The sequence below is a fragment of the Podarcis pityusensis genome (genome assembly GCF_964106645.2).
Source record: "Podarcis pityusensis genome assembly, chromosome: 1".
Lineage (NCBI taxonomy): Eukaryota > Metazoa > Chordata > Lepidosauria > Squamata > Lacertidae > Podarcis > Podarcis pityusensis.
This window is the reverse complement of record NC_138028.1, coordinates 119342494-119616790: the sequence shown is the minus strand read 5'-3', so window position 1 is coordinate 119616790 and position 274297 is coordinate 119342494. Positions and strand designations below refer to the sequence as shown.

The 274297-nt window shown below is 42.6% G+C and overlaps 5 protein-coding genes and 1 long non-coding RNA gene across 8 annotated transcripts in view; 3 read left to right on the top strand and 3 right to left on the bottom strand.

Annotated features, from left to right (window-relative positions):
• The window catches only part of LOC308458351 (glutamate decarboxylase 1), a 69754-nt gene extending 31841 nt beyond the window's left edge, over nucleotides 1–37913 (top strand). Inside the window, exons 7-17 of the mRNA XM_080973332.1 lie at nucleotides 19881–19993; nucleotides 20699–20814; nucleotides 22808–22887; nucleotides 23074–23128; nucleotides 23543–23659; nucleotides 24711–24775; nucleotides 27748–27826; nucleotides 28942–29091; nucleotides 30397–30504; nucleotides 33010–33099; nucleotides 33738–37913. Of these exons, the coding sequence (XP_080829458.1) occupies nucleotides 19881–19993; nucleotides 20699–20814; nucleotides 22808–22887; nucleotides 23074–23128; nucleotides 23543–23659; nucleotides 24711–24775; nucleotides 27748–27826; nucleotides 28942–29091; nucleotides 30397–30504; nucleotides 33010–33099; nucleotides 33738–33911 (1147 nt within the window). The 3' untranslated portion in view covers nucleotides 33912–37913. The remainder of the gene's footprint in view (nucleotides 1–19880; nucleotides 19994–20698; nucleotides 20815–22807; nucleotides 22888–23073; nucleotides 23129–23542; nucleotides 23660–24710; nucleotides 24776–27747; nucleotides 27827–28941; nucleotides 29092–30396; nucleotides 30505–33009; nucleotides 33100–33737) is intronic.
• LOC308458266 (glutamate decarboxylase 1-like) lies at nucleotides 2125–8949 on the top strand (the record flags this gene model as incomplete). The annotated part of the gene is made up of 2 exons (XM_080973201.1): nucleotides 2125–2416; nucleotides 8855–8949. Exons 1-2 carry the CDS (start codon nucleotides 2140–2142, stop codon nucleotides 8947–8949), a joined length of 372 nt encoding a protein of 123 aa, XP_080829327.1. The 5' UTR covers nucleotides 2125–2139.
• A 30454-nt stretch (nucleotides 37914–68367) lies between the features above and the next one.
• Nucleotides 68368–90867, top strand: GORASP2 (golgi reassembly stacking protein 2). The gene is made up of 10 exons (XM_080971773.1): nucleotides 68368–68656; nucleotides 78216–78296; nucleotides 80233–80436; nucleotides 81543–81629; nucleotides 82007–82137; nucleotides 83813–83945; nucleotides 84196–84316; nucleotides 84851–84928; nucleotides 86660–86770; nucleotides 89743–90867. Exons 1-10 carry the CDS (start codon nucleotides 68594–68596, stop codon nucleotides 90105–90107), a joined length of 1374 nt encoding a protein of 457 aa, XP_080827899.1. The 5' UTR covers nucleotides 68368–68593; the 3' UTR covers nucleotides 90108–90867.
• A 1181-nt stretch (nucleotides 90868–92048) lies between these two features.
• On the bottom strand, nucleotides 92049–110905 carry LOC308458839. The gene is made up of 3 exons (XR_013977719.1): nucleotides 110764–110905; nucleotides 104065–104159; nucleotides 92049–92551 (listed from the first exon to the last, which is right to left on the bottom strand). It is a non-coding gene; the product is annotated as an uncharacterized lncRNA (long non-coding RNA).
• An 11703-nt stretch (nucleotides 110906–122608) lies between these two features.
• On the bottom strand, nucleotides 122609–192240 carry TLK1 (tousled like kinase 1). 2 transcript variants are annotated; one of them, XM_081023908.1, is made up of 21 exons: nucleotides 191092–192240; nucleotides 159989–160107; nucleotides 159575–159646; nucleotides 152835–152910; nucleotides 149486–149532; nucleotides 147716–147802; nucleotides 144442–144531; nucleotides 142333–142425; nucleotides 141395–141505; nucleotides 140016–140152; nucleotides 138604–138792; nucleotides 137645–137711; nucleotides 135984–136081; nucleotides 135597–135678; nucleotides 132899–132990; nucleotides 132719–132808; nucleotides 131283–131452; nucleotides 129083–129218; nucleotides 127363–127474; nucleotides 127002–127109; nucleotides 122609–124401 (listed from the first exon to the last, which is right to left on the bottom strand). In XM_081023908.1, the coding sequence occupies exons 1-21, from the start codon at nucleotides 191495–191497 to the stop codon at nucleotides 124225–124227; spliced, it is 2559 nt and encodes an 852-aa protein (XP_080880034.1). In that variant the 5' UTR covers nucleotides 191498–192240; the 3' UTR covers nucleotides 122609–124224. The 2 variants fall into 2 exon arrangements, with proteins under 2 accessions (XP_080880034.1, XP_080880035.1); XM_081023909.1 differs by lacking the exon at nucleotides 191092–192240 and adding an exon at nucleotides 190786–190926.
• A 45283-nt stretch (nucleotides 192241–237523) lies between these two features.
• On the bottom strand, nucleotides 237524–273894 carry METTL8 (methyltransferase 8, tRNA N3-cytidine). 2 transcript variants are annotated; one of them, XM_080972340.1, is made up of 9 exons: nucleotides 273727–273889; nucleotides 271019–271110; nucleotides 253816–254141; nucleotides 252368–252417; nucleotides 249513–249576; nucleotides 247481–247620; nucleotides 245178–245284; nucleotides 245020–245085; nucleotides 237524–238551 (listed from the first exon to the last, which is right to left on the bottom strand). In XM_080972340.1, the coding sequence occupies exons 1-9, from the start codon at nucleotides 273867–273869 to the stop codon at nucleotides 238397–238399; spliced, it is 1143 nt and encodes a 380-aa protein (XP_080828466.1). In that variant the 5' UTR covers nucleotides 273870–273889; the 3' UTR covers nucleotides 237524–238396. The 2 variants fall into 2 exon arrangements, with proteins under 2 accessions (XP_080828466.1, XP_080828467.1); XM_080972341.1 differs by lacking the exons at nucleotides 237524–238551; nucleotides 245020–245085; nucleotides 245178–245284 and adding an exon at nucleotides 246810–247308 and having other exon boundaries at nucleotides 273727–273894.
• Nucleotides 273895–274297: the final 403 nt, after the last annotated feature.

Sequence of the window (274297 nt, the reverse complement as noted above, 5' to 3'; positions counted from 1 at the left end):
ACAGACCTTCCTGGAAGTAAGCCTTGCCCCCAAACCACCAACACACAAGGGGATAGTTTATAGTTGCCCAGTGATGCAGGAAAGGCACTCTGTACATGCTCAAAGACACTTGCTCTTCAGAGAGACAATTGTGTTAGTTTGTTGTCGCAAAACAAAAAAGAGGCCTGAAGCACCTTGAGGACTATTAGATTTATCACAACACAAGGTTTTGTGGGCTTCAAGCTCTACCATCAGACACATGTTATTTTTGTTCTGTTCTTGAGTATGGAAGGAAATATTGAAAACAGTGGGGCCAGAGTTCAACAGGAGCAACAGCCTGTGTAACTATTCTGACCGGGTCCCTGTATTTTTAATAGCTTGCTTAAAAGCAGAAATTCAGCAAGTGGCCTCATCATCCTCCGTCGCCACCTCCCCACCGGATAATATAATATATAATATAATCTGACAGACTGAGGATAACACTTCATACCTCTGACCAAGCAGGCTCTGGTTAGTTCATGAAATTTTATGCCATAGTAAATCTGTTAGTTTTTAAGATGCCACAAAGTGTTGTTCTGCATAGTTCCTCATAGTCCCAGTCATATAAAGCAGGCAGAGTGGTGTGTGTTTTGGTTCACACCACACTTCTTTTTTGGCTAGCCCCCCGCCCCCCCATTAAATCAGGGTTCACCAACCTTTCTGAGAATTGAGATGGAATCCTTTTCTTCCCTACACTTCTTGCATTTCTCCAGTTAAAGGGTTACCTGCCTGGGGAGGAGGGGGGGCCTTGAGACAGGTGTGCCAACTGCTTTTCAGCTAGGGATCTAGTGCCTTTAAGAGTTGTGTGACAGGCAAAAATCCAGCAAGTTCCTTTCTCTCTTTCTTTTGCAAAACCGCTCCCAGTCAGTGCCCACAATACTGGTGTTAGCTGGACCAATGGTCCGACTTAATATAGCGCAGCTTCCTAGAACCCCAGAATTGGAAGGGGCCATGAGCGTCACCTAGTCCAACTCTCTGCAATGCAGGAAGATTTCACTCAACGTGGGGGCTTGAACCTACAGCCCTGGGATTAAGTGGGCCCTGGCTCTAAATAGGTTAGAGATACCGGTACCTTCCCTAGATGCAGTGATGAGGAGAGTGAGTATGGAGACAAGGACACTCTTGCTTTCTGGGGGGGGGGGGGGAATAATCCAGAGCACCACATCCTGTTTTTACATGTGTATGTACTAACACGGATCAGAATATCCACATCTCCCCAAAGCATGCATTGAAAGAACGCAGAAATTCCATCCATTTTCCTGTTTAGCTACCCTGTTCTTGAGCACAGAGATGGCGAAGGGTTTTAGTGGTCTTAAGTTTGCATATTGGTATGCTAGTGGGAGCTATTCTGGATTAACCAATGGCGCTGTGGGTTAAACCATAGAGCCTTGGGCTTGCCGATCAGAAGGTCGGCGGTTCGAATCCCCGAGACGGGGTGAGCTCCCGTTGCTCGGTCCCTGCTCCTGCCAACCTAGCAGTTTGAAAGCACGTCAAAGTGCAAGTAGATAAATAGGTACTGCTCCGGCAGGAAGGTAAACGGCATTTCTGTGTGCTGCTCTGGTTCGCCAGAAGCGACTTAGTCACGCTGGCCACATGACCCGGAGGCTGTATGCCGGCTCCCTTGGCCAGTAAAGCGAGATGAGCGCCGCAACCCCAGAGTCGGTCACAACTGGACCTATGGTCAGGGGTCCCTTTACCTTTACCTTTAGCAAAAGACAGTCAGTGTGGTGTAGCATTTAAGAGGGTTAGTCAACAACATGTTGCACTGTTTCTTGTTAGTTGTATAGTTTTGCTGATCCAAAAATTAATTTAAAAAAACACGATAAAAAGAGTGTTGGCCACTGGGGAAACCCAGATTCAAAGTCCCACTTGGTCAAAAAGCTTGAGGTGCAACATGGGTCCACTCATTCCATCTCTCAGTCTAACCTTTCTCACAGGGTTGTTGTGAAGATAGTGCAGGTGACTTGTTAAGAGTCTGTGTACTTCCTTGAGCTCCTTGAAGGAAAACCAGGGTATAATTGTACTCAGTCAATAAACATGCACTTAGGAGTAGCTTGGCAAAAGAGGATGACATGGGGGTGGGGAGAGATATCGCACACCCTCTTGTTGGCCTCCCTTAACATGGCTGTTGTTGTTTTATCGGTCCCTTCCTCAGATCTGCTACCAGCTAAGAATGGCGAGGAGCAGACGGTGCAATTCCTCCTGGAGGTGGTGGACATTCTCCTGACGTATGTGAGGAAGACCTTCGACAGGTCCACCAAAGTCCTGGACTTCCACCACCCACACCAGCTCCTGGAGGGCATGGAAGGCTTCAACCTTGAGCTGTCTGACAACCCAGAGTCACTCGAGCAGATCCTGGTGGACTGCAGGGACACACTGAAATACGGAGTCAGGACAGGTGAGAGAATGCCCTGGAGCTCTGTCCAGAAGTGAGGGGTATGTGGGCAAGGGCTTCTGCCAGGCCAGAGTCTGAAGGCACACAAGTTGTGGCACCCTGGCTGAAACCAAGAGCATCTGGGTCTGGCTAGTGCCCAGATGAGAGACCACTGGGGAGCCAAATACCGTATTTTTCGCTCCATAAGACACACTTTTTTCCTCCTAAAAAGTAAGGGGAAATGTCTGTGTGTCTTATGGAGCGAATGCATGGTCCCTGGAGCCAAATTGCCCAGGGGCGAAAAGCAGATCATGCCTTTTTTTATTATTAGAAAAAGGGAAGGGGGTGTTGAAACAAAACCGCTGAGCAGCTGATCGGCAAGCGATCGGGAGGGATAAGGGACTCTAGATATAAAGGAGGCTGTCTGGGAGGGGGGAGGTAAAAGCACATGGATCCTCAGGATTTTTGCACTGGGTCACCCCAAAGTCACCATCAGATCACATAGCATGTCCATGGCTATAGCCTGCATCAAAAAATCACACATCCACTGTTTCGTGGGGCAGCAATGGCATGGCTCCACATGGATTCTCAGGATTTTTGCATTGGGCTACCCCAAACTCACCGTCAAATCACATATCATGTCTGTGGCCACAGCATGAACCACAAAAATCATACATCCACTGTTTCGTTCAGAATATTTTTTTCTTGTTTTCCTCCTCTAAAAACTATGTGCGTCTTATGGTCAGGTGCGTCTTATGGAGCGGAAAATACGGTATATACCACCTTCAGTTCCATCATGGAAGAAATGCCAAATATAAATGTCAAAAAAGAAAAGAAAAAGAAAAACACTTCTCTTATCCCACATACTTCCAAAAAGGAAAGAAAAAGAGTCTTATGCTCTCATACTGAGTGAACTTAATTTTGATGCCTTTCATCCTGGTTTCCATGAGGCCTATTCCCAAGAAAGATGTTAAAGATTGGGGTGTGAGTTAGCTGGAGAGAGGTGGTCTGGACCAAACAGTTGTTTCTGAACACGTGTGGACTTTGATAAACATGCAGTGGCTGTGATCAGGGTCAGCCCAAGACATTTTGGTCCCTGGGGTAAACCACAAGGGAGAAATAAAGATCTACATCAGGAACAAGGGTGGGAGGAGACCAGCAATGCCTGGTCTATTCTCCAAAAAGCCACCGTGGAGGTGGTATTAGGCAGGGGGCTGCCAAGGAGGCAGCAGATCCAACTTCCAATGGGTATACTGGGGCAGTGGGCAGTGCATTCCTTGGAGACTGGATCTGCTGCCCCTGTAGATCTTGCCACCCGAGGCGGTCGCTTCACCTTGCCTCATAGGTCGGCTGGCCCTGGTTGTGATCCTAGCTGGCACACTTTCCTGAGAGCAATTCCTTCTGAACTCAGAGGGACTGGCTTCTGACAGGAGCACTACAGAGCGAGGAGGAGGGTATAAGGTCGTCCCGTCCCCCCCTTATATTTCTGACTACATTATTTTCCAGGAATGTCTATATATCTGGGCATATTATGAAGCATATCAAAAGCAGCAGTGCCAAATGCTTTTAAAATGCACTGCTTCCCTCCTGCAGCTTAACTTGAATATATGCAAGAAGCAGGCTTTTCAAATTTGTCTGTGAATTTGGCTCCCCACCCCACCGCCCTACCTGTCAGACTAAGGAAACCCGTCCACCATGGCCATACAGCTTCCCTATAGGATCAGACTGCAAGCCTGTGCTTTCCTGTGCATGGGGCCTGAATCTCTCTCTCTCTCTCTCTCTCTCTCTCTCTCTCTCTCTCTCTCTCACACACACACACACACACACACACACACACACACACACACAGAGCCCTTCCTTTCGAAGTGAATCTTGCCTTGTTGCTTACAGTAGGCAGACTGTTGGCAGTTCCGTTTGTCACTCAGATGGGCATTTTTGTAGTGTTGGGTGTAGACAGCGCAGACAAGCACATTTGAAAAGTCGTAATCCCTTTCACTTGATGAAATGCAAGTGGCGTGTATCTCGGGGGAACGATATCATTAGGTAAATGAGGGCATTAATGACACTGAACTTGCAGTTTTTCTTCTTTATGTTCCCAAGACATTTAATGCCAAAAAGCAAAGAAAGGAAAGGGGGAGAATTTGGTTTCTTGGGATCATTAATACCTGGCCGCCCTTCTGATAACTCATCGGGCAAGGGGAGTCTCCGGTTTCCAGGTCTTTTCCGATAAAGGTATCAAATGTAATCTTCCCCCATTCATTTGTGAGTATGGGTTTTTCTCAGGCCAACTTACATGTAATTTTCAAGAAGGGGTGTGTGACTGTTTTAAATCTCACAGGGGAGCTGTCCAGCAGAATCAGCAAAGTTTCGCAAGCAAGTTCTGGCGCTGAATAGCAGGTGAACTGGCCAGGAGACCAGTGTGGGGTCATGAAGCAGTTACACCAGCAGCTTCCAGGAAGCAGCTGAGGGTTTCTGTAGTGAGTCAGGCTACCCCACGCTTCTTGGTGAAGCTTTGATCTTAATCATACTTAAGGTGATGCATTCAGAAGAGGGCTGTGCCATTAGATATGAGCTACTTTTTGGACGTGGGTGGCGCTGTGGGTTAAACCACAGAGCCTAGGACTTGCTGATCAGAAGGTCGAATCCCCGCAACGGGGTGAGCTCCCATTGCTCGCTCCCTGCTCCTGCCAACCTAGCAGTTCGAAAGCACATCAAAGTGCGAGTAGATAAATAGGTACCACTCCGGCGGGAAGGTAAACGGCATTTCCGTGTGCTGCTCTGGTTCACCAGAAGCAGCTTTGTCATGCTGGCCACATGACCCAGAAGCTGTACGCCGGCTCCCTCGGCCAATAAAGCGAGATGAGCGCAGCAACCCCAAAGTTGGTCACAACTGGACCTAATGGACAGGGGTCCCTTTACCTTTACCTTACTGTTTGGACTCGTTTTCATTTTTGTTTCTGATGTCCCAATGATAAGCACAAAGAAGCTAGAGTTGGGAGAATGAGTCCAGTTTGGGTGCATTATGAAAGAACTCTGGCTGGAGTGTAATCTCAGGGGTTCCCTTGGGGTGCCCTGACCCCTTTACAGCCTGGCTCAGGTAGAGGCTGGCTTGCAGTTAGTCTGGGCATCAACTTTTAATTTATTTTTAAAAGCCAGTTGTTCAAAGTTCTTCCTTGGGAATCTTGTTCAGGAAAGAATGGGGCAAAATGATGTTCCTATGCCCTGAACTTAGCCTGAGTAGATTGTCCTATGCACTTTTACAACTCTTTATAAAGAGCAGTGGAGCAAGGAAACAAAAGTAATTTTTGAGCTGGAAACTACTTTTTATCACAGAGTAGGTGTTGGAAAAGGGGCAACAGCCACCATACTCTGCTCCAGTATTTATTACTTTTTAAATTTATAACCTGCTTTCTTCCATCATGGAACCCGCGGTGGTATATACATGGTTCAAGTAATAAGCAGACCCAGACCTGGTCTGGTGAGATGGCAGTAGTCTCATGTGCCTTGTCCTAGATATTATGACATATGGGGACACAGTGCAATGACAGCAGAGCATGCCAGAATCCCTAGGCTGAAATCAGCCAACACACATGATGCTACTCAGCACTGAAACAGAACATCACATGAGGCAGCTCAGCCACCTGTCATTTTGAAGGATTTACCAGCTCCCATTGGATCAAATAATATTTGATAGTTGGGAGCTAAAATGGGTAGGTAATACAGTGCAGCACATCATGGTGGACCTATTCATCGCCTTACATTGCTGCTATGGCTAGATTGGTATTGCACACTCTCCATGCTGTTACTCCTTTAAGACCTGGGTATTCGCAGCTGAGCAGTTACCAGATGTAATATAGCTTCATACTGCATTCTGTATGAATACACATAAATCCCAGAAGGATGGTTACCCAAACTTTACTTGACTACCTTCATGAAAGAACATCCCACAGTCTCCCTCCATGGCTTGTCCCCATTGCAGATGGAAAGTATTTCCTAATATTTAAGTTAAAATCAATACTTCCATAATTTAAAATCATGAGTTATTGTCTTTTCTGTCATGAGAGAGATCAAGGAGAGATCAGGGACCTTTAAAAACAATACTACGTGGTCCACTGCTTTCACCAACACATGTTTACTCAGAATTAATATGCACTGTATTCAATGGGGCTTAACTCCTAGGGAAGAGTACGTAAAGTTGCAGCCTTTACAATTATTTAATGCAGGGAGAGCTAACTTGTGTGGCCTTTCATATGCTGTTGAGCAACAGGCAGGGGTTATGGGAGTTGTAGTCCAAGAACATAGGGAGGGCCACATGTTCAAATGGAAAAGTTGTTTTGTCTCAGATACTGAAACGAGTTTTCCGTCACACACAACAGTTCTGTACGGCAAGGTTCCTAGAATACTTTAACTCACAGCAAGCACTTGTACCTGCAGGACAGATTAGTTGTGACTGACTGAGTCCAGTTGGTTGCAGTGGAAGTGATGTGCAGTGCTATTTTTCTAGAAAAAGAGGTGCCAGAACTCACCACAAACACCTCCCTTGTTCTCTTATAATGGCAATGGTGCACACCTGAGAGGTGCTGGAACTGAGTTCTGGTAAATTCTGGCTGAAAAATGCCCTGGTTCTATGTGACTAACTTTAGTTGGATTGGGACCTTGTGCTTTGCTTTCATAACAGGTTGTTGAAAAGACAACTGTTGTGTTTCTATAAGTGCCAGTCAGACATGCCTACCATCCTCAGTTCAAAGGTCATATCTAAAGTTAGGTGACCCAGGCGATCAGATTTGTGGGGAGGAGAGTGCTGGGTTCAGGGCATGCCTGACACTAGTTTTCTACTTTCATATTTTCTTTTTTGCCATCATGGTGCAACACCATTTGGATTTTCAACCTTGGGCATCAAATCATCTTGGACTAAGAGCTAGTGTGGTGTAGTGGTTAAGAGCGGTAGACTCGTAATCTGGGGAACCGGGTTCGCATCTCCGCTCCTCCACATGCAGCTGCTGGGTGACCTTGGGCTACTCACACTTCTTTGAAGTCTCTCAGTCCCACTCACCTCACAGACTGTTTGTTGTGGGGGAGGAAGGGAAAGGAGAATGTTAGCCGCTTTGAGACTCCTTCGGGTAGTGATAAAGCGGGATATCAAATTCAAACTCTTCTTCTTCTTCTCTTCCTCCAGCTCATGTTGATTTCCTTGGAGTAAACATTATGTCTTGCTAGTTGAATCCAGTTGTTCTTTTTTTGTTTTAATCACAGTATGAAGGATTTAATTTTTCAATACTTACAGAATGAACAGGTTTGGGTTAAGTCTTGCTAGTAGGGAGGGATGATGTGGCCGCTGAATACCTGTTTTCACTGAAGTCATGAAAAAATAGTTCAGTGATTAGATTTAGATTTTTCTAGGGCCTTTTGAGTGTGTGCATCAAACCTTAATGTGAGTCCTAATATGATCTGACAGTGTTCTTCTCTGCTACTGGGCACCAGGCAGCTTTATGAACTTGTGTCAGAACAAGCCATTAGGTTGTCAGCATGGTTTTGCATGAAATACGTTTTCTGAATTACCGTCTGTCTCTCACTCTCAAAACCGATACTTTTTCAAAGCTAATTTTCTTTCTGAAGGTCACTTGAATAAAGCTCATTGGTTGAAAATAGGAAACAAAAGATACTCCTTAAATTGTGGGTCAGGATCCTCTTTGCTTCCATGATCTGGCTATAAGAAACGGGTTGGCTATCTTTTAATCAGCTGCTAAATAAATATGCAATCAGCCATCCTGAATGGAAGGTCTCAAAATTATGTTTTCCTAATAGGACGCTAGAGGGAAGGGATGCTGTGACAGGTGTCTGCTATATTTTTTAATTCGTTAGTAATAATAGAAGATATACAATAATTAAAATATTTATAGAACTGCAGTCAAAATATAAAATGAGGCATCCCAGAGCTGCTTCTACCTCTTTGTCATTCATTGCCTGTAGGGCTACAAATGCAACCCTATGCATGTCTACTTGGAAGTAAGTTTCATTGAATATAATGGTGCTTATTCCAAGATTAGTGGGTATGGGATTTAAAGAAGAGCAGAGGTAAAGAAATAATTACTATACAATAAGCAACCTGATCCACAGATCCATCCCTATTTATTGAGACTTAATTTTAATGCATATAAATCAAATGCTGGTGCATTCTAGATTAACACACTTCTCTGAAAAGGAGGAGATGAATGCATGGAGTTAACTATTGCATTTCCCATTTCCCACCTACCTAAATTATAAACATGTTTCCTTATTGTAACTAGCAATAACAAACAGTAGCATTTCTAGTTTGAAGGCATAACTTTATGCAACACATATTGCAAAATCATTTTTGGGGGGCTACTGATAAAAGAATGTGAAACCTCAGAGAACCAGAAGCAATGCAGTTGCATAGATAATATGCATGTCTCCTTTAGATGGTGTCATTTGTTTTTCTAGGTCATCCTCGCTTTTTCAACCAGCTCTCTACAGGGCTTGATATCATTGGCTTAGCTGGAGAATGGCTGACGTCTACTGCTAATACAAACATGTAAGTACCTTAGGACTTTTCTCTCTGCTGTATGGTGAGAAGGCAAAGTCCTGTAGATGTTGGCCTACAGTTCCCATCATCCCTGACCATGTTCTGTGGGCTGGGGCCGATGGGAATTGAAGTCCAGCAAATGTAGAGGGCACAACACTTAGTTATCCTTGGGATAGAGCAGGGGTAGGCAACCTAAGGCCCGGGGGCTGGATGCGGCCCAAATGCCTTCTCAATCCAGCCCACGGACGGTCCAGAAATCAGTGTGTTTTTACATGAGTAGAATGTGTCCTTTTATTTAAAATGCATCTCTGGGTTATTTGTGGGGCATAGGAATTCGTTTATCCCCCCCCCCCCCAATATAGTCCAGGCCACCACATGGTCTGAGGGACGCTGGACCTGCCCATGGCTGAAAAAGGTTGGTGACTTCTGGGATAGAGCATTACTTCAGTGTGCTAAAAACAAAGACAGATGAATTGGTTAGACTGTCTCTGTTTATTTTTTTCTCCTCTTGGGTTTGGACTCTGTTCTAAGTAGACAAGGATATTTAAGGGTGTGTGTATGGGTATGTAGATAGAGAGCCAGTGTGCTGTAGTGGTTAATAGTGATAGACTCATAATCTGGTGAACCGGGTTCGCGTCTCCGCTCCTCCGCATGCAGCTGCTGGGTGACCTTGGGCCAGTCACACTTCTCTGAAGTCTCTCAGCCCCACTCACCTCACAGAGTGTTTGTTGTGGGGGAGGAAGGGAAAGGAGAATGTTAGCCGCTTTGAGACTCCTTCGGGTAGTGATAAAGCAGGATATCAAATCCAAACTCTTCTTCTTAATTAGGGGTTTAACTTCTGTGATACTGTGGCACCTAGACCATATCAAGAAAATTAAGGGACTTGTGGAGTCATGCTGTTCTATGACATGGGCGTAGCTAGGATTTTTGTTAGGGGAGCAGGACTTTTGGGGGGCAGAACCAACGTGATTGGTCAGTTAGTTAAGTATTTCTATTGTTTTACTTGATGTAGGGGAGGCATCTGCCCTACCCCCACCCCGGCTACACCCATGTTCTATGGTGTGGCTAAATCTATGGGAGGTTGGCAGGTGGAGGGATGGAAACAGGTAGCAGAGTTAAATATCCACAATAAATAGTTCTAGAAATTCATTGGGTGCATCATCTATTTATCTTCACAACAAATGGATAGGAGGGTGAAACTGCTTGCTGTGCACACATTAGGAAAAGTAGCGTAAGCATTCCAGCTGCTGCTGCTGCTAACCCTCATCTTGGGAGATAATCAGGGAAAAGCTGATCCATCTTCTCCACTTTTAGAAATTTCTCCTGGTTCCTTTGATAGGTTCATTTCACATATTCTGAATGAGAAATTAAACTAATACACAACCTAGGCATATTAACATTTATCTGAACCTGGCTCAAGGTTTACCTCTGTCTGTCTTTGAAGTTGTCCTGAGTATATTCAATGTTGTTGCGGGGTGGTTAAGATTTCTTTTTGGAATTCCCCTGTTCGAAGTCTTGGAATTAGAAGGCATGCTGGCTACAAACCTGAAACTAGTTGTTTGTTTGTTTGTTTGTTTGTTTGTTTGTTTGTTTGTTTGTTTTAAAGATAACCAGAATATCTGGAGGAGTCACACTTTCATATTTTCTGTATTAAAAGGAGGGCTAAAGTTGAGTTACAATCAAAGCCTTCCACTGGAATTGATGTATAAAAATAAAATGTGCTCAGAAGGTGAGGAGAGACCAGAACTAGATTTTAAGGTTATTATTTAATCACCCGTAGAAGCAGTTGGTAAGACGCTCTTCATTGATGCAGAATGGATTAAGAACCAGAAAGTGGAGTGATAACATACTCAACTGAATTATTAGTCTTCGTGTTATGCTTTAACATAGTGCAAAGAAGGACTTTCAGTAGCAGAGGAGAAAATTACAACTGTAGCTAGCGTTAGATTCCATCATTTTATGAAATGCAATTATCTTTATTGATACGGAGGTTGCGGGGAAAAAAGTTAAAATGACGTTCAAGGTGATTGTTGGTATCAGTCCCCGAGACCCACTGAAAGGGATGGAAAGCGGGTGTGAGACACGCCTGGAGGCAATTTGAAATTGTGTATTGATTTGCATGGGCTTTAGAAAGTGCGACATGAGAGGACTCCAAATACTCATCAGCGATCAAAAGGCAGGTTTCTATTTCAGACTGCTGTTAGATGTGTGCAGTGATGACTACATTCACAAGCAGCTGAAAAATCTCACCAGATGGAAAAGCAAGTTCATTTTGGGCAAAATGACAACGCATGAAGGAGCTTTTCCTGCAAATGGAAAAGCGAACTTTCTGCCACTTGCACCATCCACTGATAATGCTCTGTTGGTTTCAATGGGAGAATTAAACATCTGTCGCTCCTTGCTTGTTTGTTATATACTGCCCAATAACAAATAATCTCTCAGCAATTTACAAGTAAAAAAAAAAATCAACATGCATAATAAACACAAACTCCAACAACAAAATAAAACCAGGGTAAAATCAGCAGCAGAACATGGTGTCTATACAATGGCTCTACAAAGCTCTGGAATGTTTTCAAATGGAAATACCTAGTGTAAAAAAGACAATAAAGACATTTCCAGGCAAACCTATCCAAGGAAGGGCTTTCCACAACCGGAGAGCCACCACAGAGAAGGTCCTCTCTCTCATAGCCACCTGCCCCCCCCATTTGGTGAAAGCACCCAGAGAACAGCCACAAAAGACAATCTTGAGGTCTAGAGAGGTGTATCTCCGTCAAGCAATCTTGCCCCGGGCCAGTTTTGGCCATGCGAGCACTTTGAAGTAGGCCTGGAAATGGACTAGAAGCCACTGCAGACATCAAAATACTGGTCTAATACTTTGGTGTAGTCTCACATGCAATGCATTGCAATGATCCAAACTAGAGAATGCCAGAACATGGATAACGGTAGCAAGGCTATTTTTGTCTGGAGTGGTTCCTACTAATTTATCTGCCTAACCTGATGAGAAATGCTCCAAGCCACAGAGGCTACCTATGACTCTAGGAAGAGCTGGATCAAATATAGGGCTGCCATACGTCCAGATTTTCCTGGACATTACCAGGATTTCAAAGACAGAATTGACACCCGGGGAAATTTCCGAAAGGCGGCACTTTGTCCTGGATCTTAGACGAGTCAATTGAAAAATCATGTGGTGTTGTTTTGGTGTTTTTGTAAAAAGAAGCTCAACAACTTTGGGGGTGTCCTGGTTTTTACTTTTAGAAATATGGCAACCCTAAAAGGAGTCCGTACCCTATATGAACCTGGAAGTGCAACGTCTACAAAACAGATTGAACACTACTCAGTTGTGCAATGGAACTCACTCTCCCTCGCCTGGGTTGAATCTCAGCTTATTGGTACTGATTCATAATACCCATTGTTTCACCTACATTTGTTCAGAAGGAGTGAAAGAACTGGGTGTCATCCACATATTGGTGACAACCCAGATCACTTAACTTATAAAGGTAGAGGGTAAATGACCCCCTGGATGGTGAAGTCCAGACTATGGGGTGTGGCGCTCATCTCACTTCAGGCTGAGGGAGACGATGTTTGTCCACAGACAGCTTTCTGGGTCATGTGGCCAGCATGACTAAACCACTACTGGCGCCAGAAATGCTGTTTACCTTCCCGCCGCAGTGGTACCTGTTTATCTACTTGCACTGCCATGCTTTTGAATGGCTAGGTTGGCAGGAACTGGGACAGAGCAATGGGAGCTTACCCTGTCATGTGGATTTGAACCATCGGCTTTCCGATCGGCAAGCCCAAGAGACTCAGTGGTTTAGACCACAGCACCACCCGCGTCCCTTGTTAGCTAGATGCAGTACAATATAGATTTCAGCTGGAAGTTGCTGGAACTCAGTTCTGGCACCTCTCAGGTGTGCGCCATTGCCAGAGCCGGCGTATAGCTTCTGGGTCATGTGGCCAGCATGACTAAGCCGCTTCTGGTGAACCAGAGCAGCGCACGGAAACGCCGTTTACCTTCCCGCCGGAGCGGTACCTATTTATCTACTTGCACTTTGACGTGCTTTCGAATTGCTAGGTTGGCAGGAGCAGGGACCGAGCAATGGGAGCTCACCCTGTCGCGGGGATTCGAACCGCCGAACTTCTGATAGGCAAGTCCTAGGCTCAGTGGCTTCACTGTAAGTAGTTTGCACCAAAATAAAGCCTGTAAAACGCAGGCTTGGAGTCCTGCCTGGTTACTCTCAATCAACCGCAACAGCCACCTGACAATAACAGAGGCTTTTTGGGAAGTCACTGTAGTGTGTAGTTTGAAGATCAGGAGATACTCAAATATTCATTACAGATACTCATGCTCTAATCCAAAATGCACTGAAGCCAATGGAAGAACTCCCACTGCCTTCAGCAGACCTTGGTATAGACTCCCAAATTAATGACTCAAAGCTGTGTAGCTGTCTTTTTCTGAGCCCCAGCTGGCTGATGAATGTACACACAGCCTATGAATGTACCATCCCTGGAAAATTTCACATCTTCGATGTTGTACAGGTGAAGATTGCTTGACTTATTTTGATCAGAACCCACAAACTATGTAGGATAGCATACCTAGCACATCAGCTACCTAAGGCAGTTTATGGATTGCCATCTTCTCATCAATTTATTATATACAAATTCCAAACTTTTTGTCTCTCACGCTGATGGTACTTAAAGTCTATGCGATGTCCTTGACACAAAATGCCTGAAGGGAAGAAGAAAATGCATCTAATAGTAACCTAAGTTTAGTAAGGCTTTGTACAAGGAATTCCCTGATGGAAGGACGTTGGATCCTCAGCACCAGACCCTTGGCTCGTGTTTCCTTGGAATACGTTTTGACAATATCAGCCAAAGAAATCCATTTAAAAGTCCTTCAGTGCATTAGTTAAACAAATTATTGCTTTTAGAATGCAACTGTTCGCAAGACCCCAGAAACATTCTCAACTCATTATGAAGACCGTGGGTATTCCAAAGACTTGGTCACGTCCAAGCCGAACAGAAACAACACACTCTGTGAAGGATACTTGAGATATTTTAGCTGGTACAGCATGATGCAGTTGACCAGAACCCATGTTTGGAATAACTTGTCCATGTTGGCCAGTGGTCTCATGAAATAGGGTCTTCTTGGTGGTAGCACCTTGTCAGCAGAGCTCACTAGCCCAGGCAGTTCACTTAGTTTCCTCCCTGCTGATTTTCAGATGCTAAAACAAAACTATACTCTTTCTTTCTTTCTCTCTCTCTCTCTCTCTCTCTCTCTCTCCTGTTTGTTTCATGTTACCCACGGCTTCTATGCTCTTTTATCTGCTGTCATTTTACTTTGCTCTTTATTTATATGCTGTTTGTTATTGTTTCATTGTATCAGTTATAATTGTGGTCTGTGCTGGAGGTCCTATGTGTACAGGGGGAAAGGCAGGGTATAAATATGTTGATTAATTGATTAATGGTAAGATATTAAAGCAGGCCCACCATGGGAATTACTCTGTATATGCGCAGCATTTTCCGAAACATGGAAACGTGCTAATTATTTATCTCTCTTTCCCCTTTGCTTCCCTTATGAGTGCATAAAATTGGTCAGGGGTCCCTGTTGCCTGACCATATATGCGAAACAAGATATACTAATAGGTACATGTAGTATACAGACACGATTGATTGATTGATTGATTGATTGATTGATTGAATGCCAACTTCCTTGCTTCCTTGCTTGCTTGCTTGCTTGCTTGCTTGTATCTATATCTTACCTTTGTTCCAAGGAGCTGTCTCCATATTTTTCTCACAACAACCCTGTGATGTAGGAAAGGCCAATTGTTGGTGGCTGACCCAAGGGATCTACGTAGCTTCATGACTGAGTGAGGATTTGAACCCTGGTCTCCCAGTCTGATACCTGAACCACTATGCCATCTTGGCACCACATTCATTTTGAAACGTGTAGCAGGATTGGGTTTTTTTTACAGGGGGACAAGCCGGGCAAAGTTACTCATGCCCTACATGTACGCTTGGGAAACATGGACCACTTATAAATGCTATCTCCAACTCCTTGAAAGATTCCATCAACAGTGTCTCTGAAAAAATGTACACATCACTTGGGAAGACAGGCGAACTAATTCCAGTGTACTGGAAGAAGCAAAGATCACCAGCGTCAAAGCAATGATTCTTCAACATCACTTTCGTTGGACTGGTCATGTTGTTTGGATGCCTGATTATCCTCTTCCAAAGCAACTACGTACTCTATTTCGAACTTAAAAATGGAAAGCGTAATGTTGGTGGTCAAGAAAAGAGGTTTAAAGACTCTCTCAAGGCAAATCTAAAAGAACGTATAAACACCAACAACTGGGAATCACTGGCCTGCGAGCACTCCAATTGGAGAACAGCCTTTACCAAAAATGTCATGGAGTTTGAAGACACTCAAACTCAGGATAAAAGGGAGAAACAAGCTAAGAAGAAGGCATGTTTGGCAAACCCTCACCTTGATCAACTCCCGCCTGGAAACCTATGTCCCCACTGTGGAAGGATGTGTGGATCCAGAATTGGCCTCCACAGTCACTTATGGACTTGCTGTTAAGACTGTGTTCATGGAAGACAATTAACTCGGTTACGAGTGCTCGACAAAGAAGGAGGAGGAAACATGGGATGCCATGTTAGTTAGCTGTTGGGCACAAATCGCTGCAGCTGTTGCGATTGGGCTACAAGAAAATTTGCAGTTATCTATCTGGTCTTAACCACAGCAGTAGAAAAATTTTATTGTGGCAGTTAGCTATAATTCTCTTTGGGTTTATTTCCTTTATTGTGGAGGAGTGAAGAGTTTTGCCTGGAACTTTAATGAAGGAACAACTTCCTGTTTGATGAGAATAGTAATTTTGCTTTAGACTTTTATTTGTCCTGAAATAGAAGAATAGAACATGCTTTGAAATTTTAGTACACGGGGCAGAAATACATTAATTGGAACATGCAGTGATTCTTGCTTCCCATTAAATGGATAAAGCCATGGACTGCTCTCTTGTTATCTGTAATTGGTAATTAGAAAATCATCCTTTTTAATTACTCTTGACAGGTATTGATTGTGTGGTATGGTATAATTAGTTGTCCTTGGGGAGTATATGCAGAATAAATCCACACAAATAATTGGTTTTGGTGTTTCTTAAAGCTCAAGTTCAATATTTCCAATTATCTTTGTGAGAAGCCTTCTGATGTTTACTGTTTTCACAGCCTCTCTCTGCGTTCTGGCTACATGTTTTCCAAATAGGAATAAGACACTCTTTGAACTAAAACACTTTGCAGCCTCACCAGCAATATAGTTATAATCGCTAAAGCTAAGTGGTATAATCACCAAATGCTACGGCCACTGTAATTTTTAAAAGTTTGGAAAACAAATTAAAGGATATTTGTGGGGGCAGGGGGTGTTCAAGGAACTATCTAATTTATTAAATTGACTTTTGTAAATTTTTGTATATAGAAGTCATGGAATCATAGAGGATATAAAAAAAAATTGCTAAACAGAGAAGTCCCAATCCATAATGCACTGTGCTGGACAGAGGTTGGATGGGGTGCAGGTAATCCTCTGTCCATCCCTTCCTGGACCCACCAGCTTCTGTCAGTGAAGGACCCCTGCCCCATTGCACCCTCTGAAATGGCTGGTGGGCAGAAGCTTCTGCCTGCAGCATCCTTAGTAGTGATAGCCAGCACAAATCCCCCAAAATAGGGTTCAGAGCTGAATTGGCAGAGGATCCACTGAATTTCTTTCTTTCTTTTTTTTTAAACATTTATTAATTTTCCAATAAGAACATCCAATTAACATATCATATCAAATCAAATCCAATAAAAATAAAAAACTAAAATAAAAAAGTCCAATTGTCTTCCAAATTGTAATTTTGATTTTTTTGACTTCCCGCATTCTGAATTCCAAAGCATTTTCCACATCATCATAGTCCTGCCTCTTGTCGTCGGTGTTTTCATAATTCCATATCACGATTTTAGGATCCACTGAATTTCTGAGTGTCATGTGACGGCAAATTTTAAGGTTCTTTGCTATGCTAGCGTAAGATGTGGTGTATTCAAGAGGCTCCCCCCCCCCCCACTTCCCTCAAGGCCCTTGTGAGCAGCAGGGATGATATGGTTGCGTTGTTCTTTCAAGCCCCAGGGATTTGAATTGCCCCTTAAGTTTTATTTTTATTTTTCTAATTATGTTTATATTGCACCTTTCCTTAAAGGAGCTCAAGTTGGCAAACATGCAGTCCCACCCCCACCGCGCCTCTTTTTATCTTCACAACAATCCTTATATACCCAGAACCATGTCAGATACTCAGATGACTCCGGGATAACTATACAGTGGCACCTCGGTTTAAGTAATTAATTTGTTCCGGAGGTCTGTTCTTAACCTGAAACTGTTCTTAACCTGAAGCACCACTGTAGCTAATGGGGCCTCCCACTGCTGCCGTGCTGCTGCCGCTCGATTTCTGTTCTCATCCTGAAGCAAAGTTCTTAACCCAAGGTACTATTTCTGGGTTAGCGGAGTCTGTAACCTGAAGCGTATGTAACCTGAAGCGTATGTAACCCGCGGTACCACTGTAGTCAATGAAGTTGTCTCATAAAAGAAACTGCCAAGAGCCAGTGCAGAACAGAGTGTGAACACAATTGTTTACTTTGTAGTGCAAAGGGTGGCAGATCTATCCCAGTGGCCTCTTGTATTTTTAAAGCTGAAATTGCATCCCAGATTCTTTTTGGAGTACCTACTTGGTTTCCATATTTTAAATCTCCCTCTAGGACAACTTCAGTCCTACTTTCTTCGATTTGTATTTGGCAAGCCTAGACGCACTGCTGCTCTTCATTTGAAAGCTATTCTGCCTGGTTTGGATATAGTCAATTCACTCTCTCAGCTTCATAGCTTTCTCCCAGCTCTTTTGTATTCCAGGTCATGACAGACTCTTGTCAGTCTGCCTGGATGAAGGAACTGCTGCCAAAAATGAAAAGGTTGCTTCGGTGTGGCTGTCTCCTTCTTACTGTTTATGTGTAAACTGTGAGCAAGACAAATGTATGGTCAAACGCAGATTAATTGATATTTATTTATCTGTTTATTAAATTTCTGTGCCATCCTTCATCCAAGGATCATCAGGCAGTTTACAATACAGTGGTACCTCGGGTTACATACACTTCAGGTTACAGATGCTTCAGGTTACAGACTCCGCTAACCCAGAAATAGTGCTTCAGGTTAAGAACTTTGCTTCAGGATGAGAACAGAAATCGTGCTCCAGCAGTGGGACAGCAGCAGGAGGCCCCATTAGCTAAAGTGGTGCTTCAGGTTAAGAACAGTTTCAGGTTAAGTACGGACCTCCGGAACGAATTAAGTACTTAACCCGAGGTACCACTGTATAAAAACACAAAACTACACAGCATAGTGATAAACAAACACAAACAACCCCCCTACCCTACAATTTAAAGGGCCATAGATTGTTTAAATCATGGGAGAAGATACAAGTGTTGTATTTTGTAACCCAGGGGCCTTGTCCCCTCCCCTGGTCACTACATTTGCCAGTTTCCATTTCTAAGATTGGGGCCTCTGTTTAAACCAACTATTTGTTCCTTACTGTAGGAAAGCTCCCCCCCCCCCCCGCCCCGGACTGCTTTAAAGCCTGAGCCTCAAAACTTGTAGAGGGCAGATGTAACAAAGCTCCAGTAAATAGCAGGTGCTGCCTTTGTAATAAAAAAGAAGTGGAGTCAGTGTTGCACGTTCTTTTCAAATGTGGCTTTTATCAGGGGGCAAGGGAAACTCTGATATACCCCATTACACAGTTCTTTCCAGAACAATCTTTAGATCATGGGTAGGCAAACTAAGGCCCGGGGGCCGGATCCGGCCCAATCGCCTTCTAAATCTGGCCTGCGGACGGTCCAGGAATCAGCGTGTTTTTACATGAGTAGAATGTGTGCTTTTATTTAAAATGCACCTTTGGGTTATTTGTGGGGCATAGGAATTCGTTCATTCCCCCCCCCCCCGAAAAAAAAATATAGTCCGGCCCACCACAAGGTCTGAGGGACAGTGGACCGGCCCCCTGATGAAAAGCTTTGCTGACCCATGCTTTTGCAGGAATAAATCCCAGTTTCTTTTTTTTCAAATTTTAAAAAAGAAAACATATTTTTTTATATACACATATACATATACAGTGGTACCTCGGGTTACATATGCTTCAGGTTACATACGCTTCAGGTTAGAGACTCCGCTAACCCAGAAATAGTACCTTGGGTTAAGAGCTTTGGTTCAGGATGAGAACAGAAATTGTGATCTGGCGGTGCAGCGGCAGCTGGAGGCCCCATTAGCTAAAGTGGTGCTTCAGGTTAAGAACAGTTTCAGGTTAAGAACAGACCTCCGGAACAAATTAAGTACTTAACCTGAGGTACCACTGTACACACAGAAATATACACTTAATTTCACAAAACCATAGTCATATCAAAACCTTTACGGGGTTCCCTTCACCCCAGGACTTCCTCCCACCCCTCCCTTGGATTCCAAAGTACTTCCCCTTTTAACTGCCTCTAATTATCTAAATTTGTTATACTCCATTTTTATCTTTGTTAATTTAAATTACAAGTGTTATGTGAATCCTGCTAATGTTTTTAAGCTCTTACAGAGTTTCAATGTCCCAGTATTCATGCTTGTTTTGTCAACCAGGATTCTCCTCCCATTTCTTGAATGTTTTAAACAACAGACTGTTGTTAACTGAAAGTGCGGTCCTGTACATGTCTACCTGTAAGTAGACATATACACTCAATTTATTAAGTGGGCATAGGATTGTAGGCTGAGTCCCATAAAGGTTGTAAAAGCAATAGTATCTTTTCAGAAAGCATAAACATTTTTATATTCATTCCTGTGAAACAGGTATTGGCATTTTATTTTATTTTATTTTATTTTTTTCAAATGTCTATTCACGTACCCAGGTTTACATACGAAATTGCACCTGTTTTTGTCCTCATGGAACAAATCACGCTTCGAAAAATGAGAGAGATTATCGGATGGTCAAATAAAGATGGAGATGGAATATTCTCACCGGGTAAGTTCCATTTTTGACATGTTGCCCTAAATGCCAAGTTGTCGGTTAAGGCTGGAAAAAGACAACTAGCTGCTGAGCATGTATGCTTTTAACTGTATGCTGGACCTAATGGTCAGGGGTCCATTTACCTTTATTACTGTTATGTACTGAAGTTCTCACCCTGGGCCAGCAGGGGGATACTGTAGATAGTTCAGGTCCACATATGCAAATAAGGGATCGAAAGTGACGTTCAGTGATTGGATAGTTACAGAAAATGGTTACTGTTGCGTTGTAGTGGAGCTCTGTATAAGCAGGCTGGCTGAACCCTTCAGTTCAGTTCTGTTCTGGCCTGTGAATAAACAAGAGCTGTTTGAGGAATCGCTGTGTCGTCTGATATGTTCACCCACAACTTAACAATTACTTTGTTTAAAAACAGCATTAAAAGCATCAGTTACTATCTGCTAGGCCATTTTAAGAGGATCAATTAAAAACAACAATTGGTCCTACCATTGGGCAGAGTGAGGCGGCAGGTTAACTTAGGGGGTCGAGGGAAGACCACAAACAACTCTGTTGCATCACAGCTCTAAATTCCGCCATGCCTGTATGAAATGTACACAACACATTTCACCAGCTATGCTTTTCTGCCTCCATTCGCAATACCAAACTTTTCCCGCCCTCCCTCTTATCTCTTTTCTAACATTCTATTATCATGTTCTCTTGTTACAGGTGGTGCTATATCCAACATGTATAGCATCATGGCTGCCCGCTACAAATATTTCCCAGAAGTCAAAACCAAAGGCATGGCTGCAGTGCCTAAACTGGTCCTCTTTACCTCAGAACATGTGAGCTCAACAAGCTTAATTAACTGTTGTTACTGCAATTGTTGGGGAGGGGGGCTAAGGAAGATGCCATTCCATCACCATCAGCCCAATTCTGAAGGGGTACGACTGCCTGATTTCAACATCACCCATTGCATATTTTGGGGTGGTCCTAAAACTGTCACAGAAAATGACCTCCAACTACTTAGATGGAGGTTCTGTTGAACAGGAGGATGGTTGGTCCTCTGAGGATGCTGTTGTTTAGAGTTGGTTCTAGCCGCCATCTCTGTCACTAAGCTCACTTTGGAGGCAGTATGCCTGGCACGGCTGCCACACGGAAGTGGGTTTTACATTCCCCCCCCCACCTGCAAATGTTTCATTGTGACAAAACCGCTCGCCGCACTCTGACAGAGATTTCCCTCAAACCGGACTGTAGCGCAGTGTTGGGGACAAGGAGGTTGTAAGGAAGACAAAAGATGTCTTATTTACTTGGCAGCATTTGATGTGGTTGCTTGTGATACCTCACGTTACCCACAAAGCTCAGTCACCCCAAATATCTTTTAATTTGTCTTAGAGCATGGGTAGGCAAACTAACGCCCGGGGGCCGGAAGCGACCCAATCGCCTTCTCAATCCGGCCTGCGGACAGTCCAGGAATCAGCGTGTTTTTACATGAGTAGAATGTGTCCTTTTATGTAAAATGATTCTCTAGGTTGTTTGTGGGGCACGGGAATTCGTTCATTTTTTTTCTTCAGAATATAGTCCGGCCCACCATAAGGTATGAGGGACAGTGGACCGGCCCCCTGCTGAAAAAGTTTGCTGACCCCTGTTTAGAGCTTACCATGTCCTCAACTAATTAACACTTCCCCTGCCCCCTTTTGAAGCATTCATAGTAATGTTACATAACGAATAAAGTGCCTGTGCGTGTGTACAAAGTGCTTGTCCGCACAGAATCAAGGAACAGAATCTCCCACCCCACAGATCTGATTCCTGGTATCTACAGTGGTACCTCAGTTTACAAACTTAATCCATTCTGGAAGTCTGTTCTTAAACCGAAACCTTTCTTAAACCAAGGTGCACTTTCCCTAATGAGGCCTCCCGCCACCGGTGCCCTTCCACCGTTCGGCTTCCGTTCTTAGACCGAGGTAAAGTTCTCAAACCGGGACACTACTTCTGGTTTTGCGGAGTTTGTAAACCGAATAGTTCGTAAACATGGCTGTTCTTAAACCAAGGTACCACTGTATCTCTCTTTTTAATCTTTAGGCACTGCTCCTACCTTTCCGCATAGCAAGCTGGGGGACCTAGTTGTAATAATATTTTGGGTTGCTTTTTCTCTTCCTTTTTTATTTTATTTTTTGGAATGGTTAGAGCTTATAGCTTGCTGTGGTGCTCCTAAATCATGTCTGACCCTTATTTCAGCACTTATTCCAGACCATTCCCACTGACTTTTACCTCTGCATTCAAACTGCTTCCTATAAATCAGGGGTCGGCAAAGTTTTTGTGGCTTGGGCCGGTTCAGGGTCCCGCAGGCGCCGCAGTGGGCCGGAGTGTCTGCACGCACAAGCACACATGCGCAAATATTGTTTCCAGCGCTCCTTCCAACATGGAGGAGGCTTGCGCAGCTTCCCATTGGCTTCAGGAGCTTCCTGCAGCCAATGAGAAGCCTGCCAGCGTCACAGAAGACGGTCTCCGCTCTGCTCCACGCCGGTTTAGTGCATCACATGGGAGCTGACCAAGCAGGCGGCGAGGGTCCATGGGCTGGTTAAACGACCCCCATGGGCCGCTTGTGGCCCATGGGCCTTAGGTTGCCGACGCCTGCTCTAAATGGTTGGTTTGTGCCTGGAAGCAGCTGCCACAGAAAAGTATATAACAGCCTTTTTTGTGTATGTGGCACTTGCAATGAGCGGCTAGGGCATCTCCTGCTGGCAACCGTTGCTACTACACAACTAAACTTGACTTCATTTTCTTTCATTCCTTTCTAAAAGGACTGACGAGTTTTTGTCGCTGTTGTTTTTGCAGAGTCACTACTCAATAAAGAAAGCTGGAGCTGCGCTTGGTTTTGGAACAGAAAATGTGATTTTAATAAAGTGCAACGAAAGGTCTGCTCCCATAGCAAACTAGCTGTATTGAGTTTGTTTGTTTTTTGTACTGTGCAACAAGATGCTAATGTTGTTACTAATTAGATCAGTTTAATTAATTAAACTATGGTTAGTGTTCACTTCTATTTGGTCTTTATTCATTTGTTTAAAAATATTCTTTGTTTTTGTCTTTCACGTTGACTGCAGAGGCAAAATAATACCAGCTGATTTGGAAGCCAAAATTCTGGAAGCCAAACAAAAGGTAACCCTGACGTTTGTTTTTTAGGGGGGAAAACTGAATATATTTCCTAGTTAGATGAACATAAGTAACATACATTTTGTCTTCTACATAAATGCATACCACACAGTGTAAGGCAAGCTAAGGAAGAAATAATAAACTAATTTACAGTGCAATACTAACCCTTTGCTGCTGGAGTTCCACTGCCCCCCCCCCCAGGCCCCCAGCAAGGGGAGAAACTTATTATCCACTGGTGATTGCATCAAGTCCTCAAATGGACTTTTGGGGGAACCAATGAAAGAAGGTGTGACAGTTAAAAAATATGCATGGCAGAAAAGTTAATGAAAGGACTTCTAATCAGTTGCAATAACTGAAGTTAGCTTCGGTTTCCAACATTTTTGTTTCCTCATGAACTTTATCCTCTGTCTTACCTCATAGGGATATGTTCCCCTTTATGTGAATGCAACTGCTGGCACAACAGTTTATGGGGCCTTTGATCCAATTCAGGAGATGGCGGACATTTGCGATAAATACAACCTTTGGCTCCATGTGGACGTGAGTAAGACGAGCTGCAATCCTATGCACATACACACTTGCCAAAGAATAAAATCTCACTGAAAGCAGGAGGACTCACAAATCATGTCCTCACCACGGAGGGCACGTGTTGCAGTGAGACTGGCCTCGCTGTTTGTGTGGGTGGGATCGTTTGGATAGCCACAACAACCCGATTGGGTCCCTCGGTTGCTGGGGCAATTCTGGCCAATGGGTTGCTGGGGCAATTCTGGCTGTTGGGGCAGGGGCCCGGTAGAAATTTTCCCATTCGGCTGATTGGCTGGTGCCACTTGGGTTCCGCCTGCCCCGTAGCAAATCATCACAACTTTGTAAGGTTTGGCGGTTAGGCATTGGTTCAAAGTGTGGTGGAGGGGAGGTTGTCACACCCGCCCCTCCCAATGTGCGATAGGGTATTCTGTTAAAGGAATCCAGGGGCTCGCCATGCTTTTGTCCAATCCCCTTCCAGGATTTCGGGCCACCCCAGAGCACCTGGGAGCATTTTGGGGTGAGGTTGTGTCTGTGGTAGGACCAGTGCTTCCCCCAGTCTGTTTACCTTTACTGACTTCTGCCCAATTATCAGTGCTGCCCTGCCAGAGGTGTAGGTGCAGCTAGTCAAACCAATGCCTAAGCAAACCACTCACATTCTGTAATCAATAAAGTTGTGGCCAAAATTATGTCCAATAACCTTAAACTAATATTGGTGTTGACTGTGTCTTTCTTTGAGAGGTCTTGGGGGGTCTTTACATGCAACACTTCTGAATAAACACATTTAGGATTGCACCGCGAATATTGATTTTTTTACCATTTTCAAGAGGAAAAGAGGATCCTCCTAGCAACTCTGCTTGTTAGTGTTTGTATTGTAGTAACACGCGGCCACTTCTCCTTGTGTGAAAGTGCAAAATTAAGAAGAGCGCCTGTTTGCGAAATCATGAACGTTTTCATCAGAAATTTAGTGCCCAGAGTTTTGACAGCATTGATCCTTTTGCTAACTGTGGAGTGTCAGATACTTGGAGGGTTCCTCCTAAGCCTTTGAACTTTCTTCCATCACTTTCAGGCTGCCTGGGGCGGAGGATTGCTAATGTCCAGGAAGCATCGTCATAAGCTGAGTGGCATAGAAAGGTATTGAATCATTCTCATTTGCATGTTTATTTAGTTAGAAACTTCTCCATGGTACATATGCCATTTTGCAAAGACCTAGAGAAGATAAACCCCTATCTCAAAAATATTATAGAATTTTTAAAAAGAGCAATTGACAAGAATATAAAAGGTCCAATGTGAGGGGGGAATATTCCATGTGTCCATGTAGAACAGAAGCAGTTTTATGCAAAATAGAATTTTCATGTCAGTGTAAGTTTCACATTTACATTACATACCAGAATGAAACAAGAGAGACTTCGTGCCTGTCTTGCCAAATGCAAGGTGGTTCTTTTAACATGAGAGTCAGAAGTAATACAAAACACAAGTGAGTGAGAAGATTAAAGATTTTATTCAAAACAGCAAGCGATATATACATACCAAGCAAGCACTTCCATCTGCCACTTGGAAGCTCTCAAGAAGCGGCAAAGTGACTCCCCCAGGTAGCCTCAGTTTGCAGGGCCCTGCGGCCGATCAGTCTGTGCACGAGCTTCTCCAAAACTCTGTCCACAACCATCCGATTCACCTCATGAGGAGAAAAGACTCCCTGGAAAAGACCCTGATGTTGGGAAAGATTGAGGGCACAAGGAGAAGGGGATGGCAGAGGACGAGATGGTTGGACAGTGTTCTCAAAGCTACTAACAAGGATTTGACCAAACTGGGGGAGGAGGTGGAAGACAGAAGTGCTTGGCGTGCTCTGGTCCATGGGGTCATGAAGAGTCGGACGTGACTAAAAGACTAAACAACAACAAGCCTGTGTGGCTTGCCCGACTGGCTACGCAGATCGTTCATTACTGGCTATTTGCAGATTATTCATTAGCCACCTCCTCCCAATGCCTCACTTTCTCAAAACAATGTTCAGCATCAAAGAAGGTACCTAGCACTATCGCTTCCTCCCAACTGATTAGGACATTAAAGGCTGTTCTCATGCCATCAAATAACTTAACAAGAGATAAGAAGGGGAAGGAACAGAGGCAAGTAGGGCAACCATGTTAGATCACTAACTCCTCGATATACAATTTATCTTCCAGATAGATTGCCCATACAATGTCTCATGAGTGAGATGCTTTGGGACAAAAATTAGCAAGACCTTTTGTCTGCATCAGCTGTTAGCTTTGTGTCACTTCCCAGTCACACTCTCTGTGAACTGCGCTCAGCTTGTGGCCTACTTTCCACCCTGGTCAAGGCTGGAGTTGTCATCAGTAATTGGCAATAACTGGCCCCAGTGGTTCTGCTATTTATTATATTTTTGCATTAATCGACTGCATTGATCTGTGTGCGTTGGGAAGGGAACACACTCTCTAACTAGAGTTGCCACAGGCAACACTTGCCAATTTTGGAAAGACCAACAACATGCTTACAAACAATATGTGCCAATAATGGTGAATCACAGAATTGTAGAGTTGGAAGGGACCCCAAGGGTCATCTAGTCCAAACTCTTGCAATGCAGGAATCTCAGCTGGATCATGCATGACTGATGGCCACCCAACCTCTGCTTAAAAACTTCCAAGGAAGGAAAGTCCATCACCTTTCATGTGAGTCTTTTCCACTGTCGAACAGCTCTTACTGTCAGAAAGTTCTTCCTGATGTTTAGTAGGAATCTCCTTTCTTGTACCTTGAATTCATTGGTTCAAGTCCTCCCCTCTGGAGCAGCAGAAAACAATCTTGCTCCATCCTCCATGTGACATCCCTTTAGATATTAGAAGATGGCTATCATAGTCTCCTCTTTACCAGGCTAAACATACCCAATTCCCTCAAGCGTTCCTCATAAGGCTTGGTTTCCAGACCCCTGATCATCTTGGTCACCGAAGCAGTCCCACTGTTGTACACTTTTAACGCCCTGGTCATTGCATGAGATTCATATCTTTAACAGGCTGGATCTACAGAACTGAAGGGTCATAATGTCAGCTTTCTCACAGAAGCTGTTATATTTGGACAACATTCTCTGCACCTTGTAGTTTATTTAGAGCAGGAATCGGCAGAGTCCAGACTTGTGGGAACGACTTAACCTTACCATATCCCTGAGACCCACCAATTTGTGTGATGTGCTTGCATAGTAGCTTAGTGGGGGCAGGCATAAACTCAAATCTAAAGAAGGACACCGAGTATATCCGAACACATGCCCAAATCTCCCAAATTTTCTTCATTTCAACAGCCAGAAAAAGAGGTGAAGAGAGACACCGTTGGTATTGTTAATCTACTGGAGGTCAGAAACCTTTGCTGATCTACTGCTAGTCTCTCAGGGAACTGGTCTGCCAGTCATTCCTGATCCACCTTTTGCCCATTGCTGATTTTCTAGAGAGGAGATTTTGCATATCACTTGCTAGCACATCTTAGTGATAATGTGGGGATTACGTATCTCAGGAAATTTCAAACACCAGCCCATGTCAACAACTGTATTTTAAAAGGGGGGGGGGACAATTAGTGGGAAATGAATATCCTGTTTGCCTAAACTTATAGAAATTCTCACTTCTGTTTCTAGAAAGTGGCTCTTTCAGGAATGAAGTTACAGTATCAGCTAATCAGCATAGACTTGACAGTAATTAATTACCATTCATTACGCTATCAGCTTCTTAGTATTCTCTCTTTACTAGTAACATTAATTCCGAAAGGACAGCTTCCCTTAGTGCAATTCCAACCTTTGGCTGCAATGCTTGCCCCACAGAATAAGACTATTGGCAATTTTTGTCATCTTGTATTCCTAGTATAGACCATTCTCACCTTATTAGTCCTGGTGGTGCAGGGTCTTGACATCGGAGTGAGGGAAAATATGCTACAAACTGCATATTGCAGATAGGAGATGTATTTGTAAGGCCAGGAGATATTTTGCCCCAACCATCTCAAAGAGTAAGTAAGTCCCACTAGGATCCAGACTTTGGGAAATGGCCCTGCTCTGGATCCAGCAAGGCTAAATCAATTACTACATTAATTCTAAGCACATTCTTTTCTTTTTGTAGAGCCAACTCTGTCACATGGAATCCACACAAGATGATGGGGGTTTTATTACAATGTTCTGCCATTCTTCTTCGGGAAAAGGTTTGCTTGCATGTTGATTTCTTTTTAAATGGTACAGAGCAAACACAAATATGTTCTGTTTCTACCTTTACAGCTTGTCCCAAAGAATCCTGGGAGCTGTAGTTTGCTGAGGACTCTGTGAGAGATCTCCCAAAGAACTACAAATCCTTAGGATTTCCTGGAGGAAAAAGCATGATTACTAAACCAATTTAAGTCTGCGGTTGTTATAGCTACAAGGCCAAAGACTTTCACTCTTCTTACCTTTCTATTGGACTTATTCAGTGCTATTTTTATAGAAAAAGAGGTGCCAGAACTCACCATGATCACCTCCCTCATTCAATGGCACCCACCTGAGAAGTGCCAGAACAGAGTTCCACCGACTTCGGGCTGAAAAAAAAGCTCTTGATTTATTTGTTTAGAGTATTTTTATTCCGACCCTTCAACAAGGTTTCCGGGTGGCATTGGCATGCCACACCTGTAGTCTTGGTGGCACCTAGAGTGCCTTATGTTGATGTAGGTACAACTGGTTCCTATACCTGCCAAATGGGATTTGGTGATTCCACTGTGGTTTCTTGCCTACTAAAAACTCCACTATAAAGGATAACCGAGGAACATCAAATAAGTAGAGTTGTCTAGTGTAACTGAGTCCACAGTAGTCAATGTGCTTTTAAGGGGCTCCATACATTAACTGTGCCACATTTTACACCCACCATTCACCTCTTCTCTGCCATGTTGAAGATCTCCCGATGTCACAAGGACGTTGCTACGCCATTGTAATATTTTACGTTGGCGCAGTGCCAGATTTTGCTGGTGTGGAGGGCTTTAAGGGTGAGTTTATCCTGTCCGGATGATGTAACTCATGGATAGGAAGATCACTGTTAGTCGCTGCCATGGGTATTTGTAGCTACATGCTTAATAGTCACAAAACTGGTCTGAGATCCAGGAGAACTAATAATATGCATGCAAAAAAGACTGCATGGGCAGCAGATGCTGCTTTCTGTTTTGCAGCCGTGAGCAGGCCATGCAATGAGGGGAGTTGCTGAAGTGAGAAAGTGACATACGTTCCGTGCATGCGGCACACTATATTTTATCTACTGCTTGATTTCTTATATTTGAAGAGGGTGTTTTCCTAACAGGGCATACTTCAAGGTTGCAACCAGATGTGTGCAGGATATCTGTTCCAACAAGACAAGCAATACGATATAACTTATGACACTGGGGATAAAGCAATACAGTGTGGTCGCCATGTGGACATATTCAAATTCTGGTTGATGTGGAAAGCCAAGGTAAGCGATAAAATGTCAGAAAAATGCACATCAGTTTTATGTGAGAAGATAGTTCAACTAAGTCCAGAATGCGGCGGCTAGTCTGGTGACTGGAAGCGGCTGCTGAGACCATATAACACCAGTCCTGAAAGACCTACATTGGCTCCCAGTACGTTTCCAAGCACAATTCAAAGTGTTGGTGCTGACCTTGAAAGCCCTAAATGGCCTCGGCCCTGTATACCTGAAAGAGTGTCTCCACCCCCATCATTCAACCCGGGACACTGAGGTCCAGCTCCAAGGGCCTTCTGGTGGTTCCCTCACTGCAAGAAGTGAAGCTGCAGGGAACCAGGCAAAGGGCCTTCTCGGTAGTGGTGCCGCCTTGTGGAACACCCTCCCATTAGATGTCAAGGAAATAAACAACTATCTGACTTTTAGAAGACATCTGAAGGCAGCCCTGTTTAGGGAAGTTTTTAATGTTTGGTGTTTTATCGTATTTTTAATATTCTGTTGGGAGCCGCCCAGAGTGGGCGGGGTATAAATAATAAAATTATTATTATTATTATTATTATTATTATTATTATTATTATTTATCACTGTAGCCTTAAGTTCCCAGAAATCCAAATCTGTTAGTCCCAAATGTTTATATCTTCACAGATGGGGGAGAAAGGAGTTTTTGGAAACTTTTAGCAAAACCACATTCCTTTCCACAAAATTGTTTTTGGATAGACTTATCCCCAGAACCCTAACTTCTCCCAATACAGATTTTGGCAATTGCTTAATAGAATGCTTACAAGAATTTAATTTTTATCTGGTCATGTTTATTATTCATTTGTGTACAATTTTGTAACAGGAAAATAAAACAACAAAAGAATGCTTATAAGTAAAGGCATTTAAACTAATGGTTCTTTTTGTTCAAGTAAAACTAAATATATGTGTATATGCTTGTAAGTCTATTTTCAAAACCTGTATTTCTTTTAAAAAAGGAATATATTGAAAATTCGGGTCTGCTTGAAGGACATATTATTTATAGTTCATTTTTTAAAGATTCTTATTTCACACAGGCTAGGAAACATGGTGCAATTTGTAAAATTAAATAGTGGATTCAAAATTTAAAAATTACAGAGACCCTAAAGATGAAGATATACAACTTCAAAATTTCAAAAGAATATTCCATAGTTTAGCAACCTTCAGAATTTAAAAGAATAACATGGAAAATAAATATAGTTGAAGACAAATATTTTATACTCAAAGCTAACCAGAGCAAATATGTGCAAGGAAGAGTACAGAACTGAAATTTAAAAATATTTTTTCTTTTTTTCAAAACAGGGTACAGTGGGATTCGAAAGTCAGATCAACAAATGTCTTGAATTAGCAGAATACCTCTATAATAAAATTAAGAACAGAGAGGAGTTTGAGATGGTGTTCGAAGGAGAGGTAAGCAATGGGCCACAAACTACTTTCAATTAAAAATGGGCATTTGGGGAATAGAAAATGCACCATCCAGCCCAGAGTTAAGTACTTTAAAGCCAGTGTTATTTTCAATGGGGGATATTTAACTACATGTTTGACTCACCAAATGAAGTCAATGGGGTGTAAAAGTGCTGAACTTTGGTTGGCTCACGGCAGGCCCCAGGTTTTCGTGCAGCCTTTGCCAACGAATGCCTTGAAATGTAATTCCCCACCCCAACCCCAGTTTCAGCTAACTGGGCAAATGGTCACTTGTTTTTCTTTGTTTGTTTGCTTGCTTGCTTGCATTTAAAGGACAAAACTGCAGTATAAGTACTTAGCTGCAACTAGAACTGTACGATGCTTGCATGTAGGCTCTATTTGGCTCTGTGGACACATTTGAAAACTGGAGAAACTGTTGTAGACACACACACAGTGCTGGATTTACGTATAAGCTAAACAAGCTATAGGGACACGGGTGGCGCTGTGGGTTAAACCACAGAGCCTAGGACTTGCCGATCAGAAGGTCAGCGGTTCAATCCCTGTGATGGGGTGAGCTCCTGTTGCTCGGTTTGCATTATTAAGTTTGTTATGAATAAAAAATCATTTTAAGTTAGAGCTTAATAATTATTTCACTATTAATATACTTCTTCTTAATTGTATTTCACTGTTAATATACTTCTTCTTAACTGTATTTCAGTTCAACAATTACTTTGATAAAATACATATTTTGTTATGTGCAAATGGCTTTAGATACCTGTTAGGTCCATAAATTACCATATAGCATATATTCAACACAAAAACAGTGACAATTTGTTGTTGACAAAGGACAGCTGGATATAAAAAGTGCCCCATTACCTTCAGTAGCTTAGGGCTTCAACAAACCTAAATCTGGCCCTGTACACACACACACACACACACACACACCCCACAACCTGCTCTGTTGTCAATATCAGAAGGCTTCTTTCAAGCCAAATTCCAGCAGGCAGAGAAGATATTGCAGATGCCATAGAAGGCAGGTACCATGTTGGTGACCCCTATGTACAAGCCAGCAATCCAAAAACCATGGAACCAGTTCCATGAGCCCAAGAAGGATTTTATGCTTCCTTTTGCTGAATAATAGCACACCACACCACATGACAAAACGCTTTTTAAATTGGTGTTGGCGGCGAATCAGTTTGCAACATGGGTGGGGCTCAGCTGTTAACAACTGGAACGTGACAGAGAACGTATATTGGAAAATATAGGAGCTGCTACTAAATGAACATAGGGATATGTGGAATTTCAGCATCGTTGCAATGCTCTAAACCTCAAACAGTAGCGGGCAGCATGGTGGAGGTCAAGCACTTACCTGACTACCTGGCACGTGAGTCGTTGCTGCTTACAGGGAGCCGTGAGGCAGCAGGGTACAGCGCAAATGCATGAAGGGAGCCAATCGCTCCCAGTAAGCCAGTGATTCACCACCGGGAGGTCTGCCCCACTGCACTATCCACCTCTGATCTGGAGTCACTTTTGGGTGGGCTTTATGCACCACCACAAACAGTTAACAAAGAAGTATTGCCCGTTCAAAAGACCATTGGAGAGTATTCCACGGAGGCAGGAATCCTGCGCTTCTTCCTGCAAAGCCGCCGAATAGGAAAGTTCAAAGTGTGAAAATCCACTGGGCTTTTGTAAGCACCTTCTCTGGATTTCCCTTCCCCTCTTTCGCCTCAGAAGATATTGTGATGTGCCACAAGTCGAACGAATGGCACTGGCAACTAAAGGCCGCGCTTCCTTAGGAAGATAAGGCTCATAAACTGATTGGCAACCCTAAAGTAATCTGCTCTTAGCTGAGATTCCACGCTTCATTTTCTGCTCTGCAAAGGTTGCTACTTTTGTTAATTCTGCTACTGGTGCTTTCTGATGGTTTCACTTCATAAACTTTGGCTGATTGGACACTTGAGTGTGCTCCAGTTCCTTATTTAACTTAAAAAACCCCGATTCCCTGTCTTTTAACAGGAGAGAGTGCCTTTCTGTATATACTGAGGATTTTGCTGGCACAGGAGTGATGGGAGGGAGGGAATGTGTTCTCATCCACTTAGTCCTAAATGGGCTGTTTGTATTCCATATTCATTATGAACTAATGTAAAAAAAGATCTGGAGAGAGAGAGTCTTAAGATGGTAGCTACATACAGAATTGCATCTATTGGCTGGTGCTATTTATTAACAAGCAAAATTTCCAGTTGTGGTTGAGAGGAGGTTCCTTTCACAGTGATGACTTACAACAGCTCCTGATCCAAGCTTCCCTATTCCTCGCTTGCATGCTCAGCCAAACTCCCAATCCTAAATTTCCTAAACTTTGGGGAGCAGGGGGTAACATTGGGGTACATCACCCAAAGTGTTTAGTGTGTGGTGAGATTTTTAAAAAAAAAAATGAAATCTGAATTTTTGTGTTAGTATTTTATTTACCTACAATTTTGATGAGTTTGCTTTGTTTCGTTTCTGTCTTTATAGCCTGAACACACAAATGTTTGCTTCTGGTACATTCCACCAAGTCTCAGAGGGATCCCAGACTCAGAGGAAAGGAGAGAAAAGCTACATAGGGTAATCGTATCTATTTTAATTACTCCTAAGCTTTTCAGAGGGACGCGGGTGGCACTGTGGTCTAAACCACAGAGCCTATGGCTTGCCAATCAGAAGGTTGGTGGTTCGAATCCCCGCAACGGGGTGAGCTCCCGTTGCTCGGTCCCTGCTCTTGCCAACCTAGCAGTTCGAAAGCACGTCAAAGTGCAAGTAGATAAATAGGTACCACTCCGGTGGGAAGGTAAATGGTGTTTCCATGTGCTGCTCTGGTTCTCCAGAAGCGGCTTAGTCATGCTGGCCACATGACCTGGAAGCTGTATGCCAGCTCCATTGGCCTATAAAGCGAGATGAGTGCCACAACCCCAGAGCCATCCGCAACTGGACCTAACGGTCAGGGGGTCCCTTTACCTTTACCTTTAAGCATTTCAGGGCAAGGCCCCACAGTAAAACAAATACAAGAAAACCATGTAATAGTTGACCTCTGTGAAGATGGCTCAACCTTCTCTAAGCCAAGGCCAAGGCCAAGGCCAGAGGTCTAGCTCTCTGTGAGAATCCAGAGATCCCGAGAAATCTTATAAGGAAGGGGGATTTTTCACGTGGCTATTCCAGTAAAGAAACAAAGGACTAAACATTTCCCTTTTTCTATTTGAATCAAAAAGGTCGCACCCAAAATCAAGGCACTGATGATGGAGTCAGGTACCACGATGGTTGGATATCAGCCACAGGGAGATAAAGCAAACTTCTTCCGAATGGTTGTCTCAAACCCTGCAGCTACCAAGTCTGACATTGACTTCCTCATTGAGGAGATAGAAAGACTGGGGCAAGATCTGTAATCCCTTCAAATGACCCGTTTTACTTCTCTAACAGCACTATTTTCCGGTACTGGCTTCTTCTGGTTTTGGTTTGTTTGGGTGTTTTTGTAACCACTTCTGTAGAACACATTTTAAGGTAATCCCTTTCTAAATGTTCGATTCTTCTGAGACACCCTCCTTGAAAAAGAAAAGAAAAACAATGACAAAAAAACCCCCTGTATATTATGAAACATATATGTGTATTAGTAGGTTATTTTACCAAAAGGGGAAAATATATTATCTTAAAATGCATTGTCCGCCCTTATTTAAAAGCCTGGCAAATCTAGTTAGCAGGAAGCTAATAGTATTAAGATAGACAATTAAGAACTCTGCACAACAGATGTGTACAGTAATATATATAATATATAAATAAATGAATATATATATATATTATAAATAAAGTGGTGGTGAGCCTAAGAGTAATTCACAGTATATTTTCCAGTGCAGAGGTCTTCTCAGTCAAGGACTGCTCCTACACAGCTCCATTTGAATTAATGAGGCTTGACCAGAGCTGTGCTTGGAAGATTATACCCCAACACCCTCATTTCTTGGGAGTTACCTCCCTTGGTTTGAATGGATAGCACTGGGTACCATCCACCTCCCTAAGTTTCTCCTGATTTTTTAATGGGCGCAGTCAAGCCAAAGGTGAGCATTTTGAAGCCCCTCTGGAATCAATGGAACTTAAGAGGACTTAGCTTTGACTGGATCGCGGCCAGGATGTGCAAATATTTAGGACTGGGGTGGGAGGAAGCTAATGTTTTCATCTAAAAGGTAAATCATGCAATAACTGGGCCGATGTCATATCCCAGACGAAGTTAGGTATGTTTTTAAAGATGTAGATTCTTAGGAACTAAGGAAAATGTTTAACCTTATTTAAACTTTGTTGCTGGTGCTTCTCTGATGTATAAAAGAAACAGCAACGCTTTCCTAAAAAGAAGCACCTACTAGATGTATATATGCCCCCTTTAGTTGTCATATCAGGGGATAGTAGTAGCTGAGATGTTGTGATAGGCCATAATATTATTGTTGTATTTTTTAGAATTTGATTTGTGTAGATTGTATACATTACTGTTAGACCGCGGGAGGAGGGAGGAACTAAATGTAATAGTTTTCCAGCAAGATAACTGTTCAGTTCTCGGTATATGAACTGTTTGCTTTCTTTATATGCAAAGATTTACCATGCTAAAGAGCTGTCTTGTATTTTCTTCCATTTGTAATGTATCCTATTTATATAATTATCAAAGTTCTAAATAATGTTTATTGGTATTTTAGTGTATTTGTGAGCCAAAGAGAAGATTAAAAATTAGTCAAAACGTTTATATAATAGTGCCCTTAAAACAATAACTTAATAGATGATTTTACTGTCTATAAGGAATCCTAACACTGTATATAGACTTTAGCCTAATGAAATACTTTCATTTTAATAGAATTGTCGCCTTTACTAATTGTACTGTAGTCTGGCTGTACGTTCTGTGTTCTGGGTGCTTTTTTAGTGAATCATGAATGCTTACATTAGACCGCTGCATACTCCTGGTAGTTTAGGGCCAAACTCTGTAATTTATTTAGATAAATTCTGTGGCAAGATACCCAAAGAGTGGTGATGATTCTGTGAACATGCTCCCAGATCTCATGAACCTCAGAAGGGTACCACATCATCATTTGGAGTTTATAAAAGAGAAGGAAAAGCTTGCCACAGGATATTTCACGTATGTATGGCTGCCTTGCCACAGTGATTTCCACATTGTTAAAGATATCAGATTTGCCTCAGATTTTATTTGCTAGGTAGTCAGTATTACAGATTCTCAGTCAACTGCCCTTCTAGAAGCTAACAAAGTCGCAGAACCGATAGAACTGTCTGTCAACAGAGTAACTTGACTCAAGCAACATCTTCTGACTGAAGAGCCTTCCCGAATATGCTGCTATGGCGATTAGCTTCCGTTTTAAGGCCTCGCTTTCCCAGCACATAATAAATGCTAAGGACTTCAGCCCTGCACCAAGTTACCAACACGCGAGTCCCATGGAAAGGAATGGAATGTATATACGTCAACTGAAGTTTTGCACGGGTAACTTTATGGCCTGGATTAAAACAAAGCAAGCAATTGCTTTGTTGGAAAACATTAGCAATATTTTGACGAATGTTTGTTGGCATATGTGTAGCTTTTACCTTTTTGGTTTCCAAGTGTGGAATGAACAGCATTTAAAAGTTGCTCCCCGCCCCCATGCCGCCCTCTGCTTTGGGTGCCCTCTCTCTCGCTCTCTATCTCTGGTTCGTTCTTCTGTGATCAGCGCTCCTGTATCAAGATGTGTCTAGACTGCCCTAAATGTGTTAAATGTCCATATGGTATTTTTTAATAGCATTTGGATGGAACAACCGAGAAGCCGTTTGCAAAGAGTCTTAACATCTGCTGCCTCTAATTAATCTCCAAATATAGAAAGTTTCGCTCTGAAATGAAAAAAGGAGAGCCACATCTGTATTTTTTTAGGCATGGTGTGATAGGTCTCTCGTTCTGTTTCTAGTGAAGGAACTTCCTGCTCCCCTCTTTAATCTTTCCAAGACAGTGCAGTAAAGATAATGGGCTCTTCCTGTTCTATGACCCCCTTCTTGCATCTTGACTTTAACATCTAGGAGATGATCTATGTTTGTTATCTAATCCAGAGCCGTAGTGATCATAAAACCACTCTGCAGTCCTGTGCAGTAGACATCCTGCTATTTCTGCTTCAGAACCATCATTTTGTTTTACGCAGCTCCTAACACAGGACAGGTACCACTTCCTTATAGTCCTTAGATACAATCTACCTGCAGGGTGTTCAGACTTGGAGTTATATTGAGCTTCAGCTACAAACAAGGAAGCACAAGTCAATAAGCCTTGTTGTTAGTAGCACCTACCTTCCTTTGACACTTGGGGCTTTGTGTGCAAGTCTCAATGGTGCAAAGGCTGAACACCTACCACAGGTACCATCAGCAGTGGCGCCCATGCTAGCTTTTTCTTCTGATTGAAATATGGGAGACTTTCTTCTTAGGCTTTTGATTTCTTTTCTAATCGCCAAGCGAAAGGTTGGCATGCCAATCAGCTGACTGATGACATATTTTTTTGACTCCAGTCAAATGTTCCAACATTGCCACCGTGTAGATATTTGCTTACCTTTCAAAACTCCTTAGGCCATGCATAGTGCTTCGAAAGCTCTGAGGAACAGCTGGGGGGCGGCAGTTGCGAAGCACTGTGCAAGGTGGAAAAATCCCTTTTGGCTCAGCTGCATCTCTAATCTACCAGAAACCTGACATTATAGATGGCATCCGGTATGAGCAGGTACGTGTGGCTTGTCCAAAAAGGGCCTCACAGACCAAATGTGGAAACCTGGTGGCCCTTAATAATAAAAAATAATCTATTACTAGTACCCCACCCATCTGACTGGGCTGCGCCAACCATTTTGGGCTGCTTCCATCATATAAAAACCTAATAAAACATTTAAAAGCTTCACTATAGAGGGTGATTTCTAAAGGTTATATAGTTACTCATCTCCTTGACATCTGATGGGCGGGCATTCCACAGGATGCCACTACCAAGAAGGCCCTTGTGTCAGATTTTCCCCATAGTTGCATTAAAGTGCAATTTCCCTTGCCCTGCCACCCAAAGTCAATGAGAAGATAGCTTGCCCACTGGTCCTGCAGCAGTTGGGAGGCAAGTCTAGTGGAACAGCAAAGCATCTACAGACAGGAGCACAAAGAGTCTTCAGTGGCGAAGACCTAGAGGAACGAGAGTTGGACTAAGATCAGGGAGACTCAAGTACCAATCTTCACTCAACTATGATGCTCGTCAAAGGATGTTGTCACACCCTCAGCAGTTTAACCTACCTCACAGGGTTGTTGTGAGGCAAAAAAAAGGGGGAGGAGGGGGGTTGTATATGCTACCCTATCCTCCTTGGGGGAAGGGTGAAATAAAAATGTAATAAAATAAATAAAATAAAATAAATTCATTTTTTAAAGCCAATAATGTCATTGTTTCACAGTAAAAGCTACTGTAAATGCTCTTGAGGTGGGGATGAAGAGAGTCATTGTGCAGAAGACACTTGCCCCAAGGGAACAATAACGAGTGAACCGGCACAAGAAGTTTGAATATTGACATTTTGCCATGGTGATAGAGCTCAGGTTCCTCAGTGCAAAATCAGCAACAGGCTGTTGCAGACTTCCTTTCACTCTTCCATAACTTAACAATTTGTGACCAGCTCTTCTCCCTTACTTAAGGAGATTCCATAATGGCATTTTCTGAGACTTGTAATAAACTCTTCCTGCTTTTGGCTGCCACTGTGAAATAACTCTTCCAAGCTCCCAAGCTCCTTCATTTCTCAGAACCCTCCAGATTCTAATCATTCCCATCTTATGATTACATTTTTAGCCCCACAATAATTGCTATTTGAATAACATGTTATAATCAGGACTTTTTTTCAGCCGGAACTCACCAGAACTCACTACTGACCCCTCTCAGGTGGGCACCATTGCCATTATAAACAGAACAAGGGAGGCGTTCATAGTGAGTTCCGGCACCTCTTTTTCTAGAAAAATAACACTGGTTATAACAAATGCATGAGGAAGGTAAGAGTTACTCTTTTGAGGTTACGTTTGATGAGGTACTAGACATGTTCAAGATTATTTAGTGGATTATCTTTCTGCGTTCCTGTTGAGATCCTGTGAAGTAGGGACTGCAACTTTACTGTGTGGTAATTGACATCCCAAACCAATTTCTGGGGCTTCTCCTGAGACTGCTATCACAAGCCTGCATGGAGCATTTATTAAATTCTCCCTACATATATGTTGTTGATTTAGATAGTTGTTTTTTTAGAAAGACTAGCACAGAAAACCAATTAGAGGAATCAACTCTATTTCCCCTTCAGCTGAACTGAACCTCACCACAACTTCTCAAGTAAAAACCTTCATGGAGCTTTCTTGTATCCATACACCACATTTTTGCGGATGAATCCTAGAATTGTTGAGTGGGAAGGGATCATGAGGGTAACCTGGTCCAACCCCCAGCAATGCAGAAATATTTTGTCCAATGTGGGACTTGATCAAGAGTCTCTACTGATTGAGCTGTAACCTACCAAGTAGATTCTGATTAGGCAGAATGGCAAATCTATGCAGGATGTGGCTCATTTATAGTGCAGCCCACACCCACCGCAATGAGCAAGTTTGGAACAGGAAGGTCTTGGGCTGTCCTGGCCAAACTGGGATTACGCCAGCATAACGCTCTCAGCCTGGCTGAGGCAGGGCTATGCTGGCTCAGCTGGGGTTCAGCAAGTGGAATTTAGGGTGGCCCAAAACCCCTCCAGCTGATTTAGCTGTACAGTGGTACCTCAGGTTAAGTACTTAATTCGTTCCGGAGGTCCGTTCTTAACCTGAAACTGTTCTTAACCTGAAGCACCACTTTAGCTAATGGGGCCTCCTGCTGCTGCCACACCGCCGGAGCACGATTTCTGTTCTCGTCCTGAAGCAAAGTTCTTAACCTGAAGCACTGTTTCTGGGTTAGCGGAGTCTGTAACCTGAAGCATATGTAACCTGAAGCGTACGTAACCCGAGGTACCACTGTATTCAAAGGAAGCACAGTAGAAGTTCAGTTTGTTCCAGGTTATCTTTCTTTGTCAAATATGGCACCAGGTTTTAATTTCATTGCTGTGTTGGACGTCGTCATGCGCACATCCCACTCTATCCAAATGATTTCATAAATAAATCCAGAGGCTGCTGTATGTCTTCAGCAAGCAGCTAGCTCTCGGCTATTTGACCTGCATGTTGTAAAGCAATTATCCCGTGCATAACTTATATGCTCCTGCCTTTGGGGGGGGGGGGGGACGACTGGGTATGCATGCTTCTGCAAAAACTGACCAGTACTCGCAACCAGCCTCGATGTTTTACAGTTAATTTCACGTTTCACCCATCTCCATCACAGTTACAAGGAGACTCCTTGCCTTTGCTTCAGTCATTTCCCTGTGGATTTCTTTCTTGTGATCCATCTGGGATGAAAACCAAAGCCCTTCACTGAAATTACACTCATTTGAATACATCATCTGCAGTACAGGATGAGTCAATAGGCAAGTAATTGTAGCAATTTTCCTTCTCCTAAAGTCTGAAGGAACATGATGACTTTAGTGTCAATAACTGCCCTTAATAAGTATTTGGCACCCTGTAGCAATGAGAATAGCAATGCTTAGTATTTCAATAGCGTTTCCAAGCATTTGAAGTCCCCTGCATGTTATTACCTTACAGTCCTCACAGCAATCTGACTGAGGAAAGGGCCTTTTTGTTGTTGGCGCCCCATTTATTCAATATCCTCTTCAGAAAGGTATTCCATACCTGTCCGGGGCTCCAGGCAGTTGGGAATAGGAGTCTTATCACAGGGGCAGACTTAAGGTGTCCTGTGAGAGGCCAAATTTTGGCGCCCCTAAATGGATCTACTCAATTATGGTTTGCCTCAATTTTGCGCCCCTTCAGCTTGGCACCCTGTGCAGGGGAACTGCCCTAAACCCGGCATGCCTTATCGTCCTGTTCAGGCCTCTCAAATCACATCCACATCATGCATTTAAAGGGAGCCTAAAGCAAGCAGATTCCCCCAAAGAATCCTGGGAACTCTAGTTTACCCCTTAAAGGTAAAGGGACCCCTGACCATTAGGTCCAGTCGTGGCCGACTCTGGGGTTGCGGCACTCATCTCGCTTTATTGGTCGAGGGAGCCGGCGTACATCTTCCGGGTCATGTGGCCAGCATGACTAAGCTGCTTCTGGCGAACCAGAGCAGTGCACAAAAGCACCGTTTACCTTCCCGCCGGAGTGGTACCTATTTATCTACTTGCACTTTGACGTGCTTTCAAACTGCTAGGTGGGCAGGAGCAGGGACCGAACAAAGGGAGCTCACCCCGTCGCGAGGATTCGAACCGCCGACCTTCTCATCAGCAAGTCCTAGGCTCTGTGGTTTAACCCACAGCGCCACCTGCGTCCCTTAGTTATCCCTTAGTTAGTCCCTTAGTTTGCCCCTTACAGAGCCACAATTCACAATTCCCTTAACAAACTACAGTTCTTGTGATTCTTTTGGGGAAAGCCGTGTGTTTTAAATGTGTGTGGCTGTGACCTCAATTTGGGAAGGGGAGTTAAAAGAGGAGGAAAGGGACGCTTCTGTGTTTCCCCATCTAATCCCGTTCCCCAAGCCTTCCTTTTCTATACTATAATAGCACAAGGGCACTCAAGTTCAGGGCTGCTGACAGCCTTGGAATGTGGGCTTGCCCAGAATGGTGTTTTACTGCGGTTGTCTTCTGCAACATGTTCTCGACTTGGGGCTTTTCCACAATTGCTATTTATACTGTAGTGGTATAATTGCTGGGGCTTGGGGGGTTGGCATGCAGCCACACAATGTCGTCATTATTCAGCTAGTACTATGGAATCAGGGTGGCACTGTGGGTTAAACCACAGAGCCTAGGACTTGCTGCTCAAAAGGTCAGCGGTTCGAATCCTCGCGACGGGGTGAGCTCCCGTTGCTCGGTCCCTGCTCCTGCCAACCTAGCAGTTTGAAAGCACGTCAAAGTGCAAGTAGATCAATAGGTACCGCTCCGGCGGGAAGGTAAACAGTGTTTCTGTGTGCTGCTCTGGTTCGCCAGAAGTGGCTTACTCATACTGGCCACATGACCCGGAAGCTGTACGCCGGCTCCCTCAGCCCATAAAGCGAGATGAGCATCACAACCCCCGAGTCGTCCACGACTGGACCTAATGGTCAGGGGTCCCTTTACCTTTACCTTTACCTTTACCATGGAATTACATCCTTTAACAAAGGCCTTTTTCTTCTACTGCAAAAGATATTGGTGGATCATCAATATTTTGCGGCATAGGTACAAGCACCATCCCATCTTCTGTGGAGAAGGGCTTTCGGTTTTGGGGCATGGATTGCAAGATGCCCGCCTTGTGCCACTTTCCTCTGACTGGTCGGAGCTGTCAGTTTGGGCTGGTTCTTGTTCTTCTGCTCCTAGCCCATGGTAGTGACTGTTAGCTGCTGATAAAATTCTGCGCTGTTAGCGCAGACAGACACGTAGCTCCTCTTCTAATCTATACTCCTACAAATTAGACTTCCAAAATACTGGACACTGATTATTACTTTGTAAGTTGCAGAAGGGCTATCCCTATATGCATGTTCATAACTCCAGCATTTACAGTGGTACCTCGGGTTAAGTACTTAATTCGTTCCGGAGGTCCGTACTTAACCTGAAACTGTTCTTAACCTGAAGCACCACTTTAGCTAATGGGGCCTCCCGCTGCTGCCGCACCACCAGAGCACAATTTCTGTTCTCATCCTGAAGCAAAGTTCTTAATCTGAAGCAATATTTCAGGGTTAGCGGAGTCTGTAACCTGAAGCGTATGTAACCTGAAGCGTATGTAACCCGAGGTACCACTGTACTGGTTGGAGGAACACAAGGGGTGTGACAGCAGCCATGGAACTTTTCTCAATGCAGGCATAACCTGCCATTAGTGCGAAAAGGAAAGCTCTGCACTTACTCTCTAATAACAGCAATATGCATTTGGGGAGGGTGTGTCGGTTTCCAGTGACAGGAGCATCTATTGCCCAGCAAATTCCACTCACTTAGGCTTTTGCTTGTTTTAAATTGCCTCTGCCCCTTATTCCTAATAGCATGTTCTGTATAAGCACTGGGCGTTTAAGAGCTTTTTGGGTAGGGAGAGTGGAGAAAAAGAATAATATTTAGAACATTAAAAGGCCTTTCTTTTTCTTTTTTTGGCCTCTTCCACCAGAGGCAACATTCTGCCTTAGTGATGTGACAAAGATCAGTGAAATGTCAAATGTCCTGTTTTTAGTATAGAACAAATAACCACCCTTGTTGGGAAGATAAAGGAGGCCTTCCCCTTGAGGTCTAAAGGGAAAGAAGTTATATCAGCCATGGAGACAGAAGTGAATTAATCACTGAAGACTTCACAGGGCCAAAATATCAAACAGAAAGGAAGTTAAGGGCTGTTATTTGTTCCCTCGAGAGAGAAGTGAAGGGGGCGGTTTGGAAACTTCAAAAACACACAATAGAGAAATCTCTCAGGGTCCACATCACAGATAAAAATAACCCTCAAAACAGAGCCCAGGCTAAAAAGATCCTTCTCTGAGGCTAAATAAAATTGCTCTCTGCAAGCTATGAAATCTGTCATAGCTGGGAGTTACTTGCAGTGTTTGGCTTGAAGATGTTTGGAAGTGTCCAGGAGATAGGAGATTGCATCTTTGCACGCCAAGCCCAGAGAAAGAGCATAGAGCATAGGAACACGCAACACAAAAGGTGGCCTTATACCAAGTCAAACCATTGGAGCCCTTCTAGACCCATATTGCCTACCCTACATTGACTTGCAGCTGCTGCCCAGGGTTTTAGGGCTTCTCTCCCAGCCGTGCCTGGCGATTTTTCTTTTTAACCAATGTTATCGAAGTTTCTAATAATGCTTTCATGGATACTTTTACTGGTTCCATTACAATTTTGTAATTTACTGGTTTTCATTACAATTTTATGTCTTGTATAAGACTACCTCGATATACTTCTGTGGAAGTGCAGATTAAAACATTCTTCAATGCAGTAGAGAGAAACTAAATACAGTGGTACCTTTGGTTAAGAACTTAATTCGTTCCGGAGGTCCGTTCTTAACCTGAAACTGTCCTTAACCTGAGATACCACTTTAGCTAATGGGGCCTCCCGCTGCCGCCGCGTGATTTCTGTTCTCATCCTGAAGCAAAGTTCTTAAACCGAGGTACTATTTCTGGGTTAGCGGAGTCTGTAACCTGAAGCATCTGTAACTTGAAACATTTGTAACCCGAGGTACCACTGTATTGGAGACCTTCTGCATGCAAACAACTACTCTTCCACTGACCTACAGCCATTTCCCGGTGAAGTAGTGAAGCTGGAGCAAGCTTTTTCTTCAACTTTATTTTACATGGCATCCATGCAAATTAATAATAAATGTAATAAATTAATAACAACAAATAGCCTACGGTTGTTATTTCTCTCTCTGTGTGTGTGTGTGTGTGTGTGTGTGTGTGAGAGAGAGAGAGAGAGAGAGAGAGAGAGAGAGAGAGAGAGAGATCGGTTTGACTCTGAAAGGAAAGCTCAAATCTACAGTATGATCTTTGAAGCAGTTACACCAGTGCCTTTTGCAGGAAAGATGTGAGATGGACATTTGAAGGTGTGGGATGTAAACACAGGAGCAGTCAATGACAACATTCCTAGAGTGTACATGTTAGAACATGGGGAGGGATGTCTGTCCAGCAAGCAGGTAAACTTCCTGGGGACAGACTTCCTCCGCATGTGACCAGAGGTGGGTGTGGCCTCACCTGTGCAGGTAAATGATAAAAGCACAGGGCAGGCAGCCATATCTCTCTCTCTCATCTTCATCTTCTGAAGGAGCAACATGCCCTCTTGGCTCTCAGCCAAGAGAGGAGGATGGGACTATCTTGCTATAAGATAGATTCTGAATGTATGTAACCTTTTTAAGCTGTCTGCCTTCTGGGATCATATTGTGAACAGAACGTGAGTAAACTCTTTTATACTTTTATAAAGACTGTGTCATGTCTTGTATTTTAAGAGGGAACAAAAGGGGAAATTACCAGAATAATTATTATAGAGGTTCTAGCGAACCTGTGCAAGCGTTACCATTGCAAACTTAAAGGGAAATGTTTATAAACTCTGCTGATATTTTGGGAACTTGTTAGCACAAGTTGGATAAGGATATAATCTCACAATATATCCTCTCCTACACCCCTGAACATTCCCACAGAAGGAGAGACCCAGAGAAGAACCTCAGATGAAGTCCTAAGGCAGGAGTAAAACTGGGCTTTATTTCACCTGGGTCAAAGACCCAGTTTGGCATATACACATACCCCATGCACATTTGTGTACACACATACACAGGGAAGAACCTCAGTGGTGCCCCTCTGGAGGCTTCACCCAGGGCAAAAAAACCTGGCTAGCCACCCCTCACCCCATAGCTATGGCTCTGCTTAAGGGTCTGGGAAGGTTAACCTGGGGAGAGGCATCCCAGAAGATATTAGGATCCTGGGCTTTAAATGTACTAACTGAAACCCCCTCTTGGACAGAGCGTCACAGTTGTCCATGTTGCCCTGATACACAGATCACATTCATGCAGTATGTTTTGTGGGGAAATTTTAGTTGGAGCAAACAACAGCATTTAGATTATAAGTGGGCCTTCTGCAGGGTTTCAGTGCTTTGGGGGAGTTCGCTGTGGACAATTTCTTGTGCACCCAAGCCAATCAGGATTGCACACGCAAACCCTTCCATTTTGCATTCTGCAGGTGAAATATACTCAGAGTCCTGTAGCGATTTCATACTCTTTATTGCAGCTTGTAAAACAGTGATTGAATTGCCCCCCAAACCTCAGGCTTTTATTTACAGTCATACCTTGTGTTGCATTTGCTTCATGATACGTTTTTTCAGGTTGTGTCCCACAGCAACCCGGAAGTACCAGAAGGGGTTACTTCTGGGTTTCGCCGCTTGCACATGCACAGATGCGCAAAATGACGTCATGCGCAGAAGCAGCGAATTGCGACCCGCACATGCGCAGATGCGGGTTGCATTCCTTTCAGGTTGCGAACGGCCCTCCAGAACAGATCCCGTTCGCAACCAGAGGTACCCCTGTACATTATTTACACAATGAGTCCTGTCTGATTGGCTGGTTCTGCTTCCCTCCTGGAGCCCGATTGGTCTTTTCCTGCAGGCCAATCAGTTGTTGCCCAATCAGTTGTTGCATTCTACGATCCTACCAGCCTAATTGGCTGATTAACTTCCTCCTGGAGTCTGATTGGTCTTTTCCTGCAAGCCAATGGTTATGTACTGAAGTTCTCACCCTGGGCCAGCAGGGGGATACTGTAGATAGTTTTCACTCAGGTCCACATATGTAAATAAGGGATTGAAAGTGACATTCAGTGATTGAATAGTTACAGGAAGTGGTTACTGTTGCGTTGTAGTGAAGCTCTATATAAGCAGGCTGGCTGAACCCTTCAGTTCAGTTATGTTCTGGCCTGTGAATAAACAAGAGCTGTTTGAAGAATCGCTGTGTTGTCTGATATGTTCACCCACAACTTAACACCAATCAGTTGTTGCATTCTAGGATCCTACTTGCCTATTGTTCTAGGATCCAAGCTTAGTACACAACAGCAGGAGAAGCAGCCATGCCTCTATCTGCCCCATGGTGTTGAACAAGTGGACAGGGTTTGCAGGGAAATGACCTCATGGGCCAAATAAGAAGGCCTGATGGGGCAAATCTGTCCTGAAGGCCGGAGGTTCCCCACCCCGCCCCAATTTAGAATTCTAACAGGAACTTGGTTCTCAAATGCAACAAAGGTGCTGTCCAGATTAGAATCTAAGGACCGCAACAATGTTTGTCAATTTCAGATACTGTACTTAGGCATTTGTACTGTGTTCCTAACCCCCCAAATTTGGGACAGAATGCTCCAAGAGTCTTTGTCGTGCAAGTTATTGCATTTGAAAGGTTGGATCCACAGCCAAGGGCGAGCTCAAAGCAAAACACAAGGAAATGGCACTGAATAACATGTCTGGAAGTGACTTAATCCAAATACCATTGTAACGCCCCTCCCCCCCCCCAACTCTCCCCTTCCTTAATACACTCTGGGCCAGCTGCCACCTCCAGCTGACTAATAGTTGGTGTTTTAACCCCAATTCTAATTCTCCAAAAGAAAATGTGCCTCTTTTAGACTGTAGAATTGCTTCCACAATTAGTCCTGGCAGCGTTTCCATCAGGAACTCTACTTTTCAGCTGTTGGTTAATTTATACAGAAAATAGCTATTGAGGAGCATTCTTTGTCAAAGGGGGAAATCTCTCCTTGTCTGCCTTATGCATTATGCCACGTATTAACTAAAAACGACGACATTTTACATTTTGAAAAGAACTGCTTCTTGAGAAACATTTACCTTGTCAACTTTTATACTTATACTTTGATACTTTATGGCCTTAACGTCCCAGTAATTCTTTCCTTTCGCTCACTGGTGGGGGTTTTTAGCAAATACTCCTGATTTTTTTTACCTAATACTCCTAAATTTATTTTCCCATTTAGGCAGATTATAGAAGGGCAGACTCAAGGAGTGTCAAGGAATAAGCTTGGGAATACATCAGGCCAGGGAAGCCTAAAGACAAGGAATATATAGACTTCCGGAGGCGGCGCGAAACGGCAATGGCGGTCCTCTTCAGCTGCTGAAGAGGGGCTCCGCGGAAAAGGGTCGTGCGCTGCGGCACAGCGACGACCCACTCAGAAAAACCACGGGTAGAGTGAGCCCGTGGCCGTGGGATTCGGCGGGCACCAGGAGCGACCTCGGAAACGAAGAAGGGACCCCGTAAGGAGCCCCGGAACGTGGAGGGGGTAGCGGTGCTGTGAATCCATCGCTCTTTCCGCGGAAGTGAAGCCGCGCGGCTGCTGCTGATGAGCGCTGACCTTTCTTCTTTCAACATTTGATTTTGAAACTACTTACTCGTGAGTAAGAAATCTGAGACTCTATTTGAACTCAAATCTGTAAATTTTGGCTGAAAGCGGGAGACGCTAAAAAGGAAGTCAGTCTTCCGTCTTTGTTTAAAGTATCAAGCAAAGTTTTATTAAAACGGAAGCGTTGAAAGGAGCTTAAAAGAAGTTGGAATATACCCTGCAAATTCGGACTTGATTGGTTAAAAGTAAAAGAAAAGTTAAAACCATATTATAAGTGGACAGAGACTGTGATTTTTCTCTCTACTTTTTGTGGATTATAAAGTTACGAACTCAGCTCTCGGGCTGTCTGGATACAAAGTAACATCAGACAGCGGTAACTGTGTATGAGGTATAAAGATACATTGGGCTACTTTGTAAATTACAAGAAAGGAACTGTGGTGTGCACCTTTGCAAAGAACTTTTATTTCTGCAGTTTAAAGTGAATCCAGAGGGTTCTCTCCCTTGTTTTGGTTTTTACTTAATTTTTATTTGGGAACTTAATGGTGGAAAATTTCTATCCTTCTCCCTAATTTTTGGGGAGCTCCCCCTGCTGGATTGTGGAACTATTTGTCTCTGAGAACTGCTGGCTGTCTTGGAATTTTTTTGTGCTCGGATGTTTATTATCTGGATTGCTTTTCCCATGGGATTTACAATTTGACCTTGAAACTTGGACAGCTGTGGAATGAGTGGTGCAGCAAAAACAAGGGCTGCTAAGAAAGCAAAACAAACTGAACTGTTGCAATCAACTCTGCCTGTGCAGGTACGTAGGTCATCTGTTCCAATTGTGACAGGTCTACAAGAAGGCCAATCTAGACAGCCAGCTTTTGGGGATATGGCTGCAGGAGGGCTAGACCCTGTTTCTAAAGAAATATTGGACCAGCTGGCGGCATTAAACAAGAAAGCAGATGAACAAGCGACCAAATTTGACCAGGTGACAGCTACAATAAATAGATTGACAGACCAAGTTGCCCAAAACACACAGGCAATAGGAAATTTTGAAAAAAGTATAACAGAAAATCGAAAATTAGCCGAGGAAGCAAGTACAAAAGCAGACCTAAATAAAAAAAGGATAGAGGAACTTAGTGGGGAAGTAAGACCACTGAGCAGACAGGTTACTGAACAGCAAGCGTATCTGTCCATGGCAGAATTGAAAAATAGGGAAAGCAATCTTAGGCTTAGAAATATCCCAGAACTAGAAAAAGAAGACTTGATTGGCTATTTGACAGCAGAAATATCCAAGTTCTGGGGTTTGGCAGAAGAGAAGGATTTCAAAATTGTCACCGCTTTTAGACTGGGAAGAGTGGCCAAAAAGGACAAACCAAGAGATTGCTTGATCATTTTGAGATATAAGCAAGAAAAAGAGAACATATTCGGCCTACATTTTAAAAATCCATTGGTGATACAGGGGAAGACAGCAGAAATCTTTAGAGATATACCAAAACAGTTGTTGGATTTAAGAACTACATATAAAGATCTGGCAAGCTTGCTGAGAAACAACTCAATCCGATACAGGTGGGAATTCCCTCAAGGACTATCCTTCAGTGTGAAAGGGAAGAAGGTAAAAATTAGAACAGCAGAAGAGCAAGAAAAGTTCCTAAACGATTACGGGGAGGACCTTCGGAAAGGAACAATAGGTACTTGGCCACCCCCCACGCCTGGTGCAAAACCAGATCCACCTCTGGATATAGACGACAAGGGAGACAACCCCATCGGTTGACAAATTGATCCAGGATGTCTTTGCAGCTTTTTAGTTGGAATATTAATGGCGCAAATTCCCCCGAGAAAAGGAAGAGAATTTTTCATATATTGAGGAAAGAACAATTAGACGTCATTTGCCTTCAAGAAACTCATGTAACTAGGCTCCATAGAAGAGTATTAACCAACAAGAGACTAGGCCAAGAATTTACATCATTAGATAAAGTCAAAAAAAGAGGAGTTGTGATATATGCAAAGGAGAGCCTAGCACCAAAATTTGTGTTTAAAGATGAACAAGGAAGAATTTTGGCGATTGAAATACAATCACAAGGAGAAAAATTCCTGATAGTAGGAATTTATGCACCAAACGAGGGGAAATCGGAATTTTATAAGAAGCTGCATGAGATAATGCTGGACTATATTGACTATACTAACATCATTTTGATGGGAGATATGAATGGGGTTGTCTCCACGCATATGGATAAGTCACAAAATCAAAATTTGACTAAAGATGGCAGACTACCTAAGACTTTTTTTGAACTTACAGACAATATGGACTTGATTGATATTTGGAGGACAAAGAACCCTCTAGGTAAAGAGGGAACATTCTTTTCTGAGGCCCACCTATCCTGGACAAGAATCGACCAAATCTGGATATCTAGAGGACTGGCTCCTAAGACTAAAAAAATAGAGATCTGCCCCAAAACTTGCTCCGACCATAATGCTTTGAAAATAGATTTAAGACTTACACCAGCTGGATCCTTCAGATGGAGAATGAATGACTCCTTGTTTAGAGATCAGGAGATTGTGAAGAAGGCCCAAAAAACGATGAAAGATTACTTTGAAATAAATTTGAACACTTCGGTGGAAAAGAAAACAATCTGGGACGCGAGTAAAGCTGTTATGAGAGGGTTCCTGATACAACAGAATACCATAAAGAAAAAACTCTGGAATGGTAAAAAGGACAAGATTTTGGAGAAGATAAGAGACGGAGAGAAAAAGTTGAGACTTAATCCAAAATCAAAAGAGGTTTTAAGAGAAATAAAATTTCATCAAGCACAATATGTGAAACTGACAAATCAAGAAATTGAATGGAAAATTAAACAGATGAAACAAAGATCATTCGAGTCGGCTAATAAATGTGGGAAGCTGCTGGCATGGCAGCTGAAAAAGAGACAAAAATTGAACTTTGTTACCAATCTAGAGGTTGAAGGAGAATGTATTCAGAAACCAGAAGAAATTAGAAAGTGTTTCCAGAGATACTTTAAAAAATTGTTCACTCAAGGACCCCAAGTGGAGATGGAGATAAATAAATTTTTAAAAAGTCATGGCCTGCAAAAACTTACACAAGATAAACAAACAGCCCTGAATTACAAAATATCACAACAGGAAATTGAAAGTGCCATTCAGAACATGCAATTGGGCAAATCCCCAGGCCCAGATGGACTTACCTCCAAATATTATAAGACATTGAAGGAATATTTGGCTCAACCATTAATGGAGGTATGTAACCAAATTATGGAAGGGAAGGGGGCACCAGAATCGTGGAAAGAGGCATTCATCACCTTGATACCAAAATTGGAATCTGAAAAGACTCAACTTAAGAATTACCGTCCCATCTCACTCCTAAACGTGGATTACAAAATTTTTGCTGATATCTTGGCAAATAGACTGAAAAAAGTTTTAAAAGAAGTAATTCATAAAGACCAAGCAGGCTTTCTCCCTGGCAGGCATTTGTCCGATAACACCAGGAATATTGTTGATGTTTTGGAGTTATTGCAGACAAATTTGAATACAAAAGCAGCTTTGATTTTTATAGATGCGGAGAAGGCCTTTGATAATATATCTTGGAAGTTTATGAAGAAAAATTTGGAAGGGATGGGAGTGGGAAGGGCGTTCCAAAATGGTATTGAAGCAATCTATTCAGAGCAAAAAGCTAAATTGATAGTAAATAATGTGGTGACAGAGGAGTTTAAAATTGAAAAAGGAACACGACAGGGGTGCCCCTTATCACCCTTGCTATTTATTTCTGTCCTGGAGGTGTTGCTTAACTTGATCAGGAAGGATCAGCAGGTGGAAGGAATACAGGTCGGAGGAAAACAATATAAACTGAAGGCTTTTGCAGATGATTTGGTTTTGACATTACAGGAGCCAGAATCTAGCACAAAAAGAGCTTTAGAACTAATTTCTGAGTTTGGTCGGGTGGCGGGATTTAGGTTAAACAAACAAAAAACTAAGGTCTTGGCAAAAAACTTGACACCTTCAGAAATAGATGGGTTTCAAAAGGAAACAGAATTAAATGTGGTTAAAAAAGTGAAATACCTGGGGGTTAATTTGACCGGGAAAAATTTGAATCTATTTAAAGACAATTATGTAAAATGCTGGACCGAAATCAAAAAGGACTTAGAAATTTGGTCAAGATTGAAACTTTCCTTGTTGGGAAGAATTGCTGCAGTTAAGATGAATGTATTGCCAAGAATGCTGTTTCTGTTTCAGGCCCTGCAGATCGTGGACAGAGTGGAGTGTTTTGGAAAGTGGCAGAGGGATATTATGAAGTTTGTCTGGCAGGGCAAAAAGCCCAGAATAAAATTTAAAATATTAACAGATGCAAAGGAAAGAGGGGGATTTGCCCTGCCGGACTTAAGGTTGTATTATGAAGCTGCATCCTTCTGCTGGATGAAAGATTGGTTTTTGTTAGAAAACACTGATGTCCTAGATCTGGAAGGGTTTAACAATGCTTTTGGATGGCATGCATATTTGTGGTACGACAAGGTGAAGTCTCATAAGATGTTTAAAAACCATATTGTCAGGAAATCTTTGTTCACTGTCTGGACTAAATACAAGGACTTAATTGAAAATAAGACCCCGAGGTGGTTATCACCGATGGAGGCTAAGGCCACAAAAATACTTAATATGGGGGGTGGCTGGGCAAAATATTGTGAAATAATAGAAAGAGAAGGTGACACTTGGAGGTTGCAGAGTTTTGAAAAATTGAAAGGAAAGGTGCGAGACTGGTTTCATTATGCCCAAATTTTAGAGATCTTCAAAAAGGACAAAAAAATTGGTTTCCAGGTGGAAAAATCAGAATTAGAGTTGGAATTACTTGAACCTAAGACGAAAGTGCTTTCAAGAATGTATAACTTGTTGCTTAAATGGAATACTCAAGATGAGATGGTTAAATCAGCCATGATTAAATGGGCACAAGACATTGGATACAACATTATGTTTGAAGACTGGGAAAGGTTATGGACCACCGGTATGAAATTTACGGCATGTAGTGCCTTAAAAGAAAACATTATGAAAATGATGTACAGGTGGTACATGACCCCAGTCAAACTCGCAAAGATATACCATTTGTCAGACAATAAATGTTGGAAATGTAAGGAGGCTGAAGGAACATTCTTTCACCTCTGGTGGACATGCCCGAGGGTGAAGGCCTTTTGGGAAATGATTTATAACGAGTTGAAAAAGGTATTTAGGTATACCTTTAATAAGAAACCAGAAGCCTTCCTCCTGGGCATTGTGGGCCAGAGAGTGTTAAAGAAAGATAGAACTTTCTTTTTATATGCAACTACAGCAGCAAGAATTCTTATAGCTAAATATTGGAAGGCACAGGAGTTACCCACACTGGAAGAGTGGCACACGCAACTGATGGACTACATGGAATTAGCCGAAATGACGGGCAGAATCCGAGACCTGGGAGAAGAGGCAGTGGAAGAGGACTGGAAAAAATTTAAGGACTATCTACAAAAACATTATAAGCTATATGAAAGTTGAGAATTTGCTAAGTTTTGGGGAAAACATGCTTCAGTATTGAGATTTGAAAATGATTGAAATTAAGTCATGACGGTGAAAAGTTTAAATTTAGAATATATAAACAGATGAAAGTACAAAAACATATGAAACAAGGCATTAATTTGCTGTATAATACTCTTTTATTGTAAAGAATGCAGGGATGGAAGATTTGGGGAAGTCCAGTCGAATATGAAAAAAGATGTGGAAAAGTGAATTTTCTTCTTTCTAACTTTTTCCTTTTTTGTAAAACTGCTTTTGTTGTGTAAATTGATGATGGATTTTGACTTTGGAAAATAAGCAATAAAAATATTATTAAAAAAAAAAAAAATAAAGACAAGGAATATAGGGGGAGAGTAAGTACTCGCAGTAATGAAAAGAGGGACCAGCAAGAAAATGTTGTAGCTGCTGAGGTGCTGCTGCTCAGGAAAATGTTGAGGCACTGCTGTTCCGGATTCCAGTCAACCCAGTCACCCCATTCCATTCTCATCCCCCACAGCAGTCAATCAGCATTTTTCAGGCTTCGGGGAATCAGCTTCCTCCCCCGTAGCAGTAAATAATAAGATCAAACAAAAGGAACGTCTTACCAGTTAGATGCTTTAATAATCACAGTGAGATCTCCCTAGAAATGGCGGTGCTCCCAATTAAGGCTTACACCCCCTCTGTCCTCCTACATCTTGTAATCTGAGCTTGTACCCTCTGCACTATAGAGACATGGGTGGAGCTGTGGTCTAAACAAGGCCTAGGGCTTGCCAATCAGAAGGTTGGCGGTTTGAATCCCCGCAGCGGGGTGAGCTCCCATTGTTCGGTCCCCGCTCCTGCCACCCTAGCAGTTCAAAAGCACGTCAAAGTGCAAGTAGATAAATAGGTACCGCTCCGGCGAAGGTAAACGGTGTTTCCATGTGCTGCTCTGATTCACCAGAAGTGGCTTAGTCATGCTGCCCACATGACCTGGAAGCTGTCCGCAGACAAACACCGGCTCCCTCAGCCAGTAAAGCGATATGAGTGCCGCAACCTCAGGGTTGTTTGCGACTGGACTTAACAGTCAGGGGTCCCTTTACCTTTTTACCCTCTGCACTAACACTTTCTGAGCTCTCTGTGTCTTTGGGGAAGGGGAGTGAATGCTGTCCAGAGACTGTGAATCTGTTAACTCTTTCTCTCTTAGTGTTTCTTCTGTTAGTTGTTCCCCATCCAATATTTCCCAGCTTCTGCCTTCTGAACTATGCCCCTCTGCAAACCACTGTTCTAAATCTATACTGTCTTCCTGCTCCTGGGAAGATTCAGGATCAAGATCAGGGGGAAGGGGTTGCTCCTACCATTCTTCCACAGTGTAGCGCTCCTCAGCACAGTCCCTGACAGCATTTAGTCTTTATTGAGCTGCTTTGAGGAGCTTCTCTCCCAGGATTTCCCCTAATGATTGGCGTTTCCCTGAGTCCACTGTGCACCAGTGGTTTGGAGCTGTTTTAGCTCCCTAAAGCTGCCCCTTGACTTGATTAGGAATCAGCATTGTAATTGCAAGCATTCTCAGTTAGTGTTTGGGGAAGAGGCTCTCCTCCTGGCTTGTAATGTCGGTGAAAACAACCTAAAGCACGTCTGCTTTGCTGCAAGACAAAACTCCATCAGGATCCTCCCTCAGCTCCATCACGTAGATCAGGAGAGGAGACAGAAAGGATGCAAGGGGACTGGATTATTTCCCCTCTCTCAGGTATTTATATAGCAATTTAGAGCGTTGACTTTAGAATCACAGAAACATAGAGTTGGAAGGGATCCAGAGGATAATCTAGTCCAAACCCCTGCTTCTGCTTCTTTGGCGATCACTCGTAGCCAAGTAAGATTGTCTTCCATAAACACGGTTTTAACAATGAGTCCGTAAGTGACTGTGGAGGCCAGTTCTGGATCCACACGTCCTTCCACAGTGGGGACATTGGTTTCTGGGCGGGAGTTGATCACGGTGTGGATTTGCCAAGCGTGCCTTCTTCTTAGTTTGTTTCTCCCTTGCATCCTGAGTTCGAGTGTCTTCAAAGCCCATGACACCTTTGGTAAAGGCTGTTCTCCAACTGGAGTGCTCACAGGCCAGTGTTTCCCAGTTGTCAGTGTTTATACTACATTTTTTTAGGTTTGCCTTGAGACAGTCTTTAAACCTCTTTTGTTGACCACCAGCATTACGCTTTCCATTTTTAAGTTCGGAAAAGAGTAGTTGCTTTTGAAGACGATCATCAGGCATCCGCACAACATGACCAGTCCAACGAAGTTGATGTTGAAGAATCATTGCTTCAACACTGGTGATCTTTGCTTCTTCCAGTACACTTGTATTAGTTCGCCTGTCTTCCCAAGTGATGTGTAAATTTTTTCGGAGACACCGTTGATGGAATCTTTCGAGGAGTTGGAGATGGCGTTTATAAGTGGTCCTGCAACACACAGGAGTCTCAACTAAAGCATCCATGACAGATGACCATCCAACCTCTGCTTTAAAACCACCAATGAAGGAAAGTCCACCAACTCCCGAGGAAGTCCATTTACATACATCATCTTGATAATATTTACAACAGCCCTATTAGCTAGGCCAGTATTGCCATCCCTTGCTTACTACACTTTTTAGTGATAGCTGATCCTTGGCCATTTTATGTACCTTTGGGAACTATTAATTTGGTGATGAAGATTTATCATTGAAACAGTTCATTATCCTGGAAGAACTGTACTGTCTGCTGCTGTGCTTGGAGCACCCTGTTGCAACGTTTGGAGCACCCATCATCTCACGTTGATAGGATATTGACTGTGGAAAGGCATTCTGCCTCCATTTCAGTGATCTTTGACAGTGACTTACCACTCCTACCATTCCTGTTCATGGAACATTTATTTGATTCTTATTAGTTTGTGACTCCATGAACATATTACAGTGGTACCTCGGGTTACAGATTACAGACTTCACTAACCCAGAAATAGTACCTCAGGTTAAGAACTTTGCTTCAGGATGAGAACAGAAATCTCGCGCTGGTGGCAGCGGGAGGCGCCATTAGCTAAAGTGGTACCTCAGGTTAAGAACAGTTTCAGGTTAAGAACGGACCTCCGGAACAAATTAAGTTCTTAACCTGAGGTACCACTGTATTTGTATTCTGTTTATGAATTTTGAAACAATATAGTGTTATAAAAATATTATCAGTATATTATTAGCCGATGTGTTGCTTGTTGTTGTTTAAAGATGGATGGTTGGCATTGAAGGGGCAATGATTTCTTTAAAGCTACCAAGTGAGGTCATGGCTTGAGGCCACAGTTGAACACAGGCCTTTTTCCTGGCTCACAGCTCTCACCTTTATGTGTTGGTCACCTTGAAAAGTTGCAATATTACAAATGCACAAGCGGATTAATTTTAAAAGATATAAAGAGGTCATCCGTCAGCTCAGGCGTCAACCAGAAAAGCAGGAGGGGGACAAGCTCAGAAAGGTCCTTTCCCAGCAGGCGAACAAAGAGTTCCACAATGCCACCGTGTGGTGGTTTGCCTACAGACCGGTCATTCTGAATTCTAGAGGAAAAGATGGCTGGTGGGAGGGGGCAGGAGGCTGTGTTTGTTGCCTTTGCTGTAAAGGGGCAATGAACTACCAGATATATGAGCAAAACACGCTATGCCAAAGTGCTACGAAGATTTCCCCAAATAAAAGCATACAGAGGATAATCAGAGATGTCATTTGAGTGAAAATATGAGGCACCCCGTGGGACGTGGGTGGCGCTGTGGGTTAAACCACAGAGCCTAGGACTTGCCGGTCAGAAGGTTGGCGGTTCGAATCCCCGTGACGGGGTGAGCTCCCATTGCTCGGTCCCTAATCCTGCCAACCTAGCAGTTTGAAAGCATGTCAAAGTGCAAGTGGATAATAGGTAGCGCTCCGGTGGGAAGGTAAATGGCATTTCTGTGTGCTGCTCTGATTCACCAGAAGTGGCTTAGTTATGCTGGCCACATGATCCGGAAAAACTGTCTGTGGACAAACGTTGGCTCCCTCGGCCAGTAAAGCGAGATGAGCACCGCAACCCCAGAGTCGGTCACGACTGGACCTAATGGTCAGGGGTCCCTTTACCTTTACCTATGAGACACCCCACTATTGTTATCAATACTCATGGCAGGAGAACTTACATGGCAGCAGATCCTCCAAGTGTCTCTATTTTCCAGGGACAGTCTCCGATTTACAGAAGCCGTCCCAGTTTCTGATGTGATCCCAGAATGTCCTGCTTTTCCTTAGCACGTCCCTGTTTGCATTGTAGAAATGTCGGAGGGTATGACGTTATGAGACCCCTGAGCCAAGGAGATAAGCAACTATACAACCTTTAGAAGACATCTGAAGGCAGCCCTATATAGGGAAGTTTTTTTAATGTTTAATGGTTTATTATGTTTTTATATATGTTGGAAGCCGCCCAGAGTGGCTGGGGCAACCCTGTCAGATGTGTGGGATACAAATAATAAAATTATTATTATTATGGAATAGGACGTCCCTTTTTCATTGGAGAAATGTTGGGAGGTGTGCATTAGTACTCCTGTTTGCATCAGTGCAACAAAATTAAGACAATATAGGACTAAATTAGTAATTGCTTTACCTCAGTGAGCCTTGCTAAAATGCTTTGATAATTGACTAGTTGAGAAGCACGAGGTGCCCAGCAATAGCTAGGATTGGTCCCTCCCAACTTAAACTGTGTAAACTAGGTCTCTACGAATTTATATGACCAATTCAGGTACCCACATTTAAAATATCACTGACAGGGCTGCCTAAAACACATCTACAGTGGTACCTCGGGTTAAGTACTTAATTTGTTCCGGAGGTCCGTTCTTAACCTGGAACTGTTCTTAACCTGAAGCACCACTTTAGCTAATGGGGCCTCCTGCTGCTGCCGCTACGCCGCTGCTGCACAATTTCTGTTCTCATCCTGAAGCAAAGTTCTTAACCTGAGGTAATATTTCTGGGTTAGCAGAGTCTGTAACCTGAAACATATGTAATCTGAAGCGTATGTAACCCGAGGTACCACTGTACTATTCTGAGATTCCACCACCGCCTGCTCAAATTTCTTTATTAAAATGTTAGGGCCCAATGAGCAATTGCCCTCTGAGGGCAACTCTGGGCTTCCTTCACCTTTCCAAATGTCACATTCTTGGTCAGAATATGCCCTAAGACAGCCTTCTTCAACCTGTTTGCCCTCCAGATGTTTTGGACTACAACTCCCATCATCCCCAGCACGGCCATGCCAGCTGAGGCGGATGGGAATTGTAGTTCGAAACAACTACATTAGAATGCCTTTAAAGTTTCAGATTGCTTGAACAAAGCTACAGGTGCCAATCTTAGCTGCCATGCTCTGTCTCCTCAGCAGGGATGTGTGAACCTGTCCATTTCAGTTTTTCGTTTTTATAATCTTAAATTCAGTTCTCCACATTCCCACATCAGTGGGCTGTTGTTGTTTTTTTCAGTTGGGGGGGGGGATAATTGAGTTCTCATGAAAACCCATCAGCATTTTAATCAACTTTCTCATAAGATACGCATGGCATATTTTTGTGAAACACTTTTCCTTAACGTAATGTGCCATTTTCTCCAGCGCATGCCTTCTGATACACACTTTACCCTACTACTAAATGTGTTTTTGTATACATTGCTTGGCTGGGAAAAGCACACTGCAAAATTCAGAGAAGTATGAATGTTGAAGGTGGCTCATATTTTGGTTTGCATATTCCTTTGGAAAGTGTGATTTAGGCAAGGTCTCCTTTAAATGTGAACGGAATTGAATTTCTACCCCCATCTCTACCCGTGAGGCTCAAGGTCAGAGTCTGACAAGGTGTAACAAATCTGAATAAAGGAGACTCAAAATTAAGCCACATATAAATGAGAACTATTCCTACCACAGGCTGCGCTTATTAGATTTGGCCAGAAAAGAATTGGCAAAGCAGGGCGTTTCCATTTAACTTCTGGCATCTGCTAGCTTCGCATTTATTTTAGAACTGCTTAGCAGCTGCTGACCATCCAAATAAAGATCTTTTAATTTGTTGGATGCATTTGAACTGTGGCGCATCCTCCATTTCTAACAGGTTGGGACACACAACAAAATGTTGCAGCGTACCCTTGCCTTCTAAGAAAGAGGGCTCCTGCTCAAGGTTCCGACTGTCTAGTCATGCTTTCCTGCTAGATTTTATAAGCTGGGAGATGCTCAAGCACAGCATTCCACTCTCCCACCCGCTGAACTGTCCATTTTTCTCTTCCAGCATACCATGGCTAGTGAGAATGCTCAGTCTGTGTTGCAGTGGGAGGCTGTGTCTTTTGTTGTTGTTTAGTCGTTTAGTCGTGTCCGACTCTTCGTGACCCCATGGACCAGAGCACGCCAGGCACTCCTGTCTTCCACTGCCTCCCGCAGTTTGGTCAAACTCATGTTTGCAGCTTCGAGAACACTGTCCAACCATCTCGTCCTCTGCCATCCCCATCTCTTTGTGCCCTCAATCTTTCCCAACATCAGGGTCTTTTCCAGGGAGTCTTCTCTTCTCATGAGGTGGCCAAAGTATTGGAGCCTCAGCTTCAGGATCTGTCCTTCCAGCACTCAGGGCTGATTTCCTTCAGAATGGAGTGGTTTGATCTTCTTGCAGTCCATGGGACTGTCTTTAGAAAAGGTTTCTTTGTGTTTCTGCCAGCTTTAGGGTTCCACTGAACATGCTGGTGCTTGCTAACTGTTTCTTGGTGGTTCCATCTACAGCATTCATCATCTGACTTACACGCCCTCCAACATTTCCCCCATGAAAATGGGGACATCCTATTCCATACCTTTCAACATTTCTCCAGTGAAAATACGGATGCTCTAGGGAGAATGGGACATTCCGGGGTCAAATTAGAATCTGGAACGGCTTCTGTAAATCTGGAACTGGCCCTGGAAAATAGGCACACTTGGGAGGGGCTCTGGAAAAGGAGGGACATTGGCTCTAAAATAGCCATCTGCGTAATGCTTAAGCCATTCTTCTGTAATAAATCATCATTTTATGGTTGCCTTAGTTTCTTAATTCTTTGGGTCAATCAGGTCACTTTGCAGGCAATATTTCAGGAGATCTTCCCTTTTGGTTACACACGATTTCTTCCCTGCTCCCATCTTTATTCCTGTTTGCGCTGCACTAATAATTCACAGAAGGATTAAGAATGTATTGGGGTCTGCTTTTCTTCACTGGCTATATTTATCACTGCTTCGAAAGCCACGTTCGCCAACACAGTTATAATACTTTCAGTGCAGCCTTTTCCCACAAAACTTGGAGTTCAGTTTTTAGTAAACAGGAATCGCTCAGTCATCAGGCTTTGGAGAGGCTGTTCCAACCATCTGTCTTGTTTAGCAGATCCTAGATGATTTCTAAGCTAATAACTCTTTATTTGCACATACGTAGGCTTTCTACTTCATTACTTTATTAACATTTTTAAAAGGGCATGATTTATTTGTGAAATTAATTATTATTCCTATCAGATGATGGCTTGGTGTGACTCCATTCGATGCACCTGCCCGTTCACAACTAATTATAGCAATTATGGCTTCATGGTTCTACAGGAAAACTACCGCTCATTAACTTTAATTACATTTGAAATGCAGCTGCCTGGATACATACAAAAATTACCAGGTAGATCCATATTTATTAACTCTCTCTCTAAAAAAAGAAAAAACACCGTATGGATAGTATTTGCTGATTTTCTCCCTAATTTCCCACTTTGCCTCTAGGCCTTTCTCTTCCACCACTAAAAATTACTTTCCCCTCATTAAACAATGTTCATACTTTTGCCTTCAGAGCAGTAACTCAGATTTTGAAGTATCTCTAATAAAGGGCTCTGGATATAAAACCAAGATTAATGGGTGATTATTATTTTTCCCAGATACCAAATGTTTCATTTTTAACCAGGGGAAAGCCAAAACCAGCTGCAATAGGCAAATCAATTATTTTCCTCAGGAGTAAATAGTTTGTATAGAGTGACTGCTACTTCATCTATGAGACTGCCTTACTGCTTCTCTTCATATGAACCTACCTGGACCCTGAGATCATCATCTGAGGCCCTTCTTCATGTGCCTCCTCCTCCAGAGGTCCGGAGGCTGGCAACACAAGAACGGGGCCTTCTCTGCAGTGGCTCCCTGTCTGTGGAATGCTCTCCCCAGGTAGGTTCATCCAGCGCCTTCATTGTACACCTTTAGGCGCCAGGCAAAAACGCTCCTCTTCAAATTGGCATTGGGCTAGCTAACATGCTATATACTTTTAAATGTGTTTATGGAAGGGGGTAGGGTTATTGGTGTGTTTTGGTTTTGTTCTTTTTTATCATTTATTTTGTGTTTTTATCTTGTCTTTTTATGCTGTGGACTGCCCTGAGATCTGTGGACGAAGGGAGGAATACAAATTTAATAAATACATATGTCCTCTCGACAGCCTGCGGAATTGGGACTCTTACAGGTGCTGAGTAATATCTGTTCCACATTTGTAATAACTTGATATTTTAATGTGGCAGCACCAATACTTTGGAACACCCTGCCTATTGATATCAGGAAGGCCCCTTCACTGTACCCTTTTCAGTGCCTGCTAAAAACATTGTATGCAGGTTGTAAAGGTAAAGGGACCCCTGACCATTAGGTCCAGTTGTGGCCAACTCTGGGGTTGCGGCGCTCATCTCGCTTAGTTGGCCAAGGGAGCCAGCGTACAGCTTCCGGGTCATGTGGCCAGCATGACTAAGCTGCTTCTGGCGAACCAGAGCAGCGCACGGAAACGCCGTTTACCTTCCCGCTGGAGCGATACCTATTTATCTACTTGCACTTTGACGTGCTTTCGAACTGCTAGGTTGGCAGGAGCAGGGACTGAGCAATGGGAGCTCACCCCGTCACAGGGATTCGAACCGCCGACCTTCTGATAAGCAAGTCCTAGGCTCTGTGGTTTAACCCACAACACCACCCGCGTCCCTTATACAGGTTGTAGATATGCGTAAATAAACCATATATCATTAAAAAAACCATCAGAATCTCTGCTGTGCCTCATTTTCAAATGGAAACATGAACCTTGGTAAATACCTGGAACCGCTGGAATCTCTCACTGCTTGGAGATCAGGGTGGCATGCAACAATCCTTTAAGGTTATAGTGTGCACACAACCTTAGTTTTTCCTCCTTTGTAGCAAGATTCCTAAAGATCTCTAACTATAGACAGGATTCTGCCCAGACACTGAGGTCCAGTGCCGAGGGCCTTCTGGCGGTTCCCTCGCTGCGAGAAGCCAAGTTACAGGGAACCAGGCAGAGTCTTCTCAGTAGTGGCACCCGCCCTGTGGAACGCCCTCCCACCAGATGTCAAAGAGAACAACAACTACCAGACTTTTAGAAGACATCTGAAGGCAGCCCTGTTAAGTTGTGGGCGAACATATCAGATGACACAGCGATTCTCCCAAAGCAGCTCTTGACGATGGGGGTTTCCCACTTGGCGTGGTCAACCGGCTCCAAAACTCCTTGGGCGATCAGCTTGTCCAGTTGTTCGTCCACCTTAGCCTTGAGAGCAAAGGGAATCCGGTGTGGCTTTAGCTTGATGGGGGCGACTTGTGGATCAAGGCTAAAAGAGATGGGCGTACCTGTATATTGCCCCAAAGTGCCGTCAAAAACCTTGGCAAAGTCTTTGACCAGATCCTCCGTCTCTGCGTTAGAGATGCAGTTGATGCCGGTGACTTCCAGGCCGAGGGCATCAAACCAGTCTAGCCCTAGGAGGCTTGGCTGCTGACCTTCGACCACCACCAGCCGGAGCAGGCCCGAAAAATCCTTGAAGGCGATCCGGAACCGGCCAACGCCTACCATGGGAATGTCGTTTCCCTGGTAGTCTCTCAGGTGTACGCGGTGAGAGTCGAGTTGCCTTTTGGACACTCTGGGTACCAGTCTTTTGATGGTGCTCCAAGACACGATGGACAGGGTAGACCCGGTGTCAATCTCCATGTCACATGGAGCTCCTTCAATGAGCACCGTCACGTTCAGCTTGCGTCACGTAGGCGAGTCGGTTTGGCCAATCGTGGTTCCAGACGGGCAGCGGCAGTTGGTGAGAGCGAAACAGCTTTCCTTGGCAGACTGGAGTGAAGATTTGGACATGCGAGTCGGTGAAGGGGGGGTGTCAGATGGAGCCGATCGGCAGACCTTAGCGATGTGGCCCCTTCTGGAACACGTCCGACAGATGGCGTCTCTGAATCGACACTTGGCACGGGAATGGTTGGCTCTGCAGCAGGCACATTCCGGTTGGCCCTTGGACTTCTGTTGGAGCTTCCTGCGCTCCCGCTTTCTCTGCTGCATGTCATCGTCTTCACTGGAGGATGCCTCATCACTGCTGGCCTCTTCGTGATGCACTGGAACTGGCTTCCTAGCAAGACGCAGGCTGCTGGCCTTGCAGATCTCCTGGGCGAAGCGTTCAGCAGCTTCCGAGGCCACAGCCTCCTCAATGGCTTTCTGCAGTGTGAGGTCTGGCTTGGCGAGGAGACGCCGTTGCAGATGGATGTCCCAGACCCTGCAGACGATTTGATCCATCAGGGCATCATCTAAGTCTCGGAACTTGCAGTGCATTGCAGCTTGTCGGAGGGCAGTGGTGTAGTTGTTGATTGACTCCCCCTCTGCCTGGTTCCGGTGGTAGAATGCATGGCGGGCAGCAATCTTGGACGGCTTTGGTGCGTAGTGGTTGCAGAGCTTCTCTTGAATCGTGTCCCATGGTGTTGCCTGGACTGCTTCAGGCGCAACCAATGCTCAGGCCGTCTCAAACACCTCAGGCCCACAGAGGCTGAGGAATAGGCCCCGCTTCCGTTCCTTTGATACTGCTGTCAGCTCGTTGGCTTGTAGGTAGCAGTCGAACCGAACGAAGTAGGAGTCCCATGATTCAGAGGCTGGCGCAAATGGCGGTAGAGGCACAAGTGAAGCCATGATTCCAATGCCGGCGAGAAGGGCGATGGATGGAACACAGTGCTCTAGCCAGAGCAGTCAGCTCTGAATTGGTTCTGTCCAGTGATTTCGCTCAGTGATTCAGCTCAGTTCAGAGGATGGCCGCATCTGGCTGTGCTCTGATGTCCATCGATCCCATCCTCGTCGCCAGTGTTAAGTTGTGGGCGAACATATCAGATGACACAGCGATTCTTCCAAAGCAGCTCTTTATTTGTAAGCTGGAACAGAACTAACTGAGGAGCTCAGTCAGCCTGCTTATATAGAGCTCCAGAACAATTGTAACTGTTGCAACTTTCTAAAACTATCCAATCACAGAACGTCACTTTTCGATCCTTCATTTGCATACAAACTATCCAATCACAGAACGTCACTTTTCGATCCTTCATTTGCATACAAACTATCCAATCACTGAACGTCACTTTCGATCCTTCATTTGCATAACTATCTACAGTATCCCCCTGCTGGCCCAGGGTGAGAACATCAGTACATAACAAGCCCTGTTTAGGGAAGCTTTTAATGTTTAATAGATTATTGTATTTTAATATTCTGTTCGGAGCCGCCCAGAGTGGCTGGGGAAACCCAGCCAAATGGTTGGGGTCTAAATAATATATTATTATTATTATTATTATTATTATTTGCATCCCCAGTCTTGTTTGCCCATTTGGCATGTGCCAAAGAAGTTCCAGCAGGCAACCTTTCTCCCCCCAGGGTACTTTTAATGACATTTAAGAACAGCCACTAAAATGGTTTTATAACATGCTTTGGTGTAAGACAGAGCTTGTAATGTGGACTGTCTTGATAAAATACGGCCTTCTGAGTGATGAGATGTGCAACAGGCGTAGGTGAGCATTTGATATACCCTCAGGGAAATGCATTAGCAGTAATTATGTCTGACCCATTGTAAATTTTTTGCGTGTGGGCAGGCAGAGATACTTGCTATTAATAAAAGGTTTATCAGCTCCACAGTCATTTGGCTGCGTGTAATCTTGAGGACAAATGGAATTGTCACTTTCATGTAGTCGAGTCTCAAACGCAGTCTATAGAGTTTTATTTATGACACCTTGGCGGAGGCTTTCTGTCGCTGCACAGAATGGATTTGCTGCTGGCAAAAGCTGAGGGAACGTAATTCCAGTCTCGTTTTCAAAAAAAAAGTCTTGAAAATGAGTTCTTTCAAGGGTGGGTGGCATTACCGCTGGAGATTTCTTGCTGATGGTTAGCTGGCAGCTAGCTTATGGGATGTAAAGGCACATCATTCCAAAATTGTGCTACTTCTGTTTTCAGTGCCATGGGGCCCTTCACAGGAACCTGGACCCCAGAATGTCCAAGCACGGAAGCAAGGATACAAACAGCGTTCTCATGCAAGCTTTCCTTCAGCTGCTTGAAAAATTATCCTGTGGCTCTTTTTGCATATCTGTTTGTTTGTTTGTTTGATTAGATTTATATACCACCCTTCAGTTTGAACAAGGGATTTCCTTTGGCAGCTCAAATATGAACTGTTGCTGTTGATTTGCGCTTGTCACCCAGCAATTCTAGATTCCTGCATTGCAGGCGATTGGGACTAGATGATCCTTGAGGTTTCTTCCAACTCTAAAATTCTATGATTCTAGATTCTGTATAGGGAGGTTTCATGTTTATTATGTTTTTGTATAAGCTGGAAGCTGCCCAGAGTGGCTGGGGCAACCCAGTCTGATGGGTGGAGTATAATAATTGTAATAAAATAATAATAATAATAATAATAATAATAATAATAATATCAAAATGAACTTCTGTGCCTGAACTATAGGTACTTACCAGGCAGTCATGAGAATGGAATTGTTCATAATATCCAACCCCATGTACAATTTCACTGAAGTTTTGGGTTAATAAAAATGTTGATCTGGTTTACTCAGATTCTTTTTATATTACAGTGGTACCTCTAGTCACACTTCTCTGAAGTCTCTCAGCCTCACTCACCTCACAGAGTGTTTGTTGTGGGGGAGAGAGGGAAAGGAGAATGTTAGCCGCTTTGAGACTCCTTCGGGTAGTGATAAAGCGGGATATCAAATCCAACCTCTTCTTCTCGAGTTAAGAACTTAATTCATTCTGGAGGTCCATTCTTAACCTGAAACTGTTTTTAACCTGAGGTACCACTTTAGCTAATGGAGTCTCCCACTGCTGCTGCGCCGCCACCGCACAATTTCTGTTCTCATCCTAAAAAATAGTTCTTAACCCAAGGTATTATTTCTGGGTTAGGGGAGTCTGCAACCTCAAGAATCTGTAACCTGAAGCGTTTGTAACCCGAGGTACCACTATATAGATTTGCTGTTTTAGCCGCTGGGAATCAGCCCACAGAAATTCTACGGCATCCCCACTTGGGGCCAACCTGGAGGGGCCAATGCCCATGGTGCCCATAGCCCAACAGCCAATCTGGACACAGCTTCTAGCATGCACAGCTGTGCAGCTTGCCACACATACAGCCAATCATCACAAATGAACACACATGGCAGCAGTGGAATCTCAACCCTGTGGGGAGGTCCTGTCCTCCAAACCCCACAGCACTGCTGTACCCTACAGAGGTCCCTGGTCCTAAGGAACATACCATAGGGCACACCCGTGCTTCCAGAATGGTGAATGGGAGGGCACTGAGGCTGGTGAAGATGTGATTCCCAGGCCTGTATCACACTAGTAAATGCGCAATGGACACGCTCCCCTGAGGAGGTGCCTGAATTGGTTGTGACTTGTGCCGTGCTTCACAACGTCGCCATGCCTAGGGAGCTGGCCAGGCATGAGTAAGATCTCGAGAAGGTACCTCTAACAGTGGGAGGAGAAGACGCCGATGGTGATGGTGATGATGATGATGAGAGGAATTGCATCAGGGCCCTGGGGTCATCACCACTGGGAGCCAGGGAGTCCTTCAGACCATGAAACTAGCTCAGAGGTGGAGAACATCTGGCCCATGGGAGCAGTCAGTCATTTACAGTGTTAGACCCTCAAGATATATACCGTATTTTTCGCTCCATAAGACGCACCCAACCATAAGACGCATCCAGTTTTTAGAGGAGGAAAGGGGAAAAGCCCCGGTTTTTTGAGGATCAGCTCAAAGTTGTGCAGCTTCTTTTGCAAAGGGAAAAAATCCTGTTTTTATGGGGTTCAACTCACAGTTCTGCAGCTTCTTTAGGAAAGGGAGCCATTTCTACAGTTTCCAGACAGCTAATCTAATCAGCCAGTCACATGTCGCTGGGGAAACAAATGGCCTCTGTCTGCAGAACATTCAAAAATGGAGGTCTGGACAAGGGGCAGGGGCTGGAAAGGGAGCCAGCAATCGACCGCACATTCACTCCATAAGACGCACAGACATTTCCCCTTACTTTTTAGGGCGGGGGGAGTGTGTCTTATGGAGCAAAAAATACGGTAATCTAATCACCAAACCTTAGTTACGGTTGCCACAATGGACTGCCTAGGTGCCGTGTGTCTGTGTGTTTAGTGGAATTATTATTATTATTATTCATTTCTATACCGCTTTCTATTTTAAAGATCAAATCCCAAAGCAGTTTATGCGGGAGATGCCATGACCCTATTTCAAATCCTTCTCTAAGTGACGTTTTGCTTTCCCCAGCCGCCAGCCTGGGATCCAGAGATCTCCACGTGGTCGCAATTGGACCTGAGCAGGTCACAAAATGCACCTGGGAGATTTCCAACACTGGGTTTATGACTATCAGGTCTGTGACATGGCTTTTATTGGGATCTTAAAGTGAGCTTTGTGAAGTTCTTGAAAGAGGGACCTCGTGGCTAGACCCTGCACGCTTCATTGGTGGCTAAGAAACCCTTTTTACAGCACTGGAAGGCACGAACAGCATTTACAGGAGGAGTCTGGTAGATTTCCTGTCTTGCAGCGGATGACAACGTTACTTTTCTGGGGTCTGGCACCCCTGGCTGGAGCGATTTGCATAATACGGTCCCTGCCAGAGCCTTCCCGCGCCTACCTGACCACGTCTCCCCATTTCTCCTTTTCTATTCTTGGCTTTGATTTTGCCTGATTTTGCAATAATGGTGTTATGCATTGTCCTGCTTTGGGTAACCAACGTTTCTTCCCTTCTCTTCCCCCTTTATCCGTGTCCCTTGCTCCGTTAGGGAAAATCTGAAAATCCAAATAATACTAATAATAATCCCACATACAAAGCTCCAAACAAAAGTCACGGGAATAATCGAAAAGAAGCGATGCTAGCTGTGGTCCATTAGTAGTCCCAGCCAACAGCGGCGGACGCAGGAGCAACTACGGTAGCCGCGCCGCTCCACGGCGTTTTACGGTAAGAACCCCTTTCCGGCTAGCGAAGCGACAACGTAGCTGTCGACAATTGCGTCCCTCGCGGGGCGCCGTAGAAACGGCCCCTTTTATTTAATTCCTCTTCCGGTTGACTTCCCATAAGCAACCGCGGGGGCGAGACGGGTGAGCCGTCTTCCTTCCTGCCCTGCTGGTGTGCATAGGTGTCTCTGTGTGTGTGTGTGTGTGTGTGAGAGAGCGCGCGCTGGGGCCCAGCAGGTGGCGCTGTCTCGGCGGCGGCGGTGTGTGCCCTTTTTCTCCTTCCCCCCACCCTGAGCCAACTGCGCACCCGGCGGCCCCGGCCCGACGGAGTGCCACGTCCTTAATACTGTGACGGTGGCGGCGAAGAGGAGGAGGAGGAGGAGCCGGGCGAGGGCGTGTGTGCCGAGAACAACCGCCCCCTCCCCACTCCAGCCGCCGCCGCCGCTTCCTCAGCGTCCTCCGGGCCTGAGCCATGGGCTCCTCTCAGAGCGTGGAGATCCCCGGCGGGGGCACCGAGGGCTACCACGTCCTGCGAGTAAGAGAAGGCGCTGGGCGTGCAAGGGGAGGGGGGAGAGAAAAGGCGTGTACGTGGGAATATGCGCGGGCGGGGGAGGCGTGTACGTGGGAATGCGCGCGGGAGGAAGACACCCGGGGCTGGCGGGGGGGGGCTTCGGCCTGGCTGGCTGGCTGGCTGGGAACGGGGCGAGAGAGGAGGATAAAGTAGGACAGACCCGTAAGAGTTGGGAAAGGGGGATCCGAGGGTCATCTAGTCCACCCCCCCACCGCCTCTACAGTGTAGGAATCGTGGCCACCACAGCCGATCGTTTCCTTGTGCCCTCCGGGGTTAGACAAGCAGAGGAACAAAAATGGCTTTCCCACCAGCCCGGCCCTCTGCAAAGCTGATCGTTTCTCCACTTTGCCTTTCCAGAACAGGGTGTGGGGGTTTTTTTTGGGGGGGACTGCCCTCCTTTAAACTTGGAAGAGAGGGCCACCCTGAGCCCGGTTTTGGCTGGGGAGGGCGGGGTATAAATAAAAATTTATTATTATTATTTGGTTGGGCTGCGTGGTCGAGTACGTGCTGCTGGGGAGAGAAGGGGTTTCGGGTGGGTTGAAACGTCGCTGTTGCTGTGTTTACAGTGGTATCTCGGGTTACGCTCCAGGTTACAGACGCTCCAGGTTACAGATACCGCTAACCCAGAAATAGTACCTTGGGTTAAGAACTTTGCTTCAGGATGAGAACAGAAATTGTGCAGCGGCAGCACAGTGGGAGGCCCCATTAGCTAAAGTGGTACTTCAGGTTAAGAACGGATTCAGGTTTAGAACGGACCTCCGGAACAAATTAAGTTCTTAACCCGAGGTACCACTGTATTATACCTTCAGTCCTAAGAAGCTGGTAAGTGGTTCTCTCCATGCCTCCCTCCATAGCTGTCCACTTTCCCCTTTTTTTAAGGGACGTTCCCTTATTACGAATAGGATTCCTCGCAAGAAAAGGGAAAAGTTGACAGCTATGCCTCCCTCCCAGGTTTCTTCTCACAACGACCCAGCAAGGTTGGCTAAGGCAGGGAGATAGAGGACTGGCCCACCGAGGTCACTCCGGTGAGCTTCGTGATGGAGGAGAGGTTTTGAACCCTGGTCTTCCAGGCCTTAGTTGGACACACTGTGCATGCAACCCCACATGGGCGCATTGAGGGAACCGCATGGGTAAAGAACTTGCAAGCAGGATTTTATCCATTACATTGATGATTCTCTTGGGGAGAATCTCCTGCCAGCCTTCTGCACCTCTCTAACTATTGGGGCACAATCACTTTGAACAGTGACCGCTGGTCTGCTCCTATATAGCCTTTTTCGGAAGCAGGTCGCGCTGCTTGTTGAGTACATTTTGGATTGGGAGTGTAATGGCGTGCTATCCCCCACACCATTTCTATTTATATACTTTTGCAGAGTTTTCTTAGCCCAAACTAGCCCACCTTTGATATTCTGCTTCTACCCTTGGTCCCCATTTTGATTGTGCTACTCGTGCATTCTGTTTTACTGCATAGTCTGCATGTCGGGTGTCTTTATTTCCATCACTTGAGTAACTTCACGGTGTCGTTCAATGATTATACAGTGGTACCTCGGGTTCAGTACTTAATTCGTTCCAGAGGTCCGTTCTTAACCTGAAACTGTTCTTAACCTGAAGCACCACTTTAGCTAATGGGGCCTCCGTCTGCTGCTGCACGATTTCTGTTCTCAACCTGAAGCAAAGTTCTTAACCCGAGGTACTATTTCTGGGTTAGCGGAGTCTGTAACTTGAAGCATCTGTAACCTGAAGCGTATGTAACCCAAGGTACCACTGTACTCAGAAAGAGATGGTGTCTGATGCTGTAGTCTTGAGATCCTGTAAGGAAAATTATGACCTTGATGCTTCTGAAGTGTCCAGTGTGATCTGCCTTCCTTCTCTTGGGGATGTGTTGAACCAAAAAGAACATCTCGTAGAATTGTCAAAAGCTAATATTTTCCAGAGGGATAGCCTTGGTAGGATTCGTTCTCACACTTGTCCCTTGGGAAAACCCGCTGTTTACTGCTGAATCAGAACAAATCTCAATAGGTTTTTGGGGGATTGACGTTTGTCAGTGGCTTGGACCTGAACGAGACAAGCACAAAATCTCTTGGACCCAGGCTTTCTAGGCACAGGACAAGCAAGTGTGGAGAAGCCATTAGTTTGCAGCAAAAAAACAACTAACAACTTAACAACTAACACTTTAAAAAATGATATAAGAAGCATTTTTGGGTTACAGCCAACTTCATTAGCTGCATAAAGTGTCATCCTGAGTTTCAGGTGTATATATATGCTTGGGGTATGTTTAGGCGTGTGCAAACACTGGTATGCAATAAGTGAAATGCAGAAAGTAAAAATGGTGATAATTATGTTACTAACCTTCAACAGTGGCCACTGTTAATAATGTAATTACCACTCTGTGCTTTCTACATAACATTTTGTTCTGATATCATTGCTTACGTTCCCTCCAAACTGTGTGTGTATAGATTAAGGTGATACAAGTGAATATTCATCACTGAAGATTAAAAAGTTAATTCCCTTTCTTAGTTGTTTACTAATATGAAGACCTCAAATTCTCCACTGTAAACATCATGAGCGTTCTTTTTATGAGTATAATGGAGAAGTTGCATCTTTATATTTCTAAAATTGCATTTTTTCATAATTGAAAATCTTGCTTTATTTCCTGCACAAATAATGGTGTATTTGAAGATAAATATATTGTCCAGTTTTTAGTTCATTATCTTCAAGCTAACTACGAAAGTTGGAAATAGTGGCTGATTTCAGTATCAGAACTTTCACTCCATTGAAACTTCTTTGTAGAGCTCTTTTATCAGGTGTTTCATCTCAAGATGAATAACTTTACTTGATTTCAGTTACTCATTTTTCACTGTGTGAGGAAGTATAAGAGAGATAAGGATCTTTTGTAAGATCCTTGCTACTTCATTGTTCTAGTCCAATGCAGACCAGGTAAGCCATAATCACATTGTTGGTTGTGGACAATCCAGTTAACTTAAAAGCAATTCCCCCAGAAAAAGTTAATTGGTAGCACATGAATATAATTTATATAGCAATGTTGGTGTGCTGTATTCATAGCATTTTACCCTTGGTGCTTCAAAGCACACTCAAATATGACCAATGACTCTTTGATACTGTATTGTCCTGAATCTTGAAGAAAAGCTGTAAGTGTGAAAAGGAATGTCACAGTGCTGCAGAAACTCATTTATTTTTATATTTGGAATAATCACTTTCCACCTGAAGAAACCCATAGCTGTTAGCTATATGGGAAAGGTAAATGACCCCTGGACAGTTAAATTCAGTTAAATGTGATCATAGAGTGCAGCGCTCATCTTGCTTTTCAGGCTGAGGGAATCAGCGTTTGTCCACAGACAGCTTTCCGGGTCACGTGGCCAGCATGATTAAACTGCTTCTAGCACAACAGAACACTGTAATGAAAACCAGAGCACACGGAAACCCTTTTTACCTTCCCGCCGTGGCGGTACCTATTTATCTACTTGCACGGGTGTGCTTTCGAACTGTTAGGTTGGCAGAAGCTGGGTCAGAGCCACAGGAGCTCGCTCCGTACCGCAGATTTGAACTGCTGGCCTTCCAATCGGCAAACCCAAGAGGCTCAGGTGTTTAGACCACAGTGCCATCCGTGTCCCTTGTTAGCTATATGCGGTACAGGGAATGTAACTATTGAAATGTAGGCAGAAACAAAATTTAAAACAGCATCAATAAACCATAAATAAAGCATTCAAGCAACTCGGATGTGCACTTCTGTTTACCTTCTTTGCTTAGTTGTTTGACAGTTTACAGCATCTCAGGGCCTGTCATTTTGTTGAAAGAAATTATGGCTCACCATTCATTGAGTCACATTTTGAAAGCTGCTTCTTAATTACTGATGTTATCTCCCCTACCAAGATGTTCTTGCCTGACTTGTATGGTGCTGTAGATAGTCACCAAAATAGTTTGCTCACATAGTAAAGTTCTGTTTTGTAGAAGAGTAATACCTGGAGTCTTGTCCCAGCGTGTGTAGGTGCTCACAGTGTGTTTGTGAGCTAATGTGGTGTAGTGGATGGGGAACGACTAGGTTCATAGCCTTGCCTGAGATATGAGCAAGCCACTTTGGTTACTACCTAATGCATATCATTGCCTTCTTAGAATGAAGTGAGAAGGATCTCTTATAATTTTCCCTGAGCCCTTGAGATAGCAAGAAGTAATCTTAATGTGTTGTTTTAGCCCTAACGCCGGACGCTAATGGCTATAGTTCTATATTTAATTTCATCCTTTATAATGCATAATAATTTGAGGAATATTATTGTTACAGGATACTGTTGAAGGTGCTTCTGATGTTCATCTGATTTCTTTCATATGGACATATGTTGTTAAAATATTACATTTTGTTCCAGATGATAGCATTCTTTAATTATTTTCCCTCTGGCAAAGAGAAAGGAAGGAATTCAGTATTGCACTATTCATTGGTGCAAGCATTTTTGCTTGCCACAACTCTCCTACCCCTGCACACTGTTCCAGGGGTTATCCAGACCCATAAATCTGCCGAGCCAGTGGGAACTGGGAGGGGAGAACCCCATTGCGCAAACGAAAGTTCTTGTTCAAGTCTTCCGCTGAGGGGACTTATCAGGTGAATTCTTGCTTGCAATCTTGATGCATTACTGAGCATTATTGAACATGTTCTTGAACACATTACTTGTTTTCTTTAAAACACCAAAACTGATTTGGTGTTTTATCGCAGAAATTATCAGGAGCAAGTTTCTTAGTCCTGCTAGTTGTACGTATTTCTACAATATGGTAAAAGGTAAAGGACCCCTGGACAGTTAAGTCCAGTCAAAAGCAACTATGGAGTTGCAGCACTCATACCCCAGTGCGAAGAGGTGTGTTGCAGGAAAGCTGCAAGGTGGCGCCGTGTCTCTTGTGCTCTCGATTGTCAGCATCTCCCTGAGAATAAGAAGTTGGACGTTCTCCCCACTGCTGCTTTCCAGCTCCAGATCTGGAGTGCTTTTGCTTAGAAATTGGCAGTAACTGAATAGACATTACCAAAGTTTCATAGACTGAAACATTAACAACACAGTAGAACCTGGAAGGCAATGTTTGCTTCTGCTTAAACAAGTGAGGTTCATACTTGGCAGTGAGGTTCCAGTTAGTGCCTGGGAATCTGCTATAAGACTTGGTCAGGACAGAAAGGGGAGGCTCATCCTTTACTGTTTCATGTTTGTGAAGCTGCTGAGTGAAGTTATGGATTAATATGGAACCTCCAGCTCAGCTCTTTAGAGAGGCTTCATTTCTTGCAGTGGCACTGTTAAAAGGAAATGTTACTGTAAAGTGGATGGATGGAGTTCAGCAGTTCTTACTCTTGTCATATCAGACTGAGCTCACAGCTCAGTTGCTCTGGAATCTCAGTCATGGCGTTAACCACGAGTACCAGGATGCAGGTGGTGCTGTGGTCTAAACCACTGAGCCTAGGGCTTGCCAATCAGAAGATCGCGGTTCGAATCCCCGCAACGGGGTGATCTCCCGTTGTTCGGTCCCAGCTCCTTCCAACCTCCGCAACGGGGTGATCTCCCATTGTTCGGTCCCAGCTCCTTCCAACCTAGCAGTTCGAAAGCACGTCACAGTGCAAGTAGATAAATAGGTACCGCTCCGGCGGGAAGGTAAACGGCATTTCCGTGCGCTGCTCTGGTTTCGCCAGAAGCAGCTTAGTCATGCTGGCCACATGACCCGGAAAAACTATCTGGAGACAAACATCAGCTCCCTCTGCCAGTAAAGTGAGATGAGCGCCGCAACCCCAGAGTCATTCATGACTGGACTTAACTGTCAGGCATCCTTTACCTTTTTACTCTTTGCCCATCCTGTTTAGTGAGTGATTTTCCACTTTTTGTCCCATAGACATCTAAAATAGGTATAACTGGGGTAAGCTGTTTGGAAGGCTGTTCCATCCATGCTTGCAGAATGTGTACCAGCTTCCTGCTGAGCAAGGAGCTGATTTTCAGAGAGAGCATGTGTATGGCTGGCTGACTGACCGAACCCAAAGGGTGCTCATCAATGGTTCCTCTTCATCCTGGAGAAGAGTGACTAGTGGGGTGCCACAGGGTTCTGTCTTGGGCCCGGTCTTATTCAACATCTTTATCAACGACTTGGATGATGGACTCAAGGGCATCCTGATCAAATTTGCAGATGACACCAAACTGGGAGGGGTGGCTAACACCCCAGAGGACAGGATCACACTTCAAAACGACCTTGACAGATTAGAGAACTGGGCAAAAACAAACAAGATGAATTTTAACAGGGAGAAATGTAAAGTATTGCACTTGGGCAAAAAAAATGAGAGGCACAAATACAAGATGGGGGACACCTGGCTTGAGAGCAGTACATGTGAAAAGGATCTAGGAGTCTTGGTTGACCACAAACTTGACATGAGCCAACAGTGTGACGCGGCAGCTAAAAAAGCCAATGCAATTCTGGGCTGCATCAATAGGAGTCTAGCATCTAGATCAAGGGAAGTAATAGTGCCACTGTATTCTGCTCTGGTCAGACCTCACCTGGAGTACTGTGTCCAGTTCTGGGCACCACAGTTCAAGAAGGACACTGACAAACTGGAACGTGTCCAGAGGAGGGCAACCAAAATGGTCAAAGGCCTGGAAACGATGCCTTATGAGGAACGGCTAAGGGAGCTGGGCATGTTTAGCCTGGAGAAGAGGAGGTTAAGGGGTGATATGATAGCCATGTTCAAATATATAGAAGGATGTCACATAGAGGAGGGAGAAAGGTTGTTTTCTGCTGCTCCAGAGAAGCGGACACGGAGCAATGGATCCAAACTACAAGAAAGAAGATTCCACCTAAACATTAGGAAGAACTTCCTGACAGTAAGAGCTGTTCGACAGTGGAATTTGCTGCCAAGGAGTGTGGTGGAGTCTCCTTCTTTGGAGGTCTTTAAGCAGAGGCTTGACAACCATATGTCAGGAGTGCTCTGATGGTGTTTCCTGCTTGGCAGGGGGTTGGACTCGATGGCTCTTGTGGTCTCTTCCAACTCTATGATTCTATGATTCTATGTTCTACCTTTGATGCTTTTCTCTGGAGGTCCACCAAAGCCTGAACTTAAAACAAGTTTTTATTTGGCAAGCTAGGAATAAAACTTGTTAAACTTGGGAGAAACTGGAATAAGTGGTTGCAGAATATTTAGCTTGTATGCGATATTAAATTCCTGCATATACAGTCTTGTACAGTATTGAAATATATGCATATCTGCACTTTGCAAATGGAATAGTGAAGCAACCAGAGGTCCTCAGAAGACCTGCTTGTGGTAGTTAAAAAGTGATGTGTATATTCTATATTGATTTTGCAATATTACTTAACAGTAGGGAAAAATAACGGCTTCAGGTTCCTTGCATGTAAAGTAATTTTATGCTGAAGAGGTTTAGAAGAAGTACATTAATGCAAGTTTTTGTGTTGGTTTTTTTTTTTTTGCTTTTTCATCAGCTCTTCTGCTACAACTGGTCTAGAAAGGAATGGTTATAAAATAAGCTAAAACAATTGACTAGCTGTACTGGTGGGGCGGGAGATCACTGCTCAGTATAGGTGATTTATTTTCTTGTAACCATTGGATCAATTCACTTACAAAGCCTTTTCTCCTGAAAAAATAGATTGTTTCTGAAAGTGTTCATTGGAATCCTATAATATTTTAATATATTTTTAAAGCAATCTGACAATCAATTTTCATGGTACTACCTGAAGAATTGCCTTTACTGCAGATATTTTGTTGAAACATTTTATTACACTAAGCTTCCTCTGCACTACAAAACAAAAATCTCTCTTCAGCATTTTGCAGCTGATAGATGTTCTGGAAAATTCCTTTTAAAAGCTTTTTGAAGGTTTTTGAAGCGACTTGAGTCGCTTGAACTGAACTCCAAATTCTCACATTCTAGATGCATAGCAGTTAAAAACCCTAAAGCTCTAACACAGTCGCATTGAAATTAATAGATCTGCCTCTTAAGAAAACATCTTTAAGACAGATATGTAAATAAATCCACTTTACCAGCTTGTCAGTTCTAACAGAATTTGTTGTGAAGATAGGCTTGAAAGTATGTCAGAAATAGAAATTTCAAAAACCCAAGCAGACTTCCTAGTGGTTGGGGGATGTCACCATGCAGCCAGTATTAATGAAGCTACTTTTGAGTAATAGCAAGTAAACCAGCGAAGATATAATAATAATAATAATAATAATAATAATAATAATAATATGTTATTTATACCTTGCCCATCTGGCTGGGTTTCCCTAAGCACTCTGGGCGGCTCCCAACAGAATGTTAATAATAACAATAAAAGTGATAAAAGATCAAACAATAAAAACTTCTCTAACTAGGTTCAGATGTCTTCTAAATGTCAGATAGTTGTTTTTTTCCTTGACATCTGATGGGAGGGTGTTCCACAGGGCCACCACCAAGAAGGCCTTCTGCATGGTTCCCTGTAACCTCACTTCTCGCAGTGAGGGAACCGCCAGAAGGCCCTCGGAGCTGGACCTCAGTGTCCGGGCTGAACAATGGGGGTGGAGACGCTCCTTCAGGTATACTGGTCTGAGGCTGTTTAGGGCTTTAAAGGTCAGCACCAACACTTTGAAAGTAAGCTTTTGTCCATTTTTCTGGGAACATTTTGCTATCCCTATTAGATCCCTTTTTCAATTGAAAATGTTCTCTGGGCAACACTTTGCTCAGTCTAATTAAGGTCAGTATTTTGCTAGTCATGTCCCTTTAGCTGCTTCACTGAATTGTGAGATTTAAAAAGAATCTACCTAGAATAGATTTAACATGCAAGCCAGCCTTGTCCTGTCATTCCTGCATACACTGTGGGTTGGCAAAATGAATTATTTGGGTCCATCTTTGCTTTTAATTTTCCTACTTCCTGATCCTAGGAAGTTCCCTGAGATTGCCTTCCTTTGCTATGAACAGCTATTCAGCTTGTTCTTTATTTTTAAAAGATTCCGTGGGGTGTAATGGATTCTACAGTTTGTAATGTGGCACACAAAATACCAACAGCCTTCTGTATTTCGTTTGCACTACTTTAATTTACAGTACTGTAACTTTTTGTCAGGGCCTGATGATGGAAGAGGCACAGCACAGGCCACGTTTCTTTAAAAGTTAATTAGAGCTGGTTTTCAAAGGCTGCCAATATCCTTGAGCAGCCATCTCCAATTCTGGATTTACGAAGGTCGCTGTGACATTGGTGGCTTGAGAATAGGGAACCGTACATTTTGGCCGGGCTTGGTAGTCAGCCATACTTTCTAACAAACAATAGAGGCTGGATTTCTTGCTGCCTGCTCTGTTGAGGTGAAGTATCCTTTAATAGTGGATGCCTGGGAAAAAGAGTTTGACATGAGAAAGAGTGGTGGGCATTTACATTTGTAGTAACCTTACTGGTGGTTTTTCCAGCGATCTAGTGACTGTCTTATGGGTTCCCTGGCTGGAAATTTCAGGCTTTTTCCACTGGCTCTCAAACCCATTGAATTGTCTTTCTAATTTTTCTTGTAATGTGTTTGTTTTTGCAGGTGCAAGAAAATTCACCAGGACATAGAGCTGGACTGGAGCCATTCTTTGATTTCATTGTTTCAATTAATGGTTCGAGACTGGTAAGTTAATTCCTGAATTAAAGTTGCCTTGGGTTTTAGGCTTGTAAGGTGCATATCTGAGAACCAGAAATCAATTCTCTTAACTTTACAACCTGATAATATATATTTTATGTTTTTTGCTGTATTTAGTCCAGGGAGAGCTCCTCGCAATAAAAAAAAGAAGGCCGCGATCCACCTTAAAAGTATTTTTTAGTGAGGTTCAAATTATGTTAGCTATTTTAGGCTCTCCATGGCTTTCGAAGTGGAGTAGCCAACAGAAGCGCATCACTCCAGGCATAAATCCATAACAATGGGTCATTGATGAAAGAAGATATTTTTGGTTCCTATGCTCCTGCCCTGGAACCTTTCGTATGATTATATTAGAACAGGCTTTCTCAAACTCGGCCCTCCAGATTGTTTTTGATCTACAACTCGCATGATCCCTAGCTCCCAGGACCCAGTGGTCAAGGATGATGGGAATTGTAGTCTCAGAACATCTGGAGGGCTGAGTTTGAGGAAGCCTGTATTAGAACAAAGTTGGGGTGTCTGATTGAAAGACAGTGGTTCTGTCTGGATTTTTTCCCTATGCCTTCTGGAGAGGAAGAGACAAGCAGAACTGAAGTATCCCAGTTTCATTTTCACTATACCAGTGAAAGTTGCAGGAAGCAGCAGGGAAGCTGAAATGAAGGATATTGGGAATAATTAGCAGCGAAGAATTTGTGCAGGTGCAACAGATATGGATGATGAACTTGTGATATCTTACTTTGCAACATTACCAGTATTACCACTTCGTCCCCCTTCCAGGAATATTGTCGGGTATTTTTTTAATGACACCAAATATTCAAATAGGACTTCTTTGTACGTATTGTATTATGTCTTTAATGTAAAGCACAACAAAGCATACAAATTAAATAATAGCTGTCTTCAAAACCGGGAGAATTGACTGGCTCCACACTTAACTACACTTAAATCCCTTTGAAATCATTACAGCTAGAATCATGGCTTGTCCTTTCAAAGCCAATGGGACTTCATCTAATTTAGTCTAGATCCAACCCAATATTTTTGTCGCCAGAGCACAACTTTTGTGGCCATCTACCTCATTCAAGGGATGCGGGTGGCGCTGTGGGTTAAACCACAGAGCCTAGGACTTGCCGATCAGAAGGTCAGCGGTTCGAATCCTTGCAACGGGGTGAGCTCCCTTTGCTCGGTCCCTGCTCCTGCCAACCTAGCAGTTCGAAAGCACATCAAAGTGCAAGTAGATAAATAGGTACCGCTCCGGCGGGAAGGTAAACAGCGTTTCCATGCGCTGCTCTGGTTTGCCAGAAGCGGCTTAGTCATGCTGGCCACATGACCCGGAAGCTGTATGCCGGCTCCCTCGGCCAATAAAGCGAGATGAGCGTCGCAACCCCAGAGTTGGTCACGACTGGACCTAATGGTCAGGGGTCCCTTTACCTTTACCTCATTCAAGCTCAGAGCATGAACTTGAGAATTTGAATTGACAAAACATTAAGAGGACTGATTGCAGTCCAAGAAGAAACCTTTTAATTAGAGGACTGAGTTCTTAAAATGCGGGAACTTAATACTTCTGCCACTAGAACCTTATGCGCTGGGAACTTGGGGTGGGGTCTGTGACATGCTTGTGGCACCAAATGCCATCAGCAGCAAAGAACATAGAAGTAGCCTGCCCTTTCAGCTCTAAATATTTGCCCTAGTATGTTTCTTGCCGTGCCACAGAGTTCCCCAGTTGCGCAGATCTCCCACCATTTTTCATGGCATTGAGCTAGACTCCACATTGCTGTCATGAGCAAGGATTCCAATAGCCGAATGTGTTTTTAAAAAATCATTTTTTCCCTTTATAATTTTCCACTCTGAAACTTTAAAGTGCTTATATGCTGCTACAACTGAAGAATGTAATTGCAAAGGAACTCTGAAAACGATACCTATATGCCTTTCCTAGAACAAAGATAATGACACGCTCAAGGATCTGTTGAAAGCTAATGTGGAGAAGCCCGTGAAGATGCTCGTATACAGCAGCAAAACCCTGGAGCTCAGAGAGACATCGGTAACTCCCAGCAACCTCTGGGGTGGGCAAGGCCTACTGGGAGTCAGCATTCGTTTCTGCAGCTTTGACGGGGCCAATGAGAATGTGTGGCATGTGCTGGTAAGTAGAAGCAGGTAGAGGCTTTTCTACATCATGCTGCCATAGAGAAAGTCAGGCAAGAGGACATTCTTTGCTCAGTATTGTCTGCTGGTAGCAGCTCTGCAGGGAGTCTCTCCCGCTCCTACCCGGAGAGACCAGGGTTTGAACCCGTGACCCTTGGCATGTAAAAGGATGTGTGTGCTTTACTACTGAACCATGGCTCTCTCTGGGGCTCAGTAGCAGAGCGCTTGCTTTGCGTGCAAACATAATTCCCTGCAAATCTGGATGCGCAGATGCTTCTAGTTCTAACGTGATTTACACGTTTTTAATAGTGAGTAGGATTGCTGTTGGAGCAGTCCAGAGGGAGTTTGCAGAAGTCCTAGAGGAAGTTGGAGTGTCATGCAACTTCCATCACTTAGCTCAACAGCTTTCTCTGAATGAGGCCCATTTCCTTGAATTATTTCTTCACTGAGTGAAATTATTGGTCGTCAAAGCCAGGAGGATTTTCATCCTTCGGTTTAATGCACACCCAGGGCAAGCAGACAGTATCTGAGCTGAAATGAGGTTTCCATATGCGGTTCTTGTGGGTAAAGACTGTGCGCCAGCAACCGATAACAATACATCATTTAAGCAAACGGATTGTGCTGCCCATGTGTGGTTCCACATGCAGAGGTCTATGTACATACGGCTTTCAGTTGCTGTCATGGTTCTGTATATTGGGGCAGCTTTTTATACCCTGCATGTGCCCATTTTTCTCGTTACTGCTAAGGATAGTGTAGTAAATCTTGTTGGATAACTGGGTGAGCAATGGCAACAGATCAGTACCCAGAGCAGGTCTAGGATACATTTTTAGTAAAATACATTTCAAACAGAGGGTTCCCCACACACACACACCTTTGCATGAACTGAAGGGCACCATTAACTTGTGAGCCAGAGGTTGCCCAGGGAGTTTGAGTGGAAAAGGGAGAAGGGAGGACACCCCCCCTCAAAAAAAATAAAACCCACATAATCGGTCTGAAGTTTCGGTTTTCTTGTTTTTTAACCAAAGATTGGTGGTGCTTTCTGTAACTTTTCTGACTTTAGTTTTAACTTCTACTGCTTCTCTCAATTTTATGTCTTGAAACCAGGAAGTTGAATCCAACTCACCTGCCGCTCTTGCAGGTCTCAGACCTCATAGTGACTACATCATCGGTGCAGATACTGTCATGAATGAGGTAAGTACATATTTCATTTATTAAAGAACCAGGGCGGGGGCTATTTTTAACTCGAAAGTCATTCTGAGAATGGTTTCAGGATTGCCTTGTGTCCTGCAGTGTAGATCTTTCCCTTTCAGTAGACATAAATAACTTGGGAATTCGAAATTTGCTCTTTCACTGTAATTGTGTGGAGCTAGCGCAAACTCCCGAGGAGATTCATTTTGCGGCTTTGCAACATTCCAGTCTCTATTTCTGCATAAACGGCAGGCTCAGTTCTCAACTTCGGAATCTAGAGCATTGCTTAGTGGGTTTAGAAGGGCCATAGTAGACCTAAGATATTGAGGGCACTAGCTTATGTCAAAGAAAAGTAACTGTTTTTTTTCTTCTCCTTTCAGTCCGAGGATTTATTCTCCCTTATTGAAACTCATGAAGGCAAACCATTAAAACTTTACGTATACAACACAGACACTGATAATTGTCGGGAAGTGGTCATTACCCCAAACTCAGCCTGGGGTGGAGAAGGAAGGTAAGCTGACTCAATAGAAAAATAATATTAAGCTTCTGGATTGTTTCCATGCTAAGTGAACTTGTTGCATAGGTATGCAGTTCTGTCCTCTGCTTGAGGTGGCAGAGCGCTGAGGCTCCCAACACCTTTTTTCCCACAGCTGTCTGTATATAGACCAAGGTGTGCCATGACAATTGTGGGAGGAAAGAGCAGGTGCACGAATCTGCTGCATAGCAAAATTTCTCATATGCTCCAGAATTTCTCCCTGGATTAATGTATAGAAACATGAGTGATTGATGTGATACCCACGCCCTTCCATTTATTAAACACTTATTAACACATATTTCACATACATTGAAGATAATGTAATAATAGGGATTTCCCCCCCTCCCAGCATATTGGGTTAAGAGTTAGCTTGGCAATGGCTTGTGATATCTGGATTCTCTGGGATATCTTAACTTGGAAAGGGGATTGTATATTGAGCCAAATGGAGACGAAATGGGAGAGCGGTTTACAACTCTTGTAATTGTACAACGGGACGCAGGTGGCGCTGTGGGTTAAACCACAGAGCCTAGGACTTGCCGATCAGAAGGTCGGTGGTTCGAATCCCCGTGATGGGGTGAGCTCCCGTTGCTCGGTTCCTGCTCCTGCCCACCTAGCAGTTCGAAAGCACGTCAAAGTGCAAGTAGATAAATAGGTACCTCTCCGGTGGGAAGGTAAACACCGTTTCCGTGCACTGCTCTGGTTCACCAGAAACGGCTGAGTCATGCTGGCCACATGACCTGGAAGCTGTACGCCGGCTCCCTCGGCCAATAAAGCGAGATGAGCGCCGCAACCCCAGAGTCGGCCACGACTGGACCTAATGGTCAGGGGTCCCTTTTTAATTGTACAACAGCGTTTTATATACAGTGGTACCTCGAGTTACAAACGCTTCAGGTTACAAACTCCACTAACCTGGAAGAGTTACCTTGAGTTGATAACTTTGCCCCAGGATGAGAACGGAAATCGTGTGCCGGCGGCACAGCGGCAGCAAGGGGCCCCATTGGCGAAAGCACGCCTCTAGTTAAGAACAGTTTCAGGTTAAGAACAGACCTCCAGAACGAATTAAGTTCGTAACTAGAGGTACCAGTGTAATGGGTGTGTGCATGTGATTTCAAGAATCTTGTCTCTCAGTTAATCATTGAAAACATTGCTTGGAGACCTCAGTAACTGCTTTCTTCTACAAGAAGCTACGCATGCATTACAGATCTGAGGTCCTCCTTCAGATCCCCCGTGTCATTTGAGATTAGGCAAGCAATGACAAGAGATGGGGTGTCACCACTGAGAAGGCCTTGTCTGTAGAAGGCTGTTCATCTGGCTCATAGCTTAGGTCAAGAGTTGCTTTACATCCAGACATTCAGTTGACCCTAGTCATTCTTTTTAGTGTTAATAGTTGTTTTTCATATTGTTTGACCATCTTGTCTTTTATATGTCTCTTTGAGAACTTGGCTTGGAGCAGCAGCCACTGAATTAGCTATGGCTTGCAGTGGCAAACATACATTGTGCACTAGCTTCATAAATGAACTAGATCTACTTAGAGTTGAATCCCGACAAAGCACCATGTTCCAAAGCAGCAACTCTTTGGTAAAAGACCCTTTTTTGGGATAAAATGCCTTTTTTGTACTTTCTAATAACTTATATGTTTCTATTTTAAAAGCCTCGGTTGTGGCATTGGCTATGGTTACTTGCATCGAATACCAACGCGCCCTTTTGAAGAGGGAAAGAAGATTTCTCTTCCAGGACAGTTGTCTAGTTCACCTATTACCCCACTCAAAGATGGTTTTACAGAAGTGAGTTGCATTGATTTATTTTACTTTTGTAACTTGCACTCCAGTCCTTAACAGATGTGTTAGATTTCCATCCCTGCAGGAGCAGTGTAAAATGTGATACTGCAGAGACACAATTGCATGTCCCTTTCCAAGTATATACATTTGCTATTGCTCTCTTGAAGCTGAATCTTTACTGAGAGTTTTATGCTCTTGGGAATCCCACTAAAGCAGCAATTCTACAACATGGCTTCTTTTGTTCATTTTTAATAAGGTTCAGCTGTCTTCGGTGAACCCTCCACCTTCATTACCACCTGGAACCACAGGAACCGAACAGGCTCTAGCTGGGCTTTCCATTAGCTCGACTCCTGCTGTCCCTAACGTGCTCAATACAGGTTTGTCTTTTTGTGTCATTAGGATATTTCCGAATGAAAGAGCAAGCAGAGATGAGCTTAGTTTATTGTTCCAATTACTCAAGATCCATGGGGTAAAAAGCAACGACCCAAGACCTCGCGAACCTTTGTGCCAGGACATTGCAAAGTTGGACATTCCTGGGGCTGCGGAATGGAACTGTTCTTCACGAAAGGTGGGATCCTGATTCCCATAGGTGGAATTCAGTGAAAGAACAGGGAGCAATGTGCAGAAATCATGTAGGTCAGGCATAGGCAAACTCCGGCCCTCCAGATGTTTGGGAGTACAATTCCCATCATCCCTGACCACTGGTCCTGTTAGCTAGAGATGATGGGAATTGTAGTCCCAAACACAGGCCGGAGTTTGCCTATGCCTGATGTAGGTGATAGGAAAGTCCTCTGCTTGTAACCCCGGAGAGTTCTGAAGCAGATGATGCTAGGCTGGATAGACAAATAGTTTTGTCTGGTATAATCTAGGTGGCATCTGAAATGAAAGTTGGCCTCTTTTTTTCCCTTTAGGTGTTCCTACAGTACCATTATTGCCTCCCCAATCAAGTCAGACTCTTCCTCCAGTTAACCCAGCAGTAACTTTGCCAGGTAAATGGTAACACAATGAAAATGAAACAATCTTTTCAAGAGGCGCAAGTGTGTGGGTTTTTCCTTGTTCGGTCCATTAATGCAACCTTCTCCAACCTGATGGAAATTGTTCACTGCGGGTAGGCAGAAGCTGTACTAGAACTTCAAACCGCAAGTGTATTGCAGTCACTAATTCTGCGAGTTCTCTAACTGGCAAATATAGGTTGTTAAATTTGAGATTATCTCCTCCCCTCTACAATTGTAGTTTTAAATGTACAGGTTTTCACATCCATGGGCTAGAGGTATACTGATTCTAATTTAATGTCGGTGATGCACACAATATTTCTAAAAAATCAGAGCAGTAACCCAATATATGATTTTAATTAATGCAGATATGTATATTTGCATATTGCCGCATTATAGGCACCTTTTTGAGGTGCTGGGAAGTGCAAAATTGTAATTTTAATAAGAGCCTGTTTTTAATAAATATGGTAATATTTGATTTGATTTTTGGAAATAGGAAAATAATTTGATATTCATTTGATACTCACCAATATGCCAGAACCAGAATAACCGTAAAAATACGAAGACCCTTAAGCACACTCACACCACTTAATAGTGGCACCTACCGACTGATGAGGAAAAGCTTTAGCTGCTCCACCATTTAGGCCCAATTAAAAGTTGCTGTCTTACACGGGTCTGCAGTGAAGCGAGGCTTGTAAGAACACTTAACTGGCTTTTGAATGAAATGTTCCTGGTGCTGCTGCAATGTGTTTAAATTTCTGAATTCATAAAAAGATAATATCTGTAGTTAAAAACTCTAAAATACAGGGAATTGCACGAGGGGAAATGTTGCTATGGAGAAGGCCAGGACCACATTGCCATCCATCAAGCTTTAGCTGGGAGTCAAAACTGTGTGGCTTGTACACCATTAACCCTTTATTTCTTTGTTGGCCTATGCACATAATTTTCCAACAGCCACAAAGGAAACTACCGTATTTTTCGCTCTATAAGACGCACCAGACCACAAGACACACGTAGTTTTTGGAGGAGGAAAACAAGAAAAAAAATATTCTGAATCTCAGAAGCCAGAACAGCAAGAGGGATCACTGCGCAGTGAAAGCAGCAATCCCTCTTGCTGTTCTGGCTTCTGGGATAGCTGCACAGCCTGCATTCGCTCCATAAGACGCACACACATTTCCCCTTACTTTTTAGGAGGGGAAAAGTGAGTCTTATAGAGCAAAAAATACGGTACCTTCCCGACATGAGTTAAAACAGTATGTATGACATTCACACAGAAGTCATCCAGCAAAAAAAATTCCCAGAATGCAGCTGTTTCCGTGGTAGACAGATTTGCACACTGCTTGTTAAGCTGATGCGCAGATACACGTTGGCTTTTTATGTGCATCTCCATCAGATAGTTGAGGATGTCAACTCCGACAGCTCCAATTGCCTGTTCACGAGAACCAGTGGGGGGGTCTTAGTATAGCCCCTCAAAGAAACACTCATCCCTTGAAGCAGTCATCTTTGTTGAGCTAAATTTTTACCATCTGATCCACGTGGTTCCTGATCCAGTTGAGAATGTATGCACTGAACATGCTTCCTTTGACCCAGTGATTTTTGGACACGTAAATTCAGTCTCGTAAAGTTTGGGTTTTTGCTCTGCCTTGAATCTGATTTGTCAAGCTTTTGAAATCTTAATGGCCATACCTGGTTACTCATTTCTCTTTCTGCTTTCCTATACATTTTTAGGACTGATGCCATTACCCACTGGACTTCCCAACCTGGGTAATATCCCAAACCTTAACTTACCTGCCCCACACTTAATTCCTGGTCCTGGATTAGCAGACATAGGACATCCTGGTAAGTTTCTGCAGACTTGTTTATTGGCTTTTGATAAACCAAATCTTAACAAGTACGATACAGTTATGCAGTGCTTTCAGTGCAGCTAGTGAGCATAGCGTCGTGACATTTGGTAGGAAGACTGCCCACAGTTCTGCAAAGAGTTCAGAAAAAGCAGGATAATAAATACAGTAATAATAATAAATTTTTATTTATACCCCGCCCTTCCCAGTTCAGAAAACCGGGCTCAGGGCAGCTAACAGCAAATTTAAAACACTTAATTGATGCAACAAAAAACAGCATAAAATACAGTATAAAATGTGAATAACAATAAATTCAGAATTCAAAAATCAAAAATTTAGGGGGAAATCCGTTCAATAAACATTAGATGATCACCAGGGCTAGCTGGCTAAATTAGTCCCACTTGGGCCAGCGAGGAGACCAGGGGAGATCCAGTTGTGGGATCCGAGAGCGGGCAATCTTCACAAAAAGGGGAGGGGGAGGGAAGGAAGGGGAACGAAAAGATCAGGCCAGGTTCAAATTGAAAGCCAGGCGGAATAGCTCTGTCTTACAGGCCCTGCAGAAGGAAGTTAAATCCTGCAGGGCCCTGGTCTCATGGGACAGAGCATTCCACCAGGTCGGAGCCAACACTGAAAAGGCCCTGGCCTTGGTGGAGGATAGTCTGACTTCCTTAGCGCCCGGGACCTCTAAACTATGGTTATTCATGGACCTTAAGGTCCTCTGCGGTCCTGACTATAGTTTATGCAGCATGAGGGGCAGAGTTCAGCTTCCTGAAAACCTCAGACTTCCTTTCTAAAACAAAGTTCAAGCTTCTAGTACATATGTTTGAAAGTGTGCTGGCAATGCCTGCCAAAATCACAGAGAGACGGCAGGGTTGCTAAAAAAAAACAACCAGTGGGTTGGACATCACATCGCCCTCTAGCAAAACTAGACCTATTAATGAAAAATGGTTAAAATTGCTGTTTGATTTCTTTCCTTGTGTGCAGAGTATTCATAGCCCTGAACATAGCAGTGCTCTGAAATGGCAGTTTGGGAGAGAGGAAAAAGCTGGAGCAAAAAAATGCATACAGACTTTACATGTTTGTGAATGTTAATATTGACCACTTGGGTTGGATTTGGACTCTAGAAAAGATCAAAAGTCACCATTCTCACCCTGTGCAATAAGCGTATTGTTGAAGGCAAGAATTGCACTGATTAAAAGGCTAACACATTCAGGAAGCATATTTTAAAGAATAGAAACTGATGTTTAGTTGAATACAGTTTCTGTTGACATATAGCAGGCACCCCAAAACCTGGCCATCCAGCTGTTTTGGGACGACAACTCCCATCATCCCTAGCTAACGTGGTCAGGGATGGTGGGAATTGCAGTCCCAAAACATCTGGAGGGCTGAGTTTGGGATGCCTGACATATAGGAATCAATCGTGGCTGGAGAATGATAGAAAACAACCATACAGTTTTTTAAAAAAAAATCTTCTAGAACTGGACTAGGTGTGACACTCTTGTGTATTGTGAATCATAACCAGTTAGGCCACATTTACTGGAAACAGACTGTGACCTGTGGACTCTGTATTGTGCTGAAGCAGGGAAAAAAGAGTCAGCCTTGCTTTCTAGTCATTGTGGGAAAAGGAGAGTTGTGGACACGGAATGATAAACTGTTTGCACATTACTCTACTTACGAGGGCTAATGGCCGTTTGTTCACTTGCACCACATGAGCCGCAAAAGGGAATGTGAAATCTTCTGTATAGGAATGTCTTTGGCGTAAAGTTGAAGCCTTCTCACACACAGTATCTGTGTGCGGGGGGGGAAAGCTGCTCTTCCATACGATGGCAGATTTCAACTACAGTTTATGCAGCACGGGGTTAAGAGACGTGGCCATCTCTGTATAGGATGGTAGATGTCTAGTTCAGTAAAAGGGCTAGGGGACCGAGCTGTGAAGCAAAAGAACCCCACCCCAAAATTTCACAGTGGTAGGTCGCCTCAATTAAGCCTGTTTTTTCTTGTGTGCATGGCATCCATGCCCCACCTCTCTGCAACACTGGGGATGATCCCACATTGCTGTAAGGATTAGTACTAGGGCTGGGCAATGTCAGCTTTTCAGCATTGCAATGTACCACCAGCCCAACATCACAGTGTTGAAAAGCAGAGGGAGGAACAAGCTGCAAGGCGCTGAGGCAAAACTGCCTCAGCGGGAGCAGCGGCAATTTCACCGTGGCACCTCGTGGGGCCAGGACTGATGCTGCTCACTCCTTCCACCGGGCGCGACTGCCTCCCTCTGCTGCCAGCGCCCAGTGGGAGTTGCAGGCAAGCACACACACACCCGGTGATCTGCCGCCAAGTGAAGGCACCATCACACTCTGGCTCCCAAACCGGTCTTGGGCGATGTGTCAGTTACATTGCCCAGGCCTAATTACTACTAACATGTAAAGTGCTTTGAATGCGCTCGGCATGCAATATTCATTTTAAATATGTTCTGCCATTTAGAATACAGTGGTACCTCGGGTTACATACGCTTCAGGTTACAGACTCCGCTAACCCAGAAATAGTACCTCGGGTTAAGAACTTTGCTTCAGGATGAGAACAGAAATCGTGCTCCGGTGGTGCGGCAGCAGCAGGAGGCCCCATTAGCTAAAGTGGCGCTTCAGGTTAAGAACAGTTTCAGGTTAAGAACGGACCTCCGGAACGAATTAAGTACTTAACCTGAGGTACCACTGTACTTAATTCATTCTGGAGGTCCGTTCTTAACCTGAGGTACCACTTTAGCTAATGGGGCCTCCCGCTGCCACCAGCATTTCTGTTCTCATCCTGAAGCAAAGTTCTTAACCTGAGGTACTATTTCTGGGTTAGCGGAGTCTGTAACCTGAGGTACCACTGTATCTGTTTCATAAGCTAAGGGAGGAAATGCTTATGCATATAATACCCTAGTGTAAAATGTGTGTTTGTGATCTGTTTTTTGCCTTTCCACGTTCTTAGGTTTGCCACCGCTTCCTTCCTTGCCTTCCCTAAACCTTTCTGGAATCTCACCAGAATTTCTCGCGCAGTTTCCAATGGTGACTGAGGTGTCTACCCGGCCTGCAGATCTACTATCCTCCGCTCCTCAGATAGGGAGCTTACCTGTTAATCCGGGCACTACAGTAGGCGTGGAACAAATCTCCACATTTATCCTGGATGCTCCTCCTCCTCTTATTACTGCAACGACGATGGCTACTACCACTCCTCCTCTCAGTGCTCCTGCTGCCAATGCGTCCACTCCTGAAGACAGAGGGGATGGGTCATCCACATTCAATGAAAAACCAGCATCCTTGGTGACGGAGGCGGCTGCTTCTGAATCATCATAACTTCAGATGTTTAGTTGGATCAGGCTTGGTGTATTTATTCAGCTGTGGGATAAATATTAAAAGAAATGCAAACTACCATTAATTTCATGCTAGTTTGTATTTTGCAGTTAGGTTTCCTGTAAATATACTAAGGGTCTGGGGTTTTTACAGGGAGCTTGGTGGTAGGGATGGGGAGACGGGAAGGAAGTGCTTATATTTAAAATAAAAACAAAAAAATATCAAGGTAAAAGAATATGCAGACCTCAACTGCCAAAAATTGAGGTATTTTTTAAAAAATCTAATCTGAATTCTGTAGGCCTCCTTGCTTCTCCCCCCGCCTCCAAGTTTTGCTTCTGTAAAAAGGAAGAAGCAGTTCATGCTTGTGGCATTTGAGAACCATTATTCTTGTACTTTGCAAGAATTGTGAGAGGACAGAGGTCTTTTGTCCAGGTTGTACATTTTAGCTCTATAAAGTCCTTCGAACTAAAGCTGTTTATATTAAAAATGTCACAGAGTGCGACTTGTCAATTCAGCATCATTTTAAATCTGCCTGTACACAGACTTTCTGTTGAGCTTCTGCCAGCCCTTACCCCTTAACCTCCGCTGCTTTGCTTTATAAAGCCCACTGACGAGAGGCGTTTTGAAGAAATCAGAAGGAAAATGCTCCCATTAACATTGGACATAGCTCAAAGGGAGGAGGGGTGGAACTTTCACTTTTGTAAAAACAAAAAGAGTTGTATGGAGAGAGCTTACATAATGGCAATAAATTCTGAGAATTTTATCTTTTGACACAACGAGACCTTTTATTACATTAGGACATCGGCAAACTGTATCTTTCTGAGTGAAGAAACATTTCACTATAGCTGGATTTAACTTGGACTTGTGTCCAGAAGATGGAGAATCTGTTCTCTTTAAAGCCCGATGACTGATTTGCAAAGTCCAAGCCTACCACCATTTCAGCGAGCCATGCTCCTAAGTAAGTATTTGTAGGATGTCCACTTTAAATTGATTTCTAGGCAATAAATACTGCCGCTTTGCGAGGTGGGAGGACAACTAACTGCTGAATAAATAGCTTCTGTGTCCCTTCTGTCTGCAGTGCAAACCAGTCTTGCAGTTCTTCAAATGTCAAATTAAGTCTACTCCAAATAGGAGTGTAAATGCCACATTTTTAAAGGGTTCATGTAAAAGTAAGGCTGTGTCACTAAGTTCAGTAGATGCTGACTACACTTGCTGACAAGTACCTGAACTTTGAGGTGCTTGGCTTGGATGTTGCATGGACCGTGGCCAGCAGAAACTAGGAATGGCACGCCAAATGACTCCCCTTACTCCAGCAGATAACCCCTTTGTTGGGCAAACAGGTGCTTTCCAGCTTTTGCTCTTTTAAGGAAGGGTTGTTACCTCGCAGAGAGAAAGAGGATCCTCTGCCTGCCCAGTCATAGAATCATAGATGTTCTTCAGGGTCCCTTCCAACTCTTAAGACTGGTGACTGGGAGCGGCCGCCGAGACCATATAACACCGGTCTTGAAAGACCTACATTGGCTCCCAGTACGTTTCTGAGCACAATTCAAAGTGTTGGTGCTGACCTTTAAAGCCCTAAACGGCCTCGGTCCAGTATACCTGAAGGAGCGTCTCCACCCCCATCGTTCTGCCCGGACACTGAGGTCTAGTACCGAGGGCCTTCTGGCGGTTCCCTCGCTGCGAGAAGCCAAGTTACAGGGAACCAGGCAGAGGGCCTTCTCAGTAGTGGCGCCTTCCCTGTGGAACACCCTCCCACCAGATGTCAAAGAGAACAACTACCACCAGACTTTTAGAAGACATCTGAAGGCAGCTCTGTTTAGGGAAGCTTTTAATGTTTGATGTATTACAGTATTTTAATATTTTTTTGGAAGCCGCCCAGAGTGGCTGGGGAAGCCCAGCCAGATGGGCAGGGTATAAATAATATATTATTATTATTATTAAGTTCACTTTCCTGCAATGCGGGAATATACAGCTATGCCATACGGGGATCGAACCTGCAGCCTTGCTGTTATCAGCACCATGCTCTAACCAACTGAGCTGTCCAGGTCACATCTATTCCTTTCAAACAGACTGCGGCATGTAATGAATAACAAACTCTTGCGTCTCAGCTGCAGAGATCATTCAGTGCTAACACTATCACTAGCTCCACAGAGGAGGAAAAGATGATGCAGCTTGTCAATGTGTAACTTACCCTGTCTTCAACCAATTGGCCTGGTTACCATTGGCAGTCAGGAAAGCCCTCCAGATGGTTGGTTCCCCCTGGCAAAGTAGAAAAGACGCTCTGCTTTGCCAGCCTTGTTGGCTTCCTCCGCAGCCGGTATAGATGTCGATCCGGGTAGCGAACAGCACTTTTCTCCACTAGCTGCACAAGTGCTGCCCCAACCATGGACCCAAAGGCACTCTGCTTGAGTAAAATTGATGCACTGGACTGGAGCTGCAATATTTCCCTACAACAGAAAAAATAAATAAATCAAGGACTCATTTCCTTTGCTTCTGTCTGGTAAGGAGAAATGGAGAAAGATGCGCTTGCAGCCTGCAGTTTAAAAAATTAAATTATTACAACTAAAAGATAGTTGTTATTTAAAAAAAAAAATACAGGCTGGTAACCTCTGGAAGTTGAGTAATGAAGTCAGCCTTAACCTTATGGTCCAATAGGTGACTAGCTTACTAGAGGCCTGAGCCTCTGCATTTTTGCTTCAAAGTCCTTTGAGTTAAGGGGGAGTTATGCTTGCATAGCAGCACAGCCTAATGTCCTGCACAGCAGGGATTGGTTAAATTCTTTTTTTTACCACCTCCACGCTTCTGTTTTGAATTGCTTCTGAAAGCTAATCTGGAGGGAGGAAGTGCTGCCATTAGGTCTGTTGGACGCGGGTGGCACTGTGGGTTAAACCACAGAGCCTAGGACTTGCCGATCAGGTTGGCGGTTCGAATCCCCACGACAGGGTGAGCTCCCGTTGCTCAGTCCCTGCTCCTGCCAACATAGCAGTTCGAAAGCACATCAAAGTGCAAGTAGATAAATAGGTACCACTCCGGCAGGAAAGTAAACGGCGTTTCCATGTGCTGCTCTGGTTCGCCAGAAGTGGCTTAGTCATGCTGGCCACATGACCCGGAAGCTGTACACCGGCTCCATCGGCCAATAAAGCGAGATGAGCACCGCAACCCCAGAGTCAGTCACGACTGGACCTAATGGTCAGGGGTCCCTTTACAGGTGGCCTCAGGTCAGAAATAGGCCTATAAAGAATGATGCACAGTTACACAAACAATGGGGAGAAAGTGCCGTCCGTGTGTGTGTGTATTCACGTCCCCTCATGTCCAACCCATGCTTAAAAAAAAAAAAATCCTTTCTCAAGGGAGACTTCTCACAAACATGGCATTGCCATAGTCCTATTTTTTGAGGTAATCTGTGCAAAGCCACTATGGATCTCTGAAATGGCTGCCCAATGAAAAGGCCTTGCATTGCCTCTCCCCTCGGCAGCGGCCAACAGTCAGAGGTGGCAGGAATTGTGGGCAAGCGACTTCTCAAAGGTCCCCCAACCTCGCATTGGGCTTCTGCGTATCTCTATAAGTTAGCGCGCAATCCGAAAAGGACCTGCTTTATCTGCTTGCTCCTCCACTTGAGCTGTGTGGAGTACCAGAAAGTCCTTTGGTCCTCTGGTTCTGAAGGCCAGGTGGTTTAACAGCTTGCCTCCTGTTAGGTACAGCCATAGTTTTGCCTGTGAGGCTTTGGAGTCTTTACCAAGCAGCCCATCATCTTTCTACACAACATTTCAACCTGATCTTTTGTGAAGTGACAGGTTTGCGTATGTCCTGGAGACATGGTGCAAACATGCCCTTCTGGCGATCCTTTCTGTTTTCATACAAAGTACATTATCAGGATCAATACATATGGGTGCCATATGTCCAGAATTTCCTGGACATAGCCAGAATTTGTCCACCAAAAATGGTGCCTGGGTGGCTAAAATCAGAAATGTTAATATTTTGACAATTTTTTTAAAAAAAAACTTTTTTGGGGGGGAGATTTTGCAAACAAAAACCGTTCAACAACTTTGGCACAACTTTTCACTTTTTGAAATATGGCAACCGTATTAATACACTGTATACTTAAGCTGTTGAGCAGCCATGAAGTAGGTCAAAATATTTTCACTAATCTATTTGGTAAAAGCAGTTTTGCCACACTCATGGAGAATAAACTTTCTGCAGATTTCCCCCTCCTACAGACACACAATTTAAGACATGCCACATGCTTCCTTTCAGATTATACATACGGTACATTCTGTGGAAGCCAGAAACAAATGTGTCGTACTTTTTTTTGCAGAGGGGAGTGGATTTCCTTGGTAGAGATACAATCAGTGCTCTTAAAAGAAAAAAAGGTGCCTGCACTCACCACAAAGTTGTTATAAATCAGTGCCACATTTTTAACATTTGGAAAAAATGGTGCTGCCACTGCGTAGCCTGGGGTACCTCAGAAAAAAGGACTGGATGCAATAATGTACCATTGAAACCTCCCGCAACGCTGCTAATATCTGCTATTTTCCTACATTCTTAAATCACTCCATACTAGTCTAAGCAGCATTCTGTTTCTAAGAGGGGAGCAGCCTTCACCAAAGAAAACATATATTTAGTAAAACATATATTATTCTTTTTTTTTAAGCGTTTATTAATTTTCCAATAAAAACATCCAATTAACATATCAAATCAAATAAAAATAAAAAACTAAAATAAAAAAGGTCCAATTGTCTTCCAAATTGTAATAATTTTGTTTTGACTTCCCACGGTCTGAATTTCGAAGCGCATTCAACATCATAGTCCTGCCTCTCATCATCCTCAATGTTATTCATAATTCCATGTCCGATTTTTCCCTTCCACATTTTGACTCTGGTTCTACGATCCTCACTCATGTCAGAAAACCGGTACTTTTTTTTTTCTATGGAGTGCAGATTTGTCCGTATATTGTACTCCTTGAGCTGTTTTTTCATCGCACCGCTTCATTTAATTGCATCCAATGTCAAAGTTCTGTCCAGCTCTTTGAGAGTTGTTATTTTGGCAGCTCCCAGATCGTTAATCTTTCCCGTCCAGGTGTTATCAAAGAAACAGAGAGAAATTTCCTTCTGTACCCTCCTTGTTGATTTATCTTAAACAGACTGTTTGCAATGTAGCCATATATCAGACTGTTAACAATTGGCCTTTGGAATCTTCCCAGTCCCCCCTCCGGGCCCTAGAGGGGGGCTGCCAGACATCCATTTAGCCCTCTCTCTTGCTCGTAATCAAAAAAACATCTTTTTGCAAACAGTTGTATATGTAATATTGTTTCCAGTCTTTATAACCAACCATCCGTTAGCTCCTGTTTCTCTTAATCAGGGAAGTATTTCAGATATTCAATAACGACGTGGTGGGAGACGCCATTTTGTCCTTTGTCCTTTGTTTTCGTCTTTAACAGACATTTCCAGTCTTAGAAGAGAAGTGGCTGCGAGTAGATCCCAATTATATATGAAAGTCCATCTGAACTCACTTTTTGAAGAGCAATTTAAGTTCTTAATGAGACTTGGCATGCATTACAGATTGTTGATGTTAAGGATAAAAGAATGTTTTTTTTACATACCAAGCCCCTCCACATTCCAAACGTCATGATGAGGATCTCTTTGAAGTTCGATCTTTTGCACCAGAGACTGTACATACTGCAGGTTTTTTCCAGCTTCTTCAATTCAGAGCATGTCTGTTTGTTTTCCAAATCTTTATATTTTCCCAAACAGATGCGTCCGGCTATGGGGTGGCGTCGCAGGAGTGTCAGCCGTCCCTAGCTCCGTGACCCAGTACCCCTGCCGTCTGCCACATCGGCAATCTGGGGCAGACCGCGGGTCGTTGAGACAGTCCTCCCCTGCCCTGGGGAGGCTGCCAGAGCTAATTACCCCCATATCAGCCCTGAATTATCGGAACGGCTGAAGTCCGATTGTGTGGGATCAGCCATTTTCCACCGCCAGCAAAACATATATTCTTAAAGGGATGCGGGTGGCTCTGTGGGTTAAACCACAGAGCCTAGGACTTGCCAATCAGAAGCTTGGCGGTTCGAATCCCCCCAATGGGGTGAGCTCCCGTTGCTCGGTCCCTGCTCCTGCCAACCTAGCAGTTCGAAAGCACCTCAAAGTGCAAGTAGATAAATAGGTACCGCTCCAGCGGGAAGGTAAACGGCATTTCCATGCGCTGCTCTGGTGCGCCAGAAGCGGCTTAGTCATGCTGGCCACATGACCCGGAAGCTGTACGCCGGCTCCCTCAGCCAATAAAGCGAGATGAGCACTGCAACCCCAGAGTCGGTCACGACTGGACCTAATGGTCAGGGGTCCTTTTATATTCTTAAAAACATACTGGTTTTAACATGAGCCCTGCAGTCTCTGCTACTTAAACACATTATCACAATTTAACCCCAAGGTAAGCTTTGTGGCTCTGTATAAACTATGCTAACTAAGCACTCGGTCTATTATCCATCATTTAGTCTGCTTTCGTTGGAGAGGCACTAAATTCCAGCCCACCTAGTAAAAGAAATCTCTGTTGTCGCCATTTAGTTTCAGGAGGTTTCGCAGGATTTTCTTCCATGATTTCATATGGATTCAAGTTCTCTCTTTGGGGGGGTGGTATTCAGTGATAAATGCCAAATCTAGAGGTTTTTCATGCTTGCAGAAAAACACAAGACCTCGTACATGCACCTCTCCTCACAAGAACCCAACCACCATTGCTTTGTGGCCCTGTAGCTATGTGAAATAAATCACTTGCTTAAAAAAAATCTGTTCCTGAATACCTTGGTTTACATGTTCATAATACTGAGAATTTATATGAAAATTCTCAAGGGAGGCTGCATCTTTCTGGCACATTGCGTAACGCAGCCGTGTAATTTTCACTTCAGATCTCATCAGGAGGCAAGTCACAGATTCAATTTGTCATTGATGCTGAAAGATGTGCCTAGGGAAGCAGTGGGCACTGCAGCTCGCAAAGCAAAAGGTGCTGTGGATCTGTTTGCAGGATACAACCATCTTGCTGGTGAGCTAGGGATGCTTTTCCTTCTAATCTTTGTCCCTTGTAGAAAGTTGAGAGAAGAGTAAAATGTTATCACACCACTAGGTGGCGCTGCATAGTTTGCTTTGCAAGGAGACCTCCATCTGCAAAGACTGGTGGTGTGTGGTTTTTCTCAGAAACCTGAGCTGTGTTTAAATCTGTATCAAATGAGGCTATGGAGAATAATGTATCAAGGATTTCTGAGGAAACTTAGGCCCGTCATCATTTCGAGAAGGAAAACAGTCGTCGTGTTTTGCTGAACGCAAGTGAACTCTGGCCTCTTTAGTTTAATTAACACCTGTAAGCATGTTAAGTTCAAAGATTGCTGCTGCGTCGACAGGCAGTAAAAATGTATGAATTTACTGCAAGGTGGCTGGGACTTGGAATCATAGAATTGGAAGGAACAATGAGGAACATCTATACCAATGCCCTACAATGCAGGAATATACAGCTGCCCCGTACGGGAATCAAACCTACAGCCTTGGCGTCATCAGCACTACGCTCTAACCAACTAAGCCAGTGTTGGCCAAACTTGGTCCTCCAGCTGTTTTGGGACTACAACGCCCATCATCCCTAGCTAACAGGACCAGGGGTCGGGGATGATGGGAATTGTAGTCCCCAAACATCGGGCGGGCCAAGTTTGTCCATCCCTGAACTAAGCTATCCAGATAGTTATGCCCATGTTTTGTTTTGTTTTTAATTAACATGGAGAGAGAGAGAGAAGTTTGCATTTTAGCAATAGCCGACGTTAAATTAACACGAGAGATATTTTCCTAATTCCGAAAGAAGTTCAGCTGTTTGCTGCCAGCTGTAATTTCTAAATAAGAACCACCTAATGAGTCTGGTCAGCAAATCCTCCTAGCTGTGTTTGTCTCGACTGAATTTCTTTCCAGTCATTTTAGATGACTCTGCCATGGGCCAGGAGATTCCAGCTTTGCTGGATCAGCTTTTACATTTGTTACCTTTACTTGGATGGTGCAAAGTCTATGTGTACGCTTACACACTGTCCTTAAACATGCTGAACTAGAAATAAGGCTGCCTTTGTTAGAAATTTATCCGAGATTCTCAGGGTTAGGAGTTAAGGCCCCGAGCCCAGCAAAATTAGTTGGCATAGTCTTTGTGCTTATTTGTTTTGGGCAATGCAAGGAAACCTCGCCATGACCCAATTTACCACTGTTTTGTTTCTCTAAAATGCAAGTACGTGATCCAAACAAACAAAAGTACTTCAGCTGCAATCCTTCACTCACTGGCAGCTGTTGTTGGCATCTGCCTGTCGCAAGAGGCAATGGAGTGCACCTCTAGTGGTGAAGTCAAACCGCTGGAGAATCACAGCGCCTGCTGTGGCTGCAGAGACCAGTAACTTGTAACTGCTGCCTACCATGTTGTTGTTGCTGCATTAGTAGCACCGAAGAGACCTCTCTGGAGAGCAAACCTGGGCAGTGCGTATGGAGGTCTTGGGCTGCCCAGATGACAAGACCCTCTTGGTCTTCAAAGGAAAGCAAATCAATACTTTTGACACCAGCTTGGCTGCAGGAGTTGCTGGAAGGAGGCGTACAAGACACCATCTAACAGTCTTAGGAACTCCACTCCAGATTTGTGTAGAGTCTACTCCTTAGCCTTTTCTTCTTTATTTATTTAAACTTGTATACCGCCCTTCATCCGAAGATCACAGGGCGGTGCACAACATAAACATACCAAATGAAAACTCAAAATACTTAATAAAGCAAAAGCAAAAGAAACCAACAACCTCCCCTCCCATAGACACATTTAAACAACTATAGAATATTCATCAGCCAAATTCCTGAAGAGAAACTTCTTCTCAATATTTGTGTTTCTATGCACCTCTTTACTATAACAAAATGAATATTACTACCTGTTCCAGAGACACGTGTGAGATCTTATAACTAAGAGCTGGCTGTTGCTGACAATGGAGCGGGAAATTCTGTTACCACTCAAGTTACTTTTTAGCAGTATTATGGTTGACTACTTGTTTTCAAAAGCTGCACCCCAGCCCCATTTCTTTGCTCTGTACAACTGATGGCAGATCTTGGCATATCACTCTGTCAGCATACAACTCACATCCCGGCAACAGAGACTCTCCCACTTTTCCAGGATATTTAAAAAGGGCTCCAGCAGTAAAAACCCTTAGGCAATTTTTTCTTCCCAAATCAGCAAAACACAACCCTAATTTTGGTATCTCACGGTAGTGATTAGAGGTGGCGTGCAACTTTTGTAACATCAAAGGCTCCTCACCCCCGCCCCAATATTTTCCCCCCAAACCCTGGGCATCCTCTGAGATATACTGTAGTTACCAGATTTTTTTTAATTAATCCGGGGACACTCCCCCCCCTTTTTTTTGAAGCTGAGTAGCAACAGGGAGTCAGTAGTGGGGATGGTGAGGCAAAAGACCCTGGGCCCAAGCACACATGCATATTGTCTAAAGGTGCAAAGCCCTTCTTTCGCACCCTGTGAAACATAAATGCACAGAGTTTTTGAAAAACTGGGCAACTGCTTGCCACCTGCCCATGACTCCCGAGCCTCCCCCAATCTCCTGCCCCCTTCCCCCTTTGTTTTGACTGAAGGGCTTTGGCCCTTGCCTGACAGAGAAACCACTCGCCTTGCGCCCCCTCCTGGGCAACAGCCGCCCACCCGCAACTCCTGAGCCTCCCCCGATCTGTCAAAACAAAGGGGGAAGGGGGAAGGAGATACGTCCCTGGTTCCCCTTCAGCAGTGACGGCGGCAGCAAGCAGCAAGCAGTTCCTGAAGCCAGCCAGAGCCAACTGTGCTAGCAGGCTGGCTCTGGGCTGCTGAGGCTGCCACTGCCACGTTTCCCGGGGACAGATTTGCAAATCTGGGGACTGTCCCCAGGAACCGGGGATGTCTGGTAACCCTACTCTAAGACTGATACCTACCTATTGTCTGGGGATGGTGCTCTTTTGGCTTCATGACAACCGTCACTCAGAGAATAAGCTCACTACAGGCATATTGCGTGTCCTTTTCCTGAGAGGTACATCCCACCTTCTGCTTAGGAAGAGGTGGGCTTGATTTAAGGATAATCTGTGAGCTGCTGAGCAATAGGTGCACCCTCTACACATGAGAGTAGGGAAAGGGAGGGGGAGATAAAGCAATTGAGGAAACGCCAATACAGTGGAACCTTGGTTGTCGAACGTAATCCATTCCGGAAGACCATTCGACTTCTGAAACATTCGACATCTGAGGCGCAAGGGGGCGTCCAGTGGCGTAGCGTGGGTTGTCAGCACCCAGGGCAAGGCAAGTAATTTGCGCCCCCTAACCCATGGATTTGTGCCCCCTAGCCCTAACCCCCAGATGTTGCACCCGGTGCGCCCAGCCCCCCCTGCACCCCCCACGCTACGCCACTGGGGGCGTCTGCAATTTCCATTGGGAAAATTGAAAAACAGGCAGCAGAGGCTGTTTGACTTCAGGGGCGCGTTCAAAAACGGAAGCAATTACTTCCGGGTTTTCGGTGTTCGAAAACCAAAACGTTTGGCTTCCGAGACGCTTGAAAACCGAAGTACCACTACAGTGGTACCTCGGGTTAAGAACTTAATTCGTTCTGGAGGTCCGTTCTTAACCTGAAAGTGTTCTTAACCTGAAGCGCCACTTTAGCTAATGGGGCCTCCTGCTGCCGCTGCACTGCCGCTGCACAATTTCTGTTCTCATGCTGAAGCAAAGTTCTTAACCTGAGGTAATATTTCTGGGATAGTGGAGTCTGTAACCTGAAGCGTATGTAACCTGAAGCGTATGTAACCCGAGGTACCACTGTATATCTCTTTATATGTGCTGGAAGCTGCCCAGAGTGGCTGGGGCAACCCAGCCAGATGGGTGGGGTATAAATAATAACACAATCACTATTATTATTATCAGCATAATATTTTGCTCTTATAATTCTGCTCTGCCTCTCCCCACCCCTCCATTCCTGCATCTGTGGTATTAGTAATGAATTAAGAATTGCCATTTGCCTTCCTAATGCAAAGTAACAAAACAGCTGTCCCCGTTTGATGGGCACCGATAAGATTTCTGAAGGGATTTAGAGACAGCTTGTTTAGCCGCCAGTGGAATGGCGCTAAGTGAGGCTCCTTAACAAATAGCTCTGGAGGTCTAGCGAGTGGGGAACCTCTACCTGCTGTCATTAATGCACTGTTTCCCTGGGATCTGTTGTCATGTGCGGCTGCTGCGCAAACAAATAATGGATTTAAAATGCCTCGCGCTCCACGATACAAAGGCTGAAAGCATAAAAGCCACTAATTAGAATAATTTGCCAGGTTTAACATGCTGCGGTATTTATATAAACAGACAATTGAAATCTCCCTCTTACCAGAGGATTAGTTTCTAAATATTGGAGGCCTTTTCTTCCCTCAGCCCCCACCGCACAGAGCTTATTGTTAAGATTTTAAAAACTTACCTTGTAGGGTAGAAAGTTCCGCTCTATAAATCCAAACGATAGAGAGAGCAGTTCTGGAAATGTTGTGCATATAAGGGAATCACAGATGAGTCAACAATGTCCTCTAGCAAGCAAATCCCTCCATCTGACAACGCTTGTTGTTTGAAACAGGTAGTCATTTGCATTCACAGCTGAGCAATCCAAAGAAATTTCTAGGTGCACCACAGCTCGACTGAGAACTGAGCCTCAAGTTATTTATATTTTAGTAACCTCCGTGTTAGACTACTGTAATGCATTATTTGTGGGGCTGCCATGGTAACTGACATTTAGTTTTAAAACTAGCACTGCTAACTGGGACCAGTAAATGGGAATATAGTGGTACCTTGGTTCTCACACTTAATCTGTTCCGGAAGTCCATTCCAAAACCAAAGCATTCCAAAAAACCAAGGCGCGCTTTCCCATAGAAAGTAATGCAAAACAGATTAATCCGTTCCAGACTTTTAAAAACAACCCCTAAAACAGCAATTTAACAAGAATTTTACTATCTAACGAGACCATCGATCCATAACATGAAAGCAATAAACCATGTATTGCAGTCACACAATCAATCAATCAGTAGCTGAACTGGGTTCCACACGGTCACAAAAACAAAACAAAAAGAGCCGTTAAAACAAAAACGCAAAATAAATAGCAAAAACACAAAGACTTCAGCATAACACTCAAATTGGAAGCGTAACACTCAAAATGGAGCACATTCGACTTACAGAAAAAGTTTGCAAACCGGAACACTTACTTGCGGGTTTGCAGTGTTTGGGTTCCTAGTCGTTTGAGTACCAAGGCATTTGAGAACCAAGGTACCACTGTATATATTGTCAGTGCTTCATTCAACAGTGGCACTGTTGCCCGGTCCATGTCTAGGTACGCTTCAAGGCCCAAAGTAAACATACTCTTTGTTTTTGCTGCTTATTAAAAAATGAAACAGCCAGCACAGCAGGATGGGGTGAGCATTATTGGAATCGTGGCTTGTGGGAAGGTTAATCCTTTGCCTCTGTTGTGGTCTGAATCATAAAAAGTTCTTTTTATAAATACAGTGGTACCTCGTAATACAGATGCTTCAGGTTACAGACGCTTCAGGTTACAGACTCCCCTAACCCAGAAATAGTACCTCAGGTTAAGAACATTGCTTCAGGATGAGAACAGAAATTGCGCGGCGGCGGCGCGGCGGCAGCAGGAGGCCCCATTAGCTAAAGTGATACCTCAGGTTAAGAACAGTTTCAGGTTAAGAACTCAGTTCTGTCGCCTTTCTATGCTAACAAAGGACCCCCAAATGCAATTTAAAATTCCTTTGGAAAGAAGGGCAAGGTAGACATATAATACATCTATAATATTAATGCTAATACTAATAAATAATAATGCCAAAGGACTGGACAGACTTCTGACTTGTCAGATCTACTGAGCTGTTAAGAAACAGGTGTCCCATTGCAAGCTACACAGCAAAGAAGACATCTAGTTTTGTCTCTGAAAAGTGCTAATGCTTACTTAAGAAGTCTTTCGTGGCCTGAGACCTGGGGGGCTGAAGGATTGATTTCCCTCCACATCAGTCTAACCCTCCAACAAGATACCTTCTGAAAGTCTCCTCCAAGTACACCTCAGGTGAGTTACAACAGGGGGCACATGTCTATAAGGCCTCTTTAGCAGTGGTGTTCCTTTCACAGAACACACAGGTAAACATTTGCATCCCACTGATTTAAGCCGGATACTTAAAAAGCATACCAGTTTATCTGACGGGTTGATTAGGCAAAAATGGCCTTCGCTTACAGTTTTCAGGGAGTATTCTGCACCAAGGCATTTGTAACCGTGTACAGTCAAACCTCGGTTGTCGAACGTAATCCGTTCCAGAAGACCGTTTGACTTCTAATACGTTTGACAACCAAGATTGCAAGAGCTTCTTGCACTCAGGCAGAAGCAGCGTCTGATGTTCAGGTTCTGAAAAACATTCAAAATCTAGAGCATTTACTTCTGGGATTTCAGAGTTCGGGAGCCGAAACGTACGATAACAGAGGCATTTGGGAACCGAAGTTTGACTGTATTTGGAAGCCAAGTGACTAAGAATGTGATCCTTCATGCATCAGCCCCACTGAGTTACCTACGCCCAGGTAAGTGTGCATAGGATTGCAGCCAAAATGCCATAGAAAGAACAGAGAACCTGTTATGCAAGGCTTCCCTAACTTGGTGTCCTCCAGACTACAACTCCCATCAGCCCCTTTGTAGGAATGAATTTAGCCATACTAGGAGAGAATATATTGTCTAGTTATCATCCTTCCTTGCTCAAGTTAGTGAGTTCAACAGCTTAAATTTGGAAGCTAAGACAAGGTTGTTTTAACCTTCTGGAAACAATAATCCAGGATTTGTTTAAGGCAGACTGGATTTTCCCTGGTACTGCATCTTTTCTCCCCCTTAAAATGACAATCACAGACATTGTTTTGTGAATAAATAAAAGTAGTATTTACTTACATAACGGGATTTGTAGTCCAAAACCACATTTGGAAGGCACCAGGTTAGGAAAGACCGAGTTATGCAGTGCTCTTCCACACAGAAACCATTACAACCTGAAATATATTCAAGATGAATTTTTGATATAGCCTTCATCTTATCCCTAAGAAAGCATTCATTACATAACTGAAAACAGCAGAACAATGGGCATTGTATCAGAACAGCCCCATCATTAACTCTCCCTGTGCAACTATGTTATTTCTTTTTAAAAAAAATACTTTTCTTTTGTCTTATCAATTATGCGCAGCACAATATTTATTATTATTAATAATAAAACATTAAACAAGCATGCTTGGTAATTAATTGGAAGAGCTTAGGAATAAAATTAATTAGAGAGAGCCACCTGGTGGACAGAGTATATTACTACAACTTGGATTTCCTTTTCTTTTCTGTGTATTTCTTCTGCTTTACACATGTTCTTGGTCTTCTTCCAGCTTAAATTGTAGGGTCTATTAAGGTGTGAACTTTCACTCTCCAATTGTAATTTAAAAGATCTTTCTAAGAACTCTCTAAGAGTACCTTCCCCACTGCTTTTGTGAGAACTTAAGAATTTCAAGACACCTCCAAAGAAGGTCTACTGCAAAAGGAACTAAGTTGATCCACGTGGACTATTTAAGGACTGTTAAAATACTGTGGGTCGGGGCCACAAGGGCCAAACGGGTATTGCTCAACGGGTGCTAGAAACTAAGATCCTCTATTTTACTGAGTATCTGTACCTAATCAAGTAAGAATGTCAAACATGGGAAAAAGACCAGAAGGGGGAACACCAGTGGATAGAAAGGGATCCAAACAAGAAGCAGACTTTAGAGCAGATATTTTAAGAATGTTTGCGGAGATAAAACAAAGTGAGAAAAATTTAGAGCTCAAATTAGAACAAGTAGACAATAGAATTGGGAAAATGGACAAAAAGATAGATGAAACAGTTAACGAATTGAAGGGTCAACTGAAAGAGGTATTTAGGAGGACACAGGCAGTGGAGGAAGGTCTGAAAAAGACAAGATCAGAAATGAAAGATGTGAGACGAGAGGAGGATAAGATAAAAGCTGAGATTTTGGAGTTGAACAAAAACCAAGAGGAAATGAAAGACTTAATTGCTATGAATGAACTAAGACAGAGGGAAGTTAATTTAAGATTAAGAGCCGTGCCAGAATTACAAGGTGAAAATATAAAAGAGAAACTAATAACAGAATTAGCCCTCTGGTTGGAGATTCCAATAGAAGAGATGGCAAACGCAGTACAATCTGCATTTAGACTGAAAGCCAAATCAGCCAGAAATAAAAAATTTGTAGGAGATTGTTTAGTTACATTTAAAGAAAGGGAAATGAGGAATATGATTCTCCAAAAAAACAGAGGGAAAAGGCTGAATATTGATGGAAATTACGTAATAATTTTCAAAGACATCCCAGTTAGGCTGCTAAAACGCAGAGACTCATATAAAGAACTGGTACAGACTCTGAAAAGGAATAATATTGAGTTTAAATGGGAGTTCCCTGAAGGAATTTCCTTCACTTACAAGAGTAAGAGGCAAAAATTGACAAGTCCAGAAGAAACCGGTAAATTTTTAAGAAAATATAAAGAACTGAAAATACAAAAAGAAGAAGATAAAAGTGAGGAGGCAGAAGGAAGGAAAGACTCAGAAGAAGAAACAGAGAGGACAGAGGGAGAGGAAGAGGAAGAGGAGGAGGGGGGAGCGGAAAGAGTTTAAAGAGAGATAGCAGTTTCTTGCAAAGGTAAACTACCATGGTGTTAAAAGTTTGGAGCTGGAATGTTAATGGGATGAATGATAAGAAAAAGAGGAATAAAATCGAGTACATCTTAAAGAAAGAATGTTTAGATATTATCTGCTTACAGGAGACCCACATAGCAAGGAAGCATAAAAGAGTTTTGATTAATAAAAGATTAGGAAATGAATTTGTATCGTCAGACCAAAGTAAAAAAAGGGGGGTGGTTATTTATATCAAAAAACAAATTGAAGCACAGCAAATTTTCAAAGATGAAGAAGGGAGGGTAGTAGCGGTTCAAATTAATTGGCAAGGAGAAAACCTAATAATAGTGGGGATATACGCACCTAATGATAACAAATCGGAGTTTTATAGGATGTTAGAGGGAAAGCTATTTGAATACGTCGATCAGAAAATAATACTATTGGGAGATATGAATGGTGTGGTGTCGTTAGAGATGGACAGGTTAAGGGATGGAATGGGCAAAGAAGGAAAGCTACCCAGAACCTTCTTCTCATTGGTTCAGAACTGTAATTTGGTGGATATTTGGAGATTTAAATACCCTCTGGAAAAACAATATACTTTCCACTCAGAACCCAATGACTCATCCTCGAGATTAGATCAGATATGGACCTCGGCAGAACTAGTACCAAGATCTATACGGGTGGGGATCCAGGCCAAAACGATTTCGGATCATAACCCAGTAAAAATGGAACTGAAAGGGCTGGAAGAAAGATCATACAGATGGAAAATGAAAGATTACTTGTTAGATGATTTAGAGATAGTAGAGAAAGCTCAGAAAAGGTTAAAGGAATACTTCGAGGATAACTTAGGTAATGATACAAAACCAAAGGTGGTGTGGGATGCAGGTAAGGCGGTGATGAGGGGTTTCTTCATTCAACAGAGTGCAATTAAGAATAAAAAAAGAGAAAAAGGGAAAAATGAAATTCTACAGCAAATAATGGACAACGAACAAAAATTAACTAAAAACCCCAAAAATAAGAGAATAAAAGAGAATATTAAAGTTTTACAATCTCAGTTTGCAATGTTGATAAATAGGGAAATAGAATGGAAAGTCAAAAAATTAAGACAGAGAAGCTTCGAATATGCTAATAAATCAGGAAAGCTATTAGCTTGGCAGCTTAAAAAAAGGAAGGAACAGAACACAATAAATAAAATCGAGGTGGAGGGAGAAGAGATAAATAATCCCAAGGAAATAAGGAAGGCCTTTTTGGATTTCTACAGAGGACTTTTTAAAAACAGTGAAAGGAATAATCTGAGAAAAATAGAAAGATTTCTAAAATGTAAGAATATAAAAAAGATTTCCACAGTGGAGAAAGGAAAATTGAGTGCCCTAATTGAGGTAGAAGAAATCAAAGAAGCAATAAAGGAATTAAAAAAAGGGAAAGCCCCAGGTCCAGATGGGTTTACTGGTAGCTATTATAAAGAAATGGAGTCAGTCTTGCTGACTCCATTGCAAGAAGTAATGAATAATATCCTTAAAGAAAGAGAAATACCAGAGACATGGAAGGAGGCACTAATCACACTAATCCCCAAACAGGATTCAGATTTACAACAGATTAAAAACTATAGACCGATCTCCCTATTAAACATAGATTACAAGATTTTTGCGGGAATTCTGGCAAGGAGACTAAAAAATATATTGGTAGAAAGTATACACAAAGATCAAGCGGGCTTTTTGCCGGGTAGGCAAATGAAGGACAACATAAGAAACATAGTAAATATTATAGAATATTTATCTGACAGGTGTGATAAACAAGGTTTGTTGTTGTTCGTGGATGCAGAGAAAGCATTCGATAACATAATCTGGGATTTCCTGCTGAAACAATTGGAATATATGGAGGTTGGCACTGAATTCTATAACGGGGTAAAGGCAATCTACACGGAACAAAAGGCAAAACTGATAATAAATAATGTGGAGACAGCAGAAATAAGAATAGCAAAAGGAACAAGACAGGGATGTCCACTGTCCCCATTGTTATTTATAATGGTGTTAGAAGTCCTCCTAAATTCAATAAGAGAAAATAAGGGGATAAAAGGAGTAACAGTTGGGCAGAACGAATACAAAATTAAGGCATTCGCAGACGACCTGGTTGTAACAATGGAGGATCCAATAGATTCAATAAAAGAGGTACTCGAAGAATTTGACCAATTCGGAAAAGTGGCTGGCTTCAAATTAAATAAAAGGAAAACAAAAATTATAGTAAAGAATATGAATACAGATAAAACTGAAGAATTACAAAGAGAAACGGAAATAGAGGTGGCCAGAAAGGTGAAATATTTAGGAATATGGGTAACGCCAAAAAACATAGACTTATTCAAAAATAATTACGAGACAGTATGGAAAGGAGTTAAGAAAGATATTGAAACATGGGGCAAGCTAAAACTGTCATTTTGGGGCAGAATAGCCACAATCAAGATGTGTGTGCTTCCAAAAGTGTTGTTTTTGTTTCAGAACATTCCTGTAATTAAGGGTATAAAGATATTTAAAGACTGGCAGAGGGTGATCTCAAAATTCGTCTGGCAGGGCAAGAAACCAAGAATAAAATTTAAACTGTTGACAGATGTGAAGGAAAGGGGGGGCTTTGCCCTGCCAGATTTGAAATTGTACTATGAGGCGTCATGCCTATGCTGGGTCAAAACATGGATAAAACTGGAAGATAAGGAAGTGCTAGACCTAGAGGGATTTAACAACAGATTTGGGTGGCACGCCTATCTATGGCATGGGAGGAGAAAAGTACACAGGGGCTTCGAAAATCATATTTTCAGAGGTCCACTGATTGAGGTATGGGAGAGGAACAGAGATATGTTAGAACCTAAAACACCCCATTGGCTATCGCCACTAGAAGTCATGAGCGTTAAAAAGATTAACATGAGGGACAATTGGGCTACCTATGAACAACTGTTAATGAAAGAAGAAGGAAAGTGGAAAATGAAGCCGTACGAACAGGTCAAAGAGAAAGTCTATGATTGGCTGCACTATTTCCAGATAAACGGAATGTTCAGGAAAGATATTAAAGACAAAGGATATGCTGATAAAGATTCTAGATTCCAGATTGAGATATTGAATAACAACTATAAAATTTTGTCTAAAATGTATAATCAGTTATTGGAATGGAATTTAATAGACGAGGAAGTAAAGTCGGTAATGATATATTGGGCTAGAGATATCGGTCATAATATATATTTTGAAGAATGGGAGAAACTTTGGAAAAAACATCTCAGGTTTACAGCTTGCGTGACACTAAAGGAGAATTTAATGAAAATGTTTTACCGATGGTATATGACTCCTGCAAAATTAGCCAAAATGTATGGAACTTGTAATAAATGCTGGAAGTGCAAGGAAAGGGAGGGGACCTTCTACCATATGTGGTGGGAATGCCAAAAGGTTAAAGGGTTCTGGGAGAGTGTATATAACGAAATGAAGAAAATTCTAAGATATACTTTTGTTAAAAAACCCGAGGCTTTTCTGTTGGGATTGGTAGGAAGGGAGATAAAAAAGAAAGATCATAAGCTGTTCCAGTATGCAACAACGGCAGCAAGAGTCTTATTAGCTCAAAATTGGAAATCAGAGGGCCTACCGACAATTGAGGAATGGAGAGCAAAACTATTAGATTATGCGGAAATGGATAAGATGACAGGGAAAATTAGATATTCAAAAGACCAGAGGTTCATTAAGGATTGGGAAAGTTTTACGAAATATCTGGAAAATTTAAGTGATGGACAGATAACACTAGTGGGCTTTAAAGGAGCTCTGTAAAAAGAAAAGAGTATTGTCTAAAGAGAAATGGAAGAACTAGAATGATTAATGGCATTACAAATTAAGAAATGCGAACTTTTATAAAAGATTATTACGGATGATTTGTGGAAAGGTTGAAGGAAGTCATACTTAAAAACCTGTGAAAATGAGAATCGAACTTTTATATTTTGTTTTTGTATTTTGCATTATGCAAATTAATAAAAATTATGCATGAAAAAAAAAAAAGGAATAAAATTAATTGTGCAATTAATGTATGCCAAGCTGAATGTTTTGCATAAATTAATGGCACAATTAATTTTTCCCTACCCTTACCCAATTAATTACTACTGTGTACTCACTGAAGGGTTTGTTATTAATTTTATTAAGTATTGTGTGGCTCCTCACTGGTGACATAAAAGGGAAGCCGCTATTGTCCCATAGAACCACATATCTTGCAGAACCACTTAATATCACCTATTATGTTTTGTCAATAATGGCAATAGAAATTAACTTTTTGAAATGCAATTGCCTTTAAATGCAGCTGCTTGGCCCAGCCTATTTTTCTTTTAACTCTAGAGAGCGAGTCATCATTCGCATCTATTATTTTGCTGTTTTAAAATGTTTTTATTTATGCAAATTAAGGAGTTTAATGGCTTTAGAGACCCACGGTCCCTAACATGAAAGGATGGGTGAAATGTTTTGCTTGGAAGAGGGGTAGGTGCTGGATTTGCATACTACCAGACAAGTTCTCTGCCAATCTAGGCATTCGTGTGGGACCATTGTTATACCAGCTCAAAAGATAATTGGATAAAGATAATGTTACAGGGAGGGATGCGGGTGGTGCTGTGGGTTAAACCACAGACCCTAGGATTTGCCGATCAGAAGGTCGGCGGTTCGAATACCCGCGACGGGGTGAGCTCCCGTTGCTCGGTCCCTGCTCCTGCCAACCTAGCAGTTCGAAAGCACGTCAAAGTGCAAGTAGATAAATAGGTACCACTCCGGCGGGAAGGTAAACGGTGTTTCCGTGCACTGCTCTGGTTCGCCATATGACCCGGAAGCTGTACGCCGGTTCCCTCGGCCAATAAAGCGAGATGAGCGCCGCAACCCCAGAGTCGGTCACGACTGGAGCTAATGGTCAGGGGTCCCTTTACCTTTAATGTTACAGGACCATAGACTTACTTAGGACGGTGCTGAGGTTGGGACTGCATAAGTGCATCTGTGCAGTCAATACTGCCTGTGATGGTTGATGTTTCGTCAACGAGAGATGATGATACAGGAACTTCTTTCTGTATTTGAAATATGATGCCTGTCAGAGTTCAGAAAGGAGCAACCAGTGAGAGGGGCAGAGAAACAACTTGAAGCCCACTTTTGCAGTTTGGAAAGAGAGTTTGGCTTGGCGGAAGCGGAAGCATATTGTGCTGGCAGAGGATGGGGGACACATTCTGGGAATCTGATGCAGCTCTGGCAGATTTGCAGGGTCCTTTAGCCATGCCTATTTGCTCCTGGTATGCACTGCTTGGTTATTTGTAACTGAAAGAGAGATTACAAAGACACCCAACGACGTCTCCAGTGCAACTGGAGCTAAACCCCTTTAGCTCCTGGACTTCCCTGTGTAACAATACGTACTGAACCCCAGCTGGCTCCCAGTGGAGTACAGGGTCAGATTTAAGGTGCTGGTTTTGACCTTTAAAGCCCTATGTGGCCTAGGACGCACATACATACGTGCCCACCTCTCCTGGTATGCCACACAGAGGACCTTAAGGTCCACAAATGACAACACTTTGGAGGTCCCAAGTCGCAAGGTGGTTAGATTGGTCTCAACGAGGGCCAGGGCCTTTTCAGTACTGGCCCCGACTTGGTGGAACGCTCTGCCACAAGAGACTAGGGCCCTGCGGGACTTGACATCTTTCTTCAGGGCCTGCAAAACAGAGCTGTTCCGCCTGGCCTTTGGCTTGGACTCAGTCTGACCCTTATGTTTCCCTCCCCTTATGGTTTTGACCTATGGGCTACTTTTAAAATGAGGCTGCATTTAAAATTGCATTTTAACCTGTATTTTAAATTGCTTTATTATTATTTTGTCTATTATGTTTTTATTGTAATTTTATTGGTGTTCGCTGCCCTGAGCCTGGCGGGAGCCCAGGAGGGCGGGGTATAAATAAAATTTATTATTACAGTGGTACCTCGGGTTACATACACTTCAGGTTACAGACCCCGCTTCAGGTTAAGAACTTTGCTTCAGGATGAGAACAGAAATCGTGCTCCGGCGGTGTGGCGGCAGCAGAAGGCCCCATTAGCTAAAGTGGTGCTTCAGGTTAAGAACATTTTCAGGTTAAGAACGGACCTCCGGAATGAATTAAGTTCTTAACCCGAGGTACCACTGTATTGTTAATTTAAGACAACCTGCTCCTTGTGTGAGCCTTCCATGTGGAATCAGAGAATGGTAGAGTTGGAAGGGACCATGATGGTCATCAGACCTCATGAAAATGCAGGAAATGCCACGGTGCATCTGCAGTAGCACAACCGGACGCCTTCATCTGCCCCAGCTGCAACTAAACATGTCTGTACAACCACAACAGGAGCTGCAGTCTTCCAACAATCCGACCCCACCCCGCAAAGACACACTTCTCCATTGTCTCCTGAGACAGACAGGTGCCAATAAAAAAAGTCCCACCATCAGACTGCTAAAGATTATTTCACCACAGACTCCAACCGAGCATGAAGGAGGCATCTCTGAAGATGAGTTGGCAGGGCTTCCTCCATGACATCATGAGTTTTCCATGCGTGTACCTACTTAAACATGTTTTGTTCAATCGCCTGAATCAACCAGTGGCTTGGATCTTTTTCCAAAGCTGCGTTACGTCAGAAGGTTTGCCAGGTGTCTTAACTGCCCTCCAGCCACAGGGTTGCGAAATTATTATGCAGAACGTACCCAACAGGAACACCAAACAGACAGGCCTCTCTTGCACTAAACAATTCGAGGATTATTTCAAAACCTACGGTCAGGCTTCTTAGGAGCAACCAAAGTGTCCTGAAAGCCTGGCTTACCTGGTGGCAAGTCAATAGGTCAAGTCCCCAGTCCAGGGTTGAGCCAAAGTCTAGCCCCGCAGAGATCCTACAAGCTGAGGCCCATCAACATGGGCAGTTGAGGAGACACAGCCCTTCAGCTCTGCTTCCCTGTTGGACTTCGCAGGCTGATTGCAACACCTGGGCCTGATGAGGCAAGTGACCCTCACCTGCTCCAAGACTTCTCCAACTGAGGAATCACACCCCTCCTCCCAGAAATACCGAGCCCCACCTGGCCAGCTAGGAAGCTGGGCTGTGGGCTCTTGCCTGCCTCAGCCTCCTACAGCACCCCCCCACTGCGCCCCACACCTCAGAGCCTGCTGTGTTTGTGGAAATAGGAGCCCCTCTTGCCCTAGCAGTGGGTCCTGCTGCTCTGGTTCCTGTGCACTGAACCCCATCCCCTTGCCATCCTCTGTCTCCCTGGGAGCACTTCCTACACCAGGCACCCACAAACTCAGCCCTCCAGCTGTTTTGGGACTACAGTTCCCATCACCCCTGACCACTGGTCCTGTTAGCTAGGGATGATGGGAGTTGTAGTCCCCAAACAGCTGGAGGGCCGAGTTTGGGGGTGCCTGTCCTACACCAACCTCTCCTTCCCCATCCCCAGCTTGCCCCAGTGTGTCCCAATTCCAGCTACACTCCTCACTGGGATACTCTTCATCCTCCCCGTTGTCCTGACAAAAGCTAGCAAGCTCTTGAGACCACAGAACTCTTCATGTGGCCGGATGACAAGATGAGGGTTGGATAGGGGGAGAGATAAAGTGAAGGGGAGATCAGATTTGGTGTTGAAAACAGAAATCGTACAATGCAGTCTCAATTAGATGAGGCCAGAAGTAAGGAACTCAAATAATTCCTGACCATTGGGCATGTGGGCAAGAGCTGATGGAAGCTGAGGTCCAACGACATCTAGAGAGCATCATGTTGGCTATCGCTCAACTAGGTGAGGCAGATCTTAAAGGTAAAGGTAAAGGGGCCCCTGACCATTAGGTCCAGTCGCAGCCGACTCTGGGGTTGCGGCACTCATCTCGCTTTATTGGCCAAGGGAGCCGGCGTACAGCTTCCAGGTCATGTGGCCAGCATGACTAAGCCGCTTCTGGTGAACCAGAGCAGCGCACGGAAACACCATTTACCTTCCCACCATTTATCTACTTGCACTTCGTGCTTTCAAACTGCTAGGTTGGCAGGAGCAGGGACTGACGGGGATTCGAACCGCTGATCTTCTGATCGGCAAGCCCTAGGCTCAGTGGTTTAACCCACAGCGCCACCCGTGTCCTGAGGCAGATCTTAGGTTGCCCCTAATCCTGCAGCCATAATACACTTATTTTTTCTATAAAAGTAAAAATGCAACCAATTCCATCCAGCTGTAAACAAAGCTCGCAGGTTGTTTATTAGGCAAAGAACAAAAATCCAGTGAAATATGGTCGTTTTTATATGAACCAAGCTAGAGCTTAACAGAAACATCACTATTGGGGGCATGTGGTGGTGGTGAGAATGATTTTTCAGCAGCACACATGCATGCCCTAATCCAGATCAAAATACAAATCCTAGATCATGCACTAAGCAGAAATTCAATAGAGCCCAAATTGAGCGGCATTGCTTAGTGGCTGAAGGGCACAGAAAGTAGCGCCCCATTTTTAGGGGTTAGAAAAAGCTTCCTCAGTTTGAGTCTCTCTCTCTCTCTCTCTTGTAATGTGAATACAGTGGTACCTCAGGTTACAGATGCTTCAGGTTACAGACTCCGCTAACCCAGAAATAGTACCTCAGGTCAAGAACTTTGCTTCAGTATGAGAACAGAAATCATGCGGTGGCGGTGCAGTGGCAGCAGGAGGCCCCATTGGCTAAAGTGGTACCTCAGGTTAAGAACAGTTTCAGGTTAAGAACGGACCTCCAGAATGAATTAAGTTCTTAACCTGAGGTACCACTGTACAGTCTTCTCCAAGACCCACAGAAAGCAGAGGAAGCCGATAGGACAGGTACTCCAAAATAAACCCATTTTCTGAATCGTTTGATGTACAAATCAGGTAAAAAATAATAATAATGCTTTCTTCTTCATAGCCACAAATGGGATGATTGCCACACCCTGGAGAGACAGTTTACAGTCAGAAAACAGTTGAATGAATATATTATTGCATGTTTACAAGCACAGACCTGCAAACATTTTAACAGAATTTATTATTTCGTCTTTACATTGCGTATGTTCTGTTCCCACTGAACCAAACTCCCACAGATTTAGGGCAATCGAGACTTGGAAGCATTGTATGAAGCTAATCAATGTTATTATCTAACATCTCTCTGTTTAGATAGTTCACATAGAAGGTGGATACAGAAGGAGAAGAAATTGACAGGAGGACTCCTATTGTGCTAAGTAAGACATCTGCTGCACTGCAAATGCAGAAAATGACAGAGAACCGATTTACAAACACGTTGGTGAAATGCTGGAAACATAGGAGTCCAGAACTGCAACCAATTCTAGGCAATATCATTTGGATCGCTGAAGAATTGATGCTTTTGAATTATGGTGTTGGAGGAGACTCTTGAGAGTCCCATGGACTGCAAGAAGATCAAACCTCTCCATTCTGAAGGAAATCAGCCCTGAGTGCTCACTGGAAGGACAGGTCGTGAAGCTGAGGCTCCAATACTTTGGCCAGCTCATGAGAAGAGAAGACTCCCTGGAAAAGACCCTGATGTTGGGAAAGATGGAGGGCACAAGGAAAAGGGGATGACAGAGGACAAGATGTTTTGATAGTGTTCTCGAAGCTACCAGCATGAAGTTTGACCAAACTGTGGGAGGCAGTGGAAGACAGGAGTGCCTGGTGTGCGCTGGTCCATGGGGTCACGAAGAGTCGGACACGACTAAATGACTAAACAACAACAACAAAGAAGCAGGCACGCAACCTTTTTGTGCATCCTAAAATAGTGATCAAGCCCACAAAACAGTGGATCCCTTTTGGATCACAATTTTTTTTGCTGAAATCAAAGGGTATGTTTTCCAAACTGTATACTGTATTACTGGACAACAGTTTGGGGTGCGCCTGTTCTTAAATGGTAAGGGAGTGTGATTGGGAACAGGAGTTATTGGGGTATATAAAATGAGGAAATTGACCCAGTTAATTTGTGGAATAAATCAGTTGTATAAACAGCATCAACCCCGGTCAAATAATCTATGCTAAAGATAGCACATATACCACATGGTTGTATTTAATGAGTTCCAGTGCTATACTGGAGAACTTGGTACCTATCACCATATGTGGTGGTCCTGCCCATGGGCTCACCATTTCTGGAATTGTGCATTTGGTGAAAACTAGGAGGTTATATTGGGACGCGGGTGGCACTGTGGGTTAAACCACAGAGCCTAGGACTTGCCGATCAGCAGGTCGGCGGTTCGAATCCCCGCGATGGGGTGAGCTCCCGTTGCTCGGTCCCTGCTCCTGCCAATCTAGCAGTTCAAAAGCACATCAGAGTGCAAGTAGATAAATAGGTACCACTCCAGCGGGAAGGTAAACGGCGTTTCCGTGTGCTGCTCTGGTTTCGCCAGAAGCGGCTTAGTCATGCTGGTCATATGACCTGGAAGCTGTACGCCAGCTCCCTCGGCCAATAAAGCGAGACGAGCGCTGCAACCCCAGAGTTGGTCACAACTGGACCTAATGGTCAGGGGTCCCTTTACCTTTACCTTAGGAGGTTATATAGCAGTCTGTGGACAAAAACCCACAGCTAGCCTTGATGGACCTCAACTCAACCCCAAACTCAGAAACAGATAGCAAAGCTTTTTGCTGATGACAGTTGGAATAAAAATGACTGAAGGAACTGAAGAGGGAAACTCTGGAATATTGGTGCCACCAAGAATGGTACCTAGCATTTAACAGAGAGATTAATGCAAAACTAAGGGCTCTAAAAGGATTCTCAGAACCAGATAAAAGTTGCTAAAGTGTGGTCGGATGTTATTAGTTTTGCTAACATAAAAAGATGGCAACAGAGATTCCCCAATCACATTAGGCAAGGATCTGGAAATCATAAAATTCCACTTCTCCTGATATGTATTGTTCTTGCCATGTAAATTAATTAATGTAAACTGCCCTTTTGACAAGCTATCAGGTTTTTGTTATTATTATTAACACCTTGATTATATGTCTGCTCAAGGTGATTGGATTAATGTTGAAGTGGGATCAGTTTGATTTTTCCTTACTTGGTTTCATTTCTTATATCTGTACAGTTACCTGTTTGGAAATATAAAGTTAAAATTAACCACAAAAGGGGACAAAAGGACAAACTATGCAATGTGTATCCTGTCTAGTTTGGCTCCCATTGGGCATCACATTAAAAATAAGCGACCAATTGAAATTCAAGATATTTGATTAACCCAAGTCACTAAGTTGCTTCAGACACAGTTAACATCAGTGGAATCACATAAATTTTCTATAGAAGTTGATCATTCTGTCTAGGTGAGTTAAATTTCTATACCACACTTCATCTGCGGAATATGAAAATCATGCCTTTGAAGCCAAAAGTTTTTCCCGCTCTTACCAGACACACAGTGGTTGACTGCAATTTTCCACCGATCTGGAAAAGGTACTCTGCACATGTTCAGGGACACAGTTATTTCCAGCCAGCTACAGGTTGCTGAAAAATAAGTGGTCTTATCTGAAAAGTATTTTATGATTTTTTTGGTTTAGTAAACCACAGCTTTGACATCCATTTCACTATCATCTTTCCCAAAGACAAATTCTACTGGAGGTTCTCATTTCCAATTATGTTAAAGACAACTTTAATTACAAACAGAAGCCTGCTGAGTGGGAAAGCATTAGTTTAAAAAGGCATCATTTCAGTATTAAATTTGTTAAGCGTTTAATTAATCAGAGATTTCACTGCCAATTCTACTGATTAATTGAGCTGCCACTCAAGCTGCTGATTGTTCCAATTATGAAGCCTGTTTTACTTAAGAAAGTTGATGTTAATACAATTAAATAGAAGAGTACAATGCTTGGTACTGTGATACCTTTATAGTATGCAGCCATCACCTTTATGGATCAATACCCCATACCTGATGAGCCACAACTTGATGCCTGCAACCTTGCAAGTTATTCTGACAATTCCCAGCTCCCATGCTTGCATAATATAATTCTTAAACCCTTTTTTAAAAAAGAGGTCCCCATCACTTTTAAAAAAACCAGCAACCACTTATATAGAAGGCTCTGAAAACATAACACTAGACAAGAAGCTGATCATTCTCACTCACAAACTTATAGAGCAAGCAGAAACACAGATACTCTGTCTAGGCATTTGGTATCTGAAGAAATGTGCTTGCACACGAAAGCTCATACCAAGAACTAACTTAGTTGGTCTTAAAGGTGCTACTGGAAGGATTTTTTTTATTTTGATTATAGGCATTTTTCAGTTAGCAGAATACTGGACTTGCATACTGAACAAATTCAGTAGTCCTAGCGAGTCTTTGAAGTTCAGCTCATTATACAATTCACCATCAATAGCCTTTGGAGAAGAAGGCAACCACAATTCCATCAATGCTGCTGGAATTGTGTTTTGTGGCAAACAAAAAAAGCACCCCCTCTCTCTTTCCTCTTCACCCCTGAAGATCCTACTGTTTCTTGAACTCTTTGTGAGCTGCCCAGAGAACTTATTTTATGGGGCAGCTATAAAATAAATAAATAAAGTAAGAAAAGATCTTGCCTGGTGAGGTCCGAGGAACTCAAAAGCTTCTTCACAACATTCTGGCACTGTAATTCTAATAAATGTATTGGGATATTGTTCCTCGGGGCTTTTTGTTCCCCGCTATTGACCAATGCATGGGTGGCGCTGTGGGTTAAACCACAGAGCCTAGGACTTGCCGATCAGAAGGTCAGCGGTTCAAATCCCCCTGACGGAGTGAGCTCCCGTTGCTCGGTCCCTGCTCCTGCCAACCTAGCAGTTCGAAAGCACGCTAGTGAAAGTAGATAAATAGGTACCACTCCGGCAGGAAGGTAAACAGCGTTTCCGTGCGCTGCCCTGGTTCGCCAGAAGCGGCTTAGTCATACTGGCCACATGACCTGGAAGCTGTACGCCGGCTCCCTCGGCCAATAAAGCGAGATGAGCGCCGAAACCCCAGAGTAATCCGCGACTGGACCTAATGGTCAGGAGTCCCTTTACCTTTATTGACCAACTCACCTTCCTTTAACTCACCATGAATGATTCCCTCGTTCTCTTAGAATGGCAATGGCACCTAACTGTGAGGTGCCAGAACTGAGTTCCGGTGAATTCCGGCTGAAAAAAAAAGTATTAGGTGGAAGGGTTTGGATTTTCAGCATGGGGGAATATTTTGGGATAAGCGAAGCCTATAGAGAAGAGATGGCCTCCACATGAACCAGGATAAGAACCAGACTGTTTGTTCTTCAAATCAACACGGTGGCCAAGTAGCTTTTTTAACTGATTATGGGTAGGGGGGGGAAGTTGACAGGATTTGAGGAGGGTCCAGTTCAGAACCAACCTCCCCCCTTGGGATGAATATGGGGAGAAATGATGAAAAAATAAATAAGAGAGGTGTAGAGTTAGGCATTGAGAGTAAAGGGGCGCAGGATAACGATTCAGAGAGCCAAAGACATTGGAAAAGAGACACACTGTATACAAGGGTTTCTATGCTAATGCTAGAAGTCTCTTGAGCCAAGATGGGTGCAGTGCTTTGTCTTAAGAGAACAGCACTGAAATATTAAACATAACTGGACATAACTAGAACAGAGAGAACCAGTGGGACAGTGTTATCTTTGGATATAAACTGTATAGGAAACAGGGAAGAATGTGCTGTCCATCGATACATCAAACAGAGCACTCTGTCCTGTAAGCTAAAAATCCCCAAAGGGGTGGTCTCCTCCACAGAATCGTTGTGGGTGGTGACACTGGGCTCTGAGTGATTTGGTATTGGGTACATGCTATTGTTCCCCTGATCAAAATACTCAGAGAGATCTTGAGACAAATGAAATCAAGGAAGCAGCCCAAAGAGGAAATGTTGCAATGACGGGTGATTTCAATGGCCCTCACATGGGCTCGCTAGACGTTGTCTTCCAGTCATGACAAAGAGGTAAAATTTCAGGAGGACTGGATATTGTTTATTGAATAAATGAAAAAGTACTATAAGCAAACAATCCACCTAGCAGGATGGTAAGATTTTCAGCAGTGTAAGAAATAACTAAAGTTTATAAAAATAGTTACTACGATAGACGTGGTGAACCAAGGAAACGTGAGAGGAGATTAAGGGAACCATGGAAGGAGAGAAGAGGAAGTCGGCTAAGGAATGTTTTGTTTTACTCTTGGAAATCTTAAATTGCAACCTCTTTTTTATTTTAGAGGTTCTTTTCTTATTGTATTATTTTTGTCCATATTTAGTTGACATGGAATTATATCAGAAACGCAATTAATATTTTTTTTTAAAAAGAGGCATAATTTATAGGTACCTTGCACAGGTAAAAAGGTAAAGGACCCCTGGACAGTTAAGTCCAGTCAAAGGCAACTATGGGGTTGCGGCACTCATCTCGCTTTCAGGCCAAGGGAGCTGGCGTTTGTCCACAGCTAGCTTTCCGGGTCATGTGGCCAGCAGGACTAAACTGCTTCTGGCGCAACGGGACACCATGACGGAAACCAGAGCGCACGGAAATGCCGTTTACCTTCCCGCTGCAGCGGTACCTATTTATCTACTTGCACTGGTGTGCTTTCAAACTGCTAGGTTGGCAGGAGCTGGGACAGAGCAATGGGAGCTCACCCCGTAGTGGGGATTCAAACCGCCTACCTTCTGATTGGCAAGCCCAAGAGGCTCAGTGGTTTAGACCACAGCACCACCCGCATCCCCTGTACCTTACACAATTGTGTTTTGAAACAGTTGGCCATGGAACAGACCCAGAGGGTTGGTAACCCTGGATATTAATCTTGAGAAGCAACTAGGACTTGGTGCAAGATATAAACTGAAGAAATTGGGAATATGGACCAAGTGCTATTAAATTAAATGGTATTAAATTTAATAAAATTAAATGGACCAAGTAAATTGTCAGTTGCCAAGAAAATGAAACATGGTTGCATGTGACTTCGAAAGAAGTAGCCTCTCAAAAATGGGGAGAACTGGTAAAAAGTTGAAAGGCAGTGTCAAGATGGTCAAATCACTCCAAAATGCTTTGGAGTTGTTTAAAAACACAATGTAGAAAGCTCAGCTGGAGTGTATACCACAGATCAGGGCCAAGAGGATGTCAGCGTGATTTATGAAAGCTATTAGAGGCAAGAAGTCTTCCTTCAAGAAATGGAAGTCATGTGTAAATGCGAAGAAAATGGAACACAAACTTGGTCAAAAGGAATGCAAGCAGACAATAAGCGATGCTAAGAAAGAATTTTCTAAAAGCACAATGCGCCCCTTGAAGAACGGCAGCAACAAAATATTTAAATATATTAGTGGCAGGGGATCAGCTAGACGTGGTTGGACCCTTGGAAGACAAATGAGTCTAATACTATGCTAAAGGAGAATGAAAAGATTGCAGAAAAGCTGAATGAAATTTATATATATATATTTGCTTCAGAGAGGAAGAGGGCATATTCCTGAGACTGAACTAACTTTTGCTGGAAGGCAGTTTGAGGAACTGAGGCAAATAGTGATGAGAGACCAAGTACTTGGTCTAATAGGGAAAATAAAAACCAACAAAACAAAATGCCAGGCCCAAATGGCATCTATCTGAGGATTAGACAAATTCATGGCATTAAAGCCTACCAGTGGCTACTAGTCATGATTCCTGTGTTCTGCCTTTTATCCTTACCTGTTCAGGTTGCCCGTTCCAAATTAACCACATGCACATTTCAGATAATTAGTGGGGGAATTCAAGAAATACATCTTTAAAAGATCTATAACCCCCTGCTTTTGTTTTTTGTAGGTAAAATAAAGACACACACACACTGAAGGGGCAAATGGATATTTGGGGTTGCTGCTCCTATTACAAAGTCTTCAACGCATCCTGCATGGAGCCAAAGTGAAATTTTATGCAAAAGGAAAAAAAAATAGTTGCAACTTAATTCAGCTCCAAGTAAGACTGGTTCATAATCTCCGCACAGCCAAAAACATCAAAATTACAATATGAACTAGAGCAAGGGAGATCTATGCAGATGTAGATCTGGTGTTCAAGCATGGGATTATTGAAATTATAAGTCCACTGAAATCAAACAATGCAAAGATAGTCTATAGCAACCATGCCTAGTCCCCAGTGATAGTTTCATCCTCCGTAAATGTGTAACCTCTTTTAAAACCATCCAAGTTGGTAGACATCACCTCATCTTATGGAAGCTAATGCCACCGTTTGAATTTTGCCTTTGTGTCTCTCCTGAATTTCCTAGCATCCGGCTTCTTTATATGCCCCCAAGCAAACATAGTACAGTGGACGCTCGGGTTGTGAACATGATCCGTGCGGGATGCACGTTTGCAACCCGCAGCTGTGCGTCTGTGCACGCATGGGTTGCGATTCAGCGCTTCTGCGCATGCACAAAGTGTGATTTAGCGCTTCTGCACATGCGCAACCACTGAAACATGGAAGTCACCTGTCCCAGTACTTCCGGGTTTTGGCGGTCCGTAACCTGAAAAAACGTAACCTGAAGCTTCTGTAACCCGAGGTATGACTGTACTTAGAAGTGAGAAGTTGCGCAAAAGACTCCTGTCCCCAACTGCAATAATGTGAGATGTGGGTCTCATGCACGTCAGCTGAAAGGGGATCAGACAGTCCCAGGTGACATTGAAACGCACAGATCTCAATGTAAGAAAATGCACACATCACCACTGTAGAACATGGGGAAAGTAATAATAGCCCTTGTCACTTGTACTGTGTCTTTTTCCATTGTTCCCACATAATATATGGACAGCCTCCAAGATCAGAACTTAGTGGTCCAATATGAAAACGAACGAAGTTCTATCGCAAATGCCCTTCTCAATCCAAAGCAATAACTTGAGAACTACTTGAAATTCCAACTGTCATTATTTTATTACTGTTTTGGCTACATTCTCTACAATTTCAGCAGCATCTTGAAGAGACAGTTAATGTATCCTTATGTACAATGAAAACAAAATGGCTTGCAACATCAGAAACAAGAGCCACAGTTTAACTGTACAATATTAAATGGGGGGAAAAAAACCTTGTGGTAATACAGCCTTCCTTTCTGCAACATGGACAAAGTTACGTACAGGTATTCAGCATTATGAATGTGACAGTAAAAGGAATCTTGTATGGGAGAGATACTGCATTCTGAAAAAAAGATTCTACCGTACAAGGCAGTTAGAAAATGTTTCACATTTTAAAATATCTGTACAGGCCACAAGAAACATCTCTTTAGAGGAACATCTTCCCACCTTGTAGACAGAATTTCCAGAAACCGTGAATAACCATAAACAACTTCTACATCTATTATCAACGTGCTCCAGCTCAGGAAACTGACTTGAACTGCACTGTATAGTTCCAACACAGATCAGTTTTACATGCCTTGATTGTTAATGAATTATCTACTTTTCAGTCTCTCTAGGACGTACAGTTGACTTGCACCTTAAGGAGGTCATTTGATTTATTTTATTTTTATTTTTTGCAAAAGCAAAAGCAACATCATTTAGCAGCAATTAAAAGCGCCTTCAATGAGACTTAAAAAAAATACAATATCCAATTAGAAAAGCCATACTTTAAACATTTGTACAGGAATAAGTTGCTGAAATTTTTTAAACTGAAAATATGACCTCTGTACAACAATTTACAATACAGTTAGAAGGGAATTTTGTCATTATCCTGCATAGAAACATTGAATATGACCTGTTTGCTTTTGGTTACATACATGGCCTTTGTAGATCCCTCTTCAAAAGCCTGGGCAGCGGATATCAGTTGACAAGTCCGCTAAGTATCAAAATGCCATTTAAATAATTGAACTAGTTTCCAAACTAGCTTTTGCTACCTTACTTAAAATGCTATTTTTATCCCTTTGGAAATACAGTCATTCAACCAACGTAACAGTTATTTTAAAGATTTCTCCCCAGCCCCCAGAATACTAAATCACTTCTATCCAAAGAAATTAACAATACACAGCTGTGTCTCTCATTTTTACTTTGGTTTTTGAAACGTTGACTTCTTGGGAAGAAAGATTCTTTATTTAGCTTTTTGTCCAGGCACTGTGCTGTTCTTCCGTGCTTCATTCATTTTCTTCTTTATTCAAATAATGAAAAACTACCCTTATTAGAGCTCTCCAGTATCAACCAAAAGTGTTGTTAAGTATTAAAAAGGCTATTTACAGTGTTCCCCTCCCGGCAACCTGAAAACACGCATTTTCTTCAGTCTTAAAAACACAGTACATCTGCTTGGAGGCAACAGGTAATGCTGTCCTTCAATGTTTCCAATATGAGAGTCTGAAATGAATGTACCCTTCACAGACCATGATCCAGTCCAATCATAGAAATGGCATTTGTAGAAGAGCCACAGTCTGAACACCCCATTTGTTAAACTTGTGTCAAAACACTAATCCAACGCTTTCAGATGAAAGTCCGCCGCAGCAAAACTACATGACGATATCATGCAAGCCTTCCATGTTTAAGAAGCTTCAGTAGGGAATAATGCTGGATATTGGCGGCGTGGGAGATGCTGCCAGTCCAGTCATATGCAAGTTTCCTGAAGAATTTGATCTTCTCATGTGCGGGAGTAGGTAAGCATCATTAGCTAGCTGATGAACATCGAACCGGTCCTCCTTACGGTATGCCAAGCAACGTCTGATAAATGCCTGCGGAAAGAGGGGGGGGGGGAATATTGAGCAAATTCTCTTAACAGTAAACGAGGTCTGAATCACCTCTTCTGGTGAGGGTTCTGAGTTCTTTAAGGTACTAAAAATATAAGTGAAAGTTGTTAAGTGGGCTTTTGATTCAACATGGAGATGTGCTCATCATCTGATACCCACTAACACCACGGAGTGAACTAGCATAGTCGTCAGAAGGATGAGCTAAAAGTTTCTGATTTAATTCAGATTTTAGCTCGTGCAGAATTTGCACAAGACGTTCTCAGTTTGAACCTCCATCCTGTGCCACTCAAATTCTTGTTTAATCTGCAAAGATGTGGGCACCGAGACAATATGTGAATGCTTAGAGATGTTAATTTATACACTCTTTTCTCCCAAACTTTTATTACATAAAGACAGCGTGACCATAAATGAACTGTCCAATGATATTTGGAAATGTACGCAGCCACTGTGAACTGCAGACATTTCTGAACAGTCAAATTAAAACAGTAAAGTTAGCACTAAACTGAAAGTGCTACTGTTCCAGCTTCCAACAGAATTCTTGCTTTGTTCACTAAGCGTCCAGCTTTGAAAAGGGAGATAAAAATTCTGTTGCTGAACCTTACTTATATTATATTTGCAAATTTAATAATTAATGTTGTGTTCACCTTTCTGCCAGCCCCTCCCTGCTTGTCTGTTCTACATCTTTAACGCGTAAAATTTGGGGGGAGGGGCTGCAGATTACTTGCCAAACTAAGCAGAAATAAAGTTTCATGAAAACATCAATAAAAATAGGAGTTTTTTAATGTTACACAAAAGTAAACCTTTAGAAATGGGACTGGTGGTTTATCATGCCTGGAATTTGGGAGAATCTGAAAGCTGGTACAGAATCACAGATTTTTTTAAAAGCAAGTTTCTGATCTCATGATGGCAGGTGTGTTAATATGCAGGCGTTCTACACAAAAGGCCCCACCTTCTAAGGGGTCGAGAGCTCATGCCTTGCAAGTTGCTCCTCCATATATTTCAATGTCTGCTCCGAATCATACATCGGTAGCATCCTTCGCTAACACATATGGGCAAAAGATTAGCAATTACGATTTCCCTTGTGAAATGCATGGGATATAATTTTCAGACGCTAAAAATAAAAACCCCGAAAGGCATGACAGCAGGAGTCAGAGGTAAGTCCAAATGAGTAAACTGGCATTATCCATTTATCACACGCATGTCTATCTGTCTCCTAAGCAGAGGATCTTGTGGGAGGGTGCCAAGCACAAAGAGTTCCAGCTTCTTGACAGGTGGCTGTGCTAACCATCAGATTAAAAGCATACAAGATTAATTCAAAGGACAGGCTCTATGAATGGTTAGTAGCCTTAGCAGTAAAGAACAGAATCTCCATGTTGAGGAGGTAGTTCTCCAATTTACCAAATGCCAGCCAAACTGCAGGTGGCGGTGGTCTCTTTCTGTCTTATTTTCGAGTTTCTTTAGGGAATCTGGTTGACACTCTCTTTTCTACAGCTGCCTCTCCTTGCCACAAATTGCTACTGAAGGTCCGAGAACCCAGTGGAATGGCGTCCGATCCAGCAAAAGAGGGCCAAGACCAGAATTGAAAACCAGAATGTTCCTGTGCACAGATGGGGCTCTCTAGATCCCAGCTGGAGGGCTGGATCAGATGTCACTGGATCCCCCATTCAGCAAGGTAATTTTTGACACACAATTATAATCTACATTCAATGGTTGACCTTTTTTCTTTTTTGGAATCAACAGAAAAATGCAAGATTTATATTGGCATTATTTAAGTAAACCAGTAACTGGGGAGGGGAGAGAATCACTCCCATAATTAAGTACTCGTGTGCATAAATTGGAGCATGGGGCTTGTTGAGAGAGTTTCTGGTGCAGAATGTTCATTTACTGATATCCTCTGCATTCACATCACGTTTTGTGCTAATGAAATCTCAAATTTTGCATTCAGAATCTATCACGGGAACTTAAACGATGGTTCTAAGGTGGTCATTGCGGTTTTGCTAGTTCACAATGACAAATACACACTAAAATTAGATGGCATTAATGACAACAGCGTATGGGAAACTGATTCAAAGCACTTTTGGCCTCTCTAGAAGGAGAAGCACTAACAAATGCTAAAGGATGAAATTAATTGTTTCATCCGCTTAGTCCTGCTGGAATATCAAAATTGATTTCAGAAATAGTCAAGAAACTTTAAATATTTACAACTACAATCTGGAATTTGTCTGTTTTCATGGGTAATTAGTAAATTTAGTTAGGAGTACTCCAAAAAAAAATTCAAGAATATGTATGAGAGTCTGAAAGCAAGATTTTCAGGAAATTATTACTTTTAGTATCTTACATTTTATAGTATGACCAATTTAATATATACGCAATGCAAATGATACTTTGCATTTACTTTCAAATTTATTTATTGACATACATGAATTGAAATATCGTGTGCTATTTTAAAAAAAACACCTTAACACAAATTTTGTTACAATTTGCCTCAACGTTATCTCTTGACCTTAACCCTGAAGCAAAATCCATCTCGAGGTTGATTACATCATATTCTAGCAGAATGTATACCTTGAGTCCATGAATATTACCTTGGCTTCATTGCTCACAACAGGCTTCACTGGGAACTGTACTTCAGTGGCTTTTAATATTGTATTTTCTTGAAGTATATCTTGTTGGGACTGGTTATGACCAAATGGCTGGAGAAAGGGAAAAGTTCAGACAGTGATTGCTAAATGTCCAAATATCAGTAAAAGAAATCAGCAACATCACCTTTTTTATTCTAAAATTATTCCACTTAAAAAGAAGTTCTCCTTGTTGGGAAAACGCAAATGGTGGAGGCTGAAGAACCATACCTACTTCCATAAATGGTTTTTCCCCCCTTCAAAAAGACCACGTTGAAGATGTACTGAAATGCACTAGAAAACTTTACGTTTAAGGGTTTGTTTTTACCTTTCGACCATATAGACACTGGAAAAAGATTACTCCAACTGACCACACATCCACTTTGTTAGAAATTTTGGGTGGCTCTTTGCCCACAACAAAGCACTCTGGAGGCAAATACCTGATAGAAAAAATAGAAACTCAGTCACTGAAAACAGACACATTAAGAACATTCCCCCTCCAGAAGCAGGCTGATTTTTGGAATTATTTATGAGAGATACAGATTGCCAAGAATCTAATGGCTTTCTCACATTCTTCTATTTGTTCCAGGATTATTATTTTTTTATAGATTTACGTGGTATTGGTCAATTCACATGATAACCTGTTTGTTAAGTTCATGGACTCCCTTCACTTATGCACTCTGATTTTCAAACACTTCCCAATTTGGGCAAAACACTGTTTGTCGTTACATCTCAACTGACAAGCTGTGATTTGTGTCTGCTCTACAAACCAGGATTGGAACCCCACTTCAAAAAATGGCTTCCAATTCTGGTTTGGATAAGGTAAAGGGAGCCCTGACCATTAGGTCCAGTCACGGAGGACTCTGGGGTTGCAGCGCTCATCTCGCTTTATTGGCCAAGGGAGCTGGCGTACAGCTTCCGGATCATGTGGCCAGCATGACTAAGCCGCTTCTGGTGAACCAGAGCAGCGCACGGAAATGCCGTTTACCTTCCCGCCGGAGCGGTACCTATTTACCTACTTGCACTTTGACGTGCTTTTGAACTGGTAGGTTGGCAGGAGCTGGGACCGAGCAACGGGAGCTCACCCCGTCGCGGGGATTCGAACCACCGACCTTCTGATCGGCAAGTCCTAGGCTCAGTGGTTTAACCCACAGCGCCACCCACATCTGGTTTGGATAGCAAGCACAAATCACAGTTAGCCACTTTAGGTGAAACAGATTATGGTATGCCAAACCAGGAAGTTATGGAACAGAATAAAAAAAAGTGAGGAGCCTGAATTTCGGACCAGATGATTGTAGTGTGGTTTAAGCTGCCTTGAAAGCAGACACGTTAGGTTAGAAATTCCTAAACACATATAAGCAAATATATACTACTCAATAAACAGAAATAATTCATTCACTATAATCTACATTGGAGAGATGCTGTTTCTGATAATAATAAAGTACATAACAATTCCCATATTTCCAGTAGAAACCTTAACTACTGTACCAGATATTTTTTTTAAAACCCTACATTTCTGCCACTATCCCCTTCTTCCATCAGTGACCAATACTGTATGTTAAACTACACCAAGTTTGCACTAAATGAAGGTGATCATTCCTCAGCTAGAAACCAGACAATAAAACCTTGATGATAATAATTAATAAAAGAATTGAAGATTAAATAACTACTAATCTCCATGCATTAGAGAAGATTAATTCTGTAGAAGGAATTCAACACAGTGCTACAGCAATTGTTCCAGCAGTACAAACATTTCAGCTCGCCAGGCAGAACTACCCCCCCTGCTCCCCTTAGGATTCTCCTGACCCCACAAATGCAATTTGTTGGGACCTGGGTGGAAAGTCCCATTGCACTAGCAGAAGCCATTGTGCGGGCTTTTTCACTAGTGGGACTCGAGGGTTGAATCCAGACTTCTACCGTCAGGTTATAAGCTCAAATAACCAACGACAGCACATTCTTTCCATCAACTACATCCGCCGGCGGAGGTTTACAAACAGTTCTCACACAAGTAAGAAATACATTTGCCAAATGGGAAATAATAATATTACCAGTAAGTCCCAGCCCCTTGTGAAGTTAAGTCCATTCCATCCACACCATAGCTATCGTCATCCATTATTTTAGACAGCCCAAAGTCCGTAATTTTTATTTCTCCACATGCTGTTCCATCTACCAAAAGGATGTTTCCTATCAAGAGGGAGAGAGTTTGTTAAAATAACCAAGTCTACCCCCAGCAGTGGTTCACAATTTTTCCATTGTGTTTAAATGAAGACATTATAGAACAGAAACACCCTAGTTATAGGCACATCTATGGTTCATTCATTTATTATTATATTTATTATATTATTATTATATATTTCCTCCATGGGGCTCAAGGTGCCGCATATGGTTCCGTCTTCCTCATATATTCACAGAACTGCCCCATCCTGTGAGCAGAGGCAGTTGTGTCTCAACAATCTCTTGGAGAATTTGAGCCATGGATTTTCAAAGGACAGCTACAGTTTGGTTAAAGTTAATTCTTCCCAAGTTTTCATAATACAGTCGTACCTTGGAAGTTGAAAGGAATCCGTTCCAGAAGTCCATTTGACTTCCAAAACATTCGGAAACCAAAACGCGGCTTCTGATTGGCTGCAGGAAGCTCCTGCAGCCAATCAGAAGCCGCGGAAGCCCCGTTGGACGTTCGGGTTCCAAAGAACATTCACAAACCGGAACACTCACTTCCAGGTTTGTGGCGTTGGGCAGCCAAAACGTCTGAGTACCAAGGCATTCTGGATCCAAGGTATGACTGTACTGTGCTAACTCTGCACCGTGTAGATGCGTCAGATCTTTGTGTGTTTTCTGCAATGCTGGCTCTTTCAGTATTTTCCCAGTACTATCCCATTTGCCTTAGCTGAGCTTGGACTTCTAAAGCTGCCTGAACGCTTTTTCATTTACCGAATAAAAAAATGTATTAGGTAGTGATCTACACAAGAATAAGACTCAAAAACTGGGTGAAAGACGCATGTGTGCAGTATTATTTACCTGCATATTCAAATGAAAAATACCTAATTAACTATACTTCTGGTTTACTGAAGGCAAATCATGCATGTGATTGCATGTGAGGTTTTGCACCTCATTATAAAGTCTGTGAGGTCAAGCGCATGGCACAAGGAGCGAAACGCTGCAGATATAAAATTGTACACATATCAAATATATACTTCAAGCCACATTCAAAGATGATGTTTTATTGCTACTTCAATCCATTTCTAATTATAATTAAGCACACACAGTGGCTTAAGATTCAAGAAAATCCTATTGAAGCCAAATTCATACAGAATATGGAAGACATCCATCGAAATAGCTCAGTGTAGAAGCCAAAACATTAAGTAGCGGGGTGAGGGGGCAGAGTGCGCAAATTTGCCTTCAAAGCAAAGAGCAGAAAAGAGAGAATAGGTTTGTGAGGCTAGAAAAAAGAAGAGTGTGATTAAATGAAGCAGTGTGATAAAACTATTAAATTCACATTTTTGTTAAGGATTAAAGACAACAGAGATTAAAAGAGACACCTCTCCTCTATTCCAAGCACTCATACCTGTTGGGTTGAAATAAGCGACAGACGAATGGCAAGGTGTCATACGGGAGGCATCTCTCGAGCAAGTCTCGGAGAGTCCCTTTTATTGAATATTACAGCATTACCACATATGTGCTTGTTGCTGATTGGTTAACATGAATACAATGCAAAGGTTGAATATAGGTATTAATCATCGATAGATTAAAGGTTGGGAAAGGGAACATAGAATTGGACAGGCGTGAAACCTCCTTATTAAACTATTAACTAGTGATTGAGTATCAAGACTTAAACTATTACTAATGATTGATTTTGCATGACATGAAAGAACATAACAATCGCGTTCTGTAGATGTGGTCAACTATGCAGTAAGAACAGGTCAGAGTATAATGTTATCATGAACTCAATATGAACTGAACATTCTAGGGTGATGAGGGAATGTCTCAGTATTAGAACGGTTTGTGCAGCATGTGCAGAAGAAAAGCTTAGAAGCAAAACTTCCCATCATGCCACAGTCATGCGCAGGAGCAAAGTTTCCCTTCACATACCATAAAAGAAAATCAAGGCCAATGTGAACTCAGATGGGTTTAATAAAGAAAGACAGAGGCAGGCGCTACACTAGTTAAGAATTAAGAGAAGAATGTGTTTTAGAGATATAATATACAATGTATGATGTTTGATCCCCCCCCCCCCCAATTCTTATTTACCTGGTTTAAGATCATAGTGTATTATAGGTGGCTTAATCTCATTGAGATATCGCAGTGCATTTACTATTTGCATTACAATGGACCTAGCTTCTTTTTCTGTCATTAGTTTATGTTGCTTGAGATAGAAATCTAAATCGTTGCCTTCACAATATTCTAATACTGTACAAAACCTAGAAAGGGAAAAAATAAAAGTTAGATAAGGAAACAAAGGCTATTTAATTATTCAAGCATACAATGGAAATAGGAACATCATTTCTTTGCATTAATTGCACATTTTCACTTAACTTTTATTTATGGTTTGCAATTGTATACATTTCAATAGTTTTTAAAAAAATTGTAACATTTCAAACAATCGACTTCCTTCCTCCTCTTTCTGCAGTTCCTTCAATTTCTTTTATCATTTCCTGCATATCCTAAATTAACTTATCCTTCTATTTATTTCTTTTAATTCTATATTCTTTTTAAAACAGCAGGTTATTACAACAATCCCTGCCAATGTCTTTATCTGTTTCCAATTGTTTGTAAATGTTCAATAAACCATGTCCATTCTTTTATAAAAAAGTTTGTTATCTTGATGTCTTAATTCTTCCAGGAGGTTTTGCTTTCCTCTTGGGAATTGCAGGGGTAGAACTACCTAAACAGTACAGAAACATATTTACGTATGCAACAACAGCTGCAAGAATGTTACTTGCCTAGAAATTGAAAAAAGGTCCCAATGAGAGAAGAATTGATACGAAAACTTTTTGGAATACAGTGGTACCTCGGGTTAAGTACTTAATTCGTTCCAGAGGTCCGTTCTTAACCTGAAACTGTTCTTAACCTGAAGCACCACTTTAGCTAATGGGGCCTCCTGCTGCCACTGCGCCACCAGAGCACAATTTCTGTTCTCATCCTGAAGCAAAGTTCTTAAACTGAAGCACTATTTTTAGGTTAGCGGAGTCTGTAACCTGAAGCGTATGTAACCCGAGGTACCACTGTATGCACAAATGGAGAAATCACATTTTCACTTTACAAAAGAAACTGGAACCATCTACAATGGTACCTTGGTTGTCGAACTTAATCATTTCTTCGAATACCAAGGCGCTTCCTGCACTCAATCGGAAGCAGAGTTGGACATTCGGTTTCTGAAAAACGTTCACAAACTGCGGCGTTTGGGAGCCAAATTGTTCGGGAGTCAAGCCGTTCGACAACCAAGGTACCACTGTACTTGAACAATAATCAATGCCACAGCATTCAGAACATCATACTAGAGAAAATATTGAGCCACTGAGGCCAAACACCATGAAATTTAAACCTTACTTATGTCCAACCAAAAATCAAAAATGTTCCTGAAGGGTGGTCTTAATTTCTAACTGGTGTGTGTGTGTGTGTGTGTGTGTGTGTGTGTGAGAGAGAGAGAGAGAGAGAGAGAGAGAGAGAGAGAGAGAGAGACTTACGTATCTGTATCCAGGGAAAAGTAGTCATAGAGTTTTACTATCCTTGGATGATCAAGTTCTTTGTGTATTCTATACTCTCTGCAGGCGTGCCTGGAAGACATAGGTAAAATAATCACGACCACCAGAACAGCTTTAATTTGTTACAAAGACCAAAAAAAAGTGTTTTCTTGAAACGCTTACTTATGGTAGTTTTCCTTTTTCTCATCTCTCCAGCTTTTGTTAAGCTGGTGTATCTTCACAGCAGCGTATCTTTGCTCATAGAGATCAAAAGCCTGCAAGGAAGGTTGGGGGGGGGGGAGTAGTAGAAAGAGATTTTGTAAAATACGAGTCACAGAGAACTGTATTTATTAACATTTCAATATAGCTTGAGAGTGCAATACATCATATCTGGCCCAATACTGGAAAAAAACCTTGAATTTTTAATTGACTGTTTTCTCATAAGCTTTTCAGAAGCCAACATGCTATTGTTAATGGTCTCAGAAGAGTCAGATAATTTGTCTGGCACCTTTCTAATTTTTGCTTATTTCAACAACCAGGACACTGTACATAATCTGCCTTTGGGGCCAAATAAACTGCCCTCCCTATCACTCCTACACATTGAGAGATGGCCTGGTTACTTGCTCTTAAACTATCTCCTAGTCTGAACATTCACTTCAAATAGAGTGATCAGTACTCGTGCATTTACTAATTCAAAATACTAAAAAGCAGTTGTCATAATGAATAAATACTGCTTATTATTAATTGGCCCACAAGCTTTTCCTTGATCGTTCCCAGATCAAATACTCAAATCAGGTAAACATTATTTAAAATTTACAGATTTGTAACCTCCCACAGTCTATGAGAAGGCAACAAAGGCAGAACATGAATGCAACAGTCCTCTTCTGCTTTTGCTCTAAAGCAACTGGTATTCACAGGCAGCCTGGAATGAGTGTACAACTATCCTGATGGGATAGCTTTATTCTCCTTGAATTTGTCTAATCCCCTTTTAGTCACCACATCTTGTCTTGGCAGATTGCATAGTTTAAGTATCCACCATGACGTAGTATTTCCTTTTGTCTGTTCGGTGCCTCCCGTTATTCAGCTTCACTGGATAATGCTTGGTCCTCCTCTATCTTTATGAAAGAGCATGCATAAAATCCTAAAGACCTCAAATATTTTCCTGACACAACCTTTTCAAAGCCCCAACCATTGTAACCATTCCTCACAGGAGAGTTGCCCCAGTGTCCTGACCATTTTGGTCACCCCTTTTCTGACTGATTCAGACTGCAGAGGAACACACACTATAATACAGTGGTACCTCGGGTTAAGTACTTAATTTGTTCCGGAGGTCCATTCTTAACCTGAAACTGTTCTTAACCTGAAGAACCACTTTAGCTAATGGAGCTTCGTGCTGCTGCTGCTGCTGCTGCACAATTTCTGTTCTCATCCTGAAGCAAAGTTCTTAACCTGAGGTAATATTTCTGGGTTAGTGGAGTCTGTAACCCAAAGTGTATGTAACCTGAAGCGTATGTAACCCGAGGTACCACTGTAGCCTGGTTCATGTGATAGGGTAGGTAAACCAAACTATAGTTTACCAGGATTGCGGGTTCCTGGAGAGGCCCTCACAGTCTTTTTGCTCTTCCTCCTGCACTGTGGTAAGCCAAGCCAAGGTTTGGCTTAGTGCGTCATCCAAACTGGTTAAGCTCTCTCCTCGCCAACGGCAAGCTATAGACAAGATCTGGTTTACTGCAATGTGCAGACCAAGGGCACCAGCTGCCTTCACACGTGTTCTTAGCATTATGGGAACATGTTTCAGCAAGCTGAGCGCTCCTTCACAACCATCTCAGCACAACTGTAAGGGGTCACCAAGCTTCAGTTTCAAATAACCTGCAGTTTAGCATGTCGCTCAAACTCTAAACTGTGGTTAATCTTAACTACGTTTCGTTGAAACTAACCTCCCTCGTAACACTAAACCATGGGAAATCTAAGCCGTTCAAACGAGGCCCATATTTCTGAAGAAAAATTACACACAGTTTTCAAATGTATGTACAGATCACTTAAAGCAGGCACGTCCAACAGGTAGATCATGATTTACCGGTAGATCACTGGACGTTTGTGGTAGATCACTGGCTCCCCACCCCCCAAAGAAGCTGGAGAACTTTGGATCCCCTAAAAAGTTAAAACATTTTTGACCTTCTCCCTAAAACTCTAAACTGTGGTTAATCTTAACTATGTTTCGTTGAAACTAGCCTCCCTTGTAACACTAAACCATGGGAACTCTAAACCGTTCAAACGAGGCCCATATTTCTGAAGAAAAATTACACAGAGTTTTCAAATGTATGTACAGATCACTTTTAAAAAAGCAGGTACCAGCTTAGAAAAGGCATTCTGCCTTCTCTATGCTTATTCCAATACAGTGGTACCTCAGGTTAAGTACTTAATTTGTTCCGGAGGTCCGTTCTTAACCTGAAACTGTTCTTAACCTGAAGCACCACTTTAGCTAATGGGGCCTCCTGCTGCCGCCGCACCGCCGGAGCACGATTTCTGTTCTCATACTGAAGCAAAGTTCTTAACCTGAGGTACTATTTCTGGTTTAGCGGAGTCTGTAACCCGAAGTGTATGTAACCCGAGGTACCACTGTACAGCTCTTTGCAACCAAAGCTTGAGCTGAAAGGTTTGGGTATTCTCTGGACACAGATTGACTTTTATATTTTTCTATCCTGCTACCAGTTTTAGTTGTTCAGGAAAACCTGGAGAGGTTATTTTTATACTTTTAAGTTGATATAGTTTTGTTGTTTAAAATGTTTTTCAGTGAATTGGTTCTAGAGAGGGTCACCTATGTCAGTAGGCATACGTTTAAAAAATAAATAAATATTACCAGCAAAGAAGAGGACATTACCTTATATACTTCACTAAATCCACCTCGACCAAGTAAATGAAGTAACAAATATCGCTCGTTTAACGTAGGATGATCCTTGAACCTTATTATTAAAAAAAAGAAGGAAGAACATTGGTCAATGAGAAAGGCAAGTACTTAATTTTAATACTAATTATTTTTGTGTATACAAAAAAAAACAAAAAACTGAAGTGCAGTGTTTCATTCTTATAGTTCTGGATCATCTGATTCAACTTAAAATACATTCGTTGTTGTTGTTGTTGTAAGTGTACTGCTTGTATAAAAACAAAAACAGGTTTTGCAGAGTTGAGGCACGGATATCTGTGTGTCATTTATTCCAGAGTGAAGTGGAGAAGAGTAAGTATGCAAGATTAAAATCTAGTGCCTTACTGAGAATTATCTTCATTGTTTATTCTTTTGAGCTCTCGTATGTGAAGATTTCTAACTCTTTCCAGACGTTCAAGTTCTGCTTGTATTTCAGCTTCTTCCTGCAAATCAAAACAAATAATTTATGAAATCTCAAGGTTTGTTGGTTTGTTTACTTTTTATCCCTCTCTCAGCTGATAACCAGGGAATTGTTTGTTTCAGGATCTCAACATTTGAAAGAGAAAATGAAAGACATACACCTAATTTCAAGCCTCTAGTTGATGTATTCCATTTTTTTCTTGCAACAATGGGGATAGTACCCAAACAAACAGTTTCATAACTGAACAAGTTCAAAAACTTTTGTGCCTGCCTGGTCATGTAGAGGCGAATGATATGTATAAATGATATGTATGTGGAGACAGGTGATGTGTATAAAAGATAAGCAGAAAATTAGGCTACAAAACCATTTTCATATTTGAGAATTTATCAAATTGGCTCTTCAATAAGAAAAACCTCCTTTAAGCCAATGTATCTGGTAAAAGGTAAAGGTAAAGGGGCCCCTGACCATTTGTCAACTCTGGGGTTGCGGCGCTCATCTCGCTTTATTGGCCGAGGGAGCCGGCGTACAGCTTCTGGGTCATGGGGCCAGCAGGACTAAGCCGCTTCTGGCGAACCAGAGCAGCACACGGAAACGCCGTTTACCTTCCTGCCGGAGCAGTACCCATTTATCTACTTGCACTTTGACGTGCTTTTGAACTGCTAGGTTAGCAGGAGCAGGGACCGAGCAATGGGAGCTCACCCCATTGCAGGGATTCGAACCGCCGACCTTCTGATCGGCAAGTCCTAGGCTCTGTGGTTTAACCCACAGCGCCACTCACATCCCTAATGTATCTGGTAGAGGACATTAAATCAGTTTAGAGACTGACTATAAGGTATACACACACACACAAAATTTGAACAAGTTATTTACATTTAAAAATAGAAGTTTGAATTTAAAGAAATATTTTACTTTTAAAAATCAATCTTTATCTACTTTCTTATGGGATAGCATTTTTCTTAGAGTTGAAAGAGCAACAAAACAGATGGCAGTGTTTTTCCTGAAGAATGTTATTCTGCATAATACCTTCCATAGCAAACTTCAAGCTTCCACTGTCCAAAATGGAGCAGTACTCTTAAAAAAGGTCAATCAAGCTGATCTTATTAACTGAACAATAAGTTTACCACTGCTAATTTTTAAGAAGTACAAGTACTGAGTATACAGTGTAGTGGTGTGTCCCAAAAATGCAGATTACTGACTTTATAATATTAACTGACACATTCTTATAGCAACTGTTAATATTACCAACGTGTAACTTATGTATACCTTCCTCTTGTCATTCAAAATGACAGCATGGAATTTAGATTAAAAACTAGACATTTAACAGAATGGCTATTCTTCATGGTATAATGCAAGACACAAAATACTGAAGTTTTCACAAGTGATGCAAAATCACCTTTCAGTTTAAAAGTGACATACGACTTTTGACTATCTGAGCAGCTCTATATAGTATTTTAAAGCATGCTCCTGCTACAGGCATGGTTCTTTCAATCTTAAACAGCTTACTTGGATCATATCTATAACCAATGGGGTAGAGTCTATGGTTACAGTACTGTGTGATCAGAAAAAAGATCCAGTTTAAACATACCTTTTTGAGATGTCCTAATCTAAGCTTGAAAATTTCTTCTTGCTCATGGTATTCTGCTAGTGTTAGCCTGCAGGAATTACCATAGATAACAAACCATTTTAATCCAAAGTTGCACACAAAAAGTCACAGTACATGTTACTAAAAGTTGAATGGGGAAAAACGTATTTTATTTCCAATTCATTACACAGAAAGCCAATTCCTCCAGCATCTTGTAGAATCCGCTACATTCTGAATGACCAGAAGCTTAATGTGGAACAAAATGTTCTGATACCAAAATTGTATCCACACTCCTACCTAAAAGATACAGGGAGGTATCAAAGAACAGTGTAATTCCCGTAACTCCTCTTTGGTGTTTGAATCAAACGCAGCTGATATTGCAGTATGTGCTAAATGCTATTGGTCGACAAGGCATCTTATATTAGGATGACAAAGAGATATTAGGTATTTGTAATAATGTGGGACTGCACATTTAGAATAAAGTGCAAAGTCATGTTGCATTTATAGGAATGAGCAACAGATTACACGGTGATGTTCTTAAATAGAAAGGGTACTTGATGCCAGAAGCGTCTGAATTATTGACGTCCTAGATTCAGCAAGTACCAGTCTGGGACCCAAGCTTTAGTATTCATTGGAACACCTACATATCTTACACCACTTTGCCGACTCTAAACCAAAATAAGCATCATATACAAAAATCAGCTCCCTCCCTTGTCATAACTAAAATACAGAACACAGAGGGCAGGCTTTGGAAATGGCCCTATAGAGCTCTGTGGGATAAAACAAGCAAGCTGCAATTAACAACACTTTTGGAAGACACACGTCGTTGGAACACCCCCCCAAGCCACAACACCAGGGAGAAAAATTTAGCTTTCCAACTTTCCGAATGACTACAAACAGGTGGTTGTGGCACCATCATGACAAATACTCAATACATAATTAGAAAAGAAGTATGAACTTACAATTGTGGTAAATTGGGTCTAACAAACGGATCGTTTTCTGCTCCATTGACAGCTTTGTTTTTCCTCTGCTTAGGTTCTGAATTGGCAGAGGGCGCCTGAGAATTATTTGTAGCAGGAGGTTTTCGCTTTGCCAGAAGTTTTCTTTGCCTCTCTATATCTTCCCTTTGTTGATTTACCCACTCCTGTTGCCTGCAAACCCAAAGCATTGTTTTAAGATGATTTTCAGACTTGATTTTTTTATTTTTATTTTAAAAAACACGTTTTAACTCTTGTGGATTTAAGCTGATTCCCTAAAGCAGGAGTGGAGAACCTCTAGTCTGCGGGCCAAATTTGACCTGGCACGGGTCACAGGCCCCCAAATATTCTCCACATCTCCATTATAGTGGTACCCTGGTTTACAACCATAATCTGTTCCGGAGGTCCGGTTGTAAACCAAAACAGGTTATAACCCAAGGCACGCTTTCGCCAATGGGGCCTCCAAAAAGGGGGGGGGGGTGTTGTAATCCAAAAAAAGGGACATGCACTTCTGGGTTTGACGTGGTTGTAATCCAAAATGGTTGTAATCCAAAACGGTTGCAAACCAAGGTACCACTGTATAGGCCATGTTTTCTTCATTCAAATAACTGAATTACAAGACGAATAGTTCCAGAAGCTTGGTTAAAAAAAGAATTTGTGCAAGACACATGTAAGATGTAGAATCCAACATGCAAAGTAATCAGGGTTCTCTGACATGCGTGCCAACTGCAAGAGGCATCCCAAGCCATCTTCTTAACTATGGCTTAGTAACATTACAACAGAGGGACTACACATGACATCCTTCTATTCAAACCATGAAATTAAAACACAAGAATTCTACTTTTCTTCACTCTGATTCTACCTATACACCTTCTCAGTCATTCCCTTCTCTGCCAAGTCTCTGCTAAATTATGTTACTGAGGCGACTATTTTACCAGCAACTACAGGCTTTCCCTCTCCTATTCCCTATTTTATGCTAGTGGAAGTGCAGTCAAGTCAACTAGGTTCTCATTTACTTGTTGCTGCTCCTTTATGGTAAACAAGCACACCAATAGCTCAAAGTACTTCATATATTGTAGATGCATGGGTCAAGCTGAGAGTCATTAATCTACATGTTCTAAAAGTCTGCTTTGTTTTCAAGACTCACTGAGAAATTCATGCAAACCTACTCATGTGTTTGCTTTCAAAATCACCAAATGTAAGAAATTCAACAGACAACTGATTAAGTCAATTCTCTACTGTATTCTGGGATTTCCTCCCCCCCCCCCTTTTTTTAAAAAAGCCTGAATACCATGATGTGTGTAAAAAGTAATCCCAAAGCCGGCAGTTTTACATAAAAACACCCACTCCTTGGAGCTAGTAATTACGAACAATTTAAAAACACAATATTGACTAACTTCACAAGATTCTGAAATGCGAAGCCATCTGTCCACTGTTCGGTAAACGATGCGCCGTGTCGAACAGTCGTAAAATGCCCAAGGCGTAATCTGTCTTGCATACTCTTCTCTCTGCTTGCCAGCTTTTCTTGTGTGCTCTAAGGAAATCAAAAATATCACCAGTTAAGTTTAGAGCCCTTCCTTCTCAGCAACGGATTTTTGCCGCAAGAAATGCAACACTGGCGCTTATTTTGTTGCGCAAGGATCCAAGATACCTTCCTTCAAGGCTTCCATTTTGTGAGGGTATTGCATTTTCCTCAGCAAGGGGGGGAGAGAGAAGCATCTCACCACCCACCCAGTTAGCACATCAGCTGAGATTGCTAAAGCCAAGCAGAATGCAGTTGCTTGCGTATCTTTGCAAGTGCCTTACTGGTTTGTGCTTGTGGTATCAAGCAAGGCAAATACAAGAGCGCTGAAAGCTGAAACCTTCTGCATTCTTTATTAAAGGCTCCTCCTGTTCCTGAAAAAAAGACTATATTCTGGACAGGTTTGCTACTCTCAAAGGAGGCGAGGAAAGAGTGCTATTTCCACTTTGCATCAGAAGGGGGGAAAAACCTCTTCCAGTTTTCTAAATAGTTCCCAATTAAGCCTATTTTATAATGACTCTCCTTCATACCAGCTTGGAATTTGATCCCAGGACCCAGGGATCTATTTCTGTGTTTAAATACAGCACCATCAGGGTAGTAGTTCTTCTACCTCTTCTTACATACAGTGGTGCCTCGCAAGACGAAATTAATCCGTTCCGCGAGTCTCTTCGTCTTGCAGTTTTTTCGTCTTGTGAAGCACGGCTATTAGCGGCTTAGCGACTATTAACGGCTAAGCGGCTAAGCGGCTTTAAGAAAAAGGAAACAAACTTGCAAGAACTCGCAAGACGTTTCATCTTGCGAAGCAAGCCCATAGGGAAATTCGTCTTGCGGAACGACTCAAAAAACAGAAAACTCTTTCGTCTTGCGTGTTTTTCGTCTTGCGAGGCATTCGTCTTGCGAGGCACCACTGTATGACCACAACAACCTCCTCTTGTCCGTTAATTCATCTCCTCATTTCATCCTGGAGGGAAGATCTACCTATGAGACAAATCCATACATCTGCCCCCACCTTACACAGTGCCTCTCTCTTGCTGTGTGGGAATCAACCCAGAGAAGCAGTTTCCTGCACTGCTACAGTAAGAAGGGGACACAGGTATCTGACCCACCTTACTGCTGAATGGATCGGGTTTTTACTGAAATGACACAAACTGCAGCTCATGCCATTGCAGTTTAACCTGATTCACAGGATTAGGATGACAAAGTATTCTTCACTGTGGATACTGAACAAAAAATATATTTAAAAATCCAACTTACTTTTTCAATCAAAAGCTTCTTGCTCATTGAAATGCATTTGTTTAATCTTTCTTTGTATTTTTCAAGTAGCTTTTGTTGTTCGTCTATTTGTCGTCGTAGGTCACAATTAGCCTAAGAATCAAATGAAATTGTATTTGTAACCAGTAAGGCCCTGCGATAAAATGCTGCAAGGCTGAAAGCTTCTGGAATAGGGTCTCAGCTGTCCTATTCCATCCTCCATCTCCATTTCTCATTTATTCTCCATCCATTCCACACACACACACACACACACACACACACACACACACACAGCATTCCAGGCTCAGTCCTCATTGGCCTGTTTTGGAGTTCTCCGCAGCATAGGTTGGGTGACACACTTGTGTCCAAATCCCAGCTATATTAAAATATTTCACTTTTCCATTCATATCTTTGGGCAACTCTCCTTTCCATTTCTGATTAAAATAGCTTTCAAGTGTGAACCAGGAAGTGACCTAATGAGGTGGTACATTCTAACTTTCTTAAAATCTCTCTGTGTGTCTTCTTTCCTCCTCCTTTTCCAGCTACTCAGTTCCCCTCCCAACCTAATCATCTCCCACCCACCTTGCTCAGTCAGATCTATACCACTGAATTCTTAGGGCTTTTTTCCTAAAGATTTTTTGAGCATGAACAAATCACAAATACAGGAAATGAGGAGTGCCAATTATAAATTGTATACATATAGACCCAAAGCCGTGCCTTCTCTTTCTCCAGGTATTAAAAATATGGTATCAGTCCACCCCCCACCCCCCAAAAAAGATTCCTAGAGTTTGGAGGATACAGTATTATAAGTACGTTGACAAGAATACATTTATATGTCTTTCTGATAGCTTAAGTCAAATGCAATACAAGTAATTTGCCATTTTAAAAGCAGTGTAAGTAACCCTATATTTCTCTCTTAATCTTACCGTTATCGTACTTACCCTGAGCAAATCGTCTATACGACCTTCCTTCTTTTCCAGGTCTTGGTTTTTATTACTTTCAAGTGCAGTTAATTTCAACATTGTGAGATCAGTCTACATTAAAGAAAATAAATAGTAGGGAAGTGGAAAGCAAATATTTATCAAATTCCATCTAAGTTCCATCAGAATGCAGCCTTTTAATTTACCACTAACTTATTCAGCTTAGGCAAAATAGCAAATACTGTCAGAAGCCTGAAGAGCGGCAGCTCTAAATTCTTCCCTTTCTTAGAAGAAGGAAATGAGCAATATGCCTTTTGTATAATCCAGATTGTGCTGAACTGGGTGGATACATGACTCAAGAGAAGAGGGAGCACCGGTCACAGTCATGCCAGGTTGCACAAATGGCTATGCCACCTTTCTGTTTTGAGTCCCTGCAAGTTAAAAGAGAAAACCATAGCGAGGAACACCTCACCTGGCACACACTTCCGCTGCTTCACAAGCATTCTGGACCTAAGGGAATCTGTTAAATTGCAACACAGAGAGCCAATGTGGTGCCCACCAGATGTTCTGAACTACAACTCCCTGTCGGAATGCAGAAGGCTGGGAAGCCAGCTGGCAAGCCCCAGCTGGACCGTCTCCTTCCAGTCTTCCTGCTTCGAAGACCATTGGCAGCTGCTCCGATGTAAATCAGCGACCTGGGCTTTAAAGCCAGGGCACATTATCAGCACAGTGAACTGCGCACACAGAATAGGCGTGAGGCTTGTAGAAGCATACCACAACTACAGATTTATTAATCATAAATCAGGAGAAAGAAACATGTCGTCTCTCTCGTCGTCTCAGAGAGTACAGGGAAAAAGCAAAAGCTATACACAACGGAAGTTCCCAGCAAGCTGTGCTGGAATGTAAACAGACATGTGACACACAACAATTCCACACGTCTGCTCCTTAAGGTGGAATGGAAATGTCAACACTCCCATGTTCCCTGCCTATTGCTCTTGCTGACTGGGGTTGGTTGATGGGGGCTAGAGTTCAAAACCTAGAGGGCACCAGGTTGGCCAACTCTGTACAATTGGACTACAGTTCAGTGGTAGAACACATACTTTGGAGGAGCTAGAAACCGAACCCTTCCACAGGCAGAGATGGCTGAGAAAGAATCCCAACTAAAAGCCTCGACAGCTGCTGCTTGCTAGTCAGTGTGGACAACACAACTAAATGGAGAAATTGTCTGAATCAGCACAACGCAGCTTACATTCCTGTGAAGTTTTAGTTTGTTATTTTTATGTGGGTGGCGCTGTGGTCTAAACCACTGAGCCTAGGGCTTGCCGATCAGAAGGTTGGCGGTTCGAATCCCCGCAACGGGGTGAGCTCCCGTTGCTCTGTCCCAGCTCCTGCCTACCTAGCAGTTTGAAAGCATGTCAAAGTGCAAGTAGATAAATAGGTACCGCTCCGGCGGGAAGGTAAACGGCATTTCCATGCGCTGCTCTGGTTTCGCCAGAAGCAGCTTAGTCATGTTGGCTACATGACCCAGAAGCTGTCTGCAGACAAACGCCGGCTCCCTAGGCCTATAGAGCAAGATAAGCGCACAACCCCAGAGTCGTCCACGACTGGACCTAACAGTCAGGGGTACCTTTACCTTTACTTTACACAGCCTTGATAAAAGTTCCTTGCACCCTGCTTTTCCATTTTAATCTTTGTTATTATGTATTTTGTGGTTTTTACCTTGTATTTTTATGTAGTGAACTGCCCTAAGATCTACGAAGGGCGGTATAAAATTTTTAATAATAATAACTCTTGCTGATGTTTTCATTTCCATCTATCAGAATCTCGAGACCTTAAATCCCAAAGCATCCATCCTGAAATTGTACTCCATATATATATTTTTGTAATCTCCCTAGGCACATCACGTGTTGTTATGCTGGGAATGGGAGTAAAATATAGAGACGAAGAATGGCTTGCTTCTATTTACTCTCAATCTTTCACTGTAACAAACACTTCAAGTTTAGCTTTAACTACGCGCCACCTTTTCTAAGTTACAAATCAGAACTAATGTGTATGGGTGTAGAATAATGAAACAGAATGGCTTCATGTATTTTCAGCATTAAGCATAGAATTACAATCCAGAGTGCTCACCTGAGTAATTTTAAATGACAACTGCTTTGGTTGTGAAACAGGGTGGTCCCCAAAAGATAACGCAGTAGGAGAAGGACTATTCTGTCGAACCTAAATGTGCACGGATAAAATATAAGATTTACATGTAACTGTAAAGCAGAAATAAGAACGAAGTAAATTGCTAAAATAAGGGAAACTGCCTGGTCAGACATTGTCCTCTTTCACCCTCCCCACACCTGAAATGCTTGGAATCAATGGTAGCCAGACCATGAATAAAAACCAGCCATTTATTTCTTCTACTAAAAGGAGTAAGTACCTACAATTGGAATACACATGACTCTTCATTCTCCAGTACTAAAAGCTACACTATTCAGATCTCAGAGGACAGAAACTTCCTCATGGTATATGAGAATATCGTCTGCAGGGAGTGTTACGAAGTCACCATTTGCCTCTGCCACCAATGTCAGAACTGTCCCCAATTTATTTATTTTATAATGAACGGGGGGAAATCATTTCATGCACCTTCAGAGAAAATACCATTTCAAACGGTCTCTAAGGGGGTAGTAAGACTATCATATAAGGCAACTGCATGGATACAGCAACATAAATTGGTCTCTGAGAGACAGCACAGAACCAAGGGACCTCTGTATCTTACACCTCACCCCTTTTGCATTGGACAGGTTCAGATCCTCAGGTAGTACCAATTTATTTTTCAATAGACTTGAGACTTGTGTTTGTAAATGTGCTAATTCTTAATGGAAACATTTTTGTCCTGTATCACTATCCAAATTCTAGCAACCGGTTACTTGTCTCAGCAACTGCAGAGACTTTCCAGACAATAGGGAGGAGGCAATTAGGGGAACCACTGGTGGCTTTTGCTGCATCTTCTAATACTTTTGGTGCGCAATATTATTTCAAAGACACTCACTACAAATTACAACTTTGGAAATTAACAGCTCTTCTAAAAATAAAAAAATGCTTGGAGACACTTTGTTGGTAAAGCTGTTTTAACAGGCAACAACGCATCAACTACTAGATTGTAGCTGAGACAGGGTATGTGGAAAAATATATTTCACCCCACAAATGATCAGGGAATATTCTTCCTTTAGATGGTAATGGCTGGTTAGAATTTCTATACATCTGGGGAAACCTGGACATGTCCTCTTTTGGGGGGCCAACACGCACATCCGGGTGAATTTTTACATTTTAAAGAAAATGTCTGCTCTGCATGCCGCAGTCGTGACCAACCTGAGCTGAGGCTGTCCTCTTTTTTGCTCTTCAAGATATAGCAACCCTATTTGAACGCTTCGTTTCTGAAGCAACACTACACAAAAACACCAGCCTCCCTAACTGCTGCATCAGAAAGGGAACAGTTAAGCAATGGCAGACCTTACCTAGAGGTTTCTAAGAAATAATTTAATAGAATAGTCCAAGGACAAGCATGAATTGCTTCTCCCTACTATTTTGTGGGGACACAGCAGAAGGTGGCTCTCTCCCACCTCTGATGCAGACGCCTAGGAGAAGTATGGGGAAGAAAATTGCTCATGGCAGCGCTGTGTCTTTGCCTGGAAAGACGTGCCCCAGACACAAACCAAAATCCATTGGGGGTGGGGGGAAGTGTCTTGAAATGTTTGGGAAAAGAGGACTGACAATCTTCCAAATATGCATAACTGAAACCCCTCTCAATTATCTTTTAGTAAAAAAAGAATTAGGAGGAAACACTCTATTTTAAAGAAAAAGCCAACCTGTATGGGGGGGGGTTTGTTTCTGTAAACTGAACATGCCTGTGGATTCTATAGTTACAAGAAGGAGCAAGAGGATGGGGAGAAGAGGAAAACATTTCTTTTGTAGCATTTCCACCTTCATGTAATTGTTTTAATTCAACGGGATTCCCAAGAGCTAGCTCTTTGCCTATAGCAGAATTGAGGGAGAAATACCAGGGGAGTAATCCAGACCCACTGAAGACACCATCATTTCATTAGATTAAACGTGCAGAGGTATTTAACTGGAAGTGCTTCAATTTTCTCAGCTACTAGAAGATAAAGTCTGAAGCTTTTGTCAGTACTGGAGTAGGACCGGGAACGGGGGGAGAAGGAAAATTCTCCTCAGTGAGATATAGTAACTTGAGATTTTAAAATGTCTCACATTTCTCTAACCGGGTACAACTGGATGTGCGAAATCTATTTTACCATTCTAGATTGGACCTTCACCTTTTTACAAGCTGCATTATCATTAACCCAGCTGACTACCTGCAGATCCCTCTCAGCATTAAAAAATTTAATAGGCAATATTTTTCAAAGGAGATAAGGAGGGGGGGAGTACGCTGGTTTCTCTTCAGATCGTATAAGGAGAAGGGCTGGAAATGTTCTGGCAATATTCTATCCCAGTGCTCAGCAAGACAGGGCTGCCATACGTCCAGAATTTCATGGACATAACTGGAATACGGTGTCTGGGCAGAAATCACTGAATTTCCCCCCCTCTGTTTTGCAATTTTGCCGGGGTGGGGGTGGGGGTGGGGAAAGCTCAATAACTTTGGGCAAAACTAAGAAAAGCTCAACAACTTTTGTGTCCGGATTTTCACTTTTTGAAATACGGCAACCCGACAGTAAGAACCTGTTCCCACGTTCAATGCTCTTGCCAATTATTTCCAAAAAGTGCAAGCATAAGAACTGACAAATCATGAAAGTTTGACACTTTGAATAATTTTATTGGGCAACATTCAACTACATACAGGTATGTCTGCTCACACAATGGGACTTCTTTTTCCTCTCCTAGATGCTACACCTCCTGCACTCCACAAAAATCTGCTCCAGAGAGTTGAGGGATAAGTCCCATCATGCAAACAGAAATCCATTTCTCAATCACATGAGCATCATTGGCTATCCCACATTAAGGCCATTTAATAACTTCTAACATTACACTGTTATTTATGATCTGGCTCCCCACCCACCCCCAACATGTGGACCTGAAAAAGAAGTAACAGAACACTCCTATCACACTGCCCGGCAGAAAGACTCAACCGCTGGTTTCTATGCAAGCATACTACCAATAGGGAGGCGAACAAAAAGTAACAATACAATAAAAGTGGTTGTTGGTGTTTTTGCGTGCGTTCTAAGGCAGGGTTGGGGAAACGGTGGCTCTCCAGATCATGTTGCACTTCCAATTCCATCAGTCCTGGTCAAACGTTCCCTGTTCTAAGGGAACAGTCTATCAAGCCACTGCCTCTGCAAGATTAGTTTTGACTATCATGAACGTTTCTGAATCATAAGCTGATAATTATACAGAGTAAACTTACGGAAGAAGGGGCGGAATGTGAATTTTGAGGAGAGCGAATCGCAGGAGGCATTCCTCTTACTGGGCTAGACCCATTTCCACCTTGGTACTGGGAAAAAGTGAACAAGTCAATTATAGTCTAACAGAAATGTACTAAGCAAAATTCAGATTATGTAATCAAATGCAATACCCTTCAGATTGATTTGCATGGGGTGTGTTGAGACAAACTTGTTTATCACAACAGCAATTCAACACTCAACAATTCTTCATTTTTATTTCTGTATAAAAACTAATTGCCCATTAACTGATGCTTGAGCAAAACTTAGTATTACTGCCATTATAACTTTAGATTTAAGGCAAAGGCGTTCACTTTTGCAGGAGCGATCTCCACCTTGTACATTATTAAGTTTGTATCCCATCCATCCTCCTGAAAGAAGCCCAGGGCAGCAAACAAAGTAATAGAACAATACTATTAAAATAAAATGAATACATATTTAAAACATTTTAAAATATCAAGGGCCTCTAGAAACAGCTAACATAGAATACATACGCAATAGCTTGTTGAGAGACACTACCCTGGAAAAGCTACCCCAGCAAGCATAGCTTAGCAAAAAGCACAAATGAGGGAGAAAGTCTTTGGTAATGCTTTTGCTTCCTAACTTGCTTAATTCAATATTTTGTGAAATTCTAAGTAAATTAAGTTGAAAGCAAAAAACTAAACTGTTGAAGAGGCATACAGTATTACAGTTAGGAAACCAGGGATTGTCAAATGTCACAGGAAAGGCATGCAAAATTTAACGGTAGAAAGGTTGTGCAATTCTTCCATAACTGAGAAATCTATTAAATAGTGCCCAATGCAATCGAGACTAAATATGTAAATTCAGGAAGCTGCTGAAAATTTATGCCCATGGTACTAAAACTGAGGATATTAGCAGCAGCCCGTTTTTCTACTGATGACACCTTTTGCTCATTTGTGCTAAAAAGCACATTGTAATAGAGTCACACTTCCTACTAGGTTCCATTAGTCTCCAGTTATGACTTTATGTCTGAAGCTTTTTCACAAAAGCAACAATGTAAGAAAAGTAGCAATAGCATGACTGGGTCACAAAATCCATATTCTTTTAGCTCTGTATAAATTTCCAATAGGCATATGCTGGGAGGTGAAAGGAAAGCAACACTATCTGGAACTTCTAGCTCAGGGATAGGCAACCTAAGGCCCGGGGGCCGGATGTGGCCCAATCGCCTTCTCAATCCGGCCCGCGGACGGTCCAGGAATCAGCGTGTTTTTACATGAGTAGAATGTGTCCTTATTTAAAATGCATCTCTGGGTTATTTGTGGGGCACAGGAATTCGTTCAATTGTTATTATTTTTTCAAAATATAGTCCGGCCCACCATATGCTCTGAGGGACGGTGGACGGGCCCATGGCTGAAAAAGGTTGCTGACCCCTGTTCTAGCTGGAACTGTATGGTTTAAGTACAAAAAAGTCAAAATGCACCCCGTTTTATTCAGTTTACCACTGTTTTGGAAGACCTGCACTAGGTTCAGTGACAACCATCTTCTCTCCATCAAGGTAAATCAACATATAGATAGTTTGAGAGAGCATTCAAAAAGGGATTAAATAAATGTTTGTTACCTTATGCACTTTGGGATGAAGAAAAGAAAAAAATGTTTATATACAAAATAAAAAACAAACAACCAAATACAATAGTTTATATCCCTCAGAAAAAGCTACATTTGATGTATGAAACAGAAACAGCTTAACTAGAATATAGTGAAATCATAGCACTTACTTCAAAATAGTCACTAATTTTGTGCCCACGTGCACCAATGTTTTTCCCTAAAAAATAAAATCATCATCAAAAAGATTAGAGAGGGGGGAAAAGCATAATTTCTGCTGTGCAATATGTAGGCTGTAAGGTATTGTTTAATTTTAGCTTCTCACAGATTCTCGTTAGTTTGGCAAGTGCTTGTTTCCTTACATTAATCTTTTAGGAATGTCTAAACAATCACTTTTTCAAAGACTATATGGACCAACCTTATTTCTCCAGATTTATACTTAGTTACTACTGAAAAGTCCCAATGCTTTCAGCGGACTTATTCATGACTAATGGCTTGCTGAATCTTGGATAATCAGGACCACAATCCTATAGCCATGTAACTCCAACCAAGACCTAGTGAACTCAATAGAACTTACTTCTGAGCTGACATGTACAAGATTGCACTGGTAGCCACATTAGGTTTTTTTGCAGTAAACAAGGCCTTTTAAACACCTTATGGTTGCAGATTGATTGCGGCCTGAGGATTTGTAAGTAAGAGCCTACTTATCTGTGTTCTTATCCTAATTCCACAGGCTGAATAATTAATAGGACTGATTTAGTCAGCAAAAGACATTTGAGCAGTTGTATGACCATTGTAGTAACAAGGAAACACAGCAACTTATATCCATTTACCATTCTGAGCTGCTTGATCCTGATGGCTCAGCGCAAGACCTTAAAGACCAATCACCATAATTTGAAAACAAATCTAGAAGATAAAGATATCCCAAATTCCAGAAAGATAAAAGTTTAACGCTAAGAACATGTGCATTGGTGCCTTAACATCCCTGACCAAAAGTCGACTGAAATAAAGTGGCCATATGGCTCTTTGAACGCACACAAAACACTCTGATGCGTCTCCAAGGAATGGAAAAGACAGACAACTTTCTGAACACTCTCTACATATAAATATGGTATAGATAACATCTTACACTTCGCAACAATGCACACAGCCTACATTAGTTTTTACTGCTTTGTAAGTCAAGTATAGGATCATCAGTTGTACTTGCAAGATGCTGTTGATACTGGCCTATGAAATTTTGAGACAGCTTTCAAAGTCGTTACGACCATCTCCCACGTACAGAAAAAAAGGACCAAGAATGTCTCTCACCCACACAGGCTTTGGCTTTAAAAAGTAGTGTTTCTTCCTTTTATCATGAAATGCTTTCTTCCCTCTCCAAAATATTCTTTAAAGCCATAAATTTATCTAAAGTTATCACATGAAGAGTAATGAGACCGTTCCAGAGCACTAGTCTCATGCCTATTTCCATAGAAAATTCATTACTGACGGCAATTTCCACTTGGCCATAGCTTGGAATGGAGTTTACAGAAAGCATTTTCCAAAATGTCTACCAGACATTCTATGGATTATTATTATTTGAACCATGAATTAGCAGTTGTGGTGTGCACCCCAAAATAAGCATTGGAGCACCACCAACCATACACTCCAGGAGAGTGTTCTCTGTGAGATGGCAGCAAATTGTGTCTGGGTCCAAGCCACTGTAAAGTGCAAAATTATGCCAATAACATCTAGCAGAGCCTGTCACCCTGATATCTTTTGGGAAGACGGACAAGATAGCAATCTAAGACACAACAGCAGCAGTCTAAAACATGTATAGGAAGGGACTAGGTGGTGTGGCTGTTTGTGTGTCAACTATAACCCTCAAACTATTCTCACTTCTAAGGTGTGTCGTACAACAGCACATCTCTAATGAGTTTATGAAAGGAATGCCTATTTATCTAAACAATAAAACAAGATGGTCCTTCACTCCTCTTTATTTAACCAGCAGCTACCATTTCTTCCAATGAAAATAAAATAGGGCTCCGCAAAACCCATTCAGACAAGTTTGATAAAGTAACACATTAATTACTAGACCTAGTAGAATAAGTCCTCCAACGAAACAGTCGCTTAAAGCTAATTTGTGGACTGCTCTTAAAATACATTTCTCTTCTATTTCAGATAGTAGGAACAATAAGCCATTTACAAGTTTATTATACAATTTCTGTTTAGCAGCACTTCTGTGAAGCACCCACACAAACACACTTCAAAGCTTGTGCTATGGGTTAAACAATGCAAATCAACTTCTGATATTTTTGAATTTAATTTAAAAGCATCAAATCTGCAAAGTTAAACAAGCAGCCATGTTCACTCTGCATGTGCATGTATCAATGTGTATTGAGCACATTGACTTTTGTACTCTGGACAAAAGTCTACAAAGATAAGAAAATGTAATTTAAAAATAGCATTTTATCCAGGACCAAGCACACACTCTTCCAAAGGAGGGCTGGGAGCCTTTTAGAATGATGGGACAGGGATTGAAGAACTAATTACTGACAGCAATTGAATCAAATATAAGCAAATGAAGCAACCAGATATTATTTCTTGTTCCAAATCTTCATAGCAATACAGAGGGCTATTTATCAATTCCAATGCTAGTTTATTTTTAAAAATTCTAATAGACCACCTCAACTTTAAAACATTTTTCTATTACACTCTATTTGCTCTCGAGTGAACACATCTCCAAACTGAGATAGTATATTTGTTGACATCCATAGAGAATCGTTGATCCTTCGAGTGTCTGTCAAAAGACAAAATAAAACTTGCAGCATGTCCCTTCCAGACTACTTTGGAGGAGTTTGAAAAGCCCTAAGACAAAATCAAGCGAAATTTGTTACTTTTATAAAACTATTTTTTAAAAAATGCTGTTTGCTTTGTTAACAATATTTGCAATTATTAATTTGTTGCAACTGACAGGGTGAGTTTGCTAATATTTTGTTGAATATTATATGTATTATTATATGTAAAGTAGATTCTTGGATTTTGTTAATTTTTCATTATCTTCTGAATGTGTGTAGAACAGCAGTGTTTTTTGTTCTATATTTTGTCATTTCAACAGGTTGTAAGCTGCTTCGAGATCAGTAATGTGGAAAAGTGACATACAGTCTGAAAATGATATGAAATGAAAAGAGCAACAAGGAAGAATGCTGGTCTTTAAAACAACCATAATGGATGACTGTTCAGCTGAAGACAGCATAACTACAAAATTGACTCCATCCTGTCTTTTCAAAAAGGAAACTAACTCCTAGGGCCATATTTGTGTAAAGTGCTGCTAGAGACTACAATTTGGCAAGCAGAAAACCATAATTACATATAAGCCAAATTCTACTTTTAGTGGAATTTTTATTCAGTGCAGCTAGATGCCCGCTGACAATGCAAAGCAATGGTGTGACGTTCAAAAAGGGAGGACTTCTTTCCCAAGAAGTTGAAATGTTACTAGATGATTCAATTTTTAAAAAAATCAGCTGTACATGATATATATCATACCTTGACTACTTTCACTCTGGTTTTCTGCTTTCCTTTTTCTTCCTCTAGAAGGTTCCAACTGTTTTTTCTCGGGAGTCTGCCAGACACAAAATCATGCTGTTTAATGCATAGAAAAGGAGCCAGCAACAGTTCTACGCACAAATGTGCATTAAAAAGAGATGCTCAACCAACAGGCAGCTTCACTTATCTCCAAGGTGACACATAAAATGTTTTTTTTCAGGAATTGTACAAAATCCCTACTCGCATCAAGTTACTGCAGCTACTTCATTCTATTGCCCCAGTAAACCAGGTTGTTTTAATATTCTTTTATTCTTTTATTTGCTTGCATATAAATATTGAAAACATCTCTACAAGCTGACTGTAACAACTATGAGCTACAGAAAAGACTGGCTCAGGTTTAAAGAACTGTCACATGACCTTCCTACTGCACACACTCCCTTTCCGAGGCAACCCCTACATCTGCCATAACAGCCCCCCGCCGAAATAAACAGGAGACCCTCCAGAATGGAATGGAGGGATCAACAGCAACCCCTGTGAAGATGTGAAATGCCTTGTGCTTATGTATGTTGGGCGTGGGAATTGATACAAGCCATTAAATTTGTACACTCTCATTTGACATTCAAGGTAGTGTTAAAAAGTATTCTTAAAAATGTAAACAAGAGCACAGAGTTGGATTGAGAATTCCCACACAAAAAGCTCCACTCATGAGATGCTCCAGGTGGAATAAGGGAATTGGGGCGGGGAGAGGTGTTTCTTGCAAAATTATTCCTTCTTTCAGCAGCAGCAGCAGCAACACCTCCCAAGAGCTGCTACAGAGGACTGGGTGAGCAGTGTTCATGGTGGCAAGGAGGAATTGGAAAAAATAGTCTCCTTGCCTTCCTCCAACCTGTGCCTTCAAAGGATCTCAACCCCTTTTGTGAACAGAATGAACATTTCCATTCACAGATGGGATAACTCTGGATCAAAGCTACAGTAAATACATGCTTTCCTAGGACACAAGCTCCAAACCACCACCACTAAGTTTCAAAAGAAAGCAAACTGCAATTTCCCAATTACACATTAATATTATTTTCCTTATTGGCCAGGTTTACACATAATGCTAAGCCATCGTTTAACAAATCATGAGTTATTCTATATGTCTTTATAGCTCAACAAGCATCTGGGGTGAAGAGGCCAAAAAAATGATTGTTAAGAAAGGATACTCAGTTTGCACACAATACCAAACCATAGTTAAAAAACAAAGGAAGTTTGTGAGCCAACAAACCATGGCTTCAGATTGTGGCTTGTTGCCTGTAACCCAAGTTAAGCTGCTGTATAGGGTTAGCACAATCAAACAACCCATGGTGTAATATAAAGAGTCAGCAAATTTTAATCACAGTTTAACACAGAAAGGTTAGAAGCCAAAAGGTGCTGGAATCAATTTGCTCATAAAACAGTAGGCAGAAGTCATTACTATTTCCCATATACAGCTGAAATCCAAGTATAGCTTTTGTGGGGGAAATGTACTGCTAAGTAATTCTGAGTCAAAACAGCATTTTCTGAATTCTTCACATTTCAACCACAATCCAACAATGTGATCAAAAACAGATGACCCTTCGATCATTTTGGAACGCTCCTGAATACAAGCAAGCCCATTTCAAGCTAGAAGTTGTTGTGCCAAATCTAATGTATGTACTGGATGAATTGCTAGGTGCACTGACAACTACAGTGACAAAGTGAAGGAGAAATGAAGTCTGTCCTGTTTCTGAGTTAAGCTTTTTTTAAAAAACCTTATCGTTCTAAATGTGTGTTTTACATTCATGCGAAGAATTTGATGCAAAGATCTACTTTTAGGCATGCACAAGGGATTATAGGTGTCAAGTGGGAATTCTTATGCTGATATGATGTGATGGGTCCTCGACTTTTTAGAAACCCCTTTTTTTCGGACGTAGTTGCCATGTAACGTAGAAGCCTGCTGCTTGAAAAAGAGCACTCCTCACCCCCACCCCACATGAAACTAGCTGCACCATTCTTTGAATCCCAGGCATAACCTACATTTTACAGTCAAGTACTTTGGAGAAATCACAAGTAATCAGAAAGCTGTTGTCTTTTTGAAATTACAACCCTACAACCACATCCTAACAGAAGCTCTATTGTCAAATATTTTTTTACAATCTTGAGAAAAAGAGAATGCACACATAAAGTTTTAGAGCTCAAATATACCAGCGAACGTATCTAGGCAGCTTACGAAATTGAGGCACACATTAAAAAAATTAAAAATAGAGTTATTAAAACCAACCAAGATCAATTAAACAAACAAAAAAATTCTTAGCAGAGGCAGAACAAAACAGCTTACAGAGCAGGGGGCAAAAGGTTTATCTGAAAATGTACTGAAACACCTAGGATTGTATTTAATGCTGCACCAGCAGGGTTCTGCAGGAGCAATGGGATTTCCATTTTCTCTCTTCCCTTTGTGCCCCCAAATGTGCTTTGGAGGGTCTGTCAATCATCTGGAGCCGATTTTGACAATGCAGGGGGGTGAGGCTGGAGGGGACAAGAGAGGAACAGGAAGTTCCATTGTGCACACTCAAGCCCTTGTGCCAGTGGAGCTGCAACACTGGATATGGCCCCTATGCTTTGTTTTGAAAACAAAAGTTTACCAGGCCTGGGTGAACAAAAAGTTCTTCACCTGCTGCCACAAAGATCATAAGCAAGGTGCCAGGCAATTATCTTTCTGCAGAGGCTGTTCTATAATCAGGGTGCCAGCAATGACAAGGCCCTGCCTTTTGTAGCCACTGTTACACTTGACTTGAGATGGCAGAGTGATCAGGGCCTTTGATGAAGGGACTCTTTGGGTAGGTTATATATAGGCAGAAGGAAACAGGTATTTGTATGACCGAAAAAAAAGCCATGCTGTTACTTGTTGATCGCACCAATGTTGTCTGTGCATTAGCAGAATAGGCATCTGCTCACACAACAGGGACTTCACCTTCCTGTCCTCCTCCTTGCAGTCCTCCATGTGCCCTCAACATCTGCTCTAGAGGGTTTGGGGCCCCATAAGAGTGGACTCTGGAGGCACCCAGGGAGGCTGCAGGGAGTTGGAGAAGACAGTTAATTCCCGTTACATGGGCAGGCGTCTACATACGTACAGCTGAATTTCACCAACAGAAGTTTTACATGTCATTTCCACGTAGATTTATGGAAAGGTTCGCAAGCTGGAGAAATTCCGAGGTGTACAGAATTAGCTATTCCAAGAAATGAAAGGAACCTTTAGCAGTACAGCTGCTAAATAGTATATAGTCCTATTTAAGGGTCACAGCTTAGGAATAAAAGGTATTACCAATCAACTCCAATCTCATAATAAAATAGACAGAGATTTGATTAGTCTTTAAAATGAAGCCATCACCGAAAATTGCACACATAATATTTTTTTTTTAATAGAAATTTATTGGGTTTTACAATAGAAATAAACATAATAAACAATGTAACATATATCTTAACATAATTTCACATTTTCTTTGGACTTCCTCACATCTCCCGCTCCCACTTTCATCGTTATAACATTTTGTCAGCAATTTATTATCTTATTTACATTCTTACATCCCTTCTATGTTTCATAATCTTCTAGTTCTCAAAAGAGTTATATTTTCTCAATTCTCACTTATTTTCTTAAAATCATCTAAATTAGTGGTGCTCAGTTATTTTGATCTAGCATCCTGTTTAGCATTCACTCAAATTGCAATATTTTTGTAAATAATTCTTAAATTTCTTCCAATCCTCCTCAGTCCTCTCTTCTCCCAGGTCACGAATTCTGCCGGTCATCTCAGCCAGTTCCATGTAGTCTATCAGTTGCATCTGCCATTCTTCCAGTGTGGGTAGATCTTGAGCTTTCCAATGCTTTGCGAGTAGTATCCTTGCTGCTGTTGTTGCGTACATAAAAAATGTCTGGTCCTTCTTTACCACCCCTTGGCCGACAATACCCAAAAGAAAGGCCTCTGGTTTCTTAGTGAAGGTATATTTAAATACCTTTTTCAGTTCATTATAAATCATTTCCCAGAACGCCTTCACTTTAGGGCAAGTCCACCAGAGGTGGAAGAATGTTCCTTCACACTCTTTACATTTCCAACACTTATTGTCAGTCAGGTGGTAAATTTTTGCAAGTTTGACTGGGGTCATATACCATCTATATATCATTTTCATTACATTTTCTTTCAAAGCGTTACATGCAGTAAATTTCAATCCAGTACTCCACAGCCTTTCCCAGTCCTCAAACATAATATTATGCCCAATGTCCTGCGCCCACCTTATCATAGCCGATTTAACCATTTCGTCTTGTGTGTTCCATTTTAACAGCAAGTTATACATCCTTGAAAGTACCTTACTCTTAGGTTCTAACAATTCTGTTTCTATTTTCGATTTCTCCACCTGGAACCCTAATTTCTTGTCATTTTTAAAAACTTCTTTAATCTGAGCGTAATGTAACCAATCTCGCACTTTATCTTTCATTTTTTCCAAACTCTGCAGTTTCCAATTGTCTCCATCTTTTTCTAGAATTTCCCAATATTTTGGCCATTTGGCCTCCATATTGGGTCTTTTTCGGGCCTTAGCTTCCAAAGGTGAGAGCCACCTTGGGGTTTTATTTTCCAGCAAGCCTTTATATTTTGTCCAGACATTAAACAGTGATTTTCTGACAATATGATTCTTAAAGGCCTTATTTGCTTTAACCTTGTCATACCATAAGTATGCATGCCATCCAAAAGCGTTGTTAAACCCTTCCAAATCTAACACATCAGTGTTTTCAAGAAGTAGCCAATCTTTTAGCCAGCAGAACGCTGCGGCTTCATAATACAACTTTAAATCTGGCAGGGCAAAGCCCCCTCTTTGTTTTGCATCAGTTAATATCTTAAACTTAATTCTGGGCTTTTTGCCCTGCCAGACAAACTTAGAAATATCTCTCTGCCACTTCTGAAAGCACTCCGTCTTGTCCAAAACCTGAAGTGTTTGAAATAAAAACAACATCCTTGGCAATACATTCATCTTGATAGCAGCAATTCGGCCTAACAAAGAAAGTTTCAATTTTGACCAACTATCTAAGTCTCTCTTAATTTCTGCCCAGCATTTTTCATAATTGTCCTTAAATAGACTTAGGTTTTTTGCTGTTATGTTTACCCCTAGGTATTTTACTTTTTTAACCACATTAAGTTCCGTCTCTTTCTGAAACCGTTCTGACTCTGTATCTGTCAAATTTTTTCCCAAAACCTTAGTTTTCTGTTTATTTAATTTAAATCCAGCCACCCGACCAAAGTCATTAATCAGTTGTAATACTCTTTTCGTACTAGGCTCTGGCTTCTGCAGGGTCAAAACCAGGTCATCTGCAAAAGCTTTTAATTTATATTGTTTCTGTCCGACCTGAATTCCTTCCACCAACCGATCCCCTCTAATCATATTCAATAGCACTTCCAGAACCGAAATAAATAACAAAGGGGATATAGGGCAACCTTGTCGTGTTCCTTTTTCAATTTTAAACTCTTCTGTAACCACATTATTAACTATCAGTTTAGCTTTCTGTTCTGAATATATCGCTTCAATCCCATTCTCAAAACCCCATCCCACTCCCATCTCTTTTAAATCTCCCAACATAAATTTCCAGGAGATGTTGTCAAAGGCCTTCTCCGCGTCTATAAAGATTAAAACTGCTTTTGTGTTTATATCTGTTTGCAAAAGTTCCAAAATGTCAATAATGTTCCTTGTATTGGCAAACAGATGTCTACCTGGGAGAAAGCCTGCCTGGTCCTTATGGATTACTTCATTTAAAACTTTTTTAAATCTACTTGCCAAAATGTCTGCAAATATTTTGTAATCCACATTTAGAAGGGATATGGGACGGTAGTTCTTAAGTTGTGTCTTTTCAGCTTCCGACTTTGGTATTAATGTGATAAACGCTTCCTTCCACGACTCCGGTGCCCTCTTCCCCTCCAAAATTTCATTGCTGACCTCCATCAAAGGTTGTATCAAGTAGTCTTTTAATGTCTTATAGTACTTGGAGGTCAGCCCATCTGGCCCTGGAGATTTGCCCAGTTGCATATTCTGAATGGCTTGTTCAATCTCCTGTCGTGTTATTTTGGAATTCAGGATTGTCCTATTTTCTTGTGACAGTTTGGATAGTCCATTTTTTGCCAAAAATTGTTTAATCTCAACCTCGTCTTGCGGCCCTTGGGTGTATAATTTTTTGAAGTATCTCTGGAAACACTTTCTAATGTCCACAGGATTCTGAATGTTTTTTCCTTCAACCTCTAAGTTTGTAACCGTATTTAATCTTTGTCTTCTCTTCAACTGCCAAGCTAGCAGTTTTCCACATTTATGAAAATTGCACACATAATAGTGCAGCTGTAATTCTGGAAGCCACTATGCACTGAAAGAATTTAAAGATGAATAATTGATCTGCATTAACTAAAAAAGTGTTTTATTGACAATATCCTAATATTTCAGATAGCGTTATCCAACAGAAAACTAAAAGTGGTTAGCAAACCTTCCATTTGAATAGAACCAAATCTACTCATACATGACCAGCACAACATTTATAATCTTCCTGCACAAACACTAAAATATTGGTTCTTTCCAGATCTTCAATGTAGAACCATTCAGGAAAATCTCACGGGCATGCACATTTCAAGAATGAGGCCTAATGTACACAAGTATGAAAAAGAGTTACAACAATCTTACATAAGAAGTGTCAGTTTAGTTGTTTAACTACTTCATACCTCTGATTCTTTGTCACTTAGAGATCCCAAGCTTCCAAAACTGTGATTAGAACTCTCATTATTTGTTGAGGCCTGTTGAGAAACAGAGACACTATTTGGCATCCTATGTTTCAAACAGCTAGTTAGAAATTATATAATATTAAGATAGTGTCAGAGTCTATGTTTCCAGAAACTACCACCTACATGCATATTCTGGTCACCATGTGAACATAATTAGAGATTCTGGCGTAGCCAAAAGCTTGTGCAACTACTTCCAGAAGATGCTGCTAAAAGGAGCTCCAGGTATTGAATGAACTTGGGCATTTTCTCTTGTACCTCATTGTGACATTTTGCTTAATACACTTGCTGAGGTAGATCATCACCACTCTGTTGAAAAAGAGCACTTTATGTTGTACAGCTAATATTTCTACTTACCTTTGCTCCAACACTACAGCTTCCTGTACTCCCAGTGCTTCCACTCACTACTCCTGTGAATCTAGCCTCTAACAATTCCTGCCTTCTTGGATCCAGGCTATGAAGCTCATCCATTGCACCTAGAAGAAAACATTTCATATGTTATAGAATGTGTAACTGCAACCACGTGCAATCTTAGAATTCCTACATTTTAAATCAGTACATGCAGTTCCCGCTTACAGAACACAATGTGCTCCCTGGAAATCGTTTGTTAGCTGAAAGTTCGCATAACGAGTCCATGATTTCCACTGAGTCTTTTGCGAATATATCTAATCCAGGATTTGCTCAATGTCTGTCCCCATTCCCTTCATGGTTTCTTTCTAAAATGGCTGCAGCCAACCAGCAAAAGAGAGACAAAGGGAAAACTGATTTGTCTGATCTCTCCTGCTCTCTATTTTGCCTGATCTTGCTCCCTCCCTGCATGTTTTCTGCCCGAAAATGGCTGTCACTGACCAGCAAAGCACAAACAAGCTAGGAAGTAAGGAACTGGACAACTTCCAGTGGGCTGTATAGCAAGGTCTAGGCCTAATTCTTTGCGTTCAGATAAGTGAATTTCTGCACACTGAACGGGCAGATAGTGGGACTCGCATGTACTACATTACACAGTCTTCCTTCAGAAAAGTGTATATTTCTTCCAAGTAAAGTCACTGGTGCTCCATCTGCATAGATGCCCATCTTGAGCACAATCCAAGATATACCTGCCATATATGCTATCCTAAGCTGGGAAAGAAATTACACAGAACTGCATAGCTATGCTCAATAGCAATGTTTTTCAGAAGATAAGCAAAGCCACTAGGCCTCAAAAATGCTGCAAAGTTTATGTTATGCATTCTGTATTGCTTGTAGGGGCAAACTACCAGCTGCACACAACTAATAATAATAATAATAATAATAATAATTTATTATTAATACCCCACCGATCCAGCTGGGTTTCCCCAGCCACTCTGGGCGGCTCCCAACAGATTAAAAACAGAATAAAACATCAGACATTAAAAACTTCCCTAAACAGGGCTGCCTTGTGAGATTTGCACTGGCTGCCAACGTGCTACTGCATCAAAGTCAATGTTTTGGTAGTAACTCAAAAGGCTCTATACAGCTCAGGAGCAGGTTACTTGAGAAAACTTCTTATCCCTTATATTCCCAGTAGGTCATTGCATTCGGCAGGAATTTCACCTTAACGTTTCAAGAAGAGGCCCACTCCATAGTCTCTCAGATGCACTGCCCATTTTGTGGGAAAGCATCCCTGTTGTGATATGAAAAGTGCCCAATATCTGTACTTTCCGGAAACAATTTGGAGTCCTCAGTGGCACAATGAGTCTGGCTTTTAACCATAAGGTTGGTGGTTTGAGCCCACCCGGGATTCCTGCCTTGCAGGGTGTTAGATTACATGACCCTTGGGGTCTCTTCCAACTCTACAATTCTAAGATCCTATAACTGAAGACATATTTGTTTTTCCAGCTGAATGAAAACCTGCCTTAAGCATTTATTTTTTATTGTTTTTAAACCTCCCTCTAGTTACTGTTTTTCTATTTTTAAAATAACATTTTTGCTGTTTCACGGTATGTTTGCAAATTGCCTTGAAATGAATGTAAAAAATGATTACTAAGTCATAGCAACAGCTATCCTGACTAGTAGCCACTGAACTTGTTCAGACAACATTGTAAGCCAGACCACATTGTAAGCCAGCTGCTTTCTTCAACCCTGTGCTGAGCGAAGGGTTGGCTTAGCATGCCATCTGAACCCAGTGTGCCATCTGAACTTATGGTGAAGCTCTCTCCTAGCTAACCATGAACTTTAGCCAAGAATAAGTATTGTAATTAGAGAATTACTTTTCTGACATATACATCAATCCTAGACATCTTCATAAGACACATAATGTACAGGGCTTTCATTGTTTGTGAATTGCTGCTTGCCTTCTTTTGGTAACCTTTGCTCTTGCTTGGAGATGCTGGAAGAGAACATCCTGGTTCTTCTGTCGTTTTTGGCCTGACCCCTCCCTCATAGTCTACCTTTTCACCTCTCCCTACAAATCACTGTTACTGACTAGGGGAAAAGTAGCTGCAAAGAAGAAAGAGCAAAATACCTGCTGTGGATGCCCATGCCTCAGACGAAAAATCTGAAAGTTTGGGTGACTACTACATTCCAACAAACCAAGACTCACAGAAGGAAGTAGAAACCAACCAGATATATTTGAAATTTTGCTTGTATTAAACTAAGGCATTTATGGATTTAAATTTCTTAAATATGTCAAACAGAACAATTTCATATTCCATGGTTATAAATGTTTCATTTTGCATTATTAAAGCAGTAAAGTGTAGTTAAGGAAACAAGCAGTTTATATGAATTTATTTTTAAGTTTGTCTTAACTAGCATATCCAACTGTTACAAAAGCTTTTGTAGTCAACAGCCTACTTCATCAGATTCATACATTTACTAGAAACTCATATTTCAAGATTTCTATAACGGCACAGTCATATTGGTAGCTTTTGTTAAATTATTACAATTAACTGTCCCTTGAAAACAGAACAGCTTTTATTTATCAGAAACGCTTTTGCTTTTACCAATAAATTTAGATTCTTCTCTGGATTTAAAATATGTGGCAACGGTGCAAAGTTCAACAGTAGCTAGGGTAAGCTGATGAAAATTGGGTGCCCTACCAGTGTTTTCTTCTACTGCACTGTCAACACTGGATAATCGCCCTCCTAAACCAAAATTGCCTGCTTTTTCCTTTTTACTGCCATCCAAATGACTGCCTATTAGTCCATTCCAGTGTGGAAGAGACAGCATTTCAGTCCTGTAATCACTTTTCAAAGCATGCTAAGTCAAAGCATGTTAAGTTTAGATGCTTAACACACACTGAAAATCTAATGACCCGTTACGCATCCTTCAAGTTGTAGCACCAAACAGTAAAACAGCACAACCTACTTCAACACATGCAACAAAAAGAAAAGAAATAGTAAAGGGCAGATGCATGAAAAGTGACCAGTTAGAACCAGCTCTCTACTAGTTGCAATAGTAACATAGACCGTTTGTAGAATATTAACACATACTATTCAGAAAGGAAAAAGAAAAAAAGAAAAAAGGAAGAAAGGCCATTTTGTTCCATGAGAAAATAATTTAAAATCCTCTATCAGGCAATACCTTCATTTGAACCAAGAAAAATGTCACAGCATAGTGAGATATCTTTCAAGTTCTCCAGTGCTCTTCATTAAGTTGGATGTTAAATAGTCAAAAAGCTGCTGTGATAATGAAGCCATGGTGTCTGCATTAGTCACAGTCTAAAGATGGAGTACAGGAAAAGATAGCAGACTTAATTAGATTAGGCTCTATTAGCTACTACACAGGTTACAATGTGCACAAAAGGCTGCTAGGGCATACAAAAAAATAGCTGATCCATTTCTGAAAATGTAGAATCCAGTCATTACCCAGATTTTTTCACAAATACCCTGACTTTCTTTCCGTTGTCTATGTCTTGGAGAATACTGAACTTTGCTGAAGAGAAGACTCTAATTCTTACCTTCTCTCTTCAACTAGTGAATAATTGTAATATATTTACTTTTTTACCTGACACATCTTTAAAAAAGTAATCTGCAATTTTGTCAACTTTAAAACTAGCGAATTCTTTTTTGTTTTCCTCCTACCCAAACTCCTGTATGTTTTGGCAGTCCAGCTGCATTTTATATTTACAAAAATGGGAGGAACAGACCAGTGCTCTCGCTGAAAAATCTGTATAGCACCAAGTAGAGCCTAATTACATTTTTGTTGGTACAAATAAAAGGCACTGCCTAACCATGAATTTTTGCACAGAAATGAGCATCTGAAGATCCAGCCATTTCTACACAAGGTCTTTAAAATTTGAAGTACAGTGGTACCTCGGAAGTGGAACGGAATCCGTTCTGGAAGTCCGTTCGACTTCCAAAATGTTTCGAAACCAAAGCACAGTTTCTGATTGGCTGCAAAAAGCTCCTGCAGCCAATTGGAAGCTGTGTCAGACGTTCAGGTTCCAAAGAACGTTTGCAAACAGGAACACTCACTGCAACTCTCACCGGTTTGCAGCGTTCAGGAGCCAAAACGTTAGACTTGCAAGGCGTTCGGGATCCAGGGTACGACTGTATCTGAAATCCAGACAAGCAGACTAAAACAACAGAACAACCCAGTTAAGCTGAGCTGTTAGAATCTGAGCTCAAGGCGGCTTACGCTACAACAACCTATTGAAAGCAAAATGTTTGGAGTTTAGATTTAGTGTTTCATTGTCATCAGAAGTAGTTTGTAAATGCAAGCTATGTTTATGTAAAATCTGCAAGCCAATCTTTGTGCTGTTGCTCAGGAATCTAACTAAAACGCTACAAGAGGCTTTGTTTGTTTAAAGATGTATCAGTTGCCTGCCCAAAGTAATGCAAAACAAAAGAATAACAGGAACTATTATCTGCTGCAGAACTATACACCTTACAAATAATATCAAACAGCTCCTCAATTTGATTCATGACCAAATTTCGACTACTCTAAAGTATTCTCAAAAAGCCTGAATAGTATAACCAAGTTCCTGTAGTAATGAACATATTTGCTTACATAAACTCAGAACTGCCGTCATCTTTGTTAAGAGTACAAGCATAGCTGGATATTGCTGTGCCGCCGATGGCCAAGGGGGTTATTTAGTGTTTCAGGAAAAGCATGAATAATAAGTACTGGGATAGGTCTTATTGCCTCAGGTATGTAAAGAAGGAAAGTACAGTACACTATATATGTCTCAGTCTCAGTCAGTTTTATTGCACATAGCCAAAGGCTGCCGCAATGTACACAGAATTATTTGACAATTAAAAGAAAATATACTGAATCGGTAAAAAAAGACTTAAAACATTTATATTATTAAAACATTACGTACTCTAAACAAAGCTATAAAAGTACCCCAATGTACAAATAATGGATGGACTTGTGCTTCCACATCATCTACCAGGGCTAAGATTGTGCCATGAAAAATTGTAAGAAATAAGCCCAAGTTTTATCTTTGCTTTCTAAAAATATTGAAATTTAATTTTACTTTTATCCAAATGAGTACAAGGGGGGTATTTATCTACTAAGAGTATTTATAGCCCACTCTTCCACTGAATTTGCAGCACTCAGGGAACAAGTTCAAAAACAATCAGATGTATTTTATTGCACTTCAACTTTGGGCAAGCAAGATGCTTAATTTTATAAATATCACCCATTCATCCTCTTACACATGTCTTCACTGTTGTACAATGTCAGGAGTCGTATAATATAAAAAACTTGTTTTATATAATGCAACGACAGATGTTTCAAACACACCAGCAGTTAATCACTACCCACTGTCAATAAAACTATAGAAGCTTGCATTGAAATGATCAATATTTGGTTCTAATTTGGCTTGATAAAAATCAAGGTTGTAGTATCTTTCCTTGCTAGCTCTTTTCATTTCTCTGCATGTACACACCCAGAGAGCAAGCTAATCTTCTTATTTACAGCATTAATTCTCCATTCTGCATGCTTCTGTGCCAAAAGACATGTAAATTTCTCCTCTCTTTAAAATCAGTGAGTGAATATGGAGATCTGCACCGTCATAATGAACCATTTTCTCAATTTCTACCCAGAACTGAAATATGTAGCATTACCTTTGGATAAATTGTTTCCAGGTGTGAACTACAGTATTTTCCTATCCATAGAATTATTTTCAATCTCAGATCCCCAACAGGGGATCCAGTGTGGTATAGTGGTTATCGAGTGTTGGACTAGGACGTGGGGGACCAGGGTTCAAATTGCCACTTGACCATGAAGCTCACTAGGTGACCTGGGCCAGGCAGGTAGGTAGACAGACAGACAGACTGACAGAAAGACAGACAGAAGGAAATGTCAGGGAGAAGTGCTCAGGAAGCCTGAGGGTTCAGTAAACATGAAATCTCCCTACCCTTTCTGTGCTTCAAATACTGCTATCTCTTCCCTCCACTTTAAAAGAATTCTGCAGGGATTGGACTTCTAACACATAAGAATGCCACCAACATGTCTAGTTGCCCCCAGGTGACTGTTTCATTAGCAACATGTCTTTAGTTGGTGCCTTTGACATCTGCTGAATTACCAAACTTCAAAATACCTTGCATTGTTACTAGATACAAGCAGCAGCAGTATCTCAGGAATCAAAGGATCATAAAAAAGTATTTCCCTCAATCTGTTCAACAATAGCAAGTTAAAGGGGGAAAGCAGATCAGAAGAATTAGCAAAACTGGCTCATAAAGGTGTCAGGAGGATATCGTTTCATTGATATATTATCCCCACTGCCAATTGAAACACAAGGCACCAATAAAAAGATCAATACCGTCTCAACTGCTTTTAAATACCTTACTGTATCCAGATAAAAAACTCCTCTCACCTAACCTCCTTCCATTTTTAAGAGAAACCTTCTCAAGTCAACAGGAGTAAATCATTAAGGAAAACGTCTCTTACATGTTCTAACCATGCTCCAATGCACAGTGATCTCCCCAAACCTTGACGTATGAGTCAGCTGGGCTGATTTAACTCCATCATTTGCCTCAAGTAAGCACCTTTCAAATACAGTCTTCACTCCTATCCCATGAAGATTCTTGTAACATTAATAAACATGACTTCTTCCAAGGAAAACATTGCCTTTTTTGATGCGGCAGGCAGTATTAGTCTGGTGTTTGTTCATACATAATCATTTACCCACAACAGCTTATTTATACTTGCTTGTAAAGACACTTCGACTAGCCTCCGTTATCTATTCACTAATACACAAATCAACTATGCCCTCCGACCAGCTACACCTGAATCAAGAGAAGACACTGCATTTCATCACCTACATCTGAGACCCATAGGTCAAAGACCTTGGACTTTGAACTATATACCGGTAAGAATAATTAATAGTACAGAGGGGAAACCCTAGTGACTTGGGTACTAAAAATAGAGCTACTGGCAGCTAAAGATTGGCTACCAGTTGGATACCAGAGATTGGCTACCATATTTCTGCAGACGTGATATAGGTGATGCACCACAGAGAGAGAAAACTCAAGGTTCTGTAGCAGGAACCCCCCACCCCAATCATTCAGTTTGTACAAACTTCACACACTCACACTCACACACTACATATGACACACTTCTGTTATAAATTCATAGAAAAATCAACCATACATCGGATTTGCACTGTTCCATTTTTATTTTACTCCATATGACAAGGACTATCAAAGAGGGGTGGCTTGGTTCTGGTCAGCCATAATCCCTTCACCATCCCAGCACATCCACAGGAGCCCTGCCCAGTTGCTATGCCAACCCTGATGGTCCTAGACAGAAGACCATCAAGATCACAAAGAACTTGCATATGGGAGTGGATTCAGCATGGACTGAAACAAAGGACAATGATCAGATCTTCCCTCTGGGGGCAGGAAACTGCCAACTCCCCTTTGTCTCCTGGAAATGACTCATGGGCAGGGGGAAAGGAGGAACCAGCTAGGTGACAGGACACTCAGGTTACCACCACAACTCCTCCCTCAACCCCTCCTTTCTGTAATGTATGCATGATGTTTCTGGGGGTGGGCTTGACCTAGAGGATGGGAATTTCAAAAGTTTTTATAAGGTCTTGCACACCATCTTTCTGTGTCTTTCCTCTCTCTTGCAAGTGAGGGGAACACCCTGTTGCAACAGTTCAATAAAGGCCAAGCCTACAGGCTGCTGTTTTGCTCCAAGTTATCCTGGTTGGTGTCTTTGTTTTTGTCCAAGGGAGCCCTCGGATTTTTCCGGTAACAGTTCTCAAACCTGATATGACCAAATTACTATACCTAGATTGTTATTAACTCAATGAATTTTTCAATGTTCAATGTCATCAGGATTTGAATTCTATGCAAGGAAGACTAGTAAGGGATATATACTGGCAACTATAGTGGTACCTCAGGACTTGGGTGGCACTGTGGTCTAAACCACTGAGCCTCTTGGGCTTGCCGCTCCCGTTGCTCGATCCCAGCTCATGCCAACCTAGCAGTTTGAAAGCACGCCAGAAAGTGCAAGTAGATTAATAGGTACCGCTCCGGTGGGAAGGTAAACGGTGTTTCTGTGCGCTGCTCTGCTTTCGCCAGAAGCGGCTTAGTCATGCTGACCACATGACCTGGAAAAACTGTCTGCAGACAAACGCTGCCTCCTTCGGCCTGTAAAGCAAGTTGAGCGTCGCAACCCCAGAGTCATCTGTGCCTGGACTTAACTGTCAGGGGTCCTTTACCTTTACCTTTGTTACATGGTACCTCAGTTTAAGAACAGTCCTGTTTATGAATGATTCAGTTTAAGTAGTGTCCCGCTTTGCGAAAAGAATGGAATCCAAACGGTGGAAGGGCACCGGCGGCGGAAGGCCTCATTAGGGAAAGTGTGCCTCGGTTTAAGAACGGTTTCGGTTTAAGAACCGACTTCCGGAACAGATTAAGTTTGTAAACCGAGGTACCACTATAATCATTATCTCTGAAGACTATCAATCAGAACTGCTCATACAGCGGTACCTCGGGTTACATACGCTTCAGGTTACAGACTCCGCTAACCCAGAAATAGTACCTCGGGTTAAGAACTTTGCTTCAGGATGAGAACAGAAATCGTGCTCTGGCGGCACAGTGGCAGCAGGAGGCCCCATTAGCTAAAGTGGTGCTTCGGGTTAAGAACAGTTTCAGGTTAAGAACGGACCTCCGGAATGAATTAAGTACTTAACCCGAGGTACCACGGTATTTTAAAAAATGATATGGGTTAAAATGTTACATGTGATTTATAATTTAGAAACAGCAATAAAAATCAGAAGCAGCGTGTTTTCTGTATCAATGTTATTTTCTGTTATTATTGTTTTTTGACACAGGTAACACCTACCAGAATATATATATAAAGAATTAAGCAACACATGGGGGGGGGGGCTGATAGTTCTCTGCTCCCACCCTAACCCTCAATATTCTCCAACTCTCAGTAGCCTAAAATGGCACCAAAACCCATGAGACTGGGTTGGGAAGAATTTGACTTGTTTCAATATACATTCACTCAATTTTATCAAGATTTTCCTGCGGAGTGGTCAGAGTTTTTGACCCCTTTACAAGATAACACAGAAGACATAACAGCCTCCATTAGACTTACTAAAACTTCAGAAAAACTACAATGAAGCCATATCTAAACTTTTTTTAAAAAAAATCATGCACAACTTTCAAAATATGGTGCAATTTTTATTTATCATACTTATAGAACATTACTGAGTACATTACTGGGCATGAAAGTTTTAGCAAAGGCATTATACTTGCCACTTTGTACTTTGTCAAAGCCACATGGGGTATTAACATAAATAAAAGAGAACAAATAAAAGACAACTTTCTGGTGACCAAGTTCCAACAGTAAAAAAAATCTAAGTAATAAAGTACTGCAGCATTTACTCTAACACAGCTCCAAACAACGAAAAAACCTATTCCAAGTTTTTATAATAAAAATATTTTACTCTCCTTCATACTGAAATGCCTATTTTATACAGGACTGTGATATTAGCTTCAAGGGCAATCCGTAAGAGCAATCTTCATGCAAGAGATCTGGCACACAGTTAAAATTTGTCCCTTGAACTTTCATGGTCACTCTAATTTAGAACCTTAAACTCTTCAAGGTAGGGGGCCTATATTTTTCTCTTATGCAACTCTTACTGCATTCCCACACTGATGAGACTTAAAAAAAATAAATCAATAATAAATATCATTAAGTTATTTGACCTCCCTTAGAATTCAGAGAAGCAGGCAAAAACATAGCGTTGTTTCATTCTCCCACTTTCACACAAAGAGATACAAAGGCTCTAAAATTCTATGGTTTTGTGTTTTTTTCTAGAGAGCAAATAAGCAAATGGCAGGTTATCCAGAGCAGTTAAGGAAGGTCTTAAAGCCTTGTTCTCTCAAATAATCGAAGATCGTTACTGCAATTTTCTCAATTTTTTTTGCAAAGGTGGATTATGCTACTATTAACGTATTTTCAGAACTCAGAAAATATATGCAAAGCTCGATTGCTACAAATACTAGTTAAGCATAAAACCATTCTCACAAACGCCAACTAATGGGGCAGCAAAAGTGGTAATGGCAGGTTTAAACATGCACGAACTAAAACTTATTTTGCATTGCGTCATCTTCTGAAAAGCACATCAAGTATTGACATATACATATATTAGAGTTTTCTGCAACTTTTGATGTATCGTAGATGGCTACGGAATGTTGACACAAATGGTATCTGAAAATTCACTGAACTGCTTGGGAACAGCTCCAAGTGTGTGTTTTTGTGGTGTGTCCGTGTCCTATACAGTACAAGTAATGAGTGCTTTTCCACTATTGCTCCAGGAATCGCTTCAATACAAAGCAGCTTTTGTTTTCATGTTGGTTGAAATACTTACAAATCATTGCTCATAAAAATCATTTTCCTGTAAGAAGGAGCACTAGTAGTATAAACTCCAAGCCATTCTGCCTCAGAATATCCCTGAACCAACCAGCTCCTAAGACACCTTTCACCTGCTGACATTTTGACTACTGAAATGAAAACCAGTCTCCCACAGCCTTCCAAAAGGCCAAACAAACATTGACAGAAGTTCAGTTCATGAGCCTTGCAATTGCTTCCCACAAAGTTCAAGACTGGGGTTCATCCTGGATCTTGGTCCTCACAGCTAGAGATGGTAGGCATTACGAAAGTGCAACAGCAATGGGAGATTACTACTGCAGTCACTTATTTAAGGGGCAAATGTGTTACTTCATTCTCTTGGAATACCTAACTTCCTTCCTGAAGCAAAGTTTAGTGCTTCACATACCAACCAATGAAGGACGGGTTTGGTCAACACATTATTTCAAACATTAAGGCTTCAGATGTGTTTAATAGTTTACTGAAAGTCATCCTGATTATGTATTTGAAAGGCAAGGTGTAACAAAAAATAATAAATAAAAGATTGGCTCAACCACGTTCCTATGAAATCTCAATAAACTGATATTTTGGAAATACACTGGTAAACCATTAGTAAATGTCATTAAAGCATCTCAAGTCAAACACAACTGGCTAATCCATTATTGCCATGGGATTAATAAAACCATGTTCATCCATGAGTTGATTGTGGATGAGGGAGCTTTGACTTCTGCATAGCAAGGGGTTGGACTAGATAACACTAGCAGTCTCTTCCAATTCTACAGTTCTATGATTCTATGATCTGGCTTGTATTCCTGAGACCTGAGAGTGTTGGGCTGAGTAGATTTGACTCAGCTTTGCCCAGAAGGCATCAGCCTTGATTGAAGGATCAGAGAGGGAGAAGTGGATGTAGTCTGTAATATTTCCATTTTGCTCACCAGGAAACCTCGCCACCTTGTAAAGGAGGGCATCTGGGTATTGGGAGGGGGTGAATTAACCCTGTTGTCATTGTCAGATTATTATCTGGTGAAGTTGGGTATTACAAACTCACCCACCCGCTGCAGGTGTAGGGTACCCTTTAGGGTGGTCCACCCTTGAAGACTTAGGAAATCAAAGGTATTACTAATGTGCTTTGGGGATTTTCAAAAATCCAGAACCAGCAATACTGTCTTGGTTTGGTATGGAATGACAGCCAGGCACATTGACATAACTGCTCCTGAGTGCCATCTCTGACACTAAAGAGTCCTGGGGACTCCCTAAATAGGTTGGGGTGCAAGTGGTATATGACCCTGTATAAAGCTGATTGGACACACTAGTTCCTAAAAATATTTTTCTAGAAATATTAGCACATCTAAGAACTCAAGTCAGAGATTATCTGTGCTCTGTCTTTATTTATATTTCCTTGCCACAAGTCAGAGAGCAAGGTGTGATGCCCTATAAACATCAAAGTATATCTCTTCGGAATTCAAAGCAAAGCACAGACAGAAAGCTAAGTTAATTTATACCATCTGACAAGCAATACTTCGAAATTGCAATCTTTGAAAGGACATTCTACCGGGCCCCCCAAAAAATTCCTCTAAGTTGCATGGCTATTAGAATAGATTATTCAGTTTTATCAGCGGTCCTTGCCAAAAATGTAGGACAATCTCTTCCTGTAAACATAATATTTCCCATGTATTGCAAGACCATATTTGGTCTGTAGAAGCAGCATCTTCCATCACCCCAAAATTGACTAGCTGCAGCTTCTGAAGTTCTTACTTAGATTTTCCTTCATAAGTTTTACTCTAACATCTTAAAGAGCTTGCCTCTGTTGAAGATTTGCAGACTACCTGCATTTCATTTTGTGGCACTGCAAATATTTGTTTAAAAAATAGAAAACCTTGAATTGCTCTGCACATTATGAACACTTTGATTTTCTCAACCATGTTGTAAGATACCAATACTATTAAGATGTTGTGCTAAAAGTAACTGAAAGGGATACAGCTGGTTAACAGCACAATACAAGAATAGATAAATGGCATTTCTGAGGTAGTTTTTTTAGCAACAGTAATAAGAAATAAACTCAGTCTGCCAAAATCTGAAAAATGGCTCTCAAAATCCAAGGTATACAATATCAAGTCTGAAAATAGCATGCACTATTTACAGCAGGATTAACACATAGCATTTTCCTATCAGTTTTAAAAATCTAACTTAAGACATTTCAGCAAAAACTTTGGAATTAAGTAAAAAATGTAGAGTGATCCACCAAACCAAATATTTCAATGGAACATAAACTGGAGATGCCATCATTTCTAAATAGGTTTTCTTCTTTGTGGTCTTGGTCTGTATTCTGATCTACCTGCCTAAACAGAAAAAGCAAGGATGCTACACACTTTTGATGGTAGATACTTCATTCAGGTCAAATAATTAAATAAAATATGACAATTGTTCCTCCTTATGGGCAAGATTTCATTTAACTTAATGTCATTTCAGTACTGACTCCAGGCTTCCCCCACCCAGTGTCTTTGCTCATGCACATAATCCTAAGGGAGTGAGTGATCAGTCTATTATGAAAATAGGCTAAATATTGAGCAGGAGGGATGTTTTATCAGTCATGCTCTTCTCCTCTGTTGAAATAGACAGGACAGGCTCTGGGTAAAGCATCTGTAGATATGGCATGTCACTAAGAGGTTTAAACTGCATTATGCAGGGCAACCAATACCAAGGCCCTTTATATGCATTTCCCCCCCTCAGCCTTTCCAATTGTGGTAGATTTGACTCCAAAAACTGCAAGTGTAAAAACATCTATTTTTCAGGAAGTTAAGCAGAGGTGCCCTGAGAAACACCACATAGCAATTCACACCTCATCAAGGTTGAGGATTACCTGGAACAAGAGTTGTGGAAGTTTTATTAGGAGTTTCCCCCAGTGCTATTAGGGGAGCAAACGTATTTTAGCACATGTTGACAGAGGGTTGGGCACACTTAAGGCTACACAGAGTTTGTTCCTAACCAGCATTTTAAAGCTAGATCCCGCTTTACATGTGTAAGGGATAGGAGTGCTATTTTGACTCACACTGAAATAGGACCAGGACAGAACACAGAAGGAAACATTGAGTAATCACTTGTTTAAACAATTTTCCTTAGCATCTTGATCAGGAAAGTATGGGGAAAAGATTGGTTCTGGGTCCCTCAAGTGTTTTGTGGATTCTTTACTACAAATACACTATGATCTAGAAGGACATGGGGAGAAGAACCTACCTATTTGACAGCAGATCTGCGTATTGTGCACAAGACTGAACTTGCCATTAAACTAGAGAGCCCCCCCCCAAACTTCCATTTAAAAAGCAACAGGTGAGCACCCTTCCACCCCCCCACCTGCTACTAATGGAAGTGAGCAGAGCTTGAGAAAGAGTTGCAGGGAGAAAAGCAGTAGATGGATGGACATTTCAACACATTTACCTCTATGATGTTTTCCCTGGGTAAATAATATAAAAAAGACAGGTCTGGCACTGCTACACTAACAATTGGCTTATTTTAAGAAGTTATTCTCCAAAAGCAACCAAAACAATGGAGAAGGTCCCAAAGCATATGAGTAACAAACAAGATCACCTGAACTTGGCCCTCCCGCTGTTTTGGGACTACAATTCTCATCATCCCTGACCACTGGTCCTGTTATCTAGGGTTGATGGGAGTTGTAGTCCAAAAACAGCTGGAGGGTCAAGTTTGGCCACCACTGCCCTAAAGCAATGGAAATGTATAAAATGTGATTTATGAGTCAACAGTTTAAGACTACATATAAAATGAACATAAACAAACATGAATGATAGCCACTATTGTGTGACGATTACAATTTCTCCAAACAGTACAGATGTCAGAGATGTTTCAGCAGAAACAAAATTGGTCTTGCAGTTGACAGCTGTAGATCCCCCTAGAGCTTCTCGTTTGATTTTTCCAAATTGTATTCATTTTTTTTCAACTTAATTATATATAAATATAATAAGAGTCTATTATGTCATTTGTTTGAATGGAATCAAAAATTATAAAGGAATAAATTACCATTATAAATTTATTGCTTGATATAGTTCGTATACAAGACCTTTAATGACTAGAGCTACACCACAAGGGATTTGTTGCTCCTAAGACTGTAATTTAAAAGGATAGTTTGATTATACGTCCTTCTAGCATAGAATAAAAAGTTTGTATAAAGTAAAAATACAAACCTATAATCCAGCTATGTTGTTGCTCAAAATATGCCACTGCTGCTCACAAAATGAAGCATAACTGAAATTCAATATAGGGGGAATCAGCTGCCAATCCATATCTCACCAAAAGATGTGACTCTCAAATATGCTATTACTCAAGCATAAAAATTATACATTAGTAGAACTACTACCTGAAAAGAAACTCTATCTTTATATCCTCTATTTTTGAGATGAAATTGTTTATGAAAATGCAAATACAGCTAAATTCATTTTGTCATTTAAACCAGCAAGGGAAATTGTGTTTAAATTGTGCATCCAAAAGACTACTCATTGGGAAAGTTCAATAATATTGTATGTTAACAGAATAAATTATTTCTGTTAAAAACTACCAATTAAATCAGAAGGCTTGTGAACATATTCCAGAAAATGCATGGTTAATGAAGTTTCTGAATTTCTAGTATGACTCTCAGATTTGTGCTCAGTAATCCTCAAAAAGAGGTCTTGTGGTCTGATCAACACATAATTTTGAACATGGACACATAATGGCATATACAACATAGAGATGTAATAATTAAAGATTTCAATACACATTTTTTATTATCAACAGGAGGAAAACAATCTTTTGAACTTTGTGGACAACATATACAATGACACCTATAGTGACCATCTGGATAATTTAAACACAGTTCCATATGCATAATATCTGAATTTTATTTATTTATTTTTATGCCCCACCCTCCCCAGCCAAGACCGGGCTCAGGGCGGCTAACATCAGGTATAAAAACAATTGATTAAAATACAACTTAAAAACCAGATTAAAATATAACTTAAAATGCAGCCTCATTTCAGTGGAAGCCCAGATCAAAAACTGTTTGGGGGGAGAAAACGTCAAATCTTCACCAAGGCCAACTATCCAGACTGGTCCTACGTGGGCCAGAAAGGCCAGGGAAGTCCCTAAATAGGGGTTCCATCACAGAAAGAAAAGGAAAGAGGGGGAGGGGATCAGGCTGATTCCAAGCCAAAGGCCAGGCAGAACAACTTTGTCTTACAGGCCCTGCGGAAAGAAATCAGATCCCGCAGGGCCCTGGTCTCATGAGACACAAGCGTTCCACCAGTGTTGAAAAGGCCCTGGCCCTGGTTAAGGCTAATCTGACTTCCTTAGGGCCCAGGACCTCTAGGGTATTGCTATTTATGGACCTTAAGATCCTCCATGGGGCATACCAGGAGAGGCGGTCCAGTAGGTATGAGGGTCCTAGACTGCAAAGGGCTTTAAAGGTCAAAACCAGCACCTTAAACCTGACCCTATACTCTACCGGGAGCCACTGAAGCTGGAAAACCACTGGGTGAATGTGGTCCCGCGGCAAGGACCCCGTAAGGAGCCTCGCTGCGGCATTCAGCACCCACTGGAGTTTCTGGGACAACTTCAAGGGCAGCCCCGCGTAGAGGGAGTTACAGTAATCAAGCCTGGAGGTGACTGTCGCATGGATCACTGTGGCCAGATCAGGGCGGGAAAGGTAAGGGACCAACTGTTTAATATGGCGGTGATGGAAAAATGCCGCCTTTGCAGTAGCTGCAACCTGCAGCTCCATGGAGAAGGAGGCATCGAAGGTTACACCCAAACTCTTGACAGAAGGCACTGGCACAAGTTGAGCCCCCGCAAGAGATGGGAGTTGGCCCCTCAACCCCATGCCGTCCCAACCCAGCCAGAGGACCTCCATCTTTGAAGGGTTTAACTTCAACCGGCTCCCACACAGCCATCCAGCCACAGCTTCCAGACATCTGGTCAGTGTGTCCAGGGCCGATTCAGGATAGCCATCCATGGACAGATAGAGCTGGGTGTCATCAGCATATTGATGACAACCCAGCCCGAAACTCCGGACAATCTGGGCAAGGGGGCACATAAAGATGTTAAAAAGCATCGGGGAAAGGATTGCACCCTTCAGCACTCCACACACCAAGGGATGCCGTGATGACATCTCCTTCCGTAGCGCCACCCTCTGTCCCCGACCTGAGATAAAGGAACGCAGCCATTGTTGGACTGTGCCCTGAATCCCCACGTCGGCAAGGCGGTGGTCCAAAAGATTGTGATCAACCATGTTGAAGGCTGCTGACAAGTCTAAAAGAATCAGCAGTCCCAACCCGGCTCGGTCCAGTTGTCTACAGAGAGCATCTGTTAGGGGGACCAGAGCTGTCTCGGTCCCGTAACCAGGGTGAAAGCTGGACTGGAATGGATCCAAAGCTGATGTTTCCTCCAGAAACCTACCAAGCTGTTCAGCTCTCTCAATTACATTACCCAGGTATGAAAGATTCGAAACTGGGCGGCAGGACACTAATAATAATTTATCATTCTCCAAAAGAGATATTTGAAGCCAGACAAATTTTGTATTTTTTATTTTAAAGCAAATTGTGTTCTGACAACTTAATGTGTTCCTGGTTTGAGACATTTGTTCTGCAAATATGTAACAAGAAGTAGAGCAAGGCCTGAGTTCAGGCACCCTCTGCTATGCATAGAAACTCTGATATTTTATCATTTGTACTTTATTTTATCCCCTGCCTTTCTGCCAAAATGGCATTCAAGGGAGCTTACAAAACTCCTGAACAGCTCTGCCTCCTAGAAAAGCTTAAAATGAGACAACAATCAGGTTACAGCTCAACACAGTTGCACACCTTCTTGCATGCCACCTGTGGTCACATTTATAAATTCTGTATTATTCTTTTGCACTTATCTTTTTAGATGATTGACAAATTTTATACGCAAACCCCTTTACTTATGAATGATTGTTGATTGATGCCACCAACTACAGTATAACTTGGATTCTTAAACCAAGCTCAGCTTACAGAAAGCCTCAATACATTCCAAGGCAGCTAATATAGCCAGCAATGCAAAGTCTACATTGCCAACATACTAATTCCATATTATACCCACATTTTGATTCACCTCAAAATAATTATATGCTTTTTTTAGGAATCGTACAAAAAACTGCACATCATAGCTTTTCATAATATTCTAGTGACCTATCCACCCCAAATCCTTTTAAAACCTTATTTTTTTAAAGCACAGATTTGAGAACCACACTGATGCTTTTCGGATTTTCAACTCCTTATTTAAAACTTCCTTAATAATGTCAAGAATAATCAAGAACAGAGAGATTCCCATATAATCAGTACAGATTATATGAGACACCTGCATGCATACACAAGAGGAGAACCAACAGATTTCACCAACTGGCCCTGACTTGCTGTAGACTTGCTGCAAACACCTGATTACATGAGGCACATTGTACAACCATGGTCCAGAGTACCCCCAGAGATACAATTATTCCTTCCCTTGCTTCAGTTTCCACTAAGCATCATTTTTCCATGATGTCCAAACTGGCAAACTTTACATACTGCTAGCCTCCCAAATCCAGTTTGCATATACAATGCAAACAACAGCTAGGGAAGAAGGGAAAATAATTTATGGTGCAACCAGCTTGCAAGAGTGGAAGGGGGATCCCACATGCCATGAGCGGCACTCCTGGACAAAACACAGTTTGATATTACATCTGAATCGAGCAACAATGTTCTGGTATTTCAGGTAGAATCTAACTAATGTTTTAAAGTAAGAATTCTTATTCCTATTCTGTTACCCTTGCCCCCATCTTCCTGTTGCTTCACTCATATTGTAAGCTTCAAGACAAGGGCCTATTTTAAATGTGTTGCTTTATAAAGCATGTCCACATCTGGTACTACATAAAGAGCATTTAAAATACCAGTCAACGTGTTTAACTTCAATATGGCCCAGAAGTATATGTTATAACTAGACTTTTTCAAGCTTGAGAAATGAACATATAAAACTTCAAAAATGCTGTACACTAACCTCACTTTGATGGCATTTAGCATGTGTATTAGTCTAATAGAACTTGCATTTTAGAAAAACTTAACAGCACAATAAAACAGCATACCTGTAGACAACTATCACAATGATGATGAATTCCCTTCACTGAAATATACATTGGGCAATAGACTTTAATGTGCTGACATCACAATGTTCTTTTATGACAGTCATATCCTTTGACTCTTTCAAGATGCACCAAATATTTGAGTAGTTAGAACCAGGCTTACTAAATAATCTGGGGAGCACAGAAACACACACAAATTTAAATTGCAGAATCAAAACTAAATAGCTAATAGTAATGTTTAACTAAATAGTATTATTAAATTAAACTTAATTTGGCATAAGCTTCCAAGGGTCAAAGAGTACTTCCATCAAGTGACTGAAAACCAAGTAAAGAGAAATAAAAATATATTTTACACAAAATAATACCAAAATCAGTCAATTACAAGATACAGCATTAGGTCTGTCAGAGTGCTATGTAGAACACAACTCAAAACCAGAATCCAGCCACTCCTGATTATACCGATACTGAATAACCACAATTCAGTAATATAACAATAATTAGAGACAACAATTTTCTGTAGAAGCTACACTTTCCTAGGGAGACGAAATTTCACAGTGTCACATTAAAAAAAACACATTCTAATTCAGGAATTTTATACTGGGTTCTCTCTCCAGGGAATAGGAACAATTGCTGCCACATTAATTTCATTTTTTATAGATATATGAAAACTGATGGTTTCTATTGTATAAGAATATGCAAGCCTTTGAGTTATGTAGAACTCAATTTGTCAGAAGTGGAAGAGTAACAGATTACTTAAGAAAGAATTCTGGATGCGAGTTCTTTCTACTTGCTAAAAGCCTTTTCTCTTATTTCTAACCAATACCATTTTGAACAACAAAGTATACAAATTATTTTCAATAATCAAGAAGTACCTTGATTATAACTGCAGATGGTGACAGCAGTCACGAAATTAAAAGACGCCTGCTCCTTGGGAGAAAGGCGATGACAAACCTAGACAGCATCCTAAAAAGCAGAGACATCACCTTGCCAACAAAGGTCCGTATAGTTAAAGCCATGGTTTTCCCAGCAGTGATGTATGGAAGTGAGAGCTGGACCATCAAGAAGGCTGATCGCCGAAGAACTGATGCTTTTGAATTCTGGTGCTGGAGGAGACTCTTGAGAGTCCCATGGACTGCAAGAAGATCAAACCTATCCATTCTGAAGGAAATCAGCCCTGAGTGCTCACTGAAAGGACAGATCCTGAAGCTGAGGCTCCAATACTTTGGCCACCTCATGAGAAGAGAAGACTCCCTGGAAAAGACCCTGACGTTGGGAAAGATGGAGGGCACAAGGAGAAGGGGACGACAGAGGACGAGATGGTTGGACAGTGTTCTCGAAGCTACAAACATGAGTCTGACCAAACTGCGGGAGGCAGTGGAAGACAGGAGTGCCTGGCGTGCTCTGGTCCATGGGGTCACGAAGAGTTGGACACGACTAAACGACTAAACAACAACAACCTTGATTATGACAACTCCATTCTAGCATTTAAAATTGAAACTAAACCCAAAACTGATCAGTATGTCACACTACACTTGAACACATTCAAAAGCACCAATATATACCTGGCATCATCATATGCATCATTTTCTAAAGTTTACAAAAGCAGTAGGCACTATTCAATATAATCAACTTTTCCATGCCAGTGTCATTCAGGAGGATGCAAGGATTTAATTCCCATGAACCATTTAAAAAGATGTCAAACAGAATTTCATATCCTTGTAAATGAACTGGTCAGTGTGGGAGTAGTAGTCATGCTGTGGTTAACTGACCACAGATGACAAACTCACATCCCAACAGCAATCATGGTCACAACTGTATGATTAGCTACCTCCCTGTACCTGCCCACCCATCCACATTAAAAGGTTAGGCATTTCCTTGATTTTAACAAACCTGAAAGATGTGAATCAAATGTAAACAAATGTCATACCAACAGCTAAAGTCACTAACCAGCCCAGAACTACCAGAATCTCTATACAATGGGTTGGATCCAGACCTGGTGTTCTGTGAAGAGAAAAGCTCCTTCCATTTGTGGAAGTCAATCAGATCCAGCAAACGTTCCTGGTAGAGGAAAGGGGGGGGGAGTTGCTTTTACCAGTTCTCCCTTCCCCCTGCAGCCCCTTGTGCCACCTCACACCTTCTTCTGGAGGGTCTGCCAACCCTCGCAAGAGTGCCCAAACTTTTTTCAAAGAGGGCCAGATTTGATAACGTAAACATAAGTGAGGGCCAACTGAAGTTGTTGAGCTTCTTTAAGGATTTTACCCCAGAACATATACTGCCATGGGGGCCAGATTGAATTGACCGGTGGGCCAGATTAGGCCCCTGAAACAAACTCTGGACATGCCTGCGAGTCTGGAGCAGATTTTTAGGAGCTGTAAGAGAAATCAGCAAAAGCCACCTCTCCCTCTCTCGCCACCCATCATCTCCTGCGGTCAGCAGAAGTGTCTAGCTATTGGACTCAACTCTGTGTTAACCAAAATGTGCAATAACTGCTTTCAACAAATTCTAGAATGGGTTGGAACCATTTCTCCAAAACTTTGCAAAATGGTTTCTTCAGCTAGAAAATGAAATTTCCAAGAAGCAGTGGTCACATGTTGTTGAAAAGAAAAAATGAAGCTTCAGTAAAGCAGCACCCAATACCAAATAAAAGTGAGAAATTTTAGTTTGGTCAGTTATGTATCACTTGATCTATATTAATCCAAACTGCAAGTGATACAAACTAATTTATACACTGCAAAAGAGCTTAACTGCCGAAAAGGGTAGTATTCATTTAACTATATTTAGAGTGTTGAGATAATCAAACAGAATGCATCCCAAAGAAACTGTGTTACAAGGAGATAGCAGAATCTTCAGTTCCAACATTTTCCAAAGTAATGGACTGAAATGTTAACTGAGATGTTGATATGATATGAACATGCATTTTATTCCTGGTCATCATGTTTAACCCCCAAAGGTAAAATGATACCAATGTTTTGTTGAAAATTTCTTTAAAAGCATTATTTTCCTACTCATGGATCAAATAATTAGGATGTAAGCCAATATATTAATTTCAAAATGTAGTTTTTTAGTCATTTTATTTATAACCCCTTTTCATTTCTGCTATTGTTCTATATTATGACAAATCTTAATATGTTACTAAGTAAGAAAAACAGAAGATGCATTCAAGTTACAGTAACCTTTATACAACTTAACACTAGGAACAAACATGTAATTGTGATTTTAAACAAAAAATTAGATGAATCACAGTACATGAAGAAATTAGTCACTCTTAAATACATATTTAGGGAACTTTTTGAAACTGGTTCCTTCAGACATCTTTCAATAATTCTGTGACTTAGCGTGAATTACCGGTAGTTTACACTGACTATGTCAATGTCTAGCATACAGTAAGTTTTAAATGAATGGCTGGGTGGACATTTGTCACAGAGGGGAAAAAGAAGTCATCAGTATGCTGTATTATGCATGCAAATGGTACAAAGACACTAGCCAAAGTAGGATCAGGAACATTTTATTGGTTCTAATTTTTTCACATTTCAAACTACTTTGGATCACACCTGTGGCAGTCCAGCAAAGATTATTACAACTGAACAGTTAAAGGCACACACCAGCAGTATAACTCATCGCAACAGACATCAATGGACAATAAACATTGTATTTGGTATGTAGCTGTTGAACTATGTAATTCTTATAAGTCACAGTACTAGAAAACAGCAGAAAATTATTCAAGCACACTTGAAATTGAAATTTAATTCACACAGAGAATTACAGTGCATTTCTTCCCAATCACTTCAATACACTAGCAATAAAAACAGCTCTCAGGCTTCAAACTTATCAAGCGACATATATAATGCTACTTAGTTTCTGTAACCAATAATTGTATGTTAGACGGTTCAGGTTACAAGAAAGGAGATTCCGGCTAAACTTTCGGAAAAACTTTCTGACAGTAAGAGCTGTTCAGCAGTGGAACAGACTCCCACGAGAGGTGGTGGACTCTCCTTCCCTGGAGGTTTTTAAGCAGAGGTTGGATGGCCACCTGTCATGGATGCTTTAGCTGAGATTCCTGCATTGCAGAGGGTTGGACTAGATGACCCTTGGGTCCCGTCCAGCTCTAAGATTCTATGATTCTACACTCTATATATACAATAATCAATATTTAACACACTTTTATTTTTTCCTATGACAATGGCTCTGCTTTCTTACTGCAATAAACTATGGTTTCTGCACTGACATGGTTTGCTGCTTCCTAACAAGTCATAATTCCTAAATCTACAGACCATGGTTTCAAGGCTGGTTATCAACCATGGGCTTGTTAGGAAGCAACCAACCATGATGTCTGGATATTAACAGGAAGCAGAGTTTAATTGTTGCTTCCAGACTTTGGGTGGAATCCAACACTTATCAGCTTGCCAAATAGAACAATCTCTCCCCCCCCCCATGTGCTGTTTTGGAGGTTCTCCTGATCCCTCTAGTACCAGTTTCAGGGGCTACATGGGGGTCCATGCAGGGGGAGATGGTGGAAAGCAGAAGCCCCCCGACAGGGTTCGTTCAGTGAATTCTGTCCCCTGTTTCTCCCACTTGCACCAGGGAAGGAATGAAACTAGAACAATCAGGCAGCAAGAATCTGCAGACCGCCCATTCATAATAAAACCATGATAGGCCTGGCACCATGCTTTATTGTGATGTGCAGATGCAGTTACCATAACCTACATAAATCTCTTATCAGCCTGCAAAATCTTCAACAAGTCAATTACAGATTCATTAAAAGAGCCAGACAGAGATTGACTGAGAGACAGAGTCCCCACCTCACCTGCAAAAGGGAGTGGGAATAAAGGAAGCAATGAATCACTGGGCAAGGCCTCAAAATTTAGTTACAGTGGTTGGGCACCACTATAGAGAACCATTAAGTAAATAGGTAGTGTTTCAATGAGACACAGGAACAGTTATATTCATTTTTATTATTAATCACACCTTTCCCTCAAAGGATATAACAGAATCATAGAATTGTAAAGTTGGAAGGGAACCTGGGGGTCACCTAGCCCAACCCCTTGCTATGCAGGAATCTCAACTAAAGCATCCATGACATGGCTATCCAACCTCTACCTAAAAAACCTCCAAGCAAGGCAAGTCCACCACCTTCTGAGGAAGTCTGTTCCACTGTCAAATAGCTCTTATCTCCTTGATCAGAACACCTATACTTCTGCTGAGGCAGCCTAGAATAGCACTAGCTTTTTTTGCTGCTGCAACACACTGTTGATTCAAATTAAGCCTGTGGCCTACTAAGACCCCTAGCTCCTTTTTACATGCACTACTGGCAAGCCAGGTGTCCCCTTCTTATATTTGTGCAGCTGGTTCTTCCTGCCTAAGTGCAGAATCTTACATTTGTCCCTATTGAAATTCATTTTGGTAGTTTGGGCCCAGACCTCTAATCTGTTAAAGTCAATTTGAATCCTCATTCCATTTTTAGTGGCATTGACTACCCCTCCCAATTGGATGCGATAAAATAGATAGATATGCCCATGCTGCTGTTCAAGCAAACACTATCCAGGGGAGGCAAATAAGTGTCCTCTTGACATAGCATGGCTTTGTTTTGTAACATTTTACCACATCAATAGACATTTGAATTGGCTTGGGATAGAAAATATTCCATTACACTATTATGTGAGTTTCAGTGTAATACAACCCTTTTCCATTTCATACTAAATTGCCAGTTTTATGGGATAGTTCTCTACCTCTTCTAACTTCCAATGTCATTTTTAAAAACGTTTTCTAGGATGACCATACCCACATGATTATCAAGCTACAAAAGCACAAGACAAAAGCAGCTGGAAAACCAACCCAGTTTTTACGGTACAAGCCATGGTTTGTTTTGATTTGGGAACAGCTCACATTTTATTAGGCATGGCCTAACGGTACATACAAACCAGTCCACTGATTCAGTTCAGACATTACATCACAACCATGGTTGGGCAACATGCTTTGATTTCACACTGGCTTCCTCCACTTCCTTGCCACGCTACCTGTGTCATGTGTAGCCTGCAGTAGCTATCCAAATCAGGTAAACTTTGGTTCTGCAATCAATAACTTGCCTCCAAACCAACATGAGAAATCCTTTCCAAGTAGTGACTTCTGTTCTAGTTATGATATCAAACTATAATTACCAGAAACTGCAGGAGGGAATCTGAGCACATAATAAAGCATCTTCCTAAAGCCCAAGACATCTAAACTGGGCCACTTTCCCAGTACGTTTCCAAGCACAATCCAAAGTGTTGGTGCTGACCTTTAAAGCCCTAAATGGCCTCGGCCCAGTATACTTGAAGTAGTGTCTCCAACCCCATCGTTCAGCCCAAACACTGAGGTCCAGCTCCGAGGGCCTTCTGGTGGTTCCCTCACTGCGAGAAGCCAAGTTACAGGGAACCAGGCAGAGGGCCTTCTTGGTAGTGGCGCCCTCCCATTAGATGTCAAGGAAATAAACAACTATCTGACTTTTAGAAGACATCTGAAGGCAGCCCTGTTTAGGGAAGTTCTTAATGTTTTATTGCGTTTTTAACAATCCTGTTGGAAGCCGCCCAGAGTGGCTGGGGAGGCCTGGCCAGATGGGGGGAGTATAAGTAATAAATTTATTATTAAATTTATTATTATTATTTATTATTACATTTACTAAGTGCAATACACATAATAGGTTTCTATTTGAGTAGCATATTATCAGAAACACCAACACAGCAATGATACTCAGGTGGTATAGCCTGCATTAACAACTATACAGTAATACTGATGACTAATACTTTCTCTAACATTAGTTTTAGTGTGCTGGACAATAATTCCTAACTGAATTACTAAAGGGTTTTGCAATGTGAATTAGTATCTGTAAGGTGACATGAAGGCTGGCAACATCTCTTGCAGACAACCACAGTGCCTGGAGACTGACAGGTCATATATCCATAGTATTGGCCAGATGACGAATGACCGCTAGGAAGAGCGCAGAGAGAAGAAACACCATGGTGCATCTGCAGCAGCACAACTGAAAGCTTTCATCTGCCCCAGCTGTAACAAAACATGGCTCTCCCATATCAGTCTCTGCAGCCAAAGCAGACACTGCAACTTTCCAACAATTTGACTTCACCCCCCGTTTCCAACTGTTTGACTTCACTTCCATTGCCTCCTGAGAAATATAGATGCCAACAACATCTGTAATGGAGAGGCCATTTCTGAGTTTGGCATTGCTGAAACCTAGGGAGGCAAACTAACATATGACCTACATCAAACTAAGTTTTGTTAAGTAAACATGGCCAGCTACAATTCACTTTGGTTTGGTGAATTGGAAAGGTCAGACTTCTTGATTACCGTAAGTCAGACAACTTTAACATTTGGAATTTCAGTAAAGAAACAGTAATACAGCTTTCAAGGTGTATAGCTTTTCCAGGAACAGCTGAGGCATCAAGAGTTTTCAAAATAAGATAAAGAGAGGCTATCACATAGAAGAGCTTTGGACTTGTATGAATCAGATAATTCTTCCAGACTTCAATTAAAATGTGAAAGTCAAGTTCTTGCAGTTAATTTAAGTGCAGAAAGCAGCTGCTTAGAACTTAATCAAAAATAAATTGCTTGACCTTCCTCTGGAAACTTGAGCATCATTGTCAGAGGGAAAACTCACCTCATTCCTTTTTTTTTTTAATTAAAAAAGGACAATTTGAGTACTTCCTACACAAATCTAAAAATACTTCAAGAGGATTTGTTTATTTCCCCATTCAAGTTACCTCAAGTCAAGGTAATGGTCACCTCGGTTTTAATAGGGTATTTTTATGCACATACTCTAGAACCCATTTCATTTCCATCATTGGCGTAAGAAAGTATTTCGGAACAGTTATGCAAGAAGAGCCTGAACTAGTTATTAAACACGTATTATCTACTTGTTAGAAAACTAAGCCTCTCTGTCAATGTGAGTTTTATTCACAAGCCCACCTTATCCCAAAGATAACCTTTTTGTAAGTTATTGTTTTGTTTTCATACGAGCAATAGCAGCCCATGCAATGAATTAAGTTCATGTCCCAAACATGAAGCACCAATTAAATTTTAAGAGGGACATGCTTCTACCACCACTAAGTCTTAGCAGTTTAACAGCTTGCAGATAGAAAGGCAGGGGGCCAGTACCTCTGGAACAGCAGTTCTCAAACTTTTTTCCTCCACAGATCACTTGAAAATTGGCAGGGGTCTCAGGATACCATTAATATTCTACTAATCAAAGCACATACATATTTTAACAACCATGGTCTAACACAATGAATATGAAGGGAAAACTTTTTTCCTTCTATACCAGCATCATTATCAAAACCAGTTGCATTACAAAAACATTTGACCTAGCCTGGGGATATTTTTGCCCCTTTGATAATCGGGCCCAAGTCAGAATGGCCTTGATCTCAAGTCCAGGGGATGGGGTGGGGGGAGAGATCAAATGTGGATATTTCTTTACTGTTCTACAACCTTCCCATGGAATACCTGAATGGATCTGATGGACACAGTTTTGAGAATCTCTGCGCTAGAGCAATGGTATCTTCAAGTCAGGTACTATTTGCATTCTCTTACCCCAACCCAAGTCTTGCTTGCAGGGATTACAGAGAACCTTGATGCTCAGATACCAATTATGATCAGGTCTGAGAACTGGTATAATTTCTCAAGAAAGTGGGAACATATTTGTTACCAAGACAGAAGATATACCACATACAATAAAGAAATATTAGCACTGTCTTCAACAGCAACTAAATCATAAGACTGGGCAACAACAAAAAAGTACCAGTGGATAACATATCACACTTACAGTGCAAACCTAGGCATGTTTACTCAGAAGTTGAATCCTGTGTATTCAGTGAGTCTTGCTTCATAGTATGTGTGCTTAGGATTGTAGCCTTAAAAGACTACAGCTTACTGTGTAGTGTTTTCATTGAAGTTAATGGGATAGTCTGCCCTGCAGCGATCCAAACAAAAATATACCGGTAAACGCTACTGTAAATGAATATAAGCATCTTCCATGGCTAACATGGAAATAAGTAGCCAAGGTTTACCTGAAAATTAAGCAAGTAACATGCAGTTGCGTCACAAGGTGCTAAGAAATTTTTGGAAGTCTCAGAACAGTAAAACACATTTCTAGCCACTGTCTGCTTACACCAAGCATAGAGCTAGAAGTCTTACTCAGCACCAAAAGACATACATTAAAAAGTGAACTTCAGCAAGCTCGAACTATTTTTCATATTTGTTTACTTGTAAACAAAATTTACGTCACATAAAATATGCTATCATGTTCTATTGCTTACTAGGGGACTTACTGTTCTTATCTTGTGATGTCACTTCCAGTGTAAGACACACAGCATTTCTTACAGTGTTTTGCAGCTACCTGGCACTCTCAGGTAAGTTTGCATTACGATTGCAACATGAAGTCCCACTGAAACTATTGGGACTTAATTCCGATTAAACATGCATAGGATTTTTATACAAGGTGGGCACCAACTATACTGCTAAAATCTGTATTAATCAAAACGCACATTAAACAAGATGCACAAAGTTTATCTATTTCAGACAACTCAGAGTAGATTCTAAACGATGAACTTCGTTATTCTGCCTTTATCATGATTACACAACAATCAACTCCATCTTGAGCAGTGGTTGTACATACTCAGAGATTATTCAACAATGGAGTCACGTAATTCAGACAATGACAGTCCTTTTGATAATGTGAAGGCTTCAAATTCAGTTTCAATTACTAGGAAATCTTTAACTCTGTACCTTATTAAGTATTTCATTTTCAAGAAGATAGTCTTCTGTTGGAAACACATGAAAATATTTCTCAGGGGTTTGCATCTTCCAAACTAGGCTGAACTAGTGCCCTCCAATGAATGACAACTGTCTAGATTAAGATGACAAACACTTCAAACGAAACACTGGCTTAGCAAATCAGAAATCTGCACATATATTAAGATTCTGAGCCTTTGTCCATGTTTTGCCATAACTGTACATTTTTCCAGGTGCTTTAAAAGTGAAAGCAGAAAATTTGAGATCCTACATCCCTACTATACAGCCAGGAAGTACTACATTTACACATGCTCTCATACAGTAAAGCAAAAAGTTCTCTCTTTGGAGGTGCTCTGTTTTAGAGGTTACAACATAAAATCAGGCAGCCAAAACAAATACAACAAGAGAACACACAGTTTTATAACAAGTGCTGAAGGTTGTGGGAAGCTGGATTAAACTTTTCATGTGACATACAAATTCTCAGTTTTACTGAATACCATCTTGCTTCCCATTGAGTTAAAAAATCAAATACAAATTTGCTTTCTAAAACAGTATTAAACCAATTGCATTCCTTGGTGGCCTTGTAAGCTGAATTAACAAACCACAGACTGACACCTCAGCACAGTAAATAAATGACAATCTGTTCTACCCAATCTAAGAGTTTCTACTGGACTTTAGCTGCTATATAACCTCTAAAATGAGCATTTTTTTCTACTCATATATTTGAAGCAGCTTTAACAAAAAACTTCCAATCAGATTTTTACAACATAGTCTCAAAATACTGACCTAGTATTTTAAATAAATAGGTAGTACACACTACTGGTGTTAAACAATATCTGAAAGCAAGTAGCTTAATAAACTTGGTTCACATATAAAACTTTGTCTCTTCTCCCTTGAGCTTAAGTTTCCCAAAGTAATGGCCAAAACCAAAATGCCTACCACAGTGTTTTTAACATATGCTGTACTGTATATCCAACCATTTCAGGTATTGGTTTTCATGCCAATCTGAGCTTCCTATTGTCAGCTTCCTATCTAGGAACGTGTGCAAAAGTGACAACGAGTGATGCAAGTCTGAGTACTGGAATGGAGAAAGAGAGCAAACACTTCCACTATATATTTCCACGGCTCTAAGCATTTTAAAATGAAATCTTTAAAAATGTTTGCTGATAATGATATTCCTGACATGTGAGGTGTCTTCTAGATTGGCAGCATCTAATTTCTCAAAAATCTTAACATTTTTCATATGGAAAGTTAATGCTGCCCAGCAAGTGCTTAAGCAAAGGGGGAGGGGAACCCAAGCCTCCCCCCACAATGAAAACAAAAGGCAAGAGCCATTCAATACCCTGAGATAAGCACTATAGTCAAAGAGCAATCGCATTTCAAAAATCATGAATATGCAATATTCATTCTTCCAGAATACCATATGTTGTATGAAAGTTCCCCTCTCTCCCTGGCTAACCATAATCTCGAGTAAAATAAGAGAGCTTTAATCATTTCATAAACTGTATAATTGCTACATCTTGTGGCTACATAGTTTAATGCAAGGAACAAGGGGGGGTAGGAAAGGACAAACAATAAAAAAGACTTGTTTGCACATAACCTTCATACAGATATTCTCTGCAAAACACCCACAACACCCTGCTCTCTCTCACTGTCGTTCTAATACAAGAGGGGTGGGAGAAAGGGGGAGGGAAGAGGGGGGGGGAACCATCCAAGATGCGATGGAGGAAAAGGAGAAAGTTGCAGTCATTCTGTACTGGCTTTTAACGTGTCTCCGTCACTTTTGTCGGAAGCCAATGGCTGAAGAAAGTGTCTTTCTTGTATCAAATAAGTGCCTCGATCTTTGTCTCTTTTTCCACCATCCTACCTCCATGATGCCAAAAGCGACTCGACCCTTTTTTCCTCCTTCTTCTTCATTTTAAGCAAAACAGCCACGTTCATCATCATAACCAACCAGGAAAAGCCAGGAAATTACATATCTATATTTTTATATATAGATCTACAGATAGATATATAAAAGGAGCACCCGCTTCTCTTCCTTCCCAGTCATAAAACCCCACTTTACAATAGGAAGGAAAGAATTAACCATCTCCCGAGGAAAGGAAACCTACGAAATATTTTTCATCTCTAAAAATAAAAAAATAAGCCATTTAAAAACAAAGAGGAGAAAAGAGATCGATGTTAAAGAGATCGATTCGCCGTGGAACTAGGAAAACATTATGAACATCCACCTCCCTCCCCTCCCAGCAGCAGCTACTGTAAACGGCGGCGGGGGTGGGAGGAATTCAAGGCGACATTTTTGGGGGTAAGAGGGGGGTGCCTCGAATAAATAAAACAGATTAAGGGTTGGGAGGCTTGAGTTTGTGCGAGAAGGCTGGGGGGGGGAGGTTTCAGGCCCCCCCCGGACTTCGGGAGTAATTTGGGGAGGGGGGTGTCGAGAGAAAGAGATAAGGGGCGCCCAGACCTTCTTCCTCCGTCGGATGCAGAAGAGAAGGAAGACATGTCTCGCCTCGTCTCTGCTCCCTTTGCCCTCGCCGCGCACTCGGCCCCGCAAAGCCTGGGACTGGCCTCAGGCGGCTGCTGCTGAGGCGGCTGCTGCTGCTGCTGCCACCGCCGCCGCCGCTACTGACACGGCCGTGCCCCTCCCTCCCCAAGGGCCCGTTTCCCCCGCCGCCGCCGAGCCCGTCATCTTCCTCCCCTCTCCACCCCCCGGCGGCCGAGGAGAGGCCCCGAGAAGCACCTTCCCCCTGCCCGGTCTCTCGCTGTTTACCTTCTTTGAGCGGCGCGCCGCTGCGGAGCAGGGAGGCCGCCGCCGCCGCTGAGGCCGCCACGGCCGCTGCCGTCGCCGCTGCTGCTGCCGCCGCTGCCGCCGCCGCCGCCGCGGAGCAGCCCTGCAGGCTCGGTGGGGACGTGGAGGAGAGCCGGGACCAAGATGGCGGCCCCTCCAAACTTCCACTGCTACTTTGGACACTCATCAAGCTACTTTCCTGGAGCCCGGCGGCAGCCGCCGGGGGCAGCAGCACTTGGGGGAGAGGAAGAGGCGGCGCGGCGGAGGAGAAGGAGAAGGAGGCGGCGGAGAGGGGGGCGACGCGGAGAAGACCAGGAGCCGCCGCCGCTGCTGCTGCTGCGACGCCGTCGTCTCCTCCGCCGCCCGCCGCCGCCGCCGCCGTGGTCATGGCCGGGGGTGGGGCGCCGCGGGAAGGGCAGGGCAGCGGCGGCCCCACGCGCGGGGACGCGGCGGAGGTGGGGGGAGTCTCCGTGGGGCGTCGCGGGGAGGAGGAAAGGGGCTCCCGCGCCCTCCAAGCGCGAGGAGGAGAAGCCGCGGCTCGGGCCGGAGCAACCTGCCCGCACCTCTGCACTGCGTCGCCTCAGAGCGGCGGCGGCGGCAGGAGCCACTGTGAGGCGGGGGCGAGGAAGGGGAAGCCTCTCCGCCAGCCTAAGCTGCTCCCCTGCCGGGAGGGGTCAGGCACACACAACGCCGCTGCCGCCGTTGGCGGGCAAATGGCGGGGGGGGGGGCTTGTCGCCGCCCCGCGGCAGCGTCGGCACCCGCAGCCCGCCTGCGAGAGGGAAGGAGGCACTTTCGCAAGCCGGCATGGGCACCTGCTCCTCCTCCTGCCGCCGCCGCCTCTTCCTCAGAGCAGCAGGCCGTAGCGCCGCCAGCGACGCGCCCTCTTTGGCCTTCCTCAGAGAGCGGCTACTTACATCACCCGCTCTCCCAAACACACACTCGGCGGAGAGAGAGAGAGAGAGAGAGGGCAACAAGGCCCTCCTCCTCCCTGGTGGCGGTTTACACCTCTCGGCCCCTCACGCCGCACATAATACAGCAGCGCGCACACGGCCATGGGCGCCCTCGGCGGAACCATCTTCCGCCTGGGCGCCTCCCGCCGGTTCCATCACCCCATTATAAGTGTCCAGAGTCGTCGTCAACTTATCATAGGAGCCTAGGGCTAAGGGGGCTTCGACCCTCCCCTCACCCAATAAAATATTCGAGGGGAATTCCCATTCAGATAGTGTCATGTATTCGATTATGTGAGGTGGGGCTTACTTCCCACCCTACCCCCCCCCCCAATATTTTATTCAAGTTGACACCCCTGGAGCATACCTAGGGGCTGGCCCCCCAGCAAGGGTGCCAGTCCAGGGGTGCGCGCAGAAATCACACCCCTCTGCTCTGGCTTGGAGCAGTGACCGGCTTTGGGCACTCAAAATTTCTGCGGCACCCTAAAATTTGGCACCCCAGACTCATGCTCCATCCTACAGCGTCGTACCCAGGCACATAGGAGTCAACTCCTAAGGACCGGGGTCCATTCAGCCCCCCCAAAAAATATTTGAGGGGGCTGCCCCTCCCAGTTGATGGGAATTGCCATTCAAATGGTGTGCATGATCAATTACCTGCACACACATACAAAATATTTTATTCAAGTTGGCACCACTTCCCAGACTGGTCAGTATTTTGGCGCAAGGGACAGAGCGAGTGCTGATACAGCTCCTTGCCAAGAATGCAAAGGAGCCTAGGTACTCCTCTGGTTGGAAGGGACCTCGAGGGTCATCTAGTCCAACCCCCTGCCGTGCAGGAATCTTTTTGCCCATCGTGGGCCTCGAACCCAAGATCTTGAGGTCAAGAGTGTCTTTACCAACTGAGCAGACTTGGAATCCGCAGCCACCAGATGCGCTTCACAGATGCTCTAGGTCAGGGTGGTTTTTTTCCAGAGGCTAGGAAGAAAGCTCTCCTGAACGGAGCCTGGGGCCTGCAGGAATGACCTGAAGAGGGTCCCACACTTTCACAAGAGAAAAGGTGGAACTATGTTCCAAAGGCACCATATACTAAATGTTGTGGGTGGCGAGGGGAGGCTGTCGCTTTCATGCCCTTGCCACAGGAAACAGGATGCAAAATCTCATCCAGTAAAGCAACTCAACTCGCTACTAAACTTGCACCAAAATGGAAGGATCTGTTCTGTTTTCAAGATTTATATCCTATTGTCAAAGCCTCCAGACTGCTAGGTATTTTCTTCTTTACAAACAAATAAACACCTCTGAAATTAAGACAAGGGAAAAAAGCAGCAAAGAAAACACAAATCTAATTCAAGGGGGAATGCCAGAATCATAAAAGCAATGAAAGGCCATTAAAAACTCAAGTGCAGGACAAACTTTGCCAGACACTCATTAAATAACAAAGGCTGCTGGGAGGGAGTTCCACTGTTGGGTTATTTTCAGTGGTGGTACCCATTCTCGAGTTGGTACCCTCGTACTTCTGTTCAGAAGGTACAGGAGGCCAGAGAAGAGCCTCCCGATAGCATAACAAGGTAGACTCATTGGAGAAGGTGGTCCTTTGGATACCCTGATCTCAAGCCATTTAAATATTTAAAAGGCAAAGTCAGTAACTATAATCAGGCCTGGATGCAGACTGATAACCAGTGAACCTCTTTTAAGTCCTGGCATAGTATGTTTGCAGCATTAAATGCCAGTGAACAGTCCTGCTGCTGTCACATTTTCAACCAGCGACAGTTTCTGGGCAGTCTTCAAGGGCAATCATCCAGCAAGGATGTTTCTAGAATCTAGAGTACAGATTGCTATCACTCTCCAGGAAGGTAAACAGTTGGTACCCCAGCTGATGATAAAAGGTACTGCAAGCTACTTTATAGAAGTTAAAATGACTTCTAGAGCAAGAAATCTGTGGGCAAGTATTTTGATTATATACTTGCACTCTTAACATGCCTGTGCTTGATGATCCTCCCCAATCTACATACTGATTCCCATCAGATATGCACACCTCCAGCCAGATCGGACACCTTCATTCCTTCCTACTGAACCTCCAGTATGCACACACAGAAATATACTGCTATACTGTTGTGCATTGGGGGCGGGGGGAGGAACAGGAACTTAGCCTTCATGATGCCTGGGTGGGTCCCTTCTAATTCCTGGGGTCCTGGATCTAGGAAGGGTTAAAAGCTAGTGGAGGATTCTCTTTTTGAACTAGCCAGTCATGTTTCTTTGTATGGGAATGGTCATAGTTGCTACTTAAGGACCAACATCACCAAATAGGTGATGGAGCCATCTAGCAGGCAAACCTGCGCTGATAGAATACATTTCTGGCAATCAGTGCAACCTATGTGCATTAATGCTGTGCGGAACCTCACAACATACATGTGTGGTGCAACCGCTTACAGTAATGCACAAACTTCACAGTAGTCATTAAAAGTCTGCAGAAATTTACTTGTGGGATGCAGAGTTGGGGGAAGGCAATTATCTGCCTACCAGTCTCTTTAACCTACCGATCCTACTCTTTCCACCTGCTTTTCCACCTAGCAGCCTAGGGCCTAACCTACTCACAGCCAGCCTTCCCTTCCTCCATCCTCATGCTGCAGGTCTGAACCTGGAGAGGCCTAGCCACACCCATGCCCTACTGACCACAACTGCCTCAACTGGGTAAGGCAGCAGGGGACTATTTTCCTGTCTTCTTGCCCATTATAAAGGTTACCTCTGCACTAAGGCACCATATATTTCAAGCATATGTCCCCACCTAAAGAATCCTGGAAACTGTAGCTTGTTAAAGCTGCTGGAAATTGTAGCTCTGTGGAGGGTAAGCTACAGATCCCAGGATTTACTGAGACAGGTACATGCAGGCAAAAGCCCCACCCCACCATAATTTCACAAAACCATCACAGCAGGCGGTCAGAGAGATACAGACAAGGTGTATTTTCTCCCCCCCCCCCCATCCCCAACCAGCTGAGTTTAGACAAATCTCAAAGGCAGAGAAGGTATGTCTCACACTCACCATTCTTGCTCCATTCTGGGCAGGAAGGAATTGTCCCTGATTCACCTACAGCAATTGCCTTTTTATTGGAGCTATTACAACAGGTGGAACTAGGATTTCTATTTTGGACCCAGTCCCTTCCCAAACTTACAAATCTGCCAGATATGTGCATGAAAAATGCTTTACCCAGGCATCCTCAACCTCAGCCCTCCAGATGTTTTTGGCTTACAACTCCCATGATCCCTAGATAGCAGGACCAGTGGTCAGGGATGATGGGAATTGTAGTCTCAAAACATCTGGAGGGCCGAGGTTGAGGAAGCCTGGCTTTAACTGTCTGCATTTTAAAGAAAGTATCAGCCTGAGCTCTGTAATTCCAGAACTATGCTGACTATAGGTGAGCTGCAGAATTCAGCTCTGTTTCTTTCTGGCTAACCACATTACATTTCCAAAATGCTGCAGCCACCACCCAGGCAGGTGGGTCTTGGCTTCTAAGCTGAAAAAGTATATTCTTTGCTAGGGATGGGGTATCTCTGGCCCTTCAGATCTTGTTGGACTACAACACACATTATCCCTTGACCATTGGTCGTGCTGGCTGGGGCTGATGGGAGTTGTAGTCCAACAACATCTCGAGGTTCACCCATCCCGGTTCTAGAGAGAATTCGGCTCACTAGGAAACATCGTCATGAAGCAATTTAGTAGAAAAGAGCTGCCTTGAACTTTTATATGAAAAAGTGGAATAGAATTTTTTTTTAATGTATACAGTGGTACCTCGGGTTACATACGCTTCAGGTTACAGACTCCACTAACCCAGAAATAGTACCTCGGGTTAAGAACTTTGCTTCAGGATGAGAACAGAAATCGTGCTCCAGTGGTGCGGCGGCAGCGGGAGGCCCCATTAGCTAAAGTGGTGCTTCAGGTTAAGAACAGTTTCAGGTTAAGAACGTACCTCCAGAACGAATTAAGTACTTAACCTGAGGTACCACTGTATAAAGCATGGTAACTCAAGCAGCCATTTCCCAATAGCCAACCAAGAAGTATCTTTCACCTCTTCCACCTCATAAAATTGATAAAATTTGTTGTTTGGGGTCAGTTTCCTAAGTTCCCTCTTCCCCACTCCCCACCTATGGAGGGAAATGAAACTGACTGGATGTTTGCTCCCAATCCTGCTGGAGACAGCAGGAACTGAACCAAACCTCTCCTGCCTTCTTAGCTCTCCTTCGAATACTTTGTTCCTATCATAATTCTTCTTGTGCAATGTGAAAGCCAGGTCTGTGCCTTTCCCTGGCCCACTTCCATCATTTCATTGTGGGCATCAACCTGTCTATGCTAATGTGGACGGCAGAGTTTAAAGGTTCTGCAGCAAAGGAATCCAGCGTAACAGTTGCACTAGCAGAAACTAGTGCAACAGTTGGTTCTTGTTGCACAATAATCTTGAGTAATGTACTTGGGTTTCCCCTTACACAACAATGTTCCACCGGTGCAACAAGTATACAGTAGTGCCAAGTGACTTTAACCTAGCGCTACATTGGCTACAAACCACAGTTACGGTTTTTCTTGATATTGTTACACTCCCATTTGGCCAGCCTTGGATCCTTATAGAAGTAAGGGCTCTTGATTCTCATGTTAAGACTTCAAGCATAGCATCAGTTGTTGGAAGAATACTGAGCATGATGGCTGTTCTGCCACCATCTTTCAGGTCCTCCACTTGCACTCGGCACAAAATGGCTGCAGGAGTAGCATGGCAGAGTACAAAATGGCTGCCACACCTGAAAGAGCAAAACAAGAGACAGGACCTCAAAATTGGCATGGGAATCCATCTCCATCAATCGGGGGGGGGCACCAAAAACAATCACTCAGCCTTCTTATCGGCATCTAGCTATTCGTATGTTCTTACTTTCTTATGTTATTCTTTGCTATTGGTTTTACTGTTGGTTGTGGTGCTATGAGGCCTTGATTTACTGTTCAAATGAAAGCTTCTTTTGCATGGGTAGTTGCTGCTGTAACCTCCCCTTTGACTCAGTCTCACCAGTTCACAGTTTCTCTCCAATAAAACTTAATCCCACTGCTAGCATAATCATAATGGTTTCCCCACTTCCACCCCTGATCAGAAATTTCAGGTAGGATTCCATGATTTGTCTTCCTTTGGAGCAGACAGTTCTGGAGACAAGACATATATATAATACTTGGGTGATATATCCAAACATCTACCTAGAGTAGGGCTATTTGACTTAAATCTGTTGGTTTTGATGGATCTGTTCTAAGTATTTAGAAATACATAAGTATTCTAATTATTATTGCACTGTTAGTGATGTAATTGCAACACTGATGGTATCTGTTATTATTCTACAGAAGTTAATCAATCAAGATCTTCATAAGCTTTCTTGAATGGTTTCTCTGCATCAGCTTCTGTCTGTACCAAACACTGCAACATAAATCACCAGGCTTCTTTGAACGTGAAATTCTTCTCAGCAGGAACAAAGGCTGTGTACACACCGTACATTTAAAGCACATTTAAAACACATGCCTTCTCCCAAAGAATCATGGAAGCTACCATTCCTACCACCTTTAACAAACTACAGTTTCAAGGATTCTTTGGGGGGGATGTCGTGTGCTTTAGATGCTCTTTAAATGCTATAGTCTAAACAAATGTTGGTTGTATTCTGACTGCTAAGGTGGCTGGTCCCCAGTCTCCAGCCCTTAAAGCAGCTAATGAAGTTCTCAGTTCCAGAAGGCTCACAGTGTCCCTATTTTCCAGGGACAGTCCCGGATTTATAGAAGCCGTCCCAGTTTCTGATTTGATCCCAGAATGTCCTGTTTCCCCCCTATTTTCATAAGAGAAATGTTGGAGGTTGTGGAGTTATGTGACCCTCCCCCCAAGCCAAGGAGATAGGTAACTATACAACCTTTAGAAGACATTTGAAGGCAGCCCTGTATAGGGAAATTTTAAAATGTTTAATGTGGTGGGGTGTGTGTGTGTTGAAAGCTGCCCAGAGTGGCTGGGGCAACTCGGTCAGATGGACGGGGTTTAAATAAAATTCTTCTTCTTCCTCTTCTTCTTCTTCTTCTTCTTCTTGAATAGGATGTCCATATTTTCATTGGAGAAATGTTGGAGGGTATGGGCTCAACAAACACACAGGGCCATGCCAAAGATAAGTGAACAATGAAAAAGGAGGAGGGAAAGACACATTAAATTCACAGGAATTTAAGGAAACCATGAGTGATACTCATTACAGAGCCTCTTTAAGCCATTTTCCGACAGTAGTTGAAGCACGGTTAGGGATCTACCATGGCCGCAGAAAAGCTTGTTGCTGCTTTTACATGCTCCAGACATATTCTTGCCATCTGTCAAAGTGAATAAGCAGTTAGCTTCATCCATGGAATGTGTATAGTGACTGTATAAGCTATTAGTGGTAAGAACGATATTAAATTACCCATGTCGGTAATGTTCTCAGTCGCTTGTTTCGTTTTAATCTGCCATGGTTGTGGGTGGTTTGACTAAGATGGAACAGCAGGCAGGAAAGAGTAATCTACAAGCAGCTCCCCACCTGACATGGTAACCTTGGTGAAGCTGAGTCAAAAGAGCCAAGTCTGGTCCATGCTTGAATAGGAGGAGACTGCCTAAAAACTCCACGTTTGCCGCCTTGAGTTCCATGATGGAGGATAAGTAGGACCAAAAATTACCAAGTACATTCACGTGAGTTAGGAGCATAAGCTTTGTATACATCAAAAAAAGGGGGATGCCAATTTCTTGGGGCCACTGGAGCGTATTTGGAATTTTGGGCACCAGTCACAAAATGGCAGCAGCATGGCAGCATGGCAGAATACAAAATGGCTGCCATGCCTGAAAGAGCATAAAGAGAGACAGAGCCACAAAATGGTGAGGGGATGTTTCTCTCTTCTGTTCAGAACGGAGAGCAGGGTAAGAGTCCAACCCTGGCACCCCATGTCCAATTTATTACAGTATTTTATTCAATGCGCTTATATGCCACTTTTTGCTAGGACTCAAAAGTGACCTCAGAACCATTTACATCAAAATAAATCATGTCATTGCCACTCATGGAATACAATTAAGATAACAGTACAGTATCATCAACAGTACTGTATCATTAACAAAACCACTACATCAGTAATGTGAATCAAAACAGACTCACGGCTCAAAAGCAGTCTAAGCATAGCTACCTGAAATATACTCGGAGTCGAGTGTGGATTTCATGCTCTTTATTCAGCTCATAGTAGTGAGGAATTAAAGTTCCCGTAAAATATCTGCTTTATATACATTATTTACACAATGGGCCACACGTGATTAACTAATTCTGAGGTTCTCCTGTAGGCCAATCAGGTTGTGGATTCACTTCCACCTGGAGCTGGATTGGGTGGCTCCTGCGGACCAATCATACTGCTGCATTGTTCTAGGACCAATCAGACTGCTGCATTCCAGACTCTATTGTTCTAGGGCCAATCAGACTGCTGCATTCTGAATCCTATTGTTCTAGGACCAATCAGACTGCTGCCTTTTGGATCCTATTCAACTCAGTACAGTGGTGCCCCGCAAGACGAATGCCTCGCAAGACGGAAAACCCGCTAGACGAAAGGGTTTTCCGTTTTTGAGTTGCTTCGCAGGACGAATTTCCCTATGGGCTTGCTTCGCAAGACGAAAATGTCTTGCGAGTCTTGAGATTTTTTTCCCGCTTCCCCCCCCCTTTATCTAAGCCGCTAAGCCTTTAATAGCCTTTTAGCAGCTAATCCTCTAAGCCTTTAAGCCTTTAATAGCCGCTAAACCGCTAATAGCGCTAATCCGTTAAGCCGCTAATAGGGTTGCTTCGCAAGACGAAAAAACCGCTAGACGAAGACACTCGCGGAACGGATTAATTTCGTCTTGCGAGGCACCACTGTACATAACACTACCAAAAGCTGGGGGGGGGGGCACAAGTAAATTTCCATTGAACAGTGAATTCCCAAGCAACATATAGCTAGCTATCCAGGAGGGTGTTCCAGAAGTGGGGCACGCTGTCATACTAGAGCCATTGGGCTCTTCCTCTCCTCCATTTCCATATGCATCCTGTCTGGACTGACACTCTGTTAATGTCCTCAACACCTTATCTTCGGACTGCTCACTTTTAGCTGAGGGCTGCAGGAGGAAAACCCTTTGGCTCATGCCCTGTCTAGGTACCAGCTCAAACCCTCAAAGTGTCTCTATTGGAGAAGCTGTCCCAGTTTCTGATTTGATCCTGGAATGTCCCACTTTTCCTTAGGATGTCCCTCTTTTCATTGGAGAAATGTTGAAGGGTATGGAGTTATCCGACCCCAGAGCCGTCTGAAGGCAATCCTGTATATGGACAGTTTTTTTGTTAAATTGTTTTTGTTAATTTTCCAATAAAAAACACCCAATTAGCATATCAAATCATAATGCAATAAAAATAAAAAACTAAAATAAAAAAGATCAAATTAACATACAAATTATAAATATTAATTTTTCAGGGCTTCCCATAGTCTGGACCTTGAAGCATATCTCCAAATCTCAGTCCTGCCACTTCTCATTGTTTCCATATTTTCCACATCTTGATTTTAATGCTTCAAACTTCTCCTGTATATGGATGTTTTTAAAAACGTTTTATGATGTTTCTATATATGTTGGAAGCTGCCCATAGTAGCTGGGGCAACCCAGTAAAATGTGTGGGGCATAAATAGTAAAATTATCATTATGGAAGGGGGTGTCCCTATTTTCATCGGAGAAATGTTGGAGGGTATGCCAGCTTTATAGAGAGGCAAAAGAAGTAAGAAAGCAGTCTCAAATGCAGTCAGGAGTCCCAGATGAGTCTCTTCCACAAAGCACCCGCCTCACCCACAATTCTCCAGCAGTCCCAGGAAATGACGAGCCAGTGTAAACAGGAACTGAGCAGGAAGAACAAAGAGTTGTTGGTGGACAAAGCCTTTCACAGAAGGTACTGGTGGGCGCACAGTTGCCACGTTGGTGACCCCTGAACAAAATGAAGCAATCCTGGGCCTAGTCCTATTGAACTCAGCAAGGCTTACGGTAGAATAAACATGGATAGGGTTGAGCTATGACTCTGTGCTAGCTGTCAAATTCTGCTCAGAGATACTACGTAGGCACCAAACCAGTAGGAGTTTTCCAGTTGTCCCGATAGTAGCTCCCTGTGTCCCAGTTGTGCCCTCTGATTTTTTTCCACCGCGCCCCAACTTGCACACTCTTATTGCAGCAAACACCAGCAGGTGTATATAATATTTTTTTTAAAAAAAGATCTGCATTTCAGAAATGATGATGATGATAATGATGATGATGATGATGATGATGATGATGATGATGATAATAATAATAATAATAATAATAATAATAATAATAATAATATATTTATACCCTGCCCATCTGGCTGGGTTTCCCCAGCCACTCTGGGCGGCTTCCAACAAAATATTAAAATACAGTAATGCATCAAACATTAAAAGCTTCCCTAAACAGGGATGTCTTCTAAAAGTCTGGTAGTTGTTGTTCTCTTTCACATCTGGTGGGAGGGCATTCCACAGGGCGGGTGCCACTACCGAGAAGGCCCTCTGCCTGGTTCCCTGTAACCTCGCTTCTCTCAGTGAGGGAACTGCCAGAAGGCCCTCAGCGCTGGACCTCAGTGTCCGGGTAGAACGATGGGGTTGGAGACGCTCCTTCAGGTATACTGGGCCGAGGCCATTTAGGGCTTTAAAGGTCAGCACCAACACTTTGAATTGTGCTCGGAAACGTACTGGGAGCCAATGTAGGTCTTTCAAGACCGGTGTTAAATACAAGTGTTCATTTTCTAGGGGAATATGCAAAAGTGATAGAAACGATGCAGCTCATGAAAACTGGCCAAAATCAAAATAAAGGAGATGAAAACCTTCCCTTGTTTGAGGGTGTAAATGAGAATACATGATGGAAGCTTGTGTCATTTCCCATTGCATAACAGGATTTCTCTGAGTGTTTTATGTATCTTGGCATATAGTATGCTTATATCAGGCTCACCCTTTCATCCCAATGATACATTTTCATAAGAAAGGAACATCAACACAGAGGTAGTTGAGTGTCCACTCTGCTGTTGTTGTTTTATCAATTTGGCTTGGCAACGTTTTTTATCCAGGCAACCCATTCCATGAATATTTCATCACATATCTTCTTATAACTCCTAGAGAGCTGTGCCTTGGAATGTCAAATGTTTTATTGTCTATAACGTATTGCACTGCAAAAAGCCTTCCAAGTATTCCAGCAAACAATTAAATCCTAATTCAGCTTGCTGTTGAAAATGGGAAGCATATAAAAGAGTTTTGTTTGTGTGTGTGTCTAAGCGCATGCGCATTTGTGCATGCACACACAAAAATCTGGTCTTTTATCTTGGTTTTATATTTTCTGGGATGCGCAGAGACTAGACGACAGTAGACTAGAGGAATTCTAATTCAAAACATAAGATCCATGGCCACAAACAGTACATTTTTCCAGAGGGGAAATAAAAATCTGCTTTTCATTATTTGTGTAATAGAAACTTTATATGAATAAAAATTCTGGTCAGCTTTGGAAATTGGCATACTGAAATTCTACAAATGGCTGCAGCCCAAGCTGATTTCTCTCTGCCAATGTGACATCTAAAAACATCCTCAAATTCAGGCAGGGCACATCTATTTTTGATTTAATATGCGCCTTACATCACCATGCTAGCTTTGAACCGAATGTGGTTCATTCTGTGATTTCACTCTTACTTTCCTTCCAAAAATCACACTCATGAATAATGTTTTCTTCTAGCTGTAAAGAAACATGAGGTATCTGTTTCCTTGTAATGAAATGAAACAATGGAATAGTTTGAATACAGGATAAAGGCAACATCAGAAAAAGTAACCAGTCAGATTCGGTTAATCCATGGACAAAAAGTAAAGGACTCCTTTGATGCCACATAGGTAATGGTAAAGGGACCCCTGACCATTAGGTCCAGTCGTGACCGACTCTGGGGTTGCGGTGCTCATCTCACTTTACTGGCCAAGGGAGCCGGTGTACAGCTTCCGGGTGATGTGGCCAGCAAGACTAAGCCGCTTCTGGCGAACCAGAGCAGCACACGGAAACGCCGTTTACCTTCCTGCCAGAGCGGTACCTATTTATCTACTTGCACTTTGACGTGCTTTCGAACTGCTAGGTGGGCAGGATGTGGGACTGAGCAACGGGAGCTCACCCCGTTATGGGGATTCGAACCGCCAACCTTCTGATTGGCAAGTCCTAGGCTCTGTGGTTTAACTCACAGCGCCACCCGCGTGATGCCACATAGCATACATAATTTCTTTTACAAATATAAGGGACAATGAAAGATTGCCTCCTGACAAATATCTGAAATAGTAGGGCTGCTGTACGTCTGCATTTTCCTGGACATTACTGGAATTTCAAAGGTGAAATTGACGTCCAGGGGAAATTTCCGAATGGTGGCACATTTGTGGGTTTTTTGCATTTTTGTTTTTTAAAAAAGAAAAAATAAAGCTCAATAGCTTCGTGGTAGATATGTAAATGGTGGTTAAGTTGCTATCTGATTAATTTTCAAGTTGTAACCTGACTCTGTTCTTTTTATCTCGCCTAAATTATTTGTACTTTCATGTTGTTCTCCATGTTGCATATGTTTCTGCAATCACAATACACATTTTAAAATAAAATTAGAGAGAGAGAGAGAGAGAGAGAGTGAGAGAGAGAGGAGAATGTTTAAAACAAGAATGAAGACCACATCATTCCTTATGTCAGTTCAGCTAATTTACTGAAGCAAAGCACAGTGAGCTGATAGCAAATATCTTACTCCTATGTGTCCTTATGGCAGGTCATGGAAAATTTTACAGGATTGGTAGGGAAGAAGACTCAGCTATTCATTTCCTGACTATGGGTGCTTCCACTTTGAAGCTTTCTTCTTATTTATTTCCCCCCTCATTCTACTTTTATCAGAATGTGGGATACTACAACACCTGCACAAATTTTGTGTTTTTTACCCTTGGTATCCCATTCAAACCAGGGGGCAGTGCATGACCGAATGTGCTTTTTTTGGTACAAACTTAGACTCTACAGGATAGGGGAGGTTCCAAAATGCTGTGAAAGTTAAGGAAAAGGAAAAGGACTGTGTTTTGATGGGTTGGTGTTCAAAATATAGGAGAAAATGGGACGTCAAGTCGGCGTGTCAGAACATGAAAGAAGGCTTTGCAGATAACAGAGGTGAAATGAAGGAATTCTGGTCTGGTAACATTTGTTATCTGGGTTCCAGTACATGCAAGCCAAACACTAGACAGGGCTATAAACAATGGGGATTTCCCTCAGGTCTCAGATTTGAATATCAGCCACATAACTGTATACAGGCTGCACATATTCTTTAAAGCGCATTCAAAGCACATTCCTACCCTCAAAGAATTCTGGGGACTGTAGTTTCCTCCTCACAGTTACAATGAACAAACTGTGCTTCGAATGTGCTTCAAAGGTATAGTTGCAGCTAATAATAATAATAATAATAATAATAATAATAATAATACAGTGGTACCTCGGTTCTCGAATACAATCCATTCCGGAAGTCCATTCAAGTTCCAAAATGTTCAAAAACCGAAAACTGAAAGCGAAAGCCTCAAAACCAAAGCCTCAACATTGAAAACTCAGAACAGAAGCCACGTTTCCTTTTTTGACTTCTGAGGCACGTTCAAAATCTGAGGCATTTAGTTCCGGGTTTTCAGCGTTCAAGTTCCGAAACATTCGCCCAAGGAGGCATTTGAGAACCGAGGTACTACTGTAATTATTATTATTGAACAGAGCACCCCTTTTTTCATAGCAGAAACGTTGGAGGGTATGTTCCATTGCCTGTGCAGAACTCCATTCTTTCTTACAAGAGGTGATAATTATACTTTGCTCGTAACACATTAGTACGCTGATCATTACAGCCCAACCCTTGCTGCCACTGCTGCAGCCGCAGAAGCAATGAGAGGCAGCGGCAGGGGTTCCAGGAATTTTCACGAGCTCTCACAGAGCTCTGCGTGAGATCTTGTTGCCGCTTCTCCTCACAACACCATCATGTGCGCCTCCTTCCCACCTCACCACCAGAAAAGGTGTTGCATCATTGGCTTCCACATTCCGGCAAGATGTCACTGGTACTCAGAAGGCACTACAGTGGTACCTCGGGTTAAGAACTTAATTCGTTCTGGAGGTCCGTTCTTAACCTGAAACTGTTCTTAACCTGAAGCACCACTTTAGCTAATGGGGCCTCCTGCTGCCGCCGCGCCGCCGGAGCACGATTTCTGTTCTCATCCTGAAGCAAAGTTCTTAACCCAAGGTACTGTTTCTGGGTTAGCGGAGTCTGTAACCTGAAGCGTATGTAACCTGAAGCGTCTGTAACCCAAGGTGTTATGTACTGAAGTTCTCACCCTGGGCCAGCAGGGGGATACTGTTGATAGTTATGCAAATGAAGGATCGAAAGTGACGTTCAGTGATTGGATAGTTTTAGAAAGTTGCTACAGTTACATTGTTCGGGAGCTCTATATAAGCAGGCTGACTGAGCTCTTCAGTTCAGTTCTGTTCTGGCCTCTGAATAAACAAGAGCTGTTTGAAGAATCGTTGTGTCGTCTGATATGTTTGCCCACAACATAACACGAGGTACCACAGTACTGCTTCTCCCATGAGGCAGCACCTTTCCCTTCCGCCTCAGGCAGCAAAAGAGACCAGGCTGCACCTGCTTTTTAGATTTGGGAGTCCTTTATCTGGAAGTGAGGGCCAGACCATAGCTGTCAACCTTCCCCTTTTTTTGCAGGAAATTCCCTTATTCCAGCGCTGTTTCCTGCTGCTTCCCGCTGCTATCCCGGATTGTTAGATATCCTGTAGACTGTCCCTGGAACAGGTGAGGCTGCTGATCCCTTATTTTCGAGGCTCCCTGGGACAGGTGAGGCTGCTGATCCCTTATTTTCAAATCTGAAAGTTGACAGCTATGGGCCAGACTCACACTTCTTGACTCGATGTTACAAATTTTGTCATCTGTGATGAGAAAGGCAAGCCCACCTTGACATTTCAAAGCTGATGCGTGGCAGAAAATCCATCTCTCATCTTTCTGTCCATCCTTGACTATTAGAACAGAAAGAAAGAAGCTCCTGCTCTTTTTGAGCAAGTAATTTATATATATATATATAAAATTATGATGGAGAAGATATGTCATGAGCATGGATATCCCTGAGCTATTTGTAGACACAGAAGTTTTAATACAGTTGATGGGATCTGCGGAAGTGCAGAAAGTGCTTGGAAAGAGCTGGCGGCTTTTGGAACCAATGAAGGTATTTGTGGTGGACATGAGCACAGACATTGCGTGAAATATCTGCTGCTGCAAGGTGGATTCCATTTTTTTTGAAAACTAGCTGGAGCCTTTTCTGTGCCTATAAGAGACTGTCCAGTTCTGTCCAAATGCTGTAAGTCCTTCCAGACAGTGGTACCTCGGGTTAAGTACCGGTACTTAATTCGTTCCGGAGGTCCGTTCTTAACCTGAAACTGTTCTTAACTTGAAGCACCACTTTAGCTAATGGCGCCTCCTGCTGCTGCTGCGCCGCCGGAGCACGATTTCTGTTCTCATCCTGAAGCAAAGTTCTTAACCCGAGGTACTATTTCTGGGTTAGCGGAGTCTGTAACCTGAAGTGTTTGTAACCTGAAGCATATGTAACCTGAGGTACCACTGTATCACAAATGGGCCACTCAGATCCAGTGAGCAACTGGCACATGACCTACCACAGGTTCATTTTCTTCGACCATTAATATCTGTTGCTATTCCACCAATTGCCATCCAAACTAGTGGGCAGAGCTGGACAGAACTGAAGTCTCTTTTATGTACACACAAGTAAAAATGTGGAGCCCAAATGTGGATTTCCCTGATCCAGGAATAATCTGATAAGTGGACACTATGCACCAGGTTTTTTGGGGGTGGGGGTGGAATGGATTAATAAAACACCATATCTACACATCTTTTCCCCTCCCCACTCTCCCCCAGTCCCACTGTCATTCCTTTCGGCAAAATGTTTAATGTTGTCGAAATCGCCAACTTGGGGGGTGGGCCTGCTAAATGTTACCGTATTTTTTGCTCTATTAGACGCACCAGACCACAAGACGCACCTAGTTTTTGGAGGAGGAAAACAAGAAAAAAAATATTCTGAATCTCAGAAGCCAGAACAGCAAGAGGGATCGCTGCGCAGTGAAAGCAGCAATCCCTCTTGCTGTTCTGGCTTCTGTGATAGCTGCGCAGCCTGCATTCGCTCCATAAGACGCACACAGATTTCCCCTTACTTTTTAGGAGGGAAAAAGTGAGTCTCATAGAGCAAAAAATACGGTATTCTTTTTCCCCTTTATTGCTTTGTGCTAACTTCTGCCTACATGCTTCCACATCCAAGCCTTCATATATTCGCGCTCTATTAGACACTAGGAGAAATGATAAAGTAGCAAAATAATTAACAGGATCGCAATGAAAATAAATAATTATTAAATCATTTCCCCTTGCTAGGGTGTTTTTTGGTTTTTTTTAATGTGTGCACATGCTGGTAAAACTCGTGTATTTGTGCATGCTCAGTTTGCACTCAAATGGTGGGAGTTAAAATATTTTCACCCAGGCTGCCATTTCACTTCTGTTTCCAATGCTCTTTACATTTTGATGCTGTCCTTTGTCTTTGTTGTGTCCTCTGATGGTTCATAGACAGTTTATTTGATGGTTTGCGGAACTGTAATGTCTATATATTTTGTTAATGTTTTCATTATTTGATCCCATTGTACTTCATTGTACGTAATGCTTCAGGAGGCATTACGCCTGGGAAGCAGTTTAATAAAAAAATTAAATTAATAAAGAAACCTTCGCAACCCAGCAGGAATCTGACTGGACTGGTATGGAAATGGGTGTTGGGAAGGTCGCTTTATACGATTTTTATGATGACACTTAAAGCAGAGAGGAGCGAGGTTTGACAATTTCAAGGACTCTGTTTAATGAAATGATTAAGTATTGTTTAATTGTTGATATATCTATTAATGTATTCACAGTTGCTGGGAAGCAGAGTGCTAACGTCATAAACACGCCGGCCAATAGGGGGGCATTTCCAATCTCTCTAGGACTGCTCTTTTCAGCTAAATTTAAAGTGCTTTCCAACAAATACCAACAGCTAAAACATTGACTTTTTATTCTACAGCAATTCTCAAATTTAGGGGAAATCTTCAATGAACTGAGGTAGCCCTAGTCTCAGCTAACGATGTTGATCATACTTAAGAGCATTTTTGGTGGGCTCCCGTTTCTTCTTATAGCAACATGACTCGATGCAGACCTTTGGATAGGAGCAGGATAGTTTTGTAGTGATGTGTGTGTCAGAATTGGAGAGATTCATAGGAGCCAATTCCTAGGGGTCAAGGGGTCTCTGCTCCCCCAATAAAATATTTGAGGGGCCCGCCCCCCGTTAATGGGCATTGCCATTCAAATGGTATGTGTGTGCTGCAGTATGTGAACAATTCTATGGGGCAGGGCTTACCTGCCCCCCTCCAGGAACATTTGTTTCTTCAGATCATGCTAAACCACAACTCCCATCAGTCATAGCAAGCATGACCAATGGTCAGGGATGATAGTTCAGCCACATCTGGAGGGTCAAAGGTTCCCTATACAGTGGTACCTCGGGTTAAGAACTTAATTCGTTCCAGAGGTCTGTTCTTAACCTGGAACTGTTCTTAACCTGAAGCACCACTTTAGCTAATGGGGCCTCCTGCTGCTGCCGCACCGCCGGAGCACGATTTCTGTTCTCATCCTGAAGCAAAGTTCTTAACCCGCAGTAATATTTCTGGGTTAGCGGAGTCTGTAACCTGAAGCATATGTAACCCGAGGTACCACTGTACCTGGGTTTAAGAACTCAAACTGCAGGTCTGCTAAAAGAATTGGGACCTGTATTAATGTTGTAGAGGAGGCAGTGCCCCTTGTCAACTTCATAGAGAATCAAGGGTCAAAAGAGAACTATTCATATTTCATCTGATTAGTGAAGGGGTTCACTTACCTGTTCATTTTTTTCTTCTCACGTTGTCCTTGCCTGAACATGGCTGTTTCCACCCGCAACTTGTACAACGCACATCAGCTCAGCTTACTCTGGCATTTTGCAAAAATGATGTAATTGGCTTCCATTCTCCAGGCTGGGCTGGGCGAACTCCATGTGTGATGGCTTTTGCTATATGCAGTCCTGCTACTGTTTTTGATAGTTGTCCACCACCACCAAACGTCCATTTGCATGTCCCCAGTGGTTGCAATTTGTTTGTATTGTGGTGTCTTTGTTCTCGGCTTAGTGCCATTCCAACAGAGCAATCCCGTGCCCTTCAAATCACAAATATATATTTTTCTTACCATAGTCTCAAAACAAGCAATAAAATGGTACAGAGGGCAGAGGTGGCTGAGTTTCTATGTGATACTTACTTAGCAGTTGGTTTTTAAAAATGCAATCATGGTGGAATCCTAACTCGACTTACCTGAGAGTGAACACCATTAAATGGGACTTACTGCTGGTTAGAAATGGCTAACATTTCTGTACATAAATAGTATTATTTTTATTATCAGCTGTTAGAGAAAGCCATGGCAATAGCATTTTGTGCTGCATGGTGATCTCTCTTTCTCTGTATGACTTTTACAAGAAATAAAAAATGAACTACCTAATTAGTACCATTAAGCCTGACTACCTCTTCCACAAAATCAGGGTAGGAGATGGGATTAGAAAAATAAACATGACTATAATAATAATATAATAAAATAAATAATAATAATAATAATAATAATAATAATAATTTATTATTTATACCCCGCCCATCTGGCTGGGTTTCCCCAGCCACTCTGGGCAGCTTCCAACAAAGATTAAAAATACATTAAAATGTCACACATTAAAAACTTTCCTGAACAGGGCTGCCTTCAGATGTCTTCTAAATGTCAGGTAGTTGTTTATCTCTTTGACATCTGATGGGAGGGTGTTTCACAGGGCGGGCGCCACTACCAAGAAGGCCCTCTGCCTGGTTCCCTGTAGCTTTCCTTCTCGCAATGAGGGAACCGCCAGAAGGCCCTCGGTGTTGGACCTCAGCGTCCGGGCAGAATGATGGGGGTGGAGACACTCCTTCAGGTATACTGGGCCGAGGCAATGTTAATGTTAATGGCGATAGCCATCACCTCAATTAAAGAGAATACACATTTCAGTAGCTCAACAGATCTGACTTTGAAATGGGTTGCACAGTTACAAAGGCCTGCTTCGATAACGCTTGCTGTTCAGTTCCTTATTTTGTTATGACGGAAGAAATTTGTGCTGCCGAATACCAACCGATTCTCACATGAAATTTGAGCGGCTGGCAACCAGCTCAGCTCCAGTGCAGTCTCGATTATTGCAAAAGTCATCACTATCTCTAATCTTGGTACGCAGCCAGTGGCTATGCTGTAGGGATGTCCATCCACTTTGGGCGAAACCTGGAGTATTCAAGTGAAGCAGAGCAAACCACCAACCTAAGTCACAAAGCACTGAGGCGAATCTGAAGCTTCAGACTGTCTTCAGAGTTTTGTAGCTATTGAGACGGACAGCCTGAGCTTCTGGAGCAGTCCCTGCTCTGGGGCCATGTCTGGGAGTAGCTGTCAAACCCCTGATGCGCTGCCTGGGAGCAGCCCCTACTTGGCGTTGACACCAGCAGTCATCACATAGCCATTCAATGGGGAGACATCCAAAGCTTTGAAAATCTGACGCAAGGCTCCACCTCCAGCTGGAAGTGAAGCAGGTCTCGCCTGAAGCCGACTTGTGAAGCAGCCCCACCCAAAGCACTAAGTGATTTCCAAAAGAAATAAGAATGGTGAACACACCCTACAGTACTCTCCTGTAATATTGCATCCCCGTCTCATTGCAAATACAGGCTTAATTCTCAATGAGGTGATGAAACTAATGGCTGGACTGTTACACCTTCACATGGCAGGTGAGGAATCCCACATCTGAATACAGTGGTACCTCGGGTTACATACGCTTCAGGTTACAGACGCTTCAGGTTACAGACTCCGCTAACCCAGAAATAGTACCTTGGGTTAAGAACTTTGCTTCAGGATGAGAACAGAAATTGCACGGTGGTGGCACGGCGGCAGTGGGAGGCCCCATTAGCTAAAGTGGTAGCTTAGGTTAAGAACAGTTTCAGGTTAAGAACAGACCACCAGAACGCATTATGTTCTTAACCCAAGGTACCACTGTAAAGGTAAAGGTAAAGGGATCCCTGACCATTAGGTCCACTCGTGACCGACTCTGGGGTTGTGGTGCTTCTCTCGCTTTATTGGCCGAGGGAGGCGGCGTACAGCTTCCGGGTCATGTGGCCAGAATGACTAAGCCACTTCTGGCGATCCAGAGCAGCACACGGAAACGCCGTTTACTTTCCCGCCGGAGTGGTACCTATTTATCTATTTGCACTTTGACATGCTTTCGAACTGCTAGGTTGGCAGGAGCAGGGACCGAGCGACGGGAGCTCACCCCATCGCGGGGATTCGAACCGCCGACCTTCTGATCAGCAAGTCCTAGGCTCTGTGGTTTAACCCACAGCGCCACCCGTGTCCCTCGCATGCATACAGTACTGTGGGCCTAATTCCATCAAACTCCCTCCAGGCTGTGATCAGTCAAGTCTTCTCCCTGTTGAACTGCAGGTGCTGGACAAAGACCCTTCTATATTCAGCAGACATTGCAAGGAAGTTTACTCTTTCGGCAATTAATTTTAATTGATTTTAGTCACTGTATGCTTTTTGAAATCTTGTCGCACACCACTTAGAAACTTTAGTGCTTAAACAGTATTTATACAGAGCTGAAATAATAAATACCTTGACACAAGGTTATGCTTCTGCATAGCTTTTGATTTCTTAAAATTCTAAGCAGTACTCTTCCAACCAAGTTTCCCCAAATCCTTCCTCTGTAATCAGTTCTTTGTCTTCCTTTCTAAATCATCATTATTTTCTACCTCTTGGTATCTAGAATTCATCACCTTTGGTAATATACTGAACTTAGGTGAAGCAATTTTTTTTATGTATATAGAGAATGGTTCAGTTTTGTAACTGCCATTCTCTACAGCAGGCATCCCCAAACTCGGCCCTCCAGATGTTTTGGGACTACAATTCCCATCATCCCTGACTACTGGTCCTGTTACATAGGGATGATGGGAGTTGTAGTCCCAAAACATCTGGAGGGCCGAGTTTGGGGGTGCATGCTCTACAGTTTGACGTGGTAAAACTCAGGACTCCCCCATACTTACCTTTTGCTCCCCATTGAGCATGGGTCCTCATTTTAAAGCTCTGTGTCTGAGCTCTGTTTTTTGAGGTCAGTTTGGGTTTTCTGCAGATTGCCATTTGCTCCGATTCAGCTTTAAAGAGCGGGTTTTCACGGGGAAAGCTCCAGAGCAGCAGCAACAAGAAAGAGTGCTCAGACATAGAATCACAGAATTGTAGAGTTGGAAGGGAACCTGAGGATCATATAGTCCGACTCTTGGGAGTCAGGAGCAGGTCATCATTAAACACCCAGTGCCAGCGAAGTTAACTCTTTATTCAAAGAAACCAAAACAGCTCAGGCCTAGTGACCACAGCAACTCTTCCCAGTAGGTCATGCCCCAACAAGGTCTTCCCCATGGTCCTTCTCCATCAACCTGAGGCTCCTTTGTCTTCTTTCTCTCTGTTCCACCCTCTTCATTCCTCTTTGTGCTCTGGGAGACCAGGGGGGAGGGGAAGGGGAGCTGGTTGCAGCAGGAAGGGAACACCCAATAGATTCTTCAGCAGCCTGCTTACACTCTGTCTCTTGGTCCCACTCCTCCCCAGCCCCTGCTTCTGTCACAGCTTCTTCCTGCTCACTAAGCCCCGCTACCTCTTCAGCTTGAGACACTTTTTCCTCCCAGTCGGCTCCCTCTGACCACTCATCGTTGTCCCACTACCAACTCCCTGGCTCAGAGCCTTCTCCCGTTGAGGGTTTACTTCCTCTGCATCCAACCAGTCCATTGCAGTACAGTGGTACCTCGGGTTACATACGCTTCAGGTTACATACGCTTCAGGTTACAGACTCCGCTAACCCAGAAATAGTACCTCGGCTTCAGGATGAGAACAGAAATCGTGCTCCAGCGGTGCAGCGGCAGCAGGAGGCCCCATTAGCTAAAGTGGTGCTTCAGGTTAAGAACAGTTTCAGGTTAAGAACGGACCTCTGGAATGAATTAAGTACTTAACCCGAGGCCTTGTGTTACGCACTTAATCTGTTCCGGAGGTCCGTTTGTAACAGGAAACCGCTCGTAACATGAGGCACGCTTTCTCTAATGGCGCCTCTTGTTGCTGCCGCACCGCTGGAGCGTGACTTCCGCTCACATCCCAGGGCAAAGGTCACAACGAGGGGCATCTACTTCCGGGTTAGCGGAGCACGTAACCCGCAGCATTCGTAAGGAGGACAGTATGTAACACGAGGTACCATTGTAGTACTGAGCTAGATGGATCAATGGTCTGGCTCAGTATAAGGCAGCCTCTTATGGGAGGGGGAGGGGAGTCAGGGGTCCGTTTAAGGAAGCACCATGTCTTGGGCCAACACTGGACACCTTCCCTCTAAATTCAGCACAAGATAGCCCTTTAAAGGTGAAGAATTGTAGATAGCAAGAGATGAACAAACGATGGCTACATAGGAAAGAAAAACCGGAACGGGGAAAATATATAATTTACCTTAAAAACCATTGCAAACAATTAAATTTATTAGTAGGATTGGAATAACACTTGTAGTTTAATGTTGAATTTTAATTATAATGGAGATTTAATAGATTTTGGATTAACAGACAAGATACAGGAGGAAAAGGTTAATATAAGGACCCACAAAGGGAGGAGGGAAGTCCAGGAGATTCTCCAGAATTCTCTTTCTATGTTGGTTGTTTGATAATTGTAAATTTCAAAATCTGAAAAAAACTAAACAAATTTTTTTTTAAAAGGAAAGAAAAACTGGAGGGCAGAGAGTTAGTTCAAAGTGGTGGATTCAGAAAATGGGGATTACTGTTGTAAACAAAAATTGCCCTTTTCCCTTGTGGGGTATCCAAGAGCCCATATAGAGTCCTTACATAGGTTCCCTGTTGGTAGGAGAACATAACAGAGGCCAACCAGAGAATATTGAGAAGCAAAGCAGCTAGTAAGCTTGATCTTTATTGATCTGTTGCAACAGGGTGCTCCCCTCACACGCAGGAAAGGAGGAGGACCCAGAAAAATGGTGTGCAAGACCTTATAAAGACTTTTGAAATTGCCACCCTGTAGATCAAGACCACCCCAAGAAACATCATACATACATCACAGAAGGGGTGTAACCTAAGACCACCCCTCAGATACATCATACCTACATCACAGAAAAGGCGGTCTAAACAGAAATTTAAATGTTGTTTTTCTCTTGTCCTTGTTTATCTCCTGTCTGGCAGGTTACTTGATTGGATTGCCTGGGAGCCTGGCCATTCTTTTGTAGTGATAAATACTTAGTTCCTGGGCCAAGTCACAGGCTCACACCCTATTCAAACACAGACATACCCTTAAGACAGGATTTGTGAAGGAAAAGACAATGGGGAGGCTTTTCCACTTTGACCTTGCAGAGAAAACATTTGCTCAGTTTAGGAATCAAAATGGCTTCAGGTCGGACTTCCTGTGCTGATCTATGTACGTGCGGTTATGAACATTACCATATCTCTAAGACCTCAAAATTCCTATCACAGTACCACTGCTTAAATGTTTAAGGTTGTTTTCTTATATTGCCAGTGGTGCATACCTTAACACATCCATAGGTATATGAGTACTGGCGGCACTTCCCACCTGTTTCTTGTTGATCACATCCTTACTTGTAGTTATTTTCTGCATCCACGGGTGGCGATTAATACTTCAGTTCCCGTTGTGCGCAGAGATGCTCCCTGAAGGGAATAGCTAATAACTGGATTGATAATAAGTGTTCTGGCCCTTGTTCGCATAAACACACCTGTCAAGAGTTAATAACACCTGAGGTGTAATAACAGTGCTACGATGAAAGAATCACAAAAGCCCAAGAAGAAAAAAACTGTCTTGCGGGTAAAATCATGTGAAGAATTCAAAAATAAAACATTACTTCTACCATGTTCAGGGCCTTGTCACACAATGCAGTGCCCAACACAGACTTGCTACTTGGTGTCCACTCAGCATAAGAACACAACCAATTCTAGCTCTACAGTAATTGTGCTTGTAGGATACACATATTAGGTATGCAAGGATATACACTTTACATAAACAAGTTAAGTCTACCTTAGCTTTTTATCCAGGGCGTTTTCCTGCCAGAACTCACCAGAACTCAGTTCCGGCACCTCTCAGGTGGGTACCATTGCCATTATAAGAGAACAAGTGAGGCGTTCATGGCGAGTTCCCGCACCTCTTTTTCTAGAAAAATAGTCCTGTATTTATCTCTTTGTAAAACTTAAATATTTTACTTATACTAGTTAAAATATCTACATATCTGAAGAAGTAATGTACAAAGAAGCCCTTGGGGAAAATAATATTTATTATTTTGCTCTCATGATGCCAATTACATGCTATTCCATTGGCAAAAATCTCTGAAGACAAAGCATTTATTTATTTTTGCCACTGAAAATGGTTATTCTTACTCTCTGGCAAACCTTTGAAACCTGTAATGCAAAACCTAAATGTAAACAGTCGCATCACATTTTATCTAAAGTTTTGATTACAATCGTCAGCTTTCTGTGCCTTTGTTATTGCTCCAGCTATATCCACTCTGTGGGTGAATTTCTGGAGAGATGCCAGGTTTTAAACCTTCCTAGAAAGATGATAACATCAAAGGAGGATAAAGTTGTTATATATGGGGTGGAAATTTTCCATTTCAGACAGTGCCACTGTACCTGCCAAAATTCCCTCTTCTACACACTTCAATAAGTGTACAGAGCCAGTATGGTGTAGTGGTTAAGAGCGGTAGACTCGTAATCTGGTGAACCGGGTTCGCGTCTCCGCTCCTCCACATGCAGCTGCTGGGTGACCTTGGGCCAGTCACACTTCTCTGAAGTCTCTCAGCCCCACTCACCTCACAGAGTGTTTGTTGTGGGGGAGGAAGGGAAAGGAGAATGTTAGCCGCTTTAAGACTCCTTCGGGTAGTGATAAAGCGGGATATCAAATCCAAACTCTTCTTCTTGTTGTTTCCAAATACAAAAGCCCTATGCAGACAATTCTAATGTACACATGGGACAGGGAGAAGAGAAATGTTGGCCAGCAACATAATGCCCATGATAAGCATCACATTTACACACTACTCCAGTTGTACAACCTGTGCCCTGCACAAATGGAACGAACATACCATTGAACATACCAGTGAGCAAGTGTCGGTACTTTAAAGCCTTAAATGGCCTCGGCCCAGTATACCTGAAGGAGTGTCTCCACCCCCATCATTCAGCCAGAACATTGAGGTCCAGCTCTGAGGGCCTTCTGGCGGTTCCCTCATTGCGAGAAGTGAAGCTACAGGGAACCAGGCAGGCAGCCTTCTTGGTAGTGGCACCCGCCCTATGGAACACCCTCCCATCAGATGTCAAGGAAATAAACAACTATCTGACTTTTAGAAGACATCTGAAGGCAGCCCTGTATTGAGAGGTTTTTAAGGTTTGACATTCTGCTGGAAGCCATCCAGGGTGGCTGGTGAGACCCAGCCAGATGGGCGTGGTACAGTGATGCACCGCAAGATGAATGCCTCGCAAGATGAAAAACTCGCTAGACGAAAGGGTTTTTTGTTTTTTGAGGTGCTTCGCAAGACAAATTTCCCTATGGGCTTGCATCGCAAGACGAAAACGTCTTGCAAGTTTGTTTCCTTTTTCATAAAACCGTTAATACCCAGGGTGCATTGCTTGAAGAGGTGCAGTTGCGACTTGACTTCAAGGAGCAACTCACAGCACGCGGTGTGGTAGCCTTTTTTGAGGTTTTTGAAGACTTTGGTGATTTTTGAAGCTTTTCCAAAACTTCCTTTGCAGCCATTTGGAAAGTTAAACTTTTAAAACTTTTTTGGGGGTTTTTGGATTTTGGGTTGGGGTGTTTGGAATTCAAGGACTTGGTGTTGGGGAGGGGTTTGCAAGAATCTGGAAGCTTGTGTGGTTTTTTTCTGCATTTTTATGATTTTCTGTGACCATTGGGCCACTCTGCTGTTTTTTAAAAAAAAAATTCTGGGTTTGAATTTCTGTGTGGTGGGTGGCTGGGGGAACAGTTGAGGAGGGGTTTGCAAGAATCTGGAAGCTTGTGTGTTTTTTTTCTGCATTTTTATGATTTTTTGTGACCATTGGGCCACTCTGCTGTTTTTTTAAAAAAAAAATTCTGGGTTTGAAGCAAAGAGTGGAAGAGGAACCTTCTTTGAGTTGTCCCCCAGAGTCTTAGAAAATGTACTGTACACTTTGTTGATTTTTAAATGTTTTTCTGTCATGTTTAGAAACTTAATTTATTGTTCCTTCAATTTTTGAAATGCTCTTTACAGTATGTGTGACTTTAAAGAGCACTTAATAAACTCTTGTTGTACCAAATTTGGCTTTGTTTGGACTTTTTTTGACCATAGGAACACATTAATTGGATTTCAATGCATTCCTATGGGATTTCGTGCTTCGCTAGACGAAAAATTCGCTAGACGAAAAAACTCGCGGAACGAATTAATTTCGTCTTGCGAGGCACCACTGCATTCTTAATCATCACCATCACCATCATATTACCACATAGTTCTAGCCTATGGGAGGGCTTCAATGTTGTGCTCTTCCATCTGTGCAAGAATTTCAGCTTACCAGAGGCAACAATCTGCCTGCTTCTCTCCCTGCACTTTGTTCTGGGGGTTCTCTTGACCCGCCAGAGCCAATTCTGAGGGACCAGAGAGTGGGGCAAGCCCCACTGCACAAGCAGGTCAGTTGAATCCTGCCTTGTGTGCTTAGGCCTCTATGTACAAATGTCACGTCCAAAATATGGATAGCATGCATATATTAAAACAGGGGTCAGCAAACTTTTTCAGCAGGGGGCCGGTCCACTGTCCCTCAGACCTTGTGCGGGGCTGGACTATATTTTGAAAAATAAAATAAAAAATGAACAAATTCCTATGCCCCACAAATAACCCAGAGATGCATTTTAAATACCGTATTTTTCGCACCATAGGACGCACTGGACAATAGGACGCACTTTGTTTTAGAGGGGGGAGAACAAGAAAAAAAAATTCTCCCCCTCTCTGCCCAGCGCCCCTTCAGTGAAGCGGCAGGAGGCGCTGCACAGAGAGGGGGAGAACTTTCCCCCTCTTGTTTTCCCACTCTAAAACAAGGTGCCGTTTAAGGTGCGTTCAGGCGGCTACCTTGGAAGCCTGGAGAGCGAGAGGGGTCGGTGTGCACTGACCCCTCTCGCTCTCGAGGTTTCAGGTTCCTTTCAACCTGCTCTTTGGGGCTGGCGGGGGGAAGCCAAAGAGCAGGTCAGGGAGCAGCGGAAAGGTGCAGCGGAGAGGCTCCTGCCATAGCCGCGCGTCACCTCTCCAGCCGGGAGAGGGTCGCGGGGCTATGGCGTCTTCGCTCCATAGGACGCACACACATTTCCCCTTCATTTTTGAAGGGGAAAAAGTGCGTCCTATAGAGCGAAAAATACGGTAAAAACACACATTCTACTCAGGTAAAAACACCAGGCAGGTCCCAGAGATGCATTTTAAACAAAATGACACATTCTACTCATGCAAAAACACGCTGATTCCTGGACCGTCCGCGGGCTGAATTTAGTTAAGAAACCAGAAGCGTTTTTATTAGGAATAATAGGTAACGAGATAAATAAGAAAGAAAGGAAATTATTTTTATATGCAGTATCAGCAGCAAGAATATTGTTGGCCCAGAAATGGAAACAAGAGGAGCTACCTACGAAAGAAGAATGGAGAATGAAAATGATGGACTATGCGGAACTTGATAAACTAACAGGAAGGATCCGGAATCAACGTGACCAGAGATTTACAGAAGATTGGAGGAAATTTACAGAATATATGCAAAAAATAAGTGATAATCAGATAACGTTTGTAAGTTTTAATGAAGTTCTGTGAAAAGAAAAGTTAGAAATATGGGTAAAAATAAGATAAATTGAAAAATATTAGTGTAATTTTAATTTAAGAAATGTGGATAAAGTAAGTAACTTGAAGGATTTGCAGGCGGGCTGAGGGAAGTCAACAAGGAGAAATTGGAGGTAAATAAGATGTTTTGATTGTATAATTTTGTATTGGAAAATGAATAAAAAATATTATATAAAAAAAAAAAGAATTTAGAAGGCGATTGGGCCGGATCCGGCCCCCGGGCCTTAGTTTGCCTACCCATGTATTAAAAACTAGACTACACTAGGATAAAACCACATGGATTAAAAAGGTATGCATAGCATAGACTTGGCAACAAATGCCAAACTTGACAACCATGGCTTGTATCCAAAGTTAATCCTTCTCAGAGAATTTCAGAAGACCCACTGAAATGAATGCACCTACATCACCCCTGTCTATTTCAATGGGTTTAATCTGAGTAGGACTTGCCGTGGCTCCCACCCAATGCCATCTCTAAACCACACAGAGATAACGCAGATCTACACAGTATAAATTATGGCCCAGAGCTGGTGTGGTGTAGTGTAGTATTAGTGAGAATGATGAAATCCATATTTCTTCTCATCCATAAACATTACTAGATGGCTGTAGACAAGGCATTCTTTCTCTCAGTCTAAATCTGCAATATATGGGGATAACAGTATTCTCAGAACAAAGGACTGCAGTGCCAGAAAAGCTGGAAGGAAATAAGGAGGTAGACTGGAAAAAACAAACACAAAGCACCATGAAATCATTTTGTCTGAGAGAAGTGTATACATATTGACTCAACATTCTTCCTCTGGGCAAGTAGAGGGGAAAAGCTAATTGTACAACTTTATAATAGAACAATATGTCACATAACAAAGGCATCGTTTTAAAAATAGATCAGCCTCACGTGACAAAAGCATTAGCGCACGATCAACTGTTTATATGTGTATGTATGCATGCAAATGCTGTCTAATTTATCTGTCCTTCTACCCCCTTACAAAGGATGAATCATTTCTAAGATCAAGTGTTAAACTTCCTATTAGGTTTCTACTTGTGAAGCAGAAAAGATAGGTCAGTAAAAACGGGGGAGGGCAGTAGTAGGAAACAAGGACTAAGCAGATAAACATCTGAGGTGTGGAGAATTATCGTGGTTTCTAGCTCTCTGTTTTTGTTGTGGGCCAAATATCCCCAGAGGTAGTTTGTTGTGGACCATCAATTGGGTCCACAAATGGTTGCTGGTGCGAAATGGTTGTTCATTATAACCACAATTTTTTCCTGCCATTTTGCGACACCCAAAATCATCAGCCTGAGGTGACCGCCTTACTCTGCCTAACATTATGGCGGATTGTTCTCCTAGGCTTGGCTTCCCAGGCTGAGTCTGAGCAAACCATGTATGATAGGAGATGCTAAACTGCTTTGCCCCTCCCACTACTGGCATACACACAACTAGTTTTTGTTAATTTAAAAAAAAAATATTTGCACATTTGAATCCTCTATTCCATTCCTAGGACTTCAGGTGCCCTTTCCATCTTAACTTTATTCCCCACTTTTATCTGCAAAACAACCCAATCCCTGGGCAGTAGGTGAAGTTTGTGATCCAAATAGTGAGTGACTCAAGGTCACAGTGGGCTAAGCAGAGATTTAACCCTTGTCTCCCTGTCCAAATAAAACAAGGAAGCCTATACACTCGTATCACATGAACCTGTTCTCCGCACCTAACTAATGCAGGCAGATTTATGCATCTTTACCGCCGTGTCACGTGAGACACGGGTGGCACTGTGGGTTGAACCACAGAGCCTAGGACTTGCCGATCAGAAGGTCGGCTATTCGAATCCCTGCGACGGGGTGAGCTCCCATTGCTCGGTCCCTGCTCCTGCCCACCTAGCAGTTCGAAAGCACGTCAAAGTGCAAGTAGATAAATAGGTACCGCTCTGGTGGGAAGGCAAACGGCATTTCCGTGCGCTGCTCTGGTTTGCCAGAAGCGGCTTAGTCATGCTGGCCACATGACCCGGAAGCTGTATACGCTGGCTCCCTCGGCCAATAAAGCGAGATGAGCGCCGCAACCCCAGAGTTGGTCACAACTGGACCTAATGGTCAGGGGTCTCTTTACCTTTACCGCCGTGTCACACACTTGTCGGCACACCAGTCTGGTATTATGGGGTGAGGCTTCCAACCAGGCTTCAGTTGTTGTCTAGAAATTGAGTACAGCGGAACTTTGGTTGTCGAATGTAATCCGTTCCGGAAGACCACCCAACTTCCGAAATGTTTAACAACCGAAGCGCAATGGGCGGTCAGCAAATTCAATGGAGAAAATTGAGAAACGCGCCTCGGAAGCCGTTTGCCTTCCAAGGCGTGTTTGAAAACAGAAGCAACTACTTCTGGGTTTTGGGGGTTCGAAAACCGAAATGTCTGGCTTCCGAGACACTTGAAAACCGAAGTTCCACTGTACTATTTCTAGGCTTTCCCCTAACATGCTGAAACAGGCAAAGGCAAGCACTTCATATGTGAAGGGAATTATGGAATTCTTCCCCAAATTCGTTATCTTTATTTATTTCCCTTCCATTAAAATTTTTAAGGGCCGTTTACAGCAGGGTGTAAAACACACACAATTAAAGAACAGCTGACAGCCTTAAAAGGTAACGCCAGAAACATCACAGCCGAAGTTGAAAGTCTGGAAATGCAAAAAAACCAAACAAACCCACACACCTTCATCTGGCCTGGTGCCTAAAAAGCATTAGCAAAGGCACCAGACAAGCCTTAACTGGCCTTCCAGATGTTGTTGGACAACTCCCATCGTCCCAACCAGCGTGGTCAATGGCCGGGCATTATGAGACTTGTAGTCCGACAGTATCTAGAAGCCGCAGGTTGAAGATTTTCTGGAAGGCCTCAAGCCATGTAGGGTCTACACTTTTGCATACCCTCCAACATTTCTCTGATGAAAATAGTCGGAATGAGTTACCAATGAGACGGAAACATGGAAGGTGCCTAAAGAAGCCAGGGTGGCTATCTAAAGAACTTTTAACTGAGTTAAGATTAAAAAAGGATGTGTGCAAAAAATGGAAAAGGGGGGAACCACCAAAGAGGAATTCAAACAAATAGCCAGCACATGTAGACACAAAGTCAGAAAAGCTAAAGCACAGAATGAACTCAGGCTTGCTAGAGAGGTTAAAAGCAACAAAAAAGGCTTTTATGGGTATGTCCGTAGCAAAAAGAAGAACAAAAAAACAGTGGGGTCACTCAGAGGAGAAGATGGTGAAATGCAAACAGGGGACACAGAAAGGGCTGAACTCCTCAATGCCTTCTTTGCCTCAGTCTTCTCCGATAAAGAAAACAATGCCCGACCTGAAGAATTTGGAGCAAATGATTCAGCAGAGGAAACACAGCCCAGAATAACTAAGGAGATAGTACAAGAATACTTGGCTAGTTTAGATGTATTCAAGTCTCCAGGGCCAGATGAACTGCATCCAAGAGTATTAAAAGAACTGGCAGATGTGATCTCAGAACCACTGGCAGTCATCTTTGAGAATTCCTGGAGAACAGGCGAAGTCCCGGCAGACTGGAGGAGGGCAAATGTTGTCCCTATTTTCACAAAGGGGAAAAGAGAGGACCCAAATAATTACCGCCCAGTCAGTCTGACATCAATACCAGGGAAGATTCTGGAGCAGATCATTAAGCAAACAGTCTGTGAGCACCTAGAAAGGAATGCTGTGATCACCAATAGTCAGCATGGATTTCTGAAAAATAAGTCATGTCAGACTAACCTGATCTCGTTTTTTGACAGAATTACAAGCCTGGTAGATGAAGGGAATGCAGTGGATGTAGCCTACCTTGATTTCAGCAAGGCATTTGACAAGGTGCCCCATGATATTCTTGTAAAGAAGCTGGTAAAATGTGGTCTTGACTATGCTACCACTCAGTGGATTTGTAACTGGCTGACTGACCGAACCCAAAGGGTGCTCATCAATGGTTCCTCTTCATCCTGGAGAAGAGTGACTAGTGGGGTGCCACAGGGTTCTGTCTTGGGCCCGGTCTTATTCAACATCTTTATCAACGACTTGGATGATGGACTCAAGGGCATCCTGATCAAATTTGCAGATGACACCAAACTGGGAGGGGTGGCTAACACCCCAGAGGACAGGATCACACTTCAAAACGACCTTGACAGATTAGAGAACTGGGCCAAAACAAACAAGATGAACTTTAACAGGGAGAAATGTAAAGTATTGCACTTGGGCAAAAAAAATGAGAGGCACAAATACAAGATGGGGGACACCTGGCTTGAGAGTAGTACATGTGAAAAGGATCTAGGAGTCTTGGTTGACCACAAACTTGACATGAGCCAACAGTGTGATGCGGCAGCTAAAAAAGCCAATGCAATTCTGGGCTGCATCAATAGGAGTATAGCATCTAGATCAAGGGAAGTAATAGTGCCACTGTATTCTGCTCTGGTCAGACCTCACCTGGAGTACTGTGTCCAGTTCTGGGCACCACAGTTCAAGAAGGACACTGACAAACTGGAATGTGTCCAGAGGAGGGCAACCAAAATGGTCAAAGGCCTGGAAACGATGCCTTATGAGGAATGGCTAAAGGAGCTGGGCATGTTTAGCCTGGAGAAGAGGAGGTTAAGGGGTGATATGATAGCCATGTTCAAATATATAAAAGGATATCATATAGAGGAGGGAGAAAGGTTGTTTTCTGCTGCTCCAGAGAAGCGGACACGGAGCAATGGATCCAAACTACAAGAAAGAAGATTCCACCTAAACATTAGGAAGAACTTCCTGACAGTAAGAGCTGTTCGACAGTGGAATTTGCTGCCAAGAAGTGTGGTGGAGTCTCCTTCTTTGGAGGTCTTTAAGCAGAGGCTTGACAACCATATGTCAGGAGTGCTCTGATGGTGTTTCCTGCTTGGCAGGGGGTTGGACTCGATGGCCCTTGTGGTCTATTCCAACTCTATGATTCTATGATTCTAGTCTTTTTCTATCATCATCATCAACCCCACCCATCTGACTGGGTTGTCCCATTCACTTTGGGTGGGTGGCTTCCAACATATATAAGAGCTGGACCACAAAGAAGGCTGATCGCCGAAGAACTGATGCTTTTGAATTCTGGTGCTGGAGGAGACTCTTGAGAGTCCCATGGACTGCAAGAAGATCAAACCTATCCATTCTGAAGGAAATCAGCCCTGAGTGCTCACTGGAAGGACAGATCGTGAAGCTGAGGCTCCAATAGTTTGGCCACCTCATGAGAAGAGAAGACTCCCTGGAAAAGACCCTGATGTTGGGAAAGATGGAGGGCACAAGGAGAAGGGGACGACAGAGGACGAGATGGTTGGACAGTGTTCTCGAAGCTACCAGCATGAGTTTGACCAAACTGCGGGAAGCAGTGGAAGACAGGAGCGCCTCGCGTGCTTTGGTCCATAGGGTCACGAAGAGTCGGACACGACCAAACGACTAAACAACAACAACAGTACAACATTAAACATTTTAAAGCTTCCCTATACAGGGCTGCCTTCAGATGTCTTTTAAAGGTTGTATAGTTACTTATCCCCTTGGCTAGGTATGTGTGTATATCATTTTTCCCTCACAGATTGAGAGGGGGAGAAAACAGTTGCAGGTTTTAAAGAAATGTATAGTTACAGCTCTGGACTGCACCAACACGAAGACAGTCTCTGTTGCTTTTCACATTTAGGAGAAAGGAATTAAATGAGCTCCTTTTTTTGCCACAGTCTGAATTTGCATCCGAGTGGGTCAGTGGGTGAGGCCAATATTGCTGGCCCTTTACTCAGTCCTCGATTCTAAAGATGGTCCCAGTTAAAAATTAATTGCTGAGCAAGTGCCTTAATTACTTTATGAACACAAGATGAATGATGCTTCCCCTTACTTCTCCCACTTCATTTCGCTGCGGAATTTGTAACGGCTCTTGTATTTTAAATGCCAAACAAACAAAGCCAGACCTCCTTCTCTTATCGTGACTGGAAATATATTAATATCTCAACAGAATTTCGAAAGCTGCCTGGTATATCCCAGGCAGGCTAGGCAGTCGTTTCAGCCGCTAGTGAATGACTAAGAAAATGTGTAGCATTCAGTTCAGACTATCCTATTATACGAAACAGTAATGTATTACATGCCAACTAGTTTCCAAGGGTTACTCTTTCATGGGGGGGGGGGGAGTACTGCGGATGCTCAATCCATGCAGCAGTCACAAGCATCTAAAATGGATTCAGCAAACCCAATTAAACAGAAAGGACCAGTCTCTCTAAATGCTAATTATTCAGGCACCGTTTGAGTTCCTATCAAATTAGTTTTTAGACGCTCTCTCTTTTTCCTTTTTGCGCTCTAATCAATGGGACTATAGAAAAAGTACTGTTTTGGGGGGACTACTTTTTTTATACCGTTCTGCTGTTGCTACATTATTCCTGACATTTATTAGCTGTAGTTTTGCAAGCTGTGAAGTGCTTTTCTTCAGGGATGTCTCATAATCAGAGAAAGGATTGGGGGGGGGGGAGGGAGAGAGAGAGAGAGAGAGAGAGAGAGAGAGAGAGAGAGAGAAACAGAGAGAGAGAAGGCAGTCTGAAATGAAAGGCCAGTACAGTGGTACCTCGGGTTAAGTACTTAATTCGTTCTGGAGGTCCGTTCTTAACCTGAAACTGTTCTTAACCTGAAGCACCACTTTAGCTAATGGGGCCTCCCGCTGCTGCCGCACCGCCGGAGCACAATTTCTGTTCTCATCCTGAAGCAAAGTTCTTAACCTGAAGCACTGTTTTTGGGTTAGCGTAGTCTGTAACCTGAAGAGTATGTAACCTGAAGCGTATGTAACCCGAGGTACCACTGTACATCACCAATTACTATTTATTTATTTATTTATTTATTTATTTATTTATTTATTTAACTTTCCAGTGGTTCTTGGAGCACACAAGCGCTCCACTCTGTCCGCCACTACAGAGCTTGAGTCAGATTCTACAGGCCCTCACCTGCTTATAAGGCACCTAGGGCCTGATCTGTACTGATGACATGATTGGTGTGGACCTAACAACCCAAAGCAGCAATTAAGTCAAACTCCGGGTTTTTTCTTTTCTTTTGTTTTTTTTAGGCGACTGGTGTCATCTGGAAAATGAATCTTAAATTAAATTTAATTACGGATCAAAACTGGCAGTTTCTGCTTATCTCTAGAGGTTGCTATAAAATGCCATGTTTGTTACGGGCGATTTATATCAATCCATAAAGCCATGTACACGGTGCTTCATAAAAATAAATAAATGAGAGGATGGGTCCTTGCCTCCTAGGCATTACAAGAAATAGAAACAGAAGGGGACACCAGAGGCAGGAAAGGGGTAGATGGGGTAAGATCATATAAATATCTTAGTTACATGTTCAGTTAGAGCATACACAAAAAGAATTCTGGGAGCTACAATTTCCCATTCACGCAGCTATAATCCCCAGCACCCTTAACAAACTGCAGTTCCCAGGATTATTAATAATAATTTTATTATTTATCTCCCACCCTTCTGGCTAGGTTTCCCCAGCCACTCTCGGCGGCTTACAGCATATATAAAACATAGTAAAATACCAAACATTAAAAACTCCCTAAACAGGGCTGCCTTCAGATGTCTTCTAACAGTCAGTTGTTTATTTCCTTGACATCTGATGGGTGTTCTACAGGGCAGGCGCTACCACCGAGAAGGCCCTCTGCCTGGTTCCCTGTAACCTCACTTCTCGCAGGGATGGAACCGCCAGAAGGCCCTCGGAACTGGACCTCAGGCTGAACAATGGGGGTGAAGACGCTTCTTCAAGTATACTGGGCTGAAGCCGTTTAAGGCTTTAAAGCTCAGCACCAACACTTTTTGAATTGTGCTTGGAGACGTACTGGAAGCCAGTGAAGATCCTTTAGAACCGGTGTTATATGGTCTTTTGTGAAGGAAGTGCTTTAAACAAATGGTGCATACACAGCCTCAGTTAAGGAAAGCAGAGAGATGAGGCACTTCCGGGGAGGCGCCTCCGGCAATGGCTGAATTCCTCTGACCGGGAGGAATTTGCTCCGTGGGAACTTGGGTCTGGCCGCCACGGCGAAGGCGGAGACCCGTTAAAATCACAGGCGGGAAGCCTGTGAGCGTGGGATTTGGCGGGCACCTTTTGCGCCTCCCCCACTCGCAGGGAACCCCAGTTTTTGGGGCTCTGGAGCGACGTGGGGTGAGTGGCGCGGTGCATCGAATCGTCTGCTTTTTCCACAGAGCGAAGCCGCATAGCCGTTGCCGGAGAGCGCTGACCTTTTCCTGTGGACAATTGGATTTTAAAAGTGGTTACCCGTGAGTAGAGTTTAAGCGGAAGAATTGGATTTCTAAATGTTGAATTTGGCATCGTAACGGGGAGGCTCAAAACAGGAAGTCCGCCTCCCCCTTTTGTAAATAGACTGAGGCAATGAAGTTGCAAGCTGGAGTCCTGGAAAGTCTTTTGTAAAAGATCAAATTTCCATCGGTAAAGAACAAAACCCCCCTTTGGAGGCAGGAGAAGAGGGGGGGAAGTTGAGGACTGAGTATGCCTGCAGGAGAGAGCGAAGAGATTTAAAACACCGCCGCTCTGACCCTGGAAATGGGCTGCTAGGAGGACTGACGTCTTTTGGAATGTTCATTGACAGCGTTTAGAACGTTCATTGACAGCTAGTTAAACAAGAGAAATACATTGTTTCTACTGTTTCCGGCTGTTTCAAAAAGGAGTAAAAGTAACTGAAAATTGAAACTAACTTGAAACTAACTTTGGATTGTTTAAAAGAGGATACTATTGACTATTAAAAATAGAAACTGTTTCCCCCTAGTGGAAGCTTTTGAAACCAGTTGCTTTACGAGAGTTGGGTTAGGGAAATTTCCAGCTGCAAGTTAAAAACCGTGAGACTCTGGGACTGACCTTGAATCTTTTAAGTGTTATGGTTAATGGAAGAGGAAAAACAGACCAGTCAACTGCGGACAAAACACTAAGGTCTGGGAGGACTTGGCAATAATCCAGGAGAGGTCCACCACCAGGCCCCCTTGCTCTTTTTGTTGTAGCCTTTGTACCAGTATATGTAAAACCAAGAGAAATGTTGACAGAAGAGGCCCTAGTGGCTGCGTTATTTAAGATAAATGACTCATTGGATCAGCTTCACAGGAAAATGGACACGATAAATGTGAAAGTGGATGTTCCAATCACTAAAATTAACTTAAATATAGAAAGTATAAATAATACCAATCTAGAAATCACCCAGAAATTGACACAGGAACCGATTTCGGTACGGCAAACTGCGGAGGAGGCCAGGGAAAAAGCTGTTGTTGCTGAATGTAAAGAAACACAACTGGAGAGAAAGAGAAAGAGAGCCCCAGCTATACAGAAGCAACTTGATGAATATAAGTTGACGCTTGCGATGACTGAAAACAGTCATCTTTAAAGAAAAACAGACAAATTTGAGGATTAGAGTTCACCTTTGGTGGACATGCCCAAGGATTAAGACGCTTTGGGAGATGATTCATAATGAAATGAAAAAGGCATTTAAATATACCTTTTTGAAGAAACCAGAGGCCTTTCCCTTGGGCATGGTTGGCCAATTGGTGTTAAAGAAGGACAGAACTCTTTTTACGTATGTTACAATAGCAGCAAGAATACTCATTGTGAAGAACTGGAAGACACAAGATTTATCTATCCGGGAAGAATGGCAGATGAAGTTGATGGACTATATGGAATTGGCGGAAACGACTGGCAGAAATCCGAGACCAGGGAGAAGAGTCGGTGGAAGAAGACTGGAAAAAGTTTAAAGACTATTTATAGAAATATTGTTAAAATAATGAACGTTAGAAAAATGTTGGAATGAAGTTATACGGCTTCAGTAGAAATGCTATAAGGAATTAGGTATAAATAGATTAATAGAGTATTAAAGGGAAATATAAGATTAGAATATGTTAAGATAATTATAGAAGAGAAAACAGAGGAAGATGGAAAGGAATTGCTGAAACAATTAATAGAAGTGGAATACAAAAAGGGAGGTGTGAGGAGGTCGTGGAAATAAGGGAATGAAAGTTAAGATATCGAAATTGTTTTGTGTTTTAAATGGTTTGCGTCTTGTTTTGTTAATCTTATGTTCTTTCTTTTCTTCTTTTTTTGTTTTTTCTTTTCCTTTTTTGTTTTTCCGTTTTACTGTGTTTAAATGGTTGGAAAATCAATAAATATTATTTTTTTTTAAAAAAAAGGAAAGCAGAGAGATGCTTCCGGCAGCACCATGACGAGAGCAAAGATGGAGACAGTAACTGGAGTGAAAATAATTTGTAAATATTAACCCTGGCACTGGGAGTCGGTGGGGGTGGCATTAGGGCTTTTCTTCAAGTAGGATGTTGTCTTGGGCCAGCACTAGTTATGGAAATTCGGAAGTGGTGTCAGAGGTATCACAAAAAAGTTGGGTTTTGTAGAGGGTTTAGAAGGAAACGAATAATATTATAGGGTGCGCATTAACCAGTTGTTCCCTCTTAAATGAAATCTCTAAAGAATCCTGCTGCACATGGAATATGATATGAGAGACCGTTTTTAATTAACGGTAAAATCAAGCTTCCATATAGTGTATCTGGCATGCTTACACACTTACATGGGAGTAAATCTCACTGATCTGAATGTTTGGACAACTCCAAAATATATGAACTCTTATCAATTTGCATATATGTTTTAGTGTATGTTATACTATAATACCACATGTTTTACAATTTCCCTAATTCATTCACTGTTGCATACCTAATACATTAAGCCATCTACATTTGGGGTACTGAAAAATATACAATATAATATATATTAAACGTGTATGCAGCCAGATATAGTTGGCATGTTTTGGAATTGTTCAGATATTATAAACTTGTAGTACTTGCCTTTCAATTTTGAAACATCTTGAAGATTTTATAGGTTTACCAGGAGAATGTCATGTTTGGATACCTGCATGAACTACCAGAAGATACCGAAATAATTAACTCCCCTTTTAATATAGCCAGAATGATTTACACTCAAGTACAAAATACGCATATTTATTCAAAATATTGAACATTATCTCAGTGGTCAAATCAACCAATTATGTATACATGCATAATGGAAGACAAACAGATGTTTTGAAATAGTGCTATTTTTTATGTTTTGGGAGTTATAAAGTTCACCATCAATGCAGCTTCATTTGCTATGTCCCAGTTGCTATAATGATGTGATTTTAGACTGTAGACTCATCAGGAATGCCGACCTCTTGGCCTTTCTAATGTGTCGTGTGCACTGATACCACCAATGACCGCTTCTTTGTCCTACACGATGAGCAGCTAAACATTCATGCATGCAGCTAAAGACGAAAGTTATCATATTACATAACTCCACTTGTCCCCACACAGTTCATTAATGACAGTTCAGCTGTGCACAATGAATGCAGATCAGCTTCTAAGCAGAAAATATGAATTCAAGCTACCCCACGCACCCAAGGGTATTCCATGCAACTATAAGCAGGGAAGATTACGACATAGATTGTAACCGAGTTGCTACTGCCGATTTAATTTTACCACCATAGTAAGAAAATGCTGTGTTTTTGTTTTGAAGCAAGCAGGACAGAGAATTTCCCTCTGGGAGCGTCAGTCCTAACTGAATAAACTGCCTCGTTCTTATATAACCACCATTCATTAACTGCACTGCTTAACTAGCTGATGAAGTGCATCATCAAAGAAGAGTAATTTGTGATGTATCGCCAAGGAAGACGGAAAATATGAGATTTATTGCCCACTTTGTAGGCTGTTTACACACTTCTGTTTACTCTGCAACCCACTGCTGGTTTGTGAAGCAGCGTACTTGGCCACGATCCATGCCATTCCTTAATCCATCCTGTTCTTTGATGCATTTTATATGGGGGTACATTTTTACCCAGTGATTTTTAACATACAGGGATCTCCATGCCAGATTCTTTTGTGAAGCACTGTACTGCAACCGGGGGGGGGGGGCGCGAGTGTGCGACTGTGGCTGCAAACCTGTACCTGCTTCCATGGGAGTAAGGCTCATTGAACTCAAGGGGACTTACTTCTGAGTAGGCATGCACAGGATTGGTCCCCTGACTGCCTATAGGAACAGAGAACTCTTTCGTCTGACACCGGCATACAACAACTATATTTTGCAAAGGCACATGTTAAGATCTTTCGTATCCTTCGTCTGATACCTGCATACAGCAGCTGTATACAACAACCATACTTTGCAAAGGCAGATGTGGAACATTACAAAGAAAAGTTCATCTTTTGCAAGTACTGCTCCTTAAAGTTGTTACATCTGACACTTGTATTCGCTAAGACATACGTGGAGCACAAAAGCTTCTATTTTGACATTAAGTGCCGTATTTTTCGCTCTATAAGACGCACCAGACGCACCAGACCATAAGACGCACCTAGTTTTTGGAGGAGGAAAACAAGAAAAAAAATATTCTGAATCTCAGAAGCCAGAACAGCAAGAGGGATCGCTGCGCAGTGAAAGCAGCAATCCCTCTTGCTGTTCTGGCTTCTGGGATATCTGCGCAGCCTGCATTCGCTCTATAAGACGCACACACATTTCCCCTTACTTTTTAGGAGGGAAAACGTGAGTCTTATAGAGCAAAAAATACGGTATATAAGAACTGATCTATTTGTATTTCCTGTTCTAAAGGTTGGTCCTTAATTGATTCTACTCAATTAGATAATGTGAAAAGAGTTGTGTTTATATGATGTATAAAGAATTTATATACAGTGGTACCTTGGGTTACAGACGCTTCAGGTTACAGACACTTCAGGTTACAGACTCCGCTAACCCAGAAATAGTACCTCGGGTTAAGAACTTTACCTCAGGATGAGAACAGGAATTGTGCGGCGGCAGCGGGAGGCCCCATTAGCTAAAGTGGTACCTCAGGTTAAGAACAGTTTCAGGTTAAGAACGGACCCTCAGAACAAATTAAGTTCTTAACCCGAGGTACCACTGTAGTTAAACATTTACCATCGTTACTCTAGCAACTTAGTCTCTGCAATGACACGTAATGTTAGGAAACAAGAAGCAAATAGCTGTCCACCCCAGTCCCTGGGTTCATGTGATAGGAAAGGCAGTAAATATAAATAAATAAAGGCAGGAAGGAAGTATGTAACTCCCCATTTGAAAAAAAATCCATTCTCTTTCCAGGAATCTGTCAATCTTGATGCAGTATGGTTTGCACTATTGCAACATTGAAAAAAAAGGAAATAGAAAGACTTTGTGAATAGCTTCTTCCCTTTAGATATCACCCACCCAATGCACAGACAAAAAGCAGCAACAGACATACTTCAGGCTTGTGGGATCTATTATGTTGTTGTTGTTGTTGTTGTTGTTACATGCACACATAATTTTATTTGTGTGCCACCTTTCCATAGTTCAAAGCATGCTCAAGGCAGCTTGCAACATGAAAAAACACATTAACTACAACATAACAAAAGTTGTCATAAACAGTAAGTCATAAACATTAAAAATTACACAACCAAGTTGGACAATCTCCACAAAAACCACAAGAAGATCTAAAGATACAGAAAACCAACAGCAACAACGTCCCTGCCAACAGCACTCCAGCCCAAGAGTCTGTTCAGCAACCTCAGTTTTTATAGGCCAGATGAGCTTCACAAACTGGAGCCAGGATTGGTGTTATATGCTCAAACTGCCTTGCCCCAGTGAGCAACCGGGCAACCCAATTCCACACTAACTGAAGTTTCAGAGGCAGTCCCATGTATGTGTTGCACTAATCTAACCCAGAAGTTACAGATAACAGAAATTAGGCTATCCCTGTCCAGATAGGGGTGTAGCAGCTGGGCCACCAGCCAAGGCTGACGGAAGGCCTCAAGTAACAAAAGTGGATTTAGAAGCACAGTGGTACCTTGGTTTAAGAATGATTTGGTTTACAAACTCCGCAACAACGGAATCCGAACGGTGGAAGGGCACCGCCTCATTAGGGAAAGCGCACCTTGGTTTAAGAACAGACTTCTGGAATGGATTAAGTTCGTAAACCAAGGTACCACTGTATTCCCAAGCTACGTACCCACTGCTTCAGAGGGTGTGGAACCCTTTCAAAGATACATGTTGGTTCACATTGGACTGATCAGCCACTATCAATCCCTACATTTGTTTGATGCCCCACAAGTACTTAAGTTGCTGGCAAGCTTCCTTCCTTGGTTTTGCTGCATGGAGAGTGATTGTGCAAGTGTCTCTGGCGCCAACTGGCTGGTGTCCATTACTTCATTAACTAGGTCCATGGCTCCACATCTTAATTACATGCTTCCTGAAAATATAAGTGTTATCTGTGCTCTGGTAACTTCTGGGTTATATTAGTGCAACACATACATGGAGCTGCCTCTGAAACCTTATTTCCCTCAATGGTTAACAATAACCATTTTCATCTCACTTCATCCTGTCAAATTTATAAACAAGGCCGCCAGCACCTCTCTCCCAGGCTCGATTAAGATGTGGCAAATTTGCACAGGAAGGGTATTGATTTAAAAATGTAACTTTCCATCAGTGACAGAACTCCACTTTCCTCCTTTAACAACATATTAAGATAGAGGGGTGTTTTAAAATAAAAGACACAGTGCTTGCCGTTTCAATCTAAGGAATACTAGGGTTTTGCCCCTGCTTTTCACTGCACTGTAGGTTTCAAATGGCCTAAATTAGATCAGAATCTGTTCTAAAGCCTTTGGACCAATTCCTTTTCACAAGAGGCTGCCTTACATTTCATTGTTTCAAAGCAAAACAAATATTTACAGCATCCAATAGTCTTTCTCTAGGTAAGTCAACTAGCTGTTTGTTTTTTAGTCTTTAAAACATGCTGCAATGCTGTTCATCATGGCTGCCTTTTTTGTTTTGGAACTGCTCCTATTTCCCCTTAAAGCTAGCAGAGGTAGAATAAAAACAAAAGTTTTAAGAAGGGGCTCCTGCCAAAAACACCTATTGATTTCTGACAAACTCTTATAAATTCAATGTTGCTTGTGCGACTTGCTTTCCTCCCTCTATGTGTGTGTGAGAGAAAGAGAGCACTCTAGTTTAAAAATAAACACAATTTCACACTTTGAAAGCGGTAGCATGGTGTCCTTTTCAATCTACTAATTTGTGTTCGCACATTATTAACAAGTATGGCTTGTTTATCTGGGATACAAAACTACCACTGGTTTATTTCTATGTAAAGTCAAGCCTGGATTATACCCAGCCATGGCTTCAGTTCTTCAGTTTTGACTGACCCAAAGTCCCTTTGCTGATTAAAAGTTAAGCTACAGAAAGGAAAGGAAATAAATTACAAAGGAAACCTGTTTTTTTCCAGTTGTTCTTCACTTTAGACCATCAACAAACCTGGCTGTAACCCCAGGAATCTTGCAGTGCTGCAAACTAGACCTCTGTATGATTACATAAGACAATGGTAGTTTTGTATAATAACTTGTATAGAATTGCAGAACAGAATCTTCAATAGTCCAAGTCCTCTTGCCTCCCCTACAACAACACTCCCTTTTATTTGAGCATCTGAATTTCCCCCCAAGATACAGCTGGAAAAAATGGGGTGCTGACTGTATCCAAAATTCTCCGTTATCTTAGTTTTATCGTTTAAGACACAAGGGACTCAATGTTCAGATAGGATCCCCTCCCATCATTAAAAATCCAGTGTTAATATTGATATTAATAGAAACATTTTACACAAAACATTCCGTTTCAAGGGTTAAAAGCATATGTTCGTGCCAATCATTCTTTCTTGGCAAGAATGACAGCACTGAAAGATTTTGTTGATACACAGAGTACAAATTGGTGTTTTAAGAAATATCTGTAGGGCCTTCTTAAAAGTCAAGAAGTGATGTCTCACGTTTAAGTATTTTGCATTCACTGAGCACACTGAACTGGTGGAAGTCCATGTTTGTCCAGATATTAGCTTCAAGATCTATGAAAAAAGCTGTTTCCTTCAATCATGGCTGGAGTTAAACCCCATTTCCTCCAAAAAGAATGCCTGCTTCAGTGTGTTACACTAACCACAAATTTACTGGGTACGCAGTCTACAGTTCCCATCACGCCCGATCCTCTGGTGAGGAGCTGGAAGTCCAAACAGCATCTTCAGGTTCCTGCTTTAAACTATTAATATGACTGTAAACTTGCTTTCTCTGAATGTGTATAGAACACACAACATTGCCGCGTTCCTCAGTTCATGCTGCCAGCTTCCATGAAACGAGACAATACATAGCCGATCAAATGTGAGAAAACCACACAGGATGTATGTCTTCACATATGATTCAGCGGTTAAGACGACAGCTACATAATACAACTAGCATTCTGGGTCTACTCCTCAAAAACACTCAAGACAATTTCTATTAGCTATGGGCATTAAGCGGAACAGTACAGCAGAAAACTCCCGGCAGTAATAAAAAGAGTTGAATATGAAGGAATATGAGTGTAATCCAGCAGTCCAAGGCTGCACGCCTAACGTCACTTACCTGAGAGTAAACCCCACTGAATTCAACAGGACTTAACTTCTGAGTAGACGAGGATAGTGCTGCAAGATTTCAAACATGGGTGTCTAAAGTTAAAAAATTAGCCTGAACTATGGACTCATTCAACTGGATCCAATCTTGTGCTCAGAGGAAGGAGAGGAGAGGTGATCTTTGTCAATTCCTCCTGCAGATCATTGTGCTCTCCCCCCCCAAAAAAAAGCTGTTATGGAGGACCAGGGAACCATCTGGGACAACACAAGAGGTAGTGCTGGGATCTGGAGGGAGGGAGAACTGGCAAAAATCCCCCCTCTTCCTCTAGTGAGGAACTTCTCCAGGATCCTGCCATGAACTGAAGAAACCCTTCATTTCCTAGGTCTCATATCTTTCAGCCTCCGTTCCCCACTGTGGAATGGCTTTTGTTGTTGTTTAGTCGTGTCCGACTCTTCGTGACCCCATGGACCAGAGCACGCCAGGCACTCCTGTCTTCCACTGCCTTCTGGAGTGAAATGGCTAGGGGCGAGTAAAAAGCTAAACATTATACAGCAGTCGGCAACTTTTCTGCAGGGCTATAAAATGCTAAATGCTTAGTACAGGCTGATGACTAATTTTCCAAGTCCAGCCAAATAATGAACGCTCACCAAGACACAGTTACATAACAACATAACTCTTCCATGGCGTTTTAAAAGCAGAGATAGAGGGTATAGATGAGATCTCTCATAGCTCTGTCCAAGGGCACATATGGGAATCGAGTAAATGATTCTTCTTTCCTTAGAGCAGACACCTTTTTTTTGTTACTGTCAAAGTACCATGTGCATGGCACTGCATAAAAAGTAATTAACACACTACAACATTTTCTGTTTTTTATTAATTCCAAAAGATTGCATACCAGATACATGGTTCCATATGCATGTACAGTTCATACTATTACATCCATTCTCCTTATGCTTCATATAGCTCACCAAACAAGTGTAAAAAAAATGCTTTGATTAAAACAAGTGTTCCAAAAGCACACAAACCAATTCCAGTTTGCTAAAAAAAAAAAAACCACAACAATCTCAAACGTCCCTTCCTTTCTTTCAGGATATTTAACCACGTGTCAACTTTGCAAATGGCCCAACTCCACTGGCTGCCAATTAGTTTCTGGGCTCAATTCAAAGGGCTGGTTTTGACCTATAAAGCCTTAAGCATCTCAGGACTGAAATACTGTATTTTTTCGCTTTATAAGACGCACCAGACCATAAGACGCACCTAGTTTTTGGAGGAGGAAAACAAGAAAAAAAATATTCTGAATCTCAGAAGCCAGAACAGCAAGAGGGATCACTGCGCAGTGAAAGCAGCAATCCCTCTTGCTGTTCTGGCTTCTGGGATATCTGTGCAGCCTGCATTTGCTCCGTAAGTCGCACACACATTTCCCCTTACTTTTTAGGAGGGAAAAAGTGAGTCTTATAGAGCAAAAAATACGGTACCTAAAGGACTGCCTCTCCCCATAGGAACCTATCTGGACCCTGAGGCTCTTCTTTGTGTGCCTTTGTGTCCAGAAGTTGGCAACGTGAGAATGAGGCCTTCTCTGCAGTGGCTCCCCGTTTGTTGAATGCTCTCCCTGGGAATGATTGCCTGATGCCTTCATTATAGACCTTTAAGGCACCAGGCAAAACGTTCGTCTTCAACCTGGCCTTCGGCTGATTAACTTCCTTTATCTGTTTAAATGTATTTGTGGGAAGGGGTGGGGTTAGGGTTTTGCTTTCTTCTTCCCACAATAACGCTCTTACTCCCCTTTCCAGCTTTACTGCTATGCATTCATTCCTTACCTCCTACCAACCTGTTGGCCAATCCGAAGGGCAGGAGAGCTCAGTTCAACTTTCTCTTTCCTGTAATTGTTTTATATAATAATAATAATAATAATAATAATAATAATAATAATAATAATAATAATTTATTTATACCCCGCCCATCTGGCTGGGCTTCCCCAGCCACTCTGGGCAGCTTCCAACAAAATATTAAAATACCGTAATATATCAAACATTAAAAACGTCCCTAAACAGGGCTGCCTTCAGATGTCTTCTAAAAGTCTGGTAGTTGTTGTTCTCTTTGACATCTGGTGGGAGGGCGTTCCACAGAGCGGGCGCCACTACAGAGAAGGCCCTCTGCCTGGTTCCCTGTAACCTCACTTCTCACAGTGGTGAGGGAACCACCAGAAGGCCCTCGGTGCTGGACCTCAGTGTCCGGGCAGAACGATGGAGGTGGAGACACTCCTTCAGATATACTGGACCAAGGCCGTTTTGGTCTCCTCCTCTTCCTCCTTCCCCTCTTTTAGTCTTGAAGTTTCATTTCCCCTTTGGTCTCTTTTTCTCCACTTTTAGTCTTCAGCTTTCCCCACGCCACCTTCACTGTCAAAATCCTGACCCAAACCTTTGGCCCTCCAGCAATCTTTTGAATCTCCTGGTCGGGACAGTAATTAAAAAGCAATTGCTTTCCACCAATGAACAGTACACAAAAGCAGCCGAAACAGTTTCATTCACAGAATCACAGAATTGTGGAGTTGGAAGGGACTACGAGGCTCAACTAGCCCCTGCAATGTAGAAATTCCTTCCCAATGAGTGTGCAAAAGGCAAGTCACAAATACACACGCACTTCTGGGTTGTGTCCAATTCACACCGGCATATGCAGAAATGGTAAATAAAGTGTTTCTGCTCAAATGTTTTCCTGGTTTTTGAGGACGTTTGAGAGGAAATGCCTGCTCAGGCTAAGAGTTGTGTTTACCTGCAGCATTTTCTTGCCTACTCTTGAGTCAGCTCCCCTTGTTTTTGGAACTTGCCTTGAATCCAGACCCTATGGATCTTCACCTTCTTCTTCCTGTTTACTTGCAGACGTCGATCAAGCAGGTTCTGCACTTCGGTTAAGCCCGCCGAAGAGAAAATGCTGTGTATTTCATCTGTGTTTTGTAAAATAAATAGCCAAGTTACACTCATTTAAAACAGTGCAATAACAATAATAATAATAATAATAATAATAATAATAACAACAAAAGATCTATGTAGGATGCTGCTAACAAAGTCACGGATTACAGCAGGAGTAAAATTGCACCCTCAGGATCTCCTGGCACTGCAGGATTTCCTCACGTTCCATGTCTTGTGTTGCAGCGGATCGACTTTTCGTTTATAATAATAACAATTTATTACTTATACCCCAACCATCTGGCTGGGTTTTCCCAGCCACTCTGGGTGGCTCCCAACAGAATAATAATAATAATAATAATAATAATGTGATAAAACATCAAGCATTAAAAACTTCCCTAAACAGGGCTGCCTTCAGATGTCTTCTAAAAGTCAGATAGTTGTTTATTTCCTTGACATCTGATGGGAGGGTGTTCCACAGGGCGGGTGCCACTACCAAGAAGGCCGTCTGCCTGGTTCCTTGTTTCGTTATCATTTCACACACCCAGCAGCCAAAGGAAGAGCAGGAGACACTCTTCAGTCCTTGACAATTCTGGCATGGAAAACGCCAGGTCCATGCCAAATGTGCGTCTACAGGCCCAGAGTCATGTTGCGGTATTTGAGCGAGCACCTGCCAAAGTTCCTTTACTTTCAGAAGCTTGGGGTCTAGGTTTCCAGAGTATACAGAGGTCACAGGGAACCAGGCAGAGGGCCTTCTCGGTAGTGGCGCCCGCCCTGTGGAACGCCCTCGCATCAGATGTCAAGGAAATAAACAACTATCTGATTTTTAGAAGACATCTGAAGGCAGCCCTGTTTAGGGAATTTTTTAAATGTTTGATGTTTTATCGTGTTTTTAATATTCTGTTGGGAGCCGCCCACAGTGGCCTAGAAGAGCATGCCACTTCCTGGATTTGATCTCTCACAAAGCAGGAAGCGGTACCTACTCAGGCTACCTGGCAAGCTCTGAAATTCCTAATTCAAGAGGAGTAGGTTGAAGCAACCATTTCTATCCTCCCAGCTATATGATAGTTATTCAGTTCAAGTGAAGAGTAGACCTGGTTGGGCACAAAAATGGAAGCAAGAAGAATTACCTACGAAAGAAGAATGGCGGACGAAATTAATGGACTATGCAGAATTAGATAAATTAACAGGAAGGATTCAAAACCTGCAGGACCAGAGATTCTTAGAAGACTAGAGTAAATATATGAACTATTTGAAAAGCAACTGTAATGGACACAGCTGAAGAACTACCGTCCCATATCCCTACTTAATGTGGATTACAAAATTTTTGCGGAAATTATGGCTAAAAGATTAAAAAATGTATTGGTAAAAGAGATTCATAAAGACCAGGGGGGCTTTCTCCCTGGGAGACATCTGTCAGACAATACGAGGAATATTATCAATATTTTAGAAAAACTGCAAGTTAATATCAATACCAAAGCTGTTTTAATATTTGTAGATGCAGAGAAAGCCTTTGACAATATTTCTTGGAGTTTTATGAAGAAAAATTTGCAGGGGATGGGGGTAGGCCAAAGTTTTGAAAATGGTATAGGTGCAATCTATTCGGAACAAAAAGCTAAGCTCATTGTGAACAATGTAGTTACAGAAGAATTTAAGATAGAGAAAGGAACAAGACAGGGTTGCCCAATCTCCCCATTGCTTTTTATATCGGTCTTGGAGGTTTTGCTCAATATGATTAGAAAAGACCAATTGGTTAAAGGTATACAACTCGGAGCTAAACAGTACAAATTGAAAGCTTTTGCTGACGATTTAGTTTTGACATTACAGGAGCCAGAAGCTAGCACAAAAAGAGTATTACAATTAATCCAAGAATTTGGCCAAGTAGCAGGTTTTAAATTGAACAAGATGAAAACTAAGGTATTAGAGAAAAACCTTACAGAGATTGAGAAAGAGAGGTTTCAGAAAGAGACAGGATTAACAATAGTTAACAAAGTGAAATATTTAGGGGTGCATATGACTGCTAAAAATGTGAATTTGTTTAAAGATAATTATGAAAAATGTTGGTCAGAAGTGAAGAAGGATTTAGAAACATGGTCAAAATTGAAGCTATCATTGTTGGGCCGAATTGCTGCGATAAAGATGAATGTATTGCCTAGAATGTTGTTTTTGTTTCAAACATTGCAAATTGTGGATAAAATGGACTGTTTCAAGAGGTGGCAAAGAGATATGTCTAAATTTATCTGGCAGGGCAAAAAGCCTAGAATAAAATTTAAGATATTAACAGATGCGAAGGAAAGAGGGGGGTTTGCCCTGCCAGATCTTAAACTTTACTATGAATCAGCCGCATTTTGCTGGCTGAAAGATTGGCTACTTCTTGAAAACGTGGACATTTTGGATTTAGAAGGTTTTGATAATGTGTTTGGATGGCATGCATATTTATGGTATGACAAGGTTAAAGCGCATAAGGCCTTTAAGAACCATATTGTCAGGAAAGCATTGTTTAATGTTTGGGTGAGATATAAGGATTTGTTGGAAAGTAAAACACCAAGGTGGCTGTCACCAATGGAGGCAAAGGCATTGAAAAAAACTAATATGGAGACAAATTGGCCAAAATACTGTGAAATTTTAGAACAAGTTGGAGATAAACTAAAATTGCAGAGTTTTGACAAATTAAAAACTAAAGCTCGAGATTGGCTTCATTATTATCAAAAAAGGGAGGTTTTTAACCTAGATAAAAAGATTGATTTCCAGGAGGAAAAATCCAAATTGGAAACGGAATTGTTAGAGCCTAAAACAAAAAAATTGTCAAGAATGTATAATCTGCTGCTGAAATGGAATACACAGGATGAAATGGTTAAGTCTGCTATGATTAAATGGGCACAAGATGTTGGGCATAACATTATGTTTGCTGACTGGGAACGGTTATGGACTACAGGTATGAAATTTACGGCTTGTAATGCTTTAAGAGAAAATATAATGAAAATGATTTATAGGTGGTACTTAACCCCAGTCAAGCTAGCAAAAATCTATCATTTGCCCGATAATAAATGTTGGAAATGTAAAGAAAATGAAAGTACCTTTTTCCACCTTTGGTGGACGTGCCCAAAGATCAAGGCCTTCTGGGAAATGATATATAATGAACTAAAAAAGGTATTGAAATACACTTTTGTGAAGAAACCAGAGGCCTTCCTCTTGGGCATGGTCGGCCAATTGGTGCGAAGGGAAGACAGGAATTTTTTTATGTATGCGACAGCAGCAGCAAGAATACTCATTGGGAAATATTGGAAGACACAAGAATTGCCTACCCGAGAAGAATGGCAGATGAAAGTGATGGACTATATGGAACTGGCTGAGATGACCGGCAGAATTCGAGATCAGGAAGAAGGGTTGATGGAGGAAGACTGGAAAAAATTTAAAATCTATCTTCAGAAATACTGTAATATAAAAGAATGTTAGAAAAAGGTTGGAAAAGAATATTAGGCCGTATTGGCAGACATGGTATAATGGAATAAGTAAAAATGAAGTGTAAAATGAGGATAGAGGAGAATTAAATACTTTTGAATGTTAAAATAAGTAAAAGAAAAGAAGGTTAGAAGGATTTGCTGGAGATACGATCTAAACTAGAATACAAAGCAGGGAGGTGAGAGGAAGTCATGGAAATAAGTAAAAGGGAAAAAGGTTGTAAAGGTCTAATTTGATTTTTGTTATTCTTTATTGTGATGCATGTTTATTCTTTGTTTTTTCTTTTTTCTTTTTTATTGTCTGTTTTTTGTAACATGTGTATGGTTTGTTTTTTCTTCATTTTTTGTAACTTTAAAATTGGAATAAATATTCTTTAAAAAAAAAATGAAAAGCAACTGTAATGAACAGATTACGCTAGTAGGACTGCAAGAGGGTCTGTAAGGAGGATTATATGAAATATTGCAAGAAAGACTATGAGGAGAATTATTAGTTAATGATAATTAAGAGTAATAGAGAAATTAAGAAATGCAGAATAAGTGATAAAGAATGGAAAATCATCAGAGGTTGTTGACGGAAGTCTAAAATGTTGTATAAGATAAGAAGTTATGTTAAATGACTGTTGGAAATGATATGTTAAAAAATCAATAAAAATGTATACATATAAAAAATAGTAGACCTGGTTGATATTACAATTAACTGTCTGGAACCGGTATGAGATTCAAACTGCGATACCCGTTTCAGACATTTTGAGCTGGCGATATATATTTCTTTTTTTAATTTTTATTTATGATTTTCAGTGTTAGACATTTCAATAATTTTAGTCATTTTAACATTTCAAAACTCGACTTCCCCTTTTCCTGTGGTTCCTTAAATTTATTTTTTATATTTTCCGTATACAGTCGTACCATGGAAGTCGAACGGAATCCGTTCTGGAAGTCCATTTGACTTACGAAACGTTTGGAAACCAAAGCACGGCTTCTGATTCGCTGCAGGTAGGTCCTGCAGCCAATCTGAAGCCGCGGAAGCCCCGTCAGAAGCAAAAATCATTTGTAAATCAGAACAGTCACTCCGGCATTTGGGAACCAAAATGTTTGAGAACTGAGCTGTTCCAAAACCAAGGTACGACTGTATACCAAATTAACTTAATCATTAATTCATCTACTTTAAATGTATACTCATATAAAACTGCAGGTTATTACAATAATCCTGCCAATATTCTTTTCTGTTTACAGATTGTCTGCAAATATTCAGTAGATAATTTCCATTTTTTAAATAAAAAGTTTGTTAACTTGATTTCTTATTTTTCTGGTGAGTTTCACCCAAAAGGAAGCTGGGATATATCATGGCTCAGTGGCTTTCACCAGCATAATAAAATAATAATAATAATAATAATAATAATAATAATAATAATAATGAATTTATACCCCACCCATCTGGCTAGGTTTCCCCAACCACTCTAGGTGGCTCCCAACAGAATCTTAAAAACACGAAAAAACATCAAACCTTAAAAACTACCCTAAACAGGGCTGCCTTCAGATGTCTTCTAAAAGTCAGATAGTTGTTTATTTTTTGTTGACATCTGATGGGAGGGTGGTCCACAGGGCAGGCGCCACTCCCGAGAAGGCCCTCTGCCTAGTTCCCTGTAACCTCACTTCTCGCAGTGAGGGAACCGCCAGAAGGCTCTCAGCGCTGGATCTTAGTGTCCATGCTGAACATTGGGGGTGGAGATGCTCCTTCAGGGATACTGGGCCTTCAGGTATACACAGGTATACACAGCACACCTCACTCGTGTCTGCCTGCCTGCGCTGCCACTGGCAACTGGGAAGCCGTGACATATAACCAGCTCCTCAGCTGATCTGTCATGATCTTGAAAGCCAGATATCGCCCAGCCCTAGTTAAGAGTATGTCAGGGATGGAACACTCTCCCACTTTCTTGCTGTTCTGAAAGCCAAGCAGCGGACGCTAACCCTACAAGGCGGGGGAAAGGAGACACATTTCACGGCGCCACATGAATTTCATTACAGAATCTCATGCCCGGTGGTGTACGAAAACTCATCAGTCACACCAAAGTTGAAAGCCCTCTTTGCAGGCACCCGTTCTCCTCTCCCCTCCCAAAGCTTTCACAGTTAATAGAAAATATTATGGGAAGCAAATGTGAGTTTGGTCACATCTCATAATCCAGAAGAGAAAGACCTCTGTGGGACTGATTTAAAAGCACACACACGCCGAAACGCCAGCTAATTCAGAGTTAATTAAGCATGACAGACAGGGGCCTAGGACAGTACTCCACAGAAAGAAAAGGGATCTCGTGCCAAGTTGAAGCCTCTTCCCCTGTCGATGCAGACATCCGTGTGTGCCCCACAGTGTGTGCCCCACACTGCTGTAAGACCCCCCAGCACAACCGGACAAACCACCACATGGAATTAAAATACTGCACTCAACAATGTGCTGCGCTGCAACTTCTACTCTCCTCCCAAACCGTTATTTTGAATGCAATAGTTGTATCCTACTGGAAGAATCCCATTATTATATATAGTGTTTCTCTCAAAATGGTCCATGCAATAATACAACATTTTAAGTGCAAATTATCAACTGGCTTTCAGGATCACACCTGAGCTGTTGTGAGGAAAAGGTTTCCACAAACAGCCCACATTTGGCTGAGCTTTCTCCTCATGTTCAACCGAAATCCACCCACCTGTAATTGATTATTTTATTTTATTGAGCCTAATTTAACTGAGTCTGCATACACGCCATACATTTAAGCATGTGGCTTCCCCTAAAAAAAATTCTGGGACTTGTGATTGACACCCTCACAGAGCTATAATTCCCAAATGAGAGTTCCCAGGATTCTTTGGAATGATGTGTGTGCTTTAAATGTATGGCAGCCCTGATCTCATTGGAGATCAGCGGAGAATAAGGTTTTGCCCTTTGTCCTGAAGAGCAAATGTTCCTAAACCAAAGTGGGGCTTGGAATAAATCCATGAAGAGAGATTATCTCTCTGAGGTAAAATGGCACTCCTCAAGCACAGTGCTGGCCCAAATACCTTTTGTGAAGAAATAAGCTCTGGTGCCGTCGCCTCTTACGTAGAAGTTCTCCGACAAGCAGCGGCCTAATTGGAGAAAAGGAAGGCTAGATTATTGCATCCCTACTGAGGACTCACAACAAGTAGACAAACAAAGCAACTGTCTCTTTGAGAAGCACCTTTTTTGAAACGAAGCTGAGAAGCGTCGTATCTTCCGTAGTCCCGAAAAAGAATCATTCCTCCAGGTTTCAATAATCTGGCCAGCCTGTTTACAGCTCCTTGGATCCTTTGAAAATAGAATAGCCAGCCACACACACACACCATCAGGGTGTAATTCAAAAACACAAAACACTAGCTTGCCCCTGACAACACATCCCTCTAAGTGGCATGTCTGCCTTATGAATATATAGCTTTTCCTTCCAAAAGGCACCTTTACATAATTTTATTTTGATATGTCTACAAAACCTACTTCTGCTTATTTTATTCTAACTGCAATAACATGACTTGCAAAGTTTTTGTTCTTTTTTTTGTCTTGTTTGCATGTTGTATACGCTCAACATTTCTTTGATGACAATAAGGACATCTTATTCCATAGTAGTAGTAGTAATAATAATATTAATAATAATAATCTGCTAATAATAATAATAATAATAATAATACTCTACCCATCTGACTGAGTTGCCCCAGCCACTCTGGGCAGCTTCCAACATATATAAAAACATAACAAAACATTAAACATTTAAAAACTTCCCTATACAGGGCTGTCTTCAAATGTCTTCTAAAGATTGTATAGTTACTTATCTCCTTGGCTCGGCAGTTGCATAACCCCATACCCTCTTAACATTTCTCCAATGAAACCTAGGGACATCCTAAGGAAAAATGGGGCATTCCAGGATCAAATCAGAAACCGGGACAGCTTCTCTAAATCCGGGGCTGTCCCTGGAAAATAGGGACACTGAGGGTCTAAAGATTTGGTTTTTGAAAACTCAATTAAAAAAACATTCATCTTGATTCGTTTGCACAAAGTTTGTGGGGAGATTACAGGACATTGTGTCCAGCAATTGTCACTCCACACTTCAGAATGTAATTTCCTTCCACTTTCCTTATCACAGAAAGTTCAGTGTGGGGTGAACTCAAGAGAACCAAAGCATTTTGAATTCCACAACCTGAATTTGCCAGGGCGTGACTGAACCCTACCCATAAAACAGTGACAGGCTGTAAGTGCCCTAAAAACTAATCAGTTAATAATTTAAATGCTGAATGAAGGTTCTTACATGAGAAGAACCCTTGTGGCCTTTTGCCCGTTGCCCGCTAAAAAAATTATTTGCCTTTTCCTCACCCCCACCCCAAACCAAGATCAATATTTTTTATTAAGAGGCACTTGTTCGGGGGAATTTCTTTAAATATTTAGGAAGATTAGAACAAACAACTATCTTTTAGTGCTTTAACCTTTGGAATTAGGATAATACTATGATAAGGTGAGTGGCGAGAAAAAGAACAACAGTGGTTTTAGGATACAAACTGCAGCTCAGACCTAATTTTGGCATACTTATTCGGCAACCAGTTTCACTGATTTCAGTGGAACATACATGTTTATTCAAAACACTTAAATACATTGTTACACACTGTTCACCTCACAATGTTATCAAAAGTGGAATTATTACAATCAGGATAAATGTTTGTTGGTTTGTTTTTTGATTATCTTTTTTTCTATTTGTTTGTTATAAATCTGGAAAACTAATAAAAAAATTTGGAAAAATAAATAAAACAAAACACTTAAATACAGCCTTTTGCAGTATTAGAATTGAGGGATATTAATCACAGCAGCCTTTGTCAGATTACCTGACGGTGGGGGAACAAAACAGGACGATCTACAAAGGCTAATGGTGGAAATTTGCACAGAAAACCTGAAGGTTTGCGGCTTAAGAGTTAGCAAAAGGTGCAGGGAAGAGATATTTCTTCCCTTTCCCCACCCGGGCTTGGCAAAGTATTCTTTTGCCTATGACTCATCACCCGCTTGCCTCCCGAACAAACAGGAAGAAATGAGGGAAATGCGATTTTCTCTGAAAGCAAATCAGAAAGCTCAGCTGTTTGGAGAACAAAGCTGGGAATATCTTTGGTGCATGAAGGTGGCCATTTGGATTTCGCCGGTTTCATTTCAATTTTTTTTTTCCAAGGGGAAAAGAAGAAGTCATTTGTAATATTTTGGAAAGACCCGCCATCTTTAATAGGCATGCATTTTGCCAAAGAAGCCTCTTCTGAGGGAGACAAGGGGCCTCATTAGCGAAGCGCTCTTTCGACCGGCTCTCGCTGTGAACGGGAGAGGATTGGGATTTTAAATGCCCAGCGTGCAAGTGAATCGGAGGACTCTTCAGTAATAAATTCACCCTCTCTCTAAAGATAGCCCTGAAAGCCACTCCAGATGAAGAGAGACATTTACTGCGTTTGGCTCTGTCCCCCACCTTTTCCAGCCCTCATTTACCTGTCAGGGTGAACGGAAGATAGCACAAAGATGAGGAGAATGACATCCAGACTGTCATCTGGGAAAGGGTAGGGCGAGGCATCATCACACACGTCGTGAACAAAGGCAAAACACCGGGAGGAATCGATGAGTGGATGCGACTGTTAACAAGTCCCCCCCAATCCGAAAGAACAAACAGAGAGACTCTCAAACTACTTAGAATCTGTTTCCTGTAACACAGAAACGCTCCCCTCAAAATCCCTCCTCCTCAGCAATTCAGATTTCGGAAAAGGGAAAAAAAAAACCCACCCCATTTCTAAGGACCAGTTTATACAGAAACCAGATATAAAGCTCTCACCAAATTACCACACTGTTCCGTGTACAGTCATACCTAGGGTTACAGATGCTGCAGGTTGTGTTTTTTCGGGTTACGGATGCGCGGAAAACTGGAAGTACCAGAATGGGTTACTCCCGGGTTCTGGCGGTCACGCATGCGCAGAAGCGCTAAATCAGACTTTGCGCATGCGCAGGAGACCAAATCGCAACCTGCGGATCACGTTCGCAACACGAGCATCCACGGTATAACACCCCCCCATGTATAAGACGCCCCCTATTTTGGGGGACTAAAAATTTAGAAAATGGGGGAAGATTGCCCTGAGCTTTTTTAATATCACTCTCCTGCATGGCCGATGCTAACACTCGTGTTATAATCTCGTGGTATAATCTTAATATTTACAACCAGATGAAGGATTCATTTTTGGAATAATAAATTTTCAGAGTAGTTTTTAGAGTTATATCAAAAATTACTGATTTGGTTATACTATTAGAAATACATAGACCGTTAATTATGAAATTATTGTGCGGTTTAATAAGTTAACTGTTTATATTTGGACAACTTTTCCGCTGTACTTTATCGGAAAAAGTAAAATAATCCTTTCCTTAACAACAATTTAAACAATTTGTTCAACTAAAACAATAACATTATAGCATGCTTGTTAACTGATGTGGTTAAACATTTTTATTTTTATAAAAAACTTAGACTGAGTTTTAGCACACATGAAAAACTTAAAACAAACCCTTATTTCCTGACGAATAGCCTTTGCATTATAATGTAACTTAAACAGAAAACTATCTTTAGAAAGATTTTTCCTCTAAAAGCAGTTTATTTTAAAAATCCAGTTTAAATTAAAAAAATCTGTTTTTTAAATTTTCGTTATGTGAATGGTGCTGCCATACGCTCCAACAGGTACCAGCCCAAAACCCGGACATGCATCTTCTGGGCCGCACTAATCACAAAAATGGGATGTCCCAGACAGTTGGCAGGTATGTGCCATGGACCCCCCTTGGTGTGGGGGAACCACCTCTAGAGCAGGGGTCAGCAACCTTTTTCAGCCGTGGGCCAGTCCACCCTCCCTCAGACCATGTGGTGGGCCGGACTATTTTTTTTTGGGGGGGGGAGTGAATGAATTCCTATGCCCCACAAATAACCCAGAGATGCATTTTAAATAGAAGCACACATTCTACTCATGTAAAAACACCAGGCAGGCCCCACAAATAACCCAGAGATGCATTTTAAATAAAAGGGCACATTTTACTCAAGATAAAAACATGCTGATTCCCGGACCATCCGCAAGCCGGATTGAGAAAGCGATTGGGCCGCATCCGGTCCCCGGGCCTTAGGTTGCCTGCCCCTGATCTAGAGGTTAGCACCACACCTGAGAAAACCATGCTCCACACTACCACACCAGTCAGCAGAAGCAGATGGGGAAAGCCCCCTGATTTTGAATGATGCAAGTATGGAATAATATCTGGGAGGAAGCACACCTCTAGGTACCAAGCTCTCAAATCCTCTCTAGGGCATCATCTGGAAGCACCCACTAGCCAGGAAAGCGTATGAACCAGTTCCACATGCACTACTTCATTGGAAAAGGAACTATAATTCCAAGCTGTTGCAGTCTTTGAGCTCTATATCGGTACTGATGCCTATTTCAATGGCTGGCGAACCCAAGGATTGAAGGATGCTCTCGCAAATGAATTGCCACGTTTTAAATACCTTGATGAGCTCCACCGCTTCTGAAGCAAAATCGCAGCAATACAGAAAGACTCCAGGATGGTGGCTGGAGAAAGAAACAAGGGAAATATCAGCCCCCCTAATTGCTTTTGTGAAGCGATTTTCGCCGGGGATCCATCTGCAGGCATAATCAGATCACCTAAACCCAGTTCTTGGGAGATGTGGAAAGGGCAAAGGCAGAGGGAAGCGAACGGGAAAGTTGAGGGTGGAGGTGGTTAAACGTCTTGTTGGGAAATGAGCGAAATGCTTACTTTTCCAGGACTCCATCCCTACTAGGCCATTGCTTTGTCTGTGACGAAGCTGCATTTGGTAGCCGTTGCACAATATTATAAAAGGTAAAGGGACCCCTGACCATTAGGTCCACTTGTGACCAACTCTGGGGTTGCGGCGCTCATCTCGCTTTATTGGCCAAGGGAGCCGGCGTACAGCTTCCGGGTCATGTGGCCAGCATGACTAAGCCGCTTCTGGTGAACCAGAGCAGCGCACGGAAACGCCGTTTACCTTCCCACCGGAGTGGTACCTATTTATCTACTTGCACTTTGACGTGCTTTCGAACTGCTAGGTTGGCAGGAGCAGGGACCGGGCAACGGGAGCTCACCCCGTCGCAGGGATTCGAACCACCGTCCTTCTGATCGGCAAGTCCTAGGCTCTGTGGTTTAACCCACAGCCCCAGCTGCGTCCCTGCGCAATATTATAGAACTGAGCAAAAAGGAAAGGGGTGTAGCTACAAGAGACCTTTCGATCCCACTTGCTAGTATCACAAGGGAATGTGGTCCTCCAACAGCAGTCCCAGCGCAAACTGTCTCTATTCAATTTCTGAATGAAAAACGCAGGCTGGCTCCGATACAGGGGTAGCTTCTTCCCCCACCTCCATCCGCTACAGAGCCAGCTCCAAACTCCCTTGTGTATTTAAGATTATCAGACACCAAGGACATAAGGCAGCATTCCCCAGGACAGTTGTACCTTGGATCTCAAACGCCTTGGCTCCTGAACAATCAAAACCCAGAAGTGAGTGGTCCAGTTTTCTAACGTTCTTTTGGAAGCTGAATGTCCAATGGGGCTTCCGCAGCTTCCGATTGGTTGCAGGAGCTTCCTGCAGCCAATCAGAAGCCGCGCTTTGGTTTCCAAACGTTTTGTAAGTCAAACATACAAGGTACGACTGTACCAAGAACAATTGCCAGTACAGTGCAGTATTTCACTTTAGGAAGAGATGAAATAAAGGGGAAAATTTTTTTGGATCTGCTTTGCTCTTAAGAACCAGCAGCAATGTCAATCACAACTTTTTAATTTTCACTGATTACTCTGAAGCGTAACTACAATGGAACAACCACAAATAGCTGGAAATACTGCTGACCAAGAGATTTTCCGCGCATGCAGATTTTACAAATTACGAACATATTACACTGGTTGTTTCTTGCCTGTGCCGGCATCTGATTCATTTAGAGTCCAATTCATGGTACAGTGGTACCTCGGGTTAAGAACCTAATTCGTTCTGGAGGTCCGTTCTTAACCTGAAACTGTTCTTAACCTGAAGCACCACTTTAGCTAATGGGGCCTCCTGCTGCCGCTGCGCGATTTCTGTTCTCACACTGAAGCAAAGTTTTTAACCAGAGGTACTATTTCTGGGTTAGAGGTGTCTGTAAGCTGACGCGTCTGTAACCCGAGGTACCAATGTACAGCTTTGGACCTATGAAGGCCAACGAAACTTCGTACCCAATGGAACATCTCATGCTACCATCACCTACAGCAGGGACAAGTAACCTGTGGCCCTCCAGATGTTGTGGGAAGCCACGAGAGGTCCGGAGGGTGGCAACACGAGGACGGGCCTTTTCTGCGGTGGCTCCCCATTTGAGGAATGCTCTCCTCGAGGAGGCCCGCCTGACGCCTTCATTGCATATCTTTAAGCGCCAGGTGTAAACGTTTCTCTATAACCAGGCCTTGGAATGATTAAATATTATATGGCCTTTTAAACGTGGTTTGTTTGTTTTTTGGAGGGGGGTTTGTGACGTTAACATTTGAGAGTGCTGGAGGTGAGATAGTTAAACAGGTTACCCAATCAGAACCCAGGGGGTGGAGTCAGAGGGACTATAAAACCAGCTCTGGGAGGGGCGAAGGGAGGAGTTCGCTGGGAGTTGGGTGGTTGGAGTGGGAGTGAATTGGGATAGAGTCTGTGGGTAGGTTGAGTTAGTGTAGCGAAATAAGCTGAGTCAGGAACAGTTAGGAGCTAGGAAGACAAGTAAATATCTGAGAGGTGGTTTAGTGAGTGAGACCAGGTAGCAGAAGTTATAGGTCTGGATAGGCACCCCTTGATTGTAATTGTAATTGTAATTGAAACCACACACTTGTTAAACTGCAATAAATAAACAGAAGTTTATGTTCCAGTTTAACCCTGACTGGACTCAGTATTTTACCAGGTAGGGCCTGGGTGGCGGCAGCGAGAAATAAAGTGGTGGCACAGGGATCAACAGACGGTGAAACGTCCAGGGACCCTGTGTGATCGCCACAGGGTTATTGGGTTTTTTTTGGTTTCTTATTACGTATTTTGTGTTCTCATATTGTATTTTTATGTTGTGAAGTGCGCTGTGATCCTTGGATGAAGGACAGTATACCAATTTAATAAATTATAATAAAAACAACACTCATCAGAGCCGGCCAGCATGATCAAAGGTCAAGGATGATAGATAGGAGTTCTGGGGCAAAAAACTTCGGGAGGACCAGAGGCTCCTCATTCTTGAACAATAGTGAAAATTCTTAGTGGGAGTTACGGCAAAGCAGCTGTTCCCTCCTCATTACTGTAGCATGTAACTTTTTATCTGGACCAGGGCAAGGCAACTTACCGAATCACTTCCAAAATAGGGAAAACACTGTTACCAGCACCACAGCCAACCTGGTAGTAAAGACAAAAGCAAAATATTAAGCTGATCACAATTATAAAAAAAATATTTTTCAACATTTAGGGGGGGCAGGGCGAGAACAGACTAAGAATTAAACTTTAAAATATTTTCAGGGAATAGTTCTGTGTGTGTCCTCCTTTTTTCACAAGGAAGGGCTTCATCTTGTTTGATACACCAAGAAATTACTTTACTCCGGTAGCCACACACAAAATACTGATTTGTTCCAAAATGCAGCTGGTATTTTCTCTCTCTCTCTTAAAATGTATTAGAGTGGCTATGCGCACAAAGGGATATAGAAAAGCTGCAACCAGCTCCTAACCTCAACAGAGTATCATGAAATAAGTTAGAAGAGAAGACATATTTAAAAAAACTTTAAATTAAAAATTTAAATTGCCTTTAAATGCTTCTTAAAAACTTTAAGCTGACCGAAGTTTTCCCAGACTTTGTTTTGTAGACTGCTCAGTTTTGTTTGTCGTATATGGTTGTTGGGGGGGGGCAGCGAGAAGGGGGATCATTCTTCTGGCAAGTCCAAATGCTTGCCCCGGCGGAACGACTGCAATATTGAACTCCCCCCCCAAGTTTCCATATTGTTTTCATTCAGTTTTTAAGGCACAATTTGCTTGAATGTTGCTTGCCTTTTTGCAGTTACTGCATTCCTATGGTAAACCATTCATTGATTTTTTTTTACTATTTTAAACCGTCTAAACATTTTATAAATGAGTAAGACTGTGCTACCTATCAGATCCCAATACTGTGTGGGAAATCTTCAAATAGGACCAAAAGGTTTAAAAAAACCAATGAGATTTTAATATCATCATCATCATAATTTATTAACAACAACAACAATAACAACAACAACAACTTATTACTTTTATCCCGCCCATCTGGCCGGGCCTCTCCAGCCACTCTGGGCGGCTGCCAACAGAATATTAAAAGCACGATAAAACATCAAACCTTAAAAATTTCCCTAAACAGGGCTGCCTTATTGTCTTCTAAAAGTCAGATAGTTGTTTATTTCCTTGACATCTGGTGGGAGGGCGTTCCACAGGACAGGCGCCACCACTGAGAAGGCCCTCTGCCTTAACTTACAGCAGGTGAGTCAAGAAAGAGGTAACTATTCACAAGGCTGCATATGGGTTGGATCCACAGAAACACACGTGGAAGAGGGTAGAAGGAAAAGCATAGGTTGACTCCCACCGCCGCCAAAATAAGCCTCTCCCAATGATCAGGAGGCCTTGATTTATGGGTTGGGCTGAAGCGGAAAGGAGAATTGCTAAAACAAGGCAGAGAGTACAAGTCTCAAGATCAATCCAATTTTTGCACTTCTGCATAAGCATCAAAAACCCCAGGAGAATATGGTGTTGGACACAGAATAGAAAGTTCTACCGTACCTCTAATATTCGGTAAGAAGAATCACCGCCAGGGAATTGTTTTCCAGTGTTCTTGACAATTTGCTCATCAGCTGCAGAGTTATCATAACATGCGCTCAAAACGGAAGAAACTTTTGCAGCAGAATCATCCTCACAAAGATGGTTGTCTTCAAGTAAACCAGTACATCTCAAGTTTTCTGTAGTCGCTTTTCTACAAAGATCAGATTTTCCTTCTGGGAGAATTTCTGGAAATTCCACGAACAACCACTTGCGATCTCTGAAAAAATGGTTCTTGTGGATCTTGTAAAATTCATTCCAATATCTACTGGCTTCTCTCTCATACTTTGCTAGATTTAAAACCAAAACCAAAAAGAAACCAAGAAACCATAAGCATAAAGAATCGCTGGCATAAAAGAGTGGTGGTGGGGATAATTAAAACTAAACATTACTGATAATGAAAGGTAAGGATGGAGATTTCAAAAGATGGTAGGCAATCTGAATATTACTAAGACCTGCACTGGTATAAGGACCGCAGCTAATTGGAGTTTCCTGCAATGATTTGCATCAAGGTTACAGATCGATAGGATTTTGAAAAATCAACATAGCCTTATTCAACTTTGTTTATTCAACAAAATTTACACACTGTTCAATTGCAATAAAACTTCTAAATGGTTTACAAAAACCAAAACATCAAAATTATCGAAGAAAGTTAAAAACAGCATATAAAAGATAATTAAAATCAGCAATAAGCTAAACGAAGATTAAAGCACATGTGAACTTTCGACATGTAAATAGGTGTTGACCCAAGGCCGTATTTTCACTAAATCCACGAATGAGCATTGCTAGAAGACAAAACAGAAGAGATGCAAAAGTATTTTGGATCCCATAACTTGAGTTCTCACCAACATGATTCTCACACCTCTCACTTTTCTTTGTAGTGGACACAAGGGATATCCAGTATATCTGAAGGAGCGTCTCCACCCCCATCGTTCTACCTGGACACTGAGGTCCAGTGCCGAGGGCCTTCTGGCGGTTCCCTCACTGAGAGATGCCAAGTTACAGGGAACCAGGCCGAGGGCCTTCTCGGTAGTGGCGCCCGCCCTGTGGAACACCCTCCCACCAGATGTCAAAGAGAACAACAACTACCAAACTTTTAGAAGACATCTGAAGGCAGCCCTGTTTAGGGAAGCTTTTAATGTTTGATGTATTACGGTATTTTAATATTTTGTTGGAAGCCGCCCAGAGTGGCTGGGGAAGCCCAGCCGGATGGGCGGAGTATAAATAATAAATTATTATTATTATTATTATTATTATTATTATTATTATTAACACGCATGCGCAAATCCTAATTTACACTGCTCTACAAACCCAAAGCGAAGGATGCGGGTGGCGCTGTGGGTTAAACCACAGAGCCTAGGTGTCAGGGAACTGCCATCGGAAGGAAGGGAGGTGAAGGGGCTCACACAGGTTGGGAGAGACTCAGCAGCTGAAGAGGGAACCAGTAGGGGGAGAGGAGCTGAGCTGAGGGAAAGTGAGCTGGAGGGATGGCTCAGAGACACTTCCAGCGAAAACAGTGGGGAGGTTTCAGGACCTCCTGTAGGGACACCCACTCCTCGCCGGAAACTGTCACGCAGAGAGTCCAGAAGACGTGTTTCCGTTAAGGAGCTTTTATGTTGGAAGCGATTCCGAAAGCAACCACTGTCGGAATCTGCTAGTGACTAGAGGAGCCATGTCTGAGGGGCTCCGTCACAGACAGAGGTTTGTGGACTTGAACAAACTCTGAGGGGATACGATTTTACGCACAAGCAGCTCATCATCCCATCACAGCATTCCGACAGTCTTTGAAAGCAGCTTGTGCAGGAGAAGGCATCATGAGCAACCCAGCCGGAACCGGAGAAGCAGGAGCTGGAGCGGGTCCAAGCCTGGAAGAAAGGTACCGGGTGTTGGAGGTCCAGCTAGCGCTGCAGACGGCGAGGCTTGAGGAGAGGAGGGCTCAGGATGCAGACAAAAAGGGGAAAGCCACCCAGCTCGCCAGAAAGGTACCAGGATTGGTGCAGAAGTTTGGGGGGGAGCCCAAAGACTATCATGGCTTTCGGACAGAGATGCAATATGCCCTCAATCTGCAGTTTGATGAATTCCCTGACGAGGAATCACGAGTGGCTTTCGTGATTGGGCATCTTGAAAAGGGGGCGAGAGACTGGGTTAGACCCCTGATGGCAGCGAATAGTGACGTCCTAAAGGACACGATGAAGTTCTTTCGCGCCATGGATCTGATGTTTTCCAGCGATATTGAACAGAGAGTGGTGCGCAGACAGTTAATGGCTTGCAAACAGGGGAGCCGATCTGTCCGTGAGTACTGGACTGAGTTCACCATGCTGGTTCACAGATTGGGGTGGGACTTATCGGCGGAACCCATTCAAATGCTATTTGAAGAAGGGCTTTCTTCGGCTGTGAAAGACGAACTTTCCCGGGGCCCCAGGGCGGATTCTATGGACCAGCTGACCAAATCTGCGCTGACCATAGGAGCGCGCCAGGAGGCGAGAGCATTGGAGAGGCGGGAAGGGAAGGGGGAACGTTGGAAGGAGTTCCGCATTCCAGACATTCCAGAGCCAACTTTCCCGCCGGCAGAGCCGATGGAAATCGGAACAGCGCGCGCAGTTTCAAAGCCCAGTGAGGGGGGAAAGAAGGAGGGAAAAGGCGCCCGGAAATGCTATCTCTGCCAACAGCCAGGTCACTTTGCCAGAGTCTGCCCCCAGAGGAAGGAATGGCAAGGGATGGTGGGAGCTGTGGAGGGAAGGGAGGAAGAAATACCGGAGCAAGTAAAAGCCAACGCCTGGCTGCCACCGTCGGGGCACAGCAGCCAGGCCAAAGAGCAGTGAAAGTGCCCACGCCAGAACCTCCTAAACCCGCCCTAGTGATAGAAGTGGCGCTAGAGCTGCCAAACGGACACCCTCTAAAGATAAAGGCGCTGTTGGACTCAGGCAGCTCCTGCAATTTCATGAGCAAAGAGTTTGCAGCTGAACACCAGATACAGACGATCCCTTTAAGCAACCCCCTGCAGGTGACCACGATCGATGGCAGGGAGCTGTTGGGAGGAGAAGTCAGCTTGCAGACCGTCCCAATGATAATGAAGGTGGCAAGGCACACCGAACTGATAGCGTTTAATGTGGCCACCTTGGGAGGAGCTCCCATTATATTGGGGATGAGCTGGCTAGCGTTACATGATCCGCTGGTGGGCTGGCATCAGAGAGTGGTTTCTTTTGGTTCAGCACATTGCTTAGAACACTGCAAAGAGGGAAAGGGTTTGGCAGGGACCCAAGCCACCCTAGCAGGGACTGAAGTAACGGAGAACGTGAAGGTACCACGACAATACGCAGATCTCCGCGACGTCTTCAGCGAAAGGGAAGCTGACCAACTACCCCCGCATAGACCCTTTGACTGTCAAATCAATTTACTCCCTGGGGCACAGCTCCCTGTAGGCAAGCTGTACGCCATGTCAGACAGAGAGATGCAGGAGCTAAGAGAGTTCATTGACAAGAACCTGAAGAGAGGGTTCATCAGAGAGTCCAGGGCGGTGGGGGGCAGCCCAGTGTTTTTTGTGGATAAAAAAAACACGGACAAGCCGAGGCTGGTGTGTGACTTCAGGGCCTTGAACGCAGTGTCAGAACCAGTGGCCTTCCCTATGCCCAGGATTGACGACATTTTGACAAGGGTGCGGAAGGGAAAGATTTTTACAAAGCTGGACCTAAGGGGGGCGTACAACCTGATACGAATAAGGAAGGGGGATGAATGGAAAACCACCATGTTCACCCCTTTAGGGGCATTTGAATATCTCGTTATGCCCTTCGGCCTACAAGGAGGCTCCGCGTGCTTTCAATCGTTTATGAACCACGTCCTGGGGCCTTTGCTTTACAAGAATTGTGTGGCCTTCTTAGACGACGTGTTGGTGTATTCTGAGAATGAGGAGCAGCATGTGAGAGACGTCAGAGAAGTGTTGAGCAGGCTGCAAGCCAACCAGCTGTGGGTGAAACTGGAGAAGTGTCAGTTTCATACCAAGGAGGTGGAATTCCTGGGGTATCGCCTGTCAGACAAGGGATTGGCCATGGATCCCGGCAAGGTCCAGGCGGTGCTGGAATGGAAAACACCCAAAACAAGGAAGGATGTGCAGAGGTTCCTAGGATTTGGGAACTTCTATCGTAAGTTCATCCGAAACTTTGCCCACCTGACGGCGCCCATTACGGACTGTCTCAGCAGTAAGAAGAAGTTCGTTTGGACTGAGGAGGCGGAGCGAGCATTTGAGGAACTAAAAAGGGCCTTCGCCTCGGAACAACAACTCCTGCATGTGGATTTACAAAAACCGATGAGAGTGGAAACTGACGCATCAGACAGAGCTATTGGGGCGGTGCTTCTGCAGCCAGGGAAGGAGGAGTCAGAGTGGAGACCATGTGCCTTTTTTTCGCGAAAGCTGAACAAATCCGAGAGGAACTACACGGTGTATGACCGAGAACTACTAGCCATTCATGAGGCGTTCCGGAGATGGAGGCACCTGCTAATTGGCGCACAACATAAGGTGCAAGTGTGCACTGACCACAAGAACCTAGAGTATTGGAGGACGGCACGAGTGCTCAACCAACGGCAAGTGAGATGGGCCCAGGAGTTCTCCAAATTTAACTTTGAGATTTGTTACGTGCCAGGCCCAGAGAACATTAGGGCGGACGCTCTCTCACGCAAACCTGAATATTTGGAGGGGGAGGGAGCACCCGAAGAGAGACATGTCATTCCAGAGGACCGCTGGGTGTGTGGGGCGGCATTGGTGGGACAAAGAGAACTGGTAGAGGAAACAGAGAATGATGAATACGCCCAGAATAAGCTCAGAGGTCTTAGGGGTGAGGGAGAGGAACCAGGGGGTTTCGAGGAAAGAAATGGAGCTTTGTATTACAAAGGGGCACTGTATATCCCTGAAGGAGACTTAAGGGGGAGGGTACTCAAGCAGTTGCACGACAGCCCCACGGCGGGGCATTTTGGACAACACAAAACCATGTGGTTGGTCACCAGGGAATTTTGGTGGCCTAAGGTGAGGGAAGATGTACGGGAGTATGTAAGAGGGTGCGAGCAATGCCAGCGAGCCAAAGGGGAGAGGCGGGCGCCGGCGGGGCTATTAGAACCCTTACCAACCCCAGAACAACCTTGGGAGGCAGTGTCGATAGATTTTATGACTGATCTGCCGAAGTCCAAGGGGAAAACAGCCATCATGGTGGTGGTAGACCTACTAACAAAGATGTGCCACTTTGTAGCCTGCTCGCATGCAGTCACGGCGGAAGAGACAGCGAAGTTATTTGTAGAACACATTTTTAGGTTGCACGGGGTGCCATTGAGGGTGGTCTCAGACCGAGGAAAACAATTTACTTCCAGGTTCTGGAGGAAGCTCATGAGCTTACTGCAGGTGGAGGTCAACTTTTCGACTGCCCGGCACCCTGAAACCAACGGGCAGGCGGAAAGAGCAAACGGTGTCCTCCAGCAATACCTGAGGTGTTATGTCAATGACAGAGAGAATGACTGGGTAGAAAAGTTGGCGCTGGCGGAATTTGCCTACAACAATGCCGAGAATGTGTCCACAGGGATGAGCCCCTTCTTGGCTAATTATGGGTGTCATCCCAGGGCTTTCCCAGGGGGAGAAGGGGAGAGATGGAGCGTCCCGGCAGCCGAGCATTTTGTAGAAGAAATGGAAGCAATCCATCGTCAGCTCCAACTCAACTTAGAAAGGGCGAAGGAAGAATACAAGAGGCAGGCAGACAAGAACCGAAGGGAAGGTGAAACCATAAGGGTGGGAGATAGGGTGTGGCTGTCAACCCAAGGGTTGCCGTTCAAAGGAGGTTGTAAGAAATTAAGACCCAGGAGATTGGGTCCCTTTGAGGTCATTCAACAGGTCAACCCAGTGGCTTTCAGGCTCCGGTTACCCAACCACATGAAACTGCACCCAGTATTTCACAGGTCGTTACTGTCACCGTATGAGGGGGGACGAGAAGGGATGGCCACTCGGGGACCGGTCATAGAAGAAAGAGAATGCAGCAGCCACGTGGCAGAAATCCTCGACGCCAGGTGGAAGGGGGATCAGGTGGAGTATTTGGTAGCGTGGGAAGGAGAACCGGAGTCAGAAAACACTTGGGTAATGGCAGAAGATATCAATGACGAGGTATTGATAGAAACGTTCCATCAAAGGTTCCCAAGGAAACCTCAGCCTGTGGAGAGGTTCCGGAGGGAATACTTTGGGACCACCGATGAGGAGGAGGAGTTGGAAGGATTCCCGGACTCGGAAGGGGAAGGGGAGATGGACTCTGAGGAGGAGGAGTACTTCGAGACCAGGAACCGCAACAGGTGGAGAGAAGTGTTCGAGACATCAGAAGATGAAGGAAGTTCATTCCGGGGTTTTGCCTCCTCACCGCCCGTAGAGGAGGGGGCGAGAGGGGGTGAAGGGGGCCCTGGAGGGGAGGTGGATGTCAGGGAACTGCCATCGGAAGGAAGGGAGGTGAAGGGGCTCACACAGGTTGGGAGAGACTCAGCAGCTGAAGAGGGAACCAGTAGGGGGAGAGGAGCTGAGCTGAGGGAAAGTGAGCTGGAGGGATGGCTCAGAGACACTTCCAGCGAAAACAGTGGGGAGGTTTCAGGACCTCCTGTAGGGACACCCACTCCTCGCCGGAAACTGTCACGCAGAGAGTCCAGAAGACGTGTTTCTGTTAAGGAGCTTTTATGTTGGAAGCGATTCCGAAAGCAACCACTGTCGGAATCTGCTAGTGACTAGAGGAGCCATGTCTGAGGGGCTCCGTCACAGACAGAGGTTTGTGGACTTGAACAAACTCTGAGGGGATACGATTTTACGCACAAGCAGCTCATCATCCCATCACACTAGGGCTTGCCGATCAGGTCGGCGGTTCGAATCCCTGCAACGGGGTGAGCTCCCATTGCTCAGTCTCTGCTCCTGCCAACCTAACAGTTCGAAAGCACGAAGTGCAAGTAGATAAATAGGTACTGCTCCAGCAGGAAGGTAAACGGCGTTTCCGTGCGCTGCTCTGGTTTGCCAGAAGCGGCTCAGTCATGCTGGCCACATGACCCAGAACCTGTACACTGGCTCCCTCGGCCAATAAAGCGAGACGAGCGCCGCAACCCCAGAGTCATCCACAACTGGACCTAATGGTCAGGGATCACTTTACCTTTACAAACCCAAAGCACACGCCACCGGCTTGCTATTTATAGAACACACATAATTGGGCTGTGTGAAAATGGGTTCTTTTCCATGAAAAGCAGAGGAAAGAGCACCGCCGCTATTCCTTTCAAAATAGATGTGCATCTTTGGGACAGGACTGAAATTGGTTACAATGGAAAACCAGTGCTGCTTTAAACAGATTTAATAATCAAGTTATCCAAGAGTGGTCCTATGAACCATGAACTCACAAGAGTTCATATATTTTATGCACATGTTTTCCAGCCATCAACACACTCTTACAGGAAGGGGAGATACAAATGCTGGCAGTTTATTAATTAATAATCCCAGTTCCCCAAGAAAGAGAATTCAAAAGGACTGCTTAATGAACTTAAATGGAAGCACAGTCGTACCTTGGAATCTGAACGCCTTGCAAGTCGAACCTTTTGGCTCCCAAACGCTGCAAAAGTGAGTGTTCCGGTTTGCTGACATTCTTTGGAACCCGAACATCCGATGTGGCCTATGCAGCTTCTGATTGGCTGCAGGAGCTTCCTGCAGCCAATCGGAGAACGGCTTTTGCTTCCGAACGTTTTGGAACTCGAATGGACTTCCGGAACGGATTCGACTTCCAAGGTACGACTGTAATAATTATTCCTTATGTTTTGGTTGTATATCAAGCCAGACCATTGCTCCATATAACTCAGCACTGTCTGAATCAGAGATGGGAACCTGCAGCCAGGGATGTGGGGCAAAGCATGTCAATTCAAATTCTTTCGGGAAAGGCCACCTCACTCCCTGCGACCCTCCAGAAGATGCTGTACTACAATTCTTTTGTCCCTGACCATTAACCACATTGACGGCAGCTGATGGAATCAAAGGTCCACCACTCCTGGTCTGGAGGTGGAAGTGGTTCTCCAAGGGATTCAGATGCAATCTTTCTCAAGACCTGGGGACTGATGCTGGGGACTGAACAGAGACCTTCTGCATGTAAAACAAGCACCTGACCCATGGCAGCCAGGGTGGAGTTGATTTATATGAAATCAATTTAAATCACTAGTCAGTAAGACTTGATTTAAATCATATTTTTTACAGAAAGACTCATTCTTGCTGGTATAATCTTAATATTTGCAACCAGATGAAGGTTTCATTTTTGGAATAATAAATTTTCAGAGTAGCTTTTACAGTTATATCAAAAATTGCTGGTTTGGTTATACTATTAGAAATGCATTGCGAGAGAATTATGAAGTTATTGTGAGGTTTAATAAGCTAACTGTTTATATTTGGGCAACTCTTCCGCTATACTTTATTGGAAGGAGAAAAATAATCCTTTCCTTAATAACAATATAAACAATTTATTTAACTAAAACAATAACATTATAGCATATGTATCCATGTTTGTTAACTGATGTGATGAAACATTTTTTTAAAAAAAAACTTACACTGAGTTTTAGCACACATGATAAACTTAAATCCTTATTTCCTGATGAATAGTCTTTGGTAAACAGAAAACTTTTTAGAAAGTTTTTTCCTCCAAAAGCCGTTTATTTTATAAATCCAATTTAAATTTTAAAAATCTGATTTAAATTTTAAAAAAATCATTTAAAATGTAAAAATCTGATTTAAATTTTAAAAATCTAATTTAAGTTTTAAAAATCCATTTTTAAAAAAAACAACACATTGATTTGTATCCCCCCTGAGGGCAGCCCCACCTATGAGGCAAGGTTAGGCAACCGCCTCAGGTGGCAGGGTCCACTGGGGAAGCCAATCTTGATGTCAATCTTTCTTCCCTCCTTGCTCCTGGTGTAAGTTTTCCCCAGGGGTTTTTTCAGCTGGAACTCAGTTTTGGCACCTCTCAGGTGGGCGTCATTGCCATTGTAAAAGAACAAGGGACATATTCATGGTGAGTTCCGGCACCTCTTTTTCTAGAAAAATAGCACTGATGTCTTCCCTCACCGCTCCTACCTGTTCAGATTTTATGTAGCCAATGCTGGCTGGTGTGGTTGGTGTAAATCACATGAGATGTCTGAGAAGAGTGTGGGAACGGAAGACTGTCTTATCTCTTCAGTCTGAGAATGTTATTGCACTGTACTTTCGCTTTTGCTATATGCTTTCTGTTTCTGCCAGAGTTTGGAGAACACAGACGTGATTATGGACTCTCTGTCTATATTGTGAATAAAACGTAGTTTAGATCTACGGATGTCTCTATCTTCTTGCTGTGTGATGCCAGAAGACTTGTGTGCACTTTTCAAATGAGAAGTGTCGCAGATGGGCACTCTGGAGTGAAGGGACATGCCATTCCAGAGACGTGCCTACTGGGAGACGTTTGGAAGTACTGGGGGTCTCCCGCCCCCCCAGGAGCGTTTGCCAACACTACCCTGGTGGGGTTGAGAGTTGCCATTTTTGGGTCCTCCTTAGGTGTCCAAAAGTGTGGGTTTTTCCAAGTGTTATTTATTTACTTTTATTAAAGATTTTGTTGATTTACAAAAGTGTGCAATGTCTCTCTCTCATGTTTTTTTCCTCATGCAACATTTTTACAAATCAATTTCATTTGTTGAGACATTAGGAAGAAAAGGGGGAAAGAGGTGGAGGGGGAAAAAGATGGGTGGGGTCGGGTGGTGATGTTTCTATTTTACTTACTATATGTAGGGTTTGGTGTCAGCATTTCTTGTGCAGGTTCTCTGCTGTTCACTTGTGTTCATTTGGTGGTGAGAGAGGTTGGGCTTGGCCTAGGGTTGGTTGTTCATTTGTGGTTGGCTGTGGTGGTCTTTGTTTTCATGTGTGAGTGGGGTGGGTGGGTGTTTTGGATCAGGTTAGCCATACTGATTTGTATGCTGTTGGTGGATTTTTGTCGTTGTCTTATTGGGCTGTGTATGTGATAAAGGGGAGCCATACCGGGGTGAAGGTGTCTTCTTCTATTTGTCCCCGTGTCAGTTTCAGTTTATTGGTTAATTTTTCTAATAAGGCTGTTTCCCATACTATTTGGTACCATTGGTCCGTGCTTACTCCTGACAGGTCTCTCCAATGTCTGGCTATGATGCTTCTGGCTGCTGAAAGGAGGTGGGTTATGAGTTCTTTGTGGTGTAAAGGTGTCCAAAAGTACTGAGCCAGCCCTGAACAGTGGCCCACCCTCCAACTTTCACTCTAAAATTTAACTTTTCATGTGAACAATTTCCCCACATAAGAGCACTTTTGGACAGAGACTTGACATGACAAACAGGTTGTTGGCCACACATCCTTTAAGGAAAATTATTGGATTTCCTGCAGAAAGGATAAATCTGGATTGAAATTTGTGAGTATGGGGGAAGTACAGTGGAACCTTGGTTTTCGAACATCTCAGTTGACGGACATTTCGGTTTTCGAACGCTGTAAACCCGGAAGTAAATGCTTCGGTTTTCAAACACACCTCAGAAGTCGAACGTGCCACACTGCTTCCGCTGAGCGCAAGAGCCTAAGGCCTAGCTGTTGGCTATTGAGTTTTCGGTTTTTGAACGTTTCAGAACTCGAACGGTCTTCCAGAATGGATTACGTTTGAAAACAGAGGTACCACTGTATGGGTTGGCCTTTCCAATGACAACATATAACAAAAGAAAAACTATATGTATGACTTTGGGATGGGGAAGAAATCCGATGCAGTTCATGTTTAAAGGCGAACATACCTAATCAAACTTCCTGGAACAGTACCCAAGCCAAAAACACTGCCTGCCTTCAATATTTGCACTTCCCCGGATCTCGCAACATAGCCTCCAGTCAAGCAATATGTACAAAAATGCCTACACTATGGCAAAGTGTGCATATAAATGCATATACAGTGGTACCTCTGGTTGTGAATGGGATCTGTTCCGGAGGCCCGTTCGCAACATGAAAAGAGCGCAACCTGAAGCATCGTATCTGTGCAGGTGTGCAGCGCGATTTGGTGCTTCTGCACATGCATGAGTGGCGAACCTCGGAAGTACTGTAACCCTTTCCGGTACTTCCGGGTCGCCGTGGGGCGTAACCTGAAAGAACGTAACATGAAGCAAGCATAACATGAGGTATGACTGTACTGAAGAAACTAACATACAACAATGCATTACATTAGGCGAAATTGCTTTGCAAAAAAAAAAAAAATGTATGAGGTAAAATTGCATATAAACGTGTGTGTATTGGGAGCAACTCACACAAAAATGCAATTGTTAATTTTTTTATGAGAACTTTTTTTTAATGGCAAACTGATGTGGAAATGTGGCAAACTGAAGAGTGGAAAAATGAAAAACTGGGAGAAACAAGAGTCAGACGGATTGGCCGTCTCTAGCGAGGAATAACAATCCCACAATTAACACCCATCTGGAAGCACTGCTGATCAGACATGGCTGCCGGCTTTCGGTTGCTATTCGCTTGGCATTGTTTCAGGATGTTGCCTTTTTGCAGCATCCTTCAAAAGAGAGGAAATCAGAACAGAGCAGCGTGTAAAGTCGCTAAACAAACACTACATTCTTCTTTTTCCTTTTAAACGCAATAGCCTCCTCTTTGCCTAATAAGCATGCTTGAAAAGCAGCTGACCATGTTAATAAGCAAAGAAAGTGCTCGAAAGTCTATCAGTTTATTCATTCTCGCTCTTCCTTTTTGTACCAAGGTCCTTCACAATGATCCTTTTTGGCAATGCTGCAGTATGTTGGAGGAACACTGCCTTTTATTTATTGCTGCTTCTTCTTCTTCTTCTTCTTCTTCTTCTTTACAGTGATTTCCAATGACCTAAAATAACCTGCTCATTAGTTTCAGCTCGGCTCATTGTTAACAATAAATAGGTCAAAATGTGCTGCCACATGCAGAAAGAAGATGATGCTTTGAGAGGAAGCATTATTGGCAACGCTCACCTAGTCCCATTTTAAGCATGCAGGCATTCATAAGAGAAAGAATGGCTTCCTGAGTCCAATATATCTCAGCCATAAGCTACTGCCTGCACTCTACTTATTTAATTTCCAGCGAATGCTAACCATGCTTCAATTAATCTTTAAAAGAGTAGGAAGAATGTCAAACGAGGCAAATTTGCAAGTCTGCACTTATTTCAGAATTGAAGCTGAAAAGATTATACGAAGAGTAAACTTTGAAGACCTAGAGGAACTTCATTGGCCAGGTGGAAATGGAGAGAAAGGATGGATGCATATATATACACACACACAGAAAGAGAGAGAGAGAGAGAGAGAGAGAGACAAAACATGGTTTTCCACAATGAAGAGAAGCAGCAAGATTCACCGCGGCTGTGGCAGTTTTGCAATGCAAAGCAACGCATCACAGCCCTTATTCATCCTTGCAAGAACCTTTCGTTCCAGGTCTCCAGGTAAATGCAAACGTCAGCCAAAGCGATACTGGTTGGCTCTCAAGGAGTGGCTACAGAATGGTGTCAAGGATCCATGAGGGGAAATGCACAGGTGCACCACACAATGCAGTCAGGGAATACACTGAAATGTGTGACTTCCCGGGGTCACCCTGGCACTGCATGTGCCCTGCACCAACCTCGCCACTAAAACCGAAAACTAAGATCATGGCCACTGGCCAATAGAAAGGGAAGAAATGGAGGCAGTGAGAGATTTTACTTTCTTGGGCTCCATGAGCACTGCAGATGGTGACAGCAGCCATGAAATTAAGAGACGCCTGCTTCTCGGGAGGAAAACAATGACAAACCTAGACAGCATCTTAAAAAGCAGAGACATCACCTTGCCAACAAAGGTCAGTATAGTTAAAGCTATGGTTTTCCCAGTAGTGATGTATGGAAGTGAGAGCTGGACCATAAAGTAGGCTAATTGCCGAAGAATTGATGCTTTTGAATTATGGTGCTGGAGGAGACTCTTGAGAGTCCCATGGACTGCAGGAAGATCAAACCGATCCATGCTGAAGGAAATCAGCCCTGAGTGCTCACTGGAAGGACAGATCCTGAAGCTGAGGCTCCAATACTTTGGCCACCTCATGAGAAGAGAAGACTCCCTGGAAAAGACCCTGATGTTGGGAAAGATTGAGGGCACAAGGAGAAGGGGACGACCGAGGACAAGATGGTTGGACAGTGTTCTCAAAGCTGCCAAAATGAGTTTGACCAAACTGCGGGAGGCAGTGGAAGACAGGAGTGCCTGGCGTGCTCTGGTCCATGGGGTCACGAAGAGTCGGACACGACTAAACAACAAAACCTCGCCACTGCCTTGCCCTTCTTCTTATACTTTCCATTAAGCAGGGACAACGAGACTGATTGAAGGTCAGGTGGGCACTCTTGTCTGCTCCTGAGCCCGTTGTATCAAGCAACATCTGAAGAGGCTCTGTGAGCAAATGACTACAAGACTAATCAAATTCAGGACATCTATTTCTGGCTTAAGATTTCCGCCTCCATTTGCAAAGGGCAGCAAGTGTGTAGCCTCACATTTGAGCTTCTCAATGGACCATGCACATACCTCTGGTGACACCCACTCCCACACTCATACAGACTTTCCCATCTTTTATGGGGGTTTTCCAAGTATTCCCAGTTCACATATTAGATAAACAAGGCCGAGATTGCCATGAGCCCCCACACTTTTAATGACTTGAAACAAATATTCTTGATCAGCCAGACTACTACCTGGTCTGAATAGCAGGGGCAAGAGCGTTTCAGTGTTTACAGCTATGGGCATAATCAGAAAACAGCAGCCACCTGTTGAATTGTCTCTGCCACCTCCTCCTTCATAACTTCCAGGATGGCTTCACCAGGCCCTGATCTAATGATGAGGTGCTTTCTTCCCGAACAACGTGGAACAGGGGAAGCAAGAAAAACACGTTTGCATATGCACACACCACTAGTTTTTCGCCTCCAGAGTAGGATACAATAATTACATTAAAATACTGTATTTTTTGCTCTATAAGACTCACTTTTTCCCTGCTAAAAAGTAAGGGGAAATGTGTGTGCGTCTTATGGAGCGAATGCAGGCTGCGCAGCTATCACAGAAGCCAGAACAGCAAGAGGGATTGCTGCTTTCACTGCGCAGCAATCCCTCTTGCTGTTCTGGCTTCTGAGATTCAGAATATTTTTTTTCTTGTTTTCCTCCTCCAAAAACTAGGTGTGTCTTGTGGTCTGGTGCGTCTTATAGAGCGAAAAATACGGTAGTTTTTTTTAATAAAAAAAATCACATTAAAACCATAACGTTATCAAAACTTGCAAATCTTCCACAAAATTCCCAAAGTACATGATTCACAACAAACAAGACAACCATCTCAACAGTACCTTGAAGACAAAATTTAGCCACGCCTTCCACCGATGTTGAAAAGACATCAGCACAGGGGGCAAACACACAACCAGTGGGAGGAAGTTTAATAACTACTACTACTACAATTACTCTTGCATTTTAAACCAGTACTTTATGGGATGATTTTTAAAATTGTTGTAAGCTGCTCCTTCAAATCACATTTTGCCTGAAACACAGGTTAAAAATATACAGGGATTTTAAATAAACACAGTCTCAATATCTTGCACATGTTTTTCCTCCCCAGCTTGTCAAACTCTGGAGGTCCTCCTAAAAGCTCATCTGCCTAACATGCACAGAGACACCAAAGAGGACTGTACCACATGGTATTTCTGCCTGTTTCCCATTAACCTAGATTTCACTACACTTCCGGGTTGGCGCCATCGCCGAATGGCGGACTCCCTCCGAGCTCCGGAGGGAGCCTGCTCGGCAGGGGCTGGGTCCTACCGCACCGGCGATGCGGGGACCCTTAAAAACCACGGCCACGAGGGCCGTGGACATGGAGACTCGGCTGGCACCGTCAGCGCCCTCCCGACTCGTGAAGGAGCCTTTTTAAAGGCTACGGATCGGGTGCCGGGGAGAAGCGTGGTGCTTTGAGTCCTCTGCTATCCCTGCCGAGCGCAGCCGCATGCCATCCGGCGGAGAGCGCTGACTTCTTCCATTGAAAATTCGGACTTTTTAACAACAACCCGTGAGTAATTTGGAAACTGGGTTTAAAAGGAGGGAAAAAAAGAATTTCTTTTTGAATTGGACACGAGCGGGGGGGGATCCAAAAAGGAAGTCAGTCCCCCCCCCTATTGTAAACCTTCCAAGACAAGGACGGGGAAACCAAGGTCCAAAAAGATTTGTATTGCTGATAAAAACTAAGAATTCCACGATGGGGAATTATAAGAACTGTGCTGGAGGACGAATTGAGGGAGAAGAAACGTAACCCCCCCCCCTGGGAACCGGGGTGATTGAAGAGAGAGCCTGGTGAAAAGAGTCGGAGATTTTGACAGCTGTCAAAGTAGCTGTCAAAGTCGGAAAGTAGAGAGGATTTTATTATGAGAACTTTGCTGGCTAAATTTGATACAATTTGTTACAACTTGTTAAAACTTGGATACAAAATGGCGAAAATATGGATAACAATCGGACTTTTGGACTAGAGAAAACAAAGTTACAACAATCCCCCTAGAGGAGTTTCGGGACATTACAAAGATGGTCGTAAGTGGAAAAATACCATTGGAATTTTACAGAACTGGTTATCTTCTGGGAAAGCTGCAAAACGGAAATAATATTTTGTCTACAGGGTGTTCAGCTAAAGGAGACAATAGAATTTTCTATTGAAGAAAGGAAGGGACTGAACGCAAGTTTTTGTTCCTGAATAACAAGAATCCCTGCAGACTTACTAAGCTTCTGAATTAGAACGTTTCAGCAGCGGAACAAGAGGAAACTGGACTACAATTTGGAAAGAACAATGGGGGGAGCTTTATTAAAGATCTGAAGTTAAGTGTTTTAAAAAATAATTATGAAAGGAAAAAAAAAAAAAAAAAAAAAGAGCCAGCAAGGAGTTGGGGGAAATAGGCGATTTATGGATTGTAAGAATTCCAGGCGGATAACATGGTTTGGTGGTCAGGGGGAAATTAAACCGGGGACAGAGGGGGAGAACTAAAATCCAAAGGCTTGTCAACTTCTTTTTTTTGAACTGGCTTTGTTTCATCTATTATATCTTTTATTTCTTATTTCTGATATTTCTATTATGTGGGGTGTCTTTATTACTAAAAAAAAAAAAGGGAAATTGTGGAATGAAAATGGGGTGGGCCCTGGGAAAGAAGTTTTTGGTTTTTTATTAAGGGTATTGATGAGGAATGTAGAAATTTTAAATTCGAATAATGGTTTAAACAAATTAAGTTTTTAATCAGAACCGAGAGCTTGTGGAGCCAACAACATGAAAAATGAATATGATAGGGGTGGGGGAAGGGGGGAGTCCCAGAAAGTGGATATATGAAAAAAAGGATCTGAATGTATTTTAATTTTTACTTTCTGTATTTTTGAAAATTTTAATAAACATTATTTAAAAAAAAAAATAACCTAGATTTCACTACTGTGGTTACCCCCAAAAAACAGCATGACTAGGCGAACAGTCCTGCAAAAATTGCCTGAAGGGAGGATCAAGATTTTTTTGTTGGAAAAATAATTAAACGGGTTCCTTTCAGATCTACAGATTCCCATATCAAGCTGAGGTTTATTAATTCTGGAAAAAGATACATCGACAGATCTTTTAGAAAACCGAACACTGACATTAAATTCATGTAGCGACCATGTACATGCTGTTATCACCCTGAAGGTCAACCAGCTGTAGAAAGCAGGAGAGTAACGCCAGATGTGCTTGGGAGGTCAGAGCGGAGTTAGATGTCAATATTTCGTGAGCCAGGAGGGAGCAACGTTAATATATGTCACAGTCAACACAGTCGTACCTTGGATCTCAAACGCCTTGGCTCCCGAACAAATCGGCTCCCAAACGATCAAAACCCGGAAGTGAGTGTTCCGGTTCCCGAACGATTTTCAGAAGCCGAATGTCTGGCGCGGCTTCTGATTGGCTGCAGGAGCTTCCTGCAGCCAATCGGAAGCCGCACTTGGGTTTCCCAACGTTTTGGAAGCTGAACGGACTTCTGGAACGGATTCCATTTGACTTCCAAGGTATGACTGTTCAGCGCATAGGAAAAGAAGGAGATGGTGATGCTAAGGATTAGCGCATAAACAAAAGGGTGGGGGTACTGCAGTTTTAATTGTTCTTAGGGAATTTTACCTTGCAGCTCTGGTTGGACTCTGATGAGTGAATTCTCTGCGGCTTTTTCCTTGGCTGTTTCTTCTTCTTCCTGTGACCACTGCATGTGGTCCCTGCAAGGGGGAGGGGGGGAATTGCAAGGGGAGGGGGGGAAAGGATGCCTTTTATTTTTAAAAGCTTCCAGTCTTTTCTTTTCTTTTCTCCCCTTAAGCACCACATGTAATCAAATGCATTGTGTATTCTAGATTCCATTAGCTGCTCTCCACCTCGCCCCTCGCTTCACTCTCCCGGGTCTTTAAAGTAGGCCTTGGTGCCCTCTGGAGCTCCTGCCATTCTTATGCTCCATTCTTTTGCTTTCTGGAGCGTTCCAGAAGGCTCTGCGCTGACAAACTCCTTGTACTGCCCTCTCCTCACGGTCCACAGCAGCATTTGAATGCCTCTGTGGTGTGTGTCGCCTTTTCGTTATAGGACATTCCGCAGCCTTCTGAAGTGAGCGCCAGCGGAAAGTTTGTCCTTTCGCAAACATGCCATCTCTCCAAAACGCAAGCCCGTGCGCTCGTGATAGGGTCTGTGCCGTTTGATTCCCGTGTAATAAGGGCTCATTATCTCCTAAAATGACACACGTTGCATGTCACGTGCCAGCTGCGCTATGCGGCTGCCATTCCACCACAGATTTGTAGTTATCAAAACATGGTCGCCCGGCGAGTCAAAGCATGACATACAGATCAGTACAGAAATATACTTAGTAAAGGTGTGGGTAATCCGATAGAGGAATGTTGCAGCTGGTTTTGTTTCTGAAGAAATACTTGTAATTGCTCCCATGTGTTGCCAGACCACTAAACACAACCCAAAACAGCAACCAGAGGTGAGCTGCAGGGAGCTTTTAATTATAGAGCGCAACAGATGGATTTGAGTGGGATAAAGATTTAAATCTCCCTATGTCAAATAATGGTGTTCTAATGTTAGCCAGGCCTCAGTAAAGGATTGGAGCCGCGGCCGCGCCACAGTATTGCGCCAAAACAAGAGTGGAAAAACGCTGAGCAACGCGAACTATTCCCTAGGAATTTCAGTGCCAAAAATTCAAAAGGGGCTGATGACTTAATGGCTAGGTCCTAAGGCATGCCACAGAAGCAAGTAAGAAATATAAACAACCTCAGATATGCAGATGACACAACCTTGATGGCAGAAAGTGAGGAGGAATTAAAGAACCTTTTAATGAGGGTGAAAGAGGAGAGCGCAAAATATGGTCTGAAGCTCAACATCAAAAAAACGGAGATCATGGCCACTGGGCCCATCACCTCCTGGCAAATAGAAAGGGAAGAAATGGAGGCACTGAGAGATTTTACTTTCTTGGGCTCCATGATTACTGCAGATGGTGACAGCAGGCACGAAATTAAGAGACGCCTGCTTCTTGGGAGAAAAGCAATGACAAACCTAGACAGCACCTTAAAAAGCAGAGACATCACCTTGCCATCAAATGTCCGTATAGTTAAAGCTATGGTTTTCCCAGCAGTGACGTATGGAAGTGAGAGCAGGGGCTGATGGGAGTTGAAGTCCGACGGTATCTGGAGGTCTGCAACCTGCCCATCCCTGACTTAGAAGGAGCACAGAGCCAAACTGCTTGCCTGGAAGTAGGGAAATGAGTCCCATACAACTTGCTTCACTCATCCCAACCCAACAAGAGCATCAGGGTCTTCCACAAGGTAGGAAGAAGGAAGTAAGGGCTCATCTCCTATCATGGTATGGATACGCCCCTATCTGGACAGGGATAGCCTAACTACTGTTGTCTATGCTCTGGTAACCTCAAGGTTAGATTACTGCAATGGGTTATACGCAGGGCTGGATTTAGGTTTGATGAGGCCCTAAGCTACTGAAGGTAATGGGGCCCTTTATATGTCCAGATGTCCTTTATATGTTCAATTGTCACTGTTTTTTGTACTGAATATATGCTATACGGTAATTTATGGACCTAATAGGTATCTAAAGCCATTAGCACATAACAAAATATGTTATTTTATCAAAGTAATTGTTGAAATGAAATACAATTAAGAAGTATATTAATAGTGAAATACAATTAAGAAATATATTAATAGTGAAATAATTATTAAGCTCTAACTTAAAATGATTTTTTTATTCATAACAAACTTAATAATGCAAATACATTGGCATTTGGCAATAACAAAAGATCCTTTAGAAACACAATTTACAAAGATTCATAATTGGGGGGGGGGCAAAGGTTGGTATATAAATTCAATTAATAATAATAACAATCTCAACTTCCTGCTACTAGTACATCCATCATTTATTTCATAACATGGCTCTACTTCATGTTCTATTTTTAAAAGTTAATGGAACATGGATGATAGCCATTCTTGTGATGGTGAAACAAGTGCCCACTTAAATTTCCTGGAATTGGTAAACAGATATATATCACATATGAGGGCAGGGCAGATATCCAAGGTATCCAATTAATCTCTGAAAACATTGAGATAATTATTTTGACCGACCACTGGATATCAGTTGGTCTGTCTCTCTAAATTAACAGACAAACACTTTCCATTTGCATGTAAGGTTTCTCTCTTCTGCTGGCTCTGAATGGCAGGAAAGCATTCAGCCTCTGTGTTTAGATTCTCAAATAAAATAAAATAAATAAATAAATAAATAAATAAATCCCTACCTATATTTAAAAGACAAACTGATAACACAGTAGCAAATTGCATTAATCATACCACATGTTGTGATCAAAAACTTTATCTGGATCCAACAAAACTCGTGACCCAAGGGGAGCAACTGGTCGTTTGTTACTCTGGAACCGATGGGGCATCTTGCTGGTCTTCAGATGTGAAGCAAAGAATCTTTTAACAAATAGCATTTCAGCGCAGCAGCAGCCGAACACCCTGAAAGCAAAATTAAACAGGAGTATAGATTTCTTGCAAACTTAATTATTTCAGTTAACCTTAAGAATTCCTGTCTCTTCCGTAGCAACACAAATGTAGGTTGGTTTTCTCTATCTTTTCCTTTTTCAGTTGTTGTTTAGAAGGAACTAACCACTGAAATGCTAATGCAAGTTTTGAGTTTGTTCTCTTTCCATCATGCAGCTAGATACTGGTGGAAAACCCAAGTAAAAAAACAGAAAGTTGAAAAAATGGTTAAGTTCCATTAAAGGGTGATTTCTCACAATTTAACCGTGTCCTGAGAATGGCAGCTGAGCTGAGCACCTCAACATGTCTAACGGGGGGGGGGGGCAGGATCCAAAAAGAGACTCTCCAGAGCGTCTGGTAATCAACTGTATGGTGCTTC

Excerpts from the sequence above, each read along its gene's own strand:
- TLK1 (XM_081023908.1), bottom strand. The coding sequence starts at position 191,497 with ATGACCACGGCGGCGGCGGCGGCGGGCGGCGGAGGAGACGACGGCGTC. Across the intron at positions 127,475-129,082 it reads CAAGGGGCTGGGACTTACTG|GTATTTGCCTCCAGAGTGCT; the intron begins GTAATATTATTA and ends TTTTTCTATCAG. Across the intron at positions 127,110-127,362 it reads AGTGTCTATATGGTCGAAAG|CCATTTGGTCATAACCAGTC; the intron begins GTAAAAACAAAC and ends CCCTTTCTCCAG.
- GORASP2 (XM_080971773.1), top strand. The coding sequence starts at position 68,594 with ATGGGCTCCTCTCAGAGCGTGGAGATCCCCGGCGGGGGCACCGAGGGC. Across the intron at positions 80,437-81,542 it reads AGAATGTGTGGCATGTGCTG|GAAGTTGAATCCAACTCACC; the intron begins GTAAGTAGAAGC and ends TCTTGAAACCAG. Across the intron at positions 83,946-84,195 it reads TCAAAGATGGTTTTACAGAA|GTTCAGCTGTCTTCGGTGAA; the intron begins GTGAGTTGCATT and ends ATTTTTAATAAG.
- METTL8 (XM_080972340.1), bottom strand. The coding sequence starts at position 273,869 with ATGCTATTTGTTAAAAGATTCTTTGCTTCACATCTGAAGACCAGCAAG. Across the intron at positions 271,111-273,726 it reads GTTTTTGATCACAACATGTG|GGACCACATGCAGTGGTCAC; the intron begins GTATGATTAATG and ends TCCCCCTTGCAG. Across the intron at positions 254,142-271,018 it reads AGTCCAACCAGAGCTGCAAG|CAAAGTATGAGAGAGAAGCC; the intron begins GTAAAATTCCCT and ends TTTTAAATCTAG.